At 43.0% G+C, this 288,358-nt stretch overlaps 5 protein-coding genes, 1 long non-coding RNA gene and 1 pseudogene across 11 annotated transcripts; 3 read left to right on the top strand and 4 right to left on the bottom strand.

Annotated features, from left to right (window-relative positions):
* Positions 1-8,520: 8,520 nt before the first annotated feature.
* On the bottom strand, positions 8,521-12,989 carry LOC105482376 (mediator complex subunit 7). Its single transcript, XM_011742426.2, has 2 exons — positions 12,886-12,989; positions 8,521-9,523 (listed from the first exon to the last, which is right to left on the bottom strand). Exon 2 carries the CDS (start codon positions 9,504-9,506, stop codon positions 8,808-8,810), a length of 699 nt encoding a protein of 232 aa, XP_011740728.1. The 5' UTR covers positions 9,507-9,523; positions 12,886-12,989; the 3' UTR covers positions 8,521-8,807.
* A 22,917-nt stretch (positions 12,990-35,906) lies between these two features.
* On the bottom strand, positions 35,907-39,936 carry GARIN3 (golgi associated RAB2 interactor family member 3). The gene is made up of 2 exons (XM_011742425.3): positions 39,233-39,936; positions 35,907-37,239 (listed from the first exon to the last, which is right to left on the bottom strand). The coding sequence occupies exons 1-2, from the start codon at positions 39,848-39,850 to the stop codon at positions 36,028-36,030; spliced, it is 1,830 nt and encodes a 609-aa protein (XP_011740727.2). The 5' UTR covers positions 39,851-39,936; the 3' UTR covers positions 35,907-36,027.
* A 13,945-nt stretch (positions 39,937-53,881) lies between these two features.
* LOC105482374 (IL2 inducible T cell kinase) lies at positions 53,882-129,317 on the top strand. The gene is made up of 17 exons (XM_011742424.2): positions 53,882-54,159; positions 82,082-82,186; positions 84,232-84,313; positions 87,111-87,239; positions 90,798-90,838; positions 95,841-95,992; positions 101,319-101,384; positions 105,440-105,494; positions 111,528-111,610; positions 113,459-113,592; positions 114,994-115,068; positions 117,043-117,214; positions 117,685-117,901; positions 119,139-119,203; positions 119,294-119,412; positions 122,269-122,426; positions 126,018-129,317. The coding sequence occupies exons 1-17, from the start codon at positions 54,022-54,024 to the stop codon at positions 126,087-126,089; spliced, it is 1,863 nt and encodes a 620-aa protein (XP_011740726.1). The 5' UTR covers positions 53,882-54,021; the 3' UTR covers positions 126,090-129,317.
* A 10,259-nt stretch (positions 129,318-139,576) lies between these two features.
* Positions 139,577-273,135, top strand: LOC105482372 (cytoplasmic FMR1 interacting protein 2). Of its 3 annotated transcripts, none has more exons than XM_024793007.2 (32): positions 139,577-139,689; positions 158,966-159,105; positions 160,646-160,735; positions 168,738-168,815; positions 170,654-170,755; positions 174,414-174,595; positions 176,757-176,853; positions 178,215-178,343; positions 181,738-181,842; positions 183,731-183,822; positions 185,640-185,757; positions 188,729-188,848; positions 189,354-189,479; positions 194,136-194,302; positions 195,033-195,180; positions 197,326-197,400; positions 198,304-198,457; positions 199,853-200,009; positions 200,546-200,642; positions 202,535-202,611; positions 205,261-205,369; positions 207,854-207,973; positions 213,600-213,799; positions 215,626-215,713; positions 233,228-233,371; positions 234,519-234,609; positions 235,688-235,818; positions 260,195-260,267; positions 260,872-260,966; positions 266,736-266,974; positions 268,069-268,216; positions 270,357-273,135. In XM_024793007.2, the coding sequence occupies exons 2-32, from the start codon at positions 158,989-158,991 to the stop codon at positions 270,522-270,524; spliced, it is 3,837 nt and encodes a 1,278-aa protein (XP_024648775.2). In that variant the 5' UTR covers positions 139,577-139,689; positions 158,966-158,988; the 3' UTR covers positions 270,525-273,135. The 3 variants fall into 3 exon arrangements, with proteins under 3 accessions (XP_024648775.2, XP_011740722.1, XP_024648776.2); XM_024793008.2 differs by lacking the exon at positions 139,577-139,689 and adding an exon at positions 139,951-140,078; XM_011742420.3 differs by lacking the exon at positions 197,326-197,400.
* On the bottom strand, positions 216,150-220,314 carry LOC105482370 (fibronectin type III domain containing 9). 3 transcript variants are annotated; one of them, XM_011742419.3, is made up of 3 exons: positions 220,060-220,314; positions 217,477-218,099; positions 216,150-216,829 (listed from the first exon to the last, which is right to left on the bottom strand). In XM_011742419.3, exons 2-3 carry the CDS (start codon positions 218,090-218,092, stop codon positions 216,795-216,797), a joined length of 651 nt encoding a protein of 216 aa, XP_011740721.1. In that variant the 5' UTR covers positions 218,093-218,099; positions 220,060-220,314; the 3' UTR covers positions 216,150-216,794. The 3 variants fall into 3 exon arrangements, with proteins under 3 accessions (XP_011740721.1, XP_011740719.1, XP_011740720.1); XM_011742417.3 differs by having other exon boundaries at positions 216,150-218,099; positions 220,060-220,312; XM_011742418.3 differs by lacking the exon at positions 220,060-220,314 and adding an exon at positions 219,221-219,238 and having other exon boundaries at positions 216,150-218,099.
* On the bottom strand, positions 235,813-266,736 carry LOC105482371 (uncharacterized). 2 transcript variants are annotated; one of them, XR_003018167.2, is made up of 5 exons: positions 266,556-266,736; positions 249,468-249,592; positions 239,420-240,924; positions 238,646-238,728; positions 235,813-237,354 (listed from the first exon to the last, which is right to left on the bottom strand). It is a non-coding gene; the product is annotated as an uncharacterized lncRNA (long non-coding RNA). The 2 variants fall into 2 exon arrangements; XR_011624541.1 differs by having other exon boundaries at positions 238,646-240,924.
* A 15,222-nt stretch (positions 273,136-288,357) lies between the features above and the next one.
* The window catches only part of LOC105482619 (large ribosomal subunit protein uL24 pseudogene), a 6,811-nt pseudogene continuing 6,810 nt past the window's right edge, over position 288,358 (top strand).

Raw genomic sequence — 288,358 nt, 5'->3', positions numbered from 1 at the left:
AACAATGTTATACAGCTTCAAATGGCTAGAAGGAGGATATTGAATGTTTCTAATAGAACAAAATGATAAATGTTTGAAATGATAATAAGCCAATTATACTGATCTGATCACTATACCAGTGGTCCTCAACCTTTTTGACACCAGGAACCAGTTTTGTGGAAGACAGTTTTTCCATGGAAAATTGGGGTGGGGGGATGGTTTTGGGATGAAACTGTTCCACCTCAGATCATCAGGCATGAGATTCTCATAAGGAGTGTACAACCTAGATCCCTCATATACAAAGTTTATAATAGGGTTCGCACTCCTGTAAGAATTTAATGCCACTGCTGATCTGACAGGAGGCAGAGCTCAGGCAGTAATGCTCACTCACTCGCCTTCTGCTCACCTTGTTCTGTGTGGTCCAGTTCCTAACACACCATGAGCAGGTACCAGTCCACGGCCAGGGGTTTCAGGACCCCTGCAGTATACAGTATATGCATCAAAACATCAACACATACCCCATGAATATGTACAATTACTGTCAATTAAAACATAAAATAAGCCTGCACACAATGGCCTGTACTCCCAGCACTTTGGGAGGTCAAGTTGGGAGGACTGCTTGAGGCCAGAAGTTCAAGACCGGCCTGGGCAACACAGCAAGACCCCATCTCTATTTTCAAAAAAATTTTAATTAAAAATAAAATAATAAATATTCATTACCCATTCACTGGTGGGGGAAGGAAACCATGTAAAGAGATGGATCTGCTCATTAGCTTGACTGTAGTAATCAGTTCACCATGTATATGTATATCAAAATATTATATTGTACACCTTAATATACACAACTTTTACTTTTAAAAATAGGACTGAAAAAAACAATCATGGGTATAGATATATTTCCTGGCTTTCTAGTCTGTTCCAGTCATATATTTTTCTATTGGTCTGCCAATACAGCATGTTTTAATTATAGCAGCATTATGACAGATGTTAATATCACGTGAAGCAAATCTTTCTATCTGTCCTTTTTCAAAGGAATCTGGCTATCCAGGTACATTGTATCTCCTATAAATTTTAGAATCACTTTAGCAAATTTTTTTAAAACCTGGTGAGAATTTGATTGGCTAATATTGAAACCACAGATCAATCCGGAATAAATTTGACCTCTTTACAATGTTTAGTATTCTAACCCATAAACATGTTTTCTCTTTCTTTATATTTAGATTTTATTTATTTATTTTTATTTTAAAATATTTTTGAGACAGAGTCTCACTTTGTTGCCCAGGCTGGAGTGCAGTGGCACGATCTCAGCTCACTGCAACCTCTACCTCCCAAGTCCAAACGATTCTCGTGTTTCAGCCACCTGAGTAGCTGGAATCACAGGCTTGTGCCACCACGCCTGGCTAATTTTTTGTAGTTTTAGTAGAGATGGGGTTTCTCCCTATGGGCCAGGTTGGTCTCAAACTCCTGGCTTTAAGTCATTCACCCACTTTGGCCTCCCAAAGTGCTGGGATTACAGGCGTGAGCCATCATGCCTGGCCTGGATTTTCTTTAATATCTCTTAATAAAATTTAAAAATTTTCTCAAAATTCAAAAATTTCTCAAATTTTCTCAATTGAAACCTTCAATTAATTTTTTTATTTATTCCTGGTATTTCATATTACTAATCCTACTTTATGTAATATATTCCCCCTCCCCCACCCCAATACAGGGATTCACTCTGTTACCCAGGCTAGAGTGCAGTGGTGTGATCATGGTTCACTGTAGCTTCAACCTCCCGGGCTCAAGCAATCCTCCCACCTTAGCCTCCCAAGCAGCTGACACATGCCATCATTCCAGCTAGTGTCTTTATTTTTCGTTTGGCAGAGATGGGGTCTCACTACATTGCCTAGGCTGGTTTTGAGCTCCTGAGCTAAAGCAAACCTCCTGCCTCAGCCTCCCAAAGTGCTGAGATTACAGGCATAAGCCACCACTCCTGGCCTAGTACCTCATTTTTAAATTATTGTTTTTTGCTGGCATACCGAAACAAAATTTATTTCTGAATATTTTTTCCTCAGCAATCAGTAAACTCATTAATAAGTTATCTGTGGGTTATACTGAATTTTCTATGTTAACAACCATTTTCTGCAAATAACGACAGTTTAGTTCCTTCCTTTTCAATAGTACTTTTGCCATGCTGGTTAGGAAATCTAGTACATATTTAATAGAAATTTTGATAGCAGGCATCCTCGTTTTACTCCAGCTCTCAAAGGAAAAGTTACAGGTTTTCATCTTGAATATAATATGTGCTATAGGTTTTATGGAGCTACTATTTATTATATTAAGGAAGTCTTCCATTTCTAAAGTTTTAAAGGTTTTTATCTTTTTCATGGATAGATGCTTTTTTTTTTTTTTTTTTTTTTTTGAGATAGAGCGTCACTCTGTCGCCCAGGCTGGAGTGTAGTGGCACGATCTCGGCTCACTGCAAACTCCACCTCCTGGGTTCATGCAATTCTCCTGCCCCGGCATCTCAAACAGGTGGGATTACAGGTGCGGGCTACCACACCTGGCTAATTTTTTTTCTATTTTTAGTAGATACAGGGTTTTGCCATGTTGACCAGGCTGGTCTTGAACTCCTGACCTCAACTGATCCACCCGCCTCGGTCTCCCTAAATGCTGGGATTACAGGCATGAGCCACCACGCCCGGCCAATGCTAAATTTTATAACTGCCATTTGCACATCTTTTAAGATGACCAAGTGATTTTTCTTCAATTTATATTGTTGTGACATTTTACTTATCTATTCTACATTCCTGAGATAAACACAGATTAACCATAATACATTACCTTTTATTTTTACATATTATTGGGTCTAATTTGCTAATATTTTGTACTAGTCTCATAAAAAGAGTTGACACATACTTCCTGTTTTTCTATTCTCTGAAAGAGTCTGTATAAGACTGGAATCATTATTTATTTATTTATTTATTTATTTATTTTTGTATTTTTTTCTGGCAATGTTTAGCAGACTTGCCAGCAAAGCTATTTTTTGTTTTTTTGGTTTTGTGTTTTTGCTTACTTTTGCTAATCAGCTGACTTTAATATTCGCCATATAGCTATTTGAACTTTGAAGCTTTCTTTGTGAAAAGATTTTGACTATTGATCCATTTTTTTTAATTGTTAGAGAATTATCCTGGTTTCCTATTCCTCAACCTGCATTGGTAATTTTCTAAATAAATAATAAATTTTCTAACTTATTAAAAATCCATATTTTATTTTTTACTATAACTATAATAATGTCCCCCCTTTCATTTCTGCTATTATTTGTGCCTTCCTCTTTTTTTTTTTTTTTTCTTTATCACTCTCCCCTGCAAGTAGCAGTGACTCAGAGCCCCAGACTCAAGCACCACTTAAGCTGCCAGGGCACTCCTGCTGCCCTTTCAGATCAGATGCTTCTGCACAGATGTTCAGCAAGCTCTGAGTATGTTGCTTGGAGGCAAATGCGTTTCAGAAAGATTAGGATGGGTCTCCATGGCACGTGTATACCTATGTAACAAACCTGCACGTTCTGCACATATATCCCAGAACTTAAAGTATAATAAAAAAAAAATTTTTTTAAAGAGAATTAGGGTGGGTCTTCTCTTTCATTCTCAGCATTAGATGGTACCTACACTATGGGGAGATATGTATTATGTTTACCATAGTTAAGGAAATTGAGTTTTACGGAAGTTGGTTTTCTTTTTTTTTGAGACGGAGTTTTGCTCTTGTTGTCCAGGCTGGAGTACAATGGTGCGATCTCAGTTCGCTGCAACCTCTGCCTCACAGGTTCAAGCAATTCTCCTGCCTCAGCCTCCCGAGTAGCTGGGATTACAGGCATGTGCCACCGTGCCCAGCTAATTTTGTATTTTTAGTAGAGACATGGTTTCACCATGTTGGTCAGGCTGGTCTATGAACTTCTGACTCCAGGTGATCCACCCGCCTCCGCCTCCCAAAGTGCTGGGATTAAAGGCATGAGCCACCACGCCCAGCCGGAAGTTAATATGACCAAACCAAGATATACAACTGATTAAACAGTAGAACCCTAGGATTCTGGGATGTTTTCCAACACCAACCACTTCTCTAATTCAACAGACCAAGTATGTTTCTAATGATTCAATTTAATTCTGACACTAACTACCCAGAGTTAGGGTAAGTTAGGGTGAGCAGTACCTCTGGGTTTCTTCATTTGAGTCTACTCTGCAACCAGCTACAGCTCTTAAATCTGAGGTAAGAGTGCCACTTACTGGTAGCCTCATCACAATGCAACTTGAAACCTGCTCACAAATTTAATTCTAAGTGCCAGTGGTATGCAAAAGAAAAAAGGCTCAGTAGGGTATACATATATTAAAACATTACATTGTAACTCACAAATAAATAAATAATTTATCAATTAAAAACAAAATAAAGCTTAAGTGCTTTGTAGCCATTCTCCTGGCTACAATACTATGAATACAACACTATTCTCCTGGAACAATACTATGAAGAAGCTTCTGTAATTTGTATCTCTGTGATTTTTTTATTAGTAGCTTTGCGAAAACACTCCAAAGTTTAGAATTCAATTACCTAGGTCATCATGGCTCACCAGCCAAATCCAGCCTGCTGTCTGATTTTGTACTCTCACATCTAAGAATAATTGTATATGCTAAATAGTTGGAAAAAATCAGAATATTTCACATATGAAAATTATTTAAATTCAAAATTCAGTGTCCATATAGAAAGCTGTATTGGAACCGAGCTCTCTTGTTTATGCATTGTCTATGGCCACTTTCGACCCACAGCAGTTGAGTAGCTGCAACGGAAACTGTGCAGTCCTCAATGCCTAAAATATTTACTAATTGAATCTTTACAAAAGAGTTTGCCAATTCCTGACCTAGATTCCAACCTGAGCAAATCTAAACTCTAATCCTCAATTTTCATTACTCATAAAATGGGGATAATACCTGCTAAGAGTTTTTAGGAAGATTAGAGTTATAAGCACAGAATCTCCTTAAGATACTCACAGAAGTCTAAGCTAAGACATAAGCACCTTAATATGTTCAAAGGGAACTCATAATTTCCATCTATAAATCTGTTCAGCCCAGTATCAAGTAGTATTTACAAGCATGGACTTTAGCGTCAAAATATTGGCTCCACTCTTGGTTTCACTACTTATTTGCCTACATGACTTAGTAACAACATGAGGGAATGGAGAGGCAAAGAAGTATGAAGGTTGAGCGCTCAGGCTTTGAAAACTAGAATGCCTAGTTTCCATTCTGGCTTTGCCACTCACTAGTCAGGTAATCTTGGGTAAATTATGTAACTTCCCTGACCCTCCACTTCCTCATCTGAAATGTAAGTGTAAAATGAATACTGATTTCATTAAATAGCTGTAAGGCTGAAATGACTTTATTTATACAAACAGCTTCAAACATTGCCAGCAACTTACAGCCATAAATCCCAAAAGATTTAGAAGGTTCTTTATAGGATTATTCCAAGGACTAAAGAAGAGAATGGCTACAAAGCACTTAGCACAATTTGTGGTACTTAGAAAGCTATCAAAGGACAGCTAGTACCCTTCCTACTGATTCTCTGTATTTTAGTAAAATCTGATGAGAAATCAATTGCAAACATAATTTCTCATCAGATTTCAAATAAAAACCCAACTCCTTCCCTTGACCCTCTAAATCATATACATCTGTCCTCCATCTGCTTCTCAAGCTCCAACCTCCTCCCTCACGATATTGTAGCCATCATAGCCTTTCTCATCCAAGTTATGCCAACTTTGTATCTCCTCGTGAGATATTTGCACCTGCCGTTCCCAGTAATCTTGGAGCTCAGTGCATGAGTTGAAGCTGCCTTCTTTTATGTTTTTGAGACAGGGTCTTGCTCTGTCACCCAGGCTGGAGTACAGTGGCATGACCGTGGCTCACTGCAGCCTTGACCTCCTGGACTCCAGTGACCCTTCTACTTCAGCCTCTGGAATGGCTGAAACCACAGGCATGTGCCATCACATCCAGCTAATTTTTACATTTCTTTGTAGAGACAGGGTCTCCCTATGTTGCCCAGGCGGGTCTCGAACTCCTGGACTCAAGTGATCCTCCCGCCTCAGTCTCTCAGTGGTGGAATCACAGGTGTGTCACCATACCTGGCAAAGTTGTCTTCTAAAGTCCTTAACAAATGTGAGGTTAGGCATGGTGGTTCACTCCTGTAATCCCAGCACTTTGGGAGGCTGGAGGATTACTTGAGCTCAGGAGTTTGAAACCAACCTGGGTAACATAGTGAGACCTCATCTCTACTCAAAGAGAAAAAAAAAATTTTAGGCCAAGAATGGTGGCTCACTCCTGTAATCCCAGCACTTTGAGAGGCCCAGGCGGGCAGATCACGAGGTCAGGAGATCCAGGCCATCCTGGTCAACATGGTGAAACTCCTTCTCTACTAAAAATACAAAATTTAGTGGGCATGGTGGCACGTGCCTGTAGTCCCAGCTACTCGGGAGGCTGAGGCAGGAGCATCGCTTGAACCTGGGAGTTGGAGGTTGCAGTGGCCCCAGATTGCGCCACTGCACTCCAGCCTGGCGAAAGAATGAGACTTCATCTCAAAAAATAAAAAAAAAAAAGTTTTAAGAGATAAAAAAGAAGTGAACATGTACACATGCCTTGAAAAGAGAAGATAATGTGGACAAGGTGATTTGAACAGACAATAGAAACATAACTGGAAGCAAGATTCTTCTGAAGGTGCTGTAATGGCTGAATGGTTAAGACACAAACTATCACCTTCAAAAATCAATTCGTTTTTATTATCTTAGTTACATTTTCCTTCGCCCTTCCGACACATCCAACACTTAAACTAGCATCAGGCATAGAGGTGACCACAGTAAGTATTCATCAAATGAATACCATGAATAAATGAATAGCTGGGGAAAAACTACTCTCATAAAGAGAACACAGATTTGTACAGTCAGTTTATTTTTGCTATTTATATTAAGTTTACACGTGCCTGATCTATAGTGGATATCTCGTTGTTAGTTCAGCACCACTTCCTTCCTCTGAGACAGACTGACTCTTCCATACATAGACATAGTGGGGACTGTCAAATTATTATGGGAGCCAAGTCCCAGTTGATTTGCCCAGTTGGAATCAAGTATGCAACCCCTAATTCCTCATGTCTAGGTCGTTAATTAACCTCATTTTTTTTCGTATTTGAGAGCGAACTCCCAGACAGTGGTAAACATAGAAATGCTTAACACATGGGAACTGTTAGTTGCCATGTTCTCCACCTACATCATTAAAGAAGTTCATCAGTAAAGAGAATGAAGCTAACAGGAAGGATGGTCTCCAGGGCTACTAACTCAAAACTTCAGACACTTTCTGTCCTCCTCATGGTTTATATATTCAACTTATCCTTCAATCAACATACCCTATATCCTTTCCTTTTAAAATTAAATAGCAATGGAGAGAAGTTCTCACTATGTTGCCCCCGCTGGTCTTTTCAACTTTCTGGTTGAAAAGGTGTGGGATGGAGCTAGAGAAACTTCATTTATTTTTTATTTTTCTGAACCTATGGATTATACTAAAACTTTTATTTCTAGTGAGTCCCCAAATGGTACCAATGCTGCTGGTCCAGGACCACACACTTTAAGAACCACTGGCCTACATTAAGAAAATGGCAGGCAAAGATCCTCAGAAACAAAGTCAACTCTCTACTAACACCTTGGTGGAAGAGGTGATGGACAGTGGGGAGAAGAAAGTGCTCACATAAAGTCCAATTAGTGAGGGGCAGAGTGGAGTTAATGAAAAGAAGACTTAGTCCTCACAGTCATTCAAAGACCCAGACTGACAATCTTTGCCATCTTCGGTGGCTTCCAAACTTATCCTGGATATGACCATGCAACCAGCAGTTGGGAGAAAAGAATGGAGGATCATGCAAGAAATGTTTATGGGGCAAGCCTGGATTCCTATGCCCACATTTCACTGCCTAGAACTTAATCATATGTTCTCACAGAGATGCTGGCAGTACGGAAATGTCCCTGGTTGGGTTGCCACATCTTGGCAACGTATCTTCAAAGAACAAGACTCTCTGGTAGACACCTAGCAGTCTCTGCCGTCAAACCCCTTTCCCATTGTGGACTTAAGCAAGTCTGGGCTTAGCTTTAAAGAAAATGTGTAGCTAATGACATAGACATCTTAATTACTAAAATTAATGTCTGTAACTTAAAATGGCCAAAGGACTTATTACCTGAGTGACTGGAGAAAAAAACAATTCATGGGACTTGCCTGCAAGAGTCCATTCAGGATAGGGAGAAAAGACTGAGATAGTGGGTTTACAGGAGCAGTCATGAGGAAAAAATAAAGTTTCTGTTTCATAATTCTTCTGGGCTCCTCTCTATTAACATGTTATACTACCTTTTGCAGCTTAAGCAAAATTTTTAATGGAATAAGTTTAAAGATATCATAGTTTTACATTTATAGATTGATATCCATTATTCCTCTATCATTCTTAAAGCAAATGATAAATCCCCTTTTCAAAGACGAAAACTTTTGCTATTACTGAGGTTATCATCAAAGTTTTACTGCAACTCCAAAACATAGGAATGTCCCATACAACAGCGGTGAACACTTTGCTTTTTAAAGTGATTATTCTTAGTGCAGGGGTACTCATGTCTATGCTTGTTATACAGTGAAATTACTGCCTATGACATCTCATAATTGAAAAAGTTGGAGTCAAGATTAAAGCTGTTTACATTTTTAGTGAAACCTCTCTTAAGACTGTCCAAAAGAAAATAAACTAATATATGAGGCTATTTATCAAAAGGAAAAAAGAAACATAAACATCTTTCATGGTCTTTCATTCATTTCATCAATTAGGACACACAAGGCAGCATCTTTCTCTATAATCTGATCTCTCCTATGACCTGAATTTTCTCTTTGTTCATTCTGTCCAGTACAATTGTTGCTATCATCAGCATCCATTGGTTCAGTTTTTACTCTCATTCCTGCTTCTGAATGAGGCAAATCATCAGGCAAAGAAGCCAAGCAATTCTGAATCATTTCAATTACTCGTTCTAGGTGCTTTTGAAACCTCTCAGCTGTTTCAAGCCGTTGACGTTTCTGGACCTCCATCATGACTCTCAAGGTCTCTCTTGCTTGGTGGGGTCGGTATTCATTTATAAGATGATGCACGTGTACAAAAAGCAGCTTAAGATCTTCTAGTTTCTCTTCTCGTTTTATACTCCCAGGGCTCCTTATTAAAATATCTAAAAGGTCCAAGAAATTAATAAGGATAGACATATTAAGTTTTCTCAGTTCTTTTTTGTGATCAAACTGCATAGGATGAAGCCGTTCGATGCCCTGACTTTCCAAAGGGCGGATGATAAGATCATCGCATTGGAACTGATTGCCAAACATCATGTAACTATCTTTTATTGGAGGGGGAGGCTTGGGAGCTAAGCCTTCTTGAATATTTTCATCTGTATATTCCTTGATATATTGCATTGGAGGTGGTGGAAGTGCACTTACTTGCTGTGGTTCACCCATTGTGGACTATCAAGAACCTATGGACACAGACCAAAGATTTATTAGAGCCACAAAACAAACCTGTTACATTTCATAACTACAGACAGAATATTTTCTTCCTTTTCTTCCAGTAGTTTGGGGTCCAAGACAAGATGATCTCCTTGGTTTCTAAAACTAACATTTATGATAGGTAAAGTTTGCCATATTTTCTAAGTAGGCATTATATTCTCAACCATTCACATATTTTCCATTCTCTCCCTAATAATTTCATCAGCATGAAAAAATCTGTAGCATCTTCTGATCTCTAAAGAAAATCTTCCACCGGGTGCGATGGCTCACACCTGTAATCCCAGCACTTTGGGAGGCCGAGGCAGGTGGATCACAAGGTCAGGAGATCGAGACCATCCTAGCTAACAGGGTGAAACTCCGTCTCTACTAAAAGACAAAAAAAATTAGCCGGGCATGGTGGCGGGTGCCTGTAGTCCCAGTTACTCAGGAGGCTGAGACAGGAGAATGGTGTGAACCCAGGAGGCGGAGCTTGCAGTGAGCCGAGACTGTACCACTGCACTCCAGCCTGGGCGACAGAGCGAAAATCTGTCTCAAAAAAAAAACAAGAAAATCTTCTGGATTCCACACCCTTCACCATTTATGCCCCCATTTCTCTACTCCTCCATAACCAAACTACACATGTTGTCTCCCAATCTCATATCACAATCACTTTTGCTTTATGTTACAGATTGATTTCCAATAGCAAACACTTACTTGTATCTCTCATAAACACTGACAAAATTAACACTGCTAAATCCTAAACACATGGTATTATCCAAAGTTCCTGAATGAAATGATTCAGTTCCATATCCTTTTTGTCACAGTAAACTATGCAATTTTATATGGACACATTAACTTTTTTTTTTTTTTTTTTTGAGACGGAGTCTTGCTCTGATGCCCAGGCTGGAGTGCAGTGGTGCGATCTCAGCTCACTGCAACCTCCGCCTCCTGGGCTCAAGCAATTCTCCTGCCTCAGCCTCCCAAGTAGCTGGGATTACAGGCGCACACCACCATGCCCGGCTAATTTTTGTATTTTTAGTAGAGACAGGATTTCGCCATGTTGGCCAAGTTGGTCTCTTAATTCCCCACCTCAGGTGATCCGCCCACCCTGGCCTCCCAAAGTGCTGGGATTACAGGTGTGAGCCACCGCGCCCGGCCTGTATGGACACATTAACTTCCCTACAACTATAACAGAAATTTCAAACCCCAGGTTCAAACCCAGTATCTTCTATGGCCATAATAACCTCTACTTACTCTACCTTAAGCCTAGATATACCATCCAATGAGAAGATTCTGAAGTGCTCCTTTACACTGGTATTATCAAAGTTTCAAGATATAACACCCTCTAACATCAGGTGGGGCAAGTATTCTATTAGAAGCAATATTATACTTAGAATTCGTGAGGTACTAAGGGCAGGCGTGGTGCAGCCCTGAGTTTCCACCATGCCACAGTAGTGCATAGGATGATGCAGCCTCGACCTCCCAGGCTCAAGCCATCCTCCCACCTCAACCTCCCAAGCAGCTGGGAGTACGAGGCAAATGTCACCACGCCCAGCTAATTTTTGTATATTTTGTAGAGACAGAGTTTTGCCATGTTACTCCGGGTGGTTTTGAACTCCTGAGGTCAAGCAATCCTCCTGCCTTGGCCTCCCAAAGTGCTGGGACTACAGGTGTGAGCCACCACTCCCAGCCAACATTTTAAAACTTATAACATAAATTCAGATTACAGAAAAAGTGCATGCATATACAAAGAACACTTCATATTCTTCACTCAGATTCTCCAAATGTTAACATTTTCCTTCATTTGCTTTATTGGTTTCTCATTCCTTCACCCCTGAATACTTCAATGTGTTTTCCCAGGACAAGAATGTTTTCTTCTACCCACAGCACAATTACCAAAATCAAGGAATTAACATTGATCTGGTACTTCAAAACACAATTTTTGACACCTTACGTTTCATTCCACTCAAACCTTTTTAGGTGACGAGTGCTGCTCTGTACTTTCCTACACGATGTGCATTCCTGTACTTAGGTTGTCATTTTCCTAAGGCAACTACGTGACAGATACTGTTGTTTTATGGCCTCTCTAACATAATCTTCATAACAATTCTATGAATTAAGGTTGTTTGTTTTGTTTTTTGAGACAAGGTCTCAATCTGTCTCCCACGCTGGAGGGCAGTGGTATGATCAGGGCTCACCGCAACCTCTGCCTCCCGGGTTCAAGGGATTCACCTGCATGACCCTCCTGAGTAGCTAGGGACTACAAGTGTGTGCCACCACGCCCAGCTAATTTTTTATTTCTCGGTAAAGACAGGTTTTCACCATGTTGGCCAGGCTGGTCTGGAACTCCCGACCTCAAGTGATCCGCCCACCTCGGCCTCCCAAAGTGCTGGGATTATAGGCGTGAACCACCACAGGGTCCCATGAATTAAGTTCTATTATCAATTTCATTTTAGAGGTGAAGATCCCAAGTCTCAATGAGGGGAAGTGTTGCCCCAGATCAAAAAGTTAATAAATGGTACAACAGGAATTCTTATCCCAGGTCCCTTTAGCTCCAAAGGGCAAGCTCTCTTATATCTCTAAGCCGTGAAGCATCTAATTGTACAATTAGAACTTGCATATTACAAAAATTATATTTTTCTCTACTGTCTCTCTAGATGGAACTTTTCAAAGGCGATGGAAGTCTTATTTTAATAAAACCAGAGCCAAGCATCATAACTGGTTCTTAGACTCAAGATCCAACATCTAGTGTTTGTTCTGGGGGAGAAGGCGCCTCACCAGAAGACGACAGATATTCCAGGGTCCCAGCCCCAGAGATTTGATTCATTCTGTCCACTGTGAATGGGCCCTGGTATGTCGCTTTAAAAACCTCTCCAGATGGACCTGACGATTAGGCTTGGTTGGGATCTACTGCCCTCGCCTGCCCCCGTATCTCAGCTGTTTCACAACTGCTCCCAGAAGAAGGAAGGGCAGGGAGGGCTACTCTCATGTTACAAAGGGCCAGAAAGGGCAAATAACTCGCCCAAGGCCACACAGCCTAGAAAAACAGCGGCGAGGGGACTAGACACCACGTCTCTCAACCTCCACTCCGGCTCGGCGTCCCCACACGGAGGAAGCCCTGGGACTGCAGCGCTAAGAGCCCCCTCCTCCAGGCTGTCCATCCCGAGACCTCCACGAGCGGCGGGGAGGCCACGCTCTCGGAGAGACTCGGGACAGAAAGACGAGAGAGCGTCTTCGGAGGCCGAACTCCTCCATGCCTCCCCAGTTCCCAGCCCAGCACAGAGGAAACCGCGGGGTCCGGAAGAAAAAAACGCACACACGCGGGGGCCCCAAGCCGTTGCCGCCCACTCACCTCAACTCTGGCTTTACACTGGTAGCCGCCTTCCCCCTCTGCAGCCGAAACCAATTTCCGGTCTCCTCCTGGAAGAAGCCACCGACTCTGTCTTTGATTGGCTGTAGGAGCTGTCCTTTAACGAGATTCTAGCTCCGCCTCAGACCGATCGCTCGCTATTGCGCCTGCGTATATTCGACTCCTGCCATCGCCACCCCTTTTACTGACTTTTAAAAGTAGTAAGTGAGGGTTGTTTCTTCGTTTCTTTAAGGCATAAAATTAAACAAGACATCTTATTGCTTTATTTTTTATAGACCCCTTATTGACTAGAAAAAATCTTATATTTTAATATGTAACATGCTCTTGTAAGACTTCCATGAATTTAGACATTTATGACGCGAAAATAACCTCCCAAAGAAAACCTAGCAAAGGTTGTTCGTGTGTTCCACCCGCTGCCCGCATTACAACTCTTCTGCTGACAGTCGCAGCTGGTAGTTCCATTCCTTTTGTCTTTTCTTTTTTAATTTAACCCATACAATGAAGACATCTTACATAAAAATTCGAAAATATAGATATGCAGGGTTTTTTGTTGGTTTATTTTGTTTTATTTATTTTTTTTTTTCTTTGAGACGGAGTGTCTTTCGCCCAGGCTGGAGTGCAGTGGCGCGATTTCGGCTCGCTGCAACCTCTGTCTCCGGGGTTCAAGCGATTCGCGTGCCTCAGCCTCCCAAGTAGCTGGGATTACAGGCATGTGCCACCACACCCGGCTAATTTTTTTTTTTTCCTTTTTTTGTATTTTTAGTAGAGACAGGGTTTCACCATGTTGGTGAGGCTGGTCTCGAGCTCCTGACCTACAGTGATCCGCCCGCCTTGGCCACCCAAAGTGCTGGAATTACGGGCGTGAACCACGTAGCCCGGCCTCCCCCATTTTAATTCCCCCGCACATATAAATTTATTTCCTGAAGAAATTCATCCTCACTGCTGACCCCAATATGTCCTGCACCCGTGACTTCCAATGCTTGTTCCCAGTCCTCGTTTTACTCCCTCTGTCAGCAGCATTTGGCACATTTGATTATTTGGATTGCCCCAGAACTCAGTTCTCCAACCACTTCTCAGTCAGATATCACCCAGATACATGCAGGCCCTGGAACACCGTTTCCTCTGCACTTCAGACCCTCATATCCAGTGGTGACAGACATCTTTACCCCGTTGCACTTTACTCAATTGCAAATGTTCAATCTAAGGAATCACCTTTTTCTCCTTTCTCCCATACCCCACTGAAACTACCATACCAGCCTTTTGCATTAGCTCTATTTAAAAATAAGTAAATAAAGTTCCAAATATGACTGACCACCGTCCCCACTGGTATGGTCCTATGCCATGCTGCCATTATCTCTCATCTGGATTTCTTTGATTTTTGTCCTGCCTTAGTCTATTTACCACACCTTCTTAAAATATAAAACCAATCTTAACGCTCTTCTATTCAAAATCTTTCTACTATTTTTAGAATAAAATCTGACATCCTCCCCCGGCCTATATAATAGGCCCTACAAAATTGCCAAGTACATCCCGGTCTTGGGGGCAGATGCCTTTGCCTGGAATAGATATTCACACGTCTCATTTCCTTATTTCTCTCCCTTTTTTTTTTTTTTTTTTTTTTGTATTTTTAGTACAGATGGGGTTACACCGTGTTAGCCAGGATGGTCTCAATCTCCTGACCTGGTGATCCGCCCGCCTCGGCCTCCCAAAGTGCTGGGATTATAGATGTGAGACACCGCACCCGGCTTCATTTCCTCATTTCATTCAGGTTTCTGGTCAAATGTGACCTCAAAGAGTTCTTCTGGGGTTACACTACTCTATACAAAATAGCGCATCCCCAATCTTTCTGTTGGGAAATGCCCCTGAAACCCTTTCTATGTATTATCTTTTTTTCATAGAACCTCTCATCATCTGAAATCATCTTATATAGTGTATTTATGTATTTTATTGCCTTTCTTATCCATCAGAAATATCAGGTTTATGAGCATGGGACCTTTGTTTCATTTACTGCTGTTGTGTTTGAACTTACATACAAGAGTGGCTGAAATTGGCAAATACTCAATGAGCGTTTATTGAATAAGGAACGAAATGAATACAATCATCACTTTCAAATAAATTCATAGTGTGGCTTTGGTGGTTATACCACAGTCTCTTTAGCCAAAGCCTCATTGTGTTAAATTACGTTTCTCCCAATTTTAGCCAGTATAACTACACAGGATGAGGAGCATCCCAGTGCATATATGTTTGTGCATGTGTCCAATTTTGTTCTTCAGAATAAATTTCTAGAAATAGAATTACTGGGCCCAAAGGTGCAGTGTCTTGACAGTAGCAGAATGAAGGCTAGAATCTTGGACTCTTGACTATCAATCTAGTGTTCTTTCCAATAAACTTCAAATGAATAATGGATATGAAGTGCATATCATGAGAAGGGCTAGTGACAATATGATGTGTGTTACACATTTAATTATGTGACTATATTTGCAGAATCTCGATGGAAAGCTTATTCCTTAAAGATGCCTACTGCAGCTTAACAAGGAATATGCTCATTGAATAAATATGTATTGTGTATCTGTTGTGCCGGCACTGGTCTGGAAGTCTAAAAAGACAGACAAAAGCCAGTGGGGCCTTTGAAAAAGGTGTTCTCACGGCCGGATTCAGTGGCTCACGCCTGTAATCCCAGCACTTTGGGAGGCCGAGGCGGGCGGATCACGAGATCAGAAGATCGAGACCATCCTGGCTAATACGGTGAAACCCTGTCTCTACTAAAAATACAAAAAAATTAGCCGCGCGTGGTGACGGGCGCCTGTAGTTCCAGCTACTCGGGAGGCTGAAGCAGGAGAATGGCGTGAACCCGGGAGGCGGAGCTTGCAGTGAACTGAGATCGCGCCACTGCACTCCAGCCTGGGTGACAGAGCGAGACTCTGTCTCAAAAAAAAAAAAAAAAAAAAAGACAAGAAAAAGGTGTTCTCTCTAGAAGGTGTTCTAGAGAGACACAGACAAGGAGTATACAAACAAGTAAAAACTTCGAATAGTGACAAGGGCTATGGGGGAAAGTATAATACAGATTAATGTGATAGTGACGTGGGTTGGGGGATAGCTGCTTTACAGAGGGTGGTCAGGGTAGCCTCTCACAGAAGGTTAACTCTGGAAACAAGATATCAAGGAGTGAATTGTGCAGAGATCTGGAAGACAGCAAATGCAAAGAGCGTGGGGCTGCCATGATCTTTCTGAATTAGAGACAGGAAGGGAGCCTGTGTGCTCCGTAACTAGTGAGCAAAGAAAGAGTCGGGGAGATGAAAGGGTAGAAATGGGCAAAGACGCACGGTAACTGACTTCTTGCCTCCCTTAGGATCTTGGCACATTATAGAAAACATCGCTATCATTTGAACCTAAATGGCAAGCAGCAATTTTTAGTTTCCACCCTATTGATTTGTTAAAATTTAGGTTTATTGAGGGATACTTCACATAGAATAAAATTAACTCTAGGTGAATAGTTATGTGAGTTTTGATAAATACACACTGACATAAAACCACTACCGCCCGGATTAAGATGTAGACTATTTCATCACCCCAAACAATGTTTTTTTTATTCGATTCCTTCCCTTTATCCCCATCCTCTAGTAACCACTGATCTGATTTCTGTTCATATAGTTTCACCTTTTCCTGAATGTCATATAAATGAAATTAGAAAGTATGCAGTCTTTTTTTTTTTTTTTTTTTGAGACAGAGTCTCGCTTACTCGCCCAGGCTGGAGTGCAATGGCGCGATCTCGGCTCACTGCAAGCTCCACCTCCCGGGTTCACGCCATTCTCCTGCCTCAGCCTCCCGAGTAGCTGGGACTACAGGCGCCCGCCGCCTCGCCCGGCTAATTTTTTTTTTGCATTTTTTTAGTAGAGACGGGGTTTCACCGTGTTAGCCAGGATGGTCTCGATCTCCTGACCTCGTGATCTGTCCGCCTCGGCCTCCCAAAGTGCTGGGATTACAGGCGTGAGCCACCGCGCCCGGCCGAAAGTATGCAGTCTTTGGTATCTGGTTCCTTTCACCCAGCATAATACTTTTGAAGTCCATCAATGTTGTTCAATGTATAATACTTTGTTCGTTTTTACAGATAAGGAATATTCCATTGTATGAATGTGCTGTAATTCATGTATCCCTTCACTGGTTAATAGACATTTGGGTTATTTCAGTTTGAAGTGATTATTAGCAAAACTACTATAAACGTTCCCATGCAAGTCAATTGTATGGACATATGTTTTCATTTCTTTTGGCTAACAACATAGTGATACAATTGCTGGACCTTATAATAATTATATATTTAACTACATGAGAAACTGCCAAGCAGTTTTCTAAAGAGGCTGCTTATTTTTCATCTCTCAGCAATCTGCAGGAGGTATAGTTGCCCTCAATCTGCACTTGGTATTATCCTTTTATTTTTTACTTTTTGCTATTCTAATATCTGTATAATGATTTTAATTTGCATTTCCTTCGTATTAGATATCTTTCTTGTGTTTACTGGCCATATATATCTTTTCTTTGGTGAACTGTCTGTTCAAAATTTTTGCCCAATTTTTAAATTGGCATGTTTTCTTACTATTGAATTGCAAGGGCACACACACACAAATACACACAAGGTATAAGTCCTTGATCAGATACGTCTTTTACAAATATTTTCTCCTAGTCTGTGGTTAATCATTTCATTTTTTAAGTGTCTTTCAGCAAGCAGAGTTTTTTCTTTTTGATGATGACCAGTTTATCAATTATTTTCTTTCATGGTTCATACTTTTTGTGTCCTTTCCAAGAATCTTTGCCTAAGTCAAAGTCACAAAGATTTTTCCTCTGTTTTCTTCTACAAGTTTTCTAATTTTAAGTTTTACATTTAGGTCCATGATCCTTTGGGGGTTAATTTTTGTATTTGATGCCCGGTAAGGGTCAAAATTCCTTTTATTTTTTTATTTATGCTTATGGAAGTCCAATTGTTACAGCAACTTGTTAATTTTGTTAGCCTTACTACCTCTGTCATTGGTAGACAGGTTTATAGATAATAATCTCTGAGCATCTGTTAGTCAGTTACATTGTATCTTTGGCTTGCTGATCAGCCCAGGCAGAATAATTGGAACACAGCAAGTAAAAAAAAGGCACCTCGGGTCCTAGTTACTTGGAAGGCTGATGTGGGAGGATTGCTTGAGCCGTGATAGTGCCACTCTACTCCAACCTAAGCAACGGAGTGAAACTCTGCCAAAAAAAAAAAAAAAAAAAAAAGGCTGGGCACGGTGGCTCACGCCTGTAATCCCAACACTTTTGGGAGGCCGAGGTAGGCAGATCACCTGAGGTCAGGAGTTTGAGACCAGCCTGATCAACATGGAGAAACCCCATCTCTACTAAAAATACAAAATTAGCCAGGCATGGTGGCACACACCTGTAATCCCAGCTACTCAGGAGGCTGAGGCAGGAGAATCACTTGAACCCAGGAGGCAAAGTTTGCAGTGAGCCAAGATCGCACAATTGCACTCCAGCCTGGGCAACAAGAGTGAAACTCCGTCTCAAAAAAAAAAAAAGGAAAGGAAAGGAAAAAAGAAAATAAAAATTTCATCTCCACTCCGTGCTTCTTTCTTCCTGATTTTTATAAGCTCATATACTGTATACGATTATGACGATGCATTTTTTTTTTTTAAGACAGACTCTTACTCTGTCACCCAGGCTGCTGTGCAGTGGTGTGATCTCTGCTCACTGCAGCCTCTGCCTCTCAGGTTCAAGTGATTCTCCTGCCTCAGCCTCCCGAGTAGCTGGGACTATAGATGCACGCCACCACGTCCAGCTAATTTTTTTACTTTTGTAGAAATGGGGTTTCACCATGTTGTGCAGGCTGGTCTCGAACTCCTCACTTCAGGTGATCCATCCACCTTGGCCTCCCAAAGTGCTGGGATTACAGGCATGAGCCACCATCCCCGGCCTTAATGATGCACTTTGGATGAGAGACATTGCTAATTTTTTTTTTTTTTCTGCAGCCTGCAGTATAGTTTCAATTCCTAATCACTATTTTGTTGTTGTTGTTACTTCATGGGTGCCAATGACCTTATCACTAACAGTGTCAACAATCCAGATCTGTGTGCAGCACACACGGGTGGGGAGAGCGCTTGCGGTTTGCTTTGCCTACAACATTTTTTCTTACCAGCAGGGGGAAGCAGCAACCCTGGCATTTGGAAATAATCCCCAGCTTCAACTTCTTGTGAGAAAGATTTGTGTCCCACATATTGGGTCCTACTGAGAGACATTGTCAGTTATCACTTGCAGGTTGAAGAACCTAAAATGAATTTGTAATCCTACAAAAAGGCAGGTAAGCCGTTTTGAATTATTTGTTGTAGCTGTCACTGTTAAAATCTACAATTACATTATGTGGAATTTCACCAGAGGAAAAAAAATAGCCATGCCATCATCATACCTGTTCTTTAAATTATCACAAAATATACCCATTACGGCCGGGCGTGGTGGCTCACACTTGTAATCCCAGCAGTTTGGGAGGCTGAGGCAAGTGGATCACCTAAGGTCAGAAGTTCGAGATCAGCCTGGCCAACATGGGGAAGCCCTGTCTCTACTAAAAATGCAAAAATTAGCCAGGCGTGATTATGTGAGCCTGTAATCCCAGCTACTCGGGAGCCTGAGGCAGGAGAATCACTGGAACCCAGGAGGCGGAAGTTGCAGTGAGCTGAGATTGCACCATTGCACTCCAGCCTGGGCAACAGAGCAAGGCTCAGTCTCAACAACAACAAAAAATACCCATTTTATTGATTCATTGATTGATTGATTTTCTATACACTCCCTAAAGGATCTGGGCTGCATCCAATCCATTTAAGTTCCCTCTTTAAGATCCATCTCAAAGGTGGTCCTCTCCAAAAGGTTTCTCTAAGTTCACCCAAATAAAAGTTACCTCTCACCCACTCAAAGCCTCTTTCCTTTACTTCTTACAGCACTCCTCTAGCTGAAGTTGTAATTATTCTCATGTATTATTTCTATGACTGTAGCTAAGTTCCTGACTTATCTGGGCATCCCCTTAACAATCCCTGGAATTACCTCACACATGGCCAATGTTGAATATATTTTTGTTCGAAGACAGATTTGAGCAAAAGCAAAAGAAAGAAGAAAAAAATTCTCCTTAATGGTGTGTGTATAAATGTGAGCTACCTGCTTTCAGTGTAGCTTCACATCAGGATCAAGACTAGGTGGAGGTGTGAAAGGAACATGCCTCATGTACAAAATTAAGGAGGAGCAAACTCAGTAATCAAGATAAATAATATTGGCTGGGCGCAGTGGCTTATACCTGTAATCCCAGCACTTTGGGAGGCTCACGCAGGAGAATTGCTTGAACCTGGGAGGCCGAGGTTGCGGTGAGCTGAGATCGCACCATTGCACTCCAGCCTGGGCAACAGGAGCAAAACTCCGTCTCAAAAAAAAAAACAAAAAACAAGATAAGTAATATCTTAACAGAATATATATATATATATATATGTATTTGTTTGTTTGTTTGCTTTTTTGTTTGTTTGTTTGTTTTGAGACGGAGTCTCGCTCTGTCGCCCAGGCTGGAGTGCAGTGGCCGGATCTCAGTTCACTGCAAGCTCCGCCACCCGAGTGCACGCCATTCTCCTGTCTCAGCCTCGCGAGTAGCTGGGACTACAGGCGCCCGCCACCTCGCCTGGCTAGTTTTTTGTATTTTTTAGTAGAGACAGGGTTTCACCGTGTTCGCCAGGATGGTCTCGATCTCCTGACCTCGTGATCCGCTCGCCTCGGCCTCCCAAAGTGCTGGGATTACAGGCTTGAGCCACCGCGCCCGGCCTACAGAATATTTTAAATAAAAAAATTAAGGGAAAAACTCATGATCTACAAAATATTACAATTTGTTTTTGGCTCTCGCAACGTCCACCTCCTGGGTTCAAGCGATTCTCCTGCTTTAGCCTCTTGAGTAGCTGGGATTCCAGGCATGCACCACTATGCTCGACTAATTTTGTATTTTTAGTAGAGACAGGGTTTCTCCATGTTGGTCAGGCTGGTCCGGAACTGCCAACCTCAGGTGATCCACCTGCCTCAGCCTCCCAAAGTGCTGGGATTACAGGCATGAGCCACCACGCCCAGCCAAAATATTACAATTTTAAACAAAGACAGGATTAGTAGTTCACACACAACCATTTAAAGAAGAGAGGTTTTTCATGCAACTGTAAAAGGCCAGAATTATTTTCCCAAGGGTATGGGTAGTAGTGTCCTCATAGACAGAATTTTAAAGTTTAATGAGGCATTTATTCACCCCAATGTATATATTATATATCATATATATTAATATAGATTTATAATATATATTAAAACATACATCACAAAAATTCAATATATATCATATATAATATATGTTATATGTAATATATAATAAAAATTATATATAGTATATAATACAAATTATGTATTATGTGTTATATGTTTTATATATTATGTATTTTAATATATATCTTTGGTGAATGGATGTATGTATTAGGAAATAAATATTTTGAGACAGCGTCTCACTTTATCGCCCAGGCTGGAGTGCAGTGGCAGGATCTCGGCTCACTGCAACCTCTGCTTCCCAGGCTCAAGTGATTCTCCCACTTCAGCCTCCAGAGTAGCTGTGACTACTGGCATGTGCCAACACGCCCAACTAATTTGGGTATTTCTTGTAGAGACAGGGTTTTGCCACGTTGCCCAGGCTGGCATTCACCCAATATTTGTTACTCACTTACTACATGCCAGCTACTGTCCTAGGTGCTGCAGACACAGTGGCCCAACACATGGCAAGTCCAGGTGCTGCTTCCCTGCAGTTATCTGGGAAAGTCTTTATCCACTTGAGTCTACCCTGCTTCAGGTCCAAGATGAACTTCTCTTAGAACTTGGGCTTCCGACAGAGACAGATTTTATGAATTCTGACCCCTGTGGGTTTCTTTACCCCATTCAGACTCCAGTCTGTGTATTGCACAGAATTTGACTATCTTCCTTCTAGTCTCCTTTCCTTTGTCTCTTTATTATCTTCCACCACCTCTGATACCTGAGTCCCAGTTTGTCTTCCAACATTTGTTAGCCTGAGAATGCCCCCAAATCAATCAGGGTAAAGCAGAATGGAAAAGAGTCTGACCTGAGATTCCATAGACCTGATTTCAACCAATCAGATGGGTAACCTTAAGCAAGACACATTTTTCTCAGTAAAGTGAGAACCTCAGGTCAAACCAGTGGCCTCCAAGTCACGGAAATGCATTCCAGGTGTCCCCTGAGGCAAAGGGGAGCCAAGCTGGTGGGGCTTCAGGCTGCCCACTCTACCCCTACTTTCAGACAGGGGGCCCTCACCTTTGTCTCTTTTGTTTACTAAGTTCCATTTATGATTTTATATTTTTTTAAAAGATCAATATGTGCAAAAGTTTGACAAATACTGAATCATATAATCTCCAAATTTCTTTGAGATTTGGTATTGATTAGTACTGTTATTACCTCCCTATGTATTTATTGTTGATTGTATGCAAATTAGAGAAAGCAATCTCACAGATTTCAAAGCGCATTTGAAGAGTCATGTCTAATGAGGGAGTAAAACTTTTCTTCCAAGGGATTAAAAAGATGCCCTGTAATTCCATAACCAGTCTACCGTTTTCCCTTTTTCTATAATTAAAAACTTTTTTTTTTTTTTAAATGGAGTCTCACTCTATCACCCAGGCTGGAGAGCAATGGCGCGATCTTGGCTCCTGGATTCAAGCAATTCTCCTGCCTCAGCCTCCCAAGTAGCTGGGATTACAGGTGCCCACTACCACACCCAGCTAGTTTTTGTATTTTTAGTATCAACATGGGATTTCACCATGTTGGCCAGGCTGGTCTCGAACTCCTGACCTCACGTGATCCTCCCACCTCAGCCTCCCAAAGTACTGGGAATACATGCATGAGCCACCGTGCCCGGCCAATGAGAACATACTTTTAATAGAGACGGGGTTTTATCATGTTGCCCAGGCTGGTCTTGAACTCCTGGACTCAAGGTATCTGCCCACCTCAGCCTCCCAAAGTGCTGGGATTACAGGCATGAGCCACCGTGCCCAGCCAACTAGTCTACTTTACTTTTTAAACAGACTATTTTTTAGAGCAGTGTTAGGTTAACAGCAAAGCTGAGTGGAAAGTACAAAGAGTTCCCATATACCCGCTCCCCCCACACACTCACAGCCTCCACCATCATCGACATCCTGCACCAGAGTGGTGCATTTGATTTTGATGAGCCAACAATGACACATCGTTAGTACCTAAAGTCCATAGTTCACACTGGGCTTCACTCTTGGTGTTGTACACTATGGGTTCGACAACACATAATGACATATATTCACCATTATGGTACCATAGACAATAGTTTCACTGCCATAAAAATCGCCTGTGCTCTGGAATGTCCTCCCTCTCATCAAACCCCTGGATATCATTATCTTTTGTTTGTTCGTTCGTTTGGGAGTTTTTTGTTTGTTTTGTTTTATCTCATGTTTTAGATTCATAATCTCACTCTGTTGCCCAGGCATTGACACAATTGTAGTTCTCTGCAGCCTCAAACTCCTGGGCTCAAGCATTCTCCCACCTCCTTCTCCTGGGTAGCTGAGACTATAGGTGTGCACCGTCATTCGTGGGTAACTTTAAAATATTTATTATTATTTTTTGAGACACAGTCTCACTATGTCACCCAGGCTGAAGTGCAGTGGTGTAATCATGCCTCACTGCAGCCCCAACATCCCAGGCTCAGATGATCCTCCCACCTCAGCTTCCTGAGTAGCTGGGACCACAGCATGCATGCAGGTACCACCACGTGTGACTTTTGTTTTTTTTTTTTTTAAGAGATGAAGTCTCACCATGTTGCCCAGGGTGGTCTCAAACTCCTGGGCTCAAAAGATCCTTCTGCCTTGACCTCCCAAAGTGCTGATATTACAGGTGGAAGTGAGCCACACGTCCAGCTGACTTTTTATTGTCCCCATAATTTTGCCTATTTTATCCAGAATCATACAATATGTAGCCTTTTCTGACTGGCTTCTTTTACTTGGTAATATACATTTAATGTCTCCTTTCTTTATTTTTGTGGATTTATAGCTAATTTCCTTTCATTACTTAATACTATTTCATTGTTGGGATGTACCACAGGTTATCTATTCACCTACTGAAGGACTTGGTTGATTCCAAGTTTTGACAATTATGAACACAACTGCTATAAACAATGTGTAACTTTTTGTTTGGATGGGAGTTTTCGACTCATTCATGTAAATACCCAGGAGCCTGATTGTTGGATCATACGGTAAGAGTCTGTTTGGTTTTGTAAGACACTACCAAAATGTCTTCCAACATGGCTGTACCATTTTGCACTTTCATTAGCAATGAACGTGAGTTCCTGTTGTTCTACCTCCTCAACAACTTTTGTTGGTGGTGGTGTTTTGGGTGTTAGTGGTTCTAATAGTTATGCATGACATCTCATTGTGCTGGGCATGGTGGCTCATGCCTGTAATCCCAGCACTTAGGGAGGTTGAGGCAGGAGAATCACTTGAAGACAGCGGTACAGAGACACTTCATTGTTGTTGTAATTTGTTAATGGCATATGATTTTGAACATCTTTTCACATGCTTATCTGCCTTCTGTATATCTTCTTTGGTCAGGTGTCTGTTGAAATCTTTTGCTGATTTATTAGTCATGTTGTTCATTTTCTTATTATTGAGTTTTAAGAGCTCTTTGTATATTTTGGACAACAGACCTTTATCAGATACGTCTTCTGTAAATATTTTCTTGTAGCCTGTAGCTTGTCTTCTCATCCTCTTGTCCTTCACAGAACAGATTTCTTTCTTTTCATGCAGAACATACAAGATGATTCAAGCAGCATTTTTAATTTTAGTGAAGTCAGCTTATTAATTCTTTCTTTCATGGACCATTCCATTGGTGTTGTATCTAAAAACTGATTGCCAAAGCCAAGGCCATCTAGATTATCTCTTATGTTGTCATCTAGAAGTTTCGTTTTGTGTTAATTTCTAGAAGATTCATGTCTTCTAGAAGATTTATTTTGTGTTAATTTTTGGGAAGAGTGTAAGGTCTGTCCCTAGATTCAATTTTTTGCATATGGATGTCTGGATGTTCCAGCACCACTTCTTGAAAAGACTCTCCTTTCATCATTGAACTGCCTTTGCTCCTTTGTCAAAGATTGGTTAACTATATTTGTACGAGTCTATTTCTAGACTCTCTATTGTCTTCCATTGACCCATTTGTCTATTCTTTCACCAGTACCACTCTGTCTCAATTGCTGTGGCTTTGTAGGCTTGAAGTCTGGTAGTGTCAGTTCTTTAACTTCATTCTCTCTCTGTATGATATTGGCTATTCTGGGTCTTTTGCCTCTCTATGGAAACTTTAGAATCAGTTTGTCAATATCCATGAAATAACTTGGTGGGTAAATTAAGATTTTTAATTTGAGATACTTATGGATTCACATGTAATTTTAAGAAGTAACACAGAGAAATCTCTTGTACACTTTGCCCAGTTTACCCCAATGGTAACATCTTGCAAAACTTTAATACAATATCACAACCAGGATATTGACAGAAATTTAGTCAAGATACACTTCCATCACTAAAAAAGTCCCTCATAATGCCCTTCATAGCACATCTACTTCCCTCCTGTTCCCACCTCCCTCTTAACTCATGGCAACCACTAATCTGCTTTTTTTAGTTTCAAGAATGTTATATAAATGGAATCAATCAGTATATTACCTTTGGTGGATGACTTTTTTAGCTAGCATATTCTCTGGAGATTCATCTATGTTGTTGCATGAATAAATAGTGCATTCCATTTTTTAACTGAATATTATTCCATGGGATGGGTGTATAACAAGTGGGTTTTACATCTGTGTTGTCTTCAGTATATGGATATTACAAAGAAAGCCGCTATGAATGTATGTTTACAAGTTTTTGTGTGAATGTAAGTCTTCATTTCTCTGAGATAGATGCCAAGGGGTACAATTGCTGGGTTGTATGGTAGTGGCATGTTTAATTTTTAAGAAACTACCAACCTGGCATGGTGGCTCATGCCTGTAATCCCAACACTTTGGGAAGCTGAGGTGGGTGGATCACTTGAAGTCAGGAGTTTGAGACCCACTTGGCCAATATGGTGAAACCTCCTGTCTCTATTAAAGTTTAAAAAAATTAGCTGTGCATGGTGGCACATGCCTGTAATCCCAGCTACTCAGGAGGCTGAGGCAGGGGAATTACATGAACCCAGGAGGTGGAGGTTGCAGTGAGCCGAGATCGCGCCACTACACTCCAGTCTGGGGAACACATGAGACTCTGTCTCAAAAAAAAAAAAAGGAACTACCAGACTGTTTTCCTTATTGGCTAACTTTACGTGCCCACTAGCAATGTGTGGGTGGTATAGTTTCTCTGGTTTTACATCATAATTTGGTGTTGTTCCTTATTTATTATTTTTGTTTTAATCATTCTAATATGTGTATAGTAGTATCTATATGTGTATAGTATTAAACTATTGTGGCTTTAATGTGCATTTCCCTAATGACTAATGATACCGAATATTTTCTCATGGGCTTATGTACTATCTGTATATCCTCTGAAAAAAATTTATCTTGATATCTTTTCCCTATTTTCTAATTGGACTGTTTGTTTTTTTTAATGTTGAATTTTGAGAGTTCCTTGTATATTCTACATACTAGTCCTTTATAGAATATGTAGTTTGCAAATATTTGCTCCAGTTTTTAGCCTGTCTTTATTCTTTTCCCCAAGTCATTCAAAGAGTGAAAGTTTTTAATTTTGGAGGAGTCTAGCTTATCAATATTTCCCTTTATTAGTTATACTTTCAGGGTTGAGTTTAATAACTCTTTTCCAAGTCCTAGTTTCCAAAGATTATCCCCGATGTTTCTTTCCTAAAAGTTTTACAGTTTTCTGTTTTTAAAGTAAGTCAGTGATCTATTTTGAGTTCATTTTTTAAAATAAGGTGTGAGCCTTATTTAAGGTTAATTTTTTTGCCTATGGATGTCTGATTGCTCCTGCACCGTATGTGCAAAAGTCTATTTTTTAAAATTACTCTTGCACTTTTATTTTTAAAAATCTGTCAGCCATATTTATAAAGATCTATTTCTGGGTATTCTATTCAGTTCCATTTAGCTATCTGTTTTATCCCTCCATCCGTAACTTACAGTCTTGATTGCTATAGCTGTATAACTAGTCCTAAAATTAGGTAGACTGATTCATCCCACTCTATTCTTTTTTCCACAACTGTTCTATTCCCATTCCTTTCCCATTCCATATAAATTTTAGAATAATCACTTCTAAATCTACAGAATAACTAGGATTTTGATAGAAATCATATTAAATCTGTATATTACTTTGGGGAAAACTGACATTTTTACTATGTTGAGAAATCCAATCCATGACTTAGGTCTTTTTAAATTTCTTTCTTCAGGTTGGGCATGGTGGCTCACGCCTGTAATCCCAGCACTTTTGGGAGGCCAAGGCAGGTGGATCACTTGAGGTCAGGAGCTCGAGACGAGCCTGGCCAACATGGCAAAATGCTGTCTGTACTAAAAATACAAAAATTAGTTGTGCATAGTGGTGTGCACCTGTAATCCCAGCTACTTGGGAGGCTGAGGCAGGAGAATTACTTGAACCTGGGAGGCAGAGGTTGCAGTGAGCTGAGATTGCTCCACTGCAGTCTAGCCTGGGCAACAGAGCAAGACTCTGCCTCAAAAAAAAAAAAAAAAAAAATTAGGCTGGGTGCAGTGGCTCACGCCTGTAATCCCAGCACTTTGGGAGGCTGAGGCAGGCAGATCACCTGAGGTCAAGGGTTCAAGACAAGCCTGGCCCACATGGCAAAAACCCATCTCTACAAAAAATACAAAAATTGGCCAGGTGTGGTGGCACTTGCTTGTAGTCTCAGCTATTCACATGGCTGAGGTGGGAGGATTGCTTGAGCCTAGGAGATTGACGTTTATGTGAGCCAAGACTGTGCCACTGCACTCCAGCCTGGGCGACAGAGCAAGACCCTGTCTCAAACCAAAAAAAAAAGAAAAAGTAAAAGAAAAAAACTTATTTGTCTTTTCTAGAAAGTGCATGCATACAGTGCTAATTCCTTTACTTACCTGTATCCCACACATTTTGATATGATTTATATTTCTTTTTTATTTCTGGAGTCTCACTCTGTTGCCCAGCCTGGAGTACAGAGGCATAATCATAGCTCATTTCTACTTCGAACTCATAGGCTCAAGCAAACCCCTTGTCTCAACCTCCCAAAGTGCTGGAATTATAGACATGAGCCACCGTGCCCTGCCAATTCAATGTAATTTTTATTTCCCTTTAGACTACCTTTTTGACTCCCTTTTACCACTTAGATTCTAACAACACAGTTCTAAGTGTTTGGAGATTTTCCTGTTACCTTTCTGTTATTGATTTCTAGTTTGATTCCACTGTGGTCAGAAAACACAGGGTATTATTTCAATTCTTTTAAAGTTGTTGAAGTTTCTTTTATGGCCCAGGATGTTGTCCTGATCTTGGTATACATTCTGTGGTATCTTGATGAGAATGTGTATTCTGTTGTTGTTGAGTGGAGTGTTCTATTAATTTTGATTAAATCCCATTAGTTGATAGTGTTATTGATGTCTTCTATATAATTACCAATTCTCTGTTTAATTGTTCTTTAAATTTTTGAGAGAGGGGTGTGCCTCCTCAAACTACGAATGTGGATTTGTTTATTACTTTCAGTTCTACCAGTTTTTACTCTACATATTTTGCAACTCTTATATTTGGTTAAAACACTTAGAATTGCTATGTCTTCTTGGTCCCTTTAATATCCTTTTTATCATTATGCCTCTCTGTGGTAATTTTCTCTGCTCTGCAGTCTATCATATTAATATAGCTATTTCTGGTTCACTTTGATTAACATTTTCATAACACATCTTTCTTCATCCTTTTACTTTCAAAATGCCTATATCATTATATTTGTAGGCAGCTTTTGTTGACAGCATGTAGTTAGGTCATGCTTTTTTGTTCACTCTGCCAATGTCTTTTAATTGGTGTATTTAGACCATTTACATTTAACGTGATTATTAATATGTCAGGGCTTACGTATGCCATTTTATTTTTCGCTTTATGTTCTCTGTGTTTTTGTTTCTATTTTATTTTTCCTGCCTTCCTGTGGTTTACTTGAACAGTTTTTAAAATTCTGTTCTGGTTTATCTATAATGTTTTTGAGTATACCTTCTTTTTAGCTTTTTTAGTGATTGCTCTAGGTATTCTATTATGTATATGTAACTTTTTACAATCTATCATGCCATTTTAGTAGTTTGAGTGAAATATAGAAACCTTACCTTTCTTTCTATCCCTTTACTCTCCCACATTTATAATATAATGGCCTTAGATATTTCCTCAACAAAATTTTAATCCCATCAGACAGCTTAAACTGTCAAACATAACTTAGAAAATGCAAGAGAAGAAAAATCTATTGTGTTTTCCCATATTTTTGCTTACTATGTTCTTTCTTTATCTTCCACAATCCCGCCCTACTTTTTATAAATCATTTCCTTACTGTTTACAGAACATCCTTTAGCCATTCTTGTAGGATAGGTCTACTGATGGCAAATTTTGTTTTCCTTCAATTTATAATGTCTTGATTTTCCCATTATTTTTGAAGCATTAATTTGCTGGGATGGGATTCTGGGTTTCAACTCTTTTTTTTCAGCACATGAAAAACAATGTGCCACTTCCTTCTGTTTTCCATGGTTTCTGATAAGAAATCCTCTGTCATTTGAATTGTTTTCCCCTATAGATATACGTCATTTTTCTCTAGCTACTTTCAAAAAATTTATTTATTTATTTATTTTTTTGAGACAGGGTGTTGCTCTTTTTCCCAGGCTGACGTGCAGTGGTATGATCACAGTTCACTGCAGCCTCAACCTTCCAGGCTCAAGCAGTTCTCCCAACTCAACCTCCTGAGTAGCTGGGACTACAACTGTGAACCGCCATGTCTAGCTAATTTAAAAAAAAAAAAAATGTAGAAACGGGTTCTCCCTATGTTGCCAACGCTGTTCTCAAACTCCTGAGCTCAAGTGATCTTCCTACCTTGGCCACATTTTTTGTTTGTTTGTTTTCAGCCTTTAATTGTGCTTTGTCTTAGCATGGATTTCTCTGAGTTCACCCTATTTGGTGTTATCTCCACTTCTTCAATCTGTAGATTTATGTCTTTTGCTAAATTTGAGGGCTTTCAATCTTTATTTCTTCAGCTTTACCCCTTCTTCTCTCTTTCTAGGATTTCAGTGACACAAAGTTAGATTTTTTGTTATAGTCCCACAAGGCCTTGAGGCTTTATTTTTCTTCTAATCACTATTCTCTATGTTGTTTAGATTGGGTACTTTCTGTTATCCTTTTTCAGTTCACTGATTTTTTTTGTCTTCTCCTCCATTCTGCAGTTCAACCCAACCACTTTTTTCTTCAGCTATTATAGTTTAGTTCTAAAATTTTTCTTCAGCTATTTTTTCTTTTTTCTTCAGCTATTATAGTTTTTTTCTTCAGCTATTTTCTTTTTTTCTTTTTTTCTTCAGCTTTTTTCTTCAGCTATTATAGTTTTAGTTCTAAAATTTTTGTTTGGTTCTTCTTTTTCATCTTCTTTTTCTTTGTTGAAGTTTTTTTATTCTTTGCTGAGGATTTCTATTTCTTTCATTTGTTCCAAGAACATTCCTAACTCCCTTTTCATGGATGCCTTAAAGTTTTTATGATATTAACTTAACATCTGTCATTTTGATGTTGTCTCCTATAGGTTGTCTCTTTTCATTCCGTTTTGAATTTTCCTATTTCTTGGTATGACTAGTGATTTTTGGTTTAAGTCTGGACATTTATTCATTAGAAAACTCTGAATCTTATTTAAAACTTACTTTTAGTGGACTTCTTCTGACTCTATTCCAGTAGGAGATGGGGAGGGGGCGTCACCTTGTTACTTCTATAGCAGTTACTTGGCCCCCAGGTTGGACTTCCCATTACTACTGGGCAAGGGTGGGAGTTCCAGCTCCCCAAATGGACACCACTAGCATAGGGAAGAGGAGGGAAGGCCTTCATCACCAGCTATCAGGAGTGGAAGTCAAAGTCCAAGCTCCTTCCTTGGCATTCTCTGATACCACACACTTGGGATATAGGAGGCCTCATTACAGCCTCATGAGGATGTTAGATGTTAATCTCAGCTCCACTCGGCCTTTGCCATGGGTGAGGGTGGGGCCACAGGTTTTTTTTCTTTTTCTTTTTTTCTGTGATGTTTCGCTGAAGTAGACTTGTAATTGTGTAAAAGTTTTCTGCTTTCCTTGGCTGCCCCTTTCCTGGTCTTTATTTATTTATTTATTTTCTCCTGATCATATCTTTGTTGGGATTATTTTGGCATAAGTGGTTCCAGCTTCTTCACCTCCAGGTTGTGGAATATATGAGGCAAAAATTAACCAACCAAACAAAAAAACCCAGGGAAATAACCCCGATGTTGTTCCTCAGTTCCTGAGGTTCCTAGCTTTCTTTCCACCTTTCAAGTCTTCTGCTGTTTGTTTTATATGTAATGTTCAAGATCTTTAGTTGTACTGATCAGGAAGAACAGAGAAAATCACATCTACTCTATCTCTCTGGAAGCAGTAAGAAGTGAATTATCCAAGTAGTCAATAAAATACTTGTTTCCTTTTGTATCTCTACATGTTTTGAATTTTCTCAAATAGACCCATTAATTTGGCAGTAAGCAAATATACCTAGTTTTAAAATCATTTAAATTCAAAATTGTATATGCTACCTTATATCCTTCCTGGCTATCATCAACACTTTTCATAACATTAGTGAAGTCACAAGGAGGTGACCCCAGTGCATTACACTGGCATAATGTTGCAAGTTGTGTTCTCTGTGAAGCAGATTTTGAGACAGAGTTTTGTGGGAGGGATGTTTATTAAGGAGCGCCCTTAGGACCAGCACCTGTGGAAGGGAAAAGGGTGGAAGCAGGAGTACACAGGGAAGGAAGGTGAATTTTGATGCAGGCCCCTCAGGAAGCTCTGGAACTAGAATAGCCCTTCAGACTTGGTCTGTATTGGGCTGACAGCCAGACCTTCATATGCTACATCACACTGTTCTTGATGTGGGCTCTGGAAAGAGCATCACATTGGGTGAAAGAGATCTCTGCAACTGGCACAATTTCTAAACTCACTGCCAGCTGAAAGGTGTCTATGGGCAGCATTCTCAGCAACTGAGGACACAAGTCCTTCATTGAAGGAGGGTCTGGATAGTGCATCACCACGTATACCCCACATGAATATTTTTTTTTTCCTCTTTGAGACAGAGTATCGCTCTGCACCCAGGTTGGAGTGCAGTGGCCAATCTTGGCTCACAGCAACCTCCGCCTCCCAGGTTCAAGAGATTCTTCTGCCTCAGCTTCCTGAGTAGCTGGGATTACAGGTACACACCACCATGGCTGGCTAATTTTTGTATTGTTAGTAGAGACGGTGTTTCACCATGTTGGCCAGGCTGGTCTCAAACTCCTTACCTCAGGTGATCCGCCAGCCTCAGCCTCCCAAAGTGCTGGGATTACAGGCATGAGCCACAGAGCCCAGCCATCACATGGATGTTTCTAATGGGAGCATGTCTTTCAAAGCATCTGCTCTAATCTCATTTTATAGATCCTACAGCAAGAGGCAGAAATTACATACGGTCACATATTAACAACTACTTTCCCAAATATTTTTTCTCACAGCAACTACAGCGACCTTTACAAAGTGCAAATATGATCAAGTCACTCCTCAACTTAAAATGTTTCAGTGGCTTCTCATTACTAAGGACAGAAGTTAAAGTTGCATACACGAACCTCAAAGCCTTGCACAGTCTGTCTCCTGCTGCTCCCTCTAGCATCTCGCCTTCCATTCTTGCCCTGCCAGCCATGATGGTCTGCCTTCAACATTTTGAGGCACCTTGCTTCTTCTCGCCATAGACGGGTTTCCTCTGCTTGAAAGATTCCACCCTAACATGACAACTGCATGAGTGATCTTATACTGCTTTTGCCAAAATATCGCTTTGTCATCTTTGTACTTATGCATGTAATGCCAGACTTTAAGTTTGGATCATTGGTTAGTAATCAACCATCCACTGTCTCATTGCACTTGCAGCAGCAGAATTGTTACCATGGTGACGAATATTGCTGTTAAAAGTATTGACTTTTATCTGATAGGGATATTGACTTGATGCCCCAATTGATAACTCCCTCTGAGGAAGAGGCCTGTTGCTTTGAAATACGTAGGTATTTATGCATCTATCTCTGATGAAGTATCAAGATAGAAAAGGAAATGTAGAGAAAGTGCATGGTACAGCACGCTGTGGTGGGCAAGTCCCCATCTCTAGTTTACTTAAATTGCGTTTGGGTGAATAAAGTATATTCATGCTGAAGAAACCCTTCAGGGAGGGGAGGGTGCATAAAACAAGACTAGAAGAAAGGCAAAAGATAAAACCATAGTCTACACAATCATGAAATTAAACCGTTTGTAGCTAGGATAATTCAGACTCTGGCATAGCTACAAATCTGGAACTCCAGACTAAAGGCTTTGAAATGAGTTTCCTTTTCTCTCTCTCCTCTACCCCACCCGCCAACCTTTCACACTCTTGGGTGGTTTTCCCAAAGGCCCTCTCAGACTTTTGAGCGTGTGCCTCTCTCTCTGTCCTTCTACCTGTACCCACTGTTTCAAGAGTCAACTCCCAGAACATCTTAATCTCAGCCCCTATGGTATTTATCAAAAATCACAAGGTGAGATTTTCCAGCCGCCCACTAGAGCAACTGAGAAGGGATTCCCCTGATACTGACAAACCACCACTCCTTCCAGAATATGTCGCTTCTCACCTCCTCCATCTCGACTACACATATTTGCTGTTCAGAAAAGGTTCCTAAGTTTTGCTGGAAACCCAACTTCTGTCCTCCAAGGTACTGCTGCTGCAGAGAATGAGCAAAGACTTGCAAGGCTGGGCAGGTGTTCCCCTCCTGGACTTACATGGCTCCCGGAATCATTTTTCTCAAATCCGACTTTTATTATCTGGTGTTAATAATTTAATGTTTTTCATTGACTCCTTTTACAGGTTTTTTAAAAATGGAAAGGCAATTTTTTTACAATAAAGGTTTTTAAAATTTGTAATCCCATGTCTAATGTAGTGTGATTTTTTTATTCTGGGAATTAACTTGCACACAAACACATAATTTACATCATGTTAGTACAGCATTTTGGACTATTTTTTTCTTAATATATTTAAACATTTTTCCATGTTTCTGTATTCTGAATACTTTTTATGTCACTTAGAATTTTTATTTCATACTTATTGAAAGATATCTTTCAGACTTAGATATTCTGTCATACATCGCTCGTGTGTACGTGTAAAAAGGAAAACATTGATGAAATAAATTGATTAGGGCATTTCTAAGGCAGTGATAGTGACATGCAGTTGACATCTTGCTGACAGTGATTTAAAAACAATCCTGATTTCAGAGATGTTAAAGATACAATAACAACACCCCGTGAATACATTCTCTTCTTCAAGAAATAGAATAATCACTATTTTGTTGAAACTCCTTGTGTGTGCCTCCCAGATCAGGCATCTCTCCCTTTACCCTGTAGATAGTCACTATCCTTAATTTTGTGATTATCATTTGCTTGTTTTTCTCTCTACGTTTAGCAAATATATATCCCATTGTTGAATCTTATTTTTGAGCTCTTCTACAAATTGAACTATATCATATATATTTTTGTGATTTGCTTTTAGTATCCCACATTATGTAAGATTTATCCATGCTAGCCGGGCACGGTGGCTCATGCCTGTGATCCCAGCACTTTGGGAGGCCTAGGAGGGCAGATTGCTTGAGGTCAGGAATTCAAGACCAGCCTGGCCAACATGGCGAAACCTTGCCTCTAGTAAAAATACAAAAAAATTAGCTGGGCATGGTGGTGCATGCCTATAATCCCAGCTACTCAGGAGGCTGAGGCATGAGAATTGCTGGAGCCTGGGTGGCCAAGGTTGCAGTAAACCAAGATTACTCCACTGCACTCCAGCCTGGGTAACAAACCCAGACTCTGTCTCAAAAAGATAAAAAATAAAGATTTATTCATGCTAACATGTAGAGCTGCCGTTCATTTTCACTATTGTAAATTATGCACTGTAGTCCATTCCACAATTTATTAACTCTCCTGTTTGAGGAACATTTGGGCAATTTCCAGGGTTTTGCTATTACAACTTGTTTTACTGTAAACATTCTCCTAGTTGTCTACTCGTAAGCATATGTGAGAATTTCTCCACTGTCTACACCTTGGAGGAAGACTTGTTAAGATTAGATCAAGAGTCAGCACACATTTTCTTAAAGGCCCAGATAATATTTTAGATTCTGCGGGCCATATGGTCTCCATTGCAACTACTCAGAGCTGTCATTTTTAGTGTGAAAGCAGCCATAGACAATATGCAAAGGAATGGCTGTGGCTATGTTCCAATAAAACTTTATTTACCAATCCAGACAGCTGGCAAGATTTAGACCTCAGAACATGGTTTGCAAATTCCTGATCTAGATGAGTAGATTTCCTATTCTAATTGCCTACAAATACTGCTGCACTGCTCCTTCCTAACCTGCATATCCCCTGAGGGGAGGTGAATCCTGTCTCTGCTTAGGCTAAGGACTGGACTGAATGTCCATGTTCAGGGGTATTCAGAGAAAAGAGGAGAATGGGTGTGGGGACATGGTGGCGGTAGTGCATCCCAGCTCTTCGTCTGTGGCTTTGACAATCTCTGGGAAGCAACAGAAGAAAGGGATTGAGGCAAAGCAGAACATTCACATTGGCTCTGCTGGGCCTGGGTGGGTGGTGGGGCTCTACCTGCCTGGAGGCTGGGGTCTCCGGCTGTAGCGTAGCCACCATCACAGAAGCCACTGTGAGGTCACCACCAGGCTATGGGCAGAAAAATTCAAACAGGAGATTGTATTTCTTTTGGAGTTGTATGATTTCCTTTATTATTTGAGCTGCAGTAAAGAAAGCTGGGATGGGCTCCTCTAGGGATACTTCCCAGATCCCTGGGCAGTTGTAGCCCTTTCTCCTCTTTAAATGGATTTGGTTTCAAAGATGATCGTCTCCGTGGTCTCGGATGTCACAGTGCCGCTGATCATCTCCAGCTCCTGGCCACCCTGGGCTTTCTCCACTTTGGCCTCTATGTTTTGCTTCTCCACCATCTTAGCCACGATATCTACCTCTCTGTCGTGTGATGTGACCCTTGCTTTTGAACCAGGAGTGGCCCTGAGGCTCCTTAAAAACGAGCTGATCTTACTGGCTTTCTTACGTAAAGCTCCTGTGCTAGATGCAGATCGGTTCTTGCCCAGTTCGTGAGTTGTTCTCGACTCTTTTTTGGTGGAGCTGTGGGTGGAGCTCTTGCGAGAGGAGCTATGTCGCTTGCCCCTCACGTTGCTGTGCCCTTTTTCTTTTTTGTCATCTCTCATGTTTTTATGGCCAGATACGGACCGGCGGGAGGACGGTTTCTGATTCTTGTCCCCCGCTGTCCTGCGGTGACTTTCACTTGCCTTGCGGTGATGAGAACTTTTCCTACTGGGATGTCTGTCCTTCTTTTCTCTTCTTTCCTTTTTTTCATTCCAGGCTTCAGCACTGGGCGGGGAAACCTTCTGGCTTCCATCTCGCTCACTCATGTAGCCTTCGCTCTGCAAGGTGGAGATGAGGGGCCCCACGGCTGGCCCTTCAGTTCTTTCTGCTGCACACTTGCTGGTCGTCATACTGCCTGCAAACACCGCACTCAAGCTGCTGTCTTGGGAGAGACTGGTGGTCCCTGCCATCGAGGTGGAAGTACCTGCCGAGGAGGTGCTTGCGGCACCCACCAAGGCCAAGCTAATACCATCTGAGGATATGTTGGCAGCACCTGCGATGGACTTGCTGGATTCGTTTTCTCCTGGATTTTTGATGGCTGCTCCCGCCAGCGCTGTGGTCACCTGGCCTGGGCCTGCAGATTTGGTTGCTGCTATGCTCACAGCGCCTGTTGCAGGACTCGTTGCTGCCCCTGCTATTGCCACATCTGTTCTAGGGCCTGTTGCTGTTCCTGCCACTGCTATGCCACCTGCTGTCCTGGCTGCTGCTCCTTCAGCAGTCCCTGGAGTGCTCCGGGATAGAGAAGCTGCACTAGCCGTTCTGTGGGAGGCACGTTGGATTCCCTCTCCCCCAGCATAAGCAGAAGAGGTGGCTGCGGATACATCACAAGGCTTGTGGAGCCCAGTCTCACTCTGATCCCTTTCTCTGTGGAGCTCTGCAGCCTGTACCAAGGGGAAGAGAAACAGATGAGATAGAGATGACTGAAATGGAGATCAGAACTTTCTGCTCCTCTCTTATCCTGGAGCTGAACAATTCAAAGGCTTATAATTAGAAGAACCTGGGTTGGGCATGGTGGCTCACGCCTGTAATCCCAACACTTTGGGAGGCCGAGGCGGGCAGATCGCTTGAGGCCAGGAGTTCAAGACCAGCCTTGCCAACATAGCAAAACCCCGACTCTACTAAAAATACAAAAAATTAGCTGGACAGGGTGGCGCGTGCCTGTAATCCCAGCTACTCAGTAGGCTGGGGTAGGAGTATCGCTTGAACTCAGAAGGCGGAGGCTGCAGTGAACCAAGATCACGCCACTCTACTGCACTCCAGCCTAGGCAACAGAGTGAGACACTGTTTAGAAAAAGAAAAGAAGAAGAAGGAGAAGGAAAAGCAGAATCTCTAAAATCATCAAGTCTAAGTTTTTTTTTGTTGTTGTTGGTTTTTTGTTTTTTTTTTTTTTTTGAGACAGAATCTCACTCTATCGCCCAGGCTGGAGTGCAGTGGCACAATCTCGGCTCACTGCAACCTCCACCTCCCGGGTTCAAGACATTCTCCTGCCTTTGCCTCTTGAGTAGCTAGGACAACAGGCGCCCACCACCATGCCTGGCTAATTTTTTTGTATATTTAGTAGAGATGATTTTCATCATGTTGACCAGGCTGGTCTCAACCTCCTGAACTCTGGTGATCCGCCTTCCTCGGCCTCTCAAAGTACTGGGATTATAGGCATGAGCCACTGCACCCAGCCTAAGCCTAAGTCTTGCTCTCATTTGTTGCCAGGTTCCATCTACAGTACCCCTTCAATGGTCACTCAATTTTGGTTGAGCAATTCCAGTACCAGAGAAAGTACTGATACAATTCCTCATCCTTGGACATTGTATTTTGTACACTTATTTTTACATATTCTGCAGGACAGATTTCCAGAAGTGGGATTGCACAGTCAAGGGATACACTCACTTTACATTTTGGTGGCTACTAAGATTGTGCATGTGCATGTGCATGCACACACGCAGGGTGTGCTGATTGACACAGAAATCAGTGCCTGGTAGTCACAGGGAGACAGACTGTGACTCAGATGGAAGAAAGACTTCTTCATTGTTAAAAATCTTGCACAGCACTTTGGGAGGCTGAGGCAGGTGGATCACCTGAGGTCAGGAGTTCAAGACCAGCCTGGCTAACATGGTGAAACCCTATCGCTACTAATAAAATAAAATAAAATAAAATAAACAAAAATTAGTTGGACATGGTGGCGGGTGCCTGTAATCCCAGCTACTCAGAGACTCAGAGGCTGAGGCAGGAGAATCTCTTGAACCCAGGAGGCGGAGGTTGCATTGAGCCAAGATCATGCCATTGCACTCCAGCCTGGGAAATAAGAGTGAAACTCTGTCTCAAAAAAAAAAAAATGCACAAAAAACTGTACAGTCTCCAATTGCATATTGGAGACTCAGAAGGGTGGGAGGGGGTGAGGGATGAGAAATTACTTAGTGGGTACAATGTATATTATTCAGATGATGGTTACCCTAAAAGCCCAGACTTTATCAGTATACAATATATCCACGAAAAAAAAAAACTACACTTGCACCCCTTATATTTATACAAATAAAGAAAAGTTCCACAACACATCAGACTACCTGGGTTGGGGTAATAAGTGTTCAAGAAAAGACTGACAATCAGGATGGTGTAGAAAGGATTTCAACCCTGGGTGTGAGACCGGAGTAGCTGATACCTAAGGTCTCTGAAATTCAGCCTATGGGACACTTTGAACAAGCCCTCCCACCTCCCAGCGTGGTAAGTCCCCTAGTAGTGGCTCATTTGGTCCTGAGCCCTTGCAAATGCAATACTTTTTCCAGGTGGGCCTCAGAAAGCACCAAAGGCTTTGTAGGACTGGCTTTGAACTGCTCCCTCAAAGACCCCTGCCCCGTGTTCTCGAGCCTTAGAGAGGCTTACCACTAGGCTTTTGTTGTCTTCGGGTGCTGTGTCCCCAGTTAGAAGTGTCGGGGTACTGCAGTAACTCTCTACTGGTGGCCTCAGGAGATAGACAAGTTTTTCCCAATAGCAAAAGAGATCTTCCCGTGTGTCAGAAGAGGGACACAGCTGCAGATAAAAAGTACGGCCAGTGGCAAGTTTCAGGCGCAGCTGCTGTTTCTCACGATCGTGGATGGAGATCTTCACAAACTTCAAGGGAAGCAGTCTCGTGAGCTCTAGAGTCTTGACGGGTCTGCGACCTCTCCCCTTGGCAAACCAGCCCTGTCTGACATGCTCTTCACAGATTTTAGTTGGTCGGGCCAGCACCATGACATCAGGCAGTGGGAGGATGGGGCTGGTGCAGACGATGCCCACTGTCACCATTCGGACACGGTTGTGTACATCAATCACTTCTCCCTTTTTGTTTATCTGAATAAAATTACTCTCGAACATCGGTGCATACTTGAAAATGTCATACTCTCCTCTCTTGTACAATTGTCGCTGCAGGTCCCCCATGGAGGTTTTGAACGCACTCATTGAGTAGTAGCTGCGGGCTGTGTAATAAGGTAAACAAGATTCATTGCTCATAGTTCTCTTCATTTAAGACAACTCCACCAGCCACAAATAGAGTCCCCGAGAGAGAGAGGGAGAGAAGGTAACTGCCCATCTCCCTACAGGGCTTCTGCCTAAATCTCCTGGCACCACCACATTTATCCTCTGCAGTCCTTTGTGACCTGTACTCATCTCACACCCCTTTGTCCTAGCCTCCATGCAACTATCCCTTCGAGTCAGGGTCACCAGCCTTCCCCGCAAAACAAATCAACACCTCCACAGGGGTGAGGCTGACTTTGCCGGGGTGTAGGTGTGGATAGGCTGGGTATTTTTTTCAATCAAAATGCTGGGACGCATAATTTATGAAGTCATTCTGCTTTTATAAATATCTGGGTTGTTTCCAGTTTTGCTGTTTTAGATACCCCTTCAAGGATCATCTTCTTGCAAAAATATTTTTGCTTCAGCTGAATTGCTTCCTGGGGATAAAATCCTGGGCATGTAAGGTGTGCTTGCTAAGGGCAGGGGTGCTGTCTAGATGCTGATCTCTGTGTCCCCAGTGTGTAGGTGGCACAGTGCCAGCAGGCACTCAGGAATAGGTGTTGAACGAATGGTCCCAAGGGACTTCTGTTCCCCATCAGAACTAAAGAGCCAGAGTTCCATTTGGGCAGTGATTTTCAGGATATGGAGGATTTTCTCAACTATTCTCTCATTTGAAGTGGTTTTTATTTTTTATTTTTTATTTTTTTATGGAGTTTCACTCTTGTCCCCCAGGCTGGAGTGCAGTGGCTCAATCTCTGCTCACTGCAACCTCTGCCATCCAGGTTCAAGCGATCCTCCTGCCTCACGCTCCCAAGTAGCTGAGATTACAGGTGCCCACCACCATGCCCAGCCAATTTTTGTATTTTTAGTAGAGTCAAGGGTTTTTCACCATGTTAGCCAGGCTGATCTCGAACTCCTGAACTCTGGTAATCCACCCTCAGCCTCTCAAAGTGCTGGGATTATAGGTGTGAGCTACCGCACCCAGCCAGATGCAGGTTTATCTTTTAAAACATCATTTTCGAGTGAGAAAACGGAGGCTCAAGATTGTCTTGCTTGAGGTTAGAGTCCAGAGCCGGATTCTAGGTCCAACCTTTTTCTCTTCCTCAAGCTGCACGGCTCACTGAGAATCTCATTCTGCATCAAAGTGAGTGTCATTGGTAGGTAGTGACATGTGTGGGGATTTACTGGGAACCACAGGAATTCTTGGAGGTCTTGAATCACCACAGGATTTCCCACACGGATATGTCTGCTGCTTCACTTTTGATGCCTACTTGATAAACCACTGACGTTCTGTTTCTTTTTAAAGCTCTTCTGAGAAATGATGGCAAAGACATCTATCTGGAGTTTTTGCTTTGTTTTGTTTTACTTTGTACAAGGTGAAGAATCCAAATTCCCCCTCCCCCAGCTAGAGAATTACTTCTGCAATAAACATACGTTCCCCCAAACTCGATGATTACCATGTGGAGGTCTTGAAATGAACTTCAACCACGAAATGTTATTTTTTATATCCCCCAGTGCCAACTGCAGTGCCTGGCACATTGCAGCCTCACAGTAAATATAAACTTGCTTGTGTCCATTGAGATTCATTCTTCCATTTATTTATTCAACAAAATTTAATGAGCAAGTATTTTGTTTGCGACCCCCTAGAAAGTGGAAATGCAAAGACAAAGTTTCCTATCTCTGAAAAGCTGAAATTTTTTTTTCTGAAGATATTGAATGACTTTTTGGGGAAAAATAAGAAAAAACAAAGTGGCATATATTCTATTATAACGGAATCATAACTAAAAGTCAACACAATTATGTTAAAAAGTAAGAAGTTGGAGCTGTATATAGACATAGCCATATATTCTTCTCCTAAGGTCATTTCTGATGAATAATTAATAATGAGAGAAACTATAATTGTATGATTGAGAACCTACTATAAGCCAGGCATGCTGTTGCCATGATACATTCTTCTAAACATTTTAATTCTGGTTGGGTGCCTTGGCTGACATCTGTAATCTCAGCACTTTGGGAGGCCAAGGCAGGAGGATCACTTGAGAACACAAGGGAGAGATCAATCTGGGTAACCTAGCAAGACCTTCAGCTCTACAAAAAATGAAAAATATTAGCTATACATGGTGGCATGCCTGTAGTCCCAGTTACTCAAGTGGCTGAGTCAGGAGGATAAGCCCATGAGCTCAAGGCAGCAGTGAGCTATGACTGAGCAGTGGCTCTATCCACTGCACTCTAGTCAGGGCAACAGAGTGAGATCCTGTCTCTAAAAAACTAAAAGTGTAGGTCTCTCCCCGTTACCTTTTTTTTTTTTTTTGACAGAGTCTTGCTCTGTAGCCCAGGCTGGAGTGCAGTGGCACCATCTCAGCTCACTGCAACCTCCGCCTCCCAGGCTCAAGCGAAACTCCCACCTCAGCCTCAGCAGTACCTAGGACCAGAAGCACAGCACCACCACGTGCCTGGCTTTTTGTGAGATAGGGTCTCGCCATGTTGACCAGGCTGGTCTCTAACTTCTGGCCTCAAGTGGAGATGCCTACCTCAGCATTCTGGAATGCCTACCTCAACATTCCAGAATGCTGAGATTACATGTGTGAGCCACCACACCAGGCCAGGTATCTATTTTATAGAGGAAAAATGAAGGCTCAGGAAAATTACAAGCAGATTGGCATGGTGGCTCACGCCTATAATCGCAGCATTTTGGGAGGCCAAGGCGAGAGGATTGCTTGAGCTCAGAAGCTCAAGACCAGCCTGGCCAACATGGCAAAATCCCATCTCTACTAAAAATTAAAAAAAAAAAAAATTAGCTGGGCATGATGGCACACGCCTGTAGTCCCAGCTACTTGGGGGAGCTGAAGCAGGAAGATTGCTTGAGCCTGGGAGGTGGAGGCTGCAGTGAGCCAAGATTGCACCACTGCACTCCAGCCTGGGTGACAAAGTGAGACCCTGTCTCAAAAACAACAACAGAAAAAGAAGTTACAAGCAATTTCAGCAAGGTCATATAAGACCAAAAGCATACTGACATCCCAAAATGTGGCAATGGTTAAACTATACTAGACTGGTGACACTAATAGGACAAATAGGACACAAACATATAAATGCAATGCAGCATAAATTTATCCATTCACTCCATTAATATGATTAATTGCCTACTTTGTGCCAGAATCTCTTTTAGATGCAAGAATATAGCAATGGACAAAATAGACAAATATTCTTGGTCTCCTGGAGCTTGTATATAGACAGTAAACCATTTTTTTCCCGATATGTTCAGGAAAACATTGATATGTTCCCAATGATAAACCAATAAATTAAATGGCATGTCCAATGCTGGTAAGTGCTGCATAAAAGTAGGCAAGCAGGATGAGAGCGTGCATAGGGGAGGGGAAGGTGGTGGTTAAAGAATGCTCAATGAGAAAGGTTTTGTTGTTGTTGTTGTTGTTGTTTAAGAGATAGGGTGTTGCTGTGTCACCCAGGCTAGAGTGCAGTGATGTGATCACAGCTCATTGCAGACTCAAAACTCTTGGGCTCAAGTGATCTTCCTGCCTCATCCTCCCAAGTGGCTGGAACTACAGGTGCACAACGCCATACCCTGTTAGTTTTTAAATTTTCTGTGGAGGCAGGGTCTTGCTGTGTTGCCCAGGCTGGTCTCAAACTCCTGGCCTCAAGCAATCCTCCCACCTCAGATCTTCCAAAGTGTAGGGATTACAGGTGTGAGCCACTGTGATGGGCCCAGAAGTGACCTTTGAGCGAAGACATAAAGGAGATTGGAGAGGAAGCCATGAAGATGGGGAAAGAACTTCTCAGTCAGAGGAAGCAGCAAAGGCCAAGACCCTGAGATGACAGCATGCCTGGTATGTTTAAGGAACTCCAAGCAGGCTACAGTGATGAAAGTAGAGTAAGGAGGAGGGTCGTTGGAGATGAGGCTGAGAGGCAACTGGGGTGGTGATGGATGAGCAGATCATGTTGGATGGACCTTTTAGCGCTCTGAGAGGTCTTTGGCTTTGCTCTGAACGGGGGATGATCCTAACCATAAATATAGAAGATGATTCTGGTCACCATACTAAAAAGAGATTATAGAAGTGCAGGGAAGACAGCAGTAGAGATGGGGCAACTCCTGCAAGAGATGATTTGGGGTAAGACGTATGCGATAGCAGTGAGAGTAATGAGAAGTGCTCAGCCACCACACATACTTTGAGGCAACTATTAGGTATGCTGAAATTGAGTAATCTCCGATAAATATTAGCAAGTGAAAAAGCAAGTTGCTTGGCCTAGGATACTGGGCACACACAAAAAAGTAGGTTGCAAAATAGCATATGTGGTATATCATATGTTTTTTAGTGAGAAATTTAAAGTGTGTGTATGTGTGTGTATGAGAGTGTGTGTGTGTGTGTGTATGTATGTGCGTGTGTGAAAGGAACTGGTAACAGGAGCTACCTTGGGTCAACTTGCTGTCTCAGGGAAACAGCAAGATGGAGACTTCATTTCTAGAACATTCCCTTCAAAGAGTGATAGCCTTCTTAAGGTGTTGAAAATGTTCTAAAAATTAAATTGAGAGGGCTGTACAACTCTGTGAATATATGCCAAACATTACCAAACTATACACTTTCAATGGATGAATTTTATGGTCAATGAAACATATCTCAATAAAGTTATTGAAGAAAATAGCAATACTTCAGTCTTGACTTATGGATCCAATCCCATTGTCTTCCTTCATTCTCTTAGATAATTAAATAATCCCCCGGCAGGCATGTTAAACAAGGCTTTAATATGACATCAGAAGTACATATTGCCTGCTTTGCTTGATTTTTATTTATGAGTTTTGGGTAATTTTTCTTGACGAGGAATGTGGTACAGCATGTATAAGCTAGAATCTAAATTTTAGAGAGCTTACAAGCCGGTAGAACACACACTGAAGAAAGAGAAGAAAACAGGAGGGCAAGTAAATACACAGCAGAGTGATAACAAATGAGTTGAATGCATGGTGACTCTAATACCCTTTACCACTATATTCAAAACCAACAATAATTGTTTCTTAAGAAGAAAAACGATCAGAACCACAGTTCTAAGGATAGTTTTGCATATATTTTAAATGAGCCTAAGGTTGAAGAGCTGTGAAGAGTGGTAACACAAAACAGTGTATACAAGGCACTGAGTATATGTAGACATACAAGATTATAGGTGGCTGAAGTCTAAATGTGCATTGTGGGAAGTGGTTTCAAGTCAATAACTTTTATTCTTCATCTATGATTTTGAAAAGCAAGGGAAGTAGACAGCTATATATAGCCTTTTCAGTGAGTGTGCAGCCCAGGGGAGCATTGCCAGCTAGGCAGGATGTGAGGGTGGGGAGATTTCCATACCATACACAGTATGTACTGGCTGGGTAAATCCCCTGGCCTAAAATACAATCCACAGTACTTTTATGTCAATGCTGCTCAGCCGAGGTGGCGGGGGCTGAGCTGCGGTCAGCCTGGGGCACCTAGGACTTCAGGAAGCCAACCTGATTTCTGCCTCACCTTCTGGCTCCGAAAAGACCGTCACCTAACTCTTCCCCTGAGGACCAGTATGCAAATCAGCTTGCCTCTCTGCCTCGGGTTGAAAAGGAAAATGAGCTGGTATACATACAAAAAAGAAGTCAGGGAGAGGATCAAAATAATTGTATTTCTCAACATTATGATCCAACTAGCGCCCTCTGTCTTCCCCCTCCCATCCCCCACTCCTGTCTTGCTTCTTTCCTGCTCCGCATTCGGCCCCACTCCCAAGCGGAATCTTTCGCTGCTCACACAGGCTTAGGACAACTTCCCTGGCTCGGCTCCCTGTTTTGCTCTGTTTACAAATCACGAGATGCTCTGCCTCCGTTTACATATTATTAATTTAATGTTACATTGAAGAAACTTGCAGCTAAATTCACACACACAGACACACATACACACACACACAATAAAACACTTAACATTAAAAATAAAAATAAAGATCAGGCCAGGCTTGGTGGCTCACGCCTGTAATCCCAGCATTTTGGGAGGCCGAGGCGGGTGGATCACTTGAGGCCAGGAGTTCGAGACCAGCCAGGGCAACATGGTGAAACTCCACCTCTAATAAAAATACAAACATTAGCTGGGCGTGGTGGTACGCACCTGTAATCCCAGCTATCTGGAGGCTGAGACACAATAATCGCTTGAACCTGGGAGGCGGAGATTGCAGTGAGCCGAGATCACCCCACTGCACTCCAGCCCGGGTGCTGTACTCCAGCCTGGGTGACAGATGGAGACTCTGTCTCAAAAAAAAAAAAAAAAAGAAAAGAAAAAGAACAGAAACTGTCTACAGGTAGAAAGAGGTAACTGATCCAGGAGCTAGGATAAAATGATTATTCTAAGTAAATATTAAATTTAACTCTGAAAAAATACTGGAAGAATGTAAAATAAATATTAACATTGATTATTTCTGCAGGGTGAGATTAGATGTAATTTTTATTTAATTGCTGGTCTGCTCTTTCCACCAAGAATATACTTTACTTTCGTTATCAGAAATATATATATATTGCAAAAAAATTAGCTCTAAATTTACTAGCCATTTCAGTCATTACTGTCTTCTACAAATCAAATCAATGATTTCTGACAAATCATTTTTCTTTTATTTTAAATTGGAAAGTAAAAAATCCTTCCATTTTATCATTTTTTAAATTTTGTAAATTAAAAAGCAAAACATTTCTTTACCTTTCCAGTTTTATTTGCTGGAATTTTGATATACAAACTTCCTGATATCACCATGTGCATTTAAATATACATTATATAAAAATAAAATACACCTGGAAAAGGTATAGAACAATATGTATGACTTGTATGTAAAAACAAAACGTAAAAACATACAAGCCAAACATATTGTTCTGCGCCTTTTCCATGTTAACAATATATCCTGAAGTTTTTTAGGTTGATACATTATGAATATACATTATTTGTTTCCATAACCTTGTAGTGTGCCATTGTAAGGATGCACCATAGATTATTTTACTTGTCTCTCATTGATGCACAGACAGGTGTTTTCCATTACAAAAAAAAAATACTGCAATAACCAGGCGCGGTGGCTCACCCCTGTAATCCCAGCACTTTGGGAGGCTGAGGCGGGCAGATCATAAGGTCAGGAGATTGAGACCATCCTGGCTAACAAGGTGAAACCCCATCTCTACTAAAAATAAAAAAAATTAGCCGGGTGTGATGGCACACGCCTGTAATCCCAGCTACTCGGGAGGCTGAGGCAGGAGAATCGCTTGAACCCAGGAGGCGGAGGTTGCAGTGAGCCGAGATCGCGCCACTGCACTCCAGCCTGGTGACAGAGCAAGACTCCGTCTCAAAAAGAGAAAAAAAAAAACTGCAATAAACATCTTGTACAGATACCTCTCTGTGCTCATGCTATTTTTCACCCTTAGAGTTGATAGCTCTAGCAAACAGAAGGTGTTGTTGTTGTTGTTGTTGTTGTTGTTTTCAGAAGAAATAAGTTATATATGTGCCAAAATATTCTAGGTATGACTCTTAAATGGATATTAATAAACCTGATAAAGTTTGGATGGGAACCACAAGGAAATTAAAGGGCTTCACAGCCACATCCAAAGAGGACAATGGAAGGATCTCTTTGGCCTGGACACAAGAGGGCCCTGCAATTATCCAAAGGGCAAGCTCCCGGACTAGAGAAGGTTGGAGTTGTAGGACCTCAAAAGATAAAGCAATGAAGATGGGTTTTAGGTAACAGTAAGAGAGCAATCATTTATCACTGATGCAGCAGCCATTCCCCTTCCTCTAGTGGAAACACTCTAGTGTTCCTGAGAACCATCCCTCCCCCATCTGTGGATGGGTAGGTCCATGTGGCTGGATAGGGCTGACTCCACCCCACTCCCAGATCCAGGATTGCATCCAGGCCTGGAATGGGTCAACTGAATATTCCATTGCCTTGGCTCTAATGATTGAGGTACATGTGAGCATATCATCTGAGTTAGGCCAATGATTCAAAATTCTGGGACTTTTACTGAACTATGAGGAAAAGGATCTAGCTCCACTGATAAGATATCAGCCCAGCAGCCATTTTGCTGCCACGGAAGACAGCTTGCCCATACGTGAAACCAGCCCAGAACTAAGGAATGAAAACCAAAACCTCTGATGTCGTCATTAAATACCAGGGGACCCAGCAGTGCCAGGTTGAATTGGTTTTTCCTTTGTTATAGAAATTGGGTTAAATTAGGTTTTTTCCAACCCAGTTTCAGTTGAGGCCCCAAAGCCCTATATTAATATGATAAAGGGAATGAAGTACCTCCATCCATACTTGCGCATTAAGAGGCAAAACAGATTCTGCCAGTAATAGCGTTTGCCCACCTTCAGCCTTTAGAAAACAAGGCATGAAAAAGCAAGAGAGAGAATGTTGGGGGTTGTGCGTTTCCTCTCACCACTAGCCCACGGGGTAAGGCGGGTGGGTGCTTATCTACCAGAAGCCAACCAAAAGGGACTTCAAGAGACTGTTCAGTGAGCTTGGTGTGAGTCCCAGAGTTTTACAGCTATAAGGACTAGTGTCTAAATCCCTCTTGGAGAAACATCATGGTGAAAGTTTGTAGAAGAGCTACTTATTCGGTGTCAGAGGGAGAGGGGCCTCTACTTGGGGCAAATGGTATATCCATCATTGGCTGGGAAAGGAGGCCTGAGTCTTCCAGTAGATCTATGGGAGGAAATAAGTGGTATGTGGTTCCATTTCTTTTTTCTTCATTTGAGATGGGGTCTTACTCTGTCCCCCAGGCTGGATTGCAGTGGCACGACCTCAGCTTACTGCAACCACCACCTCCCAGGTTCAAGAAATTCTCCTGCCTCAGCCTCCCAAGTATCTGGGATTATAGGCGAATGCTACCACACCCAACTAATTTTTGTATTTTTAGTAGAGACAGGATTTCACTGTGTTGGCCAGGCTGGTCTCGAACTCCTGACCTCAAGTGTTCCGCCTGCCTCAGCCTCCCAAAGTGCTAGGATTACAGGCATGAGCCACCGTGCCTGGCTCTTTTTTCTTTTTATTTAATAGAAACGAGGTTTCCCTGTATTGCCCAAGCTGAGCTTAAGGGACCGTCCCACCCCAGTCTCCCAAAGTGCTGAGATTACCAGCGTGAGCCCCCATGCCCAGCCTCTGTAGTTCATTTTCAAGGAAATTTTACCCAAGAGGACAACCTAGTGGGCAATTGAATCCTGACGGGAGCTGGAACAGCTGAAGCCCAAGGGCTGAGGGTTGGGCTCGTTGGCCAAGAAGAGTGGCATCTCCCACATCAGGGGAACAGTTGTCAGAATCTTCAGCTGAAAAATCTCTGAAAATAACAAAGCACATGAAACATGCAAGAAAAAGCAGCAATTATGCATCCACCACATCCCAGGGACATCATCCCCAGATTACTGCTGCAACTACACAAATGTTGCACCCTTTGCCCCTCTTCCTCTTTTCCCTCCAGCCTGAGCTTCCAACTCAGGTGGGTCAGACACCAGGCTTGTGTGTAGGAAAAGAGAGGTTAGGACATGGTGGAAAAGCCAAGGTGCTTCAAATCCTGAAGCAAACCCATTTAAAGTTAAGGAAAAGCATGAGTTTAAATACATGTTTGGAGTTTTGATTATTACCTTGAACTGAACTGGGCTTTCTTTTTCTTTTCTTTGTTGTTGTTGTTGTTGTTGTTTTGAGATGGGGTTTTGCTCTTGTCACCCAGGCTGGAGTGCAGTGGCGCAATCAGCTCACTGCAACCTCCGCCTCCCAGGTTAAAGCCATTCTCCTGCCTCAGCATCCCAAGTAGCTGGGACTACAGGCGCCTGCCACCACGCCCGGCTAATTTTTGTATTTTTAGTAGAGACGGGGTTTGGCCAGGCTGGTCTCGAACTCCTGACCTCAGGTGATCCACCCTCCTCGGCACCCCAAAGTGCTGAGACTACAGGTGTGAGCCACCACACCCAGCCTCTTTTTCTTTTCTTAACTTTTTAATTATGGAAATTTTCAAACGTGCATCAGTGCAAGGAGAGTAGAATAAGGATGTACCCATTAGCCAGATTTAGCAATTGTCAAGTCATGGTCAAACATTTTTCATCCCTTCCCCTACCAATTTCTCCCCCTCCACTGGATTATAATGAAGCAAATCATAAACATTTTATTGTTTTATCAATAATTCAGTGTATGTTTCTATGCAAAATAAGGACTATTTTAACATGATAATAGTGCCATTATTACATCTTTTTTTTTTTTTTTTTTTTTTTTTTTTTGAGATGGTGTCTTGCTCTGTCGCCTGGGCTGGAATGCAGTGGTACCATCTTGGTTCACTGCAACCTCCGCCTTCCAGGTTCAAGCGATTCTCCTGCCTCAGCCTCCCAAGCAGCTGGGATTACAGGCACACAGCACCACACTCAGCTGACTTTTGTATTTTTAGTAGAGACGGGCTTTCACCATGTTGGCCAGGCTGGTCTCGAACTCCTGACCTCACATGATCCGCCTACCTCAGCCTCCTAAAGTGCTGGGATTACAGACGTGAGCCACCGTGCCCAGCCTATTATTACATCTTTAAAAATAACAAGTTTCTCAGTATTATCAAACATTGATTTAGCATTCAAATGTGTCTAATTGTCTCATAACATCTTTATACAATTGATTTGCTTGACTCTTAATCCAAAGTCCAAACATGCTCATATGTCTCTGAAAGTCTCTTTTAATCTAAGGGTTCTCCCTCTGACTTATTTGTTGTTGTTTTGTTTTGTTTTGTTTTTGTTTTTTGAGACAGAATCTGGCTCTGTTACCCAGGCTGGAGTACAGTGGTGCAGTCCCAGCTCACTGCAACCTCCACTCACTGGGCTCAAGTGATCCTTCCACTTCAGCCTCCCGAGTAGCCGGGACTACAGGTGTGTGCCACCATGCTTGGCTAACTTTTTGTATTTTTTGTAGAGAAAGGGTTTCACCATGTTGCCCAGGCTGGTCTTAAGCTCCTGGGCTCAAGCAATCCATCACCCTTGGCCTCCCAAAGTGCTGGGATTACAGGCATGAGCCACCGTGCCCCACCCTCTATGACTTATTTGTGAATGACACTGAATCATTTGTCCTTAACAGGTTTTGTATTCCGGACTTATCCAATTGCATCTCCACAGTGTCATTTGTCAGGTCCATTTATCTCTTGTATTTCCTGTAAACTCGAATTTATATCTCGAAGTTTGATTAGATTTGTGTTCAATTTTGTTTTCTCTTGGCAAGACTCCTGAGTTGTTGGTTTTGTGTACTTTCTCTTGCATCACCTCAGGAGGCATACAACGTCTGGTTGTCATTCTTTTAAGATTTTTTTTTTTTTTTTTTTTTTTTTTTGAGACGGAGTCTCGCTCTGTCGCCCAGGCTGGAGTGCAGTGGCCGGATCTCAGCTCACTGCAAGCTCCGCCTCCCGGGTTCACGCCATTCTCCTGCCTCAGCCTCCCGAGTAGCTGGGACTACAGGCGCCCACAACCGCGCCCGGCTAATTTTTTGTATTTTTAGTAGAGACGGGGTTTCACCGTGGTCTCGATCTCCTGACCTTGTGATCCGCCCGCCTCGGCCTCCCAAAGTGCTGGGATTACAGGCGTGAGCCACCGCGCCCGGCCATTCTTTTAAGATTAATCAGCGTGTTACAGTGTTGTCAGCTTCATATGACAATTATACATTTTCGTATTGACTTTTTGCGTAATAATTTTAACAGCCATTGATGATCATTGCCTACATTTATTATTTCATTGGCATTGCAAAATGATATTCTATCACTCCTTCATTGATTGGTTTCTCAGAAAAAAAAAGGACTTCCTCATTAAATACTTGATTACTGAATTGAAAGATAGTTCTTCAAGAAAAGCAGGAAACATGTTTTATTCTTTTCCTTTGTTTCCAGTTTTTAGAAAAACAAGCTGGTTCTTCACTATCCTCCAAAAGTGATCAAAAGGTTGGGATGCTTTTTTCAATTCTCTTTTGGACTCATTGCTTTAACATTTTTGCTGTTCTTCAATTCATGGCAATTATTATTCCTTTTGATACTTAAATTGTTCCATCTTTGGCAAGTGGGAGTTCCTTGAATTTGGCTCCTGGGAAGTGAACTTTTTAAAACGAAAACAAACAAAGGGACTATTTTTGTTTGTTTGTTTATGTTTTCCTTAAAGTGAGAAAAAAAATATTGAGCTTCCTAAGTTTACAATTTAAAGTTGGCAAAGACAATTCCAAGATAGTGGGTTTGATGGCTCTATGAGAAAGAGAATAAAACTACTTATGATGGCACTCCATGGAGACTGAGCAAATGAAAGACTCCTAACGATTGCAGCAGCTACTGATGATGTTTTGTTTTCCCGGATGAGAACACTTTGTGAAGTCTGTAAATCTTTTCATCTGAACCAAGCAGGTATAAAATGTACTTCTCTCAAAGGAGTTTGTAGTCTAGTTTGAGAAGATAACACTGTATTACTGTATTATCTAGGTTTCCTGGTAGTGACAGAAACCTCAAAATAACTGAGACTCAGAAAATAGATATTAAAAAAGGTAATCCAGGACTGGCATGGAAGATCCATGGTCACCAAGGTCCCAGGCTCTTTCTATCTTATACTCCATTGTCCTCAACATTCAATTTCCACCTCATGATACTAGATAGCTGCTTCAGCTCCAACTGTCACCTCAACATTCTAGTCAGAAGGCAGGAGGAAAATGGAAAGAAAAGGGGATGACAGATCCCACTAAGGAAATTTCCTAGAAGTTGTGCACACCACTTCTGTACATTCAGTTGACCAGAAGACAGTCATACAACTACACCTAGCTACTAGGGAGGCTAAAAATTGTGGTCTTTATTCTTGATGGCCAGATGCCCAGAAAACCATCAGGGATTCAGTCAGTTACTCTTGTATGAAGGAGAGAGTAGATATTTGGGAAAAGCAGCAATCCCTACCTCAAGCCCATATTCAGGGAGAAAAAAAAAAAAAAAAAGATCTTGTTTGAGCAGCGAATTTTCACACATATATCTTAAAATCTCAGAATAGGGGAGATCATTTAAAATATACCTGTACCCTCCCCTCCTGAGTGTCTTGATTATGCTGGGGCATCCAGTATATGAAATAAAATAAGGCTGTTGTCTGGTAATTTACATTTAAAAATAAACATTGGAGAATTTCACTCCTATACAGCAAGAATGATTGTTTCATTTATTATTTATCACTACCCAGTACATGCCATCTCTGCTTACACTAAAATCTCTTGATTATTAACATGGTAGAGATAAATGCCACACATTATTTTTCAACTACGTACTAACTCTAAGGCAACATGCATGACTAGCACCCACCATTTGTAAGAGGTATGGGATTCAGTCCTCCAAGGGACCCTCACAAGGAAGCTAAGGATCAGAGGAGGCACAGCTTGCTCAAAGAGAAACAGCTTAGTAAGTGACAGATCTGGTAATCCAACACAAGTTTGTTTGTTTTTAAAGCCCATATATACTTTGTTTATTATGCCATTCTGAAGGATTCGCTTATTTTTCACTGTTTCACAAAATGTCAGGACAGAAAGGCAATCATCTATATGTAGCATTGAGAAATTTCTGTGGGCTTTAATTTAAATCTTAAAAACTAATAAACTTCAGCAACATATTTCTTCATTTTAATGTGTGAGGGGTTTGTGCTCATTACCTCTTTTAATTGTCAAACCCAATTTGGCGAAGATCCATTCAACAAATTTTTCTTAAACATCTTTTTTATGTGTCAGGCACTGTGATGGTTGCTGAGTATATCATGGTAAGCAAAACCACGCATTGTCCTTACCCCTTGTGCTACATGTTTTAACTGCTGGATGGATTGGATGGATTAAACCAGGAACTATAAAGACTAAACTGTAATCCTTACCATAATTTTGAGTCTACAGTTTTTCAAATATCATTTTGAGCCATATAGCAAAGGCTGTATGTATTTTTTACATATGCTTCCTCGTTTTGTGAATTTTGAAAGGATGTGGTTATGGCCTTTGACATCAGAGGAGACGCTCAGCTATGTTGGCTGAATGTTGATAGAAAGATAACGTTGAAGGCAAGTTGCCCTTGAGCAACTCTCTGAAGATCAACTGCCTCCACATTGCATTCTTTGCCCCCAAAACTCTTCCCTTTGGTTGTGCTGAGAGGTGATGCCCAAGGTGCATCACGTTTCAAGAACTGGATCATGAACAACTTTATCCTCCTGGAAGAACAGCTCATCAAGAAATCCCAACAAAAGAGAAGAACTTCTCCCTCGAACTTTAAAGTCCGCTTCTTTGTGTTAACCAAAGCCAGCCTGGCATACTTTGAGGATCGTCATGGGGTATGTGAGCAGTTTCATTTGTCTTTTTTCGCATAGTATTTTATGTTTGGACTGGGCTAATGCAAAAGTATATACATAGCATACAAGAGAATACAGGAAACACAAACATGCTTGTTGTAACAACATAAAAAGTACAGTAAAAGTAACCAGAGGAGAATGCAGAGAGCAGTCAAGAGGTGAAATGGTGGTGCGAGGCAATTTCAGTTCTAAAAACTGGAAATTTAATATTCATCAGCTTTTTCCCCGTGCAAGATTATGTTTGATTTTTAAATTATTAATAACATTTTAGGAAGCAAGTATTATGATTCATTAAAACTTGAACTTTCTATGAAACATACCAAATTTAATGAAACATACTAAACTTAATGAAACATACTAAATTTAATGAAACTTAGATTAATACAACATTAGCATTCGATGGGATGATCTACCCCAGCTTGCTTATTTTTAGTGGAAGAAACTGGTGTTTAGAATGGTTAAATTTGGGATTCCGTGTTAACGTTTTCATGAATAACTCTGTCTGTCGCAATACTCGTCACTTGCCCAATCTTGAAATAAGATTCCCCAGGCATTTAATTGTCTAAAAGTTGTAAGGCACAATGGCAAGCCTCTTCATCTCTTGGTAGACTTCCTAGGACACCAGGTTTATTAAGAACAAAGTTTCTGCAGTGCAGACCAGCGGTTCTTACCCAGAAGAGTATGGCTGCCTAGCTAGGTCAGTCTGTCTCTGTATCTCAAAATAGTCTCATGCTTCTTTAAGATCAGTAATAACAAAAGCAACAGGAATAATCCTAATAATGTAGTTTGGTAGAAAAAGCATTGGACAAAGGGTCAGGAGACCAAACTACTTCTCAGTAGGTGATCCAATCTGGACAAATGTCTACCCCCTATTTCAGGTTCTTTCTTTATCAAAGGAAAAAACTGGAAATAACAACCTTCAAGATCCCTTTCTTCTTTAAAACTTCTTTGCTTTATGCAGTGGCTCTTGTTTAGCCCTATGCTGCAATTTTTCAAAGCGTGTTTGATTCCTTACTTTATGGTTATATTATTTTTACATCATTAGTGGGGTAGGACAAAGATTATCACTTATATTTTACTGAAGGGAAAATAATATTAGGTGCCTGATGGTCACTTAGAAACAAAAGTGCTCTGATTATTTGTTGGAGTCTGACTTAGTAGCTGGAGGCATGAGTTTGGGATTCTTTGGCGTGCCAGGCTTTAAAGCATTTCATGAGGTGGAGCTCCAAAGGAGGTCAGGCTGGGTATAGAGTCTATGGATGCCTCACTTTTTAAAGTTGCAGGTGTTGCATGTCTTTGATGAATTACAAAAAAAAAAAAAAAGTTACAGGTGAAATAGTGCTGCCTCTTTAAAAGTGAAAAGAATTGCTTGTCTTGTTATCAGACTCTTACTGATAACAATTTACCAGTCAATCAGAAAACACATGGAATTATGTGCGAGGCCTCTGCCAGGTGGCCAGGAGCCCAGTTTGTGAACTTGGGGGATTTATCATGTAGAGCTAATAAATCGCATGGCATTACTCAATGCTTTTTTGTGAATGGAACATTTAAAGTTTTTGTTTCATATTGAAAGAACAGTCATGTACCTTTAAATATTTTTTTCAAAGCCCATTTTACAGTTTTCACCAGTTTGTTTTCCTGATTCAACATAGTATCATCTTATTTAGTTAGTACTAATAATTCTTTAGCCCAATTGTTATTTGTGAACCGTTTGTGAATTCAGCTCAATATTATTTGCAAATAATCACAGAACCAGATGGCCTCAATTCAGAATTTTATTGGTCATAATTTGCAAGTAGACAAGGTTGTAAAATCACCCTACTTCTTTATCTGAGCATTATGAAAAATTCCAAGACAATTACTTCATTCTGGGGAGCCCTAGGCTGTAGTTTCTGATACTTCCATGTAAGATACAGAGAATACATGTCCAAACATCAAATTTCTTGTTTTCTAATGCCTTTTTTGCACTTATAAATAACATTTTTAAAGTATTTCTTTAATTATTTAATTATTATAGAAATTGATTAATTAGAAATTTATCCAAGGTCCCTGAAACAGGTAATATATGTGAGTTATTATCGTCCATGTCTTATGTATACTACATCGTTTAGGGCCACCAATTTGTACACAAGAGTGCATTAATATTACTCATAAGTAAATAACATTACACCTGTGGGAAGAACATTTTCATTTTTAAATTAAAGCCTTCACTTTCAATCTGTAAAATGGATGTGATACTAGTACCCATTTCATAGGAAGAAGGCAAAGACTCAGAGGTATAATGTCTTTAGGCTGAACTTTTTGAAATTATTTGGCAGGTCGAATATCAGGTATTAGAAGTCTCAAACAATTCAACTTAATGTTAGGTACTTAGCATAGGCCCTGCCATCTGGTAAGCATCTACTAAAAGTTAACCATTGTTTGTATCCCTTTCACATCTCTACAGAAGCTAGCAGGGTGTCATAACAATTCATTTTCAAATTATGGGAGATATTCAAGGATTCTCCAAAATCAAGCTAAGATCAGGGTCCTGGATTCCTTCTATTCTGTGTCAATACAAGTTTGTGGGGCAGATATACATGCATCATGAGCTGTTTGGCCAGTTATTGCCCCTCTTAGGGTGTCAGAGCTTGTTTTTCTCTTTTTTCATTTGTAAAATTATGATTCCTGCAATTCTCATATTCTATGAATTTATAACACCATATGAAAAATAACCCTTCTACATACTCAAGAACATATTCTGTAGTTCTATAAATCAAGTATGTTTATTCTAACCTTAAAAATCATGCCTATTGTCATTATAATACTAATTGATTGAGGCTTTTACTTTAACATGGATTTAGTTCTGGTGTTAGATGCCTGTTTTTCCTATTGAGATGTGCAAGTGTTTTCAGAGGGGCCAAAAAGCGCCTTCATCTTGCTGGAGCAGTGAGCCAGAAAGAAGCATAGATTTGGCAGGTAGTGGCTTGCAGACAGACATGATTTCAGAGTCTCTCCTGTGCCTGTCAATTTTTTTCCAAGTAGTCCCTGATGCCAGAAATTCTATAACAGAGGGCAATGAGAGATAAGGGCACATGAGTGTGCTGGTAAATGCTTAGGAATCCGAGTATGGGGCTTGTTGGATAGCCTTGATTCATAGTGTTTGCCAATTCCTTTGGTGTAAATACTCCCATCATGGCCCATTGTAAACTACCAATGTGAAGTCTGCTGGTTCACAGATTCCTGCAAATTTAACAATTAGCTACCTCAGGCCAGTACAAGCCAAGTCCAGCACATCATTGGCAAGCCTAAGAACAAATGATCCTTGAAGAGGTAGCCACCAACTAAGCAGCATACTTAGTTGCACATGACTGATATCAGATCCTTTTCAGTGGTAAAAAGAAAGTGAAGAACCTCAGGCGCTTTGAGTAAGCACAGAATGGAAGAGGCAGCCTAGATGGGAATAAAGCATCATAGATTGGTGTGGCTCCTGTGGCCACTTTCTAGATGTGGGATCTCAGACCAGACATTTGACCTCTTTATGCCTGTGTCCTATTTGTAAAGTAAGGATCCCAGCACTACCTACTTCAAGTGATGTTGAGTATTTCATGAGAAAAGTATGTTTTAAGCTTCTTACCAATTGCTACATGGTAAGGTGATTATCACTCACAATTTTGCCCAAGCACCACCTTGATCTTCTGAAAGCCCCTCTGGAGAACTGGAAGCATTCTCCTGTTTTGATGACTCTTTCCACCTTAGCGATCAAGTGTGCTGTGCACCTTATGATGTGAGAGTCATTATCATTTACATGGAACCAGAGAAACAGTTATGATCACCATTCCAGTCAGCATCTGGGTGAGGGTCTCCACTCTTCACGGCCTCTTCCCTTTAGCGTGCAGTCTGATCTAGCAACAGAACCATCTCCTGCTTGCAGCAAGCATCCTTTCTAAATTAAAGGTGGTAGGTGGGGAGATGGTCACCTTTCCTTGCTTTTGAAAGCATTACTGCATAGTGGTCAAAAACACTGCTTCTGCATCAGATCTGGGTCAAAGACTAGGTCACATATGATCTGTGTGATTTTGTGTAAATTACATAATGCTGTGCAATCTTCTAAAAAACTATTTACTTTTTTTTTTTTTTTTTTTTTTTTTTTTGAGACAGCGTCTTGCTCTGTCGCCCAGGCTGGAGTGCAGTGGTGCCACCTCAGTTCACTGCAACTTCTGCCTCCCAGGTTCAAGTGATTCTCCTGCCTCAGCCTCCTGTGTAGCTGGGACTACAGGTGCGCACCACCACACTCGGCTAACTTTTGTATTTTTTTTAGTAGAGATGCGGTTTCACCATATTGGCCAGGCTGGTCTCAAACTCCTGACCTCATGATCCGCCTGTTTCAGCCTCCCAAAATGCTGAACCATTGCACCCGACCTATGTTTTTAAAATAATTAAGCAAGGCCAGACACATAGACTCACACCTGTAATCCCAACACGTTGGGAGGCCGAGGTGGGTGGATCACTTGAGCTCGGGAATTTGAGATCAGCCTGGGCAACACGGTGAGACTCCATCTCTACAAAAAAAAAAAAATAGCCAGATGTGGTGCATGCATGCCTGTAGTCCTAGTTACTCAGGAGGGTGAGGTGGGAGGATCCCTTGAGCCCAGGAGGTTGAGGCTGCCATGAGCTGTGATCATGCCACTGTAATCCAGCCTGGGCAACAGGCTGAGACCTGGTCTCAAAAATAAAATAAAATAATTAAACATTCCTTCATGATCTTATTTCCTTTTAAGAAGATGGAGGTCACTTTTTTTACAAGTCCCCAGTGGAAAGGACAGTCCTGAAAATTGGTACCCTGTGCCAAATGGGTCTTCTGCAATGAACTATTTTAGGACCTCTACACTTTCCACATATGCCCCGGGACAAATCTTTGTCTTCACTCACTTCAAGAAACCCCGCTATGTGTCTTTAAAAAAAAGAGAGAGAGAGAGAGAGGCTGGGCACGATGGTCCACGCCTGTAATCCCAGCACTTTGGGAGGCTGAGGAGGGTGGATCACCTGAGGGCAGGAGTTCGAGACCAACCTGGCTAATATAGTGAAACCCCGTTTCTACTAAAAACACAAAAAATTAGTCAGGCGTGATGGCAGGTGCCTGGAATCCCAGCTACTCGGGAGGCTGAGGTAGGAGAATTGCTTGAACCCGGGAGGCAGAGGTTGCAGAGTGCTGAGATTGTGCGATTGCACTCCAGCCTGAGCAACAAGAGCAAAACCCCGTCTCAAAAAAATAAAAATAAAGAGAGATAGAGAGGGAGCCCTGGCAAGCTTTGCCTCCTAAAGTTCCCCTAGAATCTCCCCAGATTCCCACAGCCACCTCCTTAGTGGAAGCTGTCAGAATCTCTCACCTGGGACTGCTACCACCTCTCATGGTCTCCCTGCACCCGCTTCACCCCTGCCTGCCACTTCATCCTCCACATGGCAGCCAGCACCAGCTTTTCACATGTGACTGTAGTCAAGTCCTGAAGACCTTCATCAGAAGTTGATGTGTCCCTCCAGCAGCTCTCCCCATTGCCCTAAGGATGGACACTACCAGAATCTACCACATGGTCTCATCTGTCTCAGCTCTTGTCTCACTCTCTCATCTCTGGGATCCAACCACACCAGGTTTTCTTCAATGTTAAAGCCTCCATTTTAAGTGTCACTTACTTGGGAAAGCCTTCCTTGATGTCCCTAGACTAAGTCATGTCCTCCTGTCCTGTTCTACCATGGCACCAGGTGTCCTTTCTTCACAGCACATGCTGAAGTTGTAACTACTCATCTGTTAATGTAATGATGTATTCATGTCATTTCCCCACCTCACCCTCCATTGGACTATCAGCTTTATGAGAGCAGGCATCCAAGTTGACAAAGATGGCCTCGCCAGTGTCTACAAGAGTGTCTGGCACACACTATTCACTCATGCATCATTTGTGGAAGGAATAAAAGGAGAAAGGGAGAAAAGAAAGGAGGGAGTAAGGACATAAGGTATAGATTCGGCTGGAGAGGTTAGAGACACAAATGAACCTCAAATAGAAAAGGTTCAATGCCCAAATAATAGAGACCAAGGCAAGTGACACAGGACTTCAAAAGGGAGATTACTGGGTGTAGGAACATGTAACAAAGACTCCCTGGAGGCAGTAGTGTATGGCTTATCCTTGAACAAGGAAGAGGAAGATTCAGGTATTCAGGTGGATGGAATTTTAAGTGCTAGGTCAGAGAGGCACATGTAGGAACCAGCAGGAGGGCCAGGTCCCAGCCTTCAACTCTTTTTAGGAGAATTAATCAACTCTTTTCTCCTTTTTCCTCTGCCCTGTCTTACCCTTCCTTCCTTGCCTTTTACAGCTAAATCCTCTGTAGATGATATTCTTTTTTTTTTTTCTTTGACCCAGAGGCTTGCTCTGTCTCCCAGGCTGGGGTGCAGTGGTGTGATCACAGCTCACTGTAGCCTCAACTTCCCAGGCTCAAGTGATCCTTCTGCCTCAACCTCCTGAGTAGCTGGGACTAGAAGCATGCACCATCATGCTCAGCTATTAAAAAAAAATTGTAGAGACAGGGTCTCACTATATTGTCCAGGCGGGCCTCAAACTCCTCCTGGCTCAAGCAATCCTCCAGCCTCAACCTCCCAAAGTGCTGGGATTATAGGCATGAGCCACCATGCCTGGCCATGTAGATAATATTCTTAAAACTACCCAGGCATTTTTGCTTGAGACATTGAGAAGTCATGGACCCTCTTCTCTTCATTCCCATGTCATTCAGTTGCCTTCCAGCTGGGCTCCTGCTGACATTTGAAGCTTTTTACCGTCTATTACCCACACAACACCTAGAATGAACCTTAAAATTTTAAATCAGATACTACTTTCTACCTTAAAGCCTTCCGTGGCTATTTAGGGTATTTAAATAAATTCTCAACTATGACTTACAAGACCCTTCATCCTGTCGTCCCAGCCTGCCTTCTTTATTTCACTTCACACCACACTCCCTGTATGTGCTTCTGTCACATCTGCCTTCTTTCTTAACCATAAGCACTCAAAGCTCAAGGTCCTTGCAGGGCCTTTGTACAGGGCCAGGACTAGGGTGAGACAAGTGAGACACACACATAAAATGGCACTCATTCTCAGGATGCAGGATCTTTGCATTAGCTGTTCCCACCGTCTTAAACACCCCAGATTTTTGCAGGAGGGTTTGTGTGTTTGCTTGTTTGTTTGAAACATGGTCTTGCTCTGTCACCCAGGCTAGAATGCAGTGGCAGAATCTTGGGTCACTGCAACCTCTGCCTTTCAGACTCAACTGATCCTCCCGACTAGCTGGGACTACAGGAGTGCATCACCATGTCTGGCTAATTCTGTTTGTTGATTTATTTCCCACCTCTTCCAAAGCACATAGATACTTTAGTATCTGCACTTATTTGTTAGGTTTCTGGATCTGCTTCCCTGTTTAATTTCTGTCTGTCCATCTACTGGAAGGACAGTTCCATGAAAGCAGAGATCTTGACTGTCTTCTTCATCACAGTATCACCATCATCTAAAACAGTTCTGGGCACTGGTTAGTAGTAATAGGTGGTCAGTAAATATCTGGGGAATGAATGAAGGCCACATAACTCATGTTGCATTCAGAAAAGCATCTGGAAGCTAAAAATGTGGGTCTTGTCTAGTCACACAAAGACAAGGAAGGGCCCAAACAAAGTACTTTGCAATTGAGACATGCACAGTTTCCATCTGTTTTAATGGAGTGTTGTCATGAATTGATCTTTATCTGCGTAATGTGAGGTTAATGTTTTATGGAGATAACTATTACATTGACAGCTTCTTTTCTCGAAATAAAATTAGATTTGATTCCTACTGTTTAGGGACTGGTGCACCCATTCATCAGTTTCTGCAGTAAATATAGGCCAGAGAGAAATACTATAAACATGAGAGTTTAGTTTCTGACTCAGTCTGAAAGAAAGCAGAAGAGTTCAGTTTCAGACCAGGCACAGTGGCTTACGCCTGTAATCCTAGCACTTTGGGAGGCCAAGACAGGCAGATTGCCTGAGCTCAGGAGTTCGAGACCAGCCCGGCCAACATGGCAAAACCCCATCTCTACTAAAAGTACAAAAAATTAGCCAGGTGTGGTGGCACATACCTGTAATTTGGCTACTCGGTAGGCCGAAGTAGGAGAATTGCTTAAACCCAGGTGGCGGAGGTTGCACTGGGCCGAGATCGCACCACTGCACTCCAGCCTGGGCGACAGAGCAAGAAGCTGTCTCAAAAAAAAAAAAGAAAGAAAGAAAGAAAGAAAGAAAGAAGAGCTCAGTTTCTTGAACTACAAGCTCCATGTAAAACAAGATATGTAAATATCAAACTCGGAAATCATGTCTACAAAAAACTGTACTAAAGCTCTTCTCAAATGTTGATGAACCAAATAGTAAATCCTCATTCCACCCTCATTTTCTGAACCAACTGATAATACGTTCCTCCATTCATCAGTGAATTATGAGACCTACTGGAAAAAGTAGACCTTCCAGGAAGTAATTTTCATCCAGAGGTCAGTTTGGGTTTGGCTTCATGACACTCATAGGCCTCGCTAAAAGTGATCCTGAGGAGAAAACAGGTCTGTAATGCCTTCCCATGCATATAAAAGTCCCCTTTTGGATCAACGGTCTGTTCAGTTTCTTGAAATTCAGTAAAAGTTTTCTGTATTTTAATAGAATAAGAGCTAGATACAAGTTCTTACGTCTTATGTTGCCGTATAATTCCTATTAACCTAAAGGTATTTATAAGCAGGCTTCTCATTGTGTTTTTCCTTTTTTGATATTTAAAAAGTCACAGAAATTATAACTGTTTGTTATAAAAATTCAGCTATAGGGTTTTTTTCCCCCAAACTTCATATATTGTGCCAAATTTTTATTATTATTATTGGTTTTGGGGTTTTTGTTTGTTTGTCTGTTTTTCATTGACTCTGTATCAAGGAAATGTTTCTGTTTTGGTACATTTAGATTTAGTCATTTGTTCAGCAAACATTTTGCAAATAGCTACTCTGTGCCAGGCACTGTGCTAGATGTGAGGAACACAGTGGTAAGTAATGGAGGCAGGTGTCTTACATTGGTGCAGAAGTAATTGAGGTTTTAATTGAGGTCAATTACTTGTGCACCAACCTAACAGCTTGCATTCCAGGAGATGAGACAGACAGCAAGCAAGTGTATAACTGCATAGAGCAGATAGAGAATGTGGTAGGTTCTATGGCAAGACCAGGCAGCCACTGGGGCTGAACTGGGAGGAAGGGTGGTCAGAGAAGGAATTTATAGCTAAACTGAAATTTGAGGAAAGAACTAGTTAAATAAAGAAATGGGAAAGAGTGTTCTGGGCAGGGGGAACTGCAAGAACAAAGACCCTGAGGTAGGAAAAGGCTTGGCTTGTGTGAGGAACAGAGATTTGAACATGCAGAGTTCAAGAGTGGGGCACAAGATGAGGGGCAGAAGCCAAACTCTGCAGGCCCTTGTGGATCATGGCAAGGAGTTTGGATTTTATTCCAACGCCAATGAAAAGTTTCCAAGGTTGAAGCAGTGGGGGTGATTCCATCCATCTAGAAGTGAGCTGACAGCTTTGGGGTCAGCAGATTGTACAATGGCCAAGAATAGAAGCCAGCCAGGAAGCCAGGTAGAGTCTACTGCAGTGGTCTCCTGGGCCATTGTGTAGTGTCCCATCCTATGAATTGTTCTTCAGTTGTCTTACATTTTAACTTTCTTGTGGCATCCTTCTTCCTGGGGGTACTTTGTCCAGAATCATCTCACTCCGTGTTTTGATAGGAAAGTGCCTGGTGTATAACCTGGGTCAGGAGCAACACTGAGCTCAGACAAACTGTAGCAGCAAAGACTGAAACCAAATTAGAATTTAGTTAAATCAGCTTTGATTGATCTCAAGACAGAGTAAGGAATCTTCCGATCCTCATATTGTCAAAAAAATTAATGAACCAAGTACTTTCAGAATGTTTTCTATAATCTGGTCTGAAGACATCAATTTACTATCTGTGTCAGCACTGGTCTTTTCTCTCGTGCAGACATATCTTTTGCAGAGTTATAATCATAATGCATGACAATTTTATATTCTACTTTTTCATTTATTCTTTTATGTAAATGTATTTCCATATATCTACATTGCCTCCAAAGTAATCATTTTTCATATATATGATTTTTTAATGGTTGAGTCAGTTCATTGCAAGAACATGCTTATCTATTTTACATACGTGGGGGAATAGATGAACTTATCTGTCAGCTATGGTTCAACATTCAGAGTGTTTCCAGGTATAATGAAAACACCAAAAAAAAATAATAATAAGTAAACATAATATAGGGCTGTCTTATTTTAAAAATCAGCTTCTTAGGATAGAGTGCCCCAAATAGGATAATTGTGTCACAGGATAAGAAGATTTTCTGGTCTTGATCATTTGTTGCTAGATCATCTTCCAAAGAGATTGAAGAAGCAGTGCATGGGCCACAAAAAGCAGCACCGTATTTGTTAGCAGAACCATTAGAGAAGATTATGTTTCTAAAAAGGAACTAATAGAAACAAAAGAATCACACTGTTGTGATTTTCAAGTACCCCATTTTGAATGTTGTAGTGAGAGAGAGGGCAAAATGTGTAATCTTTTACACGTAGGTGAGATGATTTGATTTAAAGTCAGTGTCACATGTATGTAGACGAACGCACCACCTGCATAGTTGGATTTAAGTGGTGCCAGAGGGTCTCCTACTCTGCAAAAGCTGAATCCTCGAACTGACGTCACAGAGTGGGGGTGGTCTGAAAGGTTCCCATGAATGAGTTCTTTGGGTTAGGTCATGAAACACCTTATCAAGGAGCAAATGAAATACAAGAAGGTGTCACAGGAGCCACTTTTGACTGTTCCATAGAAGTTAGTTTTAATTTTAGACAGGGCCTATGACACTGAAATTCTCAGGCTGCAATTCCAGAAAAGTGGGATGAGGTGAGCAAGGAACAACAGAGCAACCTAACAGAAAAGAGATTTGCATGCTGCTATAAAGACACACGCACACGTATGGTCATCGCGGCACTATTCACAATAGCAAAGACTTGGAATCAACCCAAATGTCCATCAGTGATAGACTGGATTAAGAAAATGTGGCACATATACACCATTGAATACTATGCAGCCATAAAAAAGGATGAGTTTGTGTCCTTTGTAGGGACATAGGTGCAGCTGGAAACCATCATTCTCGGCAAACTATCACAAGAACAGAAAACCAAACATCGCATGTTCTCACTCATAGGTAGGAACTGAACAATGAGATCACTTTGACTCAGGAAGGGGAACATCACACACCGAGGCCTATTATGGGGAGGGGGGAGAGGGGAGGGATTGCATTGGGAGTTATACCTGATGTAAATGACGAGTTGATGGGTGCTGACGAGTTGATAGGTGCAGCACACCAACATGGCACAAGTATACATATGTAACAAACCTGCACGTTATGCACATGTACCCTAGAACTTAAAGTATAATAATAAAAAAATTAAAAAAGAAAAATTTTTAAAAAAAAGAAAAGAGATTTGGACCCAAGTCACCTGGCTAATTCTTTGTTCTCTCTGGGATTTAGCTTTCTTGTCCTAAAATTAAAGGATTCGGCTGGATCAGTGCTTTTTCAAACTTTAAAAAACATTTTAATATAAAATTATACAAGTCATCACTATCGCCAAATATAAAACAGAAAGAAGTGGAAGTTCTCTGCTTGAAGCAGGGCAGGGCAACTGCCCAGAACCCTATGTCCCTTGGCCTGTCCCTGACTTTCAGGGATCAACAAGGTATCTTCCAACTCTGACCCGTCTCCTCAGGGTGTAAATTGAATAGTAGAAATGAAAAGACAAGAGCCAATTTAGAAAGTCACCTTGAAGCCTCATTGTCCTCATCTCTAACATAAAGTTGGACTGAATGATTTCTAAAGACTCTTCCAGTTTAAAACTGTGGAAACTTGGCTCACATTTGTAATGCCAACACTTTGGGAGACCAGAGTGAGAGGATTGCTTGAGGGCAGGAGTTTGAGACCAGCCTGGGTAACATAGTGAGATCCCATCTCCACAAAAACAAAAAATAAAAAAATTAGCTGGGCATGGTGGTGCACACCTATAGTCCCGCTCTTTGGGAAGCTAAGGTGAGGGATTACTTAAGCCCAGGAGTTCAAGGCTGCAGTGAACTATGATTGCACCACTGCACGCCAGCCTGGGCTACAGAGTGACACCCTATCTCTATTTTTTTTTTTAAGTGGAAATTGGATATCTCTGCCAATGATAGCAGGAATTCACAAAAAGTGATGGAGATTAGCCAAACATAGAAACCTTTTCAGGAAGTAACACCTTTAAGGTGATTAATAACTGTGTGGCTCATGAGAAAGCATGTTGTCAAAATACAAGCATGACCCCAAGAATGTCCCCTGAAAATCAAGTCGGACATTTCATGTGTAACCAATATAAAATCTGAAATAATAACAGCCAATATTTAATGAGTTCTCTTTGTGTTTCAGAGCATCAGGGTTAAGTGTTTTATATGTCTTATATCATAAATATTCACAATACCCACATTCATTATGTTATCCTATTGTTATCCCCATGTAATTTTTGAGAAGGCTGAGGTTTAAAGAAGCTAAGTATCTTTATTTAGGTTACACATATAGGACAAATATTAAAAGTTGGATTAAATGTTCTTCAATGGACATTTTCAGATCTAAGCTTGTTTGGGTCTGATAAGTCTTATAATAGAAGCTGAAAAGGCAGAGTTGGGGCAAGGATTTTTTGGTGAGTTTCTAACACAGTCCAATAGAGGTGTTGAGTCGGGACCAGCAGGCTTGCTCCAGGTTGCCCAGACTTACTCAAAAGACAGCACAAACATCATCAACAGCAACAATTAAAAAAAAAAAATAGTTAGCATTACTACAAGAAGAGGACTGAACACTTTGTTAAGTATTTTCTCATTTCCTCCTTACAATTCTTTGAACGAGATAAAAGTAAAATTTTGTTTTAGTGAGGAAGCAATGGAGCTATGAGGACAGTAAGTAATTTTCCCAAGGAAGCAAAGTGAAAAGTGTAAAGGCAACAGCATGCCTTAGGATGTAAGGATTCCCTACACTTTGCTCCTACTACACATTAGTGAGACCTTTCCTGATATCTTTGTGGTTACCTAAGTAGAATTACGTTTTGCGAGAAGATAATTCTACTTACCTTCATGATTGCAAGCATCTCAGCCAGCTTCTCGCTGCGAGTTTGTGAATTCACCAGTCTTTGGTGACTTTGCAGAGTATATTTCCATTCACCTGGACTCTGTAGGCTGACAAACATGAGTTCCTGGGCTTGTAAACCTGAGAATCTGTTCCTGGGGTGGCCTCTGACAAGGAAAGAGGCTGTATCCACCTCAGCACTATCTAGTTTTCCAGATTAACAACTAATAACAGCATCGACCACTTATTGAGCCTTTTTTGGGAATAACATTCTGGGAACGCTATATCCGAAGTGGTAATACAAGGAGTACCAGGAGGAAAGTATTAGCCCAGCGAAGTGACCCAGAAAGGGAGATTGAGGGTGCTAACACCAAACCTCACCCTTTTCCACAATCCGTCTTGAGGCCACTTCCATGACAATGACCCAATGTGGTGTTTCCCAAAGTGGGGTACTACCAGGAGCACACAAGATGGCACACGGACAAATCTGGTTTTAACATGTCTTTAATAGTTATGTATCTACTACAATTTATATTCGAAATAAGTGTTTTAAAATTTATGGTGGTGGTTTACAGTTTCCTCCTAGAATAAATTTGTTTATGTGGAAAAAATAAGTCAATTGAAAGAATACTATTAAGCAGACAATACTATTTGAGGGAAGTAGGGTATGGTGGAAATTGCCAGGCTAGGTTGCAAACCGAAGCCTGGGAGCACTGAATCCTTGGGATAGCAGTGTGAATCATGATTCATTATAATTTGCTTTTAAGTAGTTTCAAGAGTGAAATGTAATAACCTCCACTGGACATTTGAAGATACAGAGGTGATGCACAGAGTCTAGGGCACTTGAAGATCTCGGACTGGTGCAAAAGTAATTGTGGTTTTTGCCGTTAATAGATATAAGCACAGAGGAGCAGGGAAGATGGTCAAAAGAGATCTCAAGCCCCCACGTTCTGCCAGAGCACAGCAAGCAAATGTGCCTCCTGCCACAAACTGAACCCAAATTTCTCTGAATCCAAGAAAAGGCTGTTCTAATTCCAAACAAGCTCATTGTAAATCTCAATAACATGAAGTTAGTGTTGTTCACATTGCTTTCCAACTATGTTTCAGATTTATATAACTGGTTCCTAATGCATAATTAACTGCTGTTGGAATGAATCCTTGTCCCCTTGCGTCTGTGCCTGCTGGACTTCATATCTGTGTATTAATAGTCACTTTTGTTTGGCAATCTTGTGAAAAATGTAGACTAATTTTTAATTCTTAAAGAGATAATACATTCACAAAATTTTATTTTTATTTTAATTTTTTAGATACGGGGTTTTGCCATGTGGCACATTTCAATAATTTTTTTTAAAAAGTTGCAAAATGTTATGCAGTAACAAATCTCCTATCCTTGTCCCAAGTCACATTGCTGTCCTACATCACAGCAACCATGATAGTTAATTTCTTATAAATTTTTCCAACAATACTTTATACAAATACTTGTAATACAAATAAACATTCTTCTTTCCTTCCTTTTTAAATAGTAGTAACATACTCTGCACACACTTCTTAACCTTTCTTTTAGTTGGTTAACAATGTATCCTGGAGATTAATCCACATGGATACACAAAGATACCCTTCATTCTGGTTATGGTTGCATAATACTTCATTGCATGCATGAAAAATTTCTTTTAGTGATGGTTCATCCATTTCCAGTTTTTTGTTATCATGCACAATGAGAAATGAATAGCCTTGTAGATGTGTCATTTTCCATAAATATGTTTATAACAGTGATTCTCAACCAAAGGTGATTTTGCCCACCAGGGGACATTTGACAAAGCCTGGGGAAATTTTTGGTTGTTATAAGTGGGGAGGAGGGTGCAATCAACATCTAGTGGGTAGAAGCTGAGGGTGCTGCTGAATATCCTACAATTCACAGAACAGACTCACAACAAAGAATTATTCAGCCCAAAATGTCAATAATGCTGAGGTTGAGAAGCTCCAGTCTGTTGAAAACATTTCTAGAAGTGGAATTGCTGAGTCAAAGGATATTTGCATCTGTTATTTTGTTGACTACGAGCAAATTACTCTCTACAGAAGTTGTACCAATGAACATTCCCCAGGGCCACATGTGAGAAGCCTGTTTTCTCAAAACCTCACCAACACCATTATCTTACGTTTTGATCTTTGCTTATCTGATAGGGGTTTAAAAAATAGTACCTAAGTATAATTTATTTGCATTTCTGTTGTTATAGTGACATTAAGCATCTTTCCATATGCTTAAATATTTATATTCCTTTTGCTCATTTTCCTATAAGTTTATTAGTATTTTATTTAATTTATAGGAGCTCTTTATCTACCAGCTAAACACTTTGAGCAGACTAGTTTTAACCTACATTTTCATTGTCAAGAGATTTTTATCCACCTACCAATTTTTCTGGAAATCTTATTCCAAATTATTTCCATTAAGAGTTTTGTCATAGGGTTCACAATAACATTTTCTGCTGCATACTTGGTTTTACTTGCTATTCCTTCAATCAATTAACAAATATTAATTGAACATCACCTCAATGCAAGGAGTTATTTCCTGAAATGCGATGAAGTTGTTATGCACTTATGTATTTTGGCTACTGGTCCTTCAGCGCTTAAAAAGAAGACACAAAAAATATGTTCTTTCAAAATCATTAAACATTTCCTATTTCTTATTCTGGGAGGAAGGTCTTCGAAGGAACATTCACAGCTTAGAGATGCCAAGAGAACAATACAGAGGATGCCTTGAGAATCTACTTTATGCTTGGAAAATATCAGTTAGTTCCTGCTCTTAATTTCCACATAAATCCATTTCTCTCTTCTCCCTTTTATAAGAAAATCCAAACACACATGTTTTCATCATGCTAGGATCATGTTACCTTCATCTAGTAAGAATGGGGCTTGGACATTATTCCTGAGTTATCATTTCACTTATAAGATAAATATATCCATATAAAAGCACACTGAATTACTTTATTAGAATCTATGAAGAAAATGGCTATCCCTCAAGAAGAACATGAGAGATACTGTCATGAACTTGAGCCCCCATGGATGTAGATGAGCAGGTGGCAGGTGCTCTCTAGCTGCTGCTCACCGCTAATGGGGTTATGCGGTTACAAGGGTGTGCATCATCTTGCACACCCAGCATTTGATGCATACCCCTTATTCCTCTCCCATAATCATCCGAGTTGACACTGTGATGTTTTTAAAACTTCCGACAGTATTAAAACATTATTTTCATTTCCCTGCTTTTCCTCCTGCTTCACACTCTCTGTAAAAACTTCAAATATCATAAGAATATATAAGTTTGTAAAATTCTGCCACAGTGGAACCCACCACAAAGAACCAGTGTTAGTAGCTTGGAATGCTTTTCTTCTTGTATTATTTCTTTGGATATTGCATATGCTAATATATAATCTCTTCTTCCAAAAATGGGATGATGCTCCATCTGTTGCTTTAAATCTACTCTTTAACATTTGGTGTATACTTTTGTCCCTCCGTATAGACGAACTTTATTATCTGTTAATGGTTACAGAGTAGTCACAGAATGGATGAACCATAACTAATTTAACCATTTGTCTATTGATGGAATTTAAGTTTCTCCAGTTTATTTTAGTGTAATAAATAATGCTGCTGTGAACATCCTTTTTATTATATCTTTATATATTTTGAACAAATGTTTCCATAGAATAAATCTGATCAGAGAAATGTATTTATTCATTTTAGTTAATTGTTTTTAATATAAGAAAATAAATACATGTTCATGGCAAAATATTCGAAGAGTACAGAAGGATACAAGGTAAAAAGAAAAGCTCCTTGGGAGGCCAAGGTGGGTGGATTGCTTGAGACCAGGAGTTCAAGGACAGTCTGGGCAACAGAGAAAGACCCTACCTCTTAAGAAAAAAAAAAAAAAAAGAAAGAAAGAAAGCTTTCTTCCCACTCCCTACTCCCAACCCCCAAGATCACCCACACAGGTGTCTGCTCTTAATAGTTTCTTATGAGAAAATACATTTTAATAGATGATCCTAAATTGCCCTCTGAAAACTGTGTGTGAGTATAATTCTTTTTCTTTTCTTTTCTTTCCTTCTTTGTTCCTTTCCTTCTTTCCTTTTGAAAATTCTCACTTTTTTCATTTGGCTGGCCAGGGTGTTACTATTTTAAAATGGCAGACTTTAAAGGAAGTGAAATTGTTTTCCTCATAGCACATCCAGCCACATGGTAACCCACAGTGTGAAATGCTGAGGCGGAGAAAGCCAGCCAACGGTGGGCCAGTGATGAGTGAGAGGTCTTATGGAAAATAAGAGAGAAAAGAAGGCAGGTGTGGGATGGATCAGTTTCCTGGCTTTAAGGTGGTCCAGGGAGACTTGAAATTAATGGCCTTAGCTCCAGACTTTCCCAGAGCTTCACAGTAGAAGGACGTTAGGTCTAGCTGAAGATGGGCTGGGGAGGTAGGAACTAGGAACAGCTCATTGCAAATTGCTCTGGTGTTTTACGAGACACTAATTTGTCCATAGAGACAGTAATGATCATATCTTTTTGTTTTGTTTTGTTTTGTTTGAGACAGTGTCTCACTCTGTCACCCAGAGTGCAGGGACATGATAATGACTCACTGCAGCCTCAACCCTCCAGGCTCAATTGGTCCTCCTGCCTCAGCCTCCTGAGTAGCTGGGACTACAGACATGTACCACCAAACCTGGCTAACTCTTTAACATTTTTGGTAGAGACAGGGCCTTACTATGTTATCTAGACTGTTGAACTCCCGACCTCAGGCGACCCTCCTTCCTTGGCCTCCCAAAGTGCTGGGATTACAGGCATGAACTATTGCTACTAGCATTTGCTAGTAGGTTTATGTAATTTTAAAAAATTATCTTAATTAGCTCAATGATTCAGAGACTATTCTTATGTCACTTTTGAAAAACGAAGCAACTGAGAGGCTGAGACATTTGCCTCAGGTTGTACAGCTGGCAAGGAATGAAGTTAGGATGCAAACCCAAGTCTGCCCTACTTGAAAGCTCCAGTTCTCCCCCACTCTGCCTCACCAGAGGAGAAAGCTGAAAACTGCTGTTTTTCAGAAAGGTGGAGACGTCCTTTTCCCATGAGTAGCAGACACATAACTTCTCATCGGCGTATCTGCTGGACTAGTCCAGCAGCAAAGGAGCCAATGTTGTTGGAGCAAACAGAAGTGGCTATTCTGAGGAACCAGGGAGCGTGTTCCACCTTTGCAATCCAGCATAAGCATTGCTCAACCAAATGGGACAGAAACAAAGCTCTGCTAGGCCACGGCTTGGTGAAATGGGTCACGCAATTGATTTTCCAGCGCTGAGTTCAGGGAATGATAGTCTTCTGTGCGAAGTCCCAGCAAGCGCTAAGCCAGGAAGCATAGTAGTTAGGTTAACAGGCTCTGGAGTCATAGAGTGGAGCTTGTACACTGCTCTTCTACGTATTAAGAAGGTTGGCCTCTGTGAACTTCAATTTTCTCATCTATAAAATGGGGAGATAATATGTTATAGGATCGTGACGAAATGGGATGGAATGTTGAGTGCCTGGAATATAGAAAAGGTTCAGAAATAATATCTTTTTCACTTTTTTCCTGTTTCTCTCTTTGAAACTTATAATGCAAGCTCTATTTCATACAAAATATTAACATGAAAATCCACCCTGCCCCCTCATCTATCTATCAAGCAATGCACATTTATGGGGAACATGATGCTGACCCATTTGTAAACAACTTGTTTCTGGGTTGGGGTTTTGTACATAGCAGAGCAGCTCCCTCGCTGTGAGATCTATTGAAAGTCAGCCCTTGATACAAGGGTTTGTTAAAAAAAAAAAAAAAGAGAGAGAAAAAAAAGAAGGAAAGAAAGAAAGAAAAGAAGAAAAGAAAGGGGAAAAGAGAGAGAGAAAAACAGTAACATACAAAGAAAAAAGATATAAAAGCTGATTGCACAAGCTTACCCCTGTGCAAATTTGTAAGTATCAGCATCTTGAATTGTGTCTGACACGTGTCAGATGCTTGGGATGAAACATTAGACTATGAGGACGGCATATCTTTGAACATGGCCAAGAAAAGAGACAAGGGTAAGCAAGGTCCTGTGACTTTCGCCCCAAGTAATGCAGACAGAATAACAAGTAAGAATGAGAGCAGGTTGTACTTGGCCTCTCCCTTTCTCTGGTGGCTTTTGTGTGGTTTCTTTGGAAAGTTTTACCCTGGCATTTTTCAGAAATAGCACAGTTGTTTGGGATGATTATAGGCAATCACCCTTTCCCAGGGACTGAACTGTGTTGGGCTTAGTGACCGGCCACTCCCCAGGGACCAACTAGGAAGGACATAGCTGGTCCTGCTGTTTACCAAGTATTGGATCTTGTGAGATGCCAGAAGAACCAACCTCAGGGTCTTTGGAAAGACCGACCAGCCTGTCAGGATGGATTGTAGTGGTGGGGTCCCAAGCACTCATTTAGGAATGAGAGTGACGTTAATGGTGGAACATGAAATCCATCCCAATAGAAGAGCAAGCCCGAGAGCAAGCTCATCTGACAGACTGTTAAGGCACAGGCACAAAGGAGGCCATGTGAGTTGGGAGGAGAACTCCTCCTTGGAAATCTTGGAGTCTCGCTGTCCACTAACGTAACCACTAGCTACATGGGTCCACTGAGCACCTGAAGTATGGCAAGTGCAAATTGAGATATGCACAAAATACACAATTTCAAAGACTTAAGTACAAAAAAAAATATCGCATTAATTTTTTTGTGGATAACAATTTTTTTAATATACTATAACCAAGTAAGATTTTATTCTCACAAATGCAATGCTGGCTCACTATCCTAAAGTCAATTAAGATAATATACAACATTACTTGAATAAACGTCAAAAAGAAAATTTCAATAAACAAAGAAAAACATTTGACAAATCCAACACTCATTGTGATAAAACCCCCAGTACATTAATAGAAAAAAAGTTTTGAGTCTTGCAAAAAGTCATCTATGAAAACCTACAACTAACATTATACTTAATGGTGAAAGACTGAGTGCTTTATCTGTAAGTTTGGGAACAAGACATAAATTTCCACTTTTTTTTATTTTTTCTGGAGTCTTGCTCTGTCACCCAGGCTGGAGTACAGTGGCACAATCTTGACTCACTGCAACTTCCACCTCCTGGGTTCAAGCGATTCTCCTGCCTCAGCCTCCCGAGCAGCTAGGATTACAGGCGTGCACCACCATGCCCAGCTAAATTTTGTATTTTCTTAGAAACAAAATTTTACCATGTTAGCTAGGCTGGTCTCAAACTTCTGACTGCAAGTAATCCACCTGCCTCGACCTCCCAAAGTGCTGGGATTACAGCACTTTGGGATTAGCCACTGTGCCCAGCCAATTTCCACTTTTAACACTCTATTCAACACTGTTCTGCAAGTACTAGCCAGATAAATGATACTATAAAGCGAAATGAAATTCTCCAGATTGAGATAAAAAAGTAGAACTATTTTTCATGGCACACCACATAATTTTCCACACACACAAAAAAAAATTGTAAGGAATTTACTAAAAACCCACTAGAACTATTAAACAAATTCATCCATGTCAAAAGATACAAGGTCAATATACAAATTAATTTCTTTTAAACTTTTATTTTAGGTTCAGGGGTACACGTGCAGGTTTTTATATAGGTAAATTACATGTTGCAGGGGTTTGGTATACAGATTATTTCATCACCCAGGTAATAAGCATAGTACCAGTAGGCAGTTTTTCAATTCTCACCCTCCACCCTTGAGTAGGTGCTGGGGTCTGTGGTGCCCTTCTTTATACCCATATGTGCTCACTGTTTAGCTCCCACTTACAAGTGAGAACATGCAGTATTTGGTTTTCAATTCCTGTGTTAGTTCACTTGGGCTGATGGCTTCCAGCTTTACCCATGATGCTGCAAAGGACACAATCTCATACTTTTCTATGACTGCAGAATTTTCCATGGTGTATGTGTACCACATTTTCTTTTTCTTTTCGTTTCTTTTCTTTTTTTTTTTTTTTTTTTGAGACAGAGTCTTACTCTGTCACCCAGGCAGGAATGCAGTGGCACGATCTCAGCTCACCGCAAACTCTGCCTCCCAAATTCAAGTGATTCTTGTGCCTTGGCCACCCAAGTGCCTGAGATTACAGGTGTGCACCATCACGTCCAGCTAATTTTTATGTTTTTAGTAGAGATGGGGTTTCACCATGTTGCCCAGGCTGGTCTCACACCCCTGGCCTCAAGTGATCTGCAGCCGTGGCTTCCCAAAGTGCTGGGATTACAGATGTGAGCCACCACGTCTGGCCTCACGTTTCTTTATCCATTCTATTGTTAATGGGCATTAAGGTTAATTCTATATCTTTGCTATCGTGATTAGTGCTGTGATGAACATATGTGTATATGTGTCTTTATGGTAGAATAATGTATATTCCTTTGGGTATATGCCCAATAATAGGATTGCTGGGTCAAATGGTAATTCTGTTTTAAATTCTGTCAGAAATCACCTAACAATTTGAAATGATAATATTTTAGATATTGGGTTAAACAAAATATATTGTTAAAATTATTACTTGTTATGTTTTGCATTTTTGAATGTGCCTAGTAGAAAAAAAATGTAAGTTACATATATGGCTCATGTTACATTTCTATTGGACAATATCACTTTAGAACTTCACATAGAATTTTCATCCCTATTCACAATTCCAGTTAGTATTTGCCTCCACTGTCTGCCCTCATCACAATGCTGCTAGGCTGTTAACAAGCCAGACTTATCCAGTATTTTTCTACTCCATGATTTGGCCCTGGCTGCTTGCTCTACCTAGGATACTCACTCCCCTAGACCTTCTCCCACATGGCTCCTGTTCGACTTTTTGGTCTCTTCTTAAATGCCCTTTCTTTCTCCAGAGAAGTCTGTCTTGGCCACAGTTTGGTCACATCAACTGTTCTATTCTCTTTCCAGCACTTCTTTGTCTTGTCTGCCTTCCCGAGTATACTACGAGCTCTGTGAGAGTCTACTATGTTCGTCAGTTCATTTCCTGAACTCAGAATAGCACCTCACTCATAGCTGGCCCTCCATAAATATTTCCTGAATGGCTAAATTTACTAGCCTTAAATCTGGTTAAGATTGTTTAAACTGTGCTCCAATCTGACACCCTTTGTTTTGAGCTAATTAAGCTCCACTTAGGGCTAGCCACTGCTGGGCACTGGGTATATGGGAAGATGCCCTGGTCTCGGACCTTAGGGAGCTCAGGACAGTAGGTTCCAAAGACAAAAATGTCAGCAAATGGTGTTGTCATGTCACGTGCCATGAGCCTGTTGTTTTTATTTCACTATACGTGCTCTAAGGAAAGAACCCAACAGAAGTCAAAACACGGCAACCTCAAGCTCGGGCTGCCTGTTTACCAGTAGCTGCAGACAGTTCTTGAAAAGGCAGCTCTGCTGTGCTCTACTATTTGTGAAAAACAGGTTAACCATTCCAAAGAACTGTGATTATGGTCAGGACCAGAGCATGCATTCCTAACTCTAAATGAGAAGATAGTTTGAGCCCAAAGGGCACGTTTGCGGAGGCTTTTGCGGGAAGACAAGTCTTCTAATTTAGCATTAGACTACAAAAGCAAGTTCTAGACTGATAAGTAGAGTAAACACTCATTTTCCTTTATATATACTCTATAAAAGTTCAGGGAAAAAACAAATATACTCCAAATGATTAACCTTGGCTACCTCAGGGTTATGGGGAAGGTTGGGATAATAACACACTATAAATATTTTCTTCTCATGCCTCTACAGTATTTTGTTTTGTTTGTTTGCTTGTTTGAAACAGTGTCTTGCTCTGTCACCCAGGCTGGAGTTGATGCCACCAGCTCTATCACAGCTCACTGCAGCCTGGAACTTTGGGCCCAAGCGATTCTCCCACTTCACCCTCCCAAGTAGCTGGGACTACAGGCGCACACCACCAGGCTTGGCTAATTTATGTAATTTTTTGTATTGTCTCACTGTGTTGCCCAGGCTGCTCTCAAATTCCTGGGCTCAAATGACCTCCCACCTCAGCCTCTCAAAGATCTGGGATTGGCTGGGCATGTTGGCTCACGCCTGTAATCCCAACACTTTGGGAGGCTAAGGCGGGCAGATTGCCTGAGCTCAGGAGTTCCAAGCCACCCTGGGCGACATGGTGAAACCCCATCTCTACTAAAAGACAAAAAAAATTGGGGGCCGGCACGGTGGCTCACGCCTATAATCCCAGCACTTTGGGAGGCTGAGGTCGGTGGACCACGAGGTCAGGAGATACAGACCATACTGGCTAACACAGTGAAACCCCCTCTCTACTAAAAATACAAAAAATTAGCTGGGCGTGGTGGCAGGCATCTGTAGTCTCAGCTACTCAAGAGGCTGAGGCAGGAGAATCGCTTGAACCCGGGAGGCGGAGGTTGCAGTGAGCCGAGATCGCACCACCGCACTCCAGCCTGGCGACAGAGCAAGACTCTGTCTCAAAAAAAGAGAGAGAAAAAAAAAAGATCTGGGATTACAGGCGTCAGTCACCATACTGAGCCTCTATAGTGTTTTTATTCGTCACAATAAACATAAATAGATTTCTTACTTTCAAAAATGGATAAAGTTGTTTTTACTTAAAAAAGTAAAAACCAAACACCACAAAGCTTTCCTGTATTTGATAGGGTCTGCTTCTGGCATCTTGAATTTTTTTTATCTCAGTTGTGTTCCTCAGCTACTAAATCAAAGATCAGCTTCCGGGCTGAGGACCCAAAAACGGGAAGTAAAGACTGAATTCACTTCGGGAGAATTTGATGATGTAATGAGTCCCTGGATACTAACCAAGCCCCTTCATATAACACAAATCTCTTGCGGTAGTTAAGGCTTCCTTAACTTCTTTAATTGGGAAAGTACCCTTTATTGAGGGCACCTGTTATAAGCCAGTTAATTTGTTTACATCATCCCATTTTATTCTCCAATCAACTCTCAAAAGGTAAGTATTATCCCCACTTATCGGATGTAGAAACCAGGGTTCTGGGAAGTTTAATGAATTGCCCAAGGTCGCAGAGCTCCTATGATAAGAGGCAGAGACCTACTTTGAACATAGCTTTTCCAAACTTGTGCTCATTTCACCATCATTTGCTACCTCCTTTAAAAGAATAAGGTAGAATGGGGTTTGAGCCACAATCCTGAACACCATAGTTCCAGATATTGAAATCCAAAACATAAAAATTCCCAAAAATATAATTCTGGAAAAAATAATTCTAAAACTTTTTTAAAAGACATTTGCTTACATTTTAAAAGTGGATTTATTTGAGAAATGTATAAAGACATGACGAAATGCTTCATAGGCCACTGTGTGCGATAAAATAGGCAGTAATAATATACATTCTTTTGCAAACATAAACACTTAGGTATACTAAGGACAGTCACATGGGTATAACAGTTTTGAGCAGACAAAAAGGCTGCTCAAAACTTGAGCAGCTAAAGAAATAGCTGGTATTCAAGGGGAATGCCTTCAGCTTTTGCCCATTCAGTATGATGTTGGCTGTGGTTTGTCATAGACGGCTCTTATCATTTTGAGTTATGTTCCATTAATATCTAGTTTACTGAGAGTTTTAAACATGAAGGGATGTGGAATTTTATTGCAAGCCTTTTTTGTATCTATTGAGATAATCTTGGTTTTTGCCTTTATTTCTATTTATGTGATGAATTACATTTATTAATTTGCATATGTTGAACCAGTCTTGCATCCCTAAAGCCTACTTGATCATGGTGGATTAGCTTTTTTTTTTTTTTTTTTTTTTGAGTCAGTCTTGCTCTGTCACCCATGCTGGAGTGCAGTGTCATGATTTTGGCTAACTGCAACTTCTGTCCACCTCAGCCTCCCGAGAAGCTGGGACTAGAGGTTTGCACCACCATATCCAGTTAATCTTTGTAATTTTTTGTAGAAACAGAGTTTCACCATGTTGCCCAGGCTAGTCTCGAATTCCTGGGCTCAAGTGATCCGCCCTCCTTAGCCTCCCAAAGCGCTGGGATTACAGGCATGAGCCACCGCGCCTGGCTGGATTAGCTTTTTGATGTGCTGCTGGATTTGGTTTGCAAGTATTTTGTTGAGAATTTTTACTTCAATGTTCATCAATATTGGCCTGAAGTTTTCTTTTTTGTTGTATCTCTGCCAGGTTTTGGTATCAGGATGATGCTGGCCTCATAGAATAAGCTGTGGGGGAGACGCTTCTCCTCAATTTTTTGGAATGGTTTCGGTAGGAATTATATTGGCTCTTCTTTGTACATCTGGTAGAATTCGGCTGTGAATCCATCTGGTCCTGGGCTTTTTTTGGGTGGTAGGCTATTTATTACTGATTCAATTTTGGAGCTTGTTATGGATCTGTTCAGGGAATTAATTTCTTCCTGGTTCAGTCTTGGGAGGGTGTATGTTGTCCAGGAATGGATTCATTTCTTCTAGGTTTTCTAATATGTGTGCACAGAGGTGTTCATAGTAGTCTCTTTGATTATTTGTATTTCTGTGGGGTCAGTGGTAACATCCTCATTGTCATTTCTAGTTGTGTTTAATTGGATCTTCCCTCTTTTCTTCTTTACGAGTATAGCTAGTGGCCTATCTAGCCTATTAATTTTTTCAGAAAACCAACTCCTGGATTCATTGATCTTTTGCATGGTTTTTTGTGTCTCAATCTCCTTTGGTTCAGCTCTGATTTTGGTTGTTTCTTTTCCTGTATCTTAATTACGGAGGTTATTACACAACTGTATACATTTGTCAAAACTCTCTGAAATGTACATTGGTAAATTTTATTGTATGTAAATTATACTTTAATAAAATTGATTTTTAAAACAAAAAACTAATATGCAATATATTTCACCTTTAAATTTTAAAAAAAACAAATAGCTTATATAGCCAGGTCATCTGAAATACTACGATAGACAACCTAAGTCTTTTAATGAGATGGTTCAAAAACAGCAGAAGAAAAGTCTGTGCCAACTCTCAGAGAGAGACTAATTTGCCTTCAGTATTTGTTCTTTTTGGGTCCCTGGCTAATTCAATGGTGTCCACCAACACTGATAGCAGATCTCCCCCACCTCGTCCATTCTGATACACGTACTAATCTACTCTGTAAACACCCTCACAGACACACCCAAAATAATGCTTTATCAGGTATCTAGACACGTCTTTTTTTTTTTTTTTTTTTTTTTTTTTTTTTTTTTTTTTTTGAGACAGAATTTTACTCTTTTGCCTAGACTGGAGCAAAGTAGCACAATCTCAATTCACTACAACCTCCGCTTCCCAGGTTCAAGCAATTCTTCTGCCTCAGTCTCCAGAGTAGCTGGGATTAAGGCGCCTGCCACCACACCCAGCTAATGTTTGTATTTTTAGTAGAGGTGGGGTTTCACTAGGCTGCTCTTGAACTCCTGATCTCAGGTGATCTTCCCATGTTGGTCTCCCAAAGTGCTGGGATTACAGGTGTGAGCCACCATGTCCAGCTTTAGATACTCCTTAATCCAGTCAATTTGACACCTAAAATTAAGTCAACAAGTCCACTCCTCATCGATTTGGCACCCATACACATCTTAAACCACACGTAATTTCCAAATGAAGACAATAATAAAGCAGTAGTTCTGCCTAACATGATGCAACTAACATAATGAGGCTATCCTGCATACAACAGAAAATTCACTAATCGTGATTTTTGAGATTTTAGACGTTAGGGACTTAGACTTTAGGGATTTTTATCTTTCAGGATTTCAGCATTTGAGACTATGACATTCAGAATCGTGTCTTTTGGGATTGACTGGTAGTGGGTATAATGACGTATTTTGCAACTGGTTCCAGAGCTGAATTAAAGTCTATTCTCAATGGCAGCTCAATTCTAGACACCTGTGAAAGGCTTCTTCAATCCAAAAGCACTTTCCTAACTATCTTTCCTTGGAGTCTGATAGACCACCAATGGAATTTGTTCCACTGGGTAAGGCATCAAATCCCCTGAGATCCCTTCTCCAAGCACAAGGATCCTTAGAAATAGGTAACACGTAACATCATTATAAATCACAGATACCATCATGTGAATTAGTTATCAGGGAAATACAGCTAGCAAGTTTCCAAGACAATGAGACACAGGCCCAGTAATACTTGATGGGGAGGTTGGGGAGGACGTGGAGAAGAGGTAGTTGTAGAGCAGAGTCAGCAATGTCCTTTGGGAGTGTCATTGTGGAACTGCGGATAATTAAAGGACATGGAGAAGCCAGAGGCAGAAAAAAAAAAAAAAAAGGTGGCGCTAAGGGTATGCACCACAATCCAGGTCAGGCCCCAGCTCAATTACTATGCTAATATGGTCATGGATAGACATGGAGAAGAGAAAATTGTCACATATGTGTCCATGGATTTCTCTACGCATCTCAGCTACGAGTTCTGCCGATGCTGCCATTTGTCACAAGGGCAGTGGGGTACATGACCCAGTGTCTCAATGAGTGGAAGCCTGTCACCAAGAAGAAGACTCTGAAGGCATGTTTTCCCAGCAGTCTGCTCAGAGTGTTTATCCCACACTTAGGGCCAAGAGGCAGTTTTGGATATTTGGTTTGGAGGGTTGGAATTTGTTAAAAACTCAGTGGATCTTATCTAGTAGTAGATTTCTGGAGCAATCTGGACAAAAATATTGTCTTCTCTCTTACATGAATGGGATGTGCTTGTCTCCCCACAGAAGAAGCGCACGCTGAAGGGGTCCATTGAGCTGTCCCGAATCAAATGTGTCGAGATTGTGAAAAGTGACATCAGCATCCCATGCCACTATAAATACCCGTTTCAGGTAAGTCCATCAGGTGGGTAGTTCCCCATTTCCTGGACCGCGGTCAAAATCCTCAGTCACGTCCAGGTGCAGTGGCTCACGCCTGTAATCCCAGCACTTTGGGAGGCCGAGGCAGGCAAATCACGAGGTCAGGAGTTCGAGACCAGCCTGGCCAACATGGTGAAACCCCGTCTCTACTAAAAACACAAAGCTAATGTTTGTATTAGCGTCCTGGTGGGTGCCTGTTATCCCAGCTAGTCGGGAGGCTGAGACAGGAGAATCATTTGAACCCTGGAGGCAGTGGTTGCAGTGAGCTGAGATCGCGCCATTCACGCCAGCCTGGGTAACAGAGTGAGACTCCATCAAAAAAAACAAAACAAAACAAAAGGCCTCAGTCACTGTGAGAGAGGGTGGACAGGGATGACTCTCTACTCCAAGGTTAGAACTTAGACAAATCCCATTAGGAAACATATGTGTTCCTTCAATCAATGACATTTATTTGTTAATTCTTTCACTTACTGAACACACATTAAGCACAAAATCTTAAAAAGGTGGTTATTCCTCATACCCCTTTCCCTCATGTCTTCTCTTCCTCAAGGGAAGGCCTAATTAGTGAGGAAAGAAATAAAGCTGCTATCGGGGCCCCAAACCTAACGTGCTTTAAGTGCAGTTTACTCATGATTTGAAGCAACATATTGCAATTGCTGGGTATGAATTGCTTGGAGATTCTGAGGCACAAAGATTCAGATTTTATAATCTGAGGATTATCTGGAAATGCACTGTCTAGTACAGTAGCCACTAGCCACACAAGCATGTTCACATTTAAATGCATTAAATGATATTAAAAATTCTGCTTCTTAGTCACACTGGGCACATTTCACATGTTCAATAGCCGGATGGCTGGCAGCTACTATACTGAAAAAGCACTGGCTATAGAATGCTCCTATCACTGCGGAAAGTTCTTTTTTTTTTTGAGACAGAGTCTCACTCTGTTGCCCAGACTGGAGTGCAGTGGCGCAATCCTGGCTCACTGTAACCTCTGCCTCCCCAGTTCAAGTGATTCTCCTGCCTCAGCCTCCTGAGTAGCTGGGACTATGGGCACGTGCCACCACGCCCGGCTAATTTTTGTGTTTTTAGCAGAGGTGGGGTTTCACCATTTTGGTCAGACTGGTCTCAAACTCCTGATCTCGTGATCGACCCGCCTCAGCCTCCCAAAATTCTACTGAACAGAGTTAGTGGAGGGTATCTTTAAAGTCCTTACCTTATGTATGAATCTTGGCACTTCTAGCTTCAAAGGCATGGGTATCTCCTTGCACATTTCAGGGTACCATTCTTGCTTACCAACCTGAGGGATGAGTATATATTTAACGTGGCATAGAAAAGAACTTTTTTCCTACTGGAAAAGTGACCCTCATGAGTTGGAATTTTGAGGACTGAAAATAAAAGGAATAGCATGTATTTTTCAGTTGTTCAAAGTCCCAATGATAATGAGTGCCTAAAACAGTGGTGAAATATAAAGAAGACTGCAGTTTAGTTAAAGTATTATACCAATGACAGTCTCTTGGTTTTGAAGAATGTGCTGTGGTTATGTAAGATGTCATCAGTGGAGAAAAGTAGGTAAAAAGTACACAGGAACTCTGTACTATTTCTGGAACTTCTTGTGAATCTTAAACTATTTCAAAATAAGAAGTTTTCAAAACTCTCATTACACATTCGCCATATAACATCTTTCTCTTTCATGTGCCAGAAATATTTTTTTTAATCACTAAAAACTTAAGATGAGAAATAAATGTGCTTTCTAGTCAAGAGGAGAACTTTCTCCTGCTGTTTTAGTTAGTGATTGCTCTCTTGGGGCATGGAATCTGAGACAAGCAGCCGAAACTGCTTACCCTGTGTTTTCGTAGCACCCAAACATCTGGATGAAAAGGATACTGGCCCCCTAATTACCCAAATGTTTGCCTATGTGACGATAAACACCCGAGACCCCACTCTCAGCTCAGTAGGTCTGCTGTCAGTCAACTATCTCCATGCACACTGCTCACCTTGGACTCTGTGTGTGTCTCCAGGTCATGCATGACAACTACCTCCTGTATGTGTTTGCTCCAGATCGTGAGAGCCGGCAGCGCTGGGTGCTGGCCCTTAAAGAAGGTAATTAAACTCCTTTGCCGTTGAATCACTGACACCCTTGATCCTATAGTAGGGTTGGGTTCCACAATAGAATAGACTGTAGTGTGAGAGCAGCTGATGGCTGGTTTCCCTTTTGAGGTTAGTGGAAGTTTCCACGGTTTCATTCCGGGCCCAGGAGGCAATAACTGGTATCATTCAGGGCTGACCAAATCCAGCCTGCTGTCTGTTCTTGTCAGGCTCTGAGCAACATTTGTATATAACTCATTTCAAATAGTTAAATAAGTACCTACATAAGACCCTTGATTTTGTCTCATGGTCGGTAAAACCTAAAATCTTTACTGTCTGGCCTTTTAAGAACAAGTTTGCCAACTCCTCGTATAGTATGAAGAAGCAGAGCATAGGCCCTAGTGTGAAATGACCTGGGTTTAAATCCCAGTCTGTCACTTGCTATGTACACTTGGGTGAGTTCCTTAATTGCCTGTGCTTCAGTTTCCCATTTATTTAAAAGGGAGAAAAGGAAGGGATAACAGCACCTGCCTTTGGAGCTGATGTGAGCAAAGTCCTGGGAACTAGGTTGGCCCATAGACAGCACGCAATAAATATCAGCTAGCTTTCAAGCGTTTCAGACCATTGGTAAGGGTATTTCTTAAGCCTTACCTTCCTGACGGCACAGTTAGAGGCAGTAGTGTTTAAGCACATGGGATGTGGAGCCAGGCATGAAGGTGAAAATCCCAGCTCTGCCAATGATTAGCATGTGACCCTGGGTAAATTCCTTGACCTTCGTGTGTCTCTGTAAATTTTGACTAAAAACAGTCATGGAGCTGTTGTGAGAACTGAATGATTGAGGACTTAGGACAATACCCATCCCAAAGAAAGCACTCGATCAATGTTACCATTATTGTTCTTTAGCCTGAAGCACTGGATGTGTCAGAAGATCTGGATTCAAATACTAATCTGCCTCTATGAAACTATGAGGACTAAGGATAAGCAAACTATTTGTTATCTCTGAAGTTGCAATTCCTCTATCTGAAAAAAAACGAGAATAGAAATACAAGGTGTATCTTATCCCAAGGTTGTTGTGAGCCTCAAATGAGTTATGAGCAGACAAGTGCTGGGTAAATGGGAAAGGGCTCACAGTTCTAACAGTCATGGGACATAGAGCAAACACAAAAGTAAGAAGTAATCAAAATGGGCTGGCTGCAGTGGCTAACACCTGTAATCCCAGCACTTTGGGAGGCCAAGGTGGGAGGATCACTTGAACTCAGGAGTTCAATGCTACGATGAGCCATGCTCATGCCACTGCACTTCAGCCCGGGTAACATAGTGAGATCTCATCTCTACTAAAAATAAAAACATTAGCCAGGCATGGTGGCACAGGCCTGTGCTCTGAGCTACCCGGGAGGCTGAGGTGGGAGAATCATCTGAGCCTGGGAGGTCAAGGCTGCAGTGAGCCAAGTGAGCCGAGCCTGGGTAACCAGCAAGACCCTGGTCTTACCCCACCAAAAAAAGGAAGAAAAAAAAGTAATCAAAAGGGCCTCAGCTATGATCATTGGCTTTTTGCCCTCTGTGAAGGGATTTCATACACAGGATGTTAAAATTGGAAGGAACATTAGAGATTAGCTATCTAGTTCTGTGGTTTGTTTATTTATTTATTCAAGGAGACAATGTATTAGTCCATTTTCACACTGCTGTAAAGATATGCCCAAGAGTGGGTAATGTATAATGAAAAGAGGTTTAATTGACTCACAGTTCTGTATGGCTGAGAGGCCTCAGGAAACTTACAATCATGGTGGAAGGTAAAGGGGAGGCAGTCACCTTATTCACAAGGTGGCAGGAGAGAGAATGACAGAAGGAGGAACTTGCCCAATACTTATAAAATCATCAGGTCTCATGAGAACTCACTTACTATCACAAGAACAACATGGGGGAAAATATCCCCATGATCCAGTTACCACCACCTGGTCTCTCCCTCAACACGTAGGAATTATGGAGATTACAATTCAAGATGAGATTTGGGTGGGAACACAGAGCCAAACTATATCAGACAGGGTCTCACTCTGTTACCCATGCTGGAGTGCAGTGGCATGAGCATGGCTCATTGCAGCCTCGACCTATTGGGCTCAAGTGATCCTCCCACCTCAGCCTCCTGAGAAGCTGGGACTACAGGTGTGTGACACCATGCCCAGCTAACTTTTTTCTTTTCTTTTTCTTTTTGGTAGAGAAGGGGTCTCACTATATTGCCTAGGCTAATCTCCAGCTTAAGAGATCCTCTTGCCTTGGCCTCCCAAAGAACTGGGATTACAAGCATAAGCTACTACACCCAACACTGTTCTGTGCCTTATGTATGTATTTGTTTCAGTAGCAGAGCCCCCCTTTTTCCCCAACCAAAATCTTACTTCAAAGCCACAAACCTACAAGGGAAAAAACCAAAGTTGCTGTGGTTAAAGGTAGGAGAGTTGGAGGGATGGTGATTCCACCTTCTCAACCTTCTCATTACCCTTAAAGGCACTTTTGTAGAGCCCAGTGTTTAACAACCTCATTGGCTCAGATGAGGGTTTGCCCAACCTAAGAACACACAACTAATGCAAGGCAGAGCCGGATGTGAGCCTAGATGTGCTGATGCCTAAATGTAACATGAACTACCCCAGTAAATAGCACAGTGCATTTATGTGCTCAGGTCAACCCATGCTTCTGAATGGTCTGGACAATACTCATTCAGGCTCACTTAGCCAGGTCTAAACTCGAGATGGTATAAAATTGGTAGCCCTTGATAGACTGACCTGGAAATAACTCTTCTGTTGGTGCCAACCTATTTCAGAAACGAGGAATAATAATAGTCTGGTGCCTAAATATCATCCTAATTTCTGGATGGATGGGAAGTGGAGGTGCTGTTCTCAGCTGGAGAAGCTTGCAGCAGGCTGTGCCCAATATGATCCAACCAAGAACGGTAAGAGACTGGGAATTCCCTCTATTCTGTGAAATGACCATAGAAAGGTAAAAGCTTTTGGCCTTCAGTCATTGAGGGTATCAGGAATGGAATGCAAAATTCTACATTTTCAGAATTTTCCAAGAGGAATCGTCTGTGTTTTCTACCAGTCTGTTGGTGCTTCCATCTCAAAGCTGATGTCTTTATAGCTCCTGACCACTTAAAGTGTGTTCTTTGGACCAGCAGCATCAACATCTCCTAGGAGCTAGTTAGAAATGCAAATGATCTGGCCCCACTCATGACCTACTAGATCAGAATTTTCATTTTAACAAGATCCCAGGAGACGTATGTGCACAGTACAGTTTGAGGAACCCTGCTATAACCTGCATTTGAATGGCATGGTCTATTTAAGTCTTAAATTACAGAGGCAGCCTTAAGAGATATAAAATATTTATTTCTCACAGTGGCATCATATCACACATATATTTAATTATACAAATTCAACTCTATAGCCTTAAAGGTGAGAGGAACTTTTTTTTTCTTTTACTTTTTACTCTGTGGTTTCTCCTTGCCTCCTCTTCAAACTTGCCCTTGACCTCCACAATCTCAGAAAGGAGAAGGCCACAGTCTAAATGCAAAGTGAAAACAAAAAAAGCTATTTCTTTGCCTTTGACATTAAAGGCTCAGGTCCGGGGGACTGGGCTGCAACGGGATTTTAGTAATGACTTTCGAACCTTAACCTCCAGTTGTGTACAACTCCACTCGAATGCATTTCACATTCATTATGCTCTTGTTCCTCTCAACCATCTGGGGTAGATGGTGTCATGTTAAGGGAATGGGCTGCCTTGAGCAATTCAGTATGCTCCAGGTCACACTGCTGGAAGTGCTCTGCAAATTCCATTGTTGCATAGGAATGATGGACCGTGTGGATTGTTCTCCTTCCATGTTCCTCTCTTCTCAACCTCTTTTGCCATAGTTTCTCCTTCTCATTTATCATTTCCTTTTGTGCACTAAAACTTAATACTGAAAATTGGCAACCCAAGGCGGATGTAACACATGGCTTGGTTTTCTGTGGCTTCCTGATTCATAGCCCCTCTCATTACCACTTTAAAAACCACCACTTTTCACCCTGCGTCTTGGGGAAAAAAGCCCTTCAACGTAATCCATCCCTGGGCCCAGAAGAATAATACTTAATAAGTTTTAGAAATTGGTAAATATTCAAGTGATCCTCCACATTAGTCCTGTGACCATATTCATGTGGGCCAATATTTAATAAAAAAGAAATGGAAAATTTTCTATGGATGGGATCCACCGTAATAACAGAACGGCATGGGCTTACCTCAGTGAGTGAAAGCCCTTTCCAAAGTCAGGGATCTGGTCTCCAAACTTCTGCCAATGCCTTGCTCTGGGCCCTCAGATGAGTGACTTGGCCATCAAGGGGCCCCAGTGTCCTCATCTCAAAAATAGCAAGGAGTTCTGAGGGGCTTAGGATGAAATAATATCTAAGCCCCTTTCCAGTTCTGAAATTCTTTGACTCAGTATTTCCATTCTGTAGTTTGCACCATGCATGCCGCAGCTATTCCTCTTTGGGGCGCACAGTATTTCCCTCCTCCAAGTGATACACATGTGACTAAGGTGCTAGGAACATCTGAATGACTCACCAGAACTCCAGTGCAGGAGGGCTGGTCATGCTGAGCTGCTCCCCACGTGAAACCAGGGCCTGAGCACTTTTGGGGTCCTGCTGTGGGTGTCGTGCAGTCACTCTGCTAATGGTTTTGCTTTTGCATTGCAACCCATTGCTGTCTCCCCCTTGAACATCTCCTCACTCTACCTTCTTCTGATTTGGTTAAATAACTTCGTGGATCCGAGTTTTACACAGTTGAGACTAGAGTTTTCAAGAAACACACTGTGCTGTGAATACAGCTCATGGTCACCTCCCTGGGTGAAGGCTCACAGGATTCCTGGTACCGAGCACATTGCCAGTGCGGGTCTATGAGCACTGGGCTTTGGATAACCCCTCTGAGCCTCTAAGTGCATTTCCTCACCTGCAAAATGGGGAAAATTATAATAGGTAGCTACGTGTAAGGCTGGGAGATTCAATGGTGTTGTGGAAAGCAGTACAGCTGCCAACATATACAGAGTTCTCGATAAATGGTAATTGTGTCTACTTGTCTTCCTTATTGGTGGTTGAAAGAATCTAAGGCCGAGATATAGCCTCAGAACTTGTGTGTGTTTGGGAAGCAGCAGACTCGGTTGAGTAAAAACAGACCCAGCCACACCCAACCCATAGTAACACCCATGTCTTCAACCAGAACTGGCCCTGATCTCTCCACATACCAACCCCACACAGATGGAAAGGAAGGAAGGGAAAAGCAAGGCCAGAGGAAGAAGAAAGAGACACCAGTCATAGAATATCCAGGGATGGAAGTGGCCAAGGCTCACAGCTAGTATTGGTGAAGTCAGAGTTAGAACACCAATCTCCCAGCTCCAAGTTGAGTTCTAAATGGGAGCCATGCTTCCTATTATAGGGGTTTTCCTTCTTCTCTGGTCATCGCATACCCAGGTCACTACCCCAGCCTACTGTTTCTTGCCAAGTCTGCACGGGGCTGGGCTCCAGTGTCAATGTGTGACTCTCCTCTACTGTATCCCTGATGTGGGCTGTCCAACTTCAAGTCAACCTCCTACAGAAATGAGGAACTCATCACCTACCTATGCAGCCCATTCTTTTCTCATCTCTCGTTATTAAGGATGTCTTTGTATTAGCCTGAAGCCTGTGCAGTGCCTCCCGTACCACAGAGAGCCCCAGACACAGCCACACACCTTTGATTCATTGAGTCCAGGAATGGCCTTTGCAGAGCTACAAAGGAGAAATAGTGAGAGACGAGTATGAAGAAATGAGAGGAAGGAGGGCAAGAGAAAGAGAGAGAAGAGAAGAGAAAGGAGGAAAGAGAGAAGAGAGAGGAGAGCTAAACAGAGGGAGACATGGAAACAGAGATAAGCAGAAAGACAAAGACAGAGAGATGCTGGGTTGGTATAGTTTGAAAGAAGCAGAAATAACACATATTCAGATGCCTTAAGGCAACTAAAAGTGGATTCCAGCCCACTCAAAAAGCAGCACAATGACCTCCCACCTTAGCCACCCCCTCCTCAAGCTCACAACTGAGTCAGGAAGCTAGTGAGTCACTGTCCCCCTGAGTCACCAATTCCCACTCCTGAGTTTAGCAGGTGGCAGAGACATTCCCAGAAGTCTCTATGCCTACAGGGAAGGGTGCAAGTCTAACCCCACTGTCAGGCTTTTCCTGGGAATACAGAGAGACAGGGTCCCTGAATATGGACTTCTGGAAGCTTCTGGTGTCTACTAGAAAAGGGAATCCGAAACCAGCAGGCCCAAGGAGATAAAAGACAGCTTCTGACAAAGCCAAGTCGGGTTTCACTGTGTCTTATTGCTCCTTCTGGCCCCCTTTCTTCTGTTGTTTTCCCTGGGCCCTTTTTCTCAGAAAAGCCCCCTGGCTGCTCACTTCCGGTTGGGTCCATTGGTTTTCATGCTCATTTTTTCTTTTCCTGTTTTTCTCTTTTCAGCTTCAAAGAAGCCTCTTCCTCCTACTCCTGAAGACAACAGGGTGAGTGAGAGCCCTAGCTCTGGGTGCAGGTCGGCCCACAAGCTACCTGATTGGCATGTTCCTATTTCATGTTCCCCTCTGCCCATATTTTTCAAACCCTGGATGCATGCAGCAGGCTGTCACGATTCAGCGGAACTCAACACATTGGGTATTTTTGGGCTTCAACTGACTTGGGGGTCTGTCCCCTTAAAGAACCATTCAGCTGCTAAATCTCCATGTCACTTTATTTATTCAACAAATACTGATATCAAATTGGGTGGCCATTCACCTGACCACTTTGGAGTATAGTAGCAGCGCACTCTCTATAAAAGTGTGGCTGGCATGGTGGCTCACACTTGTAATCCCAGCACTTTGGGAGGCCAAAGTGGGAGAATCGCTTGAGCCCAGGAGTTCGAGACCAGCCTGGACAACAAAGTGAGACCCCCATCTCTAGAAAAAAATTTTAAAAATTAGCTGGTGTGGTGGTGCACGCCTGTGGTCCCAGCTACTCAGCAGGCTGAGGTAGGAGGATCACTTGCGCCCAGGAGGTCAAGACTGCAGTGAGCCATGACTGTGTGCCACTGCACTTCAACCCATGTGATAGAGCAAGACCCTGTCTCCAGAAAAAAAAAAAAAAAAAAGGTGCATACTCACTCTATGCAAGCATTTTGGAGACATACATTTGTTGGTATTTTATATTTTTCAAAGCACTTCAACCCCTTTATCATCTATTTTAAAACTTACTGTCTGTTCTATCCACTTCAGAGGGTTTTAGTTTTATTCTCATTGTAAAGCTTGGGAAATCAAATCCCAAGGGAGGTCTTAAGGCTTTTCCAAGGCCATTTAGCAACTTAGTAGGATGCAAGGTTTCTGGCGTGGTGGTCTTTAACTCGAGTGGTGGTTCTCAAAGTATAGCCCATGGACCAGAAGCATCTGTATCACCTGGGAGCATGTTAGAAATACAAATTCTTAGACCCCACCCCGAGACCTGCTGTGTCCACAACGCTGGGGGAGGAGCCCCGGAATCTGCATTTTAATAAGCCTCCTCACTGATCTATAATACACTGACTTACAAGTCTTAGATAGCACAGTACCTACTCTAGGGCAGCTTATTTGGTTAAGGAGATGAAAAAAAAAAAGAGAGAGATGAGAGAAAGGATCATGACCTTTAGGTAGGGGATATGGCCCTGACCTTATGATAATATTAACACCAATATCCACTTTTTTTTTTTTTTGAGATGGAATCCTGCTCTTGTCACCCAGGCTGGAGTGCAATGGCACAGTCTCGGCTCACTGCAACCTCCACCTCCCAGGTTCAAACAATTCTCCTGCCTCAGCCTCCCGAGTAGCTGGGATTACAGGCGCTCACCATCACGCCCAGCTAATTTTTGTATTTTTAATAGAGACGGAGTTTTAGCATTGTTGGCCAGGCAGGTCTTGAGCTCCTGACCTCAGGCGATCAACCCACCTCGACCTCCCAAAGTGCTGGAATTACAGGCGTGAGCCACTGTACCCGACCAATACCCACATTTGAGTACTCGCTCTTCATTCCAGAGCAAATTCTTTAACCAGAGTTTACTGATTCCGTTTCCTCATGCTTCTTCCTGAAGAATGAGCTCTGTCTTTTTTCCCTTCAGCCAACATAGTGACATTTCAAAACTGGCAGCGTCCCCATAAAGGAAGCTCTAAATCCTCAAAGCTCCAGCCTGGTGTTTAGATCTGTCATCAGCCTACTCCCTCACAACAGAAAAGAAACTGAAACTGTAGCAGAGAATGAGCTCTCTCTCCTTTTCTTTCACTGACCTTCTGAAGACTATTTCACCATCCCCCTTGAAGGCCTGATTCGGAATCCTACTGCCCTCCCTTGCAGATGGTTCCCTCAACAGTCCCGCCTAAACCCACACCTCTCATCTTAAGCCAGGCTGCTCTGTGTCTTTGTTTTTGGTATCAATGAAGGTGAAAGCCAGAATACACTGTTGATCCTTCTCTCCCTGCACTCTGCCATTTGGCTTTTCAGCCTTCTTGGAGGAGTATCGTGGATACTGTTTTGAGTGTTCTGACCACAAGGGTTTTGGAATCATTGTTCTAGTTTCAACCGCATGTCTAAATCCGATGCAACGATTCTCTTATCTGAGCCACTTGGAGTCATTTCTCTCCTCACCTTCTCGTTCTGCTCCCCGAGTGGTAATGACATCTCGGATTGTCATACAGAGAAACTATGTTTTTAACCTAGTCTGAGCCAACAGGTCTCATGCTCTATGTGAGAAACACTGTGAGCAGGGCCAGTCCTCCGGGGTCGGGGGATGGCTATTTTGTTCAAGATGGAGAATATCCATGGTCAGAGTGAAGGACAATCCCAGGCCTCTCTTGCCTATGGATACAAACAAGGTCGTATTTCACATTGAAGTCCAAATTCCAATTCCTCTTGGCCCCCTGCATGCATGGGAACTCAACTCTTCCTCTTACAGTCCCTCCCAGTCAACCCAGGGCTTGCTGAGGGGCCACTAGAATGTGTCTGCATGTGTCCTTTTTCGCTGGCTGCCTACTATGGCACCCTATCCCTGCCACTGCTACCTGGACTCCCTGTGAGGGCCCCTCAGCCCAGTGGATCTCTTCCCACCTGGGACCAGCAGAGGTCCTGGGGGGTCAGGTTATGCTGAGGCCTGTAGCAGAGTGGCCAGGAGACAGGATCCTCATTCCCTTCGTGCCTCACCACATCATGGAGGCTCCCAAACAATCCTTCCTGAGCCCACAGACTCAGTTTCTCCAAATGCCATCCCTTGATTTTCTCACTCAAATAATGGTTCCCAACCTTATCAAACTCAATACTGCCTTTTAATGATGGATATTTTGTAAGGCTCCTTTTGTTATCCTGAAAAAAATTCATAAATAATGTAACATATGAATACATATTTTTTTTAATTAAAGTACTTAATTAATTTTTGTTGTTGTTGTTTTGAGACAGGGCCTCACTCTGTTGCCCATGCTGGAGTGCAGTGGTGCAATCATAGCTCACTGCACCTTCTGTCTCTTGGGTCCAAGCCATCCTCCCTCCTCAGACTCCGCAGCTGCTGGGGCTACAGACATGTGCCACCACACCTGGCTAACTTTTGTATTACACATACTTTTTAAAAAAAATCAATAAATGTTCTAACTGTAATACTTAGAAGGAAGGAAAAATAATATATATAACAAAATTTCCATTTCAAAAATAAATAAATAAAAATTAAAAAAATAAAATAAAGTATGTGTTTCTTTATAAATATTGGGGCATGACTGCACTGGAAGACAGAATGAAATAGTCATTTTCTTGCACCTGTAGGTAGGATCCCGTTGGATTTGACATCTCAAATGCAACTGATAAAAATTGTGGCATTGGGACTCAACTACAGCGTTACCCCTGTGATATAATTTTCCAAAATGATGAACAACTCTTGGTAAACTTCTGAACCAAAGTATAGTCTTCCCTCAAAGTACAAGGTAGTTGCATTCTTGGGAAATCCAGTATTTTGGATAGGGTACGGATAGGATCTAGGCTCAGGATGTTCTTATATAATTATTGTATAAGCTGGTTTCTCATCACGTGAATGTTTACAAGGATATTCGAAAGTTGTATGGAATGTGGGACTCTACAGAGCATTTCGCATTCTTGACCATCACCCATTAAAGGCCTATAGCATACCTCAAACTTTGTGATATTCAAAATAATCCCCATATTCCAAGCTTGCATGATTGTTAGAAAAAAAAAATACATGTCCAGTGTGCCTCCTGCAGAAAGGTACCATCATAATTTGAGGACCATGCTCTGATCTTTCTCTTCACAGATATTAACCAATGAGTTGACCTACAGTGGGATGAATGCCATAGCTCTCCTTCATCTTCTTCAAGCATCCTTGAACACTATTCCTCCCTCCATGAGCTCTTACAGCAAGAGCCTCAGGATATCCACTCTTTTCTGTAGCATCCCATTTACAGATCCTCACAAGCTCCACAAATATCTAGATTTCCAATTCCAATCTGCAGCCGGGCACAGTGGCTCATGCCTGTACTCCCAGGACTTTGGGAGGCCAAGGCAGGAGGGTCACTTGAGCCCAGGAGTTTGAGACCAGCCTGGGCAACATAGTGAGATCTTGTCTCTATTTAAAAAAAAAAAAAAATCCGATCTGGGCTCAGTTGAGATAACATACTACATCAGTATGATGAGACTTTTTTTTCAGCTCCAGTATTTTTATGCCACCAAATGCTTCAATGTACTCAGAGAACTTGTGACTTCCTAACACTAAATCACATTCTAGTGAGGAACTCAATCTTTCCGCACATTTACTCTCACAAAGTCTGCTAACCCATAGTAGGCATGCCCATCCTGAACTCTGGCAACTGTGTGCTTTGTGGTCTTTTCTTCATGTCCTCAATATGTAATCCTAAGAAAGGGACTGAGGAACAGAGACATCAGCAATAGAGCCCATTGGGGAAGGAAGGGAGACAGGTGCTAGAGTAGAGAGAGTCTTAGGGCTAATTCAAGTGGTAGATTGGCCAGGTCCATTTCTCTTATCTGGGCCTCAGTTTCCTCATCCTAAATGAAAAAGTGTATTAAATGATCTGTTAGAGGAATTCCAGCTCCAATAACCTATGATTCTGTAGATCTGGATAAACCCACAAATCATATCAGTAAAGCACAAACTGAAAGATTTCATGTTGACTATATCTCCTTTGCCAAGGGCATGATGCATCCGGCAGAGAGGCTGCCGCATATAACATAGTGCGGATAAAGAAACCAGCAGACTTTTGTGAAAATCATGTGGCTGCTTGGAATTCACTGTGGTCAGAATTTACCTCATAGAATGAGCAATGTGATTAATTCCAAGCACTGATGTCTTTTTTGCCATGTTCAGTGCCGTAACTCTAACTCATAAAGAAAGTCAACCAGAGGAAGGCAGATTGTCTCCCCAGACACCCCGATGAAAGGAGGCATTTTCTCTCCTTTTTTATGTCTTTGCTTGGTTTTGTTGTCTCTCTTCCCCAGCGACCACTTTGGGAACCTGAAGAAACTGTGGTCATTGCCTTGTATGACTACCAAACCAATGATCCTCAGGAACTCGCACTGCGGCGCAATGAAGAGTACTGCCTGCTGGACAGTTCTGAGATTCACTGGTGGAGAGTCCAGGACAGGAATGGGTAAGGCATCTTTGTGGCTGCTGTCCCTCTGTTTGAGGTGTGGTGCGAACAAATAAAATACCAGGATGATTTGTCCTATCTCCCGCAGCGTGACCGCAGCACTGAGGTGGGAGAGGAGAGCAGAGGCAGGAGGAAGAGGGAGGAAGAGGAAGTAGTTGAGGCTCGTTTTTCCTCTTCTCAAGAAGTGACTCTGAGGCAGTCACTTGCTATGCTTGCTCCCTGCACCCCATCTCACGCACTCCAGACCCAAACTCATCTCAAAAAAACCCTGGATTTTTCCACTAACATCTACAATTTGAGAGCTTGGCAATTTATTCTGTAAAGTGTTATTGTTCTTGAGTGTTAAGTGAGGCTGAAGGTACATCCCATTAGGAAGCACTTATTTTTGGTGGAAAGAAAAGGTGTGTGTAGAGATGGTACAGATTGATAATTATGTTAGGATGCATCAGAAAGAAGATACTAAAGATTTAGTTACAACCGCAGTCATTGAACTAGCCATCCACTTGACTCAGGGAGAAAATAAGATTGTACAAATACCACTTTCCCACTATGCAACTTTTGAATGAAAAAAATACCGAGCATGAGATTCACACTGCCTTTTAAGGGTTTTTTTTTTCTCTTAATATATCAGATGTATTAACCCATGTTCTGGAATATTTTCCAGAATATGAGTTCAATGGTTGCATCAATCCAGCCATAAATGTACTCTAAATTAGCAAATTCCCTTGTTGAACACTTACGTGATCTCCAATATTTTGCAAATATTAACAACACTGCAACGAACATCTTTGTATCTTAATATTAAGGGTTTAAATGTTTTCAAAGTATGAGGTTATTATTAATTTTAAAATATAAAAAAGAAAACTGTCATTGCAACATATGGATCATTTATGTCAACATTTTACTTAACTAACAGTAGAGAGAAATAGACATAAAAAATAAGCCACCCTCCATTTGCCCCCGCATCAAGTCCAAAAGTAATCACTATTCGGCTAGGCACGGTGGCTCATGCCTCTAATCCCAGCAGTTTGGGAGGCCAAGGTGAGTGGATCACTTGAGGCCAATAGTTTGAGACCAGCCTGGCCAATGTGGTAAAACCCTGTCTCTACTAAAAACACAAAAATTAGCCAGGTGTGGTGGTGCACGCCTGTAATCCCAGCTACTCCACTGGCTGAAGCATGGAAATCACTTGAACCCAAGAGGGAGAGGTTGCAGTGGGTCGAGATGGTGCCACTTCACTCCAGCCTGAGTGACAGAGCAAGACTCTGTCTCAAAAAAAAAAAAAAAAATGCATTCTTTTTTCGCTTGTACCAAGTTGATCCATTCTGTTCTGCATCTTACTTTTAATTTTTAATGATATTAATACACATTGAAGATCTTTTCATACCACTACATGCAAATCTACCTCATTTTTTAAATAGTTGCATAGGCCGGGCGCAGTGGCTCACGCCTGTAATCCCAACACTTTGGGAGGCCAAGGCAGGCTGATTACCTGACGTCAGGAGTTCGAGACCAACCTGGCCAACACGGTGAAACCCCATCTCTACTAAAAATACAAAAAATTAGCTGGGTGTGGTGGCAGGAGCCTGTGATTCCAGCTACTCGGGAGGGTGAGGCAGGAGAATTGCTTGAACCTGGGAGGTGGAGGTTGCAGTGAGCCAAGATCGCACCACTGCACTCCAGCCTGGGCAACAGAGCAAGAATCCATCTCAAAAAAATAATAATAATAATTGCACAATATTAGAATGTATGATTATAAGTGTTTAAATAACCCTCTATGGTGGGACATTTAGTTGCCAGTTTATTTGTTTCCTCTGCTGTTTCAAACAAGGCTTTAATGAAGATCTTGTATTCATGTATCTTGGCCATCTTTGGAATATATATATATATATATATATTATATATATATATATATATTATATATATATATATGTATATATAACATTACTTTTCTTTTCTTTCTTTTTTTTTTTTTTTTTTTTGAGACAGGGTCTTGCTCTATCAACCAGGTTGGAGTGCAGTGGCACTCTCACAGTTCACTGCAGCCTTGACGTCTCAGGCTCCAGTGATCCTCCCACCTCAGACCCCTGCGTGGTTGAGACTGTAGGCACACACCACCATGCCCAGATAATTTTTAAATTTTTTGTAGAAGTGGAGTCTTATTGTGTTGCCCGGACTTGTCTCAAACCACTGTATTCAAGCAATTCTCCTTATTTGGTCTCCCAAAGTAGTTGGGATTACAGGCGTGAGCCACCAGGCCTGGCCTATATGTCACATTTCTAACTGTGCAACAGTTGAGTCAGAGTATGTGACATCTTAATTTTGCCATGTAATTTCCTCACAAAGCTTGCCAAATTTACATTCCTGCTAATGGAGTTATGGAAGTGCCAAGACTGGGTATCATTGAACTTTTTTAAAAAAGCCAATCTGATGGGTTAAAAAAAACAAAAGAGGGGCACAAATATCTTTAAGGATAAGGCTTTACCTTTTACATACACCAAGGTGCTTCCTCTTTAGGTAGGCTTATCAACCCCATTGCAGGGGCAGAAAAGACAGAAGTGAGATTTTCAAGGTGCTTCCTCTTTAGGTAGGCTTATCAACCCCATTGCAGGGGGAGGAAAGACAGAAGTGAGATAGGGTAAAAGGTGATGAGATTCAGAACAATGGTTTGAGAGGCAGTGTAGTTTGCTAGCTAAGAACAGACTCCAACTCCCCTCACCTGGAACCTCCCTCTTTAGTTGATTCATGAAGACAATTAAGGCTGGTCACATCACCTTCTCTTTGTCCATTATAGAGAGGCCCATATCTGAAATAGGTTCAAGGCTGTCTACAGGGTCTACAAACACTAAAGGGACTTAGAAATTCATTAGTTCAATCAACTGACTTTATTTAGCACATCTAATGTGCCAGGAAATTTCTTCTAGGTCTTACTTCCCCAAATGATAGTTAAACCCTTCATTGGTGAGCTGTGGAAAGGCTTAACGATGCACTTCAAAGGGCATCAAAGAGGACACCCCAGCAGCCAGTCAGCATTATGGAATTTCCCCAGTTTGCTTTGTGATAGTGTGGTATAGTGGAAAGTACACAAGATGGGGAGACAGAGGACTCGGACTTTATCAGCTACTCTTGTCATATGTAGCTGAGGATTCACAGATGACCATGTCATATGTGTGACCATGTCATTCACAGATGACCAAGTCACTTTTCCGCTGTGAATCCATTTCCTGAACTGTAAAATGCAGATGATAATGTCAGCTTTGTCTATATCACAGTGTTGAGAAAATCGATGAGATGATGGAAGTGAAAGAGCTTTGGGAAGTCTACACATCCACATACAAGTATGAGAGTTATCATTTGTGTAGATGGCCCAGCTTTGGGTGGCATATTCTATTGAAAAGCAAAATATTACTTGATCCATTAATATAATTCGAAAAGTATAGTATGGCAACACCAGACGTAGTTAAGGGGATTACAAGAGTGATACAGAAGGGATGGCAAATTTCAGAATAAGCTAACTTTCTTCAGTCGGAATGGCTGCCTTGAGCACTGTGCGAAGGATGATTCTGAGGGCAGATGTCCAATTCTGCAAAGAAACTATGCCGTGATTGCTTAGCAACGTCTGCCAGAGGAGTAAAATATAAGATAATCATCCTGTATTTGGCATCGCCAGTCTTGATTTCTTCACTCTTCACAACTCTGTGCACCGATTACACATTTCCCATAAACAGAATCACTAGATTGAAAATTGGCCTTATTATAAGAAAATTAGAACATGTTATGGAATAAAGAGCAATAAACTATCAGGCATCTTTTTTTGTTTTGTTTTGTTTTGTTTTGTTTTGTTCTTTTTGTCTTTTTGAGACAGAGTCTTGCTCTGTGACCCAGGCCAGGGTGCAGTGGCATGATCTCAGCTCATGGCAACCTCCATACCACTGCCCCCACCCGCCACCACCCAGGTTAAATGAGTCTCATGCCTCAGCCTCCCAAGCAGCTGAGACTACAGGTGCATGCCACCACACCCGGCTAATTTTTATATATTTTCTAGAGACAGCGTTTCACCATGTTGCCCAGGTTGGTCTCAAACTCCTGAGCTCAAGTGATCCACCCCCCTCAGCCTCCCAGAGTACTAGGATTACAGGCGTGAGCCACTGCGCCCAGCCTATCAGTCATCTTTTTACATTGGCATAGTATGGAGTATCTACTTAAACTAGATTTTAAGTATAATCTAATTTAAGCCCTTCATTTGACACATATAAAGTCAGAGATCCAGAGAGCAGAAGGGATGCCATTTTCACCTTGTGGTATTAAATGAGATAATGAATGTGAAAGTGCTTTGAAAACTACAAAGTTATACACAAATGTAAAGAAGTTTGATATTCTTATTTTGTTTATTATGTTTTTTGTTTATGCACAATTATTAATTCTTGCTCAAAAGAGACTCCCGATCCCCAAATCTAGCCTGGCTTTATCCTTTTTTCTTGTGTTTATACCATTCATATCTGAAGAAGCTCAATTAGGGAGGCCTTAAATTAAAAAGCTTACAATGCCAACTGGTAGTGTCTTTTAGAATCTGTGGTTGGAAAGTCATCTTTTATATTTTAATTATTTTGGCTTCCTGACTATAAAATGATAGTACTAAGGTGGAAAAAAATGTTGATTATCACACAAAAATGTTTCCTTATAGAAAATAGAGAATGAATATTAATCTTTTTTTCCAGTAGAGGAAATTTCACAATGAGGAGAGCAGCAAACAGAACTTTTTAAGTAAAATCGCCACTTCTTTTCTATTATGTTTCATATTTTAGTAGTGAAATCAACCTGCCTTTAACAGACAGCAAGTTGCTGTTAGTTTTACCAGTTCCTTTTTTTTTTTTTTTTGAGATAAAGTCTTGCTCTGTTGCCCAGGCTGGAGTGCAGTGGCATGATCTCAGCTTACTGCAACCTCCGCCTCCTGGGTTCAAGCTATTCTTCTGCCTCAGCCTCCCGAATAGCTGTGACTACAGGCATGCACCACCATGCCCGGCTAATTTTTTTTTTTTTTTTTTTTTTGTAGTTTTAGTAGAGACAGGGTTTCACCATATTGGCCAGACTGGTCTCGAACTCCTGACCCTGTGATCCACTTGCCTCCAAAAGTGCTGGGATTACAGGCGTGAGCCACCGCCCCTGGCCTACCAATTATTTTATTCTAAATTTTAAAATGTCTTATCGCAAATGTCAAATAATATGATATTTCCCAATCTTTAAATGACTTTTAATGGATTAAACCTATAAAACGATGTAAAACTTAGTTCTATGTAGGTCTAAACACTAATTTTCCTTTTAACAGGCATGAAGGATATGTACCAAGCAGTTATCTGGTGGAAAAATCTCCAAATAATCTGGAAACCTATGAGTAAGATATTTTATTTGTTTTTGGAAAATACAGTCCTAAGGAATCCTCCCTAGGTTAGGAATAAATTATTGGTTGACTGTAAAAATACCAGATGATCTCTATTGCAATAGTAATGTTCACACATACCACCCAGCTCTTAATTCCGAAATAACACTTTCCACTAAAAAGAACCAGGACTTTCTGAAGAAAAGTCTTGGGGTAGGGATAGAACAAAAAAGAACTTAGAACATCTTTTTGTGCCAGAAAGTAAAGAAGTACTTAAAAATAAGTTTTTAATTTTTATTTTTACTTTTTGAGACAGGGTCTTGCTGGCGCCCAGGCTGGAGTGCAGTAGTGTGATCTCGGCCCATTGCAACCTCAACCTACCGGGCTCAAGCACTCCTCAGCCTCCCGAGTAGCTGGGACTGTAGGCACATGCCACCTTGTCCAGCTAATCTGTAAATTTTTTGTAGAGACAGAATCTCGCTAGGTTGTCCAGGCTGGTCCTGAACTTTTGGGCTCTAGTGATGCTCCCGCTCTGGCCTCCCAAACTACTGGGATCACAGGTGTGAACTGCTGTGCCCAGCCAAAAAGATGTGGGCATGTCAAATGAGCACAGAAGTTGGCTTTAACGGGCTCCATTTGATGAAATCTGGGACAATTTGAGTATCAAAATAAATAAGAGTATTAAAATAAGTAATAGACTAGAAACCATTGAATAATATAAGAATCTGTAATAAATAGGCTGATAGATAAATAAAGAAGTAAATAAATAAAAAGGAAAGGGTTTTTTCTTATAGCAGAATGCCAACTAATGAATGATAAAGTTTAAAAATCATCATTTTGTAACCCAGAGTATCAACTGATTCAGGCAAGAATCCTCGATGAAGGTCACCACTAGCAGATTAAAGTTTGATGAGCTATGGGATATTTACATAGTCTCAAAGTATTTCCTCACAAATCACTTGTAATTACAAAGTGGAGGTAACTAGTAGGCCCATCTTAAACAATCAATCCAAATGCACATAAATAATGGAGCAAAAAGCTATCTTGTGTCTTCTTATGTGATGCACTGAGAAGGGCACACATCACTTCTGTGATATTCCTGCTCAAAGAATGCACAACATGAATTTACTCATGAGGATATATTCATAAGGATATATTAGACAAATCCAAATTAGGGAATGTTCTCTAAAATTAATGTCTTGTGCTCTTCAAAAAAAAAATCATTAATATCATGAAAGACACAACAGGCTGAGAAGCTGGTCCACATTAAAAAAGACAAAAGAGGCCAGGCGCAGTGGCCCACGCCTGTAATCCCAACACTTTGGGAGGCCGAGACAAGTGGATCACCTGAGGTCAGGAATGAGACCAGCCTGATCAACATGGTGAAACTAAAAATATTCTACTAAGTGTAATACCAGTTTGAAAGTTTAGCAAATATCTCTACTAAAAATACAAAATTAGCCAGGCATGGTGGCGCATACCTGTAATCCCATATACTGGGGGGGCTGAGGCAGGAGAATCGCTTGAACCCAGGAGGCGGAGGTTGCTGTGAGCCAAGATTGCGCCATTGCACTCCAGCCTGGGCAACAAGAGCAAAACTCCATCTAAAAAAAGAGAGAGAGAGAGAGAGAAAAAAAAAAAAAAAAGACTAAAGAGACATGGTAACTAAATACAGTGGTGATCCTGGGCTGGATCTTGAACCATACAAAAAATATTTTTTGTTATAATATACGTTATTGGGACAACCCATAAGATTTGAATGAGATCTGCAGTTAAGTACTAGTATTATGTAGATCTTAAATCTCATGATTTTGGTAATTGTACTGTGGCTAGATAAGGGTATACTCTGTGTCTTAGGAAATAGACACGGAAGTACTTAGGAGTAAAAGTCAATTCTCAAATAGTTCAGAAGAAAAGTCAATCTATGTCTAAAGGGAATAGTAAAGCAAATGTATAAAATATCAACAATTGGCTCACCTGGGTGATGTGTAGATGAGGGTTCTTTTACACTATTTTACAGCTTTTCCGTAAGTTTGAAATTATTTAAAAATTTTTAAAAATTAATTACTCACTAAATATAAGATACCAGGCCTAAAGAATAATGCTAATGAGGACACCTATTAACACAATACGGTTCTTAATTCAAATGTGGTCGAGTTATTTGTTGCTGAAATTCTAGCAGATTCTTTAGTGAAGAACCATCATTTTCTGTAGTCTCTCAACCTGGTTTGTTTTGGTCAAGTATGTGTGAGTAGCCCTTCCCTCAGTGAACAGAAGAGTCGTCAGTTCTAAGAATTTTTGAGCTGACATAAAACATATAGGATATATGCTTAAATAAAATAACAAAATTATAGGCAATACCTTTGAAGAAAAAACAATAAGCATTATTTCAAATGACCACTAAACTGTGTAGTTTTGTTTGTTCATCTTTGCTTTTAATCGAATCTCTTTGCTTATGATCAAAGGAGCAAACTCAAAATTCCAACAGGATAAGCAATAGGAAATGGTGATGCCTGGAGCAAATAAAAAACGTCTATTCACCCACCTAAAAGTATTTTAAGCCATTTCAAAAATAAAACACTATACCATGCAAACAAAACAATCTAGTTATACTGTGCACTTTCAGTTTGCATTCTCCAGATTATCAATCTCAGCTGGAAAATAACATGACTTACAAGCAAACATGCAGATATTTAGTATATAACTGGATATATGAAAGATTCCAGTATGATAACTTTTTATTCGTGAACTTAGTGTTGTCTAGTTTCAGGTGAGATCTGCTTAAGTACTTAAATATGTACCACCTGATAACATAGTCATGGGTTGGTAAATTGAATGGATTCAGGTCTCCTGCCTTGGTTTGCAGTCATGACCTTGGGCAAGTTACCTCATCCTATTTGAGTTCTGATCCCTTCTCCATAAAATGAAGGCTCAGACAAGATGAAGGAAAGCAAATCATGGCTCTCTTGCTGGCATTCCCTTCCCGTGCACTGAAGTCAGGTAGATGTCACCCTTTGATAGTGAAACTATTTACCCACCATGCTGGTGACAACCTTTTCAATGCACAGCTCTAGGCAGCCACTACTATCGCTGGGGGCTTGTGTATGAGACGAAGCCTATATTTTCCCAATCCTCAATTAGATAATCTCTAAGAGCCCATGTTCGTGTAATGTATGTACTATTCTGTCTTATAATGTTCAAAAACCTCTAATGAATCCATGAATGCCTTTAATCATGGCTACTCTCAAATAGCCAAACAAGTTTGTTAAGTGGTATTTCTTCCCTACCCAGACCTTCTTTCCTCCTGGATTTATTAATTTTCAAAACTGATTATTAACCGAGGATCAGTCTGCCTCCTTTCACCTAAAAAGCAGCCAGAGAGGTTAGGATGTTGGCTCAAATATTGTTAACAACATAAAAAAAAAACCTTCATCCCTAAAAATCATTTATATTCTTCTTTACCATTTTATAGTTGTTTTTCACCAGACAACAAAATTATAAAAAGAATGCAATTACTTGGCAGAATGTCTGGAAGACCAGTCTTAAAGAGGAAAATACTACAGTTGTTTTAAAAGGATTTTTGCTAAACTTTCAAACTGGTATTACGTTTTTATAGCTGCACTAGCACCCTCCTCCTTACAACCAACTGCCTACTGACTTATGAAACGAAGAGGAAAATTAATGTTTTCTACAACTTTATTTTAGAAAATTTCCAACATATGCAAAAGTAGAGAGAATAATATAATGAATATCCACGTTCCCCAAACCCAGCATCAACAATGATCGATATTTTGCCAATTCTGTTTCATGTGTTTCTTTCCAATTAAACATTTTAATACCTGGAAATGAATCACGCATTTGCTTTTGAGTTTAAAGGCACTGGTAGAAACATATGTGTGCAGGCTTGTTAAATAAGTTAAATAAGTAAAATATACTTAAAATTTTGTTTAAAAATTTGTTTAAAGCACTGTCAGAAATAGAAAATGACCATATGATTTTCTAGCATTGTCTTTTATAACTAATGACACTTTAAAATATGTCATTGACATATGACTTTTATTTGCTTTCAGGTGGTACAATAAGAGTATCAGCCGAGATAAAGCTGAAAAACTTCTTTGGGACACAGTAAGTCTCCTTAACCTGTCTTTTGACATAAAACAAAATGAATTAGGTGCAGTGTCTCATGCCTGGAATCCCAGCGATTTGTCAAGTCAAGGTGGGAGGATCACTTGAGCCCAGGAATTCAAGGTTACAGTGAGCTGTGATTGTACCACTGTACTTCAGCCTGGGCAAGATCAAGAACCTGTCAAAAGAAGGGAGGAAGGGAGGAAGGAAGGAAGGAAGGGAGGGAGGGAAGGAGGTAGGGAGGGAGGGAGGGGAAGAAAGGGAAAAAGGAAAGAAAGAATTGTCTTGTTTTTTCAGCCTTGCTGTGTTTTATGCCCGTGCAGTGGATTGATAGGTTGGATTAACAATAGTTTTCGTGTCTGGTGAAAATATTCTGGGAATTTACAGGACTAGCAAACCACAGGATGAGAAACCTGGGCTTGGCATTGGCATGCAGACATCACCACAGCTGCAGCAGTCTTTATGAGTGGTGATGGCTGGCCATGGAGTGCCATCAGGGCTGGTCTGCCATGCCTTCTTCTCGGTGTAGGTCAGAGGTGCTTGTGACTCTGATTCAGCCTGGCTGGGCTGTGAGTCCAGATGGAACACAGCACTTGTTTTAATAGTTATTCTTTAAAGCCATGCATAGCAGGACTGATTTTACTCAGGGATGTCAAGATTAAGGGAGAAAGGGAAGAGAAAAGTAGAAAACACGGTATGGTGGGGGCAGGTACTGGGCTCTAGTTCCTTAAGTCATCAACTCAGTGTGTGACTTTGGGGACCTCTCTTCTTCCTTCTGGGCCTCAGTTTATCAATGAGTAGAAGGGGAGCTTTGGATTAAATCAGGGATGGCAATTCCCCAGCCCTTATCCTGCCACTATCTGCTCCTTGTCCTGTGACCAACACAGTTAACCATAGTCCATGGCATTGGGACTCTTGGGAAACAAGACAAATGCTGAAAAAAGAGCAAGCAAATCATCTAAAATAAACTGAGGTAAACTCCAGAGGAGTTGGGAAAGATTCCATGAAGGAAAAGAAGTTGAGCTGAGTCCTTACTGAACTCTGGTCTCTCCTTGGCTCTACACCAACTCAGTACTTGTTTCCTGTGGATTCCCTCCAAAAAAATACAGAATTGTTTTTTTGAATTTTTTAGAATTGCTGGGAAATGTTCAAAAGTACAGATTCCCAGGTCCCACTCCAGATCCACAGAATCAGAGTCTCCAGCATGAGTTCCTGGGAATCTGTACTTTCTCAAGTTAAATTTACAATGCAAATGTGGCCAGCTCAAACCTGGCACCGCCAGTCTATGTTAATGGATAACAAAGTAGAACTTGATTAATATGAGCTAATTGAGTGGAGTTCAAAATTAATTAAAACTCTGAATTACACTGTGTTTAAACAAGTGTAGTTTTGTTATATTAAATCACACATCAGTTAATGTTGTCTGAGGAGCACTTCAAACAGCCCACATTAATAATTTCCTAGAGATGATTCCTGTATTACAGCAGTTCTTGTGAGGTACTAAGTCCATTTTGCTTGCTCTGGCAGTTGAAACATTCCTCCTTATTGATATATATGAATGTGGAGGAGAGTTTTTTGTTTTGTTTGTTTGCTTGTTTATTTATTTATTTTGAGACAGAGTCTTGCTCTGTCACTCAGGCTGGAGTGTAGTGGCCTGATCTTGGCTCACCGCAACCTCCGCTGCCTGGGTTCAAGTGATTCTCCTGCCTCAGTCTCCTAAGTAGTTGGGATTACAGGCACATGCCACCACACCCAACTCGTTGTTGTATTTTTGCTAGAGACGGGGTGTCGCCCTGTTGGCCAGACTGGTCTTGAACTCCTGACCTCAGGTGATCCACCCGCCTTGGCCTCCCAAAGTGCTGGTATTACAGGCATGAGCCACCATGCCCAGACTCCTTACTAATATTGTGAGCTACTTTACCAAATTCTTTTCTCCTCCGTAGGTAAATATGAGGGCAAACTTCAAACTTAGCCCAGATTCTGGATATAATTGAAGGGCATTTTCTTGCTATTTTTCACTGTTTTTGTATGCTGTTTTTGAAACAATAGCTGTATTATTTCTAGGTGTATTTAGAGTCTTTTTATCTAATAAGTATAGGACCTTTAAGAGAGGAATTGCTGCATAGTATTCCATGGTGCATATGTGCCACGTTTTCTTTGTCCAGTCTATCACTGATGGGCATTTGGGTTGGTAAAAGGATGGGTTCATGTCCTTTGCAGGGACATGAATGAAGCTGGAAACCATCATTCTCAGCAAACTAACACAGGAACAGAAAACCAAACACCGCATGTTCTCACTCATAAGTGAGAGTTGACAATGAGAACACATGGACACAGGGAAGGGAACATTACACACCGGGGTCTGTCGGTGGGTGGGGGGCTTGGGGAGAGATAGCATTAGGAGAAATACCTAATGTAGATGACGGGTTGATGGGTGCAGCAAACCGCCATGGCACATGTATATCTATGTAACAAACCTGCACGTTCTACACATGTACCCCAGAACTTAAAGTATAATAATAATAAAAGAGATGAATTGATTCATTACACCTTTTTATGAACTAAAACTCCTGGTATACTGCCTCATACATATTTTGCCACTACACTATAAACGCTTTATCTTGTTCCTGCTGTACCTAGGCACCCAAAAGTGTATCTAGCCCCTTGTAGTTGTTCAATAAATACTTGTTGAATGAATGAACGAATACATTGAATGCTTAATAAATGTTTTTAAACTAACAACTCCGCTTAAGGGGGACCTGGGTGATCATAAACATCACTGCAGGAGCTTTTTAAAAATACAAATTGCTGGACTCCAGGCCTATCCAATCAAAACCTCTAGAGGTGGCACCCAAGTTATTCTGAAACTTATCCATGTTTGGGAGCCACTAAAAAGCACCTCCTAATGTGCTGTATCCGTTCTTCCAATGTTGCCTCCTCCAAGAACTCTCTCCTGCCTTCCCTCGCCCTAGCTATGGAAAATGGGTTTTCTTGCCTTTGAACCCTTATAGGTCAAATGTTATTATTAGTATTATTACTTCTCCAGTGGCTCTGTTCTCACTCTGCCTCCAATCTCAGCAGCTTCTCTTCTGTCTTTACCCATCTAGGTAGATGGTGAATTCCTTGGAATTGGGTACTCTGTAATTCACTGAGAACACCTTACAACATCTCACACATGGGGTGACCTGAAGTTCAGACATTATAAACTGTCATTGAAGACTCAATGTTGACTTAATAATTGGTTTGGGCCGGGCGCGGTGGCTCAAGCCTGTAATCCCAGCACTTTGGGAGGCCGAGACGGGCGGATCACGAGGTCAGGAGATCGAGACCATCCTGGCTAACACGGTGAAACCCCGTCTCTATTAAGAAATACAAAAAAAAAACTAGCCGGGCGAGGTGGCGGGCGCCTGTAGTCCCAGCTACTTGGGAGGCTGAGGCCGGAGAATGGCGTGAACCCAGGAGGCGGAGCTTGCAGTGAGCTGAGATCCGGCCACTGCACTCCAGCCTGGGTGACAGAGCGAGACTCCGTCTCAAAAAAAAAAAAAAAAAAAAAAAAAATAATTGGTTTGTTTCCAGAGAAGAAAAGCACCACCTCCAGAATGAAAGATGGCGGTACATCAGAGACACTGTTAAAATATAACACAGCGTAATGAGACTATGAATTATCAGTCCCTCTTTTCACAGTAACTTAACCTGTGTGTTGAGATTATCTTCTGAAAGGTCACTTTCAAATTATAAGAACAGAAAGCAAGAAAAATACTCCTAACATATCCAACATGTCTCAGATGGAGACTGACAATGGAATAATTACTTCCAATAAGTAGCATACCATAGCATGTGATAATAATGGCCAATAATAACCCTAATAGTCCTTGTCCTGGTATTGTACTCCAGGAGCAATTCTAGGCCCATTACCTTAATTCTCCCAACAACCTTCCAACGGTCATTTTACAGATGAGGAAACTGAAGCTTATACAGTTACTCATCTTTATAAGTTCCTTTTAAGGCCAGGCACAGTGACTCACACCTATAATCCCAGCACTTTGGGAGGGTGAGGCAGGTAGATCACTGGAGGTCATGAGTTCAAGACCAGCCTGGCCAACATAGTGAAACCTCATCTCTACTAAAAATACAAAAAATTAACCAGGCATGGTGGCAGGCACCTGTAGTCTCAGCTACTTGGGAGGTTGAGGCAAAACAATCGCTTGAACCCAGGAAGTGGAGGTTGCGGTGAGCTGAGATTGCGCAACTGCACTCCAGCCTGGGTGACGGAATGAGACTCCATCTCAAAAAAAAAAAAAAAAAAAAAAAAGAAAATTCGTTTTAAACCCAGAGATTCTAGAATTCAAACAATTAGCATGGGCTACTGTGTGAGTGCACAGGTGTGCACCCATAAGCAAACCATCTTTGTAGTTGTGGGATACAGGGATTTGCGTTGTTGTAGGTTCTATATACTTTGTTCCTTATGCTCCAAGTGTATGCCATCTGCACAAGGATCTTGTCTAACTCTGACCTTTACTTGGGGCCCTCACTATGTCTAAGTTAAGTGAATCATAATATTAGGCTTAATAAATGTTACCAGCGCAAATTTACAGCGGAGTAGGAACAGAGTGTTAGATATGAAGGACTTAAAATAGATTTCTCATTTTTTAATTTCCACCAAGAATGAATACAATGGTATGTCCATTTATTAGTGCTTATTTCGTCAGTGCTGGCAAAATTGTCAGGGTGGTGAAAGTTACATTCTCAGGGCACTCCCTTCTTCCCACCTCTCTCATGAAACCAGGAGCTTAATGTTTTTTCCTTCTGCCCTGCAGCAAATTCTCACTCTGGAAAGGGCCTAAGAAATATATTATCATTAAGAGAATCCTTATGCACTGTTGGTAGGAATGTTCATTAGTTCAGCCCCTGTGGAAAGCAGTTTGGTGATTTCTCAAAGAACTGAAAATAAAATTATTAGTCAACCCAGCAATCCTATTGCTGGGTATATACCCAATGGAGAATACATTATTCTACCTAAAAGACACCCGCACTCTTCATAACAGCAAAGACATGGAATCAACCTAGGTGCCTATCAACAGTGGATTGGATAAAGAAAATTTGGCACATGTACACCATGGGGTACTATGCAGCCCTAAAAAAGAACAAAATTGTGCATTTTGCAGCAACACAGATGCACCTGGAGGAATTATCCTAGGTGAATTAACACAGAAACGGAAAACCAAATACCACATGTTCTCACTTATAAGTGAGAGCTAAACAGACATCAAGATAGGAATAATAGACAGTGGGGACTCCAAAAGTGGAAAGGAAGGGAGAGTGACAAGGACTGAAAAACTACCTATTGGGTACTATGTTTGCTATCTAGCTAATGGGTTCAATAGAAGTCCAAATCTCAGCAATACGAAATATGTCCACGTAACAAACCTGCACACATACCCCCTGAATCTAAAAAAAAATGTAAAAGTTTTATATTCCCATTAAGACACTGATGAAGTTTTCAGGACAGTTTTGTGACTTTGTAGGGGAATGGAGAAGCAGCTTCTAACTTTCTTTGAAAGGAGGCATCTGGAGTAGTAAACCAAGCCTGGGCTTTGCTTGCATGCCAGAGTTCAAATCCCAATTCTGTCACTTTCTAGTTGTGGGTGGCGGGAATGCCACTTAAGCTCTCTGGCACTCAGTGTCGTTGGCAGTTAAGGATACCAATATCCAGACGGCAATACTGTGGTAAGAGTTGGAAAATATCTGTAAAGAGTCTGATCCATGCGGAGCTCTAAAAGGGCAGAGCTTATGTCTGTCTGTCTCCATTCATGGTTCATGTCAGCCCGAGAACAGTCTGGGATCCACGTCAGAGACCAAGGAATATCTACTGAAGGACAGGAGTAAATGAAACGGTAGCCATTCTTACTGAAATCTGCTCTATGCCAAGTGGGCCTACAGTATTTCCTCCTTCTCTGGGCAAGAAAGGGGAGCTGGAGGAATAAGCCTGGCTTCCTGAGATCACTAACCTTCTGTTCTTTCTAACCATTCCAGGGCAAAGAAGGAGCCTTCATGGTAAGAGATTCCAGGACTCCGGGAACATACACCGTGTCTGTTTTCACCAAGGCTGTTGTGAGGTATGGAGCTAACTCTGCTCAGCAAAGTGGGGAGAAACACTTTTGAAGTGTGTGAGCACTGGGGTACAGATGACAAAGTCAGACAGTGCAAGAGGTAGAGGCTCACTAGAAATGGTCTGTTTTCCCTCTTCACTCTGAGAAAACCAAGGCCATGGAGATGAAGGATAGAACTTAAGAGACTTAGAAAGTGACAGAGCTGGGGGTGGATGCCAGGTCCTCTTTCAATTAGCATCTCCGATTTTAGAGTTCTAAAGACATAAAATACTTGGCACTGTATTGGATGAGTATATAATTTAATACATAGAATAATAGAAGAGATATTTCTATCTGGAAGCAAAAATATATGAACTGCAGTTCTGGCTCTGCTCATAAAACTACCTACCGTTAACTGAATCTTTATTATGTGCCAGAAAATATGCAGACCATTTCCAATCCTAAGAAGCCCTGAAGGCAGGTATTACTATGCTCATTTCACACAGAAGAAACCGAGGTTCAGGAGCTGATGGTGCCTCCCTACAGCCGTGGGTCTGAACGGGCCAAGGCACCTCCAGCCTCCAGCCAATTGGACTGCAAGACCCTAGCTCCTTTTCTGCCCCTCTGGGCCTGTTTCTTCTCTGTAAAATGGTGTCTAAGAACCTATCTAGGGCTCAAATTCCCTTCTAATTAGAACATTAGTTAGAACTAAGCTGTTTGACAATGACCAAAGTGCAGTCGGAATTAAGAGAAAAGACAAATAATTTTTAAGGTGTCTTTGGAAAATTTTTTTGGAAGACTGAGACTGTGAGCAGGACGTGGAGCAAGGGCAGGTGGCAAAGAGGAAGGGCCTGATCCAGGGATGGGAGGGAACACAGGGGCTGTGCCTCTGCCATGGCTGGGAGACAGTAAGGAGGTGACCTGCAATCCCGCAGGTATGATGGCGAAGGGATGAAACATACAGTCTGTGTTGAGGCTCCCCACAACTACCCCCAGCTTCAGGAACTCACTAGGAGGCCTTACAGGACTAAGACTTATTGATATTTAATACAGCAAAGTGATACAAAGCAAACTCAGCAAAGGGAAAAGACACATGGGACAAAATCTAGAGGCCACAAAACACAAGCTTCCAAGAGTCCTCTCTCACTGGAGCCACACAGGATGTGCTTAACTCCTCCAGCAACAAGTCGTAACCACACGTGAGCACTGTCCACCAGGGGAACTCATCAGAGACTCCGTGCCCAAGGCTTTTATTGGAGGCTGTTTCCATAGACAGCCCCTGCCTAGCACATGCCAAAATTCCAGAGACCCAAAAGGAAAACTAGGGTTCACCATAAATCACACTGTTTCTAGCAAACAGTTTAGGCAAAGCTCACCACCCTTATCAGTTAGAGAAAGAGCCCTCCCGAAATCCCAGTTCCCCAACACCAGCCAAGGGCTAAGCGTGCAGGCAGGCCTTTCTAAGGAGAGTCGTCGGGCCTGTTAGGTTCATCCTGTGCAGCGTAAAGTCAAGTAAGTGTGAAGGGGTCATAGAGGCCTTCTGAACGTATGCTGGCAATCAGTTAAATTCACAGAACAGGCAAAGCAATCACATAACAAATATTTCCCTTCATTCATTTTGTGGCAGTGGAAGAACCATCACCAATCCATCACAACACTGCTGTCCACTGGGTCCAGACACAACCTCAGAGTCCTTTTAAACACAGTGCTGCAGCACCCAGGGCCAACCTGTCAACACTGACTTACAAGCTGAACAATATCTACCATCTTGTGAGAGGTTACAAGACAAAGATAATAAGAACTTAATACTAGTAGACTTTTTTGTCTCAACATTGCTTCTTAATAATCACTACATTTATGCTTCATTTGTTTAAGTGAGAACAACCCCTGTATAAAGCACTATCACATCAAGGAAACAAATGACAATCCTAAGCGATATTATGTGGCTGAAAAGTTTGTGTTCGATTCCATCCCTCTTCTCATCAACTATCACCAACATAATGGAGGAGGTAAGCTCTAAAGCAGGGGTGGACCAGGGCCGCCCAGCAGGAGGTGAGCAGCAGGTGAGCAAGCATTACTGCCTGACCGCCGCCTCCTGTCAGATCAGCTACATTAGATTCTCATAAGAGTGCAAACCCTATTGTGAACAGCACTTGTGGGATAGGTTGTGCATTCCTTATAAGAATCAAATGCCTGATGATCTGAGATGGAACAGTTTCATCCTGAAAGCAACCCCCTGCCACACCCATCCATAGACAAACTGTCTTCCACAAAGTCGGTCCCTGGTGCCAAAAAGGTTGGGGACTGCTGCTCTAGAGGACAAAGGCAAAAGGCACCTGGGTCAGGCTTTTTTGAATTGCTATCAAGGAATACCTGAGGCTGGGTAATTTATAAAGAAAAGAGGTTTAATTGGTCCATGGCTCTATAGGAAGCATGGTGCCGGCATCTTCTTGGCTTTTAGGGAGGCCTCAGGAAGCTTTCAGTCATGGTAGAAGACAAAAGGGGAGCAGGAGTATCACATGGCAGGAGCATGAGCGAGGAGGGAGAAGGTGCCACAGACATTTAAACAATCAGGTCTTGCATGAACTCAGAGTGATAACTCATTTCACAAGGACAGCACCAAGGCATTTGTGAGGGATCCTGCCCAATGACCCAAATACCTCCCATCCCACCAGGACCCACCTCCTTTCCTTTCTTTTCTTTTTTTTTTTTTTTTTTTTGAGACAGAGTTTTGCTCTGTAGCCCAGGCTGGAGTGCAGTGGTTCAATCTTGGCTCATTGCAACCTCCACCTCCCAGGTTCAAGTGACTCTCCTGCCTCAGCCTCCTGATTAGCTGGAATTACAGGCGTGTGCCACCACATCGGGCTAATTTTGGTATTTTTGGTAGGGACGGGGTTTCACCGCATTGGCCAGGCTGGTCTTGAACTCCTGACCTCAGGTAATCTGCCTGCCTCAGCCTCCCAAAGTGCTGGGATTACAGGTGTGAGCCACCATGCCCAGCCAGCGATTACATTTCAACATGAGATTTGGAGGGAACAAACATCCAAACGATATCAGCACCCACACAGGAGACTTAATGAAAACTGGCAAAAGCCCACCCTGGCTTCTTTTTGACCATAAATAATAAACAAAAATACAAAAATATGACAAATATTTAATTATATTATATATCTTCTATTAGCAAGTTATCTTACAGAAATCATGAAATTTTACCACCTGCCCATCTGTGCCTATGATGTTTTCAAGGAGGGTGCGATATCAATAATTAGGCTTTGGGATTTGTTTTCCAGAATAAAATTAGCTTTTGCATCTGAATATTATTATTGTTATTATTATTTGTAGTGATTTAAGTTAGATGGTTGCTACAGCAAAGCCCTAACCACTGCTTCTTGGCTTTTCAATCATCCCAGGCCTGGTGACTCGACTCCGGTATCCAGTGTGTTTTGGGAGGCAGAAAGCTCCAGTTACAGCAGGACTGAGATACGGTGAGCAGTACAATCAGGAATGTAAACTCATGTCCCTCAAGGTCTGGGGCAAATTCTGAATAAACTGGCCATGAGCCTACCTGTTCCCCAGACTACAAATCACCATTAAAACAAGTATATTATATATCTAGAGATGATGGCACTAATGAATATTTACATTGTGTGTAAGAGAAGTACATACATAAGCATATTTCTCTAGGTCAAACCAGTGGCCATTGGTTTTAGTGAAGAGTTCATTAATGAAGTGTTTATTAAGCACCTACTTTGTACAGAGCACTCTACTAAATGCTATTAGAAAAATATTAGAAAACCGTGCCTTAGCACTGTGTTTCCACCTATCTTCTAGAACTTTTATATCATCTAGTTGGCTGAGTAGCAGACTATTGCAAGAACTGCAAGCTGACAGCATCTGGAAGTATTTGTCTGCATAAGAGAGTGTTAAAATTCTTTGGAATGCCTTTAGGCGTGGCATGATCTCCAGTGCTGCAGCCCCTACTATGTTTTCTTGTCCTATGGAATTGCTTCACTCACTTGGGATTATCTGCTGGACTCTGAAGGCATATGGCTTTGCATAGCCTTGGCCCCAACTGTGCGCTGCCTGTGGATTAGGCAGAAGGCTGCCTAATTTTCATTTCTTATCTCCTAGGTTGGTGGTTCTCAAACTTCAGTGTGCATCAAAGTCTTCTAGAATGCTTATTAAAAATGTTGACTCCTAGTTCCTATCCAAACACTCACCAAAACACAATCCTTGATAGGGTCTAGGAGTCTGCTTTTTTTTTTTTGCTTTTTTTTTTTTCTGGCATGGTCTTGCTTTGTCACCCAGGCTGGAGATGCAGTGGCGTAATCACGGCTCACTGCTGCCTTGACCTCCTGGACTCAAGCGATCCTCCCACCTCAGCCTCCCAAGTAGCTGTGACTACAGACACACGCTACCATGCCTGGCTAATTTTTAAAAATTTTTTGTAGAGACAGGGTCTCACTATGTTGCCCTGGCTGGTCTTAAACTCCTGGGCTCAAGCAATCCTCTTGCCTCGGCCTCCCAGTGTTAGGATGACAGGCATGAGCCACTGTGCCCAGCCGAGTCTACATTTTAAACAAGCATGCTAGGTGATTTTGATACAGGTGGTCAGAGGGCAATACTTTGAGAACCACTGCCACGCATGGGCTTCTTTATCCCTAACCAGCACCATGTCCGGCACATAGTAGGTGCTCAATACTGCTTGCTGTTGAGTCTCTGCCTCAAAGCGGTGGAAATCTTGCTGTTTAGGTACCAGACCGAGCATTGGAAAAGGATAATGCTTCTTTGGCCTCCTTATGAAAATAAGGGTATTCTAATAAATGTAGAATCTTAATGTGTCCATGCTGGATGGGATCTCAGATATTATCTGGTCAGCCCACGCATTTGGTCGGTGAGGAAACTGAGCCTTGGAATCTCGTATTTGTTTGTTAAACTTTTCTTGAGAACCTCCCATGTGCCAGACACTGTGCTAGATTGTGCCTCTGCACAAACTGTCTTTGAATCTGTCTCTTTAACTGCCCCTCCGCCCCAGTAAGGCCTAATAGAGTTCTGCGTATATAGCAGATGCGCTTGATAGATGAACGAATGAAAGAATGATCAGCTCAAATGAAATTTACTTAGTGTGAAAAATGACAATAAAAACTTTAGAGTCAGACATAGAAAATGGTTGTGACGTTGCAAGAACCCTTTCTTTAATATTTTGATTAACATGGTTTCTTTAATATCTTGATTAATGCCACTCTCCTTCATCTTTCCATGTTACCTTCCCACACATATTTTCATAGTTTTCTAGCATATCCTATGTTATTAGGTGGGAAAAAAGATTATTTATTTGCCATCTTTGAATTATATTAACATAGGCTAAAATTCTAGATAGGGCTTTATAATCCCCTGGTATCCCAGTACCTTATATCTACCACTTGCTGACCCCAGGGAACTCTCTCTTTCTCTTCCAGGGAAATGGGTGATTGATCCCTCAGAGCTCACTTTTGTACAAGAGATTGGCAGTGGGCAGTTTGGGTTGGTGCATCTGGGCTACTGGCTCAACAAGGACAAGGTGGCTATCAAAACCATTCGGGAAGGGGCTATGTCAGAAGAAGACTTCATAGAGGAGGCTGAAGTCATGATGTGAGTGCTCGAAACAGGGATATGCAGAAACTCTGGGTGGAGGAACATCAGTTCCGTGTTCTTGAAATGCCATTCAAATGCCATAGAGTACTATCTCCCTGTGCAAGCTCCCGGCAGTGGCTTCCTATCGCACAGAGAATAAAATCGAACTCTTCACAGTGGTCTCCAAGGCCCACCATAATCTGATCATGCCTACCTCCCCCTTCTCAGCTCCTACCCATCTCTCCTCCGGTCCATGACATGCCAGCCACACTGGCCTCTGCTCATCTTCACACACACAGCTGACTCCTTGCCATTTGTCAGGTCTCAGCTCCAATGACATGTTTTTGTTTTGGGGAGGGAATGAATATTATTTTCATCCAAACCATAAATTAGACAAAATGACCATTGGCTATTTTGGTACCATAATATTTTCGGCATTTTGGGGAGGCTGAGTTTAGGCCATCTCACCCCTTGTCTTTTTCCTCCAGGAAACTGTCGCATCCCAAACTGGTCCAGCTGTATGGGGTGTGCCTGGAGCAGGCCCCCATCTGCCTGGTGTTTGAGTTCATGGAGCACGGCTGCCTGTCAGATTATCTACGCAGCCAGCGGGGACTTTTTGCAGCAGAGACCCTGCTGGGCATGTGTCTGGACGTGTGTGAGGGCATGGCCTACCTGGAAGAGGCATGTGTCATCCACAGAGACTTGGTATGAGCACGCAGGGTGAACACCCACAGGTCCAGGGTAAAGGGACAGGTCTCACTGAAATGACTGGGAATGCATTAATAAATAATACATCACAGACAATCTCCTTTCCTCTCTCAACTTCTCCCTTCCTTCACCTACTTTGGGTGGTCCTAGTGGAAAGTGCTGCATGAGGACTTACTTCTGGGCCCTAATCCCAGTTCAAAGTCTTTCACCTCCTGCATTTCAGTTTATATTCTTCCAAAATGGAGATCACTGCCACTCCTTCTTAACCTCCCTGTGACTCAGTTTCCTCCTGGTAAATTGAGGAAACTGAGTTTGTCTGAAGGTGTTATTCAAGGGTCTACCAGAATCACACTGGGGAAGCCCTTAAGCTCCTCTCAGAATCTCTGGTGGCTGGGACTCAGGAATATTCATTTTAACACATTCCCCATGTGATTTGTACGCACATTAGAATTTGAGACATACGGCCGGGCATGGTGGCTCATGCCTGTAATCCCAGCACTTTGGGAGGCCAAGGTGGGTGAATCACAAGGTCAGGAGTTCAAGACCAGCCTGGCAAACATGGTGAAACCCGATCTCTACTAAAAATACAAAAAAATTAGCTGAGCTTAGTGGCGGGCACCTGTAACCCTAGCTACTCGGGAGGCTGAGGCAGGAGAATTGCTTGAACCCAGGAGGCAGAGGTTGCAGTGAGCTGAGATCATGCCACTGCACTCCAGCCTGGGCAACAGAGTAAGACTCCATCTAAAAAAAAAATGGAGACACACTGGGGTGTTATCTCTAAGGGCTCTTTCAAAGCAACATTGTATAATACTAATTTGGGGTCAGATACTCTCCTTATTAAAGAATAGTTTTAAGAGGATTAACAACATCAAAACATTCTTAATCTAGTCAACTGGGAGACACTTTCTTCCTGTTATCCCTGATGTTAACATTTCCTATCACATCAGGTTGCATTAGAGCCTATCCTTGGTTAGACAACACCAAGGATTTCTAATTAGAACTCAAGAATGGAGATAAACTTACTCATCTTGATAGTGGATCTTACACATTCAACTTTCCAGTTAACTTCTAGCAGGCATTTGTGAGGCTTAATTAACATTTGTAAAGCTCCAGGATGCCCTTGTATGACAGCACTGCAGTAAAGCAAAGGACTGGGATTATAGGAGACTCCTTAACTACTGACGACCCATCAACAGTTTTCCTCTCCCCCTTTGTTTGCCTGTCTCCTCTCCAGGCTGCCCGAAATTGTTTGGTGGGAGAAAATCAAGTCATCAAGGTGTCCGACTTTGGGATGACAAGGTAAAAGAGGGAGGTGGTGCCAGTGAAGTCTCAGGAATGGGACTCAGGCCCCCGGAACATTCTGACCTTCTCCCTCCACTCTCTTCCCAGGTTTGTTCTTGATGATCAGTACACCAGTTCCACAGGCACCAAATTCCCGGTGAAGTGGGCATCCCCAGAAGTTTTCTCTTTCAGTCGCTATAGCAGCAAATCGGATGTGTGGTCATTTGGTGAGTGTCATGCTGGGCCCCGCCGCCCCAAGATCTGGGCTGCAGGCCAGCTGTTTCCTTTATCAAACGCGGACAACCTTACCCACACTGAACCCAGTATCGTATCATGAGGGTGTCCTACTGGAGGGTTGCGTAAGAAAGGCCCTGAAAACTATGAAAGGGCCTTCATTATTTTGTTTGTTTTTAGAGATATTGGACATGGTTGGGAGTTAACTAAAAGTGGAGACAGCGTTCTGGTGCCAGCTGCTGTGAAGTCAAAAGCTGGAGAAATCAAGAGATTCAAATATGAGCCCCTTGAAGGCAGGGACCATGTTTTGTCCAACATTACATTTCCATACTTATCTCTTAATAAGTATTAATATTTATTCATTCAACAACAATTAACTGAGGATCTATTCTATGCCAAGGGCTAATCTAGGTGCTGAGGATGCAATGGTTCATAGGACAGAAAAGACTTCTGTTCTTTTGGAACTAAATTTGAGACGGGAGGAGAGACAGAAAATCACAAAAGATCATAATAACCATCATAAACCATAACAATCATAAACAAGCTAAGGGATAGAAGATAAAGTCAAGCAATCATAAGTAGGTGCTAGGAATAAAATAAAACAGTAATGGGGCAGAGTGACTAGAATGGAGAGAGGGTCTGCTTTGAATAGGGTGGTGTGGGAGGTCCTTTCTCAGAAGGTAATTCTTTAGCAGAGACTTGAATGATAGGAGGGAGCTGTCACCATTTGAAGAGACAGGGAACAGTGTCCCTGATAGAGGGACCAGCAAGTACAAAATCTTGGTGCATCCAAAGAACAGGGGGTACTGACTTATTGGGAGAACAATAGACAATGAAGGTGGCAGGCCATGATAAAGAATTAGAATTTCTAAAAAGTGCAAAGGGCTATGAATGAATGAATGATGTTGGTATGGCAGGATGTACCAAATGTTCTTGCTGGATTTGTCATGTCACCTGAAGTCATAGTTTGTGCATACTAAAGTGTGCAACAAATATATACCAGAGAACCTCTTTGATTTGGATTGCAAGAAGAATTATAGTGTGTACAGAAACTACTTGAAGATTGATTTTTGCCATTCGGTATGAAGGAAGGGTTTGACAAGGTCTTACTAGTAGTAGAAACCAGGGGGAGGTTGGCTAGGTAAATCTTTTAGGAGAAGAATGAGTGTTAAAAATCTTCTCCAGCATTTTAGACTATCCATCTCTAGGAGCCAAGTGGTTTGTTAATTATGAGTCCTACCTGTTTCTTAAAACAGTCCCCTGTTCACCAAACCTAGCAGCCACTTTGTTAACCAGGTTTAAGTTACAGAATGGACCTGAAAGAAATTTACTAACAGCATTCTTGGATGACTCTCCTCTCCCCAGTGTATATAACTAGGAAGGTTGGGGCTGATGTACAGTCATCTCACTATGGGTGATGAAACTGATCACACTGCACCAAGCAAGGGCCCCACAATGAGACATTTGGAGCAATGGCCACTTTAGCACATTCACCTTCTGACTCTGAATGGGGTTTATTCAGCCAAAGGGTATCAGCCTGGGAATTTCCTGCAGCATCTTACCATTAGAGGGTTGGGCTGAAATTCGTCCCTGCCTAGAATATGTTATTTGAAGAGAGTCCAGAAATGAGGTTGATGGATGGATGCAGAATAGAAAGAGGTCAATGAAAAAAAAGTGTGAAAAAACTGGGGGTACCAGCCTAAGCAACAGAAACCTGGATGAGCTGAAAGCTCCATGCCTGCATCAACCCATTTGACTTTGTCCTATGTTTTAAGTTTTTTTGCCCTCATTAACAGTGTGCTTTTCAGAACAAGTCAACCTCTTTGTACTTCACTCAATTTTTTTTACCTATACATATCTCATCTATGCATCTATGTATTAAAGAAATCATTCTGAAGCCATGTTTTAGCAGCAGCACATTTTCAAATAAATTTTCACTAAAAATTATGGTGTCTTGGAGTGATAAGCATTCTTATTTAGGGTCAGGTTCTGAATTTCCAACTCCCGAGGCACCTCTGAGTAACACTAGAGATTCTGATCACTGGATCTGGGCTAGGGCCCAGGAATCTGCCATTTGAACAAGGCTGTGAGATGATTTTTATTCAGGTGTTTTGAGGATCATGCGTTGGGAATGGGTACTCTAAGATTCTCTGGAGCAAGCTTCGGAAAGCTCTGGATTAGCTGATTTGCAAGCAGCCGTCTTGCTCTGACAACCTGGGAATACATCAGCACATGATAAAGACAAAGCTGGGTGTGACATTTCTACTAAGGGCAGAAGAGGAAAAGAAAGGGATTAAATCAGAGGTCAAAACTAGACAAGCAAAAGATGTGTTTTGCTTAGTCTGCATGGTATTTTTAAAATTCGAGAAGTTCAACTCTTAATTTTTGACTTCTTTTTTAAAAAAAAAATCAGAAAATGTGACAATTCTGATCCCTCATTTTCATGTGCCATACTTTGGTTGGAGTCAAATCATAGCTGTCTCCTTAAGACAGAACTGTTTATTTCATTTTCCACAATCCTCCCCAATCCCTATAGTGTCACACCTCCTGCACGCCATTCATTTACATCCTGCATCGTGGTATTTCAGTCTACAACTGTTAGTTGTAGCATTTGAGTTTGATATAACAAAGGGTCCATCTTGAAAAATCCTTCTCCATTACAAAGGTTGGGAAATTTCAGTTCTTTAAAAATAAGACAGGCCTAATAAACCTCAGGTAGACTCAATGTACTTCTGGAGGTAGCACATGGATCCTAGTGCCAAGGAGTCTGTAATTTCTAGAGGCAGGTTGGTTTGTTTGCTGTCTATGAGCTTTGTCATTCACTGTGCTGTGCTCACCATTTCTCGTAGGTGTGCTGATGTGGGAAGTTTTCAGTGAAGGCAAAATCCCGTATGAAAACCGGAGCAACTCAGAGGTGGTGGAAGATATCAGCACCGGATTTCGGTTGTACAAGCCCCGGCTGGCCTCCACACATGTCTACCAGATTATGAATCACTGCTGGAAAGAGGTCAGCAGAGGAAGTGCTTCCCCATGCATTGTCGTATACAATTTCAGGACCTGCCTCCTTCCCTAGAGAAAGGAACCCTCTCGGAAGGATGAGGCAGGAGGGATAACTAATATAGATTAGCAACGACATGACTTTGAGGATCTATTAACGGGATGGATCCCCCATCCCTAAAAAGGAGCTGACGATGACCTTAAAGGTTATTTGGTTTGCTACATAATGTCACAAGCTATAAGCATAGCTTCAGAGAGGAGGATGGGGTGTGGCCTATGCCAGCTTCCTTCTCGATTTTCTGAGAAGAGAAAAAAAAATCTGTAACATCATAAAACCATTAGAAGTTATAGAAATAACTTCGGGAACGAAGTTCACTTGTGCTATGAAAATATTAAAATGGCTTAATTTGAGTACATTTTATTCATTCAGCAATTTAAAACGGGGAGGCAATTATTCCGTACCCACCCGGGTGGCTCATTTACCTCATCCCTGGACTGCAGGCCATGGCTTGAGTCCCATCACTGTGAGTCTTAGTCTTTGCTGAGTTAGAAAATCATACATTTCAGCCAAAGTGGAAAGTTGCTGAAATAGAGAATTAATAAAAATTCAGATCATTGTAGGACAACAAGGTAGAATACAAAAAATTTAGAACACTAGGATTTTGTCTCAGCTTTACCATTTATTTGCCATTAATCTTTGACAATTCTCTGAACTTCCTTTTTCTTACTGTTGAATTAAATAATGCTTGATCTATGAGCTCATAGAGCTTTTATAATCAGAAAGAAACAAACAATAAAGACATAAACAAGGGCATAAAACAAATCTTATCCACTTCATAAGGATTAGCTGCAATAATAATAATGATGGGTGACATTCAGTTAGCACTTTTTTCCTCTTTTAACCATCATGTATTGATTTTTTTTAATTAATAGACTTTATTTTTTAACAAAGAGTACAGAGTTCTCATATACCCACCTCACCTGAACAGTTTCACTGTTCACTAACATTTGGCATGAGTGTGATACTTTTGTCACAATTAATGAACTTCTATTAATACATTAACTAAAGTTCATAGTTTACATTAAGGTTCAGTCTTTGTGCTGTAGAGTTCTGTAGGTTTTCACAAATTCATAATGCCATGTATCTGTCACTATAGTATCAGACAGAATAGTTTTACTGCCCTAAAAAATCTCCTGTCCTTCACCCATTTATCCCTGTCCTCATCCCCAGACCACTGACAACTACTGATCTTTTCACTGTCTCCATAGCTTTGCCTTTCTCAGCATGCCATATGTTGGCATCATACAGCATGTAGGCTTTTCGGACTGGCTTCTTTCACTCAGTAATATGATTTAAGATCCCTCCATGTCTTTTTGTGGCTTAATAACTAATTTCTTTTTATTGTGAAATAATATTCCATTGTATGGATATATCACAGCTTGTTTATCTACTTACCTACTAAAGGAAATCTTGGTTGCTTTCAGTTTTTGTGTTGTTTGTTTGTTTGGGTTTTGGGGGTTTTGTTTTGTTTTGTTCGAAATGGGGTCTTATTCTGTCACCCAGGCTGGAGTGCAGTGGTGCGATCTCAGCTCACTGCAACCTCTGCCTCCCCGTCTCAAGCGGTCCTCCCACTCGGCCTCCCAAGTAGCTGGGACCACAGACGTGTGCCACTGTGCCAAGCTAATTTTTTGTATTTTTGGTGGAGATGGGGGTTTGCCACACTGCCCAGGTGAGCTCAGGCAATCAATCCACCCACCTCAGGCCTCCTGTAGTGCTGGGATTACAGGTGTGAGTGCTCAGGCAGACTGGTGTCTTTCACTCAGTAATATGCCTTTGAGGTCCCTCCATGTCTTTGGGGCTTGATAGCTCATTTCTCTTTATTGCTAAATAATATTCCATTGTATGGATATACCACAGTTTGTTTATACTTTTACCTGCCAAACGAAATCTTGCTTGCTTTCAGTTTTAAACAATTATGAATAAAGCTGCTATAAATGTTTATGTGGAGATTTTTGTATGCACATAAATTTTCAACTCAATTGGGCAAATGCCTAAGAGTATGCTTGTTGAGTCATATGGTAAGACTATGTTTAACTTGTTAAGAAACTGCCAGAATGTCTTCCAAAGTAGCTGTATTATTTTACATTCCCACCAGCAATGAGAGTTCCTCATTAGCATTCGTTGTTTTGGATTTCAGTGGTTCTAATAGATGTGTAGTCATATTATATTGTTGTTTCAATTTGCATTTTCCTAATGACATATGATGTTAAGTATATTTTCATATGCTTATTTGCCACCTGTATATCTTCTTGGTAATATCTATTCAGATCTTTTGCCCATTTTTCAATCAGGTTGTTTGTTTACTTACTGTTGAGTTTTAAGAGTTCTTGGTATATTTTGGATACAAGTCCTTTATCAGACATGGGCTTTGCAAATATTTTCTCCTAGTCTGTGGCTTGTCTTCTTATTCTCTTGACAGTGTCTTTCACAGAGCAGACTTTTAAAATATTTTAACAAAGCTCAACATCAACTTGTTTATTCATGAATTGTGCTTTTGGTTTACATCTAAAAACTCATTGCCAAGCCCAATGTCCCCCAAATTTTCTCCTATGTTATTATGGAAGTTTTATAATTTTGCATTTTTACATTTAGGTCTGTGATCCACTTTGAGTTAATTTTCCTGAAAGGTATAAGGTCTGTGACTAGAGTCATTGTTTCACATATGGATGTCCAATTATTACAGCACTGTTTGTTGAAAAGACGATACCCTTTCTCCTCTGTTCCTTTGTTAAGTATTAGTTTACTATATTTATATGGATCTATATCTGGGCTGATCCATTAATCTGTTTGTTTATTCTTTCACTAGTACCATCCTGTCATTACTGTAGCTTTAAAGTAAGTCCTGAAGTCAGGTAGGCTCAGTCTTCTAGCTTTGTTGTTCTTCTTCATTATCATATTGGCTCTCTGGGTCTTTTGCCTCTCCATATAAATGTTACAGTAAGTTTGTCAATATCTACAAAATAACCTGCTGAGATTTTTATTAGGATTGCATTGAATCTATAAGTGAAGTTGGGAAGAACTAACATTTTAACACTATAGTGTCTTCCTGTCCATAAGCATGGAGTATCTGTCCATTTATTTAGATCTTCTTTGCTTTCTTTTATTAGAATTTTTAATTTTTTCTCATATAGATCCTATAGATATTTTCTGAGATTTATACCCAGATATTTCATATTTTGGTGTTCTTTAGCATTAATGTCATGATATATTTTTATATGTGATTTAATTCTCAAAACAATTTCATGAGGTAGATACTATTATTATCCCCATTTTACAAATGACAAAACTGAGGTTCAAAGAGGTTAAATAACCTGCTCAATGTCACACAGCTAATTCATGGTACAACTGAAATTAAACACTAGTCTACTGGATTCCAGAATTCCTGCTGTTAAAAACTAGGACCATGGATGTGGAATACAGTCTATATGGAAGCACATATAAAACTCCGCAGGGGATGCTGCTATTAAATTCTGGTTTGTTCTGGATTTACCTATGACACACAAGTACAGGGAACTTACAGAGTTCTTTTTCCCTCTCCAGAGACCAGAAGATCGGCCAGCCTTCTCCAGACTGCTGCGTCAACTGGCTGAAATTGCAGAATCGGGACTTTAGTAGAGACTGAGTACCAGGCCACGGGCTGCAGATCCTGAACGGAGGAAGGATATGTCCTCCTTCCATAGAGCATTAGAAGCTGCCACCAACCCAGGACCCTCCAGAGGCAGCCTGGCCTGTGGCATCAGTCCCTGAGTCACCATGGAAGCAGCATCCTGACCACAGCTGGCAGTCAAGCCACAGCTGGAGGGTCAGCCACCAAGCTGGGAGCCAGGCCAGAACAGAAATGACGTCTCTGCCCTCCCTCTAGCCTCTTGTCACATGTGGTGCACAAACCTCAACCTGACAGCTTTCAGGCAGCATTCTTGCACTTCTTAGTAATAGAGAGAGACATGAGTAAGACCCAGATTGCTATTTTTATTGTTATTTTTAACATGAATCTAAAGTTTATGGTTCCAGGGACTTTTTATTTGACCCAACAACACAGTATCCCAGGATATGGAGGCAAGGGGAACAAAGAGCATGACTCTTTTTCTAAGAAAACTGGTGAGTTAACTAAGGTTAGAGTGAGTGTGCTCTGTTGCTGTGATGCTGTCAGCCACAGCTTCCTGCCGTAGAGAATGATAGAACAGCTGCTCACACAGGAGGCCGGATATTCTGAGAAGCAGCTCTATGAGGTTTTACAGAGTACGCTGCTACCTCTCTCCTTGAAGGGAGCATGGTGAGACCCGTTGGATGGATTGGGGTGAGCAGTTCAGGTCCCATGCTTGGAGCGTTGGGTATCTGATGTCTGCGCCAGAACAAGAGAACATCTGACGGTGGAGAACCACGTGGTACAAGAAGAGACCTTAGGTTTTATCACTCCCATGCTCATCTTTTATACGAAGCTGTGCAGGTGACTATGTCTCCTCTTCAGCACAGAACGCTTCCACCAGCATCCTGAGAAGAAATGATCACTTCTGAATACGGACTCTGAGGGGCATCCTGTTTTTCCAGTCTCTGGGAATCAGCCCCTTCTCTGCACTATCCGATCCTCATCAACAGAGGGCAGCATTGTGTTGGTCAGTGTTGCTTTGGCGAGCAATTGAAACTTGTTTAGGCCCTAGGGTTGAGCAATTTTAAGGTTGAGACTCCAAGCCTCCTAAAATTCTAGGAGAGAAATAAAGAGTCTGTTCTTGCTCAAACCATCAGGATGGAAACAGCCAGGCACTGACTGGGGTGCTTCTAAGAGGCACGAGAATGCCTACTCTGGCTTGAGCACTTCTGTATGCAAGGTGAATATGTGCTGAGCTAGGAGACTTTCCTGCACTATCTCTGTTCACCCTGGGTTCACATCTCCATGAGGCAGTATTATTATTCCCATTTTACAAATAATGTAACTGAGACTTTAAAAAACCAAGACATCTGCCCAAAGTGACGGAACCAGAAAGTCTAGAGCTGGTATTCTAGCCCAAATCTGTCTGAACCCAATACACAGATTCTTTATTCCTATTCGACACTGCCTGCTACTGAAAATGAAAGGGATTGAAGAGGGAATAAATACAACAGAGAGGAAAAAATGGAAAGTCAGTAAAGAAGTAAATATAGAACCACTAGCGATAGTGTTGCTCTGGCACAGACCACTGTGATTGATGGCATGGCCCTCCAACTTGGAATAGGATTTTCCTTTTCCTACTCTGTATCCTTACCTTGGTCATGTTAATAACTTTGGAGTTATTCAGTTAATGAACCCTTTAATTCTCACAACCCACCAGTCATGTTGCTTGAAGCCATTTATAGACGAGCTTCAAAGCAACTTTAGAAGATTCTTCTGTAGAAGTATGAGTCCTTCCTTTAATTATCATTCCAACTTTCAGCTGTAGTCTCCTTGAATACTTCATGAGGAGGGACATTCCCTTATATGAGAGGATGATGTTGCAATTGGCTCTTTCTAAATCATGTGACATTTTGACTGACTTGAGATTCAGATGCATAACTTTTAATTATAATTATTGTGAAGTGGAGAGCCTCAAGATAAAACTCTGTCATTCAGAAGATGATTTTACTCAGCTTATCCAAAATTATCTCTGTTTCCTTTTTAGAATTTTGTACATTATCTTTTGGAACCCTTAATTAGAGATGATTTCTGGAACATTCAGTCTAGAAAGAAAACATTGGAACTGACTGATCTCTGTGGTTTGGTTTAGAAAATTCCCCTGTGCATGGTATTATCTTTTTCAAGCTCAGATTCATCAAAGCCTTAACTGAACATGTGTAGATACTTCACCTCCCGGTGTCCTATCCCGCAAAATGGGCTTCCTGCCTGGTTTTTCTCATCTCACGTTTTGTAAATGGTCCCCTGTGTTTGTAGAGAACTCCCTTATGCAGAGTTTTGGTTCTAGTTTTATTTTGTAGATTTTGCATTTTGTACCTTTTGAGACTATGTATTTATATTTGGATCAGATACATATTTATTAATGTACAGTCACTGCTAGTGTTGAAAATAAAAATGTTACAAATACCTGTTATCCTTTGTAGAGCACACAGAGTTAAAAGTTGAATATAGCAATATTAAAGTTGTGTTTTAAGAAATGTGGTGCATAGGGTCTGGGTTCCGTTATTTAAGTCGCAAACTCTCAGAAATTTTCCTTAAGTAAAAATGGTTACATGGTTTCATTTTCCACAGACAATTAAAGACTACATATCATTGAACAACATTCATTCAACAAGTAAATATCAAATGTTCCTACAGGTCATTGCACACAGCTCAGTGTATGTATCCTCTTGAAAACAAAGATGGAAAAGGCATAGTCTTTACTTCTAAAAAATTCCTAGTCTGATTGTAAAGGAAAACATATAGAGAAATAAAATTATGATACAACAATTAGGGCAACAACAAAAAACTGGTCAAAGAAGAGAAGAGCCCAGGAAAAGTGATGGAATCTATCAGAGAAAGGATGACACCAAGGGAAACTTCTTAGAGCCCTGATACTCAAAGTGTGGTCCCTGGACAAGCAGCAATAGCATCACCATGTTATGAGAAATGCAGATTCTCAGGCTTCTTCCTCACCTACTGAGCAATAATCTTCATATTAACAAGATCTGCAGGTAATTGTATACACATTAAAGTTTAAGAAGCACTGTTACAAGGATATACTGTCTAACCCAGTTTTGAAGATAAATTTATGAGTTGCAAGGTAAGTAAGTGGGCAGAAGTAAGAGAAATACTTTCCAGGTAGAGAGAACAGGATGTATTGGGAAGCTATTGTCAGTTCACTATTGCTGGAGAGCGCGTGCATGCACACGTGTGTGTGTGTGTGTGTGTGTGTGTGTGTGTGTGTGTGTGTGTGTATGTATTTTCTCAGCAAAGGTAAGGATGATAAAAGAGGTGGGTAAATTGAAACTGAGTCTATAAATATAGGCAAGAACTATACTTTAAAAGACCAGGAAGTTGGAATTTCACCCTATAGGTAGAAAAGATGTCATGGCACAGTAAGAGAAGGTCAAATTTGTGATCTGTGTTTAAGAGTATATTCTGACAGCAGCATAGTGAATGGATTTGAGAAAGGCAAAGCCAGTGGAAAAGAAACTAATTCGGAGATGATTTTTGCCTTGTTCACAGTACCATATTATTTTTCCTAATCATTCACTGTCATCTGCTGTGTGGGTGATATACGGAAATTGTAATTTGGAGTTCGTCACTTACCGTTGGATAACAACAAAATAGCTTTCCCTCTTAAAATCCCAGTAATATAAAGGCTGGGTGGTTATAGTTTTGGTGTCCAATAGTTTTTCAGTCCACCAAATGCCCAGCTCCATTGCAGGAGCCAGTTTGTGTGCCAACCACTGAGCATGGATGAGAAAGCTCAAGGCTTCCATGCAGTCCTTTCTAGAACTCACCTCTGGGCTTGAATCCCACTGCCAAATCATCCACACGAGAAAGTCAAAAGCAGATTGGAGGAACAGATCCGCTTCTTAGAGGATTTTTCCTGCAGACCTTGCTCTTCTCAGAATCTCCTAACACCTAAGGCCACCCTTTTGAGGAAGAGACAGAAATACCTCATTCAGCAAGACAGGGAGTGTGTGCATCATCAGGTGCGGAAACAGCTCCAGATTCCCAATTAGAGGGCTTGGGAAGGTGGCCTGGTCAGGAAGAGAGGGTTGGGGTGGAAGCTGCATTTGAACAGTAAGCACATGGTTTTACTTTAGAATAGATATTAATTTGCGTGAGCTTTAATGGGGAAGGTGCTGAAATTTTGGTGCACTGAGGCTCACTTCCCAGAGCCACCCCTTGGTACCAGCACTAGGGGTGTGTATGGTTGTGTAACGGTGTGTCTGCAATGACTTTGAGATTCTCCCTAAGGTACAATGTATAGGATAACAGAATCAGACAATGAATGGTAGAAGGAGTTTTAGAGGTCATTTATTTACTTCATAAATGTTTACTATTCATCTACTATGGCTCTTTGTTAGGTACATGATCTAAAAAGATGACTAAGATATATTATCAGTTAGGGACCAAGCATGTCACAATCAAATTAGTATAATTCGAGGAGAACTTTTTCACAAAGGACTATTTAAAACTGTGTGGGTCAGTTTGGGAGAACCTTAGAAAGTGGTACAGAGGAAAACGACAGCTGAGCACTCATGCTATGGTTTGAATGCTTGTGCTCCTCCAAAATTCCTATTGAAACAATCTCCAGTGCAATAGTATTAAGTGGTGAGGCCTGTAGGAGGTGATCAGGTCGTGAGGGCTCTGCCCTTATGAATGAGATTATTGCCCTTATGAAAAGGTTTGAGGAGTTAGTCCCTTTCTGCCCTTTACCCTTCTGCCATATGAGAACACAGCAACAAGGTGTCATCTATGGAGCAGAAAGCGAACCCTGACCAGATACTGAATCTGCTGGCACCGTGGTCTTAAGCTTCCCAGTCCCCAGCACTGTGAGAAATAAATTTCTGTGGTTTATAAATTACCCAGTCTAAGGTATTTCATTATAGCAGCTTGAGTAGCTTGAAACAAGTAGTTATCACCCCCTAGGCCCAAAGGGATGATGAGCGGGAGTGGTCATTTAAATATGGAAAGAGAATATTACAGAGTGCTGCCTTAAATTAGAAGACCTTTAGTAAGGGACAGAGGAAACCCAAGGCAACATCACAGGGAGGAAGCCAGGGGCATCAATACCCTGCCTCACTCTCCTTCCTTCCTCCCATCAACTGGGTCTTCTATTGGTCAAATCCCACTGAAGGCAGAGGACAAGGAAGCCCTAGTAGGGTAGTCCATAGAGGTCGGTCTCCAGGCCCAGAGTGCAGGGTGAGAGAGTGGAGTGGTCTGGAGAGACAAAGACAAGATACCTAGTACAGACACCATCCTTCCTATAAGAGGGCTCAGCCTAGTGAAAAAGTTCAACACTTAAACAAGTGCAATTGATTCTCATTACTCATAGATTCTGTATCTGTAAGCTTGTCTACTGGCTAAAATTTATTTAGAACCCTAAAATCAATCCTGGAGGCTTTTCCTGCAGTCATTCATGACATGGCCAAGTGTGGAGCAGTGAAAATTTTGCATTGCTCCATAGACACATTCCCAACTGAGGTCAAACAGAGCAGTGTTCAGCTCTCATGCTGCAAGCAAGTGGCTTTAGAAAAGCCTATTTAGTGACACATTTTCTGCATTTCTGTACTTTTTTTCTGGTGATTTTTCTGTTTAAAATGGCCCCCAGCCAGGCATGGTGGCTCACGCCTGTAATCCCAGCACTTTGAGAGGCTAAGGCGGGTGGATCACTTGAGGTCAGGAATTTGAGACCAGCCTGGCCAACATATAGTGAAACCCCATCTCTACTAAAAAAAAATACAAAAATTAGTTGGGTGTGGTGGTGCATGTCTGTAGTCGCAGCTATTTGGGAAGCTGAGGCAGGAGAATTGCTTGAACCTGGGAAGTGGAGGTTGCAGTGAGATGAGATTCTGCCACTGTGCTCCAGCCTGGGTGACAGAGCAAGACTTCATCTAAAAGATAAATAAATAAATAAATAAATAAATAAATAATAAAATGCCCCCCAAAATGTAGTGCTGACATGCTGTCTAGTGTTCCTAACTGCAAGAAAGCTGTTACTTCGATAAGTTTAATAAGGTATGAGTTATAGTACTGTTGATTGTGAGTTCAATGTTAATAAATCAATAATATACATTAAATAAGTTTTTTTTTTTAACAGAAACATGCACAGAACAAGGTTATGTATTGATCAGTTGACAAAAGTGTGGTGAACAGGGGCTTGCAGGAACCTAACCCTTTATTTCTCCTAGAAGCAATGGTTCAGTATTTGTTAACTCAGTGTTCACGGCAACTTTACAGAATTACTGAATAATAAGAACCAACTATAATTACAAAGAGCTGTTGTAGGTTATGTGATGTAGCTACAGTCACAGTACTGCAAGAGCACAGAGAATTAAGTAAACACACCTAAGGGATCAGGAAGGGCCTCACGGGGGAAGTGAAGTTTGAGATGTGCATTGATGGGTAAATGAGAGTTCCCAGGAAGGAGAGGGTCTGGAAGGGCATTTCAGGTGGAGAAATTAGCAGGCATAAAAATGCATCTTATTCCAACTTCTTTCCCTGCATTATTTTCATGGTAGGTCTAGGACCTTCGAGGCCCAAACCAAGTGCTGGCCACAATCACACGAGAGACAACTGAAGGAGTCAAGCACAGTTGACCTTGAACAACATGGAGGTTAGTGATCCCAACCCCTTTCACTGTCGAAAATCCATGTATAATTTTTAATGTTCCAAAAACTTAACTGCTAATAGCCTACTGTTACTATTAACTGCTAATAGCCTTATTGATAATGCAAACTGTTGATTAACACATATTTTGTATGTCTTACATTTATTATATACTGTATTCTTATAACAAACAAAATAGTTGCGGAAAAGAAAATGTTATTTAGAATATCAAATGGAAGAGAAAATATATTTAGTATTCATTAAATGGAGGTGGATCATCATAAAGGTCTTCATCCTCATCGTCTTCACATTGAGAAGGTTGAGGAGAAGGAGGAAAAGGAGAGCTGGTTTTGCTATCTCAAGAGTAATAGAAGCAGAAAAGGTGGAGGAGGTAGAAGCGGAGGTAGGAGAGGCAGGTACACTCAATGTAACTTTACAGAAATACGTCATAATTTCTGTCTGACTTTTTGCCTTCTCATTTCTCTAAAAATGTTTCTGTATAATACAAATCCTTCTTTCGCTATTTGCCTTAGTTTCAGTGCCCACATCATAGAAGGGTCCATGTGATAACAGAAGTCAAAAGTCATCTTGAGTAACCAAAACCTGTTGCCAGATTGTCTAACATCAATTTGTTTTCTGATATTGCCTCTTTTACCTCTTCTTCCTTATTGTCTGGTACTGGTTCAGTAGCACTCATCTCCATCAAGTTGTCATCTTCTGTCAATCCCTCTGGAGTGGCATCTATTAGCTCTTGATTTCTCCAAGATCCATATCTTGAGACCCTTCACACAGATCTCTCACCTACCTTTTCGCCATATGCTCAATCTCTTTCATGATTTTCTTGATTGGCTCTGCTGCAAATCCTGTGAAGTTATGCACAACATCTGAACACAGTTTTCTCCAGCAGGAACTTGTTGTTTTGGGCTTGATGGCTTTCATAGCTTTTCCTGTAACAAAGATGGCATCTTCAAAAGTGTAATCCTTCCAGACTTTCTTGATGTTCTAGCAGGGTTCTCTTTCATAGCGTTGACAATCTTTTCCAAAGAGTATCATATATAATGGGAATTAAAGGCCCTTATGACCCCCGATCTAGAGGCTGGATTAGAGATGTGTTTGGGGGCAAGTAGACCACTTTGATGCCTTCAGTGTTGAACTCATGGGGTTCTAGATAACCAAGAGGCATCCTTCAATATCAAAAGAACCTTGAAAGGCAGACTCTTAGTGGCAAGGTACTTCCTGGCTTCAGGGACAAAACATGGATGGAACTAATCCAGAAAGAGTTCTCATTGTCCAGGCCTTCTTGTTGTACAACCAAAAGACTGGTAGCTGGTGTTTAACAGTTCCCTTCAAGGCTTAGGGGTTAGCAGCTTTATAGGTAAGGGCAGTCCCGATGATAAGCCTGACTGCATCTGCACAAAAGAGCAGAGTTCGCCTATCCTTTCCTATCTTAAATCCTGGTGATCGCTTCTTTTCCTTATTAATCAATGTTCTTTGCGGCTTTTTTTCCCCCCAGAATAGGATACTTTCATCCAAATTAAAAACCTGTTCAGGCAATTAGTTATCCTTTCCCCTCCATGATTTTGTTAATGGCATCTGATAATTCATCTGCTGCCTCTTGGTCGGCAGAAGCTGCTTCTCCTGTTATCTTGACATTTTTTAAGCCAAACCTCTTTCTAAAATTATCAAACCATCTTTGCTGGCATTAAATTATTCGGCTTTAGATCCTTCACCTTTCTTTTGCCTTAAGTTATCATATAATGACTTCACTTTTTCCTGACTCATATTAGAGTCTATGGGTACGTCTTTCTTATAGCAATCTTTATAGCAATGCACCCACCTAAAACCTGCATTTTCAATATGAACTAAAATGGTATTTCACCAAAAGTGCAAGGTTTTCATACCTGCTGGGAGCTGCAGCTACTGCTTCATGAATTTACTTTTTCTTTCTTTCTTTTCTTTCTTTTCTTTCTCTCTTTCTTTCTTTCTTTCTCTCTCTCTCTCTCTCTCTCTCTCTTTCTTTCTTTCTTTCTTTCTCTTTCTTTCTACAATTGTCCTTATGCTAAATTCATTCATCTTAAAATGATGGACAACTGCAGCTGCAGACCTCAATCTATGGTATATATCAAGCAACTCAGTTATTTTCTTGTAATGTCATGACTTTTCTCTGCTTTTCGGGAACACTTTCAGCATCACTAGTGTCACTTCACGTGGGTTCCATGGTGTTATTCAAGGTTTGCTGTATTACACTAAACATGATGAAAAATGTTTTATCATGAGAACCAGGAGATATCACATTTTACTCTGATATCCAATTAACTGCAGAGATGAATTGCTCACTCAGAGATAATAAGCATCACACAGCACTTGAAGTGGATACTGGCAACACTTGAGTTCACCACAATAGCAACAAGAGATGGCCACAGGCCAGGCGTGGTGGCACACACCTGTAATCCCAGCACTTTGGGAGGCCGAGACGGGAGGATCGCCTGAGATCAGGAGTTCGAGACCAGCCCGGCTAACACGGTGAAACTCTATCTCTGCTAAAAATACAAAAATTAGCCAGGTGTGGGGGCACACGCCCGTAATCCCAGCCACTCGGGAGGCTGAGGCAGGAGAATCACTTGAACCTGGGAGGTGGAGGTTGCAGTGAGCCAAGATCACGCCACTGCACTCCAGCCTGGGCAACAGAGTGAGACTCCATCTCAGAAAGAAAATCATAATAATAATCCCATTTCTGAGCATTTATTACGTACTAAACTGCTTAGTGTGTTACATTATCATTTCACATAACCTTTACAAGAATCTAAAGGATATACTTTTTTGTTTTGCTTTGTTTTGTTTTGAGACAGTGTTTTGCTCTGTTGCCTAGGCTGGAATGCAGCTGTACCCTCTTGGCTCACTGCAACCTCTTCCTCCTGGGCGCAAGCGATTCTCCTGCCTATAAAATGAGGCAATTTTGAGCAAGTGGTCAATGGCCAATGTAAATTCTGTAACTGACCATCAAGTTTCTCTTTTCCTGCCACCCACATAAATACTTGGAACCAAATGTTAGCAAGTTCATAGCAGGTAGACTTGTGATTGATTTTTGTTGTTTTGTTTACATTTTGGTCTTATGTACATTTGATTCTCCATCTCATCTTTGTACTCTTTTCCTTCCTTTTAAAAAATTTCTTGCTGATTTTTAATTTTTTAACATAATGTATTCCTGTAACTTACATTTAATATCTTTTTAGAATAAGGGAGCGTATTAGTAAATACATGGACTTAGCTTGGAAGAGGGAAAGTGAGGCTGTATGAGATTGTGGTAAAAAGCATGGGTTTGACTTCACTACCTTGGGCAAATTATTAAATCTTAATTGCCTCAATTATAAAAATGGGAAAATGATTATATTTTCCTCAGAAAAATTGTGAAAGATTATATGAGATAATGTACTTGGTAAATGTTAGCCATTATTGTTATTATTATTATTTATGTTTTCCCTTCATGCCCATTCCAGATACTTCATTACTGGTGTCTATAAAGCAGGGTCTCCTGATAGTTTTAAATTTTTTTTTTTTTTTTTTTTTGAAACGGAGTTTCACTCTTGTTGCCCAGGCTGAAGTGTAATGGCGTGATCTTGGCTCACCACAACCTCCACCTCCTGGGTTCAGGCAATTCTCCTGCCTCACCCTCCTGAGTAGCTGGGATTACAGGCGCCCACCACCATGCCCAGCTAATTTTTTGTACTTTTAGTAGAAATGGGGTTTCACTATGTTGGCCAGGCTGGGCTCAAACTCCTGACCTCAGGCAATCTACCTACCTCAGCCTCCCAAAGTGCTGGAATTATAACTTGAAACTTTTCTAAAACACAAGGCAATGTTGCCACATGGACGACACATGGGCCACAGCTTTGCAAGTACCAAAGCAATTCTTATTGATATCGTCTACCATTTCATTGCTGATGGCACAGCTTGGGGTTGGATGTGAAGGAAATCTGAAGGCAGTAGACAGATAGCTATACATTTCAGTGGCAAAGTTTAAAAATGTCATCTATGGGTGTTCATTCCATCCATTTTTACTGAACTCCGAGGATGCAATGGGAAAGCAAGACAGACATATCCCTGCTCCGTTAGATTTTATGGTCTCATGGTGGAATACAGGCAAGTGTATTGACAATTATATCACAGATTAATACGTGGGATGATAGAAGGAGCCCAGGCAGCTAAGGGCACATAGACAACCAATCTCAAGCTAACCCAGACATGTAGGAATCTTGGAGGAAGCAGCATCTAAAGGGATACCAGAAAGACGAACAGAACTTCATCAGGTAAACTGGGAAAAAGTGTGGAATGTGGAGGGAGGGAATGCCGGCACAGAAAGGGCCATTCAGGAAGCCTTGCATGTACGAATGTCAAGCACAACAAAGAACACAGCAAGTTTGAGGAACTAAAAGCTGTTCCTTTTAGCTGAAGCACAGCAAGCTTGGTTCACAGGGAGAGATAGCTGCCAGCTCTTGACGACTCTCTCTGGCCACTGGAGAGAGTCTGGGCTTCATCGGGGGGCAGTGGGGAGCTAGGGAAGTGCCTTAAGCCTGGGAGGGGCATGCCCTTTGTTTTAACTCATGTAATTTTCCACATTCAGAAGGATGTTGGAGTGCATCCAACCTACTTCATTTAATAGGTGGGGAAACAGAGGTGAGGCTCCTTGCCTAAGATCATTCTTCTGTTCGTTGCAAAACTAGGACCAAAAGACAAGCCTCTGGATTTCCAACACGGTGGCTTCAAAAGACCATACTGCTCTCCTTTTTACGCAAGTAGAACTCAGAGGTCCGGGAGTTATTTTTGTTTAAGATCTAACCAAATATACATGTAATAGTCTTTTCTGTTTTTAGGCAACTTGTTCCTGAAGGTGAAAAGACAGCGAAGGAACAGCAGGGAGAAATACGTCTTCCAAAAAACGATACCATCTGAAATAATGTGCCCCTTAGAATGAAAACCTGACTTATTGGGATTCTCATTGTAAAGTATTTGTAATCATTGAACTTGAAATCCCAAGGATCACGGTGGAAAATGAAACATTTTTTAAAAAGGAAACCTTGGTTCTGTTTTTAAACCCATCCTTCACAAACACTCCCACAGCTTTTCACACAGAACCAGGGACAGAAATGTATGTGTGTGTATATATATGTATATATATATATATATATATATATGTCATTTTTTTTCCTGAAATAGCAATTTGAATTGGAATTAGTGATTTAAGATCAAACCACAAGGAATCATGGATTCTGAGCACTTGGGAAATAAGGTGAGATCAGTAAGGGCAAGCAAAGGCTTCTACAAGTCCTTTGCTGGAGCTTGAATAACGGGGCTCCTCTACAAATTGCCCTTATTAGGAATAGCTGAGTGATTAAGTATAAATTTGTGGACCCTAGGAAACCACTCCTTATGTCTACATACACTCCACAATGTCTTAAATGCTTTCAAATTATTTACCCTGTAAGGTATAAAAGGCAACCGTCATTCCCTGTGTTGCAGATATGGTGACCTCTGTGGAGCAGAGTGGTGAAGTAACCTGCTCAGGTGTCTCAAGGTTAGAATTTGGTGCAGCCTGACTTCAGCCTGGTCTGAAGGCCTACCAGGCTGGATCTCAATGAGAATTGTTTCTTTCTCTCTTTCTTTCCTCTCTTTCCTTTCTCTCTTTCTCTTCTTTCTTTTCTTCTCCTCTTTCTCTCTTTCTCGTTCTTTCTCTTCTCTCTCTCTTTTTCTTTCTTTCTTTTTTTTTTTTTTGTGAGAGAGTCTCACTCTGTCACCCAGTCTGGAGTGCAGCAGCGGGATCATAGCTCACAGTAGCCTCAATCTCCTAGGCTCAAGCAATCCTCCCACCTCAGCCTCCTGGGTAGCTGGGACCAAAGGTGCATGCCACCACACCCATCTTTTTTTTTTTTTTTTTTTTTTAAATTTTTAGTAGAGATGAGGTTTCGTTGAGTTGCCCAGGATGGTCTCCAATTCCTGAGCTCAAGCGATCCTCTCTCCTCGGCCTACTAAAGTGTTGGTATTACAGGTGTGAGCCACCGGTGGGCAGATAATCGCTTCTTTAAGGAGCCCGTAACGGCAGATAAGCCTTGAAGAGAAAGGTACCTGTCCTTTCAGTGCTTCCTGTCGCCTATTTGTCCGTGAAGCAATTCCAGAATGAAGTTGAGGCAGGCCCCTGTTAAAGAGGTGGCAGCTTCAGGGACTCTTCTCCAGGGAACTGGAAGGGAGGGGAAGAACTTATTCTTGAGCGAAGAAGCCCCATCAGCGTCCAGGTTCAACTGGTGGAAGGCCCCCTCCCCTAGCCCCAGTTGCATCTTCAGTCACTTGACCCTGCTACTTCTCCTCACAGCACTTTGGGCTGTAACTGGACGTTAGATGGGTTAATGTACACCCGTCTCTCCTGGCAGGTGATAAAACTCCACGGGGGCAGGGACCCTGTCTTTTGTACACCAGTGCACACCCAGGTCCTGGCACCGTACATGGAACGGAATAGGTAATCAATAAAGATTGGGTTGATAAATGAGCACTCGGAAATCATGTGGGGCCAATGAGATCCGAATGCGGCCGAAGCTCTCGTTCTCGGGTTGCTGCAGGTGTGGTTCCTAGTGATGGAGGCCGTGGAATAAGCCCTCCCTCCCTTTCCCGCCCCCAGGGCAGGAAGCCTGGGTGCTGAGCTGTCCTCTGAGCCCGAGGGGCAGGTCCCGGGCGCGCCGGCGGTACAGCTGGGAGCGCCGAGAGCCCCTCGCCGCAGCCATTTCCTGCCCTTTGTGTGACAGCCGCAGCGGAGAAGGGGCGGGCGCTGGGCGGGGGCGGAGCCGCGGCAGGCGGAGCGGCGGGGTCGGGGCGGGGCCGAGCGCCGCGCAGCGGAGCGGGGCAGAGCATCCTGCGCCCCGGCGCGGGGCCCTGCGGTAGCCTTGGGCCCCTCCCCTGAACTCGCCGCAGAGCCAGGTAAGCGGCGCTCGCAGGCCTTGGGCCGGGCACGGGGACCGGGATGTTGCCGGGGACGGGGTTGAGGCCGTGAGGATGCGCGAAGGGCCGCCCCCTCTCCCGGTCCGCGGGGGGCGCTCGGCGCTGCGCCCGGGCTAGCGCAAGGCCCGGCCTCAGGCCCCACGCGGCCCCTTTCCCCCTCGGGCCCACGGTGCGTCCCGCGGCACCGACCCTCTGCCCGGGAGGCGCGAGCACATCGCGGAGTTCCGGCGCAGCGGCGGGGTAGCCGCAGCAGCAGGTGCGCGGCCTGGGCCGGAGCCGCCAGCCCGGGAGGAGGCGGTGCTAATCTCAGGGACCGGAGACACCTGCGGTGGCCGCGAGCCCGGCGGCGGCGACATCCTCGGGTCCAGGTACTGCAGAGCGCTGGCCCCTGCCTCTGCCTCTGTGACCACCGTCACCTCCCCCAGGGCCAGCGAGAGCCGCCTGGGCCCGCCTGGCAGCCGCCTCGGGCACACAGAACGTGTGATGGGTGGGGCGAGGGGCGCAGCGGCGATGTTTGGGGGCGGAGGGCTTTGATGAGAGAGAAGCAGGTCTGACCCGCTTGGAAGCTTTCTGGCCTACACTAGCATCGCTCTCCAGGCTTGCCGCGGGCAGGATGGAAGTGGGGGAAGGGGATGAGTGGGCTGACTCCTGGGGGAAAAGATTGTTTTTTCTTGAGCTCTGAGGAACCAGGAAGAGGCTTACCTGTCTGTTGTGACGTCTGCTTTTCAAGACAACCCTACCCGTCACCCCAAGGAACAGCCCACCTATGTGCAAAAGAAGAGGAGGTGCTCTCTGCTTGGGGATGGGGGATGGTCCACAGAAGTATGGCCCTCTATACCCAGAACCCGGCTGGAAAGGACACTGACAGCCCCCCGGTGCCCCCCCAGCACAGGGAATCTGATTTTGACCTTTGCTTGCCTACTTTCCCCAGCACAGTGGAAACATTCACCAGCCCCGACGAGCCATCAGCTGGCCTTCCAGCTAGGCCAAGAATGGGACAAGGATCCTTTTCTGCTAGTTCCTGGGTGCCTGTGCCCTCAGCATGGGCAGGGAGACGGAGGCAGTCCTGCTGGCAGGAGGGGCAAATCAGGAGAGTGTCGGTTCCTGTGTTCCCATTTCCTGCCTCCTGTCTGTGTCCCAGTTAGGGCAGTGGGTCTCACCTTTCTCTTGGATACAGGCTGTGCCAGCAACCCGGGTCCCTGAGATCTTAGAGGGTAAAAATCAGGTCCGTATCTATGGGCAGGTCTGTGAAGGCCTTGACGGTTGCTTTCTCCACCATTAGACCCTCTCTTTGTGGCCCTCCTGGTGGCCTACCACCTCCACTTCCATACAGTGCCCTGCTCTTCCCCCAGTCTCCAGTGTCAGAAATTGTTTTCAAGAAAGGAGCCAATGATTGTGTTTATCTTGAAGAGCTGAATACAAAAGAAGTTCGCATTTGATGCGGAGCAGGTGCTTTACAAGTCATTTGACCAGAAAATAAACAGAGGATGGAGGCATTTTAATGGGAAACAAAGCTTTAATGGGAAACACTGTAGAAATATTTGCTATCGCTAATGGTGGAATTTCAAACAGTGGGCTGGAAGTGGAGGTGGGGAGCTGGGTAGTTCTTTTGGGAACAGGTCCCTGAAATGACAGTATCTAGCAGCTGTCAGCTCTGTATTTGGCAAGGGCAGCTTTGGCCCTGGGGGCAGGAATGCTGTAAGAGTGTGTGTGCATGTGTGTGCATGAGTGCATGTTTGTTTAACTGGTCAGGGGTTACTGTCACCGGAAGGCATTTTTTGAGCACCCAGTGTCCACTTTCAGGATGAGAAACTTGTGTACACAGGGTTCCTCGTTGGCATTGGCTACCCTTTGCCAAGGCAATTATTAGACCTCAAGAAGAGAGTGTTGTTTGCTTACAAAGTCAGTGCCTCTAGATAGTTCTACACACTGAGCCTCTGGCTGGGGGCATTAGCTCTCTGCTCACTAAGCTTCTTTATTATATTTCCTGGCCAGTTCTGACCGGTTCTGTAGGCACCCAAGGCTGCCTTGTTCAGTCCCTGCTGAAAAATGAAAAAGGAAAAACTTGCTTTAGGCATTAGGCCAAGAGTCGAATGTACAACCCAATGGGGTTGGAGAATTTTACTCAAATCAGATGCTGGCCCAGAGAAGGAAGTAGACATGAATTCAAAAACTGGTAAAAGGCCCTGGGAGAACTCTACATGTCCCCTCTGATAAATCATGCCCTCTCTGATGTTCAGTGGGCCTCTGCTGCTGTCATTGACCAGAAAACTGAATGAGATGAATAGGCAACAAGCTAATTAACGGAAAAGCGCTCCTGGAAAACAGTACGGGTCCCAGTCCCTACGTTTAAGGATTGGACTACACTCTCAAGGCGGCTTCTTTGGACCTCTGTTGGCCCCAGGGGTCCACCAAGAGTGTCACAAAATGGCCTTTTGTAGCCTCCAGGTGGCCACCATAACAATGAGTCTATTTCTTTACTGGCAAGTATTAATTATTCACTTGTAATTGACGAAGCCAGACATCAGTCACCTCACTGGAGTCTTTATGAAAGGCCTTTGGTCGTGTCATTCTGAGGAGCAAAGCCATGCCTAGGGTCCAGGGGATGGCCCCTGCATCAGTAGTGAGATGGTGGGAGGAGGGGGGCAGGCTGCTGCCTTCTAGGCAGTGAATGGGGGCGGGGGAGGAACTAGTATATCTTTGGATGCTCTTACTACCCGAGGGGTGCATGAAAGTGCCGAGCAGAATGCTTAGCACATAGTAAGTACTAGCATATTTATATATTTATTGTTATAATGTATTCGTTACATAATCATTAAGAATTTGGCTCATGTATGGAATCAACTCTTGGCTGTTACCAGCCCCTCTCCCTCTAGAGCTTTCCTGAATTTTGCTTTTTTGAGGGAAGTTGGTCTCTGTGACCAGTAAACCCAGCCCCAAGTTTACCTGCCAAAGGAAGGGAAAGTTAAGAGTGGTAAGACATGAACTGAAAGGCTTCAGGTGGGAAGTGCTCTTAAGTAGCACAGGAGAGGTGGGTGGAACTGGAGTCGGCAGAGAGAAGTGGGAGGGAACACGCCAAGCAGAAGCCCAGGGCCATTCTCACATTTCAACACAGAGAGTTAAGGAAGGGCCTCTTCCTCTGTGAGAATTTAGCATTTTGCAACCACCCAAAAATGTTGAGGGCATGCTTTGCTTCCAGGACAGACACAGCAGCACAGTGAGTATGGGACACAGGATCCCTGAGTTGCTGTGTGCCCTTAAACCAGCCACTACCTCTCTGACATTCAAAACTGAGCAATGGAAGGCAGCCTGCCCAACTGTTACCTGCCTGTCATTATGGAAGCCTGCAGATGAGGTAATGTCTGTAAATCCCAGTCTGAGAAACAAAGACCATGGAGATAGAGAAGGAGCCTCCTGAATGTGTGACTCTTTGGGGTAAATGCCCTCCATTCCTTAAGAAACAATTTATTCCTTATATATTGTGTGTCACTTTAAGAAGACGGATCTGTGGCCTCTCTGTACTGTTGAGCCAATGGGAAGCTTAAAGGCATTTTGTGATTCCCAGATTCTGTCAAGGCCCCTGGATAGCCTTGTCTGTACAAAGACACTTCAGAATTCAGTCAGTGGGTGCGGGACACCTCCCAGGATGCAAAGAGCTTAGATACTGGCTTTCTAGCCATGGCCGTTATGCTAAGGGCTGTGTGTGATGTACCTCAAAAAAAAAAAAAAAAAAAACAAAAAACGACCATTTAAGCCATACTTGGGCCCTGGCAACAGAGGGTGCAAATTCTTGAAAGAAATCATTTTGAGAAGGCAGAGCTTGAGTTCAGGCAGAATTTCTTGCAGGGATCATTCTGGTTGTGTGGCATTTTGATAGACCTTGGGCAGCTCAGCTACAGGCAGTGAGAGAGGAAAGTAAATAGGACTTTCTGGCGAGATGCCTGAGAAAGACCCAGTGATGACTTCATCAGTAGGCCTTTTGATTCTGTTTGCGTCATTATTTGGTCATTGTAGAGCAGTGGTTGTCAGGCTTTAATCTCTAGGTAAAACAGAGGTGTGTTTAGTCTGTCCACGTTCTGTAGTCTCTGTTTTCTAAGTAAGGCAGGAGGTGAGGTCCTCTGCAGGAAATCAAGGTGATGGACTGGTTAGGAAACTTCAGGAGACTTCAGAGTTTGGAACAGTTGCCTCTGTGGGTGGAATAAGAAATCAACTGGGGAAGAATGAGAGAATTGTCTAACTTCACTGAAGGCCTGGCTGAGATCAAAGGGAATTTGCAGGGCTGACCCTCAGAGAAGGCATGCAATAACTCTTAAGGAATATCTGAGAACTACTTTTGATTTGTGCTTTTAAAATATGATGTTTTAAGATTTGTTTTGGCAATATATGAATGACAAGATAAGAATTCAGAACTAGAGGTCAGCCCCCTATCTCCAAGTCTGCTATACTTCCACATGGGAAAGAGAAATGAGGACCTGCTTCTTAGGGTTTGAAGTGGAAACTGTATGATAGAAGGATTCTCTAAAGAACTCTCCTCAGATTCTTATATTGATAAGGCAGACTTGGATATGGGACCTCAGAGAAGTGTGATATTTTAACTTTCTTGTTAATTTTTTTAAACCAGAAGTTAAGAATTTTGGTCATTGGCTCATGCATTCAACAAATCATTCATGAATTATTAATTAAGCAAGTAATTCCTGGTGTGTGCCTATCTCTGTGCTGGTTGCTATGGGTCAAACTCAGACAAGATGACTATCCTTGGCATTCTTAGCAATCCAAAGAATTAGTGAAATATAAAGCAGTTTGTAGTGCAGTTAAAAACTGTGAACTCTAGACTGTGAGTGCTAATGGAGTGAGAGAAATGAAGGTCACTATGGGGCTTGGCTGGTCAGACCTTTGTGGAAAAGGCCTGTCTTGACTTGGGCCTTGATAGATTGGCAGGATTTAAGAAGGAAAGAAGACAGTCCGTAAGGGAGTGGAGACAGTTTGAGCAAAGGCACAAAGGAAGACTATCCTTGGACAGGTTTATGATGCCCTGTATATCTTGGCCACAGAGAATGGTCTGCATGATCCTTAACATGTGTCTTTAAGGAAGCCCTTTGGATGGAATGTCTAGACTGTAGTCATGGTCATTTGCTTTAGAGTTGGAAGGCCCCTGAGAGAGGCCCAAATCCAGTGATTCTTAACTTGTTGCTGTTGTTGTTTTTTTAGTACACAAAATGGACAATATTGACATGCTCAACCCATCAGCCCCCACAGCCAATCCCCCAACTCTGCTCCAGTCCTGCCATTCAAGGGAAGAGATGAACATACAGGAATAATATCACACAGAGACCTTGAACCCTCGCCTTACATACAATAAAATGTACCTTGTTTGCAAACCTCAGTGCTTAAGCTATTATTAGCACAAGTTACCTACAGTTACCTTCACAAGGCAGGACATCATGGTTGAGAGAGAACCAAGGCTAACCTCCATATTTTACAGACAAAGAAATTTGCCCTTTTAGAGTGAGTGAAAATGTGATTTGGGGACCTTTGTCTTCATATTGAGCCATGCTCAAGTTGCAGTTTCACGTCCATGAAGCTGAGTTCCACGTGCTCCGATCTGGTGGCCAGACCTGAAGTCCTGCTCTTTGTTTCCGTAGCAGATGCGTGGCTTCCCTTTGTGAGTTTTAGCAGGTGCATCTGAGAGGCAGCTCCTCTCCCCACATACGCTTCATGTTGGTGTTCCTCATATGACAGCCCCAGGGCCCCAGCAGGAGCAAATCAGCAAGCCACCTTGGTGGCATGACTTCCCCTCCTGAGAGCGTGAGGCCGTTCCCCTGAGCCGCTGGTAGCTGCCTGGTTTGGTGTCACCAGAAAGGCCGCCTCAACCCTAACAACACAGGAAGCAGCTGGGCAAAACGGCAAATGAAGTGGCAAGTCCTTTAGCCCCCGCCAAGATCTTTTTCTCTGTCTACTCATAAACAACGAGGAAGATAGGCCCAGAGGCCCAAGTCGAGGCTGACTTGACTTCTCCACTCTGACTGCAGGTCCCCTGTGTGGAGAGAAGCTGTAGGTGATGGAGCCTCTGGTCCCAGAAGACAGGCAGCAAGGGACTGAAACAGCAAAGACCGCCTTGCCAGTCAGTGCTGGGTGCCAGCCAGGTGTCTGAACTGCTAGCAGGGAGACGTTGGGTGGTTGTCTTCTAGAGCAAATTATTAAATTTTGATCAAAACAATACATACACATGTTTTTAAAAATCAAATAATATTGAAAGCCTTATAATGAAAAACAACCATCCAGCACCCACCGTCCCCTAGAAGCTGCCACTTTTAACTCACTGTTTCTTCTAATAGCTGCCTCCTCATCTCTAAATGATATGTGCTTACACTGCTATTTCTTGATTTATCTATTCTGCACGTTGTCTATTTACTTCCTGCTGTGATGAATGGAGATTTTGCTTTCTTACACCATCTCCCTCCCTCCCCTGCCCTCGTCTCTCAAGATAGGAAGAGCTCTATTTTAACCTAAATCAGGTTTAAAGTGTCTACATTATTAAGATATATAAATGATGATCACAGAGAACCAGTAATGTCCTTTGATTGTATTTCCTTTCTTAGAGGGCTTTTCATTTTGCTGCAGAATTTTTGTTGTAATATTTGTCTTTTTCTTTTATTTATCTATTTATTTTGAGATGGAGTTTCACTCTTGTTCCCCAACCTGGAGTGCAATGGTGTGATCTCAGCTCACTGTAACCTCTGCCTCCCAGGTTCAAGCGATTCTCCTGCCTCAGCCTCCCGAGTAGCTGGAATTACAGGCATGTGCTATGACACCGGGCTAATTTTTTTGTTTTGTTTTGTTTTGTTTTGTTTCATTTTTGAGATAGAGTCTTGCTCTGTTGCCCAGGCTGGAGTGCAATGGCACGATCTCAGCTCACTGCAAGCTCTGCCTCCTGGTCACCTGGCTAATTTTTTAAATTTTAGTGGAGATGGGGTTTCACCATGTTAGTCAGGCTAGTGTCGAACTCCTGACCTCAGGTGATCCACCTGCCTCTGCCTCCCAAAGTGCTGGGATTACAGGCGCTAGCCACCATGCCTGGCCCTCTCCTTTTCTTTTAAAGCTCTGTGTCATATGAGTTATTCTATTGCCTTCCCTTGTCTTCTCAGGAAGTGCAATGTTAACCCCAGCTCCACCCCTAACTAGCCCAGTGACCTTGCACAAGTCCCTTCTCTTTTCTAAGCCTCGGTTTCCTCATCAGTAGAAAGAGAGCTAGACTCCCTTCTTGTTCTCATTCTAAACCTCAGAACCTGTCACTCCACCCACCTCACAGGTGGTAATATTATTACTCCTCAGATAATATTATCTGAGGAGTCTTTACTCCGGCGGGGGGCAGCCCCAGGACCTGACAGATGGCAGAGAAACCAAAACAGGCAGGGGCAGGGGGGAGGGAACAAACAAGCTAGCTGGGCCTGCCCTGTATGGTCTAGTTCACTCCTGCAGTTTAGGGGGCCGCTCTGCGGGGTGGTATGGTTGTATCTATTGCTCTTTTCCTCCCCTGCTGTCCCCATTGGTTTTTGCTCTCCACAACCTCTGCTTGTAGGGGCAGCGTTACAGTCCCCAAACTCCCCAAGCTCCTACTCCAACCCCAGCTGTCTTTGTACCCCTTCTGCTTATGTTACACCCAAAGTTTCCCAAAAGGTAGTTATAAAAATACTAACTTTTGGTAACAGCTTTCTTGAAATATAGTTTGCATACTGTACAATTCACTCATTTAAAAAATACAGTTCAGGGCAGGCATGGTGGCTCATGCCTGTAACCCCAGCACTTTGAGAAGTTGAGGCGAGTGGATCACCTGAGGTCAGGAGTTCGAGACCAGCGTGGCCAACATGGCAAAACCCCGTCTCTACTAAAAATACAAAAATTAGCTGGGCATGGTGGTGGGTGCCTGTTTTTCCAGCTACCCAGGAGGCTGAGGGAGGAGAATCATTTGAACCTGGGAGGTAGAGGTTGCAGTGAGTGAGATCGCACTGTTGCATTCCAGCCTAGGGAACAAGAGCAAAACTCTTGTCTTAAAAAAAAACAAAAAACAAAAAACAAAAAAAAACAGTTCAGTGGTTTATAATATATCCACAAAATTGTACAACCCATAATTGTAGTCAGTTTTAGAGCATTTTAGCGCCCCAGAAAGAAACCTCATGGCCTTTAGCAGCACCACCTATTTCACCCAATCCCACCCCTAGGCAACCACTAGTCTACTATAAGTCTCCATAGATTTGCCTGTTCTGGGCATGTTTAATAAATACAACCATAGAATACAGAGTCTTTAATGACTGGCTTCTTTCACTTAGCATGATATTGTCAAAGTTCATTCATGTTGTATCAATATCAGTACCTAATTCCTTTTTATGGCTGAAAAATATTCCATATGGCTGTACCGTATTTTATCAGTTGATGCATATTTTAGTTCTGCTTTTTAGCTATTACAAATAATGATGCCATGAACATCCATGTACAAGTTTTTGTGTGGACATGTATTTCCATTTCACTTGGGGTTATGCCTAGGAGTAGAATTGCTGGGTCAAATGGTTACTCTGTGTTTAAAAATTTGAGGAAATATCAATCGATTTTCCAAAGGTGCGGCACCATCTTGCAATCCCACTAGCAACTGTGTTCCCAGTTTCTTCACATCCTTGCCAACACTTGTTATTGTCTGTCCTTTTGATTATAGCCATCCTAGTGGGTGTGAAGTTGTATCAATTTGCATTTCCCTAATAACTAAGGACATTAATCTTTCTGTGTCCTTATTGGCTATGTGTATATCTTTGGAGAAAAATCTGTTCCTTGCCTATTTTTAAAATCAGGTAGTCTTTATTAATGAGTTTTAAGAATTCATTTTTACATTTATTTTTATTAAAAAATTTTTTTTTGTAGAAACAAGGTATCGCTCTGTTGCCCAGGCTGGTCTTGAACTTCTGGCTTAAGCGATTCTCCCATCAGCCTCCCAAAGTACTAGGATTACAGGCATGAGCCACTGTGCCCAGCCAAGAATTATTTACATATTTTATATATTTAGCAAATACATGATTTGCAAATATTTTCTTCTATTCTGTGGATGGACTTTCTTGATGGTGTCCTTTGAAGCACACATTTTTTTATTTAGGTGTTTAGTTTATTTTTTATTTTGTTGCTTGTGTTTTTGTTATTACATAATTCAAGGTAACAAAGATGTACTCTTATGAGTTTTATAGTTTTAGCTCTTACATAGATCTTTGAATTAATTTATTATATATTACATTATTTATATCTCACACCATAAAACAAATTTTGCATGTGGGTATTCAGTTGTCCCAGAATCATTTGTTGAAAAGAATATTCTTTCTACATCTCTTGTCAATTGACCATAAATGTGAGTGTTTATTTCTGGATTCTCAGTTCAGTTCCATCAATTTATCATTGTTCATTGTCTGTCTTCATGGTAACACCGCACAATTTTGATTACTGTAGCTTTCAGTATGTTTTGAAATCAGGAAGTGTGAGTCTTCCAATTTTGTTCGGTTCCCCCCACCCGCAAGATTGTCTTAGTTATCTTGAGTGAGTCCCTTGAATTTCCATATGAATTTTAGGATCAGCTTGTCAATTTCTGCAAAGAAGCCAGCTGAGATTTTGATAGAGATTATGTTGAATCTGTAGATTCGTTTGGGTAGTATTGCCGTGTTAACAATATTAAGTCTTCCAGCTTATGTACATGGGATATCTTTTTATTTATTTAGGTCTTTAATTTTTTTCAACAAGGTTTTATTGCTTTCAGAGTGTATGTTTTGCACTTATTTTGTTAAGTTTATTCCTAAGTATTGTATTATTTTTGATGCTACTATAAATAGAATTGTTTTCTCAATTTTCTTTTCATATTGTGCGTTGTTGGTATACAGAGACACAACTGATTTTTGTATGCTGATATTGTATCCTACAAATGTGCTGAACTTGTTTATGACTTTAATAGTTTTTAGTGGATTTTTCACGGATTTTCTATATAAAAGACTATGTTATCTGCAAATAGGAATAGTTTTACTTTTTCATTTCTAATCTAGATGTCTTTTATTTAATTTTCTTGCCTAATTACCTTGGCTAGAACTGCCAGTACGACGTTGAATAGAAGTGCTAAGAGCAGGCTTGTTTGTCTTGTTCTTGATCTTAGTGGGAAAGCATTAAGTTTGATATTAGCTAAGAGTTTTTTGTAGCCATTTATGGTCAAGTTGAGGATATTCTCTAATCCTAAGTTTTTGAGTGTTTTTATCATGAAGGTGTTGAGATTTTGTCTAATGCTTTTTCTGTGTGTATTGAGATGATATGGTTTCTGACCTTTATTGCTATAGCTTATTACATTAATTGATATTCTGATGTTAATGTTAACCTGATCTTAACATTCCTGGGATAAATCTCACTTGTTCATGGTGCATAATCTTTTTTATATGTTTCTAGATTCAGTTTTGTTGAGGCACTAACTTTTATCGAGCACTTTCTACCAGCCAAGCCATTTACAGGGATTAACTCATTTAGTTTTCAAATCCTGTGAGATAGAAACTATCATTATCCCTTATACCAAAATGAGGAGAGTGAGGCTCAGACAGGTTATGTCACCTACTCAAGGTCACACAACTAGGTATTGGCAGAGGTAAGATTCTAACTCAAGCTATCCAGTTCACCTCCACACTAAAATGCCTCTTGTGTGGGTATCAGTGGTGGACATGGAATGATTTTCAGATAATACCCAGACCTGTGTTTATGTTCATTACTGTGTTTTTTATGGCTCCTCTGTGTTTATGGCATATAATATTGGTTTTCTATCTGTGATTGTGATATAAAGCTTCCTTCTAAAATAAAAACTGGCAAAAAACAGAATCTCTAGAAAAAAATAGTAAGAATTATCCTGGCAGTTTATGGATATGACTGTGTATTCTATGCTGATTTAAATTAGCTGTTTTGTTTTTGTTTTTGAGACAGAGTCTTACTCTGTCACCCAGATATAGCAGTGGCTCCATCTCAGCTCACTGCAACCTCTACCTCCCGGGATCAAGCAATGCTCCTGCCTCAGCCTCCCGAGTAGCTGGGACTACAGGTGCGCACCACTGTGCCCAGCTAATTTTTGGCTTTTTATTAGAGATGGGGTTTCACCACGTTGGCCAGGCTGGTCTCAAGCTCCTGACCTCAGGAGATCTGCTCGTCTCGGCCTCCCAAAGTGCTGGGATTACAGGCGTGAGCCACCGAGTCCAGCCTTATCTGTGTTATTAATAGTGAAGGAGAAAGAATGGAAAAACTGGAAGTAAGGACATGGCCAACTTCAGGTCGTCTCCTGTCTCCTATATTGTCAGGAGACTGAGGTGTGTTCATGAATTCTTTCATTCAGTACTTCCCCATTGCCTAATCTGTTTGCGGCACTCTGCTAAGGTCTCTGCATTTTCAGTGATAGGTAAAAAAAAAAAAAAAAAATGGTCCCTGACCTTGAGGAGCTTTCACATGCATGGTTCTACTCCAGAAAGGGCATGTTATGTTTTATTTCATGGGCAAACTCAGATTGATTGCTGGTGGCTTCCTGGAGCTCACTATTTCATGAGGATTCTGAAGCTGTCTGTGGAATTAGTGGAAAATAGAGTCATTACCAATTAGCAGTGTCTGCCCTGGCATGGGAAGAAGAAGTGGCAGTATTTGGGTTTTATTCTGAGGCCAAGAAAACATCATAGAGTGCACTTACACAAACCTGGATGGCATAGCCCACTACACACCTACGCTATATGGTATAGCCTATTGCTCCTGGGCTGCAAACCTGTACAGCATGTTCTTGTACTGAATACTGTAGACACTTGCAACACAATGGGAAGTATTTGTGTACCTAAACATAGAAAAGGTACAGTAAAAATATGATATTATAATCTTATGGTAACACCATCGTATATATGATCCTCTGTTGACTGAAACATCATTATGAGGCAAATGACTAAATTTTTTTAATAGGAACAATCTAAATCTCCCTTTTATTTTTATATTTATATAATATTTTCTTTGTACTAATATATGTATACACAAGTATATATGTCTATGTATATGTGTGTGCAGTATGTTTGTGTGTGTGTATATACTTACATAGCCTCTGGCTGGAGAGCCATACGGACATGGAAAGTATTTCCTGGCCTCTTGATGTTCATGAAACACAAAGGTGACAGTTACCTAATCTTTAGCTTGGCAGAGTTGTGTTCTTCTTGAGGAAGGAAAAAGCAGCCAAACTGGGAAAAAAAAAAAAATGTGCTTAGCACGTTTCGAAAAGGTACAAAACCAGGTGTGATCTAGAAGAAAAGGGGTAGAACTGGAAGTCAAGATATCCTGTTTCTACCCTGTCTCTGCCACTAGCTGACCATGTGACCGTGCATAAAAGTGTTCACTTCTCCATAACACAGTGTCCTCAGAAACACAGCAAAAATTACACCTGCTGAGTTGCATTTGCAGGATAGTTGTGATTGAGAAAATCAATGTGAAGAACCTATACAACTGAGATATTAGTGTGATAAAAATAATACCTTCCTTTTTTTGGTAGGAGAATTGTTGCAGTATTTAATTCATCCTCTCGATTGAAAACAGGCCACAGACTAGCTAATATTGAACAAAAGTATGGGAGGCCATTGTTTAAGACTAAGCTCCTGTACTAGGCCCCTAAAAACCAGACCAAACCAAAATGGGGTCACTCATGCTAAATGCCACTCTCCACCTAAGTCAGCATAATAAGCAAATCCCCTCTGCCTTAACCCTTACAAAAAAGTAACCTGAAGTAACTTGATGTTAACTAATCATTTATTTTTCTATTGTTGTGTTTCCTTTTTCCCACATTACAAAACCCACTGTTTTGCTATTGCCCAGTGGGAGCTTTCATTCTATTGTATAGAAAGGAGGTGCTTCAATTCATAAATCACAAATTAAGGGCAATTAATTCTATAAATTTATTGTAATTTTGTCTTTTGACACTTACGTCTTTGCTGGCTACTGTGTTAAGTATTCTACATGCTGTAGTTATATAATCAAAATAAACATTGAGGACAGGCACTATTATAAATTGTCATCCTTATAAGGTAAGGAAACTGAGGCTCAGAGAGGTTAAGGAACATGCTGTTGGTTATATAGCTTGTAAGTGGCAGATGACAGATTCAAACCCCGAACTCAAGCTTACCCACTACACTAGCCTAATATTTCACTTCAGTAAAACGTCTTAATAGTTCATTTCTTTCCAGAAAATCAAACAGATAATGACAATGCAAGTATTTTGCTTATAAAGAAGCAGGGTTTAAGCTATGAATGTCAGAACCTGCATTTCCAAAGCCATGTTCTCCTGGCAGCCATCCTGCATTTATGGGACCCATCCCCCTCTTGCTTGGGGTCTGTCAGTCATTTCTGCATGGGGGGGCACCTAAAGCTCCCCTTCTCAGAAGCAAATTGCTTGTGAGCCCAATGTTAGTACAGCTTTTGGTGAAACCAGGCCACTGACTGAGTTTGTTTTGAAGACACTGCATTTAAATCGGTCGTGAATGTCCCCCACTGAGAAGTTGCAGCTGTGTTTGGTAAATGATACTCCCAGAACACTGTTAACTTTTAAATATTTTATTAATTTCTTTTCCAAAATGATGAAATGGTCACATGTTCATAGACTGAACATAAAGAATCATTCTCACTTGGAAGATTGCAAAACAGGCAGGACACTTGGGCCGAAAAGAAGTACATTCTTATTTTCATTTATACCTCTGTTCAAATTTCCAGAATATTTTTTCTTTCCGATTGATGTGGATTTCGCAATGCCTACCAGCACTTGAGCTAAAAATGTTGATTTCCTTCTCCCTTAGGCACTGAATGGTCTACCAAAGCTCGTAGAAATCCACTATAGAAGTTGTATTTGCCAGAGGAGAAGAAAGATAGCATTAACATAAACAGACTCCTAATTTATTAGCTTTGTAGGTTGTTCACTTATTGATTCTCTTCAGGGGATGTTCAGGGGTACTATTAGGCTGCAGAGGAAAACTTAATGGTTATTCTGGTAAATGAGTTGGGTTTTTTTGTTTGTTTGTTTTTTGTTTTTTGTTTTTTGTTTTTGAGATGAAATTTTGCCCTTATTGCGCAGGCTGGAGTGCAATGGCATGATCTTGGCTCATTGCAACTTCTGCCTTCTGGGTTCAAGTGATTCTCCTGCCTCAGCCTCCTGAGTAGCTGGGATTACAGGTGCCCACCACCATGCCCAGCTAATTTTTTTGGTATTTTTAGTAGAAACGGGATTTCTAGTAAGAAAAGTAGACCGGGCTGGTCAGACTAGTCTTGAACTGTTGGCCAACCTGGTCTCGAACTCCTGACCTCAGGTGATCCACCTACTTCAGCCTCCCAAAGTGCTGGGATTACAGCTGTGAGCCACCGTGCCCATCTGTAAATGAGTGTTTTTTAAGTTTGAGAAGCCCAGAAGAAACCTAGTTATGGGAGAAAAAAGGAAAGTTGGATAAGAGCTGGGAGCTTATAAACTGATCTAGGGGATTTTATGAAAACTTTGAAACATATATAAAATTGGATGGAAAAATACAGTAATCTCTACGTATGTGTCACACACAATCTATACTTATTAACTCATTGCTGAATTTGTTTCATTTTTACTCACTCTTCCCCCATCTAGTATTATTTAGAAGCAAACCCCTGTGTCCTTTTATCCATATTTTAGTAGGTATTTCGAGAAGATAAAGGCTCTTTTAAAACTTAACCTTGACATTATCAAACCTAAATAAAATAACATATTTCCTTCATATTATCAAATACCCAGTCAGTACTAATTTTCTAATTTTCTCATAAAGCTATAATTTTATTTGTATGGTGGTTTGTTTGAAATAGGATCCAAATAAGGTCCACACATGATAGTGTGTTCGGTCTCTTCAAAATCTATAGATTTTCCTCCCATCTCTCTTTTCTGTCTTTGCAATTTGTATGTTAGAGGTCCTGAGTCATTTGTCCTGCAGAATTTGTCATAGATTGTATTTTGCTGATTACATCACTGGGGTATAGCATGTTTTTCTGCCCTCTTATATTTCCTGTGAGTTGGCATCAAAGGCCTAATTAGATTCAGGTGTTTTGTTTTGGATCCAGCATTCTTGGTGTGTTTTTCCATCATTAAGCACATAATATTTGATTGTCTTTCATTTAGGGATGTTAGCAGCTGATGATGATCAGTGCCTAGATCCATTTGTTTATAGAGGTTGGAAAACAAGGATATTGTCTGTTTATCTTAAAAAGGAAAAAAATATTACGAAAAGAAACATCCATCTCTTCTATAGTTTGGTTATCTGGTGGTATAGTTTGTTTAGGAAAGACAGGTTAAATGTTTGCTGTTATTTACCAATTCTCAGCATAATAGTTGGTTCACAGGCTCATCTAACAGTAACAAAGTAATAAAAACCAAGCTTTTATTAGATGTCTTTGTGATCCATCAGGGCTCTTCCAGCACATGGCTCGATTTTAAAATCACTTGGAATAATAGTCCCTTTCTGTGGAGTTACTCCAATAGTACAACATATATACATTCATTTGTTTCGTTTTACTTTTCGATTTGGGGGCCACTTTTTATAAATTTACATTTTATTTTGTAAGTATGTAAAATGTTTTGATGCTTTCAAAGTCAAATCTACAAGATAAGACATATTCAAAGTATTGTAGCCCCTATCTCTGCCCGTTAACTGTTTTCCCTTCTTTTCCTGTTCTCCATAGGTAACTAATTTTTAAAAGTATATGGCTTGCCTTTCCATGGTTTGTTTTTTAAGTAGAAGATGTGTGTGTAGACATCTGCAGCCCCCGCTCCTGGGTAAATGAGCGCATGCTGTCCATACCATGTCCTGGAGATCACCCTTAGTAGCATGTAGAGAGGGTCCTCACTTAATTTTCCTGCTGCTTCATATTTCCCTGTATGGTGGCACCATAGTTTATCCAGACATTCCTCTGTTAATGGATGTATTAGGCCATTCTTGCACTGCTATAAAGAGATACCTGAGGCTAGGTAATTTATAAAGAAAAGAAGTTTAATTGACTCAAGGTTCCGCAGGCTGTACAGGAAGCGTGGTGCCAGCATCTGCTCAGCTTCTGGGGAGGCTGCAGAAAGCTTTCAGTCATGGCAGAAGGCAGAAGGGGGAACAGTTACACCACGTGGTGAAAGCAGGAGCAAGAGAGTGGGCAGTGTGGGGGAGGGGGGTGCCACACACTTTTAAATGACCAGATCTCCTGTGAACTCAGATCTCATTCATCACCAAGGGGATAGCCCAAGCCATTCATGGGGACCCGCCCTCATGATCCAAACGCCTCCCACCAGGCCCCACCTCCAACACTGGGGATTAGAATTCAACATGAGATTTGGGTGAGGGCGAGTATCGTAACTATATCAATGAATGTTTGCTGTTTTCAGTTTTTGCTATCACAAGTAGTCCTGCTGTGAATGGCCTTGTGCATGTATCTTTGCGTATTTTTGTCAGTGCATCTTTGGGACAGATTCCTGGAAGTGGGATTGCTGGTCAAAGGGTAAAATGCTTATGGAAGTTTGTTAGATATTGCAGATTTCCTCCCGCGGGAGTTGTGTCATTTTGCCATGCCTACCAACAGTGTTTGGGAGAGCCTTTTTCTCCATAGCCTTGCCAACAGCATGTGTGGTCAAACTTTTGGATTTGAGTCGATCTAATCAGTGAGAAATGGTGTATCTCCTTGTAAGTTTCATCTGGATTTTCCTTATTGAAAATGAGATAGGACACCTTTCAAATGCAGTCTTCCTGGTCCCCTGGTTGGAACCCAGGCATTTTGTTATTTAGAAGCTGTGCACATGATTTTTTGGCGCAAGCAGGGCCAAGAACCATTAATGCGTAGTTTTTGAAAACACCTAGTGTAGAGGTTGGTATGAAATAAACCTCCACTCATCAAGTGTAATCTCAAAATGCGAGCGTGAGTCCTTGGAGGGAAGTATGTAGTAATGAAGCTGACTTCAGACTATGGAGCTGGACAAACCTGGGCCAGCCTTCCCTCCACCAGTTGCCAGCTTTTGATCCTGTGAAATTAAATGCTGAGGTTCTGTTTGTTCATCTATAGACTGGGAGTAATCATAGTACCTACCTTTATAGGGTGGATACAAGAATGAAATAGTTGAGTACTTCGCGTAGTGTCTGACGCAAAGTAAGGGCTAAAGAAATGTTTTACTGTTATTATAATTGGAATTAATGAAGAGAATTACTAGGGCTTTGGAGGCTGAAGATCATTATGCCCAGTAAAATCATTACTCCCTCCTGTAAAATGGACTTAGTAGTAGTATAAGAAGGAAGAGAGTCTTTTTTTTCCTTTTCTTTCAATGGATCAGTGAAGTGGTTTTGCTGTAGAACTGAATGCCACACTTAGAACTGTGGGGTAGAGAAGAGGAAGAAACTTAGGTGTGGAGAGGACCTGAAACCACCCTAGGAGACCAGCCTTCTGCAGAGGGCAGATGGGGAAGTTACCTCTGGGCTCAGTGAGCCCTCACTGGATGCAGCATTTGCTGTTGCCATGGTACGTGATGGGAAGGTGTGTTCGAGAACTCAGTGAAATGTGAATCTGGTTAGCTGCGCAGCAGCCAGTGAAGGCTCAGCCCCATTCTGCCCTCGCAATCTTGGGCCCAAGGCAGATATTAGTCTCGGGGCAGCATGACCTTGGGTATAATCTGCAGTTGTTTTAGTCCTTTGCAGCCCCTGTACCAAATTCTTGTGTTGATGGTCCTTTTTCCCCCTAATGTCAGACACCGTATTTCCTAACAAGCAAGGCAAACTGGCTGACATTCACAGGAGAAATTCCAGCCCAGGGATCTCACAACTCCTTGGAATCGAAGGTGGTCAGGAAGGGGTTCTCAGACAAGCACAGTGGCCCTTCTCTTTGTGTCTCTCTTAATCATGTGTGTTTAGGGTTGGCTTTATTATTGTTATTAAAAGCTGTTTTCTAGAACTCAGCTTTTAGTGTTTTTGTTTACCTCTACTGTTATGTTTTATTTTGCTTTGTTTTTTGCTTTATGTCTGCCTTTGTAACTCTCAGTCCCTCTATTCTCATTTCTCTGGGCTGACTTTTGTTCTCTTAAGGTTTTTTAGTGTGACATTAACTTCATTTAGTTCCACTTTTCTTTCAGCCAAATGTGTTGAAGACATGTATTAGTGCTTTCCATCTTTCATTTCTAAATATCTTATCATTTCTATTGGAATTCCTCTTTTAGTTTTGAATGACCTTGAAGTATGTTTTACACATTTTCAAAGGTATGGGATTTTATTGCTACAATTTGCATTATTGATTTCTAATTTCATTGCATTACATTTAATAAACAGTGAATGTAACTTGTAGGCTATCATTTTTGAAGAAACTTGTGGGAACTTGATTTATAGCCTAAATCGTGATTAGTTTTTAAGCAGTGTTTCACATATGTTTGGGGGGAAAAATGAGTATTCTGTTTGCTGGGTGCTGAGTTCTTAAAATAGGAATTAGCTCGAGTTGGGTAACTGTGCTGTTCAGATTCTCTTCAGCTTCTAATCCTGCCAAACATACAATCAAAGCAGCTGTGCTGTGCCAGGGTCTAAGACACAGAAATGTCCATTTAGGGCTGATTTGTTTGATGTGACTCACAAAACATACCCAGGCCAAGGAACACAATGGCTCCTCCATCTTTGCAAGGAAGGTTGATTTGCAGGAATTGAGTTATTTTAATCCCAATTTAATTAGCCTAAAAACCTGGGCTTTGGTTTTCAGTTGATTATCTTGGCTGTCACCATCATGAATAATTGTATTGCATGGTAATTTAAGAGTGGAACTCATAAATATCCTTATGAAGAACGAAAGGTGGAGAAACTAACCATGACCCATGTCCTCACATCCCACTTGAGGTCCCTCGCTCCTGGTGACGTGGCTGTGTGGGCATCACATAACTTCTCTGAGCCTTGATTTTTCATCGGTTATATGGATAGAGTGCCACCTTCCACGTTGATCACAGAGGGTGGTGGTGAGGGTCGACCAAGTACACACAAAGTACTTTGTTAGCCATAAAGAGATCCTCAGATATAAAAGATACACACTGAGAACACCTTGGGAAGAAGTGGTGAGGAGAAGTGGCCTCAATGCGTTTTAACTCTCTCTGTACTCCCTAAGGATCCTGGACATGGTGTGGTTAAGAGGAATTTTAGAGGCCCCTGAAATTCTCCACTGACTTTCTCTTCCTTTCCCGCAGTGCGGAATACAGAAACTGCAGCCATGACCACGCACGTCACCCTGGAAGATGCCCTGTCCAACGTGGACCTGCTTGAAGAGCTTCCCCTCCCTGACCAGCAGCCATGCATCGAGCCCCCGCCTTCCTCCATCATGTACCAGGTAATGGAAATGGCAGATAGCACCAGGGGGCCCAGGAATTCTGGGGATCCCCTAAGAGGGTTTCCCCTGAGGCAGAGGGAGAGGTCTGCATCTAGAAGGTGAAAAGTCGTGAGCTGATGGAGTCCCTTGTGCACTGGTGGAGCTGAGTGTAAGGAACAGATTAGCTACTAAATGTGCTGCAGGACTATTTCCCTCCCACAGGGAAGTCTTGTTGATCTGCTTTGACCCCGAAATACCTTCCTGGCTATTCTTGCTGCTGTACCAACCGAGGTTTTGGCAGCTCTGGCCTCATGAATTAAATATTGCAACTTAGAAACCCCAGAGCCTGCCTGGGTAATTACTTTTCCTTCATGCGTGTGAGGAGGACACTACAACACCCCATAGCAGCTCATGGCTCAGGGAAGCTGGTCACAGTTGTTTGCTTTTGCCTAAGGTAGCAGAGCTTGTGATAAACCACCATCAGATTGTTCCAAACTATGACCCATCAGGGCCGGGAGTCAAGCTTATAGCCCCTTGTCTGGGTGTGCCAGGCCAGATGCCATGTTAAGAAAGCATATGCTAATTTGAAAGTTTTAACTGTGTTTGACCTTTCGATAGTTCTCAGACAGCAAAAGGAGACTAAATATAAATACATAATAAATTCTTAAATTTCTTTCAGTGCATGTATGAAGCACATGCTTGAAGGTTCAGCTCATAAACTTCATTGATTCACATCTTCTAACCCAGATTAAAATTTTAATTATAGAAATATCTTTTTTATTATAAGCAATACAAAAAGTACACAAAAAAGTATACAAAAACATATAGATTTTTTCTATAACTATGCCTATATATACCTTTTTTACCAAATATACATATATGTGTTTGTGTATATATACATATATATGTTATTACCAAAAGAAAACCATACTATATTTATTGCTTTATGAGTTGGCTTTTTAACTTAAAATTTATTATGGATATTTTTCCTTGACAATGCCGCAGTACTACCACATTATGCTTAGCCACCTCATGGTACTTAAAAGTCCATTTGTGGATATGCTATTTTTTTTATATATATATATATTTTTTATATATATATATATATAAATGTATGTATATTTAGCCTTTCACTGTTGCTGGACATTTGGGTTGTTTATAGTTTTTTTAAATCACAAAAAACTGCCACAGTGATTATTCTTGTACCTATATATCCACACCCTTGGGTGAGTATTTCTGGAACTGCCTAATCAAAGCAATGCCCATCCTAACTTTTAGCAGCTATTTGGGCTTGTGGAGTTTAAGCATCTGCTTCTTAAGCTCAGCCGAGTGAACCTGATTACTGATGGGAAGCAGATGGCGGGCCCTGTCATCGCCAGCTCCTGCCCAGTGTGATTGAGAGTAGGACTTTGTGGGGAAGGGGCAAGATGAAAGGTGATGCAGCAGGAGGTCCCCACAGAGAACTTGCATTGTTTGTCAGCAGCAGTTTGCTCCCTGGATGCCCAGCCAACTTGGAACTGTTTTCTAACAACCAAAGTGTTCCTGTCCTCTAATTCCACAGGCTAACTTTGACACGAACTTCGAAGACAGAAATGCATTTGTCACGGGCATTGCAAGGTACATTGAGCAGGCTACAGTTCACTCCAGCATGGTAAGTCTCTGTGATCCACATGTGCAGACATGCTCCCTGCTGGGCTGGCAGGGGTCGTGGGCAGCTTCTCACGCCAGAGGCATGTGCACACCTACTCTAAGAACCCCCTTCCTCAGTCAGAAGCATCTGCTTAAGCCCACTCTTACATTCTGCCCCATCCCCTCTCCGTGCCTAGAAACATACTGTTCCCCTTTATCATCTGGCTTTGTGAATACTCCTTAACTGTTAGGGCCCAACTGAGTCTCCACTATTCACTTCCCTGAGCTCCTATAGCTTTTTGGGTTAACATGTGATTGGATCCTGCCTTGTTTATAGGTTAATGAATGTGTGGAATTTTGTCTCGAGCAAAGCAAAAGGTTCCTTGAAAAAGGGACATTGGCTTTGGTTTTGGAGTAACAGTTACTCAAAAAAGCTGATGGCCTAAATCACGTGCAAATAGGGTTAGTTCTTATTTTCTCTCCTAGAGTCTGATTCATCTGTGGAGGGCTCCTCCCCTTCTCTATTAGGCTTCCATTGCTTTTATTCTCATGCAGCACTGCAATTTAAAGAATTCCAAATTCCGTGTTCATAGACCCTGCCTGTGGCTCCATAGACCTTTGACACTATATGTCTTAGCTCATTTTGTGATGCTATAACAAGGAAACTGCAGACTGGGTAATTTATAATAAGTAGAAGCTTAGGCCGGGTACGGTAGCTCATGCCCCTAACCTCAGCACTTTGGGAGGCTGAGGTAGGAGGATCCCTTGAGCTCAGGAGTTCGAGACCAGCCTGGGCAACATAGCAAGACCCTGTCTCTACAAAAAATTTAAAAATTAGCTGGGTGAGGTGGCGCACACCTATAGTTGCAGCTACGTGGGAGACTCAGGTGGGAGGATCGCTTGAGCCCAGGAGGTTGAGGCTGCAGTGACTTGTGATCATGCCACTGCACTCCAGCCTGGGCAACAGAGCAAGACCCTATCTCAAAAAAAACAAGAGTAGTAGTTTATTGGCTCATGGTTATGGAGGCTGGAAAGTCCAAGATTGAGGGGACAGTATCCAGTGAGAGCCTTCTTATTGCATCATGCCGTGGCAGAAGGCATGACGTGGGTAGGAGAGAGAGGGAAGGGGGCCAAACTCATCCTTTATAAGGAACCCACCCCCATAATAACAGCATTAATTCTTTCATGGGGGTAGAGCCCTCGTGACCTGATCACCTCTTAAAGTACTCACCTCTCAACACTGTTGCACTGGAGGTTTAAGTTTCTAACACATGAACTTTGGGGAACACACTCCAACCATAGCACTGTATCAGTTATTTCCTGTAACCTTGTGTTGACAAACTCTGCTCATTCATTCAGTAAGTATTGTGTCACTGGTGCCCACAGAGGACCGTGTAAATGCTGGAGAGATATGCAAGGACAGATAGGGGCCAGTCCTGATCCTCAGTGAGTCAAGTGGGAAATTGACAAGCTTACCATTTATTGAATGCTTTTTCTATACAGATATTTTAGATGCATTGTCTCATTTGCTCCTCACATCAACCCTGTGAGATAGGTTCTATTGTCATATCCATTTTGCAGATGGGGAAAACTGGAGCCCAGAAAAATTACGTAACTTACTCAGGGTCCTGCAGCTGACAAGTGACAGCTCTAGATCAAGGTCTGCCTGACTACAAAACCTTTGCTCCAGACTATGCCTTACAGACAAACAAAAATATGCAAAGTTAGGGGTAAATGTCATGATAAAAGTTCAAAGTTCTGTGTTTTTGAAGGAACCTTGAGAGAGTCAGAGAAAGCTTGATGAAGGAAGTGGCTTTTGTGTGAGGCCTTGTAGGAGGATAATGATACCTTGTAGACACAGTATACTTTAAAATATATGTAAGGCATTTTCATATATTATATTATTGGGGCTTTATAACAGCCCTGTGACTTGCAAAGTGATCATTATATCCATTTTAGGGATGAGAAAACTGAGGCCTAGAAAAGTTAATAAGCAGGTTGCTCATGATCTCACAACTAGTAAATCACAGGACTGGACCTGAAATCCAGGACTGACTCCCAGTCCTGATCTCTTTCTCCTGTTCCGTGCTGTCTCACACAGTTAGAATTTTACCAGTCCAAGATGAGATGGGGAGAGCACAGCATGTGGAAGAGCCAGTGTGAGCAAAGGCACAGGGCAAGGATTTTCAAGGAGTGACTGGTTTGGACTGTAAAGTACATATAGGGATATTGTTTATAGATTCCCTACAAATAAGGTGTCGGGGCATGGAGGGTGTATTGATTTGCTTGGATACCATAACAAAGTGCTACAGATGAGGTAGCTTAAACAGTAAAAATGTATTTTCTCCCTATTCTGGAGGTTAAAAGTCCAAGATCAGGGTGTCCGTAGGTTTGGTTTTTCCTGAGGTTTCTTTCCTTGGCTTCCAGATGGCTGCTTCTCTCTGCATCCTCACCTGGTCTCTTCTCTGTGTGCACACATCACTGGCACCTTCTTTCTGTGTGTCCAGATTTCCTCTTTTTATAAGGACACCAGTCAGATTGGATCAGGGCCCTCTCTAATGGCCTCATTTTAACTTAATTACCTCTTTAAAGGCCCTATCTCCAAATACAGTCACATTCTGAGGTCCTGTGGGGTTAGGGCTTCAACATATAAATCTGGGGGGCACACAGTCTAGCCCATAACAGAAGGCTTTAGTTTATTTAATAAAAAATTAAAAGCCATGGAAAATCTTTATCCTTAGAAGAGATGTGAACAGAACTCTGTTTGGGGGACAGGTTCCATGTGTTAGTTATATGTAGAATGAGTTGCAAGTAGGAATGGGGCAAATAAATTTGTCAAGATAATTAAAGTTATCTACACTGCAGGTATTCTAGGTCGAATGAGGGTGATGGCACTGGGGTACAGCTAAGAGGATATGGATGTGAGGGACACTGGCTTAGCAGTCAGCTGGAACTGCACTGACTGAGTTCCCAGGAAGACCAGGTCAAGTCACCAACAGGGCAGTCGGAAGGAGGGGCTAGGTTGGAGGGTGATGGTGTTCATTTTCTGTTGCTGCCCTAACAGAGCGTCACAAACTTAGTGGCTTAGAACAACACTGATTTATTTGCTCACAGTTCTGTCAGGTCAGAAGTCTGACATGGGTCTTACTGAGTTAAAATCAGGGTGCCAGCAGGGCCACATTCCTTCTGCAGGCTCCAGGGGAAAGTCTGTTCCCTTGCCTTTTCCACCTTCTAGAGGTGTCTACATTCCTTGACTTGTGGCCCCCAGCCAGCAGTGACATCACTCTGGTCTCTGCCTGCATCTTCAAATCTCCTTCTCTGACTCTTCTGCCTCCCTCTTTTGCTTATGAGTACCTTGTGTTTACACTGGGCTCCCCAGGATAATCCAGAATCACCACCACCACCCCCCTACCCACATTACAAGGCTCTTAACTTGATCACATCTGTAAACTCCCTCTTTCCCTGTGAAGGAACATATTCACAGGCACCAGGGATTAGGGTGCAGACATCTTTGGGGGACCATTATTCTGCCTACACAGGGAGAGTGTTGATGTGGCTTAGGCATGAGTCATGAGTGGCGTGCAATGCTGACATTCCTGGATAACATCAAAATCTCCCTTCGGTCAACAGTGTCCTCCTCATGCCTTTCCCAGTCTTTCTGGGGTAGCTTCTCAGCAGCAATGTGGGCATATGAGATGCTCATCTTCTTGTATGTCTCCTGCCCCCTACTTGGGCAAGGTGAATCTCTTGAAGGGCAGGATAACCAGAGAAAAGAGGAGGGGAAGTGCGCAAACCACATAATTGACCAACTATATGGAAGAGTTGAAGGTTCTTTGCTGGGGGTCAGATGGGGGCTGAGTGATCACTGAATCTGCCACTACAGAAAATTTGAGCCAGACTCACATTGGGTTTAAGTCGTGGACTTTCAGAATATTAGAAATGTAAAGGACTTTAGAGATCCTTAGTCCTGAAGCTGTCAATGTGGGCTACACAAGAGAATCAACCTGGGGATTGTTTAAAAACACCAATGTCCCACCCCATCCCCAGGGATAAATAGTTAGTTTGGGGCCTGGCTTAGGCATCAAAGTTCCCCAGGTAACTCTAATGTACAACCAGGGCTGAACACCAATGATTCAGGCCAACTCTTTACCTCCAAGTAAGGAAATTAAGACATTAAAAATTAAAAGATGGGCCCAAGAAGAGTGAGGACCAGTACTCAAGTTTCCCCACTCAGGGCTCTTTCCACCACACAATCCTAACCTCTACATTCCAGCATAATTATATGACAGATCTGGCTGATGGCCAAACTGTCCGCAGGGCAGAGTTCACATTCTTCTTGTTCACTGCGCTGTTCGCAGCACAAAGCACAGAGCCTGGGACCCGTGAGTACCCAGTTAAACATTCACTGAATGCATGAGTTGGAATTACACCTGTTGGCAGGCAGTTCAGTGCTAAAAGTAGACACATGTTCCTGACATGACTGACTGTCACTTCCCCTTTTTGACATGTGTTCTGAGGCAGATGACTGCGGGACCCACAGGCTTGATTGGCTCTCCCTGTTCTCAAGGACAACATGTTACTGATTTTCAAAGTTCTCTAAATTAATCATTGTAAGTGTGACTTGGCAATGACATTTGCTGTTGAAAACAGAACTGTCATAAGTAAATTAATCTGCTATTGTACTAATAAGATATTATGAAATGGTGATATGTGGATTTTAAAATAAAGTTATTTATTTATTTATTTTATTTATTTATTTTGAGATGGAGTCTTGCTCTGTCGCCCAGGCTGGAGTGCAGTGGCGCGATCTCGGCTCACTGCAAGCTCCGCCTCCCGGGTTCATGCCATTCTCCTGCCTCAGCCTCCCGAGTGGCTGGGACTATAGGTGCCCGCCACCATGCCCGGCTACTTTTTTGTATTTTTAGTAGAGGCAGGGTTTCACCGTGTTAGCCAGGATGGTCTCGATCTCCTAACTTCATGATCTGCCTGCCTTGGCCTCCCAAAGTGCTGGGATTACAGGCATAAGGCAACACGCCCGACCTGAAGTTCATTTTTTAATGTAGATACAAACATTTATAAAAAGAGATGGCCTAGTAAAATTCTTTTTTTGTTGACTTTTTTTTCAAGGTGTATTTCCATTTAAAGTGTACAATTCAGTAGTTTTTAGCATATTCACAATGTTACACAGCCATGGCTACTACCTAATTTTCATCACCCCTAAAAGATACCCTGGACCTGTTAGCAATCAATCCCAATTCCTCTCACCCCCCCACCTCCTGGCAGTCACTAATATACTTTCTGTTTCTATGGATTTGCCTATTTTCATCTAAATAAATAATCCAATATGGGACCTTTTGTGTCTGGCTTCTTTTACTTAGCATAATGTTTTCTTTATTTCTTTTCTTTTCTTTTCTTTCTCTCTCTCTCTCTCTTTCTCTCTCTCTCTCTCTCTCTCCCTCTCCTTTCCTTTCCTTTTCTTTTCTTTTTTTTCTTTTCTTTCTTTTTTTGAGACAGAGTTTTACTCTTGTTGCCCAGGCTGGAGTGCAATGGCACGGTCTTGGCTCACCACAACCTCCGCCTCCTGGGTTCAAGCGATTCTCCTGCCTCAGCCTCCCAAGTAGCTGGGATTACAGGCATGCGCCACCACGCCCGGCTAATTTTGTATTTTTAGTAGAGATGGGGTTTCTCCGTGTTCATCAGGCTGGCCTCGAACTCCCGACCTCAGGTGATCCGCCTGCCTCGGCCTCCCAAAGTGCTGGGATTACAGACGTGAGCCACCATGCCTGACCAGCATAGTGTTTTCAGAGTTCATCCATGTGGCAGCGTGTATCAGTAGTTCATTACTTTGTATTGCCAAATAATTAATTGTATGGATATGCCACATTTTACTTATCCATCCATCCGTTGATGGACACTCAGGTTATTGAGCTATTTTGAATAATGCTGCTATGAATATTTGTGTTACTTGCAAATCTTGAATCTACACATTTTTCTGTGTGGATATTTGTTTTCAGTACTCTTGGGTATACACATACCCAGGAGTTACTGGGTCGAATGGTAAATCTGTGGTTAACATGTTGTAACACTGCCAGATTACTGTCCTGACTCACTTCATAGATTACCAAGAGTATGTGTGTGTGTTCCATTTAATTCTCATAAAATTGTATGAGATTATTATTATCGTGATTTAACAGATGACTAAGTGGAGAATTTTAGGATAAGTGATTTACAGTAGACTAAAGGGCTAATAAGTGATGAAGCTGGTATTTTAGCCCACATGTTTATGTATGTATGTATGTATGTCTGAGGTGAAGTCTCACTCTGTCACCCAGGCTGTGAGTGCAGTGGTACAATCTAAGCTCACTGCAGCCTCTGCCTCCCGGGCTCATGCAATTCTCCTGCCTCAGCCTCCCGAGTAGCTGAAATTGCAGGCGCCCGCCACCACACCTGGCTAATTTTTGTATTTTTAGTAGAGACGGGGTTTTGCCATTTTGGCCAGGCTCATCTTGAACTCCTGACCTCAGGTGATCCACCCACCTCAGCCTTTCAAAGCGCTAGGATTACACATGTGAGCCACCATGCCCAGCCTTGAGCCCAGATATTTGGACCTTGAGTTTAGGTCTCTTTCCACAGTAACACTTCCTCAGTGAGATAAGTCATGACTGTATTTTTTCACATTAGTTTTTCATGCTGTTGTCGGTTTTCCCATCTGCTCTGCTTATTATTAAAAATTGATGTTAATCATTTTCCTGCTTATGAGATAGTACATGGGCTCTTATAAAAGTATGAGCATTATAGTGCTGTAGGACTTTTTAAAAAGTGATGCAAAACAATCCAGCCCCACAGAGCACTTGCTATTCATAGCTTGGTGCATGTTGCACTGAAATTTTTTTCAATACGTAATAATGTAATCACCTGACGGGTTTTTCCTGTCCACGGCACAGACAAAACCAATTCACTGAGACAGTGGTATTGCAGTAAAGAAGGAGTTTAATCAATATGAGGCTGCCCACAAAGGAGACAGAGTTACTATGCAAATCAGCCTCCTCAAAAGCGTGGAGATTAGACTTTTTTCCAGGATGGTTTGGTGGGCATGGGGCTAGGAAATGGGTGCTGATTGATTGGGAATGCGGTCATGGAGTGTGGAAAACAGGCTTCATGTGCTGAGGCTGCCTCTGGGTGGGGGCCATTGGACCAGTCGAGTCCCAAAAGTCCAGGTGGAGTCAGTCTGAAGAACTTCTCAAAAGACCAATCTTACATTCTACCATAGTGTTGGTATTAGTAAGAGCAATTGGGGAAGTCCCAAATCTTGTGACCTCCGGCCACGTGACTCCTAAGTAGTAAGGGATTATGGAAAATATGCCTACATCTTAAGCAGAATTCACGTACCTCTCATAATCCTAACCTTGTGGACTTTCATTAGATTTACAAAGGCAGTTTAGTTTTGGAAAGGGCTATTATCTTCCTTGCTTTAAGGTTGAACTGTCAACAAAATTCCTCCCAAAGGTAGCTTAGCCTGCATCCAGGAATGACCAAGGACAGTTTGGAGGTTAGAAGCAAGATGGCGTCAACTATGTCAGATTTCTCTCCTGTCATAATCTTTGCAAAGGCAGTTTTGATAATATACTTTCATAACTATTTCTGTTTTGTTTTTTAACCTATCTGCTGTACATACTGTTTTGCTACTTGCTTATTTTCTTGCTAACGTTATATCTGGGTGGCACATAGGTCTCCCCCATTCTTTCTAAGGTAGCCATCCATCTGTTTGGGAAAATGTGGCCTGAGGGTGAGTTCTTCTCAAACTCATTGTGTATGTGAGTCACCTGGGAATTTTGTTGAAATGCAGATTCTTATTACGTAGGCCCAGGGAGGGGCCTGAGATTCTGCATTTCCAGTAAGGTCCCCAGGTGATGTCCATGCTGTGGGTCCATGGACCATTCCATAAGCAGTGAGGACCTGGGGGCTTTTGAAGCCTGGTGGCACCCATCTGGTTCCTCCCTGCTGAGGCTGTTTTACCATTTCAGAATGAGATGCTGGAGGAAGGACATGAGTATGCGGTCATGCTGTACACCTGGCGCAGCTGTTCCCGGGCCATTCCCCAGGTGAGACTGTCCTTGCTGTGTGTCTCTTTCCCCTCCAGAGGACATTACTAACCCCGACTTCATCCCCAAACCAGAGAGCTGAGCTATTTTTTTTTTCCACATGGTAGGGAGTAAAGCAGGTCCTCTTATCCAAGGAAGAACCTGGATGACATTCAGAGAGCTTCCCATAAAAGTGATGACAGGGACCCATGTCGAGGGACTGAAAACACATTTGTTCAATATATTTTATTTCCAAAGCAGTATATGGTAACTACATGACACCAAAACCACTGCAGAGGGTATGAAGTAAAAAGCAAGATGTTCCCACTGCCTCACCCCAACCACCCAAACCCACCTCCCGCCATAGGATGGCCATGTACACTCTGTGACATACTCTTCTGGATCTTTTTCCTGACATGAATATTATTTTGTAAATTATTATTTACAAAAATGTATTGTTTCATGTTTCTATTGTTCTGCCACTTGCTTTTTTCCCCACTTAATTCTTACTTACTGACTTTTTTCATGTTGACACATACAGATATTTTTATTACCATCAGTGCCATCAGCATGTAATTAGCGGGTCCTATGGCAACAAAGTCAGCAAGCCACAGGTGTGTAAAGAGAAACTATTCCTGCCCCTTCTTCCTAATTCTAGGCCCCAGCAATAAACTACTATTAATGGTTTGGTTTGCATCCTTTCAGATTTTCTATGCCTGTCTTATATATGAGCACACATGCTGTCTTGTTTCACTTAACAAAAATGGGACCTGACTATTCTGTCACTTTTTTCAACTGTTTATGGTGACTTTGTTTCCTGGTTACATAGAATTGTCTCATTCCTTCTAACAGCTCACAGTGATATTATGTGATTGTAGCTTATTTTATCCACTTAATGGTCAACTAGTGGATATTTAGCATGATGCTGCCATTGTAAGACTTTCTAAGCAATAGTGTGAAGAATGTCCCTGTGCTTACCTTGGCTCACTCTTCAGATCCCGTGTATCCATTAGCAGTCTTGGCGTATGCATTGTGAGGATGTCTGCCATGGGTTTCTAATGTGCACACTGGTGAAAACTGCAGAGTAGGGGAAATGGGCCTGGGTAGGCCTAGGGGAGCTTTGTCCCAGGTGTATCCAGAACAATGGAAAGAACATTTCTCTCTACTTAGAATCCAGCTGGACCCTGCTGGAGTGAGGACAGGGGAAAGACTGAAGGAGGGAGAGCTTGCACATCAACATGAACACGTCAGTAGCTCACGGACAGGGCACAGAACTGAGAAGAAGGAAGGAGGGTTTTGTTCTTGGGACGAACTGGTTCCTTTCCTGCAGCCAGTGTCTGGGGAGCATTTCTGCCCCCTGTCATCCTGGTGAAGCAGGGGCTACCCAAATCTCCTCTCACCGGGATGAGCAGATCAGTTATCATCCAAAATCAGGTATATTTGAGAGTGAAAAAGAGCCCTATTTTGACCACAGGGCCGCACATGGTGGCTCATGCCTGTAATCCCAGCAATTTGGGAGGCTGAGGTGGGAGGATTGCTTGAGCCCAGGAGTTCAAGACCAGCTTGGGCAACATAGTGAGATGCCATCCCTACACAAACTACAAAAATTCACTGGATGTGGTGGTGCATGCCTGAAGTCCCACCTTCTTGGGAGGCTGAGTTGGGAGGATCACTTGAGCCTGGGAGGTTGAGGTTTCAGTGAGCCATGATCATGACACTGCCCTCTAGTCTGGATGACAGAGCAAGACCCTGTCTCAAAAACAAAATGAAACAAAACAAAAAACAGTAAGAAAACAACAGGTGTGAACCAGGACTGCCTGGGCAAACCAGGATGTGTGTGCCCCTACCGTCCCCCACAGGTGAAATGCAACGAGCAGCCCAACCGAGTAGAGATCTATGAGAAGACAGTGGAGGTGCTGGAGCCGGAGGTCACCAAGCTCATGAAGTTCATGTATTTTCAGGTGAGTGGGGAGGGGCAGTTCTGCATCTGGAGAACTGAAAAGACCCCTAGTTGTCTAATCATTGGGGTCTGCAGTTTTTTTGCCATGTTATTTATTCACTCAGCAAATGTTTTTTGACTGTGCCTTACACACCCCTGAGTGAGCAAGACAGATGAGTCTCCCCGCCCTCGTGATTTTCATCCTAGTGAGTATGTGAGTGTGTTTTGTGTAGGAGGAGAGACCGACAATAAGCAATACACATTAATATTCAGGGAATAATAAATTCTCTGAGTAAAATAACATTTTGAAAAATTCTGGGTGTGCCTGTGATGTGGGTGCTTCTTTAGGGACAGCCTCTCAGGAGGTGGCATTTGAGCTGGGACTCTAGAGAGAGAGACTGACCTGTGGTGACCAGGAGGAAAGGGTTTCAGGCAGAAGGTATCACGGAGGCAAAAGCCTTGAGGCTGAGGCTGGAAGGAGCTTGCTGTGTTTAAGAAGTAAAATGAAGGGCCTGGGTGTGAGGGAAATGGGAAGGTGGGGTGTGGGTATGCAGCCTGGGCGGGGAGCATGGCCTTTGGAGGCAGAGAAGCCCAAGTCACATCCCTGGCCCTTTCACTCTCGAACTGTGTGCTTGTGAGTTATTTAACGTCTCTGACACCTTGGGGTTGTTCACCTTGAAAATGACCTGCTTCACAGGTTTATGGTGAGAATAAATGAGGTCTGTTTGTAAAGAGCCAAGTGGGACCCTGGTCAGAGTAGGTTTCACAAATTGCAGCGGCTGTTAGCATCATGGACCTGCCTTCGGGAGCCCAAAATCTTTTTGGGAAGGCAGGGCCAAGAGAGAAGAACTATCCAGAAACTGATTGAGTGTGAAACTGAGAGTCCCCTGATGAGAGGTATTTACAGAAGGGAGGATCTGGAATAATTTAGAACTATGCTGTCTAGTGCCATAGCCATTAGCCACATGTGGGTACTTACCTTAATTAAAAAGTGACAACATGAAAAACATAAAGATTAAAAGCTAAACATGAGTAAAAATAAAATTTTTAAATCAAAGCATGAGGTAGGTTGGAAAAAAATGAAATGAGACACTATGAAAAATTCAGTTCCTCAGTAATCCTAGGCACATTGCAAGTGCTGAGTGGCCTTGTGTGATGGTAGCTGTCGTATTGGACAGTGCATATATGGACCATTTTCATCCTCACAGAGTATAGTTGGACTTAGACTCTGGAAGGAGAAAGTGTGACTTAGTCTTTGAAGGAAAGGACGGACTGGCTGGTTGGGCCTCTCAGGCCTATGGAAGCGGAGTGGAGCTCAAGCGGGGCCATCGTTTCTCTTCCCCATTCCTTCTCTGCTTTCCTTTTCTTCCTCCTCTTTCTTTCTTGTTCTTTCTGGGTTACTACAGTAGCCTTGTTTTGTTGTTGCTGTTCAACTGCCTTTTAAAATGTTTGGTACCAGTTTTATAGACATATACTTAACACATTCCATATAATTTGCCCATTTAAAGTGGATAATTTAGCAGTTTTTAATATATTCACAGAATTGTGCATTCATCACCGCAGTCAGTTTTATTTATTTATCTATTTTTGAGACAGAGTCTTGCTCTGTCGCCCAGGCTGAAGTGCAGTGACACTGGCTCGGCTCACTGCAACTTCAGCCTGCTGGTTTCAAGTGATTCTCCTGCCTCCACGTCCCTCCTGAGTAGCTGGGACCACAGGTGTGTGCTACCACACTCAGCTAATTTGGAATTTTTTTTTTTTTTTTTTTTTTTTTTTTTTTTTAGTAGATATGGGGTTTCTCCATGTTGGCCAGGCTGGTCTCAAACTCCTGGCCTCAAATAATCCACCCGCCTTGGTCTCCCAAAGTTCTGGGATTACAGACGTGAGCCATCACACCTGGCCCACAATCAATTTTAGAACATCTTCATTACCCCAAAAAGAAATCCCATACCCTTTGGCCGTCACTCCATAATACCCTCATCTCCGCCCACATCCCAGCCCGAGGCAACCACTAAGCTACTTTATGCCTCCATGGATTTGCCTATTCTGGACATTTCATATAAACTGAATCATACATGTGGTCTTTTGTGTCCATCTGGCTCTTTTCAGTTATATGTGATGTTTTTAAGGATCATCCATGTTACAGCATGTGTCAGAATTTCATTCCTTTTCAGGACTGAATACTATTCCATTGTATGGATGTACTATATTTTATTTATCCATTCATCAGTTGATGGACTTTGGTTTATTTCCACTTTGGGGCTAGGATGAAGAAACATTGATCATTCATGTGCAAGTTTTTGTGTGGACATATGTTTTCATGTCTCTCGAGTAGAGACCTAGGAGTGGAATTGTTGGGTCAGATGGTAACCCCACCTTTAAGCCTTTAAATACCCCCTTAACTATTCTCTCACTTTTATCTTTGCACCCTACAGTCTGTTCTCCCCACAGCAGCCAATGGGACTCTTAAAATATAATTCAGGCCATGTTATCTGGCCTCAGAACCTCCCATGTCTCCCCAACTCATGCAGTGCCCAAGCCCAAGCCCTCACAAAGGCCTACAAGAGCCAGTGCCCTGGCCTCATCTCTCTGTCTCCTGGTGCACTCACTCCAGTTCAGCCACCCTGGCTTCCTTCCCATCCCTGGAACATGCCTCAGGGCCTTCACACTGACCATTAAGTTACCCCGTATGCCCCTTTTTCCTCCTCTTTCAGCTTCTTTTCCTGAAAGTCACTTCTTGAGGATTCCATCTCTGATCTTCTTCCTTAGAAGGAGAACCCCTCTGAGCCTTTCTCCTCAAGCTTTCCTGCTTTGTTTTTCTCCATAGCACATACCATGTTCTAATAGATCTATGCATTGTTTTCTGTCTTCTCTCACTAGAATGTAAACTCCTAGGCCGGGCATGGTGGCTCACACCTGTAATCCCAGCACTTTGGGAGGCTGAGGCAGGCAGATCACTTGAGGTCAGGAGTTCAAGACCAGCCTGGCCAACATGGTGAAACCCAGTCTCTACTGAAAATACAAAAAATTAGCTGGGCATAGTGGTGTGTGCCTGTAATCTCTGCTACTCGGGAGGCTCAGGCGGGAGAATCACTTGAGCCTGAGAGGCGGAGGTTGCAGTGAGCCGAGATCGCGACACTGCACTCCAGCCTGGGTAACGGTGAAACTCAGTCTCAAAAACAAACAAACAAAAAAAGTAGAATGTAAGCTCCTGAAGGCAGAATTTCATTGCTTGTCTGCTTTTCTCTTTTGTTTCCTGCTCTGCCCCAGGACCTAGAATGATGCCTGGCACATAGTAGATGGCCATTAAATAGCTACTGGATGAATGAACCTCTTTTTCTCTCTGTATGTCTCTCTCACTCTTGGTCTCTACCACCTTATTGACTGGTTTCTGACACTGTCCTACGTGCTGGGAATGCCAAAATGAATAAGACATAATGCTCAGCCAATGTATGTTGAATGAATGCATTGATTTGAATCACTTGGGGGCAGGTTCCAGGCTCCCCTCTAGAAATCAGCTTTGGATTTAAGGACTCCTCTGAGAAAATTTGCCTGGCAGATTTGCCTTTCTCCAGAGGGCTGGCTCTAAGGAAGGCCCTAGAGGAGCCTGCACCCTGCCCCTACAAGGGAGCACAGTAAGCCGCCCCAGGGGACCTTACTCGCTGCCCCTCTGCCCCCAGCGCAAGGCCATCGAGCGGTTCTGCAGCGAGGTGAAGCGGCTGTGCCACGCCGAGCGCAGGAAGGACTTTGTCTCTGAGGCCTACCTCCTGACCCTGGGCAAGTTCATCAACATGTTTGCTGTCCTAGATGAGCTAAAGAACATGAAGTGCAGCGTCAAGAATGACCACTCTGCCTACAAAAGGTCAGGGCAACCTCCCCTTCTCCCTTTCCCCAGCGGGGCCCCTCCTCCAGGGCTGCCTGCCAAGTGGAGGAAGAGGATGGAGCCCCTCTCACCTGCTCTTTCTTTGGTACCAAACTAGCCATCTCCCAAACACAGCAGGGCTCGGCCTGATTCAATGTGGTTTGAGGAACAGGGCATAGAGCTGGGCCTTGGAAGAACTTAATCTTTGAAGAGTTTTATGTCTCAAGATAGAATCAAATCCTCATTCCCCCATCTGTGGAGCAGCAGCATTTTACGTTGCCCCATGTAATATGGAACCAGTAAGATCATCACAGAATGGTTACATTAGTCATTTTCTGCAAGAATCATAAAGCCAATTCAAACAGTGTATGTAGAAGAAGGAAATGAATTGGCTCACAGAAAGTCCAGGCACACCTGCACGCAGGCACTCAGATGATAATGTTAACCTGGGTGCCTCCAGCTCTCAGCTCGACCTCCTCCTCTACATTGGCTTCATTCTCAGGTCCGTGGAGTCTTCCAGCAGCTTTCCTCAGGCCAGTGCAGCAACCCCAGCTTCTAAGGAAGGACGGGATGCTGCTTCTTCCAAATTAGTATTTGGAACTCTGAATATCCTCCCAGGGAGGATTGCCTTTGATTCAGCTTGAGTCATATGCTAAACCTCCTGTCAGTCACTGGAGGTGTAGAGGTGGGGATACGCTGATGGGATGGTTGCTCGCCTTTGGAGTTCAGGGTCTCTGCCAGCTCTTAAAAAGATTAGCCAGGAGAGGTGTCTCACACCTGTAATCCTAGCACTTTGGGAGGCCACGGCAGGCCCATCACTTAAGCCCAGGAGTTCGAGACCAGCCTGGGAAACATAGTGAGACCCCATCTCTCTTTTTTAATTAAAACAAACAAACAAAAAGGACTGAAAGTGGGGGAGGAGTCGTTCCAGAAACCAGTATACAGCCACCCAGAAGTCTCTTGAGAAGGATTTGCTGTGCCTCTGATAAAGGCATCTTCTTGGGCTGCAAGGTAACCAGAGAAAACAGACTGATTCTCACAAGTTTACCTTCCTGAGTCAGCTGTGACATCTGGTGCTGTCCAGCAGGCAGGGCCCCGTCTCAAGGCTGACTTAGAAGTTGACAACTTTACAAAGTTTTTTTGTTTTGTTTTGTTTTGTTTTGTTTTTTTGAGATGGAGTCTCGCTCTGTCACCCAGGCTGGAGTGCAGTGTGCAATCGCAACCTCTGTCTGTCAGGTTCAAGCGATTCTTCTGCCTCAGCCTCCAGAGTAGCTAGGACTACAGGCGCCCGCCACCGTGCCTGGCTAAGTTTTGTATTTTTAGTAGAGACAAGGTTTCACCATATTGGCCAGTCTGGTCTTGAACTCCTGACCTTGTGATCCGCCTGCCTTGGCCTCCCAAAGTGCTTTTTATGGGTAGCTTATTGTATAATATCTTCTACCAAATTTTCCCCAGCTGCAGCCAGACTGCTTCTGTCATGGCCGCAAATGAGATTCTCTGCAGCCCAGCTAGGTCATGAGCAAGACGGGGTGTCTTGTCTGTTTTCACAGTTCGTGATGACACAGGTGGCACCATCTCCAGGTTAGGCTGGGAAGTCAGGCAGCCGCAGCTTTCTCCCATCAAGTCCTGCTTGTGTTCCCTGTGCCCGTCATCCCATCACCTGCAATTCTGTGAGGTTCCATAGACTTCTGTTTTCTATACAGTGCTTTGCTTTGGAAATGTTGAAGTTTTCCTGTAAATAATGGAATACACAACAAGTGCATTCTAGCATCCTACCTGCGCTGCTTCTCCGTAACTTACCATGCAGCCTCACTGGAGGTCACAGGAGGGTACAAAGATATCATTTTACTCCCTGTTTCACCACTCCTGGCTGGTTGATGGGATGCTAGTTCCCCTTAAACTATCTGAGATTTCAGAGATTTTTAGTACATTCCCGCCTTTTAATTTAAGGGGTCCTTATTACAAGGGTGTAGACAGCCCCAAAGCAAATGACTTCAGAACACACTCTGTTTCGACGTTAGCATTGCCTGGGATATTCAGAGCTCTTTAACTTCCAAGATGGTGTCACTCTGGGTTAGGTGGGCATGGGAGCCCGTGAGGCATGGTTTAGGCTGTTGTGCCTGGACAGTCCTCTCTGCAGCGCCCACTATCTATGTTTCAGGGCGGCACAGTTCCTGCGGAAGATGGCGGATCCCCAGTCTATCCAGGAGTCGCAGAACCTTTCCATGTTCCTGGCCAACCACAACAGGATCACCCAGGTGAGGGCAGACTCCTTGTTAGGCCTGACCTGGTGTCTCGGGGTTACGGGCAGGCATGTAGAGGTTGGGTGGACCACGAGCCCAAGCAGACAAGCTCGGTCTGCAGCTTCCGTCTCCGCTGCCCTCCGTGAGAGTGAAATGCAGCTGAGGACTTAAATCTCTCCTCCCAACCCCAGGTGGCCCATTCACCCTCTCCAGTTGTCATTCTCGTGAAGCCCTCTCAGCCAGTGCTCTGACCCTGCATCAGGGTTGAGAACGTGGGGTCTGGAGTTAGGCAGCCTTGTTTTCTAATCCTAGACCACCACTGACCCACTCTGTAAGACCTAGGGCCAATCTAAGCCTCAGTTTCCTCTTCTGTAAAATGGGTCTGTTATTTTGAGAATATTATGAGAACCCAGCTCATAGGACTGTTGTGAGAAATAAATGATACCAGTATATGAAAAGTCCTTAGCATGCAGATCCTGACAGATGTTCAGGGCCTAGGAAGACATAGTTGTTATTGCTACCACTGGTTTGCCAGGGCACTCCCCTCAGCTGCCATTTTCCCATTTTGCCCAACATAAGCAAGACAAGCATCACTTGTCTTGCTTTCTGTCACTTCAGCCTAAACAGGCTCTAGCAAGAATGTCTGCAGGACTCAGGACAAAACTGAGGGGATCCTCCATCTTCCAAGGGTATTCACGCTTAAATCCATATCACAGAGGCCCTTGGGTTGACAGGGCCCTCGCCACTCTTTGTTAACTGCAGAAAGCTGTTCAGTCACTGAGGCCTCAGGTTTTCTTTCTCTTGCCTGTGGGAAGTACCAGCAGTGTCCTCCTCTGCATACCCTGCAGGGTCCTGGTTGGTCCCTTTGGAGAGAAAGGGCCTGGAGTGGGGACCTCAGACCCTTCTCTAATAGATGTTTTTCTACTGCTGTGTCCTGCCGGGAGGGAGACACCTGCCCCACTCCCCACCACCAGCTCTCCTCCCCCGGGTGGGGTTTTGCTGCCATTGTCTGAGAAGACATCCTAGATAAACCCACGTCCTCCAAGCTGAGCTGAAATGACAAGAAGCCTATTGCTGTAAAACTGAGCTGCTTTTTAGCTCAGGCCAGGAAAGCGCTTTCTAACCATCAGAAATGCCGGGGAATTAAATAGGGGGATGAGTTCCTTGCCATGGGAGGTGTGCAGGAGTACTGTGGGGACATCAAGGAGAGGATTCAGGCATCAGGTGCCAGCTGGCATGCAGGCTGCCCTCCCTGGAGCTGTGATTCCTGGCCATCAGTGGGGACCACACCTGCCAGCTGTGGGCCTTCTGCAGGGGTGCAGGTGAGGGCACAGGATACATGCGCTGCCTAACCTGAGGGTGGCGCTGCTGTTCAGTGTCTCCACCAGCAACTGGAAGTGATCCCAGGCTATGAGGAGCTGCTGGCTGACATTGTCAATATCTGCGTGGATTACTACGAGAACAAGATGTACCTGACCCCTAGTGAGAAACACATGCTCCTCAAGGTAAAACTCCCTTGAGGCCACACCCATGGGGCCTGGGCTTACCCTCTCACCTTCTTCTTATTAAAAATCCTTTTTAAAAAACAATGCTTCTTTTTTTCTTAAACATTGATACAGATCTTACTGCACAGAATGGTTTGTAACTTGTTCCTTTCCTATAGTATAATATACCATAGTCACCTTTCCAGATGTCATTAAGGCTATTTCTACAATGTTATGTTTAATGACTGCCAAGTATTCCATTGTTTTGGAACATTGTCCTGTAACATATCCCCTGTGGTTGGATATTTGTTTGCTAAACTTCATTGAACACCCTTGTAGCAGTTCTTGTGCACATCTTTTTGTCAAGCCCAACTTCCTAGAAGAGGATTTGCTGGCTCAAAGGGAAAAACAGAATAAACCTTTTTTTTATTATTATTTCAATAGTTTTTGGGGACCAGGTGTTTTTTTGTTGCATGGAAAAGTTCTTTGCTGGTAATTTCTGAGATTTTGGTGCACCTGTCTCACAAGCAGTGTACGCTGTACCCAAAGTGTAGTCCCTCACCCACCTCCCTGCCTTTTCCCCAATTCTCCAAAGTCTATTATATCATTCTTATGCCTGGGCACCCTCGTAGCTTAGCTCCCACTCATAAATGAGAACATACAACATTCTGTGTTTTCGTTCCTGCGTTACTTAACTTAGAATAATAGCCTCCAACTCCATCCAGGTTGCTGTGAATGCCATTATTTTGTTCCTTTTTATGGCTTAGTAGTATTTCCTGATGTGTATATAGAACACATTTTCTTTATCTGCTTGTTGGTTGATGGGCATTTAGGTTGGTTCTATATTTTTGCAATTGTGAATTGTGCTGCTATAAACATGTGCGCAAGTGTCTTTTTCATACAATAACTTCTTTTCCTCTGGATAGACACCCAGTAGTAGGATTGCTGGATCAAATGGTAATTCTGCTTTTAGTTCTTTAAGGAATCTCCATACTAGAAAACAAAATAAATCTTCAAGCTTTTGCTACATTTTGCCAAAGTGATCACAATTGTTTCATCAGTTTACACGTTTCATTCCAGAATTGTCATATTTATTGTTTTGAAAAATCTGGAATATACAGCAAAGCATAAAAAAAATTAAATCTCTCACAATCTCTTCACCAAGAATTAACACTTTTAGCATTTTCTTTTCCAAGGTGGAGTCTCATTCTGTCTCTCAGGCTGGAGTGCAGTGGCACAGTTGTGGTTCACTGCAGCCTCTAACTCCCAGGCTCGAGCGATCCTCCCACCTGAGCTTCCTGAGTAGTTGGGACTATAGGCACATGCCACCTCACTCAGCTATTTTTTTAAAACAATTTTTTGTAGAATCAAGGTCTTCCTATGTTGGCCAGGCTGGTCTTGAACTCCTGGGCTCAAGCAATCTGCCCGCCTCAGCCTCCAAAAGTGCTGGGATTACGTGCATGACCCACTGCGCCTGGCCTACTTTCAGCACTTTTATATATGTCCTTCTAAGTTTTTTGCTATGCTTATATATTTTCAAAATTTGCAATCTGCATGACCATGTATCCATTTTATCTCATGTGACTAAATTTATTTGGCGATGTTATGCTGCTGTGAAATAATGTGATTTCCATGAGCCTTCCTTAGCCATTATTCCATTGTTAGCTTAGGTTGTCTCTAACTGATACCTCACAATTGTAGCACTGACGTGAACAGCCTTTTCCCATTCTTTATACACGCTGCAGAGCCCCTTTTGATTCTGTCCCAGATCCTCACTTCTCAACATTCTGGTGGTTTTTCCTTTTTTTCCTCCTTCAGTGTCTCTCCTGCTATTCTGAGAATCCCAGCCCCGTGTTGGTGCTCCTGTCTTACATGTCTTAGTACCTCAGTTAAGTTTGCAGGGCTGGGTGGCTTTGAGACTTGTTCACTCTGGCTTGCTCCCGACCGTCAGAAATCCAGAGAAGCCAGTCACAGTTCACACACCCCTCTCACCCCTGGTGCTCTGCCTGAGCAGTTGCTGTAGACTTTCCACAAGCTAAGTCACTACCTACCAGCCCACCAAGTAGTCTTAATGTGGCTTTCACATTCTCTAGAGTTCCACAGCCGGACTTCCCTGCCTTCTTCCCTCTCTGTTCCCCGCCCTCTTCAATCTGGCCTTCACATGGTTTTGCCACATGGGTAGTTTGTATTAGTGAACTCAGATGCCACCATCGGGCACTGTCTGCTCTTACGCAGAAAAGGATGAAGTTCATTCTGCAGAACAAAACATACCCACAGAGTGGCTCACGCCTGTAATCCTAGCGCTTTAGGAGGCCAAGGTAGAAGGATCACTTGAGCCCAGGAGTTTGAGACAACACAGTGGAACATGATCTTTATAGACAAATACAAAAATTAGCCAACGGTGGCGTGAATCTGTAGTCACAGCTTCTCAGGAGGCTGAGGTAAGAGAATCGCTTGAGCCCAGTAGGTTGAGGCTGCAGTGAGCCGTGATCATATCACTGCACTCCAGCTTGGGTGGCGTGGTGGGGGAACAGAGTGAGACCATCTCAAAAAAAAAAAAAAAAAAAAAAGTAAATGTACCCACAGGGGAAGCAACCCTAGCAGTACCCTGCTGCATCCTGTTCATGTCAGATGAGAAATAGAGGCACAGAGAGAAGTGACTTTCTCGCGGTCACACAGCTGCTCAGGTCCCCTTCTGCATACATTTTAAAAGGAGCAAAACAAGCCAAGCCAGCATTCAAGAAACTGTTAGAAGGGTTGGAATCAAAAATGTCAACCCACTCAGAGGGCAAATTCAGGAAGATTTTTTTTTTAAATTAAAGTCACCAGCAGCTCTTGGAAATCTTTACATTGTCCTTTCTGTGGAGAAAGAGGTGGATACTTTCACATTCACTACCTGTTCAAGTATTCATCAGATGCCTGTGTTGCGCCACACCCTGGGATACAGCAAGGAGCTAGGAGCAGCCCTTTCTCTCAGAAAGATCTAAATGCGGAAATGTCAACAGATTCTGTTCAGCTCCTGTCTCTGCTGCTTAGCTGTGTGGCCTTAGTGAGCTGTCTAACCTCCTTGTGTCTCTGATTCCTCATCTGTAGAACAAGGTTATTGCCGAGAACTTGACTTGAGAAAATAATGCTTATTAATGCTCTGAGCACAGACTCAGGCCCATAGTAAGGGCTGAAGAAGTAGCTGCCATAGTAATACACTAAATTTCTGGTTGAAATTAGACTTCTATTTCCTGCCTTTATTTGAAGATGCATAGGTGTTTATAATATAATGTGCGTCTCTACCGGGTGTGGGGGTGTGTGTGTGTGTGTGTGTGTGTGTGTGTAGGACATATACAGACTTACATTTTTGTTTTTAAACTTTTCCAGCGGATGTGATTAGTTTCTATGCTGTGCCTCCTTCTCATTCTAGGTGATGGGCTTTGGCCTCTACCTAATGGATGGAAATGTCAGTAACATTTACAAACTGGATGCCAAGAAGAGAATTAATCTTAGCAAAATTGATAAATTCTTTAAGGTCAGCAACTGGGGCTGGGGCTGGGCAGAGGGCTGAGGTTACCAGAGCTCAGATGTCTTTGGGGGAAAGGGATGAAATGAGCCAGGAAACTGTCAGTTTTTTTTAATTGAGCTGTAGCTCCAAAGATCCCAAGAGTAGGAAGAGGGAGAGAATAGAACAGCAGGGCCTCCAGCTGCCATCGATGGAGGCATTTATGCCCTAGAAGGCTGTTGCATGAAAGCCACACATAGTTCCAAGTTTCAGGATTCAGCTGGGATTTGGCTAGGAGGAGGCCCTATGCTTCTTTTTGAATGCTGCTTTTTTTTTTTTTTCTGAAGTCCCTTGTCACTTAAAGCGGTGCATCCCAGAAGACAGCACCTGCTCTAATTTCCAGTATAAATCAGAGCTCGCAGAAGTAGAATGATTAAAGACTGGATTTTAAATTGGTTGACATTTGTAAAATCACAGGCTCTCACCTGGTACACCAGGGGCCACCTCAGCTTGCCCTTACCTCTGGAGAGAATGCCTCAGCAACATCCGTCATCTACTCACTCTATTTCAGTGCCTCTGAGAGTTGATCTTTTGGCTCCAGATCTTTAAAAATTTGCAGTTAAACTAAGCCTCTTAGAATTTTGCGGAGGAATCTTACACTTTGGAATTAACTTCCCATGTTCTCAATTTATTCTAGCATTGGGCACTGTGGGCTTGGAGCAAGCCTGAGAGGTCAGACGTGGGAAAGCCCAGATTAATATTCACAGCAAAATTCCTTAGTGGTGTGACATGCAGGGCACTAGATTGGGCCTGAGTCCCACTGACTCTTCAAGGTTAAGGAAAAGGAACATAAGTCACTAAGAGGAATCCTGTGCCTTGGCTTTGCTTGTTTTCAAGGGTGGAACTTTTACTTTTCTCTAGAGTTGCCCCAAATGAAAATAGGGCTCATTTTGGGAGACCCTTGCAAAATCTTTCCTAAGTCAGCATGAATGAGATGAGGGTCGAAGAAAGAGAATACAACCCTTCCCTTGGCAGGCCTGGGTATAAGTCTGGCTCTGCCACTTAATAGCTGGATGACTTTGGGAAAGTCGCTAAATCTTTTTTGACTCTGAAACTGAGTTCCAAGTCTGGAAAATGTGAATACCAAGGGTATGGGCTCTGTAGGGTTGCCTGGAGGATTCAGTGGGGTTACAATAGATGACTCAGAGCCCTGGGTTGTATAATCCTGGCTTCTTGACTTCTAGCTGGTCTGACTTTGTGAAAAATCACTTAAGCTGTTTAAGCTTCGGTTTCTTCTCTGAAATGGGAAAGATAATAGTACAGGCTTCACAGCGCTCTTGTATGGCTTGAGATACTCTTTTTAAAGTGCTTGTCGTAGTACCTAGTGCGTGAGAAGCACACGATAAATACCAGCCTCCCTGCCATTTGCCTTGGTTTTTGGTCTGGAGTTGTCTGCCCTCTGATGTTAGGTATTACTATGATTTTAATTGCTTTGAAAGTACAGACTTTCTCAGGAAGACTAACAGCACTCAGACACCTGCTTCTAGCCCAGAATTCATAGCAGCAAGGATGCTTTAAGCCAGGGAAGATTGGAGCAGAAAGGACCCTGCACTGGACAGCCGTCCATCCAGTCCTTGGCCTTCACCCATGCTGTTGGCTGAGTGACCTTGGACAAGTCACTTTGCCTCTCTGGGCTCCATTGCCTAGAACATAGAGTTGGTTGGAGGCAGGGGAGGACCTGTACACGACTAGGGTTCCTTTTGGCTTCAGAGTCACATGGTAGCATCATTGGAAGCAGAAACTAGGGGTCGGCCCCCAGGCACACACAGAGGCGTGCCTCCCCCGGTGGGGTGGCAGCGAAGGCGGCCGCCCCAGCCCCTCCTCAGCATCTCACGAGCTGTGTTTGCTTCCTTTGCAGCAGCTGCAGGTGGTGCCCCTTTTCGGCGACATGCAGATAGAGCTGGCCAGATACATTAAGACCAGTGCTCACTATGAAGAGAACAAGTCCAAGTGAGTGCCTGCCGTAATGTCTCTCGGCTCCCGCAAGGATGCCCAGCCCGGGCAGGGAGCCGAGGGGCCACTTCAGCCCCTCCTCCCTCCCCAGAGTCCTGGGCAGGTGGATTCCATCAGAATACAGGCGCCGGCCGGAGGGGAGCCGCGAGGGTGCTCTGAGCCCTTTTGTATCCGCCCTTTGCTGCCAGGTTCAAAAGGGCTCAGAGCACAGCCACGCCCCTTGTCCAGCCCAGCAGTGACTCGCACGTCCTTGCAGCAGGACAGCAGGAGTCCACCTCCTCCTCTGGAGGAGTGGCCAGCCCTCAGTGGTCTGGTGAGGAGAGGTGGCGTTGTTCCTCCTCATGCTGATTCTCTCAGGTTAGATGACCGTGTGCTAAGTCCATCGTGGAGTCGTGAATTGGGTGGGCAGCCTCACCTTCAGCCACTTGATAAACCACAATTCTAGGTCATCTGTGCAAAGGCCTGGGGTGTCAGTGCCTCACTGAAATTGGGGGGCTCCAACCTCGGCTGCCCCTTTGGTCTCTGAGGCTGTTAGGGAGGTTCCTTCTATGTGCTTCTCACCCAGAGTTGTGGCTTTTCCACACAGAGGGGAACCAGCTGTCCTTTAGTCGAGGGTGAGTGTATTGGCATCTTAAAAAGATAGAAATGGAGTGTCCTTGAACTGCATCTGCCTGGAGCCTCTGCAAATGAGTGTCCGAAGGAAGCTCGCGTAGTCGCTTCATCACCCTCTGGCTGCCAGCGCGTGAGGGGGTTTGCAGGAAAAGCAGGGAATGGAGAATGCTGAACTCATTCCTCAGCCCCCTGCCTGACTTCCCGACCCGCTGAAGCTGGCTGGGAGCAGAGGCTGGGGGAGTGACGGGGGCGGGGTGTGAGGGGCCGGGTGCTCCCCTCTCCACAGGTAACTCTCTGAGTGATACTGAAGGGAGGCCTGAGGAAGGCTGTCACTGTTCTGCTGTTCTTATGAGGGGTATGTCAGGGCTCCTTCTGAAATACTAAATTCTCCCTAGAATCTTTTTTCTGCCTTGTCTGGTGCTTGTGCTTCGTCTGTCTGCTGGGTCACCAGCACCTGAGGGTAGAAGAGGGGGTGGTGGTTTTTCTCTTGGGCATGGAGAGTGAAGATGTTCATTCATTCATTTCCTCTCTGACTTAGGATGGTTTTCCTAATGACATCTTTTCACAAGAAGTGGAAAAGAGGCAGAGGGAAGGAGGAAAGAGAGTGGAGAGAGAAGGAGAGAAGGGGGCGAAAGGTAGAGGGGGTGGGTGGAGGGAGGGGCCACCCCCATGTCTCAGAGTGACCCTGGCTTCCCCCACCACATGTGCTTCCATGTTGCCAGGGCACTGTTGGAAAAGAGGCACAGTCACATTCAGATTTCCGCAATCTCAGCCCAAAGGCCCCCCAAAGCCAGCTTCAGCTGCAGAGTGTGCTGTCAGAGTGGGTAGGCTGGTTTTGGAGGTTGCCCACCTTGCTTTTTCTGTGCTTGGATTCCACCCCTTTGTAGCCCTAGAGACGCTGTCTTCCCTCCCCTCTCACATTACTGGTAAGTATTATGGACCAGGTATCTGGAAAGGCCTGCAGTTGGGTCCTAGATGAGGCCAGCCCCAAGGAGGAGGAGGAGGAGGAAGGACTGTTCCACTAGGCCTGAAGCTCCCACAGTGTTGGACTTAGCAGGCTCTCTTGCTGAGGCGGCTGGGATACCATGTGGTGTTACCCAGGGGAGTTGGCCATGTGGGCTGAGCACCAGGAGCAGCTAATGCCTGTCCCACCCAGGCACCTGAGGCTGGGACCCTCTCCGACCCCGTAATTTTCTACCCAGGTGGACGTGTACCCAGAGCAGCATCAGCCCCCAGTACAATATCTGTGAGCAGATGGTTCAGATCCGGGATGACCACATCCGCTTCATCTCCGAGCTTGCTCGCTACAGCAACAGTGAGGTGAGCACACAGGCTGCTGGGAAGCAGGCCCATGGGCCCAGGGCCAGAAGGGGTAAGGAGCAGCCAGGAAAGAACGTGGATCCACGGAACACTGGAGAGTAGGAGGGAGGGAGGCAGGAGGGTAAAGTGCCAACAGCAGCGGTTTTAGAGCCAAGCAGACTGGGGTGAATTCCGTGGTGCTGCTGCCCTTTGCAAGTTATTCAACATCTCTCTGCTTCAGTTTCCTCATCTGTGAAATGAAGGTGATAACAGTATCTATCCTGAAAGGTTCATTGAGAGGATTAAAAGATATGGCAGATAATAAAGGCATGGTGATGGTTAGTTCTGCCTGTACGTGGTAAGTGATGCCAACCATCGCCACGCTGGATGGCAAGAAAACAGAACACGCATACTCATAGCATTACCTAAATGTTTTTAAACTACACAGCAATAAATTATCATTGTAAAAAAATATCACTAATATACTTAAGGGCAGATGAAGGTCATAAAAATCTCCACTAATACCAATAATTACATTTCACTTAATTTTTCCTTTTTTAAAAACTTTTTTTTTTTTTAATGGAGACATGATCAGTGCACAAACCTCAGGAAAGAACACAAATAAGCAAAAGGAGAGAAAATCACATAAAATCCTACCATCCCAGAACCAACGAAGACTGGTATTTGGATGTATATATTCTTCTGGTTCTCATCCCATACATACCCTCCTAACACATGAATATGCTGTTTGAAAAACACTGATCCTGGCCGGGCGCGGTGGCTCAAGCCTATAATCCCAGCACCTTGGGAGGCCGAGACGGGCGGATCACGAGGTCAGGAGATCGAGACCATCCTGGCTGACACGGTGAAACCCCGTCTCTACTAAAAAATACAAAAAACTAGCCGGGCGAGGTGGCGGGCGCCTGTAGTCCCAGCTACCCGGGAGGCTGAGGCAGGAGAATGGCGTGAACCCGGGAGGCGGAGCTTGCAGTGAGCCGAGATCCGGCCACTGCACTCCAGCCTGGGCGGCAGAGCGAGATTCCGTCTCAAAAAAAAAAAAAAAAAAGAAAAGAAAAACACTGATCCTGTGACTCAGATTCCTTTATTACATAGCACTCGTGGGTGACTGTGCACTGACCCACGTATGCTCACTGCTTCCACCATGTGGCTAACAGCCATGGTGACTCTGCTTTACAAACCCCAACTCAGGAGATGCCTTTGATCACAGAGCAACGTACCTGAAATGGGGACAGTCTGACAAATGCAAGGAGTTGTGGCCATTAGACCATGACTTGTAGTCATTAGACTTGTGGCCCACAGGGACCAAGGTCAAGCCCAGACCTTTAGCTTTCTAAACATATGTTACCAATCAATTGAACTGAAGTTACAGGAATAACTTATTCTTTATTTAAAATTTCTTTAAAAATTTTTTTTAAATATATTATTTCTTTTTTAAAAATAGAGGCAGGATCTCAATTATGTTGCCCGGGCTGGTCTCGTACTCCTGGACTCAAATGATTCTCCTGCCTCAGCCTCCCCAGGTGCTGGGTTTACAGGCATGAGCCACTGCCCCCCGCCAGAGCTCTTAATTCCTACTCACATTTTGATGTGGTCTGAGAATGAGTCTGGCCAAAGATGTTTTTTAAAATTATATGCTCTATACATGTTGATTCTCATTATTCACAGGAGTTCTGTAAAGTGGTCATGAACTCTGAAGTAGCAAATACTAAATCATTGCCCCAAGAAGAAATCAGAGTTACAGTTCTGTGAGCCTCTGGTCACAACATTTTCATCAACTGATCGTTATATAACCTTGTTTTATACGTGCTTCTGTTTGAAGACACTTGATGTGATCTCTACTCTTGATTCATTAGCTCATGACCAACAGCACGATAACTCACGCCTGAACAAAGCCGATCTAGAACGCGTATTTTTTTTTTCCATAAGGCATGTTACAGCTTTCTTGCACAGAGGAACACTATATAGCGCATTAGCTCTAAGCTTGGGGGCCATTTTAAATTGAGCAGTTGGAGTTAAAAGCACAAAAATACAGAAAACATGGCACTAAGTAGACTTCAAAAAAGACACTTGTTTACTGTATGAGAGCTGAAACAAGGCAGAGTCACTTTGTCCGACTTCAGCTGGGAGTGGGTGTATGTCTGCAAATGACTGAGAAATCACCATGAGTGTTGATTTTGGGGTTACAAATAAATTTTAACCAGTAAGAGAATTCACAAATACAGAATCCGCCAATAAGGAGGACTGGCTGTATATGTATATGTGTGTATGTACATATACACACACACGGAGTATGTTTGTGCATATGCACATATTCTGTATCATTGTGGAATATTATATAGATGTTTATCCACTGCCTTTCAATCTGTGAGTCATGTCTGATGAGTTGTGAAATCAACTTAGTGTTTGTGATTAGCATTTTTATATAAGTATAGAATAGAAAATCAGAAGGAATCCCATATATTAAGAGTAAGATTGCTTTGTAAAAAATATTGTTGAGGCTCTGTGTGACAGCTCACGTCTGTAATCCCACCACTTTGGGAGGTTGAGGCAGGAGGATTCCTTGAACCCAGGAGACCAGCCTGGGCAACACAGTGAGACCCTGTCTCTAAAAGAAAAAAAAAGAAAAAAAATTGTTGCATACATATATTTAATATCTGTATGTAGATATATGTTCATGAGTTACCATATAGTGTGCACTTCCTACAGTGAATGCGGTCAGAGTTTGAAAATTGCTGCCCTGTAATACTCCAGGGTGGTTATGAGTGGGGCTCTGGCATCACCACCTGAACCCAAACCTTCAGTGATTTATAAACCACATGGCCTTCAGCAAGACACTTGTCTGAGCCTCAGTTTATCTGTCAAGGGGATGTAATAATAGCACTTCCCTGCAGTGTTCTTGGGGGAATCAATGAGATAACATATAAAAGTGTCAGGCACATAGACCGTGAGTATGACACTTGATGCTCCCCAGGTGGTGACGGGCTCAGGGCTGGACAGCCAGAAGTCAGACGAGGAGTATCGCGAGCTCTTTGACTTAGCCCTGCGGGGTCTGCAGCTTCTATCCAAGTGGAGCGCCCACGTCATGGAGGTGGTAGGTGTCTCCGGGTAGAGGGCCTCACACTGACCTCTCTTTCTTTGGAATCTGCCTCCATCTCCCCCTAGCGCTGTCTTTTTAACAGATTTATGGAGTTATAATTCACATGCCGTACCATTTACCCATTTAAAGTGTAAGTTCGTCGGTTTTTAGTATATCCGCAGAGTTGTATAGCCACAGTCAAATTTAGAACATTTTCATCATTTCAAAAAGAAGCCCTGTGTTATATCCCCTCCCATCTCCCTAGCCCTGAGCAATCTGCTTTCTACCTCTATAGGTTTCCCTATTCTGGATGTTTCACATAAATAAAATCATATGATATGTGGCTTTTTGTGTCAGGCTTCTTTTATTTTGCATACTTTCAAGGTTTTTCATGTTGTAGCATGAATTAGTACTTTATTCCTTTTTTTCAGCTGAATAATATTCCATTGCATGGATCCTCCACATTCTGTTTGTCCGTTCATCAGTTGATGGACATTTGGTTTGTTTCCACTCTCCCCAGTACTCTTGGAAGCTGGTTCATCCCACAGACAAGTTCTGCAACAAGGACTGTCCTGGCACTGCAGAAGAATATGAGAGAGCCACGCGCTACAATTACACCAGTGAGGAAAAATTTGCCTTCGTTGAGGTAGGTGAGACTCCCTGCATCTCCCTCTGTCCCTGAGGCTGTAGCTCATGGTGGTTCCTGCGTAGTTCTGAGCAAGAAAACAACATTGGTTGCCCCAATTTGCATGCTTTTCCCTGTCCTCCCATCTAAATTAATTTGTCAGAAGTTATTCTGTTACTCAGAATTGATTAGAAACTCATTCTGTTCTTAAAAATCCAAAGAAAAACATCCATTCCACTGGAAAAATGGGCACGAAGAAACCAACAGAAGAAACAAACACAAATGGCTAAAAGAGGTATGAAAAATGCCCAAAGTTATCAGTGGTCAAAGAGCTACAGATTGGAATAAGATGGGATACAGTGTTTACCATCAGGATAGCAGAGATTTGACAGCTGGGTGATGCCTGTTGCAAGTTAAATTGCAGGAAATAGACATTCTCATGTCTTTAGTGGTCAGTCTACATTTTATAGGCTTTCTATGAGAGCAATCTGATTATATGTACTCTCGTTTTTAATGTGCATACCCTTTGGCCAAGTTCTTCTTCTGGGAATATATCCCAAGGAAATAAGCCAACTGTGCAGAGATATATGTACATGGATATTTATCACAGTGTTGTTTATAATACCGAAATATATGGAACAACTTAAATGTTCTTCAATATGGAACCAGGTAAATAAGTTAAGACTCAGGTATATCGTTGCATACTGTGCAGTCTCTAAAAAAGATATACCATGGCTCACGCCTGTAATCCCAGCACTTTGGGAGGCTAAGACGGGTCGATCAGTTGAGGTCAGGAGTTCAAGACCAGCATGACCAACATGGTGAAACCCCATCTCTACTGAAAATACAAAAACAATTTAGCCAGGTGTAGTGGTACACACCTGTAATCCCAGCTACTCGGGAGGCTGAGGCAGGGGAATCACTTGAACCCGGGAGGTGGAAGCTGTAGTGAGCCAAGATTGTGCCACTGCACTCCAGCCTTGGCGACAGAGTGAGACTCTGTCTCAAAAAAAATAAAAAGTAAAAAAGATATACCTACGTGGAAGGCTACGCTCAGCATATTGTTAAGTTAAAAAAGAAATAGTTAAAGAACAGCATGTCTGTAGTTTTCATGCATACAGGGAAAAAGCAAAAATATATCTAGAAATAAAGATGCATATACACATAAATGTGGATATTTTTAAGTATGTAAAGAAATATGTAATATATCTAAATACATATTATCAACATATAAAAAATAAAACTCCAAATATAGACATTTAGACCAAAAACAGAACAACATATAAAATGATTCCACTTATACCAAAATATAATATACTTTTATATATTTGTGGAAAACTGAAGGGCATAAATATTTATGATGTATACCAAACCATGAACAGTAGTAATTTCTGGAAACAGGACTGTCTGATTTATACCTTTTTGTATTGTATTTTGTTTGATTACAAAATGATGTTTCTATTTGGGAGGAAAACTCCTTTACACTAGGTTGTGAGTGACAGCTATTTCTTTGAGGACCATTTGAAACCTACAGGAGACGAATCTAGAAATCAGAGACCTGGTTCCCAGCCCTGGGCCCTCTGGTCACTTCAGCTCTCAGAGCCTCAGATTCCTTATCTGTAAAATGGAGCTAATCATTTCTCCCCTGCCCCATCCCAGGGTTATTATGGAGGATCAAACAATAATTGTCAAGTAAGATAATGAATGTAGATGAGCTCTGAAAACTTACAGGGTCATACAAATGTAAGAGGTTAGAGTCATTGTCTCTCCAAGTTCACTTTAAAGGACTGAGGCTCAGTGGCATAATTTCAGAAAGGAGAAAAATCATAATCACACTTTACATTGTCCTAAGTGGCCCCAGACCCCTTGGCACTTCCATTACTAACTGGCAACCTGGAAGAAAGTTTTGCAGTCATCTCTACAAAGTCATCCTGAAGCCTATTTAAAGTGAGACAGTCAGAGGGTAAATGCAACTTTATAAAACTATTTTTGCACTTATGTCCTTAATAAAAGGATGCATATGCACTGTAAGTGATTTAGAAGATGCTACCCCAACCCCACTTCTACCTTCACCTTCCCACAACCTCATATCATCATCCAAGCACAACCACCAAGAACATGTCACTCGATTTCCTTCTAGTCATTACTGTGCTATACATTGAGAGGTTTTATCATTTTTATCTCATTAATAAAAACATGTTTAAAAAAATAAAAAAGAAAAATAGTTCAGTGTGGCCTTTAAAAATAAAACAAAGTGAGAGTAGTAACCTGCCTGCACCATGCCTTTCCAATCTGAGTCCCCAAATAGGAAACACCATTCAACTTGTTAAGCGATTCCTTGTAGTATTTGTCTCCCTAGTTCTAACGAGACTATTTCTTGGTTTTTCAATTTATGACATTTCGTATTGATTTTCTACTTTGGGAAATGAGGATATAGCTATCTCCTTCCTACCTCCCGTCCCTGCAACACACCTGGTTTCCTTCCCCCATCTTCCCATCTTGGTAATTTTACACTTTTTGGTAAAAATCAATAGTTACCTTATTATTAGTATAACCAAGTAACTATTGTCCATCACTGAGCCACATGATCTAATGTGAATGCCTTTATTTTCTTGCACAACTTTTTGTTCTTCATAGAATTAGCAATACTTTATTTTTTGTTTTGTTTTCTATGAGTCTATCAAAAAGGCAACACCAAACATACCAACAAAATGTAAAACTCCTTACAAAATAGTCCATCACCGTCATCATTTGATGAGTTTTGATATTATTCTTTTTTTCTTGGAGCCATTCTTCCACAAGCCCTCTTCTTTCCAGTCTGCATGGGTTTGTCTCTAGACCAGCCCAGCCACTGATCGAAGAGTCTCCTCATTATGTATTATCTTGAGAATTCTGTTTACCTATGTCCTGTCTTGGATCCCATTCATATATCTTCCCCTGTGAAGTATTGAGATCTTTTGCCCATTTTTTAAAAGTCGGGTTTCTGTCTTCTTATTACTGAATTGTGAGAATTTGTTCCATATTTTAGATTACAAGTCTTTAGTCAAATATATGTCGCAAATAATTTTTCTCATCAGTGACTTTGCCTTTTCATTTTTGTAAGGGTGCCTTTTGAAGAGCAGCTGTTTTACATTTTGATGAAGTCCAGTTTATCAGTTATTTGGTGGTTTGTGATTTGGGGGTTTCAGCTAAGAAATCTTTGCCTTGTCTAGAGTTGCAAAGATTTTTCCCTTAGATGCAACAGGCCTGCCCACTCCTCTGTGTTTGGAGTTAGTCTGAGACATCTTCATTATCTACTCCTTCCTTTGTCCTGATGTCTCCTAGTTACATCTGTAGCCAGGAGCCCAGATTCTGTTATGATCTAACAGTCCTCTAATGCTTCTTTCCCATTATTTCTCTGCACCAAAACTTATCGCCAACAAAATTGTTGTACTGTTGGTGCCACTGAAAACCATCACCTCCTGAGTTGTTTTCATACCAGTTCTATCTAAAAATGTTCTTTTTCTTCCTTTAAGTTTTAGAGAAAAAAAAAACAGGCTTAGGATCTAAGCTCATTCATTCATTTATTTGTTCCTTTTCAACAAAAAATGTGTCTGCCCACCATGAGCCCAGACACTGGCAGTTGGGTGTGCACAGCATAGCTGGGCCCTGTCCTATGTGTTTCCAGTCTGGTGTAGAAGGTGGAACATGCCATTATGGGTGTGATCTGTGTGGCAGTTGTGAGGTGGATGATCTGCCACATGTCTTTGCCTCTGAATTCTGAATCAATTGAGAAATTAATGTTAGAGGCCAGTGGAGTCAAAGGCTCAGACTTACTGCTGGTAAAGCTGAACTAGATAATGTGGTTTTCACCCAACGCCACACCAGTCTTCCTATGCCTCCTACATCTCATTAAACTTGCCACTGGGTAATAGGCAAAGCAGCTGCATAGATACACGCTTCCCTTCCTCGGGGTGGGCAGGGGATGGTCACTGCAAGAAGTGGCCAGAAACCTAGAAGGGAGGCCACATACTTGCAGGCAGGCAGGTCCCAAAAGAGCGAGCCAAGGTCAAGCCAGGCTCCTCTCATCACACACGCCTGAATCCCAATCTCTCCAAACAGATCAGTGAGTTAGGGTAAGGAGAAGGGAAATAGAGGAGTAGAGGCATTCTCCCCCATGACTTCTGCAGGAGAAATTTTGATCTTATCAACTCAAGCAGTAACTGGCCAAATGGTTTTAAAAACAAAGGTTGTAAAAATTCTTTAGAAAATTTTATGTTAAAAAAGTTCTATTTGATGTGGTCCGTGGGTGCCTGGTCTATGGAGGGGCCTTCAAAAGCCAGGGCACTTCTCAAAATGCTCAAATGGTGGCCCACGGGCCAGCTGCCATTTGTCAGCAGCGAGCAACAAAATCAGGAGCTCATGCCAGGATGAAAATCAGTTGCATTGCGAAGAATGCTGTTAGTTGAGCTGACATTTGTGTTTTGTAGCAAGACTTTCTCAATGATTGAAGCTAAGTGCTGATGTACGTACATCCTGGCACATGTCTCCTACCTAGCCATGCACTGGCACTTTGAGTAGCACTGGCCTTACGCCTCTGGATATCATTCCCCGCCTCCCCTGGTGAGGTGATGATGGGTAGTAGAGAGCTGGTGTGCTGGACATGGTGAACCTGACCCTTGGCCTCTTCCTGCCCAGGTGATCGCCATGATCAAAGGCCTGCAGGTGCTCATGGGCAGGATGGAGAGTGTCTTCAACCAGGCCATCAGGAACACCATCTACGCGGCATTGCAGGACTTCGCCCAGGTGACGCTGCGTGAGCCCCTGCGGCAGGCGGTACGGAAGAAGAAGAACGTCCTCATCAGGTGGGTTTTCAGATACCTTCAGGAGCATATCAGACATAAGTATGCCAGATACCCTTCAGAGAGGATGTCCTGGCTCAGCCACTGAACACCCACGGGTTCTTCCAGCAAGCTCTAGAGGGTTCTTTAGGAGTTTGGGCATTTGGGATGAATTAAGCCTTCATCTCTGGAAGTCCATATCCACTGCTATCTAGCTGTGTGAACTTGGTAAAGTTACTGACCTTCTCCAAACCTCCGTTTTCCTCATTTGTAAAATAGGGATTATTGTAATCCCCACCTGCTGCCTGTTGGGATGATGAAATGAGATGGTCCACAGATAGACCTAAGCACATGTAGCATGGAGTAGGTATGCAGTACATCTAAGCTATTATGAAAACTAAGCACACACAGATTTCGTAAGACCAATGAGACTCCCCGATAACCAGAAAGGAAAAATAGACATCTTGCCTCACACAAGTTCTGTCTCACTTGATGGGCTCAGAGCTGAGTTCTCAAACATCCCTTGGACATCAGAACCATGTAGGACACTTGTTTAAGCACAGATTCCTGGACCGTACCTTAAATCTGTTAAACCAGAGTTTTGGAATGGGGGCAGAAATGAGCATGCTTTACAAGCACCCCAAGAATTCAAATGTGGGTAGTCCTGGGACACCATGGTCCCTAGACACACAAGCTTGTAGTGCCTTTTTCCCATGGTGAAACCTGGTCTAAGTCTTAGTTCTTCCTTCCCCAGTGTCCTACAGGCAATTCGAAAGACCATCTGTGACTGGGAGGGAGGGCGAGAGCCCCCCAATGACCCATGCTTGAGAGGGGAGAAGGACCCCAAAGGTGGATTTGACATCAAGGTGCCCCGGCGTGCTGTGGGGCCATCCAGCACACAGGTAAGTGGCTCCAGGCACAGGCCAGCTGCGTTGACTCAGAGGCCAGCCCAGCTATGGTAGGTCATCATGGCTGGCCATGGGCAGTGGGACTGGGAGCCATTGGTCAGGAGGGGCAGGGTTGAGTGGCTGCTCTGGTCTTATTCTGCCATATTGTTTTGATATAGGAAGGAGGACCACTGGCTTAAGATTCAGGAGACCTGGATTCTAGTCCTAGATACCTGTGTGACCTCGGGCACGTTACAGATCTCTCTGTGCCTCAGTTGTTTAAACTAGCTAATGGGGATAATACCACATCCACCTTGCCTGGCTATCTTCTAGTCCTATGAAGTATAGATTCCAAAGTGCAGGAGGAGGTTAAAGTGGAATCTATACACATCTATCCTGTCCCTCTTTAATAAGCCCTGGCCCTTTCCCCTAAAAGTTCTGCCTCTGACTTGCTGTGTGATCTTGGGCAAGCACCTTGAGCTCTCTGAGCTCTGACTATCTTCTCTGCAAAATGAAAACTTCGAATGAGATTGTGTTACTAACAAAATATCCCTTAGTTCCACATCCTTCCAAAAGTGCAAGTGTTGAAAGCCCTTGTCCCCTTAGAGGAAGTCCAGTATTTGGAAACACTCAGAGTTGCCAGCCAGAGCTTCTACGCAAGAGGTCGCCCGTGGCTTATCCAGAGCAGTCATAACATTACAGAAAAAAAGTCAATAATCTGAGTATCTCCGTTAAGTCCCTGCTACCTACTTAAGGCTAGGTAGTTTCTGGTAGTATTTTTGATGTGCTGGAAAAAGCAGATGGTTCTCATTGCGGGTTTAAGGGTCTCAGAGGCCTCACTTCCCATGACCTTTAAGCCTCCCTCTGCTCTCAGTCACCCGAGATGGACCATCCGAGGCCCACCCCCTGACCCTTCTCCCTGTGTGTGTGTCTGTGTCTGTGCTGGGGGCTGGGGCAGGGGAGAGGTGGGTTCTCGGCAGGGTCGTCTTAACTCCCCTTGGCTTGACAACCCTCTGCCAGTTTGCACCAATCTCACCGGCTGGTTGTAGAACGCCCCGAGGAAGCGTCTGCAAACAGTTCTGTGTAGTATCAAGGACTGAGGTCCGGGGAACACTGAGCAGGGCTTTCAGGTGTTTCTGTAAGTTTTAAGACATGAGTGAGCAGGAGACAGACAAGGCACAAAAGACACTGGAAAGGAGGAGGAGGGGGCTTAACAGGCAGAGAGAAAAGGAGAGGTGAGGAAGGGAGGATTTGTGTAGATGATGTGAGAGGGGTGGGTCACCAGCAGTAAATCCCCCCTCACCCCCAGCCTCCACCAGGTCATGCCAGGGTGGCACAGACATGTGGAATAGACTCCTAGACAACCAGAGCTGGGAGAGCTCTTAGAGAAACCTAGGCCCTCCCCGTATCTTGCAGATGGGGAAACTGAGGTCTAGAGAGGGGAAGTGACTTGTCCAAGTCACAAGGTGAGTCCCAGGTGGAGGTGGGACAAGAACCCAGGTCTCCTGACACCCACCCAGGGCTCTGGTATGGTCTGCAGGACACACTAGACATGGGCATCTTGCATAGTTGGGATAGAGACTGGTTTGGTGAATTAAATGCTCTGTTAAGTAAAAGTACATGGGAAAAGAGTTCACCCTCTTATGGGTGAAACCAGTTTTCAGATAGTTAGAGTTGGACGTCAATCAGACAGCATCCACAACAGATTAGACTTGCATTCTTCCTTTGAGGACTTGAGAGGCCGTCATGAGAAGAGTGCTTCTCGGCTCTTAGGGATGATGAGACGGGCCCCCCAACAGGCCTGCAGATGGGGGACTGTCTGAGGCACTGACGGCCACCATGGCTGCTTTCCCACAAAGGAAGCCCTGTGGCAGGGATGGTGGGTCACGTTTCTGTGGCTGCCCTGCCCGCATCAGTGCCAGGTATGTGGTGGGGAAGATCCCAGGGAAGCTCCAGAGGCAGCGAAGACGAACGCGGTTGCTGGGAGGTTGGAGTGTCTCAGAGGTAGCCCCCGGCAGTCGGCAGTCGTGGCGGCTTTCCCACCGTATACAATACCTCTTGCTTTTCTCTCTCTCTCTCTCTCTCTCTTTCTCTCTCTCCCTCTTCCCTGTCTCTCCTGCCCTCCCGTTCCCTCTTCCTTCTCTCCTATCTGTGTCTTAGGCCTGCCAGTGGTCCCCGAGGGCTTTGTTTCACCCCACTGGTGGCACACAGGGCCGAAGAGGCTGCCGATCCCTGGTATCACACCGCCTGGCTGGGTGGTTTGGGTACCCTTCTCGAGGAGGCAGCAGGAATGGACTAGCCTGGCTCCTCAAGGCCCCTTCCAGCCCTAAGATTCACAGACAAATGATGTGGAGAGATCTAGATTAGCAAAGAGAACCACCCCACCGCACTTGCATCCTTTGCACTTAAGGCACCCTGTAAGCGGGAGTTAATTGTCTAGTAGCCTCCTGTGTAAGTACCAATGTTAACCCGCCTTCCGCCCCGGACTTCAGCAGGCTGTGCAGTGCAGCTGATGCCACCAAGGGGGCGCCATTGCTCAGCCATGGGGTCAAAACGCTGAGGATCAGGAACAGGTGTGGGAGGGGGTTCGTTCTGATCTTATCCCATTTCTCAGTTCCTCAGAATGTTAGTTCTGAAAGGGACTGGTGTGAGAAGGCATCTGGTCCAACCCCCTCATGTTACATGAGACAACTGAGGCCCAGAGTGGGGGCTTTGTTGCCTAAGGTCACACAGCAAATCAGCAGCAGTGCCTGGCCTTGAACCCCGGTCTTTTGACTCCCAGTCCAGTGCTCCGCCCATGGCATCTATGGCCCTCTGGGAAAACAGGGAGTGACTCCAGGGTGACATGTAATGAGGTTCTCCTCTGATATACACACCCTTGGCCAAGCAGAGCAGGGAGCCACCTGCTGTGGCCAGGCCCACCGGCCCAGGGATGCCACGGGGCCCGGGTTGGCCATGAAGCTTTTCACAGTTCCACATTTACTTCTCAAACCCTAAACTGGTGCTTCCTTAGGACAATGCTTTTTAAGAGCAGACATCTGCAGACAAGAATAAATACATAAATACAACACGAAGCAACCTTTTCCCCTGGGGTGGAGGGCCAGCTTCTGACCTTCTCATCTTGCCTTCTTTTTCAAGCTGTACATGGTGCGGACCATGCTTGAATCGCTCATTGCAGACAAAAGCGGCTCCAAGAAGACCCTGAGGAGCAGCCTCGACGGACCCATTGTCCTCGCCATAGAGGACTTTCACAAACAGTCCTTCTTCTTCACACACCTGCTCAACATCAGTGGTGAGCTGCATCCCACCCCTGCTGAGGCATGGAGGGAGGGGACGAAGGGCTCAGAGCCACTAAGACCACCAAGCCAGGCATGGCAAAGGGACGTGATCGTTGACCCTAAGGACGTGATCGTTGATATCACCGCCAAGGAAAACACACTTTCCAGTGGGCTTTTGGAGCTGGGAAAGGCCAGGTTCAACTCAGCTATTCTGACCTAGCTAAATGTGTCCGGGAGATACTTGTGGCTAATCTGTCATAAAGTCCTTAGTAGAGAGGGATCAAAACCAAGAATATGCACATACAGACGCATGGATGCTAGACTTGCTACTCAGCCGCAGCCGAGCGCTAAGTAGTACTTGCTGCTGCCAGCAGGGGAGGCTCTCGAGCTGCATCCCAGTCCTGTGTTCTTCACACTTCCTCTCCTTTTAGTAAGATGTATGTCTAGGGCAGAGGAAGAGTAGTATCTCAGGGACGTGAGTCTTCGTATGTCTGCTGGGATTGAAAAGAGTGATGACTGTAACAAACAGTACATTCTTCTCCATTAGAGAGTAGCCTGGGAAGGGCCTTCAAGGCCTCTAAACTGTATGGGATCTACGAATTAACACACACAAGAAGTCAAGGAGCCACAATCCAACTGAAAGTGGGCACTTGGGGGCCTATCTTGACACTGACACTGTATTTGTGTAATGAACATACTTTTGTTTTGTTTTGTTTTGTTTTTTGAGACGGAGTCTTGCTCTGTTGCCCAGGTTGGAGTGCAGTGGCACTATCTCAGCTCACCGCAACCTCTGCTTCCCAGGTTCAGGCTGGAGTGCGGTGGTGTGATCTCAGCTCATTGCAACCTCTGCCGCCCAGGTTCAAACAATTCTGCTTCAGCCTCCTGAGTAGCTGGGATTACAGGCATGCACCACTATGCCTGGCTAATTTTTTTTTTTTTTTTTTGTATTTTCAGTAGAGACGGGATTTTGCCGTGTTGGCCAGGCTGGGCTCAAACTCCTGACCTCAAGTGATCTGCCTGCCTCAGCCTCCCAAAGTGCTGGTATTATAGGCATGAGCCGCTGCGCCCAGCCATGAGCGTACTTTTCAAGCTTAGGTGGCAGGTTTTCAGGATGACTTTGTAGGAGGGTGATGGGAACTATAGGGGCATCTAAAGCTCTAAAACATCACTGCCTTCTCTTCTCCCCCGCCAGCCCACAACCACTGCCACTCAAGCTTAACAAATGCTATTTTCCAAGTACGTATTAGGCTTGCCTTCAAGTAAAAGAGAGCAGGATCCTACTAATCAATATTAGTACCTGCTACATACCTAACACAGTAACAATAACAATGAAAATTAATGAAAACAATGAGAACTAAGGTCTTTTAGTGCTAAGAGTAACCCAAGGCTCATTCCCTTATGCTTTTCAGAAGCCCTGCAGCAGTGTTGTGACCTCTCCCAGCTCTGGTTCCGAGAATTCTTCCTGGAGTTAACCATGGGCCGCCGAATCCAGTTCCCCATCGAGATGTCCATGCCCTGGATTCTAACGGACCATATCCTGGAAACCAAAGAACCTTCCATGATGGAGTAAGAGGCAGCATTGGGCCAGCAGGTGGCCCTTGGGGTGCAAGTGGAGGGCAGTTTACCAGGGAGCTCCGTTCTCTCCAGAAGGAAGCACTGAGTTGACAAGAAATGAGGCCATGTGCCCCACCACGGGGAAAGCTCAGCCAGACAGAATCATTTAATTCAGCCTTGCAGATAAATTCTGAAGTTTCCCAGGCCAGCTGTCCTTCCTATGCTTTGTCAGCCTCATAACAGCTATGCTCGGAAAAGAGTAATCTCAGGAGCAGGAAGCTCGTATTCTTAACTGCCACCTGATGTCTTTTAGTCCCAGATACATGTTTACAAGTCCTGGTTTTATTTGCATCTTGGACTTCTTATTTCTTTGGGCTGACTGTAAAGTAAGCTGCTCCTAAGCGGTGGAGGCTCTGGGACCACCAGAGAGGGCTGAAAGATGGTCTTTTCCTGACTCTGAACTTGTTTCTATTTCCCAAGCAAGTATAAAACTGTCTTCCTTAAGGGAGGTCATTAGTAAGCGGCTGGCTGTGTTTTTCCCTCTTCAGGTATGTCCTCTACCCTTTGGATCTATACAATGACAGCGCCTACTATGCTCTGACCAAGTTTAAAAAGCAGTTCCTGTACGATGAGATCGAAGCTGAGGCAAGTGACGTGCTTCTCCTTTTGCTCCTTTAATCTTGTTCCAAATTCCGGACTTTTCCAGTTTTTTGCTATTAGCATGAAGTAGGAGTATCAGTGACTTGTTCTAGGAGAGGAATCTCTGTAATCATGGCCATCAGAAGGCCTGTGTAACCTTTGAGGGCAGAAGTACAAACTGAGACACCCAGTTCAGGACCTGCTGCCTTTCTCTTCCCACCCACAAACTCTGTGCTGCACCATGAAGGGTTTCATGGGCATGTGTGTAAATACCCAAGCTCTGCCTGTCAACTCTGCTCAAAAACAGTGACCCTCAGCCAGACCTAAAATCTATGGTCACACACACCCGTAGTGCAGTCCATCCTCAGAGGGGAGGCCAGAGAAGAGAGCACGTGGCCCTGGAAGAGGCTTGAGCTGCCTGTAGAAGGCTTCTCAGCGCTGGTTCTAGAAGGGGAGAATGGGGCCTGAGTGCACATGCCCACCTTGACCCTATGGATTCTTTGCCTGGACGGAGGTCTACTGATGACCCTTGAAGCTCAAAGTGCAGGGCAGCGGCCTTAGTGACCTAGGTCTGAGGAAAGCACTAAACACAGCGCTGGGATTTTGTGTTCTGCATACCACGTAGGGTGTGAGATGAAAGATCTGAAAGCTTTTTGAATCATTAACCTTATGGAGCCAAGGGTCTGGTGAGAAAGGATCAAAGGTTAATCACGTAAATGTTAAACATGAAAGACTTAAAATACTAAATCTGACAGTAAATAGGATCTGTTTCCTTTGACTCTTACCTAGCTACTGCCTTTGCCCCATCTCATAGTCATGTCCTGCTCTTGCTATTTTTGGAATATTTGGTTTGATTCTCTGTGTCTGGTGTGAATTATCTTCCCACCTGAGCATCACAGTCTGTCACTGATGATGAGACCCTGAAATGTCAATGCTTTCTTCATTAAAAACCAAAGCTACGTAAGCAAAGTTGGAAGGAAGGCGCTTTGAAATGTGACCATCAACTTCATAAACAAATTTGCGGCCAGGTGTGGTGGCTCATGCCTGTAATCCCAGCACTTTGGGAGGCCAAGGTGGGTGGATCACCTGATGTCACAAGTTTGAGACCAGCCTGGCCAATATGGTGAAACTCTGTCTCTACTAAAAATACAAAAATTAGCTGGGCATGGTGGTGGGTGCCTGTAATCCCAGCTACTTGGGAGGCTGAAGCAGGAGAATCGCTTGAACCCAGGAAGTGAAGGTTGCAGTGAGCCGAGATCACACCACTGCACTCCAGCCTAGGCGACTTGTTGAGCGAGTCTCTGTCTTAAAAAAAAAAAAAAAAATACAAAAAATTAGCCGGGCGTGGTGGCGGGCGCCTGTAGTCCCAGCTACTCGGGAGGCTGAGGCAAGAGAATGGTGTGAACCCGGGAGTCAGAGCTTGCAGTGAGCCAAGATTGTGCCACTGCACTCCAGCCTGGGCGACAGAGCGAGACTCCGTCTCAAAAAAAAAAAAAAAAAATTGCAAAGCAAAGTAAAATACAATGAAAAATAACATCTATCAGAAGAGATAGATGGAGAGGCTGCCGAGTTAGCAGACAGATTCAAGCACTGATGGGTTCTGACGGTCTGTTCGTTGCATCCCTCCAGGCAGGCAGCCTCAAAACAGCTAAGGAGGGGGTCCGTGGGGAGGTTGGTTCCTTTTTGAACTTTGCCTTGTCTGTTGACTGACTGAGGACCCTGAGAGCAAGGGACCAAACCTCCCAAACTTAGCCACAGAATCTTCTTTTTCCCCTTCAAAGCGTCTTTCCCCAGAATGCACTTTGGGCAGTCCTGGCCGACTGCCCTCTTTCAGTTGGCTCGGTTTCTGTGATTAAGCTGAACGGGCACCAGTGATGTTCCTGCTTCCTCTCCACCAGGTGAACCTGTGTTTTGATCAGTTTGTCTACAAGCTGGCAGACCAGATCTTTGCTTACTACAAAGCCATGGCCGGCAGGTAGGAAAGCCCCAGAGCTGTGAGTAGCAATCTCTTAAGACTGCCACCTGGAAGATGTGATTTTCCATTGTGAAACCTCCCTTCTTCTTTAGCCCCTGAGGAAAACAGAGCCATTCCACAGGCCCAGACTGGGTGCTGAAATAGAGTGGAAAGGAAACTAAACAAATAGAGGGCTCACCTCACACAGACTGCAGTCTAGCAGGAAAGACAGACATTGACTAAAAGCCGATGAGTGCACAGTGACAAGGAGGTTACATGCTCTCTGTGAGGGAAAAGCTCGTGGGAACGTACGACAGTTAAACCTTTGGGGGTGGGGAACTAGAAAGGCCATCTTGCGGAAGTGGCATCTGAGTTCTTATCTGAAGTTGGTAGGAGTGAAGAAAGTAAAAGGAGGTGAAGGATGTGGCAGGAAGTTGCAGGCAAAAGGAACTGCTTGTGCAAGGTCCCTGTGGCGGGAGTATGATGATAACAGCCTGCCAACCTCACAGGGCTGTGGGAGGATTCCTGTGAATTAATGCATGTCAGTGTCTCTTCACCACCACTAGAGGGGGCAGGCTGCCTGCTAAGCCTGGGGAGGTGGGCAGGGCCAGGGCACGCCGGCTTTGTGGCTGTTTCTCCCAGGAGTGGAATGACTCCGAATGGTTTCAAAAGTACAACAGTGACCCGATTCGATTTTTATTTACTTGTGAAAGTTTACTCCCTTAAAAATATAAATGTACGGAGAATGAATTGGAGAAGAATGGGTGTGTGCAAACCAGACAGGAGGCCAGTGAAGAAGTCTGGATCAGAGATGTATCAGGCTTAGAGGCTACTTGGTATTGCCACTATATGTTGGTTCAAACCCTCGTGAGTTCTTGGTTTTCCAGAACCTGTAACAGCACTGATCAAGGAAAACCTCAAATTTATATGTAGGTATTTCCATTCTTATTGGAAATCCAAACATACCAACCAGTAATTTCAAGGATAGTTCCTTGCTTTAATAATTTCTCTATGAAACAGATTTACTTCATTTTGCTTTTAACAGCCAAAGTAGCCCTGATATATTTCAAATAGGAGTTGATGTGCAGCACATGTAAGTTTCTGTTAACATAGGATGTGCATTAAATAACGCGACTCTTAAAGGCTGGAAAGTATAGAAAGCATGCATGTAGGATTTCAAGGAAAGCAGAGAACACAGCCTTTCACAGAGTAGTCAATACGCATTTGTGGATTGAATGGGATGTGGTTCTAACAGTGAGTTGGGTTTCTGGCTTCTATAAGACAATTCTGATTCCAAATACACTGTTCCATCATCTATAGAAACAGACTCAGGCATGTCGAACCCTGGGTCTTCCTTTGTCTAACTTATGGGCTTTTATCTACACCCTTCCCTGTAAGATCAGTGATTTTTTTAAGTGTGGAAAGTTGAGGAGGTTGAGAGATTCGGAGAAAACCCAGGAGGAAAACCATGAGCTAGGTCAGTCCTGTTCATTCGAAATGCCACATGGTCACAAACGTGAGCCAGAGATGTTATTTTAAATTTTTTAGTAGAGGTATTTTAAAAAGGAAAAAGAAGCAGGTGAAATTAATTTTAATAATATATTTAACCCCACATATCCAAAACATTATAATTTTGACATATACTCAATATAGGAATTATTAGAGATTTTTCATTCTTTTCTTCTAAGTCCTCAAAATCCTGTGTTTTACAGCCCATCTCAATTTGGACCAGCCACATCTCAAGTGTTCAGTAGGCACATGTGGCCGGTGGCTACTACTTTGGACAGTGTAGATTTAGATGACGTCTCTTTCTTTAGGTGGCTTTTAGTTATGTCTAGAATACACCTAGCCTCTTTACTAGGATCTGTGTGGCCCTACCTGGTTTGGCCCTGGTCTAATGTCATAAATTCATTTTGCACCATACGGTGCAACCTGCACTGTACTTTATCCACACTGGCCATCTTTCCTTTTCTCAAACGTAACCAAGCTTATGGTGTCAATGATAGTGCTCCCCTAGATCTTTCCAATTTTATCATTCAGGCCTCCATTTAGCAAAACTTCTTTAGAGAGACTTTGCCTGACTTCCTAACTCCAAATGATCCCGTTTTCTTATTTTCAAAGCACTTGCTTCTCTGCAATCCATGCCTCAATGTGAAAGATAGTAACACTCCCAGCTCATAGGGTTGTGGAGAGATTTAAAATGACGTGTGTTTGTATGTGTGTGTTTAAAGTGCCTGGGAAATAATAAACACTATGCAACTATTACCTATTATCTGAAATTATTTCATTCCTCTGTTTGTGTTTATCAGTCTTTCCTCATTCGAATATGAGCTCCATGAGGAGAGGCACCTTGTATTCCCAGTACCCAGAATGTTTCCTGGGATACACCAAGCAAGCACTCAATTGCTTTTGTGGTAAATGAATAAAAGAGGAAAGTGGCCCAAGTTCAGTGTTGCCCATCTTTAACTTAGAAACTCTGTTTCACGTATTGAGCTTCTGTCACTCAAAAGAAATGTGAAGTAACTTATCTAGAGCAGAAAACAATTTTGCTTAAGATATATAAGATAGTGCTCTGTGGGTAGATTCTATGATCTGAAATAGAAGTATCTGGGCAGTTGAGAGTCATTCACTGTCTGTTTACTGACCTTGTTTCACTTTTATTCCTTCCAGTGTCCTGTTGGATAAACGTTTTCGAGCTGAGTGTAAGAATTATGGCGTCATCATTCCTTATCCACCGTCCAATCGCTATGAAACACTGCTGAAACAGAGACACGTCCAGGTATGGGGAGCGGAAGCCACCATGGAGATGGAAGGGGCAGGAGAGAGCAGCTGTGAAGTCAGCCTAGCGATCAGGAATCAGGCCTGGGTACTGTCTTCCCGGCACGTTGCCAGTGTGGGTTTCTGAGCCTGGGTGTAGCACAGCCTCAGGATCTCATAAACAATAAAGAGGCATTGGGCGTCCTTTGGCTCAGGTTCTGGGCTTCTCCACCGTCTATAGCTGACCTCTGACAAGTTATGGCAACCAAAGCCTTCGTCTTCTCATCATAAGCTGCAGCCCACTTTTTCCAGTTGGGATGCCACTCAGAGATGGGTAAATCTGTCCCTGAACAGGGCCCAAGTGCTGGTCTAAGTGAGGAAGACCGTGGCGCCTTTGAAACGAAAGCATGTCAGGGCAAATCCATGGTAGAAATTGGTTTTTGTGTGTGTGCAGAGTTGGTTTCTATTAACATTTGACCCTAGATATAGAGGAAATGTTGCTGGGAACTGAGAAACATCCCCACTTAACAATGTTAATGTGAGACAGACAGACAGCATAAGAGATGCCCCAGCAGATGGCGAGCCCTCCTCCTAGAGCCCTGCTGTTGGCCAAGTGGGTGGCAAAATGGCCTTTATGCTGTGATGTCTGTGTGCTTATTATGTGGTCCTGATCTTTGTGAAAGGTCCGGGCTGAGGCTAAGCCCATGCCAGAGGTGAAAAGGAAAGAATTCATCTCAGAAACCCTGGACATTCCCATTGCAATGAGAAATCCAAGGAAATGGAGACTCATTAAACGGGGTGGGGGAGGGGGCAGGGAATAGAATTTGTACTTCTGTCAACAGCAGGGGCTCAATGAGAGCTTTTCTTTCAACCTCTCAGAAGATTACTGCTATCAGTTACAATGCAGCCAGAATTAGCCACAGGATATTAAATACTGAGGGCTTTATGTGTGCATAAGATGGGTATAAGGGGCCCTAGTCAGTTGGTAGAAAATTGGTGCCAAAAGAGAAGTTGAAAAATAAAATAGTTAAGAATAATCATTTGACACCTAGCAAAGTGCTGTGGACACAGCAGGTGCTCGACAAATGTTTATTGCTATCTACATAGCAGCTGCAGTAGTGCCCGCATGTACCTCAGTGGAAAGTACCTTAAGCTATATTTTCCATCCTGTAATCAGACCTTCATCCTCTTGCTTTTAAATTTTCCCTCACGAAGGCACAAACTGGGCCCTTGCTGAGGCAGCTGCTGTGCCCTGGTGACTGAATTGAGCACAGGAAAGATGCAGGAAGCACCTCAGGGCTAAATTTAGGATGTCAGCAGAAACATTTATGGGAAACCAGAGCGTATTCTGAACCTCTTCCCACAGCCTGAGTGAATTGTATTTTTCCTAAACTTCCTGTGTTTCAAGCCTACAGGGAAGTTGAAAGTATAATACGATGAGCACTTATTATCCCGTAGCCAGATTTGCAGTTATTTATGTTTTACCATATTTAGTTCACATTCTCTCTCTCATGTATGTATGCTCTCTCTAGCACTTATACAGTGTGTTTGTTTGTGTGTGTGTGATGAATGTACATACTTTTGTTCTTAATCATTTGAGAGTTTAAGTTGCCAAATCATGACATTTCACCCCTGAATGCTTCAGCCTGTATCTCCTAAGAACAAGGACATTCTCTTATAAAAACAGAATAGAATGATGATACTCAGGAAATTTAACAGTACTGCTTTCTAAATACAGTTCCCATTTGTCCCAGTTATGTCCTTTGTAATTTTAATCCAGTTTCCTATCAGTGCATGCACATACTCATCAGGTGTCAGTGAGAACCTTTATTTGTTTTTGAGACATAGGGTCTTTCTCTCTCTCGCTCAGGCTGGAGTGCAGTGGTGCAATCATAGCTCACTGTAGCCGCAAACTCTTGGGCTCAAGCTGTCTTCCCACTTCCAGCCTCCCAAGTAGCTAGGACTACAGATGTACACCACCACACCTGGCTAATATTTTTTATTTTTTGTAGAGATTGGGTCTCACTATGTTGCCCATGCTGGTGTCAAACTCCTGGGCTCAAACTATCCTCCTGTTGCAGGACTTCTCAGTTCAGCTAAAGATGGGGTTCTTGTCTGTCCCACGACCATGAAAACTTAGGCTTGCAGACTGTTTAAAGAGTGGGTAAAGCAGGGTTTTATTGGGTGAAAAGGGGAAAAAAAGGGGGGAAACAGGGACTTTCACAAGGCCAGAGTCCCTCAGCTAGAGAACTTCCTGCCAGGCTGTTGGAATCCCAGGTTCCACACAGGAAGAGGAGGGGCCGGGCTCCTCCCTGCTGGAAACATCATAAACTTCCCAAGCCTTTACCTCAATGGACAGGCTGGTTGGAGTTTCTTCAGGAAACCCCTCCCACCTGGCAGTCTTACTCCCACCTTGGTCCCCCAAAGCGCTGGGATTACAGGCATGAGCCACTGCACCCGGCCAGTGTGAATTTTAAGTAACTTTTCTCTCTCTCTCTTCATCCAGCTGTTGGGTAGATCAATTGACTTGAACAGACTCATTACCCAGCGCATCTCTGCCGCCATGTATAAATCCTTGGACCAGGCTATCAGCCGCTTTGAGAGTGAGGATCTGACCTCCATTGTGGTAAGAGTCTGGGAGCGTGTGGGATTTCTGCTCTGGGAGTTCTCAGACTAGAAGCCTAGAAGGGGACTGTAGTTAGTCTAGTGATGGGCCAGTTAAAGAGGGGCAGTGAGTCTCTTTCCCATCTGAATGGAGCTGAGAAATAAAAACTTACACAGAATAAGAATAATCTTACGTTCCTGATTGCCTTGGGAATGACAGAGCGGAGGGGGTCTCCTTGAGATTTCTAGAGATGGCCAACCCTCAGACACAGCTGCATGTCCTTAGGATCCTGCAGGCTGAGCAAGTAGGTAAATGGTCCTAAGAACCTAGGGGAAATTTCACAAGAGGGTTGGCTTCACGGGTGTGCAGTAGTATAAGGCCCAGACGGGCTTTGCAGCTGGTTTACTGCTCTGCTGTCACCATCTTGAAATTCTTAAACAAGGGGGCCCCACATTTTCATTAAACATCATACCCTGTACATTATGTAACTGGTTCTGATGCACAAGCCTGGAATAGGCCTACTCCTTTCCCCCAGAAAACAGCAATTTAAACGACTCTCTGCTAATTCTCTCTCTTCAAGAGTTAGAGTAAACTTGACTGGTTATCCTTTCAGTGAATCAAAGGAAGATTTCAGTGCTTTCAAAAGCAGATAAACAGTAGGACTGGGAAATGGAAAATCACCATTAGAACATAATAAAAATTGTAGGCAAGTTCTGTCAACGGTTGCTAAAATAAGTGGGCAGAACTTTGAGAAAAGTACTGCATGATTTCTCTTATATGAGGTTCCTACAGTAGGCAAATTCATGGATACATAAGGTAGGATGGTGGTTGCCGGGGAAGAGGAAGATGGTGTTTGATGGATCCAGAGTTTCAGTTGGAGAAGATGAGTTTCAATTCTAGAAAAGGATGGTGCTGATAGTTGCACAACAATGTGAATGTACTTAATGCCACAGTACACCTAAAAATCATTAAAGTGTTCAATTTTAAGTGCATCTTACCACAATAAAAAATGTTTTTAAACCAAAAAATCTTTGAGAAGAAACAGGATACTCACATAATCTCAAAGCACCTCCCCCAAGATACTTATTAATTACAAAGGGAAGAATGACTCTACAATGAAGAAAATTAGCAGACACCATCTTAACCAAAAGTTAATATCACCAGTAAAACATTATTGTTGTCATGATATATTCTTGCCAAAATGCACAATCTCAATCTAATTTTGAGAAAATATCAGATGAACCCAAATCGAGTGCCATTCTAAAAAAAAAAAAAGTGAATGATATTTCTCAAAAGTGTGCAGGTCTTGAGAGACAGGAAAGAGTGAAAACTGTTACAAATTACGAAAGAATAAGGGAACATGACAACTAAATGCAACATGGAATCCTAGATTGAATCTTAGAACAGAAAAAGGACTTTAGTGGGAAAACTAGTGAAACCTGAATAAAGCCTGTCATTCAGCTAATAGTGTTGTACCAACGTTAATTTCCTTCATTTGATAATTGTACTGTGGTTCTGCCAGAGGTTAACAGTGGGGAAGCTGGGTAAAGGATATGCAGGGTATGCTGTTTTTACAACTTTTCTATGAGTCCAAAATTATTTTTAAATAAAGTTGGGTTTTATTTTAAGTGGACAAAGTGGTAAAAAATAAAGTGGCAATGAACTAGGACTCTAGCATCATACCTGCAGTCCCAGTCCTTACCCTGCTACTTACTTAGCTGCGTGATCTTGTGCAAGTTACTCAGCTTCTCCAAGTCTGTTTCCTTATCTGTAGAAATGGAGGGAATATCAGAATCCACCTCTTAGGGTTACTATAGGGATAAAATGAGATAACTACCTGGAAAGAGCTTTGCAGAGTTTGTTTGTTTGTTTGTTTTTGTTTTGTTTTCTTTGGAGACAGGGTGTCTTGCTCTGTTGCCTGGGCTGGAGTACAGTGGCGTGATCTCAGCTCACTGCAACCTCCGCCTCCCAGATTCAAGTAATTCTCTTGCCTCAGCCTACTGAGTAGCTGGGACTATAGGCATGTGCCACCAGGCCCGCCTAATATTTGTATTTTTAGTAGAGATGGGGTTTCACCATGTTGGCCAGGCTGGTCTCAAACTCCTGACGTTGTGATCTACCTGCCTCAGCCTCCCAAGAATCCTTTGTATACATAGTTAGCACTTAATAAATAATAGCTTATGGAAAAAAGATGAGAGAAAAATAAATTTGGGGCTGCAATGCAATGATTTTGGGTGAATTTTCAACAGCATTTCTTAGGGCCTGCCCTAACCACCCTCCTTAGTCCTGGGTCACTTACTTTGAGAGACTGTAGCACAGCACGCACTTTGCTGAGAAATCATTTGCTCATCTCTATTTTGAGAAACAGAGTTATTCTTTATGCCAAATGGTTAGCAGTGATGAGCTCCAAGTGGTGGGATTTTTTTTTTCTTTTTTGTTTATCTGTATCTTCTAGTTTTCCAATAATGAGCATATCTTATGAAAAAAAAAAGATTTGGGATATATGTGTCTCCATGGCCTCTTCCCACCTGTTTGAAAGCACTAAATGTTCTTTTGGCTGAGAACAAAATCAAAACAAGCAGTGAAAGCCCTTGTTTATCAGGCGAGGGCAATGGCTCCCCGGAGAACACCCGTTCCTGGGAAGCCCATGAAGAGACCTCAGGGAAGCACTCTCCCGGTGGGTCAGGACGGCCCCTGCTCGCCCTGGCTGAGAAACTTCGACCTCCTCCAAGAAACAAAATGAGGAGTGCGCTCCCCTCAGCCTTTCCCTCCACCTGAAAAACTCCATTCTGAGATGGGGAGACAACTTGATTCTGAGTTGGGAGAGGTTGCAAAGATTTGGGGAGTTAGTCCCCCTCATTTTACACGGCTGAGCAAACAGTCTCAGCAAGACCTGATGCTGAAGTTGAAAACGGGCAGCCCACAGGCTGCGTTTTGTTTAGGCGGCATAATACACTTGTAATTTTGAGCCAACATTTAACGTTGGGAAGAATTCCAGTAAAAATGCAGAAGCTCTGGCGGTGCCAGACCAGCATTCCCAGATGGTAACGATTGCCCAGAAATGACTAGAAGTTCCTGTGAGATGGGCTACACTTTCTTCAGCTTGCCACAGCCCCACTGGCAGGCTTCGTTTATGTGTGTGACCTACCAGGCCTCACTGTGCTGAGTTTGAGACCTTTGCTCTCTCACTTGCCTGAGGTCGCAGAGCTGGTTGCCAGTTGAATGTGGTTAACAGTCAGGTCTTCTTTCACTGAAGAGCTCTTTCTCCCACTACTCTGAAGTTGCCCATTTGGGTGTTTTACTGCCCCGGTTCTGTTTCTCTGTGTTGCCCTTTAGTAAATCAGCCTTACTATGGAAAACTGTCATCCTCTTAGGAGACCCCTAAACTGCCCACATGGCTTTTTAAGCCTTTTCCACACTTTGGTGCATTGAGCCCTGCATCCAGCTGGCACATGCCCTCTTCTGGTTTCAAGGCCAGAAGAACAAATCCAAAATGTGTTGCAGAAACATCGTCTGAGTTGCATAATGTGCAGGGAGAAGTGGACCTGCGGTTCAGTGGATCTGCCTCTCCTTCGGTCTCCCTTGTGAACACGGATGTGTGTTATAAGACTGCTAAAGTCACAGAACGGTAATGCAGAATTTTGTTCCACAGCTTCTCAGTTGTCTTCCCAGTAACAGGCACTGCAGTGTGCCAGGGGACTCAGCGATCTTAGAAATAAATTGAGTAGTGCTTACTCCATGTATTTTTTATTTCTTTAGTACCCATCCTAAGTGAATCAGAATAGAGACATATTCCAGCTAGCCAGGCCCCCAGGAGAGAAGCTGATTCTGTATTTCTGCCCTTCATTTACTTCATGGTACACAATGACTGGAAACTTATTCCGCCAATGCTGTTCCAGAATTGAAATTCTGACCTTCTTTTGAAAAATTGCAGGATTTGCCATCACTAATCCCCCACTCCAGCATGGCAGCAGTCAGACAGGGTATCAGAAGTAGTAGCTCCACCTTTACCTGGGCAGGGCCCTCCAATGTGCCATAGACGGACTCACTCCCCAAACTTTCTGTTCACCCCAGTTGATCTCACTTACCTGACCTGTCTGGTCTCTTTAGCTGTGTATGTTTGCAAGCCTTCAACCATTTCTGCCCACTTCAATTTAGAGTCACAAAATCTGAGTTTCAGAGAGGCAGAGCTCCAAAAATTGGAAGCCTAGCCTGGGATCTCCACCTGACCATACTTGGTCTCCATCTGGAGGTCTTTGTGGCTAATGAGAATGAAATTGAATCCCTGGCATGAGGCTGCCTCCTGTGGACATATTCCAGCCATTACAGCAGACCCCATGGTCATCCCACCTGGTCGTGCTCTGATGAATTGGCCTTGCTGGTGTTCTTTTAGCCTTTATGTTGTAAAGCTAGCTTTGTCTTTGAAAGAACTTTCACAGCTCTTGCATCCTTATTCCGGGGAACTGTATCACAGGAGCCAAGAACACATGATTTGGAATAAGGAGACTTGGATTCACATCCTAAGGCCTATTATGGTGACCTTGGGCAAGTTGCTTAACCTTCAGGGCCTCCATTTCCCCTCTCTGAATGAGGGACCATTGTACCGATCTTAAAAGATGGCTTAACCAAAACAACACAGGAGTGGCCTAAGGTGCTTTCTGTCTCTACACAAGGCTGTACTTTGGTTCCTTTTGATAGCAATGGGGGGAAGTTGCAGGACAATGAGGGACCAAAGCGTGTTGGAAGAGTTACACTTTTCCTTCATTTCCCAGCAAATGCCGTGTCCTGCTGGGATTCAATGTTACTGTGTCCCACTTTGCCTGAAGATGGGATTCCTTTGTTCAGGGCCCACAGTGCGCATGGATCCCAGTCATCATGCGCTGACTGCAGACTGCTTGCCCATGGCTTGTAGCCATGCCTTTGCCAACCCCATGTGATACCTCAAGGGGCCTACACTCCAAAGGATGAGGCATTCTGCTCCCACCTTTTTTTAGAATTTCTATAGCAGTTAGAGTATATAGTGGTTAAGAATGTGCACTTTGGAGCCCAGTTTCCTGGATTTGAAGCCAAGTTACTTTACTTCTCAAAGCCTCGATTTCCATACATGTAAAATAAGAACAGCAGCAATACTGACCTCATAGAGTTTGATAAGCATTAAATGAGTTGACGCATATAAAACTGGCACATACTGATTTGGTTGAACCAGACAAAATTGCCAGTAACCTAAAAAACCAGTAACGTCATAGGGTTCAACCTGATAGTAAACCCTTAATGAGTGGTAGCTCTTAGTATTGCTTTTTTCTCATCGATATAGAAACTGGAAATCTAGTAAGCTTGTTCTCTACCCAAAGGGGATTTGCACATGGTCCGTGGTCTCCTTCCACGGGATAGCCATGCAGCCTCCTTTCCCCAACCTTGCCCTTAACCCTCTGGGCCTCCATCTCTCTCAGCATAGTCTGACAATCCTTCCACTTCTCAGAAGAAGGGAACCTTGTCACTTGCTACTGCAGGGGTCCTGGTTGCCATGTAGATGGTCAGGAGGTTGTCTGAGCAGCTGTCACTTGCATGAACAGAAGCAGTAAGATAAAGCACACATGTAATCCTTACAAGCAATTCCTCAGCAGTTGGGGGTTCTGTCTCTGGACAGGAGCTGGAGTGGCTGCTGGAGATTAACCGGCTCACGCACCGGCTGCTCTGTAAGCACATGACGCTGGACAGCTTTGACGCCATGTTCCGGGAGGCCAATCACAATGTGTCCGCTCCCTATGGCCGTATCACCCTGCATGTCTTCTGGGAACTGAACTTTGACTTTCTCCCCAACTACTGCTACAATGGGTCCACGAACCGGTAAGGGAATCCCTCAGAGGGGGCCGGGTGGGGGTTGGGGGAGTGACCAGCTGCCTCCTCCAAACTAGGCCCAGTACACATGTGAGTGGTTCCTGCAACAGGAGTCTCTCAGACCCCCTCCTGGGCACAGGCTCTGTGCTCTGTCACTTGTCTGAGGTCGCAGAGCTGATTGACAGTTGAATGTTGTTAACAATTAGGTCTTCTTTCATTGAAGAGCTCTTTCTACTACTACTCTGAAGTTGCCCATTTGGGTGTTCTACTGCTCCAGTAAAACATGGGGCATGCCATGGTGAGCAGATACCTTCCTGTCTCTTGAGTCTTCAGACTAGAGGAGGATATAGGTGGTCAAATAATCACACGACAAATGTACCATTACAAATAGTGAATAAGGAGATGAAGGAAAGCCCACAGGGCCATGGCAGAGGTAACAGCACCACCTGTTCCAGTCTAAAAAGTCATGCAAACCTCAAGGGAGGCTGCCTCTTTGAGGAAGTAATGCTGGAGTTAAGATGCAAAGGATAAGTAGGAATAAATAAGGGCAAAAAGGCAGAAGAATATTCCAGACAAGTTTCTAAGGGTTTCTCCAAGAGGTTGATGAGGGTAAAACTAGTCGGGTGGGAAATGGTGCCATGAAAGATAACACAGGAACAGATTGTGCAGTACTCTAGAGGCCAGGGCAGGATCGTGCATTTTTATTAACCCTGAAGGAGTTTGAGGAAAGGAGATGACATGATCAGATTGTATGTTTGTAAGGATATCCACATATCTGAAAGCATGCATGCAAAACAGCATACATTTGCAGAGCACAAATACACATGACAAAGTGGAACTTGCCTCCTGCAAGGTGCACACAGCCCTGGGCCAGGCACTGAGGTAGAGCCAAGACCTAATTTCTTTATCCCTGGAAAGTTTCATAACCTGGTGAAAGAGGTAAGGCATGTATATTCACATACAAAATAAGTATGTAAGGGTGCAAAAAAATGTATTAATCTGCAGTTCTTCTAGGTATCTCCAAGCCTTGGCTCAGGGCCAGTATTAAATGAGTATGTGTTGAATGAATGGAAGGGTATGGGAGATATCCACAAATGTACCTGAATCCACACACTAAGCGAGATAGATTTCCAGTTCTATAAAGATATAGGAGTTTTAACACTCTTGAGCAGGGAGCAGCAAACTGTGGCTCACAGACTACGTCTAGTTGCTGACTGTTTTTGTAAAGCCCATGAGCTGAGAATAGTATTCACACTTTTGGGTGGTTGAGGGGAAGAAATCCAAAGAATAATAATATTTGGTGACAAGTGAAAATGATTTGTAATTGATAAAGTTTTATTGGAACTCGGTCATGCCATTTGTTTATTATTGTCCTTGGGTGCTTCCATGCTGCAACAGCAGAGTTGAGTACTTGCAACGGAGACCATCTGGCTTCCAAAGTTAAAAATATTTGCTGCCTGGCTCTTCTGAGAAAGAGTTTGCTGAACTCTGCTCTTGAGAAACCAAACTGAAGGTAGAGGAGTGGAGCCCCAGAGAAAGCCATGTTCAAGCCCAGCCCACTCTTACTCTTGCCTAGTGTCATTCTGAGCAGCCACAAGCTCCTGGTTGAGCCCAGGAATCTAGACTGAAGTTTTCCCATCTATGGAAAGGAGTTGAATGGGAAGTTAAATAGGAAGATGTCAGAAGAGTTTAGTACCTTTATAGTCAACCACCTAACAGTGCACTTGTACCAATGCAAACCTTCACCTGGCCAGGAAGCACCCCTGTTATCTGTGTCCCATGAAGAATAATGTTAGCACCATATTAACTCTTTCCCATCCCTTTGCTTCTACTAGTTTTGTGCGGACTGCCATTCCTTTCACCCAAGAACCACAACGAGACAAACCTGCCAACGTCCAGCCTTATTACCTTTATGGATCCAAGGTAAGTAGTCCTGCCCTACCCTGCCTAAAAGAGGGTTGGTGAGAAAAAGCACATAGAAAAGTGTCCCTTAATTAGAAGAGTAAGAAGGTGGAGAGATAAATGCAGCAATGAGGTCAGGCACAGTGGCTCTTGCCTTTAATCCCAGCACTTTAGGAGTCCGAGACCGGTGGATAATTGAAACCAGGAATTTGAGAACAGCCTGGGCAACATAGCGAGACCCTGTCTCCACCAAAAAAAAATTAAAAAATTAGCCAGACATGGCAGCATGCACCAGCAGCTACCTGGAAGGCTAAGGCAGGAGGATCCTTTGAGCCCAGGAGTTTTATGCTACAGTGAGCATGATTGTACCACTTCGCTCCAGCCTCGGTGACAGGGCGGGACTCTTATCTTTAAAGAGAAAGGAAAAAGGCAGCAATGAGATCCAGGCAGAAACAGCTATGAGTATATGAATCTTTATTTGTTCACAAGTAGCAGGAATGGGGGCAAAAGCAGACCTCCATGACTGGGTGCTGAGCAGGGAATGCGTGAGGTAGGCAAGGGAATAGGGATGTGGGGCTTCTCGTCTTGGCTTCTCAGCTCCTGCTGTTTCTCAGTTGATTCACTGCAGTGTCGTCCTGTGATTCTGGGATTTTGTGCTCTATAGATGCAAGAGGGCACTGGGAAAGTCTTAGGATGATGCTTGGAGAGCGCAGGCATCTTCTCCAGAACAGCCCGCCTAGTCTGGTCAAGACAATTTTCTCAAATCGAGGGAAGCTGACTGACAGCATTTGAAGTGGTTCACAGACATGGCATTTAATTAACACTGACTCAAAGTAAAAACAGCACTTCCCTTTTCGATTCTCTTTCCAACCTTATGCTGTATCAAGGGAAAGACAAATATTGGTGCTAATATGTGTTTATTACCTCTCCAACACTGGATCTCCCTTTTTATCAAAGACAAGCAAGCGGGCATTAAGCTCAGAGTCACTGGCAGGCAATAGAAGCTAAGTCAGATTTAATATTATCTTGTTTTCATGATGTTTATTCTTACGTCTCTTCCCTTCTGTTTGTAGCAGGAGGGTGCTGGCTTTTCACTTATGGACTAAAATAAGGCTGTCTTTGAAAATAAGTTTACACCTAAAAACAGAGTCAATTTAAAGAGAGAAAAAGTATTATTAATAATAGTAAAGATAATCCATGATTTTAAAAAACAGAGACAGGTGGTGTGTGATTGCCTGAAAGTTGGAAAACACTCCAGAGCAAGGGTTCTCACGCTCTTCCAAGTAATCCCCTCAAGGGCAGAGGAAACTAGACATCCACCTTTGCCCAAAAGTGTACCTCCCAGAGCGTACTCGCAACTCAAACATTTCCTTCAAGTGCTGTTTTATTTAAGTCATGCAAATGTTTGCTTTCTACTTTATAACATATCCATGTTTGTTTTAATGTTAAAACAAAGATTTCAATTCTTAACTGTGTCCTCCGAGTGGACGCTGCTGCAGAGATGCCCTGTTGGTGCCTTGGCATACCCTGGGGGACATACCCTGGGGGATACCTTTTCCAGCTTGAGAAGCTTTGTCATGGGGCATTCATCCAACCCAGGTGACCCACAATAGCAATGACATTTGATGGGAGAGAAATGGGTAGCCTATAGACATGTTTGTACAAAAGACCTACTGTGTGGAAAGCTTTAGGCTACATGATGCGGGCTGTCTCCCCCCCCCACTCTCATTCCCCACAATGAGGCAGTATGGCGGGTTGGTCACCACCCCCTCTCTGTAAGGCACCCGCATCAGGGGCATCCTGGTTGGCTTCAGGATTCAGTTCAGCTTCATCTCTGGAGTTCTTGCGTGGCACTTCCACCAGGGGGAGCCCCTGCAGGTCTTCCTCCCTCTGACCAAGATCCGGGGCCTCCTCTGGCCATCTCACCAACCCATTGGCCTCCTCCATGTGGCCAGCCCTGTAAGACCATCGCGGCTCATGGCAACGGACACACCAGAACTGGAGGCAGATGAAGGCCAAGACAGCTGTGAAGCAGGCCAGCAGAATAGCCATCAGCACCCAAAGGGAGATTTGGGGGTCTACCAGGGAGCTTCCGGGAGCCAGCGGACTCTTATCTAGGGTGTGGAACATGGTGCAGTAGTGCCTGTAAGGGAAGGCAGCCTTCTTACAGCTGATGCACAGGAAGTAGAGAGTGGAAGGGGCGAGATGTTCCAGCACCACGGAGCTGATCGTTCGAGGCACCTTCTCCTCGTGGTGGAAGCTGTAGCGAAGATAGCCAGAGAAGATGCTGTTCCAGTTGGGCCTATACATAATATGATAATAGTCCTCCAGGCAGGGCTCCGAGGACGACCAGGAGATGATGGCTCCTGTATAAGAAATGTTCCCCACCTCGATGTTCATCCCGATTCTAGAACCAGAATCAAAGTGAAGAGTGACATCCCCCGATTTAAGTATGTATTTATCATAATCATAGCCACCATTTATTGCACATTTGAGACAGTCTCTCATATTGCCTTCATCTTACAGACAAAGAAATGGAGGCCTAGATGTTCTGTTATTTAGGCATAGCGAAAAAGTGGCTGAACAAAAGTTAAAACCATCCCATGCCAAATTTCAGGCCTAAAAAGAGATGCACCCATGTAATCCCAGCCACATCCCACCCTAGCCAAGATCCTTCAGATAATAACATTGTTCTCATACCCTTAAGAAAAAAGACGAAAAAGTAGGAGAAATCAGTAGAACCTCAGAGACTCCACCTTTATTCTCAGGTCTGTGACCTCCCCTCAGGCAATTGATTGACCTCAATTTTCCTCCCTGACCTTCTGTTTCTGCTGTAAGTACTGTGAACTCAGTGATCTAGAGCATTCTGCCCACTGCTTTTTTTAGCCTCCTGGTTCTGTTGCCCATGGTGAGTGGAAATTCGCTTCGTCACTCTTTAGCAGCTGATTTCACCCCAAAGCTTCTCCTGTTTTGTTTGTTTTTTCAAAACCAGCGTTACCAGAAAATTTATTTTATAGGTGAAGATAATCATCCCCTAATATCAGCATAACTACCACTATTTAACTCTGCTGGTATTATGAATGTTAATGATGGTAATAACCACTCACAGTAAGTGGTTGCTATGTCACTGATCATGCTAGATGATTCACAGATAGTAATTAATTTCCTTTATTCTTCATCACATCCTCTGAGCTAGATTCCCATTTTACGGATGAGCAACCTGATGTCACACCGCGAATATGTAGAAAAAGGACTCAATGCTGCCTAATCACTGCATTTCCTAATGCGAGGCTGCCGGGTTTAGTTACAGACGTTATTGCAAAATGAGGTGCCAGGACTGAGACCCAGTTGCTGTTTTTCCAGACAAATCAAATGAGCCCTCTTCAGATTGCCAGGCCCCGCTTTGATAAGAGAGAGCCATCTTCAAGTATTTTAGTTTCTCTCTTGCAGTCCCCTCTACTGATTTCCCCGATCAGAAATACAGAGAAAGTCATAGTCAGCCTACGTATATTCACGTAAAGGTCTCACCCTGCTTTGTCCTCCGTCCCTCCTCCCTCACATGAAATCCAGTAGGTTTCATTTTGGGTTGCAGTGACATAGTAAACAGCTGTCAACTGGATTTTTGCCTGCATTGGATATTAAGCCAAACCAATGGCTATTATGACCTGCCTTTCTCTCTCCTCCGCTTGCCCCCATCCTCTTGTGTTTGTGCCCATTTTCCTCCAGGAGTGGAGCTGCAGAAAGGTGCACAGCATTGAGTAATTTCTCAATCCTTGTTTTGCTTCTGTAAGGGTAACAGTGAGCTAAGATGCTCAGGAAGGTGAATAGTGTCTCTCTATGTGGCTGAAAATTTCTTCCCAATAAATGGAGAATGAAAGGGATGAGACAGATGTGCTCAGACCCTTCCAGGGAAGGTCATCATGAAGGAGACTGAACGTTTGTGTTCCCTGGCTTGTTGTCCTCTACACACTCATCTTCCCCACCCCACACACCCCTATAAATACACTTTCGACCACAATGAAAAGAGCCTAATTCATTACTTATGATACACAGGCAGCCACCTGTGTAAAACCCTTCCTGTTTCTTGTCACGCACAAATGTTCTCTTGGCTTCCTATCTGCCACTAGCTGTCTGTACAGATGGAATTACCTCAGCAGACATTTTTAAGAGATTTCTGTCAAGACGCAAATAGCATCCTCAGCTTTTAGGACCAGGTCCATCTCCCTTATTGATTTTTCTTCCTCTGTTTCCATTTCTAAATTCTCCCCTATTTTTAACTATTCATTTACCATTGCCCAGCCCTTCTCCAAACAGAGTGTGAAAAGAACTCATTTCCATTTCCAAGAAGAGCCATTTATATTTCTTACCTGATGCTCGCAGCGTGTCTGGTTAGAGCTCTGCCCTCCGAGGTGGAGTAGATTAAAGCTGAGAGAATGGTGCCTTCTCCCTCCTCCACTCTGGGCTTTCCGTGTTGTTTCTCTCAACACTGAGTAATCCCACTGCTGCCCCTAACGCTCATGTTATTCATTTCTTCAGATCAGCATCATTCACCATGGCAACCAGCAGGCATCTGTACGCACGATGCTTTCAGGGACCAGCCTGGAAAGGCTTTTGCCCAGTGAGAGGAGCTCTCATTCCTTTGGCTGAAAAAGGGCAGATGATCCCCTGCAAACTGATCCCCAGTGCGGTACTAATTCTTCTAACACTCCTACATTTTCTCCCCAACTGGCTGGTTATTATTTTCTCGTCCCATCTAGATCCTCTTTGGCTAATGGTTTTAAATGCAAAGATGCTCTTCTCAGTTACTCCACAACCAAAACAATAATATTCATCTTCATCCCCTCCCACCCCTACACTTCCCCATCCCAACTGCCTACCCCACCTCTTTATCTTCATTTTTCTCTGTTCTTGACTCTTGTAGCATTACGTAGTTATATGATACTGGTCAAAACCCTTTTATTTGTATTGTCTAAACCTCAGTTCCGCCATCATCTGTAAAGCTGTGGGCTTGAGCTACATCAGGATGGCAGATCAGAAGGCAGAACCCATGAACCCCCAGAAGGCACAGCCCCGAACCCATGTCAAGCTTGCTAAACGGTCATGGCACTCTCACTGGGTTGAATAATTCCGCCCCCCACCACAAAAAAATGCATATCCACCCAGAACCTCAGAATGTGACCTGATTTAGAAATAGAGCCTTTGTAGATGTAACTAGATAAGGATCTCAAGATGAACTCATCCTGGATTTAAGGATGAGCCCTAAATTCAATGACTAATGTCTTTGTAAGAGAACAGAGAGGGAGATGTACACACAGAGAGGCACAAAGGGAAGAAGCCAAGGGAAGACAGAGGCAGAGAGTGGAGGGATGCTGCCATCAGCCAAGGAACACTGGGAGCCATCAGCAGCTGGGAAGGCAACGGAAGATTCTCCCCTAGAGCCTTTGGAGAGGGCATGGTTCTCCCAGAACCTTGATTTTAGGCTTCTGGTCTCCAGAACTGTAAGAGAATAAATTTCTGTCATGTTAAGCTGCCACATTTATGGTAATTTGTGATAGCAACCCTAGGAATCCAATGCAGCACTCCTTCCAGCTGGGTGCTGAAACAGCCCCAGAGCTCCTCTGAACACAAGCGTCCCAAGAAACTGCTTCCCAATCAGTCAGTTGGAGTTGACGCCAGAAATGGAAACTGCTACTCCTGGATTGGACCATCCCCAGTGTTCCTTTCAAGAATCCAGACTGCTTGCCTCCCCTTTCCTCACAAAGGGCTGTCTGGCTCTGAGGTTCCATCCCTTCCTGTTCCTTTCAACCTTGTAAGAACGTGTTGCCGCCATTCTGTTGAGGAGATCACAGGGCGTGTCTGGAACAGAGGGTGGAAAGTAGCTCACATACATTTAGACCTCAATGAATTTGTACAAATTATATGTTTTTAAAAGTCAGCTTTTCTCTTCTTGATTGTTGACCAAAGTATCCAAGTGAACACATGAAGGTCTCTTTCTGATTCCTATTAATGATAAAAGGTTAGGAAGAAAGCCAGGCACAGTGGCAGTGGTGTGCACCTGTAGTCCCAGCCACTTGGGAGGCTGAGGTGGGAGGATCTCTTGAGCTTAGGAGTTCCAGACCAGCCTGGGCAACATAGAAAGACTTTCTCCGTTGAAAAAAAAAAAAAAACGCCTTGGTGAGTTGTGACCCTACACTTGGCCAAAGGTCTCTGGGAGGCGTGGAGTCTCAGGACAGCCAGTGATCCTTGATCAGACAGTTGCTCTGCGGCTTGCCCATGGCATTCAGCCTTCCCAGGGGCCTGTCTTAAGTCTGCAGCAATGCGTGCAGCCTGTCTCTTCCCATGCGAGCACAGTCAGGTCAAGTGCTAATAGTGAGTCCCCACAGAGCATGAAAGCATCCTTCTCACAGAAAGGCCACGCAACTGTTCGCAGGTGCCCTTTGAAAAGGTTATTTTGAGGGGAGTAAAAATACCAGAGTTAAGGGGTCTGAGGAGGAACAAGGTAGAGACTCAAGCCTTTTTCCACAGAAAATGGGAATTTATTTTTAATGTTCTTGGATGACATTTTTAACCATGAAAAATTTTCCTCTGTGGAATTAAGAGACTCAGAGAATGTGAGGCCTCGAAGCCCTCTTGTTTCAGAGTCCTGGGAGAAGACGTGGCATTCCTCAGGCCGCTTGGCTGATGAGTGGCAGAGCTGCCAGTGAAATGGGATGGGGCCCCAGACTCGGAGGCCAGGGTTCATCCCGCTCCCCTGAGCTGTCGCCACTCGCCAGCAGCACCCAGAGGAGCCAGTGCAGCCCTTTGCGAAGGAGATAAAGTAACTGGGACACCTGCCCCAGGACATTACACCCCAGCCATGCTCACACTTTCTCCATCATCAGGGACAATTCCTCCAGAGTCTGTGCAAGTTGTAGCCTGTTTGCTGTCAGGCCAGGTGGGCTCCAGCTAGTTGACACCAGTAGTAAACTACTGCTAGAGGAAATCAGCTAGGAGCAAGGTTCTTCCACCTTTCCTGAAGGTGGCAGTGAAGGGATAACATGGGGCAAGCCCCAGTCCCAAAGCTGGATTGGCACATGGGGAAAGTGAGTGGCTTACAGAGCACGCCCCGGAATTCCCAGGCTGGAGTGCAGTGGCACAGTCATGGCTCACTGCAGCCTTGACCTCCCAAGGCTCAGGTGATCCTCCTGTCTCAGCCCCCCCAGGTAGATAGGACTACAGGCGTGCACTACCACACCTGGCTAATTATTATTTTTGAGATGGAGTCTCGCTCTGTTGCCCAGGCTGGAATGCAGTGGCAAAATCACGGCTCACTGCAACCTCTGCCTCCTGGGTTCCAGTGATTCTCCTGCCTCAGCCTCCCAAGTAGTTGGGACTACAGGTGTGAACCACTGTGCCCAGCTAATTTTTGTATTTTAGTAGAGATGGAGTTTCGCCACGTTGGCCAGTCTGGTCTTGAACTCCTGACCTCGTGATCCACCTGTCTCAACCTCCCAAAGTGCTGGGATTACAGGCGTGAGCCACTGCGCCCTGCCTCACCTGGCTAATTTTTGTGTTTTTAGTAGATACGAGATCAGACAGTTGCTCTGAAGCTTTCCCATGGCATTCAGTCTTCCCAGGGGCCTGTCTTAAATCTGCAGCAATGCATACAGCATGTCTCTTCCCAACTGCTAGTGGTGAGTCCCCACAGAGCATAAAAGCACCCTCCCACTGCAGCGAACCGAGATCGCGCCACTGCACTCCAGCCTGGGCAACAGTGGAAGACTTCGTCTCAAAAAAACAAAATAAAAAAAAAGCATCCTCCCCACACCGTGTTGCCCAGACTGGTCTCGAACTCCTGGGTTCAAGCAATCCACCCACCTTGGCCTCCCAAAGTACTGGGACTATAGGCATTAGCCACCACGCCTGGCCAAATTCTCTCACTTTATGTATTTATTTATTTACTTATTTCAGTTTTTTTTTTATTTCAATAGATTTGGGGGGAACAGGTGGTTTTTGGTTACATAGATTAATTATTTAGTGGTGATTTCTGAGGTTTTGGTGCACCCATATGAGCAGTATACACTATTCCCCATATGTAGTCTTTTATCCCTCTCCCTCCTTCCACCCTTCCGAGTCTCCAAAGTTCATTGTATCATTCTTAATGCCTTTCTGTCCTCATAGCTTAGCTCCCACTCGTAAGTGAGAACATAATGATGTTTGGTTTTCCATTCCCGAGTTACTTGACTTAGAATAATGGTCTCCAAGTCCGTCCAGGTTGTTGCAAATGCCATTATTTCATTCCTTTTTATGGCTGAGTAGTATTCCATGATGTATACGTGCCACATTTTCTTTATGTACTCATTGATTAGTGGGCATTGGGCTGGTTCCAAATTTCTGCAATTGCAAATTGTGCTGCTATAAACGTGTGTGCAAGTATCCTTTTCATATGATTTCCTTTCCTCTGGGTAGATACCCAGTAGTGGGATTGCTGGATCCAATGGTAGTTCTTACTTTTAGTTCTTAAAGGAATTTCCACACTTTTTTCCATTATATTTGTACTAGTTTACATTCTCCCCAGCAGCGTAAAAGTGTTCCCTTATCACCACATCCACACCAACATGTATTATTTTTTTATTTTTTATTATGATCATTCTTGCAGGAGTAAGGTGATAATACATTGTGGTTTTGATTTGCATTTCCCTGATCATTATTGATGTTGAGCTTATATATATATATATATATATAATATATATATATTATATATATATATAAACATATATATATATATATGTTTATTGGCCATTTGTATATCTTCTTTTGAGAATTGTCTATTCATGTCCTTAGCTTACTTTTTGATGGGAGTGTTTTGTTTTGTTTTCTTCTTACTGATTTGTTTGAATTCTTGTAGATTCTGGATATTAGTCCTTTGTCAGATGTATACTTTGCAAAGATTTTCTCCCACTGTGTGGGTTGTCTGTTTACTCTGCTATTTCTTTTTCTGTGCAGAAGCTTTTTAGTCTAAGTCCCGTCTATTTGTCTTTGTTTTTGTTGCATTTGCTTTTGGGCTCTTGGTCATGAAGTCTTTACATAAGCCAATGTCTAGAAGGGTTTTTCAGATGTTGTCTTCTAAAATTTTTATGGTTTCAGGTCTTAGATTTAGGTCTTTGATCCGTCTTGAGTTGAATTTTGTATAAAGTCAGAGATGAGGATCCAGTTTCATTTTTCTACATGTGGCTTGTCAATTATCCCAGCACCATTTGTTGAAAAGGGTGTCCTTTCCCTACTTTGGTTTTTTTTGCTTTGTCAAAGATCAGTTGGCTTTAAGTATTGGCTTTATTTCTGGGTTCTCTATTCTGTTCCATTGGTCTATATGCCTATTTTTTATGCCAGTACCATGCTGTTTGGTGACTGTAGCTGGATAGTATAGTTTGAAGTCAGGTAATGTGATGCTTCCAGATTTGCTCTTTTGCTTAGCCTTGCTTTGACTGTGTGGGCTCTTTTTCAGTTTCATATTCCTTTTTGGATTGTTTTTTCTAGTTCTGTGAAGAATGATGATGGTACTTTGATGGTGTGAATTGCAATGAATTTGTGGATTGCTTTTGGCCATATTGTCATTTTCACAATATTGATTCTACCCATCCATGAGCATGGGATGTGTTTCCATTTGTTTGTGTCATCTGTGATTTCTTTCAAGAGTATTTTGTAGTTTTCCCTGTAGAGGTCTTTCACCTCCTTGGTTAGGTATATTCCTAACTATTTTAATTTTTTTTCAGCTATTGTGAAAGGGGTTGAGTTCTTGATTTGATTCTCAGCTTGGTCGGTGTTGGTGTATAGCATGAGCCTTTAGGGTCTTCTGGGTATACAATCACATCATCAGCAAACAGTGACAGTTTGATTTCCACTTTACTCATTTGGATGCCCTTTCTTTCTCTTATCTTATTACTCTGGCTAGGACTTCCAGTACTATGTGGAATAGAAGTGGTGAAAGTGGGCACCCTTGTCTTGTTCCAGTTCTCAGGGGAAACTTCCTCACTTTAAAAATGGGACTATTATAATGTCTGCCTTGTAGTGTTATTTATAACAGGTGAACCCATGTCTATAAAGTCCTGGGCTTAGGAATAGTGTTTGTCATTATTAAGAAGAAAAGGTCAGTGGATCAGAGCCATTTCCTGAGTTGGTCATAGCTTCATCCAGAGGCTATAATGAGCAAAGTTTACACCCTGCATTGCATAGCACTTCCTTGCTTTTTCCTCTCTTAAATCACTTTTATTGGTTTTATTTTTTAATGTATATACTCATTGTACATGAATAATATAGAAAAGTTCAAAGATGACAGTAAAACTCATGCAACTCAAACTTGGGAATTTTCTGTGCATTTTACATGTGTGTTCTCGTTTTACAAACCGCATGACAACTCCTTGAGATTGGCTTTCTTATCCCCATTGTACAACTGGAGAGACTGAAGCTCACGGGGGGCGGCTTGGCTGCTCTCACGAAGCTAGGTCCTGGCAAACAATGGTGTAAGCCTGGGTCTGTTGGCCACTAGAGCTGGAGATCCTGGCTGGCCTCTTTGATGCTCTGCTGCTCTGGTTGTACCATCCTGTAACCTGTGATTCTTCAGTCCGTAGTAGCCCTTTGCTTTGTGGTTAGCTTCCCTTGAGAGGTAGGGCCAGGACTTCAAAGTATGATGCACTCCAGAATGGTGGAGCAGGTGAAGAACTAAAAGCTCTTACAGAGAACATCTAACCACCTGATGTGGTAGCATCAGGGAAGATATCAACTCATTTGGAGAAATATGACCAGCAAGTGTTTCCTCTTCTGAGCAGGCCCTACTCTGAAGCCCAGGTTCTTCTGCCCAAGAGCTCTGTCACTTAGGGATGATGCTAAATAAAACAAAACTTTAACAGCTGGTCAAGTAATCAGAATTAATAGATGAATCAAAACTTTAAGAGTATATTCTCTAAATAAAATAAATTATATAGAGTCTATCCTAAAACTGCCTCCCAAGTGACACAGATTGTGACATAAAGCATTCGTTCAATTATTCCAGTAACTCCCTGGTAATTTTTTGGCCCTTAGAAATTGTTGGTGTGATCTCTTTGGCCTGGTTGTCACAAGCCCCTGTCTGAGGCAAGTTTGCCGTACTCTCACAGTGCCTTCCTCATTAAATCATATCCTTAGGACCCAGAAGCCAGTGCTTTGCTGCAGCAAGCTGGGCACAGCTCAGCTGGGTACATACCTGGATGCCAACACTGCCCACCTGGGCTGACCAGGGGAATCTTGGTCCCTGTGACACCATCACCAATAGCACCACCCCCTTCCCTGTCACCACCCCACCCTTCTGTCTGCATGGTACCACGTCCACAAGGTAGGTTACCCACCAGTCCAGAGGCTTTTGTGATTTTGGCAACCAGTACATATGGAATTTCCTATGCAGAATTTCATCTTGTACCTCAACCCAGACAAGTCACTTCATTTCACTTGGGATTCAGATTCCACTTCTGCTAAATGGGAATACTTGCACTGCCTTACCTGGTTTAGAAGGCTGAGAATGGTTCCCAAAGACATCAGGTCCTAATCCTGGAACCCGTCAATGTAACTTTCTTTGGAAAGAGGTCTTTGGAGATGTGATTGACTGGAGGACCTTGAGATGGGAAGAGGATCCTGGATTATGCTGGATCCTAAATGCATCACAAGTGTCATAAGGGAGAAGCAGAGGGAGCTTACACATGTAAGGGGAGAAGGCCATGTGAAGACCCAGCAGAGAAATGGGAAGTTTGGAATGGTGCAGCCGCAAGCCAGGGAATGCCGCCAGCCTCCAGTAGCTGGAAGAGGTGGGAAACAGATCGTCCCCTGCAGCTTCTGGAGGGAGTGTGGCCCTGATGACAACTTGATTTTGGCCTAGTTTGGATTTCTGGCTTCCAGAAGCCTGAGATAATACATTTCTATTGTTCAAAGCCACCAAGTTTGTGGTAATTGTTAGAGCAGCCGCAGAAAACAATGTGGGCGGCTACGATGGAATTCGTATGTGAAAAATTCACGGAGAAGCATGATGTAATTGTGTGTCATCACATGAGTACTGATTATAAGAAAAGTGATGACACATTAGTAGTTTTACCCAAGCGTTCACAATGGATTTGATCCTGGAACTGAGAATTGATCAGTCCTTGGCGCCATCTTGCTCTGTGACCTTCCCGAGAAGGACGATGCTGCTATTTTATTTCTGCCCTCGCCTTCATTTACCTGCAGTGATTTTAGAGAATTGAGCTGCAGCTCTTCCACCTAAATTAGAGAGCTGTGTTTGTGTTTGTAGGCTGATGATATCCATTAGGGAAATTGTAACAAAAATAGGAAATTAGGAGCAGTTTTAATTCCTCTTGGGACCTCTGAAAACAGCAATTGTGATTCCAGAGAGCAGAGATGCAAATTGCTTACAAATTCAGTTTGCCAAGTAAATAGGCCTTACTGTTTGAAGTGGCTGGCCGTGTTTACCATCTGATGAGATAGAGGCCTATCTCAACAGATAGATGAAAAGCCTATATACAACATTTAAAAATGGTTAAAATGGTGAACTTTATGTTTGTATATTTTACCACAACATTTTAAAGTTCATCTACAGATAATATTACAGTGCCCAGGATCTGCCAGATTCCACTCACCATATTTTTTTCTCTCTTTAAAAATGCTTTTTTGCTTTTTTTCAAGAAAATGCAGGTCTGCGTCACACAGTAATAACATGGCTCTAATTCCTGAATCAGGGTTGTTTATTTCTTGAGATCTCATAAAGCTATCTATTTTGTGTAATGTGGATTTAAACAAGCTTGATTTTAAGTGATCCATCCTAACCAGGTAGGATACATAATTAGTTTCCCATGAGGCCCATTGGTTGGAACCTATCAGTTAGCAGGATTGGTTCAATGGCAAGTTACCAATGGCTCACGTCATGTTGCATTCTTGTTTTTCTTTGCCAACCCTCAGAAAATGCCCAGGCTCCCCTATTCCCACATTTTCTCAATAGGGCCCAGCCTCCTATTGAGCCAGCAGGTCAGATGGGTGCCCTCCGGGGGTGTGTATGTGTGTACTTTTCAGCATGCATGTGCATTTCCTCTTGCATGCGTGTGGTGTATTTGGGGGAATGAGGGGTCGGAGGAGTTTTTGTTTTGATCTTAGGAGATTTGAATTCTCCTCATTTCATGCTGGTCCTTCTCACATGAAATGCATCTTGGGCCATCAACTAAAGCTTAAACTCCCAGTCTAGACCAGAATCCAAGTCTGACATAGGAATGTCAACCAGAGGCCTCCAAAGTACACCGAGTGGGTGTGTAGGGGGCATTTTAAAAATCCTTATGTGGTAAAACAATTCCAATACTACTCTCCGCCTCTGCCTAGATCTGGGAATTCCTGCTGAACAGTTTCCATATATGTAAATGTGTGTTTATTTGTGCTTGCCAGGAAGAGTTCAGGGAAGCTTGGTACTAGAAGCTCCTTGGGCGGGGATGAGGGTTTAGGAGACCACTCAGAAGGACAAACGTCCGGGAAGAATGCATTTCAGCTTGATCCTCTAGAGGAAGCACATCTATCCCCACCTCCAGCCCTTTACAGGAACCTTATAACAACCTTGGTATAAGATACCTGCAATGAGGAGGGACTCCACCCAGTACAATCTGCTGGTGAACATCTCCCCTTTCTATGATGTTCTTAATGTTGAGTCAAATCTGTGTTTTTTGGTGCATTCTATCAACTAGTCCTGGCTCTTACCTCTATCCTATCACTTCGTGGGGTACACACTGTGTTGTATAAAATTACAGCCCACCTATGCACTGCCCTCTTTACAATCAGAGAAGCGTAGCTGTCGCCAGAGCTGCTGGGGTGAAATTTGACCAGAAAGCTGCGTTTTCATCTTTATTTACCAAGTCATCAAACAAAATAATATTAATGGCTATTATTTCAGTAAGCATTTCCAGTGTGCCAGGCCCCATGCTGACTGCTTTATATATGTGATCACATTTAAACCTCCAACAACCCTACTGGATTTGGTATTATCATCTCTACTTAGGGGAAATCGAGGCATAGAGGGTTTAGGTAATTTGCCCAAGAGCATCTAACTAATACATTTGAATTCGAACTCAGGTGTGCCCACCCCAGAGCCCATCCTCTAGACTCAGACAAAGCTAGAAAAGAAGTCAGAGAACCAGACAGAAAATATAAGTAGATGATTGCTTTTTGTCCCCTCCAGAGATATCCATTTGAAAGCTCCCTGCTACTCAGAAATCCCTTTCATTAAATATTTGAAAAGGGGACAAAAGAGAATGTTCTGAGAGCTTTGCTGGGTTTACAGGAGAAGCCCAGAGTCCCTGGTGTGGGTGGAGAATGAGAAGGCTGTTAGGGCCGTCCATGAACACCATGTTCCCATGGCTGTGAGCACAGCCAGGTCTTTGTCACCTGGTACCTGTGCTGGCTTAAGCCACCGCTCTCTTCAGGAGAAAATTTAAAGCATGTTTCTGCTTTTTAACCTTTGAAAATCATGTTGGGAAGGTGAATTAAGCTATGACATAGCTCAGTGGGATTTTTAAATTTACTTCTTTATTGAGGTATAATCATATTCAGTAAGATGCACTGTCTTTGTCAGTTCAGCATGCTATGACAAGAATACCGTAAGCTGAGTGATTTGAATAACAAAATTTATTTCTCTCAGTTCTAGAGGTTGAGAAGTCCAAGATCAAGGTGCTAACAGATCCAGTGTCTGGTGAGGGCCTACTTCCTGCTGTGCAGATGGCCCCTCTCCTCACTGTACCCTCCCATGGCAGAGAGGAGAGAAACAGTGAGCACTCTTATCTTTTCTGATGAGGGCACTAATCCCACTCATGAGGGCTCTACCCTCATGGCCTGATCACCTATCAAAGGCCCACCTCCTAGTACTATCATATTGGCAGTTAGGATTTCAACACAAGAATCCTAATTTGTTTGTGATTAAGATTCCAAATCCTAATTTGGAAGGGATGCAAACATTCGGTGCACATGGGCACAGATCATAATTGTATGTACAGTTCTGTGAGTTTTGACAAACACCTCTATGTAGTCAACAGCCCAATCAGGATGTAGAGCTTTTCCATCACCCTAGGAAGTCCCCTCGTGCCCCTTTCCAGTTAGTCTCCTCCTCCCAACAGAGGTAAGCCATGGCTTGTTTGGTGATTGCTATGTATTCCTTATCTCCAGAGAGGGAAACAGGAGAATACAGAGTGGGGCTTTGCTAACAAGGCAAAAACTAAGCTGCACTCACTTAGAAGAGTACACGCCTCCTAGCATTTTGCATCCTGTGTGCCTCACTCACCTCAACCTAGCCCCAGCCCTGTTTGACAGGGTGGCCTGTGACAGAGGCACTAAAATAGATTTGCTTCATACCTAGAAAGTGACATGGCCTGGCCCCACAGTTAGCTAAATCAACTCAGCAAATCATACACTCCAAGGATTTGCTGAACATCGACTTCAGTGAACATCATACTCTTAAGTCAGTTCCATTTTCTCCCTATGTAAGCCATTCCTGGCCCATACATTTCGAAGCTAAATACAAAAAGTTCCTCCCCTAGGTTCAGGCAGTTTGCTGTGACAGCTCCTCAGTGTCATGTACAAAAAAAACTGCTCTTTCTCACATTCCAGGCCTCCCAATATCTAGACATTAGCTCACCAAGTGAACTATTACTCAACCTGGTGAATGAGTGGGTGTTCTAATTCTTCACAAGTCCTTGCTATTAGTGGGAACTCTAATTGTGTTCTTCACGTATCCTTGTTATTAGTGCATATTTGTGATGCTTGTTTTGTAAAGTTTAGAATAATTCATATATATGTACTTAACTCAAAACTTAGACTGAACTCAATTAAATATTTTCTTGATGGCTCCAAAGGGAGTTGAAAATCTTGCAGTACTTCAAAAGCATCATGAGAATTTCCATTTAACTGATGTAGAATTTCTAACTAGCTAGCTAGTAGAGAATTTCAGTGAATAGAATATCTTATGTGGTCATCCCATAAATTGCATGTTTCATGTACAAGATTTTTGCAATTCCAGTTGGGAGAACTATACTCAGAACTAAGTTTTGGACTGGGTGCAGTGGCTCATGCCTATAATCCTAGCACTTTGGGAGGCTGAGGTGGGCGGATCACTTGAGGTCAGGAGTTTGAAACCAGCCTGGCCAACATGGTGAAACCCTGCCTCTACTAAAAACACACACAAAAATTAGCTGTGCATGGTGGAGGGCACCTGTAATCCCAGCTACCTGGGAGGCTAAAGCAGGAGAATCGCTTGAACCCCAGAGGCAGAGATTGTAGTGAACCGAGATCACATCCCTGCACTCTAGCCTGGGTGACAGAGCAAGACTCTGTCTCAAAAAACAAAGAAACAAAGAAAAAAACCTAAGTTTTGAATTAAAACCTTATGTAAAAAACTGAGTATCATTTATATAAGAATTCAACTTCCAAAATACACCATGGTAGGTAGAGCATGGGCTTTGGAATCAGCCATACCCACTTAAAGTGAGTGCAGGCTGCTTCCCACCTGAGCCTCAGTTCCCTCATCTGTGAAATGGGACTAATAATTATATAGATCACATAGGTTTGTTGGGTGGATTAAACAAGAATGTACCTGGAGGGCTTCACAAAGCCTGGCATTAGGTGCTTCGTAAGCGGCATTTCCAGAACAGAGCATTAGAGTCAATGATAACTTTACATTCTCACCAAACAAGTGAGACCAATTTAGGGCCCTATAGTTTGGTTGTATATTCTCAGACAAGGATCTTAAAGAGATCCTTCAGGTTCAGTTATGGTGTCTCATGAGGTCCAGAGGACAATGGTGGTGGCCAGGGCTCTGGGTCCCCAGCCAGCACCAAGCCAGAGCAGCTCCATTTTGCCTGCTTCACATATGAGCTTCCGTGGCATCTTTCCTTCGGATTGCTGCTCTTAAAGTTAGGAAACCACTGACTTAATCCAACCCCTCATTTCATAGATGTGGAAACTAAGGCTCAAAAACCCTGGGCAGTTGTCCCATGCACTCAGCAGAGGTCTCCTGACTCCCAGGCCTGTGTGTTCCCAGGACCCCGCCTGTCATAGATGGAAAAAACTAACAGTAGAGGAAAGATGACAATATTGAAGCAGCTGTTGAGTTTTCACATGGTTCTTCCAGCCAATGTCTAGTACTAGTAATGCCTCTTAAGAAAGGAAATTGGCTGTTTATCTTTTTCCCCATGGCTCCATTTGTGAAACTCCTGGTTTGGGTGTGGAACATCATGGGTGGCAGGAATCCCTATAAAAGGGATATTTGCTTGGAAGTCCTTTATCCTCTTCTGCTAGAGAGTGGCTGCTCCATCTGGTGACTGTGCGCCATCCTGTAGTCACTGACCATACCTCTCTCTCTGACCATCATTTTGCAAACGTATTCATAGAGCCCCAGTGAGCACACTCATAACACTGAGTTCCTAATTCTTCTGTCAGCGGAACATCTGCCAGGACTCCACCAGCATCCATTCAGTACTCAGGCACTTACTTTGCCACTCTGTTTTCCAGCCTCTCAACATTGCCTACAGCCACATCTACAGCTCCTACAGGAATTTTGTGGGGCCACCTCATTTCAAGACTATCTGCAGACTCCTGGGTTACCAGGGCATCGCTGTGGTCATGGAGGAACTGCTAAAGATTGTGAAGAGCTTGGTAAGGAAAGGCCTCAGTGTGGCTTGAGATGTGCCCATGTGGGTTTGACATAAACAAGGTTTGCTTTTACTTTTTACCTGGCCTGTAAAAACAAATCCCAGGCACTGCAGCTCTGCCTGTAGAAACTGCTCAGGGAGTCCCTTGCCCATATCCCTGGATTGGTCTTACCTATCATTCTGTTACATTTCTGTGCACATTTTGACCTATAGCTGTGCTCCTCATTTTCTGACCCCAAACTCCTTGTATTTGATGACTGAAGTCAGAAATCCTGATTTTGTCCTTCAGCGCTTACCACTGACTCCTCATGCTCCCCAGCTGTACTCCATTATCTAATTTGAGCAGGGCGAATTCATGACACTTGTAGCTGCCATTTTCCACGCCCTTACCCACGGCAGACATCTCTAATCAATCACCATGCTTCTTTCCCTTGGGATTTCTTGCTAAACACTGCTTCTCATACTGCACTGGCTTTAAGAGAGTTCTGTATCCCTTTACCGCTATATCCCTTTACCACTATTCTGCATCTGCCCCAAATATAGTCATCTGAATTTCATTTAATTTCCTGCAACACTGCTGAAGGCCAAAACATTTAAGATGTTTATGAAAATTTCAAGTGACAAAAGTAATTTATAACCAGATCAGGGATAGCAAATAGGATTAATCTGCTAACTCCAATTCTGTGGCAGCAGCTTTGTGGAACCATGGGTTGTTAAAGATTGTGGAGCTAAATCCAGAGTAAAACCAGAAAATGTGGTAATTGATTAAAGATGTCTGCCTTGGGCACAGGAGGGATGAACGTGCCATGAATTTTCCAGGCTGAAATTAAATAGCTTGTTTCAATCTCCACAATTTCCTGGCTCCATTTCATTTTAGCTCTGAGTCTGAATCTGATACAAGCATCCTCAGCCCCAGGAAAGACCCTACACCTAGAAATGTGCCCTCCTTGAAGTCTGTAAGCCCGAAAGAATAATGAGAGAGCTCCTTTTTCAGTCTTATAAAGGTCAAAGGGACTGTTCTCCACCTTTAGGCAAGCCTGCCCCTTCCTCTCAGAGGTCTCAACAGAACCCTCAGTAGCCCAGAATTCAGCCCAGAGATGCACACTTGCTGCAGCAGATTATCTCACTCATCTGTACTCTTCTTTTGTCAGCTCCAAGGAACCATTCTCCAGTATGTGAAAACACTGATAGAGGTGATGCCCAAGATATGCCGATTGCCCCGACATGAGTATGGCTCCCCAGGTTGGTGATAGCAAAACAATCCAGACCCATCCCATGGTGGGAAGGGAGGCTCTGACCATCCACCTCAGAGCGTTTGCTTCTCTAACATGCCAGTGAGCTGGCAGAGTACTGGCTATCCATCCTCCCCGGCCACTAGCTAGATAGCCTTTTAATCCCTCTGAGCAATGGTATCATCTTGTCAGTGGAGGGAGATGATGTTTGCGGGGCCTGCCTCATGGGACTGCTAGGAAGTTGGAAGACGACAGCAGATGTCAGCATGTTTAAATAATGCAGAGCCAGGTTATTAGAAAAGGTACTTATGAGCTCAGCACCTCCAGATCTTCCTCCATCTGCATATTTGGGGAGACCGAGGCTCCAGGCAGTGGTGCCAAGTTGACATATCTAAGATAAGTGAGGAAATGGACATCTCTGCTGTTTGACCACTGGGCAGAGAAATAATTATTTCCTTCCTTGATAGTGAACTGAATACAGGGCCTGGAGAAGAGGGAAAGATGGGGACTGTGACTTGGCATCTGATGTTTCTTTTCAAAACCAAGATGTCTAGTGCTGGGTCTGCATGATTCAGAATAGGAAAAAGATAAGGCTAAAATTTCTGGAGTTCAGTCCCAGCTGCCCTACTTACTACCTATGTGACTATGGGCGTGCCCCTTACGCTCTCTGAGCCTTATCTGAAAACAGGGGTAATAGTGCCTAGTGATATTGTTGTAGTAAATGAGGTATTACAGATAAAGTGCTCAGCACAATATCTGACACCTACTAATAAATATTCATTCCTGTCATGATAGGAATTCAGGCAACTTTGGAGGGACTGGAAAGGGTCCAGTGCTGCCTCATTTGTGTGTGTGTGCACGTGCACATGTGTGTGTGTTCTGAAAAAGACACGAGCCCGCTTCTCGAACTTTTTCCAGTACTGAGCCCTGAAAGAAATCTCACTCTGGGCCTGCAGAGAAGAGGGATACGTGGTTTGGCTTTTTGCTATCCGAGAGTCAGGTCTGGGGCTGCCACTCAGTCATTGTTTCCCATAGACCCTACTGAGCAGTGTCAACTTCCCACTGACCCATCCCACTTCTTCTCCCAGGGATCCTGGAGTTCTTCCACCACCAGCTGAAGGACATCATTGAGTACGCAGAGCTCAAAACAGACGTGTTCCAGAGCCTGAGGGAAGTGGGCAATGCCATCCTCTTCTGCCTCCTCATAGAGCAAGCTCTGGTAAGTCCAGAGCCCAAAGGAATTGAGGTATCTCCAGGTTGGAGGGGATGCCAACTCCAACTAGATATTGAGGCTCCTGCAGCATCAATTTGTGCTCTTTTAGTGTAAGCTCACATGCTCTTTTCAGTTCATTTCCAGACAGACATGCATTCCAGTCCTGGCTCTCCCAATCACGATTAGTGCAGTTGTCTAGGTCTTAGTTTGCCATTCCCTCATGTTATGGAACCAAACTGGGGTCCACTTGCCTGGCACAGTAGGGGACAAACATCCACACCGAGGTTTACTGCAGGAGAAAGGAGGGCGTTTATTTTTAGAGTCCCATGCAAGGAGAACTGAGCAGTTTTCACCTAAGACCTCACCTCTCCAATGACTTGCAAACAAGGGTTTTTAGAGGCAGGGGTAAGTTTCAGGAAAGCAGAAGTTTCAGGCAAAGTTAAAAGTCATTGTAGGGAAGTTACACATTGGTTTAGCCCAATGGGGCAGGCTATCTTGAAGTAGGTGGGGGCTTACAGTCACAGGTAGATTCAGAGAGTTTCTGATTTGCAATTGGGTAAGGAAGAGAAGCTTTAAAATTTAGGGTCAGCAGAAAAGAATGTTAGCTCTGGCTTGTGGGTATGATTTCTTCCAGGCCTCCCAGGAATAAGTTTAGAACAAAGAACTGCGGTCAGAGTTCGGCCTGCAGTTCCCTCTTATCTGAGGTCTGCATGCCAGCACATCTGTTTGGTGTGGGTCCAGGTTTCTGAAAAACAACTCCGGCTCATATGTGAAGATGTTATCTTTAAGTTACTATTACCTTCTTGCTTATCAGCTTGCTTATTTACTTCTCAGGGCTAGCTAGGTGCCTGGAATTTCCCTTGAAGAAACTCAAGATTTTATTTCCATGCTTAGGTGGGGTGGTGCTGCAGGCCCCTAGGGGGTTCCCTGCTCCATCTCACTCATTAGATAATTATTCCTTGGATACCTCAGGACAGGCACTGTGCTGGGGCATGTAGCAGTGTCCAGCCCTGCCTCCTGTCCTGTCCATATTTACGCTGAAATCGTGTGTCTGTGGTTACAGCAAGAGCTAGGAGGGGTGAGTGCAGGGTCCCGTGGGAACAGAAAGCAGAGAACTCAATGCGTTCTTGGGGCTGAGGAAGGACTTCTCCGGGGAGGTGGCCTGGAGAATGAGCAGGAATTTGCCTGGTGAAGCTGTCCCAGGCCGAGGGAGAACATGCACTGTCACCTTCATTTTTTATGATGGGGGACAGTTGTTTTACCTTGCAGGATAGTTTCAAGGCTGGAAAGATACACCACATGTAAAGCTCATGCAGTAAGAACTAAACCATCGGTGCATCGGTAGTGTTGTCATATTGAACAAAGCACACCCCCCATACATCTCCCTCTTAGGACCCCGCAGAACTGGCACACTCTTCTTCCTGCATGACCACTTGGATTTGCTCTGCCTCACGGCTGACTCAGAGGCTGTGCTCTCCTCCTTCCTCCCCAAGGTGCTCCCAGTGGGCCCAGTCCTACAGGTGTCAGGGTAGCAGAGACAGCCTGGAGCAGAAAGAAACGGAAGGATGTTACTCTGGGGTGCATCATTCTCAGGACCTAGTGGGAATCTCTTTCAGCCTCCATCCACTCATTCAGCAAGAGGCGTGGCGAGCCTCTTCATTGCCAGGAGCAGTTCTAGGTTGTGGATTAAATGGCCATGAATAAGAGACAGAGTTTTGCCATTTTTATTCCAGAGAGGGAAACAAGCAAAGTCATAATAATCAGATTGTGGTTGCAGATGGGGAGGGGAGCTGTGAAGGAATACACAGGATTACAGGATAAAGGGAGAGTGGCTGTGTCAGAGAGGGATGTGCTGTTTTTGAAGAGGATAGAGCTTGGTCTTTAAGGGACAGGGAGGACCTCATAGTGAGCTGGTGCCAAGAGGACAGAGGTAAGAGACGTGGAGGGAGGCAGCCAGGCAGCAGGTCACTGGGGCCTCATGGGCCACTGCAGGATGCCATGTGAGCAGCAGGTGAGGGGGTCTGCTTGGCTGTGCTGTTTTCAAAGGCCTGGGAGCTATTGGGAGAGTGAACGACAAGTCTCTTACAATCTAGAGCCCATCTTGGAGGCAGTAGGTGCTTGGAGAATAGACGGGAGGGGAAAGGAAGAGCCTGGAACAAAGGTAGAGAGATAATGGAGCTTCCGAATCAGAGCCAGAAAGGATGCCTTGCCTCTAATTGTCTTTGTGACTTGGGATGAACCAGTTCATTTCATCCCCCATCCCTAAAATGAGTGACTTGGACCTGCCGCTCTCAAACTCACCCTGAGAGGCTCTGAAATGGGGACTGTTTGCTCTTCCTCTATAAGGAGTAATTGCTTGTTACCCCTTAAATGGACTTTCCAGACAACTAATTGATAGGTTTTTTACACAGATCAGCAGACCCAGGTTGCTATAGCAATGTAGCCTTCAGAAGTCACAGGGATACATAGGGACAACTTCTGAAGGCCTCAGGGGCACCAGGAACAGTGGAGGTCGGGGTGGGGGGTCCCTGAAGCCTCATTCCCCGAGTGTCTCCTGTTAAGCACCTCTCTTCATGAGGAACTGTGATTCAGAGACCGCCAATTCAGCTTCCCCTATTCAGACTCCAGGAGGCAGACTATTGATGGGGGCTGCAAGGAAAGGACAACTTCCTCAGGCACCGTCTGGGTGGTCACTCACGTGTATCACTAAGGACAACAGGACACTCAGTATCAATGACCTTCAGAGCTGAGACAGACCCCCTACAGCATGAATGTTTCAACTCCTTCTATTCATAAGTGAGAAAACAGAGAACCAGAGAGAGGAGGAACTCACCTGAAGTCACACAGCATAGCAGCAGCAGAGATGGAAGAACTTAAGCACAGGTTTCCAGTATTGATGATCCCAGTCCTTGGGGGCTAGGGGTCGGGGAAGGGTGGGGAACACAGAGCAGGGATTAGGCTCACTGAAGTCCACACTGCCCTTTCTACTTAGACAGCCGGGGAGATCTCCAAGCCTAGATAGTGCTTTCTGAGACTAGAATGAAGCGTGAACTTTCTGGAGGTTTTTTTTAGTTTAGGAAGCTAGAATTAAATATTTAAATGACATACCAATTGTTCTCAATGAAAGAGGACTACTAATTGCCAAAAAAAAAAAAAAAAAAAAAGAAAAGAAAGATGCCTAATGGCCATCGTAGAAGAAAGGCTGTACAAACTGTGGAATATCCATTCTCATGGAAAACTGTGAAGCAGGTAAAAAGAATAAGCTGATAAAGTAGCTTTGCACATACCAAGATCAAAAATAGTGAAAGATACAATACTGAGCTTAAAAAAAGTTTTAAGACACATATGATGCCATAGATGTAAACAAAAAATAAACCCCACAAATAACACTGCATTGAAAAAGATCTAGCAAAAAAGCATACCGAGTAGTTAACAATCATTTTCTCTAGGTATTAGGGAGGAATCCAGGATTAGAGGTCAACAGGGACTTTTTAGCCTTATCTAGAATGTCTTAATGTCTTACAAGGAAAGCATATTCATGTATTATTATTGACCTATCATTTTAAAATAGTTAGTATATGCTAGTTTTAGAAAAACTGGGAAATACCAGAAAGTGCAAAGGAACAAGTAAGAAATCTCTTGCCCCCTTTACTTTTCCATATTTTGTCTTTTTCTAATAGATTTTCAGAGGTCTTTCTGATTATAGGTTCCATAATACCTTCTCATTCTGTCGTTTGCCTTTTAAAAAAAAAAAAAAAAAACAGATTAATATATCATTGATAGGTAGAGGGATATAAATTGAATAGTTGATGACTTGGACAAAGGTATTTTCCTCATTAAGTTAGGTGCTTATAAATATTTCTCAAAATTCAGGGTGCAATATTAGTACAGAAACCCAGGTACCTGTGACATTATTTTTCTGGTTTTGGGTTTTTATAGGGTATTCTGGTGGTTTCAATTAAGATATTACAGTCAAATGCATAAATCTTAAGTGTACAGGTTGATGAAGGCACATGTCCATGTAGCCCAGGTCTAGACGCAGAACATTTACAGTATCATAGATGGTTCTTTCATGCCCTCTTCAGTGTTCCGCAAAGAATCATGGTTCTGAGTTCTATTTCCGGAGATAATGTTGCTTGTCCTTGAATTTCATATAGAGTTATCTAGTATGTTTTCCCTTTCCTTTCTGACCTCTGTCGTTCAAGATTACATTTGAGATTCATCCATGTTGTAGATCATCCATTTTTTATTACTGAATCAATTACTCTAGTATTCTCATTGCATGAACAGACTAACTGAATCATCCATTTTACTGTGGGTGGACATTTGGGTTGTTTATAGTTTGGTACTATTATGAATAATGATGTCATGAATATTCTTGTACAAGTGTTTTGCTGTATGTATGCTCCTGTTTTTATTAGGGAAATACCTATTAGGTTAGCTTCAAAGCAGTTTTGCAAATTGTACCAATTTATACTCCCATGCAGCAGTATATGAGAGTTATAACTTCTCTGCAGCCTCATAAACAATTTGTCCCTCTTTATCATAGCCATTCTGGTGGGGGGTGTCATCTTTCATTATGATTTTGATTTCCCTAATGATGCTGATTCTCCTTCCACATGCTACTAACCATTTGGACACCATCTTTTGTGAAGTGCTGGTCAACATTCTTGCCTTTTTAAGTCATCTTTCTTATGGATTTGTGGCCTTTATATATTATGGATACATGTATTGCAGATATATTACTCTGGCTTGTGTCTTGGTGAACAGAAGTTCTTCAGGCTTAAGGTAGTTATTTTTTTCCCTTACAGTTGATACTCTTGTGACTTGTTTAGAAAACCTTTCCTACTCTCACGCATCAAGATAGGCTATCCTCTGAAAGTTTTAGAGGTTAGTCCTTCAAGGCTAAACAGACCTTTAGGTCCATATTATTCACCTAGAATTGATGCTTGTGTTTAATGGGAGGTATAAATCTTTTATTTCCAGATTGTTCTGGCGCTACTTCTTGAAAAGACCTTCCTCCTGCAGTCTGTAGTGGTAGTGCTATGTCTTTTATCTCGTGTCCATAAATGGTCTGGTCATCGCAGCCTCTTAATATTTGTTGGATCTAATCTGAAACATAAAAAATACTGATTTGTATCAGGTTTTTAAAGGAAATTCTTCCCTGGGAAATCAGAAAGTGGTCATTAGGGAAGTCGCAGTCACTAAGTTTTTGTTCAAATTTTGTGTGGTTTTCTAGACTTCGGGCCATTGTTTGTTATGCCAGCATACACCAGGAGAGGGACCTGTTTGTAAGTGTGAGGGAGGGCGGGCCCGAGTCCCTGGGAGGGACAGAGCCTTTTAGTCTGCCTTTTACTGCAAGGCCTCTTGCCTCTGCCTTCATCTCTGTTACTTCTTCTCTCCTTATTTTGTTAGAGTGGACCACAGAAACACTCCAGTCAGTCCTTTGAGAGCATTACTGCCCTCATCAGAGATGAGGCGAGTCTAGACCCAAACTCACAGATCCAAATGCCTATCAGATCTGGAAAAGCCCCCAGAGACCATCCAGGGTCAGTTTCTCAACCTCAGCACCACTGACATTTGGAGCCAGATAATCTTTTAGGGGGTTTCCCTAGGCTTTATAGGATGTCAAACAGCATTTTTGCACTATATTCCAGTCGTACCCTTCATTGTGGCAACCAACAATGTCTCCAGATATTGCCTGATAGTCCTTAGGAGGGCAAAACCTCCCCCTGTTGAAAACCACTCATCTAGTGCAACCTCACATTTTCTAGATAGGAAAACCGAGGCCCCAGGAGGGAGCTGATTTTCCCAGCCTTACAGCTAGTGCAGGAGTCTGGATGAAAACCAGATGCCCCTTGGAGTCCAAAGATCCTTAAGGTGCTAACCTTAAGGTGTATTACAGTACAGAGAGATGCCCAGCTGAGCTTTGCCGATTGTTTTTGTTCTTTTCAGTAGTTTCATGCCCACATCTGACCTTCTGTCTCCCACTTCTACCTTTTAATGTCTTTCCTCTAATTGTTTTTATTACACAGTTGAAATAAATTCATTGATTGAAAACTCAGAGAAGCAGAAAGAAAACAAAAACCACTTTGTCACACTAAGATGACCTCTGTTCACTTTTTTTTTTTTTGAGATGGAGTCTCACTCTGTTGCCCAGGCTGGAGTGCAGTAGCGTGATCTCGGCTCACTGCAACCTCTGCCTCCCAGGGTTCAAGCAATTCTCCTGCCTCAGCCTCCTGCCTCAGCCTCCTGAGTAACTGGGGTTACAGGCACCGCCACCACGCCCAGCTAATTTTTGCATTTTTAGTAGAAGAGATGAGGTGTTGGCCAGGCTGGTCTTGAACTCCTGACCTCAAGTGATCTGCCCACCTCAGCCTCCCAAAGTGCTGGGAGTACAGGTGTGAGCCACCACACCCGGCCGACCTCTGTTCACATTCTAAAGGATATTCTTCCAGATATTTTTGTGTTCTAGCAGATTTTCCCTTATAAAATTAGTAGTTATAAAAGCAGTACCCACCAAGGTGAGAAGAGTGACTACCTCTATGAGGTGTGGTGGGTGACAGGGGTGTGGGAGAAGTATCTCTCACTTTTTAGACTTTATTGTTTAGATTTATTGCATTAAATATTACTTTTTTCCTTAAAAGGAAAGACTCATATGTAGCAAATGTATACAATTCAAATGCATGGAAAGTAAAAAAGTAAAAGCCCCATCTCAACCACCCCCTCAGACCGTCACTCCATACGCCCACCTGTGCTTGATCCAGGATGATTTTGCCCGTCACTCTGAGAAAAGGCTCCTCCAGCTGCCCAAGAAGCGTATCCTGTCCCTTTGCCCAGGCACCCACAAGTAATGCCTCTGGCGTTTCTGTATCAGTGTTTCTTAGCCCAGACACTGATTATGTTTTTGGTTGAAAATGATCCACGCTTTGTGGAATGGAGGCACTTTGACTCCCAATAATACCCTTCCTTTGTGTGACTTTATGATTTTTAAGTATATTTACATCTTTTCAGACATGGCTTTATCTGAAAAACAAACCTGTTAGTGTGAACATATCAGGACTTGGGAAAAAATGGTCTGAGAGGTAAGAGTCACTGGTTCCACAGACAAGACCAAGAGCCCCCATGGGCCAGGCAGAGTGTGAGACTCCAGGGCATATCCCATCCCTGATGGCACTGTTCACTACCCACCCGCTGGTTTTCAGCATAGAGGGTTAGCCCTCCAAGCCCTCCAGTGGTGGGGTTCAAGCCACCACGCCTGGCCAGACCCAGATACTTTCAGAGCTCCACACTTGACTCTGATGTGCAGCCAGAGTAGAGGATCTCTGATCTAGAAGCATCTTCTTGGACTAGAGCTGCCAGACTTTTGACATGGATGCTTAGTTGTCATAGTTCTTGCCACATCTGCAGATCACTGGTTCTGTTATTTACATAATCCTTTTAATGAAACTTAATTTTAAAAGGAAACCATCACTTGCATTTAAAAGAAAAAATCATCTCTTGCCATCATTAGAAAGCAACCAGAATAATACATTCAACCAAAATACAGCAAAGTCATATAATTCCAGCTGCTGCCTGCCCAGATCTCTGAACACAAGCGCTACTCCCTCTTTGATAAAAACAAGATTAGTAAATATTAGGTGCTAACCTGTGCTGGTTTCAAATGGAAACTGTCTCATTAAGGTTGTCAGAAAGATTGACAGGAAACTAAAAAAGGAAAGAACTTGCTCACTGTGTGGCTCATTATGATTAAATCACATTTCCTTGTGTGCCCAATTTCCACTTTAGGAAATGCTAACCTTGGAAGACATTGGCATACACTTGAGGGAAGGGAAAGCCCACTTTCTAGACCACAGTTTCTTGGCTATAGATCTTTCCCAGTTGACCAGATATTATTCTGATCCAGAATAATAAGTCTATTATCCCCTTGACAATTCAGGGGACAGGGGAAGGGGTTGGAGATGAAACATAGTAATATACAGCACTATTCAAGCAAGGCATAGATTGACAGGAGAAGATCACATACAATCAGGTAAGATTAAATTACTGATAGATTTAGCGAGGGCTACGAAGAGCTGCTGAAAGTGAGGAACCAGTGGAATAGGAGCAGAGGCACCGTCTCTCGGTTGAGGCTTCCACTGCACCTGGAGTCCCAAATGAGGGCTGGAAGCTGCGACTTGTACATTCTGTGCAAGGGAGAGGGTCATGGTGGAAATGAGAAGCCTAATTTCTTGCCTGCCTCACAGGCTGTGTATCCTTGAGGCTTAACATCAGTATGCGGGAAACACATTATGTGCCTCCATATAAGGGAATGTTTAGAACACTAAGCTCTCTGGTTAGGCCCAGCTCCCCATCCCCCTCCTGCTAGAAAATCCAAGCAGTGATCCCTGTGGGGTTGCCTGGACCTCCCATTTCCAGCTCCTTTCTCCACACAAAAACATAATGCATTAGTGTTACTTGTCTTTTTGTTGCCTCAAAAATCAGAGTTAAAGGTTAAGAAAATACTGGTTTGATTATTGTTTTTAGGAAATCAGCTAAAAATGGTAGTTTTTCACTCAACTGTGAACAGAACCCTAAAGGTAGAGTCTAATGCCATTCTGCATAAATCTGACATTCTTAGGATCGTATTGAATCTTTTTTAAATATGTACACGGAATCTTTATGGTAGCCTGTAGCCAAGAGAAATCAAGTCTCCAGTTAGCCTCATAGACTAAGTGAGTTGGGAACACTTAAGGTTTTTGATATTTGATGGAATCCCTCAGTTTTAAAACTGATGTTCATCAGTTGTAAATTAAGTATAATACAAAAAGAAAATTAAGACAGAAGGCAATGCAGAAATAAAACATGAATCCCTTGAATTCTGATGTGACTTCCTTACAGTAAAATATTTTTTTGCATCCTGACTCTAAAAACCTTTTTTGCTTTTACTGTCAGCACAGCAATTTTACAGTCGATAGACCGTGGTTCTTAATCACCTACTGATTATTTCTCTTGTAGTTATCATATAGTGGGAATAACAAGCATTCGCATGGCACTTGGTACATGCAAAGTTACTGAATCCTAACTTTCACTTACTAACTCCTCCCAGAGAGAAACTTCTGCAGAAGCACAAGCTCCTGGCAGTTCTCCAAGGAGGGATCATTGAAGTTTGTTGTTTTTGTATAGCAATTGCATATTATTCACACTTTGGAAAACTCATCGTGGTTAGATCCTGGTTCCAAAAAAAAGCTGTAAAAGAAATATTTTAAGAACAATTGAGGATATTTTAGTCTTGACTACATTGTATATGATATTAGGAAAATTTTAAATTTAGGGGATCACGATTCTGAGGTTACACAGGAGGGTGTCCTTGTTTTTGGGAGTTGCATGCTTAGGTGTTTAAGGCTGAAGTGACTCAATGTCTTCCATTTACTCTCAAATGACTCTAAAATAAAGCAAATATGACAAAATGTTCATTGTGACTGTACGTCAAGGGTATAAGGATATTATTCCTTCAAATATTTTATATGTTTAGAATTTTTCCTAATGTGAAGTTGAAGTGGGAGACATAAAACCTCATCAGGGATCAAAAAGTTAAGAAGGAAAGGGGTTAAAGCAGACAAGGTCATGATGTATGAAGAAGAAAGTCATGAGGGTTTTTGTCTTTTCCAGCTACTCCGCTAGTTGGTAAGATTTATTCTTGGTAACATATATCCCGGAGCTACATCTGGCCTCATTTAAAAAATTTATAGAGGCATTTGCTAGCACCGAAGTCAGCCGTGACTCACAGGCTGACCACCTATTTGATTCACCATCAGGAAATACCAGTTTAAGATCCAAGAAAGGCAAATGAACCCAGGGAAGCTGGCCAGTCCAAATGAGAGGCCAGTGGGTGGCCCTAAGAGAACGCCTCTGGCAGCCACCCTCCTCCCATTGGCTGTGGGGGGAAGGCTTGCCATCTGCTTCAGGAATACTAACACACAAGAATGCCTTCTCCCTATGCGCTGTTTAAGAGAAATGTCTCAAACCCAGCTCTACTGAGGGTCACCGCCTTTCCATGCTCGAGCCGAGAGAGGGGCATGCCTTAGCATTAACAGCAAAGGGGTCTTCATACAGTGATAAATCAGATTGTTACTCTCCAGCTTAAACCTGACAGGCGGATTCTTGCTATTCTTAAAATTCAAACTCCCAACTTTGACCAGCAAGGCTCAGAAGATTTCAGCCATGCCTATTCCACCAGCTTATCTATTATTACCAGTCTGCCTGGCTGCACAACCCAACCACCTGGCATACTTTGGGGGTCAAGTTACAGAGAAAGAAACTGAGGTTCACTGCAGGTCTGCATCAGGGCAAGACTGAATCCCATTGTCCTTGGCTTCTACCTTAAGGCTTGTTGACTTTTACCACCTTGGCCTTGTAATTCAAGAGCACCAAGAACAACCCCTCAGCCCGCAAGAAAGAGCACCTCCGCTTTCTATCACAGTGTCTGAAATGCTATTAGAGACTCGCGCCAGGGGTTTGGAATGTTATCTGATCGATCTTTCTTTCTTTTCTTTATTTTGAGATGGAGTCTCACTCTGTCGCCTGGGCTGGGTGCAGTGGCACAATCTTGGCTCACTGCAGCCTCCGCCTCCCGGGTTCAAGTGATTCTCCTGCCTCAGCCTCTTGAGTAGCTGGGATTACAGGTGAGCGCCATCACACCCAGCTAATTTTTGTATTTATTTAGTAAAGACAGGGCTTCACCACGTTGGCCAGGCTGGTCTCGAACACCTGACCTTATGATCCACCTGCCTCGGCATCCCAAAGTGCTGAGATTACAGGCTTGAGCCACCAGGCCCACCCTGATCTTTAGAAGGCCCCACTAAAATGGGGCTTCTGAGAGCTGATACTTTAGTGAATATTCATTTATCAAGTAATTTTGAGGAGTAGGATGCTCATTTTAAAAAGGATGTAGGATAACTAAAAATAGGCCCAAAAAAATCCAGATAGAAGCTTTGTACTGCACATGGGAAGATGCTAATAGTATATACTAAATGATAAAAATAGAGTACAGAAGAGTAGGTATATTCTGTTCTTATTTTAAAATATATGCTGAAAAGGTATGTGCAGAGAAGAACTTGGCAGTTCAAACTCTGGAAAAGGCGATTAGCAGTGACGACTCCTGGGTGGTGGAGTTATACGTTTTTTCCTCCTTTAAAAAATTTATCTGCATTTTCTAATTTTTTGAAAGTGAACATAAAGATAGCCAATAAAAAGAGGCTAGAGTGGCAATCATTAAAATATATCTAAAGTTAGTAATTTTCCAGAGGACAGTCTTTGCCTAGGGGCTAAATTAAGTATTTGGTGCACTCCCAGAAGAAAATGACAAATTTCAAGTCAAATCCCACATGTAAGGTAACTAGATTATTAATGATGATAGTCACTGGAAATCAAGAACAGCAGGTTTGTAGTTTGAATGCCACTGCCCCCTTCGAGTTTGCCATGGCTGTCGATCGATCCTGCTGCACTGAATTGGTGTCAGAATCCTCTCCAAAAGCCACTGCTGCCTCTCAATAGTGGTTGATGTATGAGGTGACCCCAGGGCCATTACTGGGACACATGTTGCCTTCAGGAAATCATAAAAAGGTATCCTTCCTCAAGACATTTCACCTCTTTCTTTTTAAATATATATTTTAAAGAATAACATCTGCTAGAAAGTGATTATAAACAATCTCTGATGTCTGCAGTGTGCTTGGCATTCCCTAGGATGTGATGCCCTTGGATACTATACTCGCTACATAAACGATACCCAGCAGCCTTGGGTAATAAACTTCCCCCATCCCCCCAAAATAAGCACAAACCCTGACAAGATGGTATCATTGATCTAAGACCCCTGGAAACTGCCCGTTGTTCCAGCATTCCAGGTGCTGGCATTTGTCCTGCTTTGGTATCTGGGCAGCGGCTTTCCTCCCGAAATGCCCACTTCCACCTGGTCAGATGCACAGTCCTGTACAGCAAGGCAATGCAGCAAAGCCCAGGACACTAACCGGATAGGGCTCACCAGTCAGCTGTTCCTTTTTCAAGGCAGCATGGGGAAAGGAGGACTGTGGGTCTCTGTTCCAATTAAATTGCGAATTCATTTTTATTTCCAGTCTGTGAATTTGCTGATTGCACATTCCAGTCACTTGTAAAAAACATAGTTAGTTCCTGGGGTCTTTGCTGATGCATCGACTGCATTGCAAGCCCAGCCTCTCCCTCCCAGCACCATTATGGTTCTGAAGGAGACTCATTCTAGGGGACAGAGTCTGCTGCCTAATGATGAGTAACGGAAACTCATGCTGGGGACATTTACTACCCAGAACATTCTAAGTGACCACTTGGAGTTTTAAAATCAGCATTCCCAACTTGAGACTTGTTAAAGGCACCCAGGAATCCTCATGCCTTTGTCCCATCTACAGGCCCTGACTATAAGACTCAGCAAGTAGAACACAGTGAGGTTGATATTAAAGAAGGTGATTGCCTGGTAGGCCGGATGGCTACTTGGAGATGAGAGCAGGCCTTTGGCAGCAAGACAATCCTGAGAGGCCATAGCTCTGGTTTATCACCCATTTCTTCATTTAATAAGAAGTATTATTCTGTTTACTTATGCTCTGCCTGCCTATCAAAGAGCTGGTGTCATTAAGTCTGGAGACTCTTACATGGAATGAGACCAAGGGGAAGGGCAGGGTGAGTTGCATGAGGCTCTCTCAGCCTGATTTCCGGTTGATTTCCATGGTCTCCACTGGAAACCATATATCTTTGAATTCAGAAGTCTTGCCTCTATACTGGATAGCTATGAGACTCTGTTATATTCTCTAAGCCTAGCTTGTCCAACCCACGGCCCAAGACGACTTTGAATGCAGCCTGACCCAAACTCATAAATTTTCTGAAAACGTTATGAGATTTTTTTTTTTTTAAGCTCATCAGCTGTCATTAGTGTATTTTATTTTTATGTGTGGCCCAAGACAGTTCTTCTTCCAGCATGGCCCAGGGAAGCCAAAAGATGGGACACTCCTTCTCTAAGCCTTAGTTTCCTCACCTGAAAAGTGCTGGGACTAAGGAGCTACCTCACAGAGTTCTTAGTGTTAAATGAGGTAATGAATGCAAAGTCTCCAATGCTTAAGAAGCAGGTCCTCAGTTACCAAGAGCCCCCTTTCCTCCTCGTGCCATGAGCAAGGAGACTTGAATCAGCCTTTTCTCTAAGCCCCGTAAGAACTGAAAGCCTGGCTCACTGACCGCCCATAGCACTGTGGCCCACACTCCTCACAAGCCCAAGCCAAGGATGCCCTACTCCTTTCATATCAGCCACCTCATTTTATCCCTGATTTCTTCCTCCTTCTGAATGGGATGGCACCTTTCCTCACAGTTCAAAACCCTGCCCCTCCTCTCAGGCCCGTCTCACAGCCATCATTTCCTCATCCTCCCCAAACCGCTGGTCCTTTTCATCAACACACATTTTATCAAATGCCTTTCTCTGCGAGGAACTTGATGGTGTTTCTCTCTCTTCTCAGTCTCCAAAGCCCTTTGTCAGCAGCTTCTCCTATTGAACCCAGTTGATTCTGTTTTATTTCTCAGTCATAGGTGTCCTTGGATCCTTGGATCTCTTCTCCACGAGCTGGTAAACTTCACTGAAATCTCATTTTTATAGAGAGCTCTACCTGTTATAGGGTTTCCCGCAGCATCCAGGCCCCTCCCTGGCTCCATGGAGCGTGCCATCTTCATCTCTGTGCCTCTGGGTTGTCTGCCAGATCACAGAGCAAGCACTCAGTAGATATTTGGTGACCTAAAGAAAGGAATAAAGAGGTAGCAGCACATGCAGAGAAGTGGTATCTTCCCTATTCCTGACTTGAAAGGTGTCTTTTTATCCCTGTGTAGGCTGTATGCTAGTAGACATGGAAATGTTCAGAATTTATGTCTTCCCTTGAACTCAAGGAGCACTTTGTGCTTTTTTTCTCTTGGGTCTCATATAGTCAGAGGAACTCAAGTCTCCGGAAGGGTCTTGGTCACCCTGAGAAGCACCCACTCATGCAAACCTGGCGCAGTTCCTTTCCCCTGGGGTCAGCCTCCATCCCATGCTGACTTCCAAGTTCAGCTCTACCCCCCAGACTCTTCAGGGCCCAGGCCTCACATCCAGTTGCCTTTTAGACATCTTCTTTTCCATGTCCACACACATCAGAAATTTACCTTGCCTGAATCTGACCTTGGCTTCCTCCTGCCTGCAGCCTCACTGTGTCCTCTGACTCCACGAACGGCACCATCATCATACAGGTGCCCTGTGCAGGGGTTCTTTTCCTGCTGTCCTGATGTCCAGTCATCAGGTCTGTGGCCTCTGCTCACTTCCTTCCGTCTCCTTTGCCACTTACTCCTGGCCCTGCTTTCTCCAGCTTGGACTCTTCCAACACCCACTTTGCTCTCCCCAATCCTTTCTCTCCCTTGCAACCAGAAGGTGAAGCTGCAACTCTGCCATTTCCCTGATGAAAACCATCAGGATAATATCCAGAAATCTAAGTGAGACTTAGAAGAGTCTTCCCAACCCGCTCCTTCCCACCCCTCCTTCCTGTCTCATACCACTTTCCTCCAGCACTGAAAGCTTAAGTCTACCTTGGCTCTCAGCCCTGCCTCTTGCTTTGAGGCCTTTGCAGGTACTATTCCCCCTTAGCTGTCCATCACTCACCCCTGGTTCCAAGTTAGCGTCCTTCTTCAGAAATCCTTCCCTATCATCCTCCCCAAAGGTCTGAATTGCTTGCTCCTCTTTGCGTCCCCATAGACCCCAGGCACACCCCAATTGTAGCACTTATTAGAATTGCCCATTTACTTGCTTTTGTCATCATCTTGGTAAGCGTTGTGCATCTGGTCTCCCTCACCTACTCCAGCACCTTGCAGAAAGCCTTGTGCTTATTGTTTGCTATATAAATGGAAGAATTACTTAATCTCTGGCTCAGGCTCTATTCAAGTCAGAATGAAAGTCTTCAGAATTTGGTACCACCTTGTTGGGTATCTAGATCCTATTATACACACGTTCTCTACATTCTTGCTGGCCTCGCATATCAGGCCAACAAGAAAAATATAGAGAACGTGCAGGTCCTACACACGGGTGGTCCCTCAAGAAGATTCTCTCTCAATCAATGTTTGCATGAGATGTGGGTCAATGTCCTGGTCCTCCATCAGAAGCTCAGATTTCAGGAGCCTGGGCTAGATTAGACAGCCCAGTCTGCAGGTGACTTAGTGGAAGCCCTGAATGAATAAGAGCTCTGGTAAGTTTTTAAAAAGCAAAGGCACTGTGGGCTGGAGGGGCTTGGAACACTCCTACAAGGTGAAACTTAAATGGGGATTTATGGGATGGATAAAACTGGGTAGAAAATTTTGGGTAGGGATAAGAGGGTCAGGGAAGAAGGAATTTGTGGGTACAAATTGACGTGAGTGGTCTAATTATAGACTTGGAAACATCAGCAGATTTATAAAAAGTAGTCCGTCTGCAAAGAAATTATTTAAACCAATTCAGGGTCGAGGCTACCTCTGGAAGTTGGGAATAAAGGTATCAGTAATTTCCTATTTCTTTGCACAGAAGAACGTAGCTCAGACTCTTGTTCTTCTTCAAACTGCGTATATACCACAGTTTAAGTTTAAAGAATGTTAGTTGCTATAACCAAAAACCCAATAAGTCAACAAATGATATGAGCCTGTCAGATATGAGTGAGGCTCAAGTTTCTTAGGTGTTAAGATTTTAAGTGATTTTCTATTTCTATTTTTGGTAACTTTGCAATTTAATGACATGTATATATAATGAAGGGGGAAAGTCAAGCTTCCTAAGACTTTGGCTGCATTGGCTGCCATGGAGAAACAATGTGTGTCGAAGTGGAGTGGCCCTGGATCTAAATGTCAGCCTTACTGCTTATTTAAGCATCTGCGTGGAGACCTAGTTAGGAAAGTTCACCTTACTCCACAGGATGGGGACAGTGAGCCCTATCTCACAGGGCTGTCCAGAAGCATACAGCAGGCGACTGACATAAAGCAGCTAGCTCATTACTTAGTGCTCAGTAATGTTCATTGCTTCTCCTTCTCTAAAGAGAAAAGTGGTTGTATTTTACAGACTCTTGGTTCTAAAGACTTGGAGACCATTTAATCCAGCCTCTTCATTTTGTTCAAGTTGTTAATTGCACACTATAACTTAATTCCATTAAGGTCTTAATTGCACATTATAACAAATCAAATACTACAGATGAGCTTTTAAAGAAAAACATCCTAATTGTCTCTACTGCACTTCTGCCCACCTGTATTCCCAATTCCCTGGGCACCCTGTCCGCATCACTTCTGTTTCCAGTTCTTCCAGTCACCTCCGTAACACTCATGAGGGTAGCCTATTTCTTAATTCGCAACTTTAGACAATACTGACTCCCTACTTGGAAAGATGGGATTTTATCTCATTTCTCTCTCTCCCTCTCAACATTTGATTATATTACTGCTTCTGTTGTTTTCCCTTGTAATCATAGATAATATACTTATACCTCTATTGCTGCTTTTGCTAACATGATTTAGTATCTTGACTCCTTTCCATGAAAAGACAAAAGACTGAGGAAATTACCACCCCTGGTACTCCCACTTCCTGCCTCTTGTCAGCTTCACTTTTACTTCATCACCACTGTATTTTTTATAATACTTATATTTTGTTCTGCATCTGTCATGTCCTTAATTGTAGCCTAAAACAAAAACTATTTTCATTAAACCTATGCAAATATTTTTTCTTTTTTGTTTTTTTGAGACGGAGTCTCACTTTGTCACCCAGGCTGGAGTACAGTGGCTCAGTCTCGGCTCACTGCAACCTCCACCTCCTAGGTTCAAGCAATTCTCCTGCCTCAGCCTCCCAAGTAGCTAGGACTACAGGTATGTGCCACCATGCCCAGCTAATTTTTATATTTTTAGTACAGACGGGATTTCACCGTGTTGGCTGGGCTGGTCTCAAACTCCTGACCTCAGGTGATCCACCCACCTTGGCCTCCCAAAGTGCTGGGATGACAGACATGAGCCACCGTGCCTGGCCCCTATGCAAATATTTTTCTTTGCTGGATCAAGTGGCATGCTAGGATTTCATTTCCTTTCCCCTCTGATTCCAGCAACAAGACTCCAAAAGCTCTTTACTTTCAAGTTGGGAAAAAGTAGTTGCTTTCAGGGTTCTTTTTTTTCAAGTTAATTTTTTAAAGTGATATGGGTTCAATGTAGAAAACTTAGTAAATGCATACAAGTAGGAAAAAAAAAGGGAAAGAGTGGGAAAGAAAGTTAAAAACACCTGAAAATCCCACTACATGGACAATTCTTAAAACCACTTCATATAGTTCATAGAGTAATCAGTAAAATTGAAGAGATAATACTCCCTTTGTTATTACAATAAGGAGAAACACATAGGCCCCAAATAAGAGAGATTGTATTCTAAGGCTAAATTTCCTTACATGCTGGGACTTTTCAACTTTAATTCTACATAGTTATTGAGCATTTATTATATATTAGGTACCGTGCTTACTATTGGGAATAAGATGTGGTCAAAGATAGACATTGTCTCTACTTTCATGGAGGTTAAATTTCAGTGGTGGGGGAGTAGACATTTATGAACTAGTCATGTATGGGAATGTGTAATATAGATTGAGTTAAGATGCTGGAAAGGAAGAGAACTCAGTTCTTTGAGGACATTTAATAAAGGAACCTACATGAGCAGGGAGGCATTGGGGTCAGGGAAGTGTTCCTAAAAGGAACGATGCTTAAGTTGCGATCTGAAAGAACAGGAATTTGCTAAGCAAAGAGAGTAAGGGAGAAGAGATGGATTAGACAGCATTCCAGAGACAGTGAAGATTCTGTGATGGGCACACAGACAGCATGTTTGAATAACAAACAGCTCCTATGGCTGAAACAGTCAGAGTGGAGTGGGAAGGAGGGAGCTGAGTGGAGAGAGAACCAAGGCTGGGTGGTCTTCACAGGCCACAGCAAGGAGCCTTTCCAGCAGGGCATGGCTTGATGGGTTCCTAGGCAGAGTGGATGGCCTAGTGTGGATCCTTTAAGATAAGGATCAGACAAGAGGGAGGTCAGCCTTTGCCTGGGCTCCCACAATGGAAGCTTGTTTGTATCCCTTACACAGGCCTTTGTGTGCTCCAAAATGGATGTTTTTATCAGTCACAATGATCTCAGCTTCAATGCCAAACAAACACCTTCCACAAAAGGTGTTGCAGAGTGTGTAGCCACCTCATCATGAAAACAGCCACATAGCTCAAATCCTGGGACCTTCCAGGCAAATGCTTTTCCATCTCTTAAGAAATCACATCCTTCTGTTTCTCACCTTCATTGATAAATGACATTACGAAGCACACACAGAAGTTTGCCAGCAGGAAGCACCCCCAAAGAACCTCTGGTCCTGCGGTTTCAGTTTGCATTGAGGTGGCAGGGGCGTTGAAGGGGGTAAGTGGAACACTGTCTCCCCAAAAGAAATCTGAAGAAGCTCATCATGTAAAATGAACAAAACAGCAGCATTACTCTTGCAGAGAACCAGAGCTCTCTTCCTCTTCCTCTATCCCCTAAGGCGGCTGCCCACACCACTTTACACATGTTAACAAAACAGAAAGTTGATAGTTCACGCAATGGCCAGCTTCCAGTAACAAGACATTTCTAGGAACAACTGAAATGTTTGGAAAAGTGAAAGATGAGAAAACTTGGCAGTGGGGCTATGTATACCAGTCCTCTGGAACAACTTCAATAGCTCCTTGGTACACTTAAAATTCACACTTAGCCCCATGCCTACGAGGCCCCACCTGATCTGGTCTCTCCCTACCTTTAGGACCTCCTGCCGTATGTACTGTGAGTCTCTTCAACACTACACCCTAACTCGTTCCCTGCCCCACGGCCTTTGTACTGGACCACCCTTACCTCATATTTACATGGCTAGATCCCTTGCTTCATTCCATTCTCTAATCAAATGTCACCAACTCATTCCATTCTCTATTCAAATGTCACCAACTCAAACATCTCTCCAAAAAAAAAAAAAAAAAAAAAAAAAGGTTTTGTTTTTGTTTTTGAGAGAGAGTCTAGCTCTGTGGCCCAGGCTGGAGTGCAGTGGTGCAATCTCAGCTCACTGCAACTTCCACCTCCCAGGTTCAAGCAATTCTACCTCAGCCTCCCAAGGAGCTGGGATTATAGGCATGCACCACCAAGCTCGGCTAATTTTTTGTATTTTAGTAGAGACGGGGTTTCACCATGTCGGCCCCAGGGTGGTCTCCAACTCCTGAGCTCAGGCATTCATCCCACCTCAGCCTCCCAAAGTGCTTACAGGCATGAGTCACCACACTCGGCCAAAAAGATCCTTTCTAACTACCTTGTAGTAGTCCCTTCCCAAACCTGTCACTGTCTAGCATATTACCCTGAAATTTTCTGATTTGTTTACTTGTTTTTATCTGTCTCTGTCAACTAGAACATAAATTCTGTGAGGGCAAAGATCTAGTCTAACTTGTTCAGCATCATATCTGCAAAGCCTGCAACAGTGCCTGGTGCTCAATAAATATTTGTCGGATGAATGAATGGATGTAATAGTAGCATTCTCATACTTGGAGGACTGTCATGCAGACAAATTTATTTACTCATGTAAGAAACATTTATAGAGCAACAGATGTTTAGACATTTAATAAATTATTGAGAAACTAATATATGCAGGGCACTGGAGATGAGAGGCAGAAATAGAGACGCCATCCCTACCCTTATGGAGCTCTTAGTGTTGTGGTGGTTGGTGTGGAAAAACGTGCAAAGAATCATACATGAGAATCAGCAGGACAAAGACTAATTGGTGTTTCTAGGAGAAAGAGAGAAGATGCACCCCAGGGTTTAGGCCTGGGCAGATGAGTTGATTGTGCCATTCTGTGAGCAAGGAACACCAGGTGATAAGGAGGAGAAGGTGGTCAGCTTTAGAAACATTGAGCTGTGGAATATTCAAGTGGGAACATCCAGCAAGGAGTTGGCTGTCCAGGTCCAGAGCTTTGGAGAAAAGTCTGGATGAAAACACAGGTTTGATTAATAGTGGACAGTGAATGGTGTTTCAAGTCATGGGAGTAGATGAGATAAACTGGGACAATAGAATAAGAAAAAACAACAACAACAACAACATTTAAGGGATGATCAGAGATAAAATTTGCAAAGATGCTAAAAAGGAGAAGCCAAAATGGTGGAAACAAAGGCACACCTTATCATAGGAGCGGAGGAGGACAGTGCCTAATACTTTAGAGACATTACATAGGATGAAGACTGAAAGGTATGCATTGAACTTAGTGACAGTGCAGTCCTTGGTAATCTCTGCGAGAGACATTGTCATGGCATGGTATGACTAGGCATGATATTTCTGTTTGCTGAGGAAGGACCTGAAGACTAAGAAATGGAGAGAGATGTAGAAAACTCTTACAAAGTGCTTGATTCTGAGGGGAAGAATAGAGATAAAAGAGCTAGCTTGAAAGATACTAGCTTGAAAAATACATTCAGTGATACTCTAAAGAACAGAACAAGGATCTAGAGTGGAAACTATTGGGAAGCAGCCTTGGCTCAATACCCAGCTAAACTTTCTAACCATTAGAGTTGTTTGAAAGTGGATTGAGCTGCCTCCAGAAGAAATGAACTCTTGATTGCTGGAGTTATGGAAGAATACCCTGAATGTTCTATTAGCAAAGAATAAAGGTATCAAATCAGTAATCTAGGCCTCCACTTTAAGAAACTAGAGCAATGGCCAGGTGCAGTGGCACGTGCCTATAATCCCAGCACTTTGGGAGGTCAAGGCAGGAGGATTGCTTGAGCCCAGGAGTTTGAGACCAGTCTAGGCAACACAGTGAGACTCCCCATACCTATTCTTTATTTCAATTATTTAAAAAATAAAAAAGAAACTAGAGAAATAAGAGCAAATTAAACTTAATGCAGGCGGAAGAAAAGATATGAATTAGTAAGGAACAGAAACCAGTAACATTGAGGCTGGGTGCGGTGGCTCATGCCTGTAATCCCAGCACTTTTGAGAGGCAAAGGCAGGCAGACAGTTTGAGCCCAGGAGTTCAAGACTAGCCTGGGCAACATGGTGAGACCCCCATCTCTACAAAGGATACAAAACTTAGCTGGGTGTGGTGGTGTGTACCTATAGTCCCAGCTACTTGGGAGACTGAGGTAGAAGGATCAACTGAGTCCTGGGAGGCTGAGGTTGCAGTGAGTCATGTTCATGCCACTGCACTTCAGCCTGGGCAACAGAATGAGACCTTGTCTCAAAACAAAAAAAAAAGAAAAAAGAAACCAGTAACGTTGAAACTAAAAACTGGTTTTATGAGGAGAAAAAAATCATGAACACATGACTTTTTCATGTGTTCATGATAAACCTCTAGCCAAGAAAAAAAGAGAAGACACAAATGACCAGGAATGAAAGAGGGACATTACTACAGAACCCACAAAAATTAAAAGGACAATAAAAATGTTCTAAAGACAAATATGTAATATACCCATAAATTAAACTTAAATGAAAGGAGCTAATTCCTTAAGAGACACAAACCGCTGAAACTCACTTAAGAAAAATTGATAAGCTGAATAGTACTGTATCTATTAAAGAAATATCATTCCTACTTATAAAAAGAAAATTCCAACAAAGAAAACTCCCAACCCTGTCTCTACAAAAAAAATTAGCCAGATTGGTGGCACATACCTGTAGTCCCAGCTATTCAGGAGGCTGAGATGGGAGGATCACCTGAACCCAGAAGGTCAAGGCTAGTGAGCCATGATTACACTGTTGCATTCCAGCCTGGGTGAGGGAGCAAGACCCCATATAAAAAAAAAAAAAAGAAAAAAAAGAAAAAAGAAACAAAAGCAAAAAACCCACACTATACGCCGATGGTTTCACTTGTGAATTCCATCAAACACTTGAAGAGGAAACAGTACCAATTCTACATGATCTCCTCTGTAACCGCCCAGCGGGTTCACCTTGCCCACTGCCCAGAGAGCCCATTTATCCGGACAGGGGAATTGCAATGGACAAAGAGTAATGCATGCAGAGCCGGCTGTGCAGGAGACTGGAGTTTCATTATTTTCATTATTACTCAAATTAGTCTCCTCAAGCATTTGGGAATCCGTTTTTAAAGATAATTTGACAGGTAGGAGCTTAGGAAGTGTGGAGTGCTGATTGGTCAGGTTGGAGATGGGATCATAGAGGGTGGAAGTGAGTTTCTCTTGCTGTTTTCTATTCCTGGGTGAGATGGCAGAACTCATTGAGCCAGATTACCAGTCTGGATGGTGTCAGCTGATCCACTAGAGTGCAAGGTCTGCAAAATATCTCAAGCACTGATCTTAGGTTTTATAATAGTGATTGTTATCCCCAGGGGCTATTGGGGAGTTTCAGACTCTTGAAGCCAGAGGCTGCATGACCCCTAAACTGTAATTTCTAATCTTGTGGCTAATTTGTTAGTCCTGCAAAGGTGGACTGGTCCTCAGGCAAGAAGGGGGTCTTTTCAGGATAGGGCTACGATCAATTTTGTTTCAGAGACAAACCATGAACTGAATTCCTTTCCCAAGTTAGTTCGGCCTATGCCAGGAATGAACAAGAACAGCTTCAAGGTTAGAAGCAAAATGAGGTTCTTTTACTGTCATAATTTCCCCTGTTATAATTTTGGAAAGGGGGTTTTATCTCCAAAAAATGCAAAAGGGGAACTCTCCCCATCTTCTGAGGTCAACATTACCCTAATACCAAAACCTAAGGCATTTGAAAATAAAACTACAAATCAGTATCCCTCATGAATACAGAGCAAAAATCCTCAACAAAATGTTAGCAAATAAATTCGAGCAATACATCAAAAGGACAATATATAATCGAGTGTGTTTATTTCGGCTATGCAAGGCTGATTCATCATTCAAAAATCATCCAGTGTAATCCACCATGTGAATATGAAAGATTAGTCTGAATGATCAATAAGCAAAGTTTTCAGGTTATATAATGAATCAAAGAATCTAAGCTTAGACATAGCAATGAAGACCAGGTTCTGAGATTTACTAGAAAGGAGACAAACACACACCTCACTTAAAAAAGGAGGAAAGGGCCATGCATGGTGGCTCACACCTGTAATCCTAGCACTTGGGGAGGCCAAGGCAGGCAGATCACCTGAGGTCAGGAGTTTGAGACCAGCCTGGCCAACATGGCAAAATCCCATCTCTACTAAAAATACAAAAATTAGCCGGGCATGAAGCGAGCACCTGTAGTCCCAGCTTCTCAGGAGGCTGAGGCAGGAGTAATCGCTTGAATCCAAGAGGCAGAGGCTGCAGTGAGCCAAGTCTGGGCAACAGAATGAGACTCTGTTTCACCAAAAAAAAAAAAAGTTGAGGGGAAAGTTTCCCCTCTGGATAAGAAACTGAGAATGACAGATCAGGCTCCTGTGAAGGGCCTGCAGAGTGTTCTTCCTCTGGTAGCCTCATTTCAAGGACTGGTCTGCAGTTAAACAGGAGTTGGGGTTCCCCTCTTGAACAACTGGCCTTTCAGAGTCCTGGATTGGTGGTGTTCCATCCATGCCTGGGGTAGAGGAAGGCAAGGACACCTGCAATCTTGATTTTCTCAGATGCTTAGAATCCCAAAGTGTCAGAGTTTGAAATGGAGCCTGGATCCTGCCTAATCCAAGTGCCCAGAGTTGAAGAGAAAGCAGACCCCAGTAGAGGATGGCTTCTCCAGACTCCTTCCCTCCCCTTTGTTCTGAAATCCAGGGATTGTGAGCTTGTCCCAGGACAGTAAGCCCATGAGACCCTATCTCCCGTCTTGCCCTAACCAAGCTTCCCGTCCAACAATTGTATGTTTGCTTTTAAGTTTATCTTTACACATAACAAGTCACCATCGAAACCAATCTGGCCTGGGTTCTTGTCCCTCTTTTCTTGCTAGTTGATGTCTGGTGTGCAGAAAACCAATCAGACATAGGCCTTTACACAGAGTCACCCTAGATTTGTAGACTGAAGACTGACCTAGCCACCTGCCTTGAGCCTACAGACCTCACAACCAAACAGACACAGACTAAGACCCATCATCTGTTTGATTCTGTGTAATCCATCCTAATTCAACAAATTCCTTATAAGATCATAGTAAAAATGTATTGAGCTCTCATTATATACCTGTGACTATGCCACAAGGTTATGCATTTTCTCATTTGATCCTCACAACCCATTAAAATAGGTACTGTTCTCATCCTCATTTTGCAGATAGATACAGACTTAGAGAGGCTAAGTAACTTGCCCAAGGTCACAGTGAGAAGAGCCAGGATTTGAACCCAGGTCTAGCTAACTCCAGTGCTGAGGTTTTTAGGAATGAAAAATCTTCCTTGTTTAAAATGAAAATTGCTTTCTCTCTTTTCCCCCCTCTCTGCAGTCTCAGGAGGAGGTCTGTGATTTGCTCCATGCCGCACCCTTCCAAAACATCTTGCCTAGAGTCTACATCAAAGGTAAGAAACCACTACAGCAGCTGAATAGCTGACCAGCGTTTGAACCTTATTTTCACTTCCTAATCCCAGTCAACTCAGATCTAGTCAGCAGGGGAGAAGGTTAAAGCTTTGGACACCTATTGAATAACCACAGAATCACAAATTGGAAGATGAACCCAGCCACCTGCATTGAGCCTACTGACCACATGACTGACCAGACAGACTCTGAAGCCTGTTATCTTTGACTCTGTCATTCATTCTAATTCTTCAACAAATTCCTTATAAGATTATAGAAATGACACTCCAGGCCCTGTCCCTTGTTCCTTCTAAAATATCTCTAGTTTAGTGGTATCTAGGCTTGGAATTTAAATATATGTATATTAATATATTAAACCACTCAACTAGAGATATTCTAGAAGGCAGACGATTCCATTGTTGGACAAATCATAGAACATTTTTCCTTGAAAACACTGCTCACACTTTAGAGAACGAAGGAGAGCGGTGCCACACACTCCATCCCATTTTTGGAATGCAGATACATCATCAGGTCCTTTGAGAGTTTTTCCTTCCCCAGTTGCCCCATGTGCCCTGAGTCTCATTTTCTGCTCTGTGACTCCTTTTGCAGAGGGGGAGCGCCTGGAGGTCCGGATGAAACGTCTGGAAGCCAAGTATGCCCCACTCCACCTGGTCCCTCTGATCGAGCGGCTGGGGACCCCTCAGGTACCAATCTTATATGATGAATGGGCTCTGATCACTGACAGGAACTTGAAGGCATTCGACCAAACCCCCTCATTGTACAGGTCAGAAAACTGAGGCTCAGAGTAGGGAAGAGAATGTCCAATACCCCAAAACTGGTTAATATTGATAGCAACAACAGGTCTGGAATGAGATTTGCTGACTCTCAGGCCTGAGTGTTTCTTCAGTACCCTGTATCGTATATCCTGCCAACAAGTCGTCTGCTTATTTAAACAAGTATCTACTGTGTCCCTGCTAGATATCAAGAATCTGTTACTTTGTCTCTAAAAGTTAAAACTCCACATACTCTGTGAGCCAGCAGTTCACTTCTGGATATTTTTGCTAAAGGAACACTAGATGCTTATGTAACATTGTTTGTTAAAGCAAAAACTAGAAACAACCCAAACATCTAATAGTAAAGCATTGATTAAATAAAATGCTAAGTTATTGCATATTACGTATGTACTTAATACATAATGAAAAGGCAAAATTAGATCTTGATGCATCAGTGTGGATAGATCATAAGCACAGTCGATTGGATGAAGCAAGTTGCACTACAGTTCACGCAGGATGATGCGTTTTTTTAAATGCATACAACAAAACCATATAAAACTCTTCTGAAAATGTCTGGAATGACGTCTACCTAGTTTATCATGGTGGCAACCTCTGAAGAGAGATGAGATAGAATAGAGTGGGAGAGAAAGAAGACTTCAGCCTTTTCTGTAGTGTTCTAATAAAGGTGAATGAGCTCATATGTTATTCTGTACTTGTTAAAAACCAGTACTTGTCATGATGAACATCAAGATGAGTAAGACAAGACCCCTGCCTTCAGAGAATTCAGATTATGCAGGGAGCAGGAGGAAAGAGACATGGGGGGAAAGTGGAGAAACAAAAGGCGTGTGCTGTCACCTTTCAAGTTGATTTAAGCAAGCTTCACGTTGTATGGGCGCAGGCGGGGAAGAATTCAGGAAGAAGAGAAACAGGGTATTCTAGTGAGACAAGCCAATGCCAACTGTTTAAGAGATTTAGGATTGAAAGTCGCTGTTGAACTTGCATTCCGGCGGTCCTCTCTGGTGTTCTCACCAAGGGCAGAAGGACTCAAATCCTCAGCAGAGGGCAGAAGGTGGCCTCTCTTCTGGCAAAACATGGTATTTTTGGAGCGCGATGCAGAGCCTCATCTGCACAAACGTCACACTGAGGAAGCCACCCCAGCCCAGCCCCCGCATGCCACCAACCTCCTTCTGAAAATGGTGATTAAAAGCTAATGGTGGGGCCATGCGCAGTGGCTCATGCCTGTAATCCCAGCACTTTGGAAGGCCAAAGCAGGCGGATCACCTCAGGTCAGAAGTTCGAGACCAGCCTGGCCAACATGGTGAAACCCCAACTCTACCAAAAACACAAAAATTAGCTGGGCACGGTTGCAGGCACTTGTAATCCCAGCTACATGGGAGGCTGAGGCAGGAGAATCACTTGAACCTGGGAGGCAGAGGTTGCAGTTAGCTGAGATCGTGCCACTGCACTCCAGCCTGGGCAACAGAGCGAGACTCCATCTCAAAAAAAAAAAAAAAAAAAAAAAAAAAGCAGCTAATGGTGGTTGGGTTCTTTAACTCACCACAGAGAGAACTCAGATACTGTAGAGCACACACATTTTCTTTTTTGGCCTGCAGAGGCTAAACAGAGGAGATCCTCTCCAGCGATTTCCTTTTAGGGAGAAAACCCAGTGAGTGACACGTGAATGTGTCTGCTCCCCACTGCTGCTGTCATCCTGCAGGCATCTGCCTCTCGCAGGCACCCGCCTCTCGCGGGCATCCCGCCTCTCACTCCGAAGTCTGGCATATGTTTCCACTTAGAGGACTGTGAATTCCTTCCCTGTTCTGGTGAACACCATTTCCTTGGGACTGATAGAAATCTCAGTCTGTCAAATGCTGAGTGTTTAACAAACAAAAGCCTAGACATTCTGTGGGACAGGAAGTGCTAGTTTTCTAAGTCCTCCATTCCTCAAGAAATAGTCCAAAACTTAGTCATTCCATGAACCAAAGAAAAGTTAACAAAATATTAACTTCCGAGATGGTTTGGGCACAGGTACTCGTAAGATATCTAGGAGGTGACAGAGGAAGTCTGCAACCTATTTAAAGCCGGGAAGCTTGAGCAGTATTGCATTCTTTGCATTTGTTTGAGACAAATTGAAGTGGCCTGGTTTGTTGCCCCACACTATCATGGAAGAAAAACTTGGAGCCGGAGGAGGTTAAAAGACAGGGATCCTTGTCCTAACTCCACCCCTAAATTATCTAGTGCAAGCCATTTTTCTCAATCTTTATTTTACCATCTATGTAATGAGATCATAGCTGCTTTACCTGCCTTTCTTGATTGTTATGATGAGCAAATAATAGAAGCATAAGAATTCAAAAATCATCGAGTTTTTTGAGAAGGAATATTGTTATATATTCCTTCTCAAAGTTATAGAGAAGGAATATTGAGATTATTTCGGCACAGCTTCACAAATGTTTTCTCTATCCCCTTGTTAAACTCACATAAGGGCAGAAAGAGAAAAACTCCCCACTGAGTGGAATAGAAAAGAAATGGATAAAAGCCATGTTAAACCCTCCCCTCCCTACATAACACCAAACTGCAAATTGAGGGTGTTCGCAGGAAGTGATCTATAAAGCACGTTTTCAAAGCAAAGAGAAAATGACAGACATACCAAAAGACAAGACATGAAAGAAAGTTCACAACATAAAAAAATACAATGTTAACACACACGGAAAAGTATCTGGCCTTACCAGTAATCAATGAAATGCACATTCAAAGAATGAGGTAAAATTTTTCATCTCAAAGTTGACAAAGACTATTTCTGAATGGATTATTATTGTTATATTATTATTATTATTATTATGACAGGGTCTTTTCCTGTCACCCAAGCTGGAGTGCAGTGGCGCAATCATAGCTCACTGCAGCCTCAGCCTCCCAGGCTCAAGCAATCTTCCTGCCTCAGCCTCCTGAGAAGCTGGGATGACAGGCACACAACACCATATCTGGATAATTTTTTTATTTTTAGAGAGATGAGGTGTCACTACGTTGCCCAGTCTGGGATACAGGAGTATTCATGAGGGTACAAGGAACAGGCTTCACACAGGTGAATGCACATGGATCAACTTTCCTTAAGAATAGTTTGCCACTGTATAGCAGATGCCTTTTAAAATATTTATACTCATTGACCCTTCAGTTAGTAAATATTCATCCTAACAAAATGCTCATTCACAGCTCACAGGATGTTATGTATAAGGATGGTGGGCTGGGCATGGTGGCTCACACCTGGAATCTCAGCACTTTGGGAGGCCAAGGTGGGTGGATCACCTGAGGTCAGGAGTTTGAGACCAGTCTGGCCAACATAGTGAAACCCCATCTCTACTAAAAATACAAAAATTAGCCAGGCATGGTGGCCCATGCCTGTGATCCCAGATACTCAGGAGGCTGAGGCAGGAGAATCACTTGAACCTGGGAGGTGGAGGTTGCAGTGAGCCCAGATGGCGCCACTGCACTCTGGCCTGGGCAGCAGAGTGAGACTGTCTCAAATATTTAAAAAAAAAAAAAAAAAAAAAAGGATGGTGTCTTTAGCATTGTTCATAATTTTGAGTTTGTTAACAATTTAAGATAACCTAAGTATATAAGACTAAATGAATTATATCAATGGCCATTAAATGTAGCCATTCCTTCATAATATTGAAGGAAATGAGTTATTTTAAGAACGCTTATCTCTGGGTAATGAGGTTTATGAAATATTTTTATTTCCTTAGAACTTTTTCTTTTTTTCCTAACCACTCCATTAGGCCATCAGGAAAGGACAAACACATTTCAAAGGAAAGGCAGAAAGCTCCTGTGGCAGTCAAGGCCCTTTTCATTGGCTGTAGTGGGTGGGGGCACCAGAGTTCAAAGTCTGTCCGCAGATTTATAACCTCAGTGGCCAATTTTTCTATTCCCCCTTCCAGGACTGTCTGACCCTGAGGACTGATTCAAATTAGCCAAATGCACAGTCGATTAATTAGTAAACCAGAACTCTGTATGCATTAATTGGCAAAAGAATATGCATGGCTTGAGAACAAATTGGGGTCTTTTATTTACTGAGCATCTCTCCTGTACTAGACTCTCTTTCTGAAATGGGGAGCCCTTTCTGGGGCCAAATAGAACAGAGTAAGAACAAATAAAGAGAATACAAACAGACTCAAACACAGGCTCAGGATTTTTTTTTTTTTTTTTTTTAACACAAGAGATATTTCTAGCTAACTGTGGCAATCTCAGCGACTCTCCCTCGGCTCCCAAGCTGTTCCTGCCAATGAAATCAAGATGAGTCACTGGGAATTCAGGGTTCCCTCTCCTTCGTGTTTAAAACACACATTGGCAAACTGCTTCTCCAATTCATCTTTTTCCTAGATTTCTTTCAGTTCGTAGTTGTCATGACAACTATACTCATGGTCCACATTTATAACAGACTCCTGCCTTGGTGTTTCCCGATTTCCTTTCCTTCATGGGTTCACTTAAAGGTCACCCTCTTCCTGGGGGCCTCCAGGGAGGCGGCTTCCGGGGGAGGTCAGGCAGGTGCCTCCCAGCCACCCTGTAAAATGGCTCCTTGGGGAAACCTCCCACTGGGGAGCTGATTCCATAGTCCCCTGTGGATCTCTCAGAGTCAGAAGCCTGCCTTTTTTAGCTTTGTTCACAGATTTGGAGACCTTACTTTAACCTCCGATTTTAACATTTACCTTACTTTGCAGATAGCTTTCAGGACCTCTACCCCTACATGGTTTGACTCATAACGTGTGTAGTAATGTGTCTGACATCTAGCCTGTCTAGCCAGCTGCTTATTAGATGTGCAGTAGCCAGAACCCAGATGAAAGGCCAGTTTACGTTATTAATAGAGGTCATTTGTAACTGTCAAACAAGCACTTCTAGAGGAAATAATTATCTGAAATCATGGGCAAGTTTTAACAGTAACATATGTTCATTGTAGCACATTCAACTGTACAGAAGTATTTAAAGTCAAGAGTGACAATCCCACTCATTTCTCCAAGCCCATCTGTTCCCGCAACTGATGTTAGTCCTTCTAAAATATGCTTTACACGTACACACATCACACATACTTTCATCTGTCCGATTGTACATTGTCAATGTTTTTAAGTAGAATTGTAGTATACATTCGTTTCTGCAATTTACTCTGTTTACTTTACAACTTAACCAATAGAGCTAGACTACTGGGTCAAATGTGAGCTTTGACACTCACTGGCTGCCTCTCTGAACCTTAGTTTCTTCATCTGTAAAATGGGGACAGTAATGGCATCTACCTCACGGGATGGAATGGAGTCAGTATATATCAAGTGCTTAGAACAGGGCCTTATGCTTTACTACCCACACTCAGAAAGCATAAGCTAGTAGTAGTTATAGTAGAAGCAGTAGTACTACTAGTAGTATCATGTCAGTCTTTTCAGTGGCTATCCAGCATTCATGACGTGGGTAAATCATAATTTTAAAAATTAATCCGCTACTGATTGTGCCTGGATTTTACTTAACACCAGTAAGACTTACCGTGAAACTTCCCTGCTGTTGCATTCAGGATCATCAAGTTTGTGCCCTGCTCTGAACAAGACCAGTTCTGGTGAATTCATTCCAGGTGCAGCCAGCTTCAGAGTTTGGGAATCTCTGGTGGGAGGTGGCAGATGGGCTCTCAGATGTGGATAGAAGGTGTATGTGCCCTTCCATTTCCAGCAAATCGCCATCGCTCGCGAGGGTGACCTTCTGACCAAGGAGCGGCTGTGCTGTGGCCTGTCCATGTTTGAGGTCATCCTGACCCGCATTCGGAGCTACCTGCAGGACCCCATCTGGCGGGGCCCGCCGCCCACCAATGGCGTCATGCACGTCGATGAGTGTGTGGAGTTCCACCGGCTGTGGAGCGCCATGCAGTTCGTCTACTGCATCCCTGTGGGAACCAACGAGTTCACAGCTGAGTGAGTACCCGCCAGAGAGGGCAGGGTTACCCCCAGTCTGCCTGTGCTCCTGCAGGTCATGGGGCTGCCAGAGTTCAGCCAGAAACTTGGGCAGGGGGTAGGGGTGGTTGGCCAACAACTACTTTGTTGGGTGTGTTGAGCTGACTGCATGGGCAAGAAAGAGCCCAGTAAGGGTTTGATAGTAAGACCCTCACTGCCTGCCTCACCCCCACTACACTGTACCACTAGACAATGAGGAACCTTTAGGAGTCCTTAGAGCAGACAGCAGAGCTAGTTCTTACTGCACTCACCCAGCTACATAGCGAGGACAGAGTGGAAAGGCAGACAAGGCCTCCCCTCCGGCAGCCAAGAGCTCTAGGAAAAAGGTGTGGGAAGAGGAGGCTTCCCCAAGAAAGTGGTGTTGGTGAAGCTGTCTCAGAGCAGTGCTGGCCTGCAGGCTTCCAGTGCAGGGATGGGGAACTGGGGACACCCGCCCGGGTTGGGCTGCTGCTTGAGGACAAGAGAGACAGCTGAAAGATGACTCCACTGCCATCCAAACTGCCCAGGTCTCTTGAGAGTTGGGGCCTGCAGTCGGAGCTTTGTCAGAACCAAAAGGACTCAGCCTCGACCCCAGCAGCATCTGCCCCCCATGGCCTTTCCCTTCCCTCTCAGCCTGCTTCTGGCCAGTTGGCCTCCTGGTTTGAAATGGCCCCTCTCCCCCTGGGTGTTCCTTCAGCTCCTTTAGAGTCAAGACAGATTCTCCTTTGACCTGCACAGAGTAATCAGCCACATACATCTCAAGGGCTGGGTGGATTTTTCCTTACAAATTCAGAGCTTCTTAAGAGCTGTTTTTTGTTTTGTTTTGTTTTTTAACATTAGTGATGCAAAGAGGCTGACACCTCTTTGTGGCCGGAAGGACTTATGACATAACTACCATCCCTGCAACTAATGAACCCCCCCTCACAGCTTCCTTTGTACCCATTTTATAGATTAAGAGACTTGGCCCAAAGACAGGCCTGCTTAGTAGCTGTACTCCTGGCCCAAGATGAGGCTCCCTCCCTCCCTGCCCTCCTCCGCCACCTCCCTCTCCAGCTGCTTCCTCCCCCTGCTCCTAGGCAGTGTTTCGGCGATGGCTTGAACTGGGCTGGTTGCTCCATCATCGTCCTGCTGGGCCAGCAGCGTCGCTTCGACCTGTTCGACTTCTGTTACCACCTGCTCAAAGTGCAGAGGCAGGACGGGAAGGATGAAATCATTAAGAATGTGGTAAGCAGGCTGGTGGCCGAGGCCTGGGAGGTGGGGCTGGGCTGACAACCAGGCTTTCACCAGAAAAGCAGGGGAAGAGCTGCTTGTGAAGGCCAGCTCCCCACACCGCAAGTACAAAGATACTACTGCTTAGAAGAAGCCATGAGTCACCCGCTCATCACTTACTGCCATGAATCAGTTCACCCCGAAGGGCAGGGCTGGGCTCCAGACCGGGAGTGCATCTCCCCTGTCCCAGTCAGACTCTGCTGATACCAGTTTCTCACCTGTACAAATATTCACCAAATACCAGAGCTGTGCGGGCACCTGGATGGGGTAGGTACTGGCATGGGGTGAGCTAGGCTGCTGTGGGAAGGGAGAGAAGGACCCTTAAACCAGGCTGCGGGCAGAGAAAGCTTCCCAGGAGAGGGAGGCTGTGTCTGGGCTGAGTCCAGAATGGCCTGCAGCAAAGAACCAAGCAGCGAAGGCGGTATGGGGCAGGGAGGATGCTCCAGACAGAGCAACGGTGACAGCAGAGGCACTGAGGCACGAAGGCGGATCGAAGGGTGGGTCTCAGGGACCCAGTGAGAGGAGAGAGAGGTAGAAGCCACCTCACAAAGGGCTTTAAAAAAAATACACATAAAATAGTTTCAATGGTAATTTTCTGTATATGATTCAGTGGCATGAAGTACACTTAAGTATTGTACAACCATTCCCACCATCCATCTCCAGAGATTTTTTCATTTTCCCCAACTGAAGCTCTGGGCCCATTAAAAAATAACTCCCCATCTTCTCCCTAGCCCCTGGTAACCATCATTCTACTTTCTCTATGCATTCGACTACTCTAGGTACCTCATCTAAGTAGAATCATACAGTATTTGTCTTTCCGTGACTGGCTTATTTTAGTTAGCGTATCCTCAAGGTTCATCCATGTTGTAGTGTGTGTTCAAATTTCCATCCTTTTTATGGCTGTATAATATTTCACTGTGTATATAGACCATGTTGTGTTTGTCCACTCAGGTTGCTGTCACCTTTTGGCTATTTTTGAAAATGGTTAATTTTGGCTACTATGAAACATGTGTGTACAAATAACTCTACAAATTTCTGCTTTCCATTCTTTTAAGTATATACCCAGAAGTGGAATTGCTGGATCGTATGGTAATTCTATGTTTAATTTTTTTAGAAATTGCCATTCTGTTTTTCATAGTGTCTGCTCAATTTTACATTCTCACCAGCAGTAGACAAGAGTTCCAATTTCTCCACATCGTCACCACTTACTCTTTAATAGTCATCCTGATGAGTGAAAAAAGTTATCTTGTTATGGTTTTTATTTGAATTTCCCTAATGGCTGTCAATGCTGAGTGCTGTATTCATGTGTTATTTGCCATTTGTGTATCTTCTGTGGAAAAATGCCTATTCAAGTCCTTTGTCCATTTTTTTAATTCATTTTTGTTGAGTTCAAGTTCTTTACGTATTCTAGATATTACTTATCAGATCTGATTCGTGATTATTTTCTATTTTATGGGTTGCCTTTTCATTCTGATGGTGTCTCTTTGATGCACGAAAGTTTTCAATTTCGATGTAATGCAACCCTTTGCCTTTGCTTTTGATGTCATATCCCAAGATATTATTGCCAAATCCAGTATCATAAAAATTTTCCCCTGTGTTCTAAGAATTTCAGTTTTAACTCTCATGGTTAGGTCTCTGATCCATTCTGAGTTAATTTTTGTATATGGTATAAGGAGGTAAGGGTCAAGTGTTATTTTTCATGTGGGTATCCATTTTTCCCAGCACCTTTTGTTGAAAAGGCTGTTTCTGCTATTGAACAGTCTTAGCACCCTTGTTGAAAATCATTTGATCATATGTGTAGTAGTGTATTTCTGGGCTCTCTATTCTGTTTTATTCATCTGTATGTCTACCTTTATGCCAGTGCCACACTGTTGATTATTGTAGCTCTGTAGATTGCTTTAAAACTTGGAGAGGGATTTTATGGGTCCAGTTAACACTTGATTGTCAGATCCAGGGGATTCTGTAAAAGGACTTTAAGAAGGTGACATGATCACTGATGCAGGGTACACTGTACCTCACTGACTTCTCCTGTTACTCCCTCTTTCCACCCCCACCTTTGTCCTGCCCTAACTTGAACATCCCCTTCCTTCTGTAGCCCCTGAAGAAGATGGCCGACCGGATCAGGAAGTACCAGATCTTGAACAATGAGGTTTTTGCCATCCTGAACAAGTACATGAAGTCTGTGGAGACAGACAGTTCCACTGTGGAGCATGTGCGCTGCTTCCAGCCGCCCATCCACCAGTCCTTGGCCACCACTTGTTAAGCAGTAGGTCCTGCAGATGCTTTTCTGGAGGAGGAAGAGAAGTAGGAGAGAGAAAGCCACAGCCAGCCTGCCACAGGATCCAACTGGACAACGTGTGGGATGGACCTGGAAACAAGCACCTCCCCAAACACATCACCACTCCCTAGGGCGGGGCCTGTGCATGCTCTCCCATGACATCTCCATGCTGGTTTCTTCATAGCATAAATGAAAAAAAAAAAAAAAAAAAAAGGAAACAGGGCAATGTGTGCTTTTTCTTTTCTCCCTGCTGAACTATATTAAGAACTCCTAGTTTCACCCTTTCTCCATCCCATCGTCGCACCCATCTGTGGTTGCTTCCCAAGACCGCCTCCCAAGATGGACACCTCCTACCCAGTGCCCATATGTGACCCCAGGACTCAAGTCTCAGACTGTGAACACAGATGTGGCCATGCCCAGAGATGCCAGCCTGGCCAGAAGGGCATGCCTCAGCTTACTACTTCATCTCTCCTGGTTCCCTCCATGCAGTACCCTGGGTGGCAACTTCTCCCACTCTGGGTACCAGGGATTCTACCACATAGGCTTCCCAAAGCCCCATTCCAACTCCCTTCTCTCAGGGAAGTCCTAGAGAGAGGTCCAAAAAGCATTCACAGCTGTATCACACTCCATGCAGGTAAGGTAGGAGACTGGTCAGGCCTGCTGTGGGGAAGCGGTATGTGTGAACACAGCCAGAAATGTCATAGTCCAAACAGGATGCTTTCAGGCCATCTCAGCTGCTTGATGGTGAGATGGTTCCCTTATTCCTACGGGAAAGGCTTAGCATTGGGCCACACAGGGGAAGCAGCTTTGAACAAATCAATCATAGCACTGCCTACAGCATTAGCCAGTGACCAAATTACGGGCCACTTCTTGGCACAGAAATGCTTATCAGGGAACATTTCCACAAGAAATAAAATATTAAGGGGTTATTTCCACAGAGGCCCAAAAAGTCTTGGAAACAGAGGTGAGGAGGAGTAATAATAATTGTCAATGAGCTTTTAATACCAAGATATGCCCCCTGTCCCCGAAGAAGAGTCTTCTTTTAGGGAATCAGGACTTCCATTGTCCTAGAAGCTGAAAGATTCTTGGAACATTTTAGCTTTTACTCTCAACTTGCTGTTCTCTTTACATTCCTTAAGTTAGACTTTGGGGTGTGACTTCCCTCCCAGGGGTAACATTTACTTCCATTTTCTGGACCGAACCAAAAGTCTTCTGCAAAATCTCCCACCGAGTGTGATGAGACCATTGAGAAGGATAAAAGCCTTTAGGATATAAATTTCTTGTTACAGAGCATGTCATTGTCAAAGCAAATCTGTGGCCCTGAGGTTTTAAGAATATCAAATGTGACATTTGATATTTCTCCAGCCCTGGGAAGTAAGATGGTTAGAAATGGTTGCCTTAATCAAATGGTCCCATTTTTAACCCCAAAGGAAGTGCCCACAGCAAGAGGCTTGCGTGATGCACTTATGTCCTCCAGTGAGGAAAGGTGGGGCCACATGTGAAAGGCCCCTTAGGTCAGATCCTGAGAGTAGCACATTTGAGTGCAGATTCCTGGAACCCACCTCAAACCTACTAATTCTGAATGTCTGGGAATAGGGCCAGGAAGTCTGCCCTTTCTACAAGCTACCCAAGTTATTCTGTTGCACATCAATGTTTGGGAACCACTGCTGTAAGGGAATCATTCTGGTCACCTTGAGCTTTGAGCTACCACTACGCCATGAAAGAAAATACATACAGGGAAGAGAGAAGGGAGGAGATTGCAAGTAGAAACTGGCAGATCCTCCTCTCTGGAGGTACCACCTTCTATTCTGATTTCTGACTTTTCCTTCTTGATGACCATAGATATGTTCCAGAGGCAGAAGAGAGAGATTACCCCACATGGCAGAGAACATGCTTTCAAAACATATAGAATGTCAAAGTTCCAGATCCTTCTACATCTTTAGTCCTGTCTGAGGTTGGTAGCTGCCTTTCTGTAGCTGATAGATGGCTAGAGTTCCATCCAAATTCCTGACCACGACTTCGTGGAGATTTGAATTATCTATTTGATGAGATATTTATTTCAATAACCCACCTCTCTCACCCCACATTTATATCCCTAAATTTGACCCTCTGGGCCGAGTCATATTGCCTTCAGGAGACTTGATCCCAGTAGATTGAGGTCTTCCCTTTCAGCAGAAAGATTTATTTCCCTGGCTTGCCAGTGGCACTGATTTCCTAACACCCAATGAGTTTAATATTCTTCCTCCCTGGCATTACTGCCCAAGCCTCTTTTGATTTTTTATTTTATGTGTGTCTAATGACCAGGAAAAAAATAAAGCTTAGGTTTTAAAAAGTTTTAAAAAAAATCTGTTTCAGAAACTGTCAAATGTACCATATTTGTATTAAGAATTGTTGGGAATTTTTGTACAATGAATTTACATTTATTTATGGTGACTTATATTTACGCTTGTGATCAAATAATGATGTTAAATTCTTAAATCATATTTGCTATGCAGCTAAAGATGATATTTTGATTTGTATTTTGGGGGTACCTGTGTTGAGTTGATAAACATTTCCATCTTCATTAAAACTGCTTCCAAACTAGTAAAACCAGCAACTTGGTCTTGATTCCTGGTCCTATTCTAATCCTCATTGACCTGTGGAAGGCCATAATAAAACTAATTACTAAGAAAACAACCTAAAAGAGAATGAAAGAAAAATATAGGTTACTGCACACCAAACTAATGGCTTTGCTTGCTTTCCCACGTGGGAAATTACATCTTTACAAATTGAGCCTCACATTTCACATTAGCACCAGCTTTCCTAAAGGTCATCCACTAAAATGAGTCCTAGGGCTGTTTCCTCTTCTGTCAAGTTGGACAAGATGATCTTTTCTAGCTCTGATATCCTGATTCTAGGTAATTTCCCACTGGTGCACTTTGAGAGGTCTACTTCATACAACATCTTTCTCAACCTATGTCATCACCTCATCAAATTGCCATCACAACGAGTCATATTTGAGCTAGTGTAGTGGGAATACTGTTAGTCTTGAGATACTCAGTGAAAAAAGGGTTCCAAAGAAGATAAATTTGGGAAACACTTCATGCTCTTTTCCCCATGAAGATCCAAAAGACTGAGGAGTCCTGCAGAACCTTATCAGTCTGAATTAACAACCTATCTCCTAGATGGTTTTATTAGTCTGTTTTCACACTACTGATAAACACATATCCAAGACTGGGAAGGAAAGAGGTTTAATTGGACTTACAGTTCCACTTGGCTGGGGAGGCCTCAGAATCATGGCAGGAGGGGAAAGGCACTTCTTACATGGTGGCAGCAAGAGAAAAACAAGGAAGAAGCTAAAGCGGAAACCCCTAATAAACCCATCAGATCTCATGAGACTTATTCACTATCACGAGAATAACACAGGAAAGATGGGTTCCCCATGATTCAGTTACCTCCCCCTGGGTCCCTCCCACAACACATGGAAATTCTGGGAGCTACAAGTTGAGATTTGGGTGGGGACACAGCCAAGCCATATCCTTCTGCCCCTCGCCCCTCCAAATCTCATGTCCCCACCTTTCAAAACAAATCATGCCTTCCCAACAGTCCCCCAAAGTCTTAATTCATTTCAGCATTAACCCAAAAGTCCACAGTCCAAAGTGACATCTGAGACAAGGCAAGTCCCTTCTGCCTACAAGCCTGTAAAATCAAAAGCAAGCTAGTTACTTCCTAAATACAATGGGGGTACAGGTATTGGGTAAATACAGCCATTCCAAATGGCAGAAATTGGCCAAAACAAAGGGGTTACAGGCCCCACGCAATTCCAAAATCCAGCAGGGTGGTCAAATTTTAAAAATCCAAAATGATCTCCTTTGAATCCAGGTCCCACATGCTGGTCACACCGATGCAAGAGGTGGGATCCCTGGTCTTGGGCAGCTCCACTCCTGTAGCTTTGCAGGGTACAGCCTCCCTCCTGGCTGCTTTCATGGGCTTACATAGAGTGTCTGCAGCTTTTCCATGTGCACAGTGCAAGCTGCTGGTGGATCTACCATTCTGGTGTCTGGAGGATGGTGGATCTCTTCTCACAGCTCCACTAGGCAGTACCCCAGTAGGAACTCAGTGTGGCAGCTCCAACCCATTTCCCTTCTGCATTGCCCTCGCAGAGGCTCCATGAGGGCCCCACTCCTGCAGCAAACTTTTGCCTGGGCACCCAAGAGTTTCCATATATCTTCTGAAATCTAGGTGGAAGTTACCAAACCTCAGTTCTTGACTTCTGTGCACCCACAGGCTCAACACCATGTGGAAGCTATCAAGGCTTGGGGCTTCCACCCTCTGAAGCCACAGCCAAGCTCTACATTGGCTCCTTTCAGCCATGGCTGGAGCGGCTGAGACATAGGGCACCAAGTCCCTAGATGGCACTCACAGCATGCGGACCCTGGGCCCAGCCCACAAAACCACTTTTTCCTCCTGGGCCTCCGAGCCTGTGATGGGAGGGGCTGCCATGAAAGTCTCTGACATGGCCTGGAGACATTTTCCTCATGGTCTTGGGGATTAACATTAGGCTCCTTGCTACTTATGCAAATTGCTGCAGCTGGCTTAAATTTCTCCTCAAAAAATGGACTTTTCTACTGCTTTGTGAGGCTGCAAATTTTCTGAACTTCTATGCTGTTTCCCTTTTAAAATGGAATGCTTTTAACAGCACCCAAGGCACCTTTTGAATGCTTGCTGCTTAGAAATTTCTTCTACCAGATATCCTAAATTGTCTCTCTCAAGTTTGAAGTTCCAAAAATCTCTAGGGCAGGGCAAAATGCCATCAGTCTCTGCTAAAGCATAGCAAGAGTCACCTTTGCTCCAAGAAGTTTGTCATCTCCATCTCAGACCACCTCAGCCTGGACCTTATCGCTCATATCACTATCAACATTTTTGTCAAAGCTATTCAAGTATCTAGGAGGTTCCAAACTTTCCCACATTTTCTTGTCTTCTGAGTCCTCCAAACTGTTCCAACTTCTGCCTGTTACCCAGTTCCAAAGTCACTTCCACATTTTTGGGTATCTTTTCAGCAATGCCCAACTCCCAAGTTTACTGTATTAGTCAGTTTTCACACTGTTTGCTGATAAACGTATATCCGAGACTGAAAAGAAAAAGAGGTTTAATTGGACTTACAGTTCCACTTGGCTGGGGAGCCCTCAGAATCATGGCAGGAGGTGAAAGGCACTTCTTACATGGTGAAAGCAAGAGAAAAATGAGGAAGAAGCAAAAGCAGAAACCCCTGATAAATCCATCAAATCTTCTGAGACTCATTCACTATCATGAGAACAACAGGGGAAAGACTGGCCCCCATGATTCAATTACTTCCCACTGGATCCCTCCCATAACACAGGGGAATTCTGGGAGATACAATTCAAGTTGAGATTTGGGTGGAGACACAGCCAAACCATATCAATGGTCATTACCTTGGAAACCCCTTTCTCTGCAATGTTAATCATCCTCTCTTGGAACACACTTTGAAAAACATTTGCCTAAGGGTATGCAAATCCATGGTAAGATTTTTTTTAAACTCCCACAGAAGGACCACTGACATGTAGAGAATTACGATACAAGGGCACAATTAGAGAAGCAAGGGCCTGACAGATTATTGAAGGATTTCAGATGGGAAGAGGAAGCATTCTGACAGTGGGAAAGAATACCATCACTGGGGGTATAAGTGTGCCCAAGGTTATCATAACAAATACTACAAACCAAGTGGTTCAAGCAACAGAAATTCACTCTCTCACAGTTCTAGGGACTGGACATCGATGATCAAGGTGTCAGCAGAGTTGGTTTCTTTCCCCAAGATCTCTCTTCTTGGTTTGTGGGTGACTATCTTTCTCCCTGTGTTTTCACATGGTCTTCACTCTGTATGTGTCTTTCCTTTTTTGTGTTGTGTGTGTGTGTGTGTGTGTGTGTGTGTGTGTGTGTGTGTGTGTTTTGAAATGGAGTCTTGCTCTGTTGCCCAGGCTGGAGTGCAGTGGTGTGATCTTGGCTCACTGCAACCTCCACCTTCTGGGTTCAGGCAATTCTCTGCCTCAACCTCCCAAGTAGCTGGGATTACAGGTGCCCACCACCATACCCGGCTAATTTTTTTTTTTAGTAGAGACGGGATTTCACCATCTTGGCTGGGCTGGTCTTGAACTCCTGACCTTGTGATCCACCCGCCTTGGTCTCCCAAAGTGCTGGGATTACAGGCATGAGTCACTGAGCCTGGCCACTTTTTTTTTTATAAGGAGACCAATCATATTGGATTACAGCCCACCCTAGTGATCTCATTTTAACTTAATGACCTATTTAGAGACGCTATTTCCAAATACAGCCACATTCTGAGGTACTGAGGGCTAGAACTTGGGGCCTGGGTCGGGGGCAGGGCGCAATTTAGCCCAGAACTGCGCTGGGCATGGATCTGGAGAAAGTGTTTTTGGGAGCCTTGGACAGTTTGAAGGCTGGGATGCTATTCCTTTGTGGAACACCCCTTGAACACTCACTATTTACAAGATTAGGGGAAAAAAAGAGGAGAGAAGTATAGGAATATGGTGGAGTAGGAAGGCCAAGGAATCCATCTCCGCACCTATATGACAATCACACTGGCAGAATCTGATACAACTATTTTGGAACTCTGGATTTTATTCAAGGCTTAAAACTTCCAGGGGAAGACTTGGACAGTGAACTACAGTTCATTTTGCTCAACTTCAGCTCTTGGTTCACCAGTTGCTACCCATTCACCACCCTACCTCTCACACCCCACCCCTGCCCCATGGCAGACAGCTGTGCATGTGTTCCTGCATGAGCCAGGGTGGGCAATAAAGACCCTGTCCTCCAAATATCAGGGATCTATGTTCTGATGGCTGATGGTTGATTGCTGCTTCTGATCATGGAGATGTAAGCACCAAGGCAGGCAGCCATTGTCACAAGCCACTCCCCACCCTAGATGAAGCAACTTCCAAGGGATATAAAAGGCTAGTGTTCTTTTTCTTCCCTGTATACGCCCACTTCATTTTTCTCTTTTTCCCTTTTTGGGAGCCAGACATTAAAGATGAGTAAGTTCAAAAACAACTACATAAAAGGAGGAAATTAGGAAGTTACCCTGTATGCACAGGAAAAGGCACAAGCTCAGAAAAGATCTGAGAAGACCTTAAGCTTACACGTCAGGCTGATCGCTAGCATGGAGGCAGCCTACAATGATTAAGAAAACAAGCAACAAAACAAAACAAAAAAGACAAAAACAAACAGCAAGACTTGGAGGAAAAGAAAGAACCCGATTTCCAGAAATACCATACTATTAGCTTCCCATGTCCAGTGTTTAACATAATCACAAGGCATACAAGGAAGCAGGAAAGTATAGCTGATTTAAAGGAAGAAAAAAATATAAACTATCCATGAGAAACATTAGATGGTCGAACTACCAAAGACAGAGCCTAAGGGACCCATGGGATATCATTAAATGAACCAATATACTCATTGTGAGAATCTCAAAAGAGAGACAAAGGGCAGAGATATTTTTTGAAGATGTAATAGCCAAAATATTCCCAACTTTAATGAAAGATATGGTTATAAACACCCAAGAAGCTCACTACAAGTAAGATGAATTAAGAAAGACATTCTAATCAAACTACTGAAAGACAAATCTTGAAATTTTTCTCTCTTTCAAGAAGAGAATCTTGAAAGCAGCAAGACAGAAGTGACTCATCAAATACAAAGGATTCTCAGTAAGATTATGAGATTCTCAAACTATGGAGGCCAGAAGGGAAGAGGCTTATATTTCAAAGTGGTAAAAAGAAAAAAAAAAAAAAGCCAAGATTTTTTCATTTTTTTTCTTTTTTTTTTTTTTTAAAAGAAAAAAACTAACAAGAAGGGTTTCAAGATGGCTGACTAGAGGCATCTAGTACTCTCCTCTTCCACAAAGAACCATCAAACTAGCAGGCAGATAATCACAATTGAATAGACCGTCTAAGAGAGAAGGCTAAAATTCAATGCAGAGGTGATAAGAAACAAGGCAGAAGAAGGAAGCAAAGCAGCCTGCTGGGCTGGAATCAACTAGGAGCCTAGAGATTCCCCAATGTGGTAAAAGGGGAAGTAAGGGTAAGTAAGAGACCCTGGGTGGTCCACATTCCCACTACAGACTCCTGCAATCCTAGCCAAGGGAGAGCCTCACAACCCACGCAGACCCTGAGACTAACATAGGGAGCTGCTTGGAGACCATGAAATGCTATTGCTCCAGAGACAGAGCTCACTCTAGGCCCCCACACACACCTTGAGACATAAGCCATGATAACAAAGCACTATTTTGAGAGCCTAGCCCTCATTGGACTGCATTCTTGCCTGGAGCCCAATAGCTCCTACACCTCCATATCCCTGGAGCCCCATTGACATCCCTCTACTGGCAACCAGGTACTACTACTGGCTGCTACTGCCAGGGTCAAAACGCCAGCCATGACTAGCAACCCTGCCACCCCCAGTAGCAGGGCCACCAGTCATTTAAAAGCACACCAAATCAGGGTGTGGTAACTTATACCTGCAATCCCAGTGCTTGAGCAGGAGGGCCGAGTTGGGAAGATTACTTGAGGCCAGAAGTTCAAGGCCACCCTGAGCAACATAGCAAGATTCTGTCTTTAAAAAAATAAAGTTAGCTACACATGGTGGTGTGTACCTGCCATTCTAACTACTCAGGGGGCTGAGGCAGGAGAATCACTTGAGCCCAGGAGCTCAAAGTTATAAAGAGCTATGATCACACTACTGCACTATAGTCTGAGCAACAAAGCAAGGCCCTCTCTATGAAAAACTAAAATAAAATATAGCAATAAAATAAGAGCATCCTGAGGAAAGGCTACCCTGTAAATAGCCACCACCTAAGGCCAAAGCATGAGCTCCTCAGGCACCGATTTATGGCTGCTGCCACTTAAACCAACCCCACCCTCCCCAGAAGCAAGGCCATAGTGCAGCTGCCACCTCCACCCAAGCATTCTTCTGGGGGCCTAGGGATCACCCTGCTGCTGCCTATCATAGCCAGCACCTGCACATACCACTGGGGGGCCTAAAGACATGCCTGCCCAGCCTAGCTACATTCCCTGCTCCGTGCCCAAGCACACCATCCAGGGGCCTGGAAGTCACCCTGCCCCCCCCCCACCACCACCACTGGCATGTGAGTATTCCTTCCAAGGGGCTGAAAAACAGGCTCACCCAACCTGCCACCACCACCACAGCTAGCACCCACCCACATGCCCCACCTACAAGCATGGGGACTGGCCCACCCAGCCCATCATAGCCACCACCAACACTGGCATGGACCACTTGATAGCCAGAAAATTGTTCAACCACTGCTACTGCCAATTGCTCATGCTATGCCCACTACCTAGGGGACTTGAGAATCTACTCACCTGCCCTGCCCTCTGCTGCCACAGCTGATATCTGAGCCAGGTCAAAAGGAGACCTAAGAATTGGCCCACTTGGACCTGCTAACACTAGTGCCAGTATATACCACCTTGGGGCCCAAGGACAAGCACATTTGGCCTACAGATGCCACTACTGGGGCCTGAGGACTGATCCATGTGGCATCCTATCTCCAGCAAAACTTCACCATAGCTACGACTAATAACCATACCCTAAGCCACAGAGAAAATCACAGACACAACTGACACTGTTTACACCCAAAGAAATCATATGGAGACTACATGGTAGCATGCACCAGAATCAAAGCCAAAGTTTCCTACTCAACCAACACTGTAGATACATTTTCAGGAAAAAGTCCTCCCCATGAAAGTAAATCCAAAAAATTGGAAGAAGCAACTATTACACCAGTTGTGAAGATAACATAAGGACAAAAGAAATATGAGAAAGAAAGGAAATAAGATACCTCCAAAGGAACACAATAACTTTTCAGCAACAGATTGCAATGAAAAAGAAACATATGAAATACTAAATAATTCAAAACAATGATATTAAAGTAGCTCAGTGAGATGCAAGAGAACTCAAATACAATACAAAGAAATCAGAAAAAAAAACATTTTAGAATATGAGTTTACCAAAGAGATAGACATTTTAAAAATCCCAAACAAAAATTCTATAACACAAGAATTCATTGAATGAAATACAGAATACATTCTAAAGATTCAATAGACTAGATAAAGCAGAAGAAAGAATTTCAGGACTTGAAGACAGGTCTTTTGAAATATCCCAGTCACATAAAAATAAAGAAAAAATTAGCAAAGCTTATGTGATATATGGGACAATATAAAGCAACCAAATATTCCAATATCAAGTGTACCAGAAGCCAATAAGAAAACCAAAGGGATAGAAAACCTATTTTACAAAATAATAGCTGAAAAACTTCAAGTCTAGCAAGAGATTTAGACATCCAGATATAGGAATCTCAGAAATCTCCAATCAGATACAATTTAAAAGGGTCTTCTCCACAGTACATTATAGTCAAACTGTCAAAAGTCAAATAAGAGAACCAGCAAAATAAAATAAAATGATCTAGTAAAATAATCTAGCAAAATAAAATGATCTAGTTATTTATTAGGGAACCCTCATCAGACTAACAGTGGATTTCTCAGCAGAATCCTCACAGGCCAAGATAATGGAATGATACATTCAAAGTGCTGAAAGAAAAAAACCTGCCAGTCAAGCATACTATACCCAGTAAATTTGTCTTTAAAAAATGAAGGAGAAAAGTCTTCCCAGACAAGCTGAAGTTGAAGAAATTTATCACCACTAGGATCAGTCCTATAAGAATTGCTTAAGTCAGTCCTATACCTGGAAGTAAAAGGACAATGTCTTTACAATTCTGAAGACACATGGAAGTATAAAGGTAAAGCAAACACACAAATAAGGAAAATAAAAAACTTAAACATTACCACTATTAAAAAAAAAAATCAAGCCACAATGATAAAAAGAGAGAAAAAAAGGAAGAATATATAAAACAATCAGAAATCAATTAATAAAATGACAGGAATAAACTCTCACATAATAGCCTTGAATTAAAAAAAAAAGTAAACAGATTAAACTTTAAAAGAGACACGCTGAATGGATTATTTAAATGACCCACTTGGATGCTGCATACAAGAAACTCATCTCACTTGTAAAAGACACAGACTGAAAGTAAAGAGATGGAAAAAGACAAAACAATCATGAGTAGCTATACTTAGATAAAACACATATTAGGTCAAAAACAGTGAAGAATAGACAAAAAAGGTCATTATCTAATGATACAGAAATCAAGTAAGGACCAGGATCAAATAGTTCTAAACATATATGCACCCAACATGAGAGTACTCAAGATAGACTATTAGATCTTAAGGAAAAAATAGACACCAACACAATAATAGTTGGGGACTTCAACACCCCACTCCTAGCTTTAGACAGATTATTTAGAAAGAGAATTAAAGAAATACTGGATTTAAACTGTACTTCAGATCAAATGGACTTGAGAGTTATTTAAGAACATTTCAACCAAGAACTACAGAATTCATATTCTTCGCATTAGCCCATAGAACATTCTCCAGGAAAGACCATTTGTTAGGATACAAAACAAGTCTCAACAATTTTTGTAAATCAAAATCTATTAATTATCTTCTCAGATCACAATGGAATAAAACTAGAAGCTGATAACAAGAGAAACTCTGGAAAACTATACAATTATGCAGAAAGTAAACAATATGCTCCTGAATAACCACCTAGGTCCAATAAGAAACTAAGGAGGAAATCAAAAAACTGCTTAAAAGAAATGCATTGATATACAACATACCCAAACCTATGGGACACAATAAAAGCAGTGCTAAGAAGGAAGTTTATAGCAATAAATGCTTACATCAGAAAAGTAGAAGGAATTAAAACAATCTAACAATGTACCTCAAGGAACTGGAAAAGCAAGAACCAAACCCAAATTTAGTACAATGAAAGAAATCATAAAGAAAAATCAAAGCAGAACTAAACAAAATATAAACTAAAAATACAAAGGATCAATGAAAAGATAGTGTTTTAAGAAGATAAAAACTGATAAATCATTAGCTAGACTAACCAAGAAAAAAAAAAGAAGACTCAAACTCAGAAACTTTTTTAAAAAGTGTGGGGAGTGGCCAAGATGGCCAACAAGAAGCAGCTAATGTGTGTGACTCTCTCAGAGAGGAATGGAAAGGGCAAGTAAATACAACACCTTCAACTGAAACATCCAAGTACTCGCACTGGGACTAATCAAGGTAACAACTTGACCCGTGGAGAATAAAGAAAAGCAAGACAGGGTCAGGTGCTGTGGCTCACGCCTGTAATCCCAGCACTTTGGGAGGCTGAGGCAGGCAGATCACAAGGTCAGGAGATTGAGACCATCCTGGCTAACACGGTGAAACCCTGTCTCTACTAAAAATACAAAAAATTAGCCAGGCGTGGTGGCAGGCGCCTGTAGTCCCAGCAACTCAGAAGGCTGAGGCGGAGCTTGCAGTGAGCCGAGCCATGATTGCACCACCACTACACTCCAGCCTGGGCGACAGAGCAAGACTCCATCTCAAAAAAAAAAAAGCAAGACAGGACAACAGTCCAACAGGGAGCAACATGGAGCTAGCTAGGGGAACCTCCCCCACCCAGGAAAGCAGTGAGGGAATGAGAGACCCCAGGAAACCACACTTCTCCCAGGAATCTTCGCAACCCTCAGGTCAGGAGATGTCCTTGTGAACCCACTCCCCCAGGGCCTTCAGTCTGACAGACAGAGCTATGTGGAGCCTCAGCATAGCAGCCACTCAGGCACGTGCAGAAACTCTGAAGCTTTAGATACTCGGGCTTTGCGGCAAAAGTAGCTGCAACTCCAGCAAAGTGGGAGGTTAGACCCCCATACATAATCCTAGGAAAGGGGCAGAATCCAGGGGACTGAGCAGGAATAGCCTGCAGGCTCACTTCCACAGCACCTCACAAGATAAGACCCACTGGCTTGGAATTCCAGCCAGCCACCAGTAGTGGCATTGCACCTCCCTAAGCGGCAGCTCCTGGTGGGAGGGGCAGGCTGCCATCTTTGCGGTTTGGGTACCTTAGCCATTCCAACCTTCAGGCCTTGGAGTGTCCAAGCTGACCAGGGATGAAAGAGATCCCCCAGCACAGCACAGCTGCTTTACCAAAACATGGCCAGACTGCTGCTTTAAGCAGGTACCTGATGCCAGACCTCCTCATTGGGCAGGACCTCCCAAATTGGGCCCTCCAACCAATGCCACCAGTGGTCTCCAGCTGACAGAGATTTGAATTTTCCTGGAGATGGTGCTCTCAGAGTGGGGGACAGTTCACCATCTTTGCTGTTTGGGTGACATAGCTGTTTCAGCCTTCAGACTTTAGAGAACCCAAGCCAACTGGGGGTGGAAGGGATCCCTCAGCACTGCATAGCTCTACCGAAACATGGCCAGACTGCTTTTTTAAGTGGATCCCTGATCCCGCTCCTCTTCACTGGGCAGAACCTCCCAACTGGGTCCTCCGGCCACCCCTCTTGGTGTTCTCCAGTAAACAAAGATTTTTAATCTCCCTGGGATAGAGCTCCCAGAGGGAGGGGTGAACCACTATCTTTGCTGTTTGAGCGACTTAGCCATTCCAGCCTTTGGACTTCAGAGTGTCTGAGGTGACCAGGGAGGGCACTGAAGCAGACCCCCAGCACAGCACAGCTGCTTGACCAAAATGTTGCCAGATTGCTTTTTTAAGTGGGTCCCTGATCATCCCCATTCCCCCTCATTGGGCAGGACTTCCCAAGCTGGGTCTCCAGGTACTTCCTGCAGGTGCCTTTGGGCCAGCAACAGGCCCGCACCTCCCTGAAACAAAGCTCCCAGCGGGAGAAACAGGCTGCCATCTTTGCTGTTTTTCAGCCTTCACTGGTGATACCTCTCGGGACTAGAAAATCCGAAGTGACTAGAGACTGCAGTGGGACCCAAGCCTACTGCAGCAGACCTATGGAAAAGTGGCCAGACTTTTCCAGGGGCAATTGAAAGCCTCTCTGTCACTGTCTCTGCAGTGGAACTGCCCTTGCCACCCTCAGACTAATGAAGGAGCAAAGACCCTAAATGCCTTATCCATACCTCCAACAAGCTGCAGTCAACCCAAGGAGAGGAGGCCACTCCATCTCCCATTGATCCCACCACACCCTCTCTACCCCCAACTGCTTGTCACCAGACAGGGAACCCATGGCTTAGGCCTGCAGCACAAACCCTCCATCCTGGGCTGATTGCAATGAGCCACTGCTGACCTTCATTTCTCTGGGGTAGAGCACTCAGGAGACAAGCAAATGACCCTTGACCACAACCACTACTAAAATCCCTTCCTCTGCTGCCTCCAAGTTGGGAAATAGAAACAAACACTGAGATCACCCCAGAGCTGCAGTGGGTAGCCCAGGAGTGCCAAGTTGTCATCTACGGTCAGCACTCGAGGGGGAAAGGAACCCATACTTTCAGAACATTGAGAGAGAACACAGCTGCAACTGTGAGGAAATACAACCAAGCAGGAGTCTACCAACTGACCAATAAGCCTAAGTGCCAACTGCTGGATCACATCTCAAAGCTTCAACACCAAAGATACCTCAACTAACATACCCTCTCTGAAATCAGAGACAATAAGTCAGTTTCAAATAAAGACCCTGCACGAAGCCTTGGCCTGGTGAAAACATCCAGAAAAGAAGCCTATTTACTGTAGTCAGTCTACACTGCAGTTAAAAGAACATCCACACAAAGAGCTGAGAAAGAACCAACAGAAGAACCCCAGTTACTCAAAGGGCCAGAGTGTCATGTCCTCCAAATAACTGCACCAGTTCTCCAACAAGAGTTTTTAACCAGGCCAAACTGGTTTGAATGACAGAAATAGAGTTCAGAATATGGATAGGAACAAAAATCATGAAGATTCGTGAGGACAGAAAAACCCAATCCAAGGAAAATAAGAATCACAATAAAGCAATACAGGAGTTGAAGGATGAAATAGCCAGTACAAAAAAAAACCTAATGGGTCTGACAGTGCTGAATAACGTAACACAAGAATTTCACAATGTGATCACAAGTATTAATAGTAGAATAAACCAAGGTGAGGAAATAATCTCAGAACTTGAAGACTGACTCTCTAAAATTTTCAGACAAAAATTTTTTAAAAATTATAAAATGAACAAAACCTCTGAGAAGTAGGGGATTATGTAAAGATGCCAAATCTATGATAATCACTGGCCTCCGTGAAAGGGAAGAGGAGAAAGCAAATAATTTGGAAAACATATTTCAGGATATCATCCATGAAAATATCCCCAACCTTGTTAGAGAGGCCAACAGTCAAATTCAGAAAATACTTCTGAAAGATTCTATACATGATAATCATCCCCAAGACACATAATCAGATTTTCCAAGGTTGCAATGAAAGAACATTAAATGCAGCTAGAGAGAAAGGGCAGGTCCCCAAATAGTAGGATACTTCAACACTCCACTGATAGTATTAGACAGATCATTGAGGCAGAAAATTAAGATATTCGGGATCTAACCTCAACACTGGACCAAATGAATCTGTTAGACCTTTACAGAACTCTCCACCTACAAAGGGAACCCTGTCAGGCTAACAGCACACCTCTCAGCTAAAACCCTACATGCCAGGAGAGATTGGGGGCAGGGGCTTATATTCAACATTCTTAAAGAATAAAATCTTCAACCAAGAATTTTATATCCAGCCAAACCAAGCTTCCTAAGTGAAGGAGAAATAAAATCCTTTTCAGATAACCAAATGTTGGGGGAATTCATTACCACCAGACCTGCCGTATGAGAGATCTTGAAAGCAGCACTACCTATAGAAAAGAAAGACTCCTATCAGCTAATAACAAAAGCTATAAAGCAAACACACAAAAGCCAACATCTTAAGCAACTAACAGCACAATGATAGAATCAAATCCATACATATCAATACTAAATCTTGGACGTAAATGGGCTAAATGCCCTCTTAAAAGGCACACAGTGGCAAGCTGGATAAAAAAGCAAGAGCCTATGGTATGCTGCCTTTAAGAGACATCTCACATGTAATGATACTCATAGGCTCAAAATGAATGAATGGAGGAAAATCTACCAAGCAAATGGAAAACAAAAAAAGCAAAGCTTGCAAAATCCTAACTACAGACAAAACAGATTTCAAACCAATAAAGATCAAAAAACTCAAAGAAGTTATGTAAAAATACATAACGGTAAAAAGTTCAATTTAATAAGACCTAACAATCCTAAATATATATATGCACCCAACACAGGAGCATCCAGATTCATAAAGCAAGTTCTTAGATACCTACAAAGAGACAGACTCCTACACAATAATAGTAGGATACTTCAACACTCCATTGACAATATTAGACAGATCATTGAGGCAGAAAATAAAGATATTCGGGATCTAACCTCAACACTGGACCAAATGAATCTGTTAGACCTTTACAGAACTCTCCACCCCAAAACAACAGAATATACATTATTCTCATTATCAGATGGCACATACTCCAAAATCAACTACATAGTTGGATATAAAACAATCCTCAACAAGGGTAAAAGAGCCCAAATCATATGAAACACTCTCTCAAACCACAGCACAATAAAAATAGAAGACAATGAAAATTGCTCAAAACCATGCAATTACATGGAAATTAAACAGCATGCTCCTGAATGACTTTTGGATAAATAATGAAATTAAGGCAGAAATCAAGAAGTTCTTTCAAAATAATAAGAACAAAGATAAAACATACCAGAATATCTGGGACATAGCTAAGGCAGTGTTAAGAGGGGAATTTATAGCACCAAATGCCCTCATCAAAAAGTTAGAAAGATCTCAAATTAACCTAACTTCACAACTGAAAGAATTAGAGAAGAACAAATCAGCTCCAAAGCTAGCAGAAGATAATAAAAATCAGAGCTGAACTACAAATTGAGACATGAAAAACCACTCAAAAGATCAGTTAATCCAGGAGTTGGTTTTTTTTGAAAAAAATTGATAGGTCACTAGCTAGAAGAATAAGGAAGAAAAGAGATGATCCAAATAAACACAATTAGAAATGACAAAGGGAATGTTACTACTGACCCCACAGAAATAAAAACAACAATCAGAAACAAGCCAGGCATAGTGGCTCATGCCTGTAATCCCAGCAATTTGGGAGGCTGAGGCAGGTGGATCATTTGAAATCAAGAGTTTGAGGCCAGCCTGGCCAACATGGTGAAACCCCATCTCTACTAAAAAATACAAAAATTAGCCAGGCATGGTTGTGCACATCTGTAATCCCAGCTACTCAGGAGGCTGAGACAGGAGAATTGCATGAACCTGGGAGGCAGAGGTTGCAGTGAGCCGAGATTGCACTACTGCACTCCAGCCAGGGCAAAAGAACGAGACTCTATCTCCACAAAGGAAAAGAAAAAAAAAAATACACCATCAGAAATTACTATAAACACCTCTATGCACACAAACTACAAAACCTAGATGAGATGGATAAATTTCTGGAAACATACACCCTACACCCTCCCACTTCTGAGGTAGGGAGAAATTGATTCCCTGAACAGACTAATAACAGGCTCCAAAATTGAATCAGTAATAAATAGCCTACCAATCAACCAGTAATAAAAAGCCTACCAACCAGTCCTGGGCTTTCAAAGAAGCATGCAACTGGATGGATTCACAACCAAATTTTACCAGACGTACAAAAAAAAAAAAAAAAACAAAGCTGGTACCATTCCTACAGAAATGATTCCAAAAAAAATTGACAATGAATGACTCCCCCCCAACTCATTCTATGAGGCCAGCATCATCTTGATACCTGGCAGAAACAACAAGAAAATAAAACTTCAGGCCAGTATCCTTGA

The sequence above is a fragment of the Macaca nemestrina genome, chromosome 6 (assembly GCF_043159975.1).
Source record: "Macaca nemestrina isolate mMacNem1 chromosome 6, mMacNem.hap1, whole genome shotgun sequence".
NCBI classification, from domain to species: domain Eukaryota; kingdom Metazoa; phylum Chordata; class Mammalia; order Primates; family Cercopithecidae; genus Macaca; species Macaca nemestrina.
This window is presented reverse-complemented; position numbering and strand designations above follow the sequence as displayed.

Coding starts and splice junctions, on each gene's coding strand:
- LOC105482376 (XM_011742426.2), bottom strand. CDS start 9,506: ATGGGTGAACCACAGCAAGTAAGTGCACTTCCACCACCTCCAATGCAA.
- GARIN3 (XM_011742425.3), bottom strand. CDS start 39,850: ATGAAGAGAACTATGAGCAATGAATCTTGTTTACCTTATTACACAGCC. Junction 37,240..39,232: donor AAGACAACAAAAGCCTAGTG/GTAAGCCTCTCT, acceptor CCCTTGGTACAG/GCTGCAGAGCTCCACAGAGA.
- LOC105482374 (XM_011742424.2), top strand. CDS start 54,022: ATGAACAACTTTATCCTCCTGGAAGAACAGCTCATCAAGAAATCCCAA. Junction 117,215..117,684: donor GAGGAGGCTGAAGTCATGAT/GTGAGTGCTCGA, acceptor TTTTTCCTCCAG/GAAACTGTCGCATCCCAAAC. Junction 117,902..119,138: donor GTGTCATCCACAGAGACTTG/GTATGAGCACGC, acceptor TCTCCTCTCCAG/GCTGCCCGAAATTGTTTGGT.
- LOC105482372 (XM_024793007.2), top strand. CDS start 158,989: ATGACCACGCACGTCACCCTGGAAGATGCCCTGTCCAACGTGGACCTG. Junction 159,106..160,645: donor CTTCCTCCATCATGTACCAG/GTAATGGAAATG, acceptor CTAATTCCACAG/GCTAACTTTGACACGAACTT. Junction 183,823..185,639: donor TATGAAGAGAACAAGTCCAA/GTGAGTGCCTGC, acceptor TTTTCTACCCAG/GTGGACGTGTACCCAGAGCA.
- LOC105482370 (XM_011742417.3), bottom strand. CDS start 218,092: ATGAACATCGAGGTGGGGAACATTTCTTATACAGGAGCCATCATCTCC.